General features: G+C 37.3%; 1 protein-coding gene across 5 annotated transcripts; it reads right to left on the bottom strand.

The window, feature by feature from the left end:
• Positions 1-81,037: 81,037 nt before the first annotated feature.
• On the bottom strand, positions 81,038-284,312 carry TUSC3 (tumor suppressor candidate 3). 5 transcript variants are annotated; one of them, XM_036997242.2, is made up of 11 exons: positions 283,967-284,311; positions 191,738-191,907; positions 183,016-183,133; positions 179,491-179,631; positions 176,199-176,339; positions 160,739-160,828; positions 109,298-109,361; positions 97,919-97,993; positions 94,404-94,494; positions 87,748-87,810; positions 81,038-81,528 (listed from the first exon to the last, which is right to left on the bottom strand). In XM_036997242.2, exons 1-10 carry the CDS (start codon positions 284,102-284,104, stop codon positions 87,792-87,794), a joined length of 1,047 nt encoding a protein of 348 aa, XP_036853137.1. In that variant the 5' UTR covers positions 284,105-284,311; the 3' UTR covers positions 81,038-81,528; positions 87,748-87,791. The 5 variants fall into 5 exon arrangements, 4 of the variants coding, with proteins under 4 accessions (XP_036853137.1, XP_073075185.1, XP_036853139.1 ...); XM_073219084.1 differs by lacking the exon at positions 283,967-284,311 and adding an exon at positions 283,689-283,831; XM_036997244.2 differs by lacking the exon at positions 87,748-87,810 and having other exon boundaries at positions 283,967-284,310.
• Between the last annotated feature and the right edge of the window lie 4,046 nt (positions 284,313-288,358).

Here is a 288,358-nt window from a genome sequence, read left to right as displayed (position 1 = left end):
TTAATGTCATATTGTTTGAAGGAAGGATAGACAATTAGACACATTGAGCAGTGGTCAGAAACAAACCCACACATGTACTAGCAATTTATTTATGGTAAAGGGGGCATTGCAGGACGGTAGGTGGGAGGAGGCCTTTTAGTAAGTGATCCTGGGATAACTGGATATTCATAAGGGAGTAGTTTTGAAAATTGACACTTATGGCACACCATACACTAAATTCAGTTCCAGGGGGACTCATTATCTAAGTAAGAAAGACAAATAATAAAGAAAATATCTTCATGAAATCAACATGTTCCTCAAGAGAAACAAAACCAATGGACAGAGTGGAAAAGATGATTCTATTTGGCACATTAAAATGGAAACTTTCTATTCATCAAGAGACAAAGTAAGATTTAAAGGGCAAGTCACATATAAATGACAGCCTATGTCCAGGAAAAGCAAAGAAAAATACAATGGACAGGAGTCATATAACAATAGTGGGTATCTGAACAATCATTAAGCATAAGAGTAGATGCTCAATTTTATTAGTCGCTAGAGAAATGCATATGAAAAGTTCAATGAGATACTAACACACACACACCCCTACACCCAGAAAAATGAAAAGAGTGACATATATTGACAAGGATCTGGACCCAGTGGAATTCCCTGCACTGTTGGTGGGGTTATATAAATTGGTGCAAACATTTTGCAAAATTGTTTGGCACTATCTACAAAAGCTGAATATATGTGTAGTTAATAATCCAGCAATTCTATTCCTAGGTGTATATCCAGCAAATTTCCATGTGTCTGAAAGAGAATGATACAAATTTTCATAATGGTATTTGTAAGCTAAAAACAGAAAACAACCAAAATGTCCCTTCACAGTAGAATAGATCAATATACTGTGTTATGTTTAACAATAGAATATTACAGAAGAAAATTGCATATGAATGAACTACCATTACATTCAACAAAGGCACGGACCTCACAGTCATAAAGTTAAGAGTTTAAAGAAGACTCCTACAAAAGATCACATATTATGTGATTCCACTTAAACTGTAATATATATTGAGAGATACATGTTTGGGAGACAAAACTTTAGAAGTGCAGGAAAAGCAAGGTTTATGATTACCTTTGTAGGGAAAGAGGATAAGATGCCAATGTTTTTGATGCTGACAATCCTCTCTTTCTTCACCTATTTTTGTAACACAAGTGTTTTTGTGGTAACCTATTGAGTTATGCATTTTTGTTTTGTGTATTGTCTGTATGTGAACTATATTATCTACACACACACAACAGAAAAAACTACATAGCTGAATGAGTCTTTATGTTTTAATGGAGAATTTGGCAGCAGGAAATTAAGTGGGAATAATGAAACAAAAAATGCAACCATTTGTAGGAAAGTAATTAATTAGCTAAAAGTTCAGTGAAAACACATCTTTGCCATAGTAGACTATAATTGGGACTTAAAAGTTCATGTATGAGTAAGGCAAATATTATTTATGCTGATGTTATGGATATTGGTGTTATATATAATGAAAGCAGACCTTGAAAGTTAACTTTTCAACTGGCAGCACAGATTCTATTCAGTCTTAAAGGCAAATCCTGTAAGTAAGTGCCAGCTGAGTTAGAAAGGATGAGTCCTGAATGCAAATGAAAATAACCATGAAAATGTGAAGGATGGGTTGTTTTCATTTGGGGAACAAGAAAGAAAGGGAATAAGACAGTCATTGAAGACAGTTCAAAGAAATAAAAATGTTGAAATGGAGCATGCCTGATGACCTTTCAATCACATCCTGGCTGAGGTCATAACCCGTGGGCAATAATGAAAGAACGATGGGAATACATAACAATAGTATATTATCTTTAAAGGCATTTATAAAGCAGTCCAGAAAAACCTGTCAAGAAAAACATGTCAACCAAGAAATTAAATATTTAGTAAGTACCTGCTCTCTGCAAAGCACCGTGCTGAATGCAAATGGATGGAGGGAGATCTTGTGTGTGTGTGTGTGTGTGTGTGTGTGTGCGGGTGCATGTGTGCATGTTACCACCATAGAAGCTAGAATTTAATTATCCTATTGTAAATATAAAGAAATATGCTTTACTAGAACTTATCTGAGGTAAGCAGAGAGAATTAGTGGAGGAAGTGAGATTTTTAGAAGAGGGGCAAAGCATGAAGGCAGAAAAGAAACTGGACTTGGGATTCAGTGAAGGACTAATTTTCCTAGAGTACATAGATAATCTAGGAGATTGGAGAGAGAGAGAAGATGGGCATGGAAAATTAGGACCACCCTGAAGGAAATTTAGTGCCAGCCAAGCAGTTGTAACTCCTTCCTATGGAGAGCCCTTGCAGTTTTTAAATGGAACATTATTATAAAACTCTTTGTTTTTTCTCAGTACTATGATATACTTTTTTTAAATGCCTCTTAAAATTAAATCATACCTTTAATTGTAGTTTTTTGGGTATGAGTAGCTGCTTCTCTATCTCAGTCATAAGCTCTCTGTAAACAGAAATGCTCTTACTAATTGTACATGCCTTTGAACCCAGCTCCATAGCTGTCTGGTTAATGGTACTTTTATAATAGTACTTTTATAAAAGTACAATACTAGTACTTTTGTAACAGTTAGCAAAGAATTTGGACACAGGAGAACCAGTAAAGGAAGTTACTAATGCTTTTTTCTGAACCTGAACGTTGTACCCATTGAAATAAAAATGAAGAAGGCATTGTGAACATAGAGTAAAGTCATTCCCTAAATATGTGTATTAACACATGATTCCAAAATAGAGAGCTTGTGGAAAATTGTGGTATCACTACACAGTAAAAATTTATTCTACATTAATAATGGTACACCCCAGGAATATCAATAATTGGAAAAATAATGACATATAAACCAGGTCTTGGTACCTACATGTAGTTTAATACTGTATACTGAATGAATGCATGAACAAATGCTAATTTTATTTTTCAGTGTGCTCTTTTATTAGGCAATAAAAACTTTAATTATTTATGTTATGATTTATTTATATTATTGAAAACCAAAATTCAAAACGAAGATACATCTCCTTACATAAATGGAGCATAAACATTTGTTTTTCCTGATGGAATTAAATTCACTAAGGCCAGCATATATTGAGTGGTAATTTATGTAAAATATATTGATAAATTTTATTAGAATCCATATGATATGTTTGTGAAAGAATTAAATTTGAAGCACTTTAGCTCTTGTACCCAGGAAAAACAAGATTGGTATATATACCGTGTGTTTCCTGTGTAACATATCTACCCAATAGTCAATTTTCAGTTCTATCTAAACTGCCAAAAATAGCCATCCAAAATGTTGGAGGAAACAATAAAATTATTAGATTTATAAGGAGTTAAAAGCACACTGTCTATGTATTCTTTCTGAAAATAAAATTTAAAGAAATACTTCATGTGAATATCAGTGATACTGACAGTTGGGGAGATAAGATTTAAAAGAAATGGTTTAAAAACTGAACCCCACTAACAAAAATTTGGATCATAATTTTGTAGCTAATGGTTTATAGAACTGAATGCAAGTGTTAAAAGAATAATCTATATTATAAATACAATAAGTAATAAGCTGGGTCTAAAAATGCAGATTATTTGAATAAAAACAGAAATGGAAGGAGGATGAAAAATGAGAAGATTGCTAAATTTCTTATCAGAGGGGGAATTGATATGTTTTGTTTTAGCCTTGATATTGAAATAGAAATGAAAGCACTTTAAAATATAAAAGCAGTATCTAGGAGAAACATATTTTTCCAATTACCATTATTATTTTTTTACTGCATTTAGTTCTATGATCCATTTGAGTTAAGTTTTGAATATGGTGTTCAACTTCAATTTTGGTATGTGGATATCAAAAATTTGTTGAAAAACCATTCTTTTACCACTGAATTGTCTTGGCATCCTTATCAAAAAATAATTGACTATAAATTTAAGAGTTTAATTGGTACTCTCAGATGTATCCCATTGATGTGTTTTTTGTGTGTGTCATTACCACATTGTTCTGATCCCTGCAGCTTTGTAGAAAGTTTTGAAATTGGGAATCTGGGCCCACCAGCTTAGTTCTTTCTAAAAAATTTCTAGCTGTTCAGGGTTCCTTGAATTTCCATATAAATTTTAGGATCAGCTCTGCCAAAAAAGCCAACTGGGATTTTGATAGAAATTGTGCTGAATCTGTAGATAGATTTAGAAAATATCACCTGCTTAACAACAATAATGTCTTCCAATCCATGAATATGGAATGTCTTCCATTTGTTTTGATCTTTAATTTCCTTTAATAATGTCATGTATTTTTAGTATATAACTCTTGAACTCCTTTTATTAACTTATTTCCTAATAGTTTATTCTTTTCTATAATATTGTAGAGGGAATTTTTTCTTAGTTTCATTTTTTATTCATCGCATGTATATAGAAATATAATTGATTTTTAAATATTAATCTTATATTTAGGAACATTGCTGAACTCATTTATTCTAATAGTTTTGTTTTTTTTTAAATATTTCCATAGGGTTTTCTTTGTACAAGATCATGTCATCTGTGAATAGAAATAGTTTTATTGCTTCTTTTCCAATCAGGGTGAATTTTATTTTATTTTATTTTTGCCTGGTTGCCCTAGCTAGAGACTTCAGTACATGTTGTATATACGTGGTATGAGATAACATCTTTATCTTACTCCTGAATTGAGTGGGAAAGCATTCATTCTTTCACAATTAAGTATGATATTAGCTATGAAGTTTCTATAGATGTCCTTATCAGATTAAAAAGTTCCCTTCTAAGTTGTGTTTTTATTATGAAGGGTGTTGAGTTTTGTAAAACGCTTTTTCAATATCTACTGAAATGATCATGTGGGTTTTCTTTCTCTTTATTAATGAAGTATAATACAATAGCTGATTTAAGTATGTTAAACTAATCTTGCATTCCTGGGAAGAGTCTCTCTGGTCCTAGAATATAATCCTTTTTATATGTTACTGGATTTGTTTGCTAATATTCTGTTGAGGATTTTTGCCTCTATATTCATAAGAGATGTTGGTCTGTAGCATTTTCTTTTGAGTTCTTTGCCTGTGTTTTGCTGTCCAGTAAACACTGGGCTCATTGAGTGAATGGGGAGTGTTCCTTTCTCTTGGTTGGAAAAGTTTGTGAAGTATTGGTGTTAATCCTTCATAAAACCTGGTAGAATTCTCTGCTGAAGCCATTTGGGTCTAGGCTTTTCCTTGGAAGAAGTTCTTTGATTACTAATTTACTGTACTTGTTTTATGCCTATTTAGATTTCTATTTCTTCTTTAGTCAGTTTCAATAGTTCAAATCTTCCTAGGAATTTTTCCCATTTCATTTAGATTATGTAATTTTTGGTGTCAGTTTTTAATTGTAGTCTAGTCTCATAACTTTTTTTTCCTTCAAGGTCAGTAATGATGTCCCTTCTTTCATTCCTGATTTGACTCCTCCCCTTTTTTTTTGGTTGGTTTAACTAAAGTTTTATTAATTTTGTTGATTTTTTTTCTCTCTGATAATTATCTCCTTCTTTCTCCTTGCTTTGGGTCTTAAAATTTACTTTTCTTTTTATAGTTTCTTAAGAGAAAAAGCCAGATTATTGATCAGAGGTCTATTCCTTTTTAATATAGGCACTGAACATTGCTTTGCTGCATCCCATATGTTTTGGTGTATTCTGTTTTTGTTTTGTTTCTCTCAAAGGATTTTTGAATTTACTGTTGTATTGTTGCTGAGTGTAGAATTCTAACTTGACATCTTTCTCTTTCAGCACTTTGAATGTGTCTTCCTGCTGTCTTGTGGACTCAACAGTTTCAAATGACAGGTAAGTTATTAAAGATTCCTTTTCCATGATAAGTCACTTTTTCTTACTGATTTTGGGATTATCTGTCCTTTGACAGTATATATGCCTTGTTGTGGATATCTTGGAGTTTATCTTAACTGATAACTTACTGACCTTTCTAGATGTATAGATTAAGGCTTTTCGTCAAATTTGGGAAGTTTTTGGCCATTATTTATTCAAATATTATTTCCATCACTTCTTTCAATTCTTGCTTTCTTGGAGTCCATTATGCACGTGTTGGCATGACTGAAGTGACTCGTGGGTCTCTAAAGCTCTGGTTGCTTTTTTTCATTCTCTTTTCTTTGTATTTCTTAGACTGGATGATTTCAGTTGATTAAAGTTCAAGTTTGCTGATTGTTTCTTCTGCCTGCTCAAATCTGCTATTGCACCTTATATTAGTTGCTAGGGGTGCCACTAAAAATAGCATAAACTGAATGACTTACGACAAAGAAATCTATTGTTCCACCTGAAGGCTAAAGATCTGAGATCATGCTGCTGGCAGAGTCGGGTCCTTCTGAGGCCTGTTAGGAAGTCTGTCCCATGCCTCTCCTTCAACCTGGTCGTTCACCCACAGTCTTTGATGTCATGTTTATAACAGTCCTGTATTTGCCTTGGTGGTTCTGCATGTACGTAGAACCATGGGTTCTACATGTATGTCTCTCTGCCAACTTTCCCCTTTCTGTATGGAAATCTATTATATTGGATTAAGGCTCGTCCTAAAATAAGATATTTTAACTTGATTACCTCTGTAAAATTTCCATCTCTAAATAAGATCTCATTCTGAGGAATGGGAATTAGGACCACAACATATGCATTTGGGGATGGAGAAACACAATTTAACCCACAACAAGAACTTCCAGTGATTTCTTTTTCATTTCATTATTAATTTTCAATTCTAGAATATCTTTTGTAAAAAATAATTTCCACATCATTGATACTTTCCTTGGTGAGATATCATTCTCATATTTTTAAAGTCTTCAGGCTTATTTGTACTATGAACCTATTAATAATAGCTGATTTAAAGCTTTTGTCTAGTAAATGACTGATGAGGGACAGATTTGTATTGACTGCTTTTTCCCTCTGTATCTTGGCCATGCTTGACTACTTTCTTGTGTGCCTTATAAATTTTTGTTGAGAACTAGACTTTTTTAAAATAATAAAATAAATTCCAGAAAACTCTGGAAACTTGTGAGCTCTGGAAATGAGAATCCTCACTCTCCCTACCAGGGAGGTGAGTGCTGTTTATTTGTTTAGTGATTTTCCTGGATTAATTCTGTGAAATCTGCATTTTTGGTCATGTATAGCCACTGCAGTCTCTGCTCGGTTAACTAAGTGGTTAGCTAAGGATTGGAGAGATTTACTTTAATGCCTTGGACCAATAGTCTCCAGCTTTGCTAGGGGGCTGTGTGTGTATGTATATATGCATATATGTGGGCATGCCTCAGTGCTCCTGTAGGAAGTTTATAACTGATTAGCCTTCATTTTCCACATACACAAACCCTCACAGTCAACATGAGTTGAAGGTTTAGTACCTTATGAGGTCTTTCCTAGGCATTCATATAGCACTGTGCATGCATGTGGCATTGAATATTTCTAGAAATATGTTGGAGCTTTTCAAAGCCCCCTACAAACATTTCACTTCTTTTTCAGTTTTTTGGCCAATTTTTCATTAATCCAACTGATATTGCTGCCTTGAGCAGCTGTGATATTAAACAACTGCCACTGATATTTTTCAACAAATGCTCTCGGAATAGGACTGTTTTCACAGAGTGAGCTCTCAGTCAAAATGCTGCCAGACCGGGGAAATAGTAACAAATTTGTGGGTATGACTTTTTGGAAGGTCTCCAAACCTATCACATCAGCTACTAGGCTGCTGGTTTTCATAGCTACCATAGTTGCAATACTATTGGTGTGCAAGCCTGCTGTAGAGCTAGGGAGAGGGGATGGGAATGGGGCAGGGTGGAATGCCGTGTCCTTACTGAGATTCACCGTTTTATCTCAAATAAATCCTTCTCAATTTGTTGTGAACTTCTGGTTAGTTTCCAGAGTTCTGAAAGAGTTGATTTTCACATATTTAGCAAGTGTTCTTATTGATTTTATAGAAGACAAATTTTCAGAGGTTCTTATTCCTCCGGTCCAGAAATGCTTCCAACATACCTAATTTTTTTTTATTTTGGTATCATTAATATAAAATCACATGGGCAACATTGTGGTTACTAGATTCCCCCCATTATCAAGTCCCCCCCACATACCCCATTACAGTCACTGTCCATCAGTGTAGTAAGATGCTATAGAGTCACTACTTGTCTTTGTGCTACCAACATACCTATTTTTTAAATAAATTTTCTCTCATAGTTTTATATAATCATTCTTTAGCCAACTTTAGGATAAGTTATATATGCTTGTAATTCTATGATATGGATTACTTTACTGCAGCTAATTATTTCATTGACCTTATTAGATATTGAGTTAAAATCCATACCTATCTATGTGACTGCATGACATATTGTAGTAAAAATTGTGGTATCACTTGTGAGACAAATGATATGTTGGTAGATGAAGTAGGCAGTATTATACAGGGTTTTATTACTGTGTGGATTTGCTCCTTGTCACAGAATAAGAGTACCTAAATAGTATATTATATGAGATTATTTAGAATGATTATAATATTTATCAAGGATCAAGATCATTTACCAAAGCTGGCAGAATAAACAAACCACTACATTTCACATATCTTAATGCCACAGATTATTATAAAGATAATAGGTAAAAATAAAATAAATCATAAGTAAAACACAAATTAAGATTTCTTCATCACCTAGATGCAGACATAACAGTTTCCTTCTCCTTCCAGTGTAAGCTGAGGATCTTTGTAGTGGCTCTTGATTGCATGTAACAGAAAACCACATAAACCTCTCTAATCTCAGGACACACCTCAAACAAGGACACCAAAAAAATATATGTGTATATATATATATATATATATATATATATATATATATATATATATATATATATAAATAGGTCATATCAAAGCACTAATTATTCTATGTGGAATTTTGAGGTTGGCTACATATATACAAATTCTACATCCAGTAAAGCCCTTACTTCCCTATCCCCTTATTCTACACCTATACCCTTGTATTATATGTACATGTCTCTTTTTTATTCTAAATCTAAACTTCTTTGTTGGCAAGTAATGAGTGCATGATATCTAGTTCAGAACTTGGTCATCTAGGAACGTAACCCCAAATACTCTGAGTGCCAGGAAGTGGAAAGCCGTCTTTGTGTGCTGGAGTGCCCAGTGACGTCTAGATGGGGGTATGATTGAGGCAGTCCTGTGGAGCTGGGGCTTGAACAATTAGACTAAAATATCAAGGAGGTACAATGAAAAAATTTTGATGTGAGTAGTGAAAAATTGGAAGGAAAACAGCATTCAGGAAATAAAAAGCAGAAACAATTTTGACTATGTCTAAGGTCTGATTTTGCTGTTCAGAATCCTCTTAAAAGTGACTTTTCACATTTTTTGTTTTCCATTCATGGTTCTAAGCTCTTTGGAAAATCACATATTGTCATCAGAAGTACTTTATTGATATGTGAGTAAGACCGAGCAATGAGAATTTTTAGGCACACTTATGTGGAATCTATGGATACCTGGAGTTACTTAAAAACACATTGTTAGAATGGTTAATAAATAAATAAACTGACTTTCTCTTAAGCTTGGTTTTCTAAGAGTCTATCAGTAGTATAGAAACGGAACACAAATATTGCTGTCAGTAAGAGCTGACATCGTATCTCAAATCCACCGTGATTTACCAAGCAGGAAGACTGAAGGAATTAGTGACATTTTCCTCGATTTCCTAATTTGTAGAGGCTACTGTATCAGTTAAGTGTTTAGCATTAATAAAATTATGTATGCATATATAACACATAATTCATATCAAATTAATACCAGTTTTTTTTCCTAAGTGGCAATAAATCATTTAATGCCCCTATTACCTGTCAATGGTACCTACATTTGACTTACTTTTTCTTTATATAAAGATATTAACTTATAAAAGTATTCTGGGTATTACAATAAGCTTCAAGTCTGAGATATATTTTTCAGATAGTTCTGTAACTGTGCAATTGACTAAACCTCTTTAAGTCTCAGTTCACTAATCTAAAAAATGGAAGGGATACTTAAGACTTCAAAGTGCTTATAAGCTGAGGATCTTTGTCATGGTTCTCTTGATTGCATGTAACAGAAAACCACATAAATCTAGCTTAGCCAATCAGAAATATATTTTATTGAAAGAATACTGTCCTGTATAATGAAATAAAATAGAATGTTGCAAAATAAGACTCAGGAATGGGGGTGCCCAGGAGCAGAAACCTGTGAACCTTCACTTTATTGCTCTGCTATGAGCATGACTCCTTGTTCTGAATCTCTGTACCTCTTCATTCATTCTTGAGAAAGAACCTGATTTTCTCATCTTGTGTCTACCTCAGTTCTGAAGCATATTGGCTAAGAGATTAGTATTACGATAGAACAAACAGAACCATTGGTATCTACTTTTGTTGGCAGAGAGGGGGGTGATTTTCAGAGAAGAGTTGTGAGCTGAATAGACAACCCTAAAAAATCATCTACAGGCCACTTCTTGGATGTCCAAAACAGGCTGTTCTTTCCACACATGTGATTCTAAAAGAGCACTCGCTCTGATTCAGCTCTCCAGTGTGTAAACACAAACATATCTCCCCCCCAGTGACATGTAATGAAAGCATATCCATTTACTGCATCCAGAAGAGATGTTATTGAACAATTTTTATAGGTGATGCTCATTCTCCCTTAGTTCCATTGTCAGCTGCTTTATTATTTTGCAATCTGTGGACTAAACAATTTAGTAACAAAGGAGGAAAAATAAGAAACCGAATGTGTGGTTTTTGAACAGAGTTCCTTTATTCTTGTATAATCAGTTTACTTTTCCCGAGTAATAAAAAATAAATACAATATTATTGATAAGAATTTTTACAAAGTTTGGCCTTCTAGTTTTTTATAAAATTCAGAAAAATGTGTCTATTAATTTATATTTTAATTGACCTTATTTAAAAAGCATTTAAGAAGCAGATCATATAGTAAATTCATAGGAAATATCAATATTAACACACTTGAAAGTAAATCACGTCTTAAACTGTTTCCTTACTTCTCCCGCCCACATCCAGTGGAATATTCAAAGGATGAAATAAATTAAAACAAAATAAGTAGACAAACAAAAGTTGATTTCTAAGAAACTAAGCAACAATTGAGAGACTTATATCAGAAGAAAATTAATTATTAATTTTCAAAAAAATAAGTCATTCCACTATCCATTTCTCCTGGTTAGATTCTTTGATTTCTCATAAATTAAATTCAAAACTTTTCCCTCATAAAAATTCTATTAACAACATTATCATCATGTTCAAAATAAAGTTATAGTAGTAAGCATATATTGTGCTAATATATACAACATACATATTTAAATGCATTTTGAGGTTGAAGTGATAACCAACCAACCACTATTCTTTCCCAAACATCTTCGATCTTCATTTGTCTAAGCTGCCATCTATCTACATTTCTTTGACATTTCACAGAGTGGACTTTCGTAAAGCCTAAACTCTTCACTGCTACAGCAGTGGTTTTTAACATTGGCTGAGCTTTGGACTCACTTAGGGAGTTTTAAAAAAATACTGATGCTGGGATCCTATTCCTGGAGTTTCTAATTTAATTCATCTGGAGGACAGCCTGGACATCGGAAGTTTTAAGAGATCTTTGGATGATTCTAATATGAAGAGAGGGACGAGAATCGCTATGTTAGGAGGTAAGAAAGTTGAAAGATGAGCTTCCGGTTCACCCGGAGTCTTCGATGGGTGACACCTGGTGGGCCAGTAGCATGCAGCCCAAGTTTTCAGAAGAGTAGGGAGGCATGGGAAAGACATTCTTAAAAGTCTGTGAGAATAGTTAAAGGGTTGGCTCAAGGTTGCTGGGCTGAGTGTCACACAGATCAAGTTAAGTTGGTACTTGGTGCTGCCTGGGGCCCGGAAAGCCGGACCTGCTTGTGCCTCCAGCCTGCACTGCTCAGTGTAGGTGCGTGCTTTACCTGCATGCCAGGGAGCTGTCCCCTTTGATTATGTCTGCGGGCATATTTCAGTGTGACAACTAGACCCTCCACCTCAGACTTTTGGGTTTTTTTTTTTTGCAGTCTTCTCTACCACCCTTTCTACTACTTGACCATGTGTTTGAGACTAAAACAGGGTTTGCTTAGTTCAGTCACATTTGCTTTTCTTCTTGCCAGAGATTGGTTTAAGCATGAACATGTGACACATCTCTGGCCAAAAAAGACCCAAGGGATGTGTGCTGAGGGGCGTGGAGTTGAATTCACATACCTCCATGAATAAATGAGGGACCCAGATAGTCACTATTTTCTTTCAAGGTATTCAATGTACAGTTTCATGTCACCATGTAAGTCATAGCTCATAGCAGCCATCATCCACCCAGAAAAGGTAAGCCCTTGATGACATTCTTCAGCTGCTAACTTTACCTATTCTCTGCATTAGGACATTTTATAATGTGGAATAATCCTTCTTTATTATTTAAGCCATTTTAAATTTGAGTTTTCTATAATATCAAAACAGAAGCATCCAAAACAGTAAAGTCACATTACAAATTACACTGCAGAAAATGTAATGAATTAGCTTTATCATCTGTTTTACTAAATGATTTCTATTCTTCATTTTGTTACATATTTGCATTTCTCACTTTATATCAAATTCACAGACAGGAATTTCAAGTAAAACCTAGCCCATCACCTCATGATTCACAGTATTACACTTCATTATTTCATTATTAGTTCTCCTAATCTTTAAAAAATCTCCACGGGAAAATCTTCCTAATAGTTCCTTTGTTACGATCTCATCACTCTTCTAACATTAACAGGAAATGTTCCCAAATAATGAAACAAAAAAACATATGAACAAGACAAAATCCATCCTGCATAGTTCCCTCCTTCCTGAAAAGGCAATGTCTTAACCCTCCCAATGAGTAAAATCTTATTTGAAAGATTTTACTTTTACACAATCATTAACGCAATTCTACAGTATTCCATGGTCACTAGCTGCTAGAAGCCTTTTGTCTTCTGAATATTTTAACTGACTTAAGCATAAAATGGAAATAGTTTTACCTATATGGGTCTTTTAAAGGAATACACAATGTTTTTTCTTCACTGTGCTATTAGATACTAAGCTATTGGGACCCTGTCAACCCCTTGGGAGAATGTGATGTGAAAAACCCATAGGATATACATGATTTGATGACAGGCCTCATGCACGTGTGTAGGCCCTTCATGTCCATGAAAAGTCCAGAAAGACTCTACTTTCTTCAGGCTTTCTGAAGAAAGAACAGACTAGATTTTAACATAAAGAATATTTGTGAATCCAAATATTTTTGAAAATTTTTAAATAGGGCTAAATAGGTCTTTGGTAAGCTTATCTTGAAAACAATTCAGAGGAAGGTCATAGATAACTACCTTTAAAACCTTCATGAGTGTGTTCTGTTTCCCATAAGGAAATAAAAGTAGTGAAATATGGTTGCTCTTGCTCTAACAAGAGAACACTGGGGAAACTAAATCATCACTCTTTTCTTTAAAGCCATCTAAAAGCTCTGGATGCAAATTCAAAACATGAACTAAATGCCAGAGAAGAATGAGACCTTAACTGAGAGAGCAGCAAGAGCTCGCCTCCCTGGGGGCTGGGGTTCAGTCTGTTCATGGGAGGGCAGAGGACTGGTCTTGTCGGAGGCAGGGAGGCTTTCTAGGGCAGTGAAAATGCAGCTGAATTTTTAATGACCCGGTGGACTATCATGAGGAATATGTAAGAGTCCCACATGCAAAACTAATCATCTCAACTTTCCAATTCTCCCAGCAGAGTGTATTTTATTAAATAAATAATGACTAGGGAGGGCGCTAGGATGCATAGGACACAGAGTGGTGCTTTAATCCCACAGTCCTACAGAAATAAGGCACCTAACCTTAACCTCAAAACGCTTGAAACCTTAGTGAAATAAAACTAATGAAAACAGCAACCCAGATTCCACTCAATTAATTTCCTGATGAAAACATATCATACACTTTGCAGACTGTAGAAAGCTAGCAGCTTTCTTAAAATTGACGTGCAGACTCCAAAGGCCTTTTGTAGAGAGGAGCCCAACCAAAGTGAATGAGACCCTGACATCAAGTGGCTAACAGTCTTCTGGTAGCAGGCATGGAACACATCAGTATAACGCATCCTAGTAGTATATACTGAGCAGGAGAGCCTCTCTGTATGTGGAATATGCAGGATGGAGAGATTAATTCCCTCTGAAAATTAATGAGGTTAGGTGAGAAAACACTGGAGAAAATTGTATGTTCACAGAATCATGTTTTGTTGTTTTTCTTTGGCATCTGATGCCCTCTTCTAATCTGAGCTCTTCCTGAAAGCCAAATTCCTAGAAAGGTATTCTAAATACAATAAGTTATAAACTAGTATAATCTGTGGACAATGATTAAATCTCTAGGAGGGGGGGGATAATTTACTTAGTATCCCCCAAAATGTTTACACCTACAAATGCTACTACTGGCTAATTCCTCCTGTCCTGTGGATTTTATTGGGTGTCATCATCATAAGTGACCTGAATGGCTCTGCATGAAGCCAATCAGCTCTGAGGCTCAGCACATCTAATAAGGGCGCTGCTGAGAAATACCCAAAGGTGCTGGGTGCAGCCAGGGGTGAGCTTTTTATGCACTGACTTTCTTCACAGCTTTCATACAGCTTTCTCCTGGCCATCTAAACACAGGGAAGGAGAGAGGAGAGAGACAGAAATAGTCACTGCACACACATTATCAGGTGTGAACTCCACAATGTCTATAGAGAGGAAAGCATCATTTAAGCAATAAAATACTTTGAAAAAGCCACAGATTAAATAAGAGGCAAGAGCACATCTGGGCCAGGAAGCAGGGGAGTCCGAAATCTTCTTCCCAGGATGCTGGCACTGTATCACCTCTAAAGTGGCAGCAAATCCATGTGCAGAGACCAATCGGCAATGAATCTGTGGAATCTAATGATAAATAAACTGTCCTTTGTTGATGCCATTGGCAGCTTCCTATGCTTTCATGTACCTGTCTATAGAACGTTGAATTGACTTGATTCTAATGGCATATATTTTCCAGAGCAAAGCCAGCCAACCAGCCGTGAATATCTAAAAATAAGTGCCACCCTGAGTGTTTTATGCCAACACACCTTTGTTATCTAATGAAGAATCACAGGCTGGTGAACACTTTTAGGTGATTCAGATGATGTTTGGGAAAATGAAGCACTTTCTTCAAGATGACATACTCCTAAGTGACCAAATCCACGAAATACTAGATTCCAAAATCCATATTCTTTCCATTATTTTACACTTCCTCCTTCACTACAGCAAACACTCTACAAATCAATACTCCAGCCAGTTGTCATAAATAACAGAACTGCTCCCCGCAACTACATTTGCAGTTTGAATAATCCCTTCATTTTCCTTCTTTAGCAACAATTTGTAGTTTATACATGAAAGCTTGTTTTGTTTTAGTCAGCAACCCGGGTAGGGGCCGCAGATTCAAAGCTCACTGAGCACCTTCAGAAGTTCAAAATCTGGGACTCAGGAGAGGTAGATGTGAGAGGGAAATTTTGATCCATGAAGCCGGTGAACCACATTCAAGAACAGCTAGGAGTGAAGATTGTTTCCTGTGTTTGCTGATGAAGTCAGCCTGTCACATAAAAGAATGTGAGCCACCCCAGGACTTGGCTGTCCTCTGGCGTTCAGCCTGCTTGGAAGTCCTCTTCAGAATGAAGCAGGGGAATAAATCTTGCACATAAATCAGTCCATGAACCCTGCTGAACAATCTTTGCCTTTGGGTTCTCATACTGCATTAGGGAAACTGAAGCAGTTCAATGTTTTCATTTCTTTTCAAATAACTTATATTGAGAGCTGATTCAGAAGCTATCCTTGAGCCATTCAGTTCAGTGGAGTCCAAGAGCCAGAGATGAGTATGTCAGGCACATGTTTTCTCATGGTCTAAAGCAGATGGGCAGGTAGGGGCTTTCAAATCACAAAATCACTCTGCCACTCCCTAATGGCAGACTATGTGGATAGGAGATAGAAAGTTGAGGTCAATCCCAGATTAATTTTTGTTCTGATAGCTCTGAAAATGTCACAGAAATTAGAATTAGACTGTGTAGAACAAAGAAGTAGGGGTGTGCACAGGCTGTTCATATATTAAAGTTAAAAGCTCTCATTTGTTGTTAGGTGATATTTTTACAACCTTCCACAATTTTAAGGGTGTGATTACTTCAAATGGAGATCATCTATAGCAATAAATGAAAAAAATGGCTATGTATACTATTATTTTGTCCTTTTTGTTCATTGGGAACATTTGTTCTAAATTTGCCCATGTCCATTTCTCTTTAAAAGGTAACATTAATATGACCTATTATTCCATTATTGAGGGGAGGGAGTTTTCATTTGTGGAGTAGAACCACATTGTATATCTTCCCCTTATGCAAATTCCAACAAAAGTAATTTGATGTTTTTAAATTCTCACTATTCCATTTATGAAAAAGTAATCATTTTATTCAGCTATGAATAGGTATAAACAAAATTATTTTCTCCTCTCTGAAAAATAAGGATGGCCTTTACTATTGTTTGTTTCAAGGTCCTTCACTGCATCTTTTTTATTTTCTTACTAAAACATCTGTTCGATGACAATTCAGTAGCTTGCTAACTACTTGAGAAAAAGATCATGAAAAGAATTTATCCTTTCCCTCCTAAAATGAAGAGGGAAACAATATCGACGCTTTGGAGGAAACTGTTGCGCTGTCCCTTCTCCTGCCACTTGGGGCAGTGGTGGACATGGTAGGTGTGAGGAAGATTGGTTGACCAACAACAAAATGGATTGATGTTGACCCACAGCAAAGGGTGTTTTCTGTGCAGCAGAATCTCCCATGCAGATATTTATTGTTTCTCTTTCTTTGGTGAATGTGAGGACAGGCTCTCACTTGACTCCCTAGTAACTGATGGCAGCTGTTTGGAAATGGTGGCTGAGTCAGAGGGGTCAAGGGAAGTCAGCTAAAACCATGACGGAGGCACCTTTCCATCAACTCCAATAAGCACCCGGCAGGGTTTGCTGAAGGTCAACTGTGTTTAGAGTAGGGTAATGGGATGGAAGAAATAAAAGCATTGCCGATTTCATTTTTCTAAAGCTTGTTTGGACATTTTCTATAGATTTCTTGTAACCAAAAAGGCTTATTTGGTCCATAAATTGCCTGAAATAAACTGTCTAGACAAGGAGGACTAGAAACTCAACCTGCAACAGATAATGCATGGGAGCATATTTTTGAACAGAAGTGAAATTCTGTCCCCCTTCCAGGCCTACTGGTGACTCCCGTGGCCTGAGGTAAGGAATCAATCAGGTGAGGATGGGGAAAGGATCCTTCAGAGGATCAAAACACCGGGGGTGATGCTGGTCCTAGGCAACCACCTAGGCATAGCCCTCCTTTTCTCCCGAGGTTCTCAGGCCAGACTGGCTTCCTCCCTTCCTGCGGGAGGTGTAGCATAGGAGCCCGAGCAGAGGATCGGAGGATTGGCTTTGGCAACAGATCGGCTGAGCTTTTATCCTGTTGCTTAGTATCTGTGTAAGTCAGGGCAAGTTTCTTAATCCCTCTGTGCCTCAGATCCCACATCTATAAAATAGATACATCCTGCATCTATAAAGTAATCACACCCATGTCACTGGGCTGCTGTAATGATTGAGTCAATACTTGTAAAAAGGCTTAGAACACCATTTGGCATACTGTCAGCTCGCGATACATGTTATCACCTTTCCATCTGCCACCTCAATCAATACCAAAAACAAACGTTTATCTCTGTTTTTTGTCAAGGCATGGTAGATAAAAACAAGGGCATACGTGTTTTTTTATTTTTAAGTCAAGTTTTCACTGCGCTCCTAAGTGGTAAGAAAATGATACTTGGGCTGCAGTACTGGCAAGCTCAGGGCACAAATCAGACTTGAGTTAGCCTGGGGTCAGGAGAAAGAGGGAGAATGGACAGGACAGAGCTGGGGCTCATTTCATTCATCAAAACAGATAAGGAAAAAGTAAATGAGGGCTTTGATTAGCCTTAGTTCCCATCGCCACCTGAACTGCCAGAGTTCATCTTCCTTAGACCTGCGAGGGTGAGATGCGAAATAGGAACATCCGGTGGTGGTGGAATGCAAGGCAAAGAAGGGTAGGGGTGAAGTGGAGCCTTAAAGCATCTGTATTTCAAAGAAAATGTGACATACAAGTAAGGAGGAGAGAGCAAGTACTCAGAGGCTGAGAAATTTGAAGAGTGACTTTGGTGATGTGCAAACAAGACACTCATGGCTCTGTGATTTGGGTTGGCCCTTTATTCATGAGGGTAATAACTGTCTGCCTTATCCAGTTTTGGGGCTTTTCATTCCTAAAAATGATATCTGGCAAAACAAGTCACGATGTAAAATGAGTTACAGGATAAACACTGAGACAAGTCAATGTGAACCAGGATAGATTACAACATTTTCCACCGAGGCATGGTATTTAAACTAGGTTTAAATTAAAAGATTCTGTATGTGTAAACCAGACTTAAAAGGTAGGATTTTCCTGTTGTGTTTGGAAGGACTGAGAATGATAAATTTTTTTAGTGGAAATTCTGAATGTTGCGGTTGCTGTAGATAAGATAGGAAAACTAGGTTGGGGTGTCATGGCAGAGAACTTTGAACAGCACCATCTTCAGGGTATTACTCACTGCAGTAGAGAGGCTAGATCAGAAAAAGGAGACACTAGAAATCTGTGTCATGAGGAAGCAGCCAAGAAGGTACCACTGGAACGGTAACTGTAAAAATGGAGAAGGAGGGTCAACCCATGGTGTCAAGAAATGTAGAAATGAAGTTAGTTGGCCTCAACTGAGAGACAGTGAAGAATGTAGTTGCCATCTCAGGATTTGGCATCAGAACCATCAAGATTCAATACCTGGTCAGATGGCTTACTTTGTCCTTAGAAAATTAAGCCTCTCTAAGTCCAGTTTCTTTATCTGCAAAATGAGGAAACCTACATGGACATCACAGTTGTGCATGCACGTGTGTGTGCATGTGCACTCAATGAAGTAATATGTTTATAACAAATAATTTGCTGTGGTCTCTGATCATCGTAAATTACTCAATAAATATTTATTGTATCACTATAGCTTCTATAGCTTATTTAGCTTCTGTAAAATAATTACCTGTTATATATTGTCTCTTCTCTAGGATGTAAGGTCCATAAGAACAGGCATTTTTATCTGCTTTGTTCATTGATGTATCCCCAGCACCTAGAATAGTGGCAGCCATACAGCAAATGCTTAAAAAAAATAAATAAATATGAGTTGATCAAGTTATCATTATGATTTTGACACTAGACACTGGAAAAGTAAACAGGCTTTGGTCAAAATAGAGAAGGTGAAAAGTGAAAACTACTTTGGATGAAAAACAAAAATATTTGGATGAAATACAGATGATGAAATATATTTTGAGGTAATGAATTTTGAGCCATCAGTAAAGTATTCCCCTCCAGCAAGCACCATCCTTTCCTTTCACATGTGACAGCTGTTTGCTAGAAACAATCAGTGACACTTCCAGAGTCACTAAAATAAAGACCTAGAATGTAAAGAAGAAAATGCCTGCCAGCTCTCAGTCCTCAGAAAGGAAAGCACTCCCTCAGTATGTGGGAGCAGTAATTGATAACAATAAGAAAACAAAGAACAGGATTCTAAGAGAATTTTAATTCAGAGAAGGTGGAAATGAAACGAACATGTTTCTAAAGATTATCTGGCCCTTTCTGTTGCTCACAGTACACAGACAGAACTCTTTGTTCTACTTCCGTTTTTTCTTTTTGTCTCAATATTATCTCAAGACTTATTTAAAATTCTTTTTGCAATATCCTTTTAAAATTAGTTGGTTATCATTCACTCTCCCCTTTCTTTCTAAAGTATTTCATTCTATTCTCTTAATGAAATAACAGTTGGAGCAGTTGGTTGACAGTTGAGAGCAAATAAATAAAATTTTTAAAGAGCCAGTAATAAAGCATGGCTGTTGAATTAAAATAGAGTTGATAAGCAAGAACCTTTTCATACAGTGATAAGACTGAGAACAATATATGAGAAATGAGCAAATCAGAATAATATTTGAGCAATGAGTATGTTAATAGAGAAATATCACTAGTGAGTTAAATAAGTAGGAAATAATTGCATATCTGTCACAAATAAAATGTATTGATAGTATTAATAATGTAACTAAATTGGAATATCCATTTATTCAATCAGTTTTGGAAGAACAAGCCCAAAACTGAAAGATTTACAGAGAACAAATACTCACTTTGAGATTAGGGACACTGCCTCTTAGTCAAGTATAACATGTTTTGTGTGGATAGTAACATTATTTAGTAATAACTGATTTAATATTTAATTTCATAGTTTCAGAGCACCATAAACCTTTCTAAGAGAGACAGGTTAAACCGGACATTTCAGAGATGTAATATTTGAAAAACAAGCTGTGGCAGAAAAAAGATAAACAAGATCCAACAGTTTGATAAGTCCCTGTCACCACTACAACAGGACAAGGAGCAGATGTAGAAATAGAGGCCCCAAGGAGACAGGGGACGCTGAAGATGAACGGCACCCAGCGTTGCCTTTAATGGAAAACAACTTGGACGGGATGCCCTAAGCCTCTGGCTTCTTCAGCCCAGCTTTCTGGAAACTCGTGTCTCGCTTTCTGGCCTTCACCCCTCGGAAGCAGAGGCACCGGTGTGCACCGCCTCTCTCGAGCTCAGCGCCGGGGGTGGCGTGCAAAGGCAGTTTTACTTCCCTTCCATAGGCTCCAACCCAGGAAAGGCCGCAGAACCAGACAGTTCCTTGTAGAGGGGCCCAGAGCAGAGTCAGCTGACGGGCAGTGTGCTGGGCTCGGCAGAGCCCCGTTCCCTCGCGGTCATTTTTGCCCTGATCCCCTGCGCTCGCCGGGAGGGTTTGCAAGGGTGAGCATGAGGCTGGAGAGACGCGGAGGCTCTGGTCAGGGACACGCAGGTGTATCACACTGTGTTGCAGGGGAGATTATAACTCCTCATGGATGGATTTGATTTAGGCTTTATATTTTTTATTATACTCCATTTTATCTCCTACAGGTTTAACATACCTTTTCCCAGAGCCAAGTGTGCTTAATTATTGGTTTCACCATGTGAAACTGATGGACCTTTATAAGCAACATGTATTGTCTTTCATGAAATGAATTCCAGGATGATGAAGTTAATGCCTGTCCAAGTTTTAACTTGTGAAGTTAAATGTTTGATTTTAACAAATGATATATATATATATCACTTTATATATGTGTTTGTATATATATATATATATATATATATGTATTATCACTCCCAAATATTTTGGTAGAAGTGGATTATAGTTTTTAAAATACCCAACTGAATGTTCAAACTTTGACCAAATGAAATAGCTTTGATATTTTTTTAAAGCCCTGGAGGCTATTACACAAATCTGAAGTATTCAATGCTCCTCTAAGTAAAGAATAAGGATTTGAACTCCTACTTCATTACAGAATGCTCTGGGCAGGTAAGGGATATAGCAACCCCTGTGATAATCTCTGCCTACAAAACGTTTTCAATTGAGGTAAAGAAGTAAGACTTGAGACAGAAGAAAATACTCTAGGTATTTTGCAGTGTTAGGTGCTGGGTGCATGCTAGAATTTAGAAACAGGGAGTACCTTAGAGATCAAATGAATTTAAAGTCCCTGAATTTAAAGAGAAATTTCCTCCAGATGAGCACAGAAACCTACTCAAACCAGGGTCTCTCCTAAGTCCAAGCTCTCTACTCCAACTTCACCAGCAGGGCTGTACCGGCGGGGCAGATGAAAGCAGGTCCTTGATCTCTGCTGGCGGAGGTGCTTCCTGTGGTGGAGCACAGAGAGAGGACATGGGCTTACTTTGCTTGTGGAGAAGCTGAGGCCAGGCTTGGCACTAGGAGATAAGAGCAGCGCTCCTGGCACCCACCTACAGTAGGTCCCAGACAGGGGAATGGAAGAGAAAAGCAAGTTTCAGGCATTATGTGTCCACTGCATCCCACTGTGCTGATCAGTAGTTTAGACGCAGCAGTTCGTACTTGCTGAATGAAAGCGTCAATCATCTCATTTATTTCTCACGACAGTCCTGTGAGGTCTGGTTATTCGTCCCTTCGGTAAGGATGTGTTGAGGCTTCTCACTCAGTCGGCAGATGTTCACTCGAAGTCTGCTGCGTACCAGGTCATGTGTTACCAACAGTGGTACAGAAGCTGCCAATTCCCCACTCGATTAGAAAGTAGACATACCGAGGATTGAACTTCAACATTTGTGTATATCAATATATATACTCCTTCTGAGGTTTATTCCTGCAACCTCAGTGAAGTTATGTGACATGTTTATGATCATAAAGGTTAAAAGTGGAAGTTAGCTTTCCAAATCAGAACTTTCAGAAAATACTTTAAAATTCTTCCTCTTCCCATCATAGTTCACAGCCTTCCATGTGAGAGGGCAGCAAAGAAAATGGTGACACCTAGGTAGAGTCAATTTGGGTTGGAAAATGCAGCTGAGAGAAGAGAAGTCAATGGAGATCGAAGCACAGAGGAGCAGGTAGCCTGCGTGGGCACCGTGTTCGGGGCAGGGAGCCAGGGACCGATGTTGAAATGGATTCATATCCAAGCACCTTGAGTGAGAGATCCATACCCAGAGAGGAAAGGTTGGAAAGTCAGAAGCAGCTGAGAGAGGAATGAATAATATTTCTAACTGACCACTAGGAATGAAAGAAAAAAGAATTAAGTATACCCAAGGTGATTTTTTTCTTTACTGAAGAATTCATATAAAAACACACTATCTTCTCCCCTGTCTCATGAATACCCTCACATACATGCCTGAACCCAGAAGTTCACAGTTTTTTTTCTCTGCTGCTGCTTCCTACGTCCAGTCCCTGGCAATCCATGCAAACCTGTCCAGAAATATCTTTGAAATCCATCAGACAAAAGGGTAGATGAGGATGGATCTAATTTTTAAAAATTATGCGGCTTTTTCTGTGCTTGGTATAGATGGGAGCATGTACTGTGGAATCCCAGGGATTCCTGTTCAGAGCAGGGCCTCTGCAAGCCTGAGAGGGTGTGTGTGGGGACTGTGGAGAGCAGGAAGCACATATTATGAAATTTTTTTTCCCCCTCTGCTTAAATGTGTGGGTTTACAGGCTGTTTGCTGATGTTTATCATGCTTAAGTGAAGCACTCTATTAAAAACTTAAGGCATATGAACTTGGGCGGGACATGGAAATGCAAGATTCTGAATCTTTAAATCTTAAAGCACTCCTATGAAAAAGCAGATTTGTCCTAACAGCAGTTTGTACCTGTTTTCCAGATGAGTACTAACAACACTGGCCTATAATGTTTCAATATGCATATACCTCCAGGGAAATAGGTAAAATGGAACAGAGCAAAGGGCTCAGGACGGCCGTGTTCTCCTTTCCAGACACGGAGAGCAGACCACAACACTGTTGGCCTAAACAAAATGACAACCCAGGACTTCAAATGGATCCATTGTTTCAAGGGATCCAATTTACTCCAAACATTTCCTGCACCTTGAGAAGACGAGACAAAAATATTAAAGTGTAAAAATCACGGAACCTTAAAATGTTTTAGACTGAAAGGTAACGTTAGAGATCATTCTGGTTCAGTGGCTGTTAACCTTTCAGGGGGCGAAGGGAATCGGGTATAATTCTGGACTTGCTCTCTGAAAAAACACGCATGTATGTATTAATGCAGTTTACATACAATTTCAGGGAGTTCAGGGATTTCTTTAGCCTTTGGTACCAGAGTAAGAACTCCTGAGCTAGTGGAACTCCTGTTAAATTAAAATAGAACTCCTGATATTTCCGAGTGCAAGTGTCTTGCCTTGAACGTGGCTAACTGGTGTTGGAACAGGACAAGGACTAAGCAATCCAGTTCTTAGCCCTGTGTGAGTAGAGTTACCACCCAATTTGCAGGACTTAAAAGTCATCATCCCGGGGACTTAAAATTACTTAATTAAATTAACCACCATATTTTTTCTTACTGTAATTCAAAACTATGCCCTAATGGTAAACCCTGGTAACTATCTAGATGAGCTTAAATTAAGAGAGCCTTTAAAATTAGGTTGTACTATTTCCATTTCATAAGTTGTATTTTCTGATCTGTTACCTTTTATTTCTTTTAAAAATTTTTCTTGTATTTTAGAATGACGACATAATGTATCTCTTTAAGGAGTGGTAGAAGAAAATTTAAGGCCACTCATGATCATCCCAAGGACAGTTCTCAGGGTTTCAGGTATTTGTACTGTCGTTCCATTATTGCCTCAAAGTATAAAGAGATTCTAAAATAAACAGGCTTTAAAATACCCGAGCCAGTATCACTTCTATTGAAATTCATAGGATGATAATCTAAAGTTGCTGTTGTCAAGTTTTCTGATGAGGTAGGCATGCTTATCTTAATACACAGATTTTAAGAATGACTTCCCTGGGATTAGTAGACAGCTGGAGGTTATAATTTTATGTATCATTTAAATAATGGAGATTATCAATATATTAATATGTAGCCATTATGTCTATGTTATTTTTGCAGCATCAGTAAGCAGGCAAGTAGCATAGTTCTGAGTTTTGAGCATGTGCTCTTATTCTGATTCTACTCTTCTCAGACAGCAGTTGAGTTCATCACATTTTCCCTGTCATAGAGGATTCTGCTACATTAGCCAAAAAAAAAAAAATATGTGTGTGGGGGGGTTCATTGTTCTTTAAGAGACAGAATAAATTGGGAAAGTGACAGATTTTCAGATTCTCTGACATTGATTAGCACATTTGTGAAGGTGTATCTAATGGATTTGCTAGAAATTAGATGTCTCCCATAAACCAAAGAGATCAATTTACTAAATACAGATGCTCTAAGTAGTGCTTAAGATAGGGTTATACTAAGATTTCATGCAGTATTTATTTGAAATTCAAGTAATAGGACAGATCTTATGGGTACATTAGGTACTCAAGGGCAAAGCCACATCTCAGAAGACATTTTATAGCCCCAATTTTCAGTATAAAGTTTGGCACACAATATGTTATATGTATGTATGTGTGTGTGTGTGTGTGTAAAATTATATTTTATGTATATTTCATATTTTTCAGATATGTATTTTGTATGTATCTCTGTAAAATTGTGTTGAATTGGGGTCTATCTAGGTCAAAGGATTTTTGAGGAATGCTAACAAGTCCCTGCTGTCAAATTTATCTTTTCTATGCAACTGCCTCAGAATCTGAAACTCCACTGCTACAAATTCAATCCTTCAAGTTTTGTTTCTTGCACTTGGAATTCTTAAAAACATCCATTAAGCATTTCTTCAAAGCTTCTTAAAACACGTAGCAAAGGTTTTCTTGTGACTGTCCAGAAGGGCAGGTACATGCCACAGCCTTTTCCAGACCTATTTGACCCAGAATCTTGTTTCAAGAAACCTATTTTTGACTAGTGTTGCACAGAGTACCCACTGGTAATGGGCACTCTGAACCAGTTCACACTAATGTGCTCAGGTTTGGTTGTTATGGACACAGTTGGAGGCTTGGAGGTCTCATGTAGAGAAACCCTATGATGAGGTGTTTGAAGCCGTGGAAGAAAAGGAAAAGGCAATACCGTGAGGATAAGGGCCATGCTTTTGCAAAGGGCTGGTCACTTCTCCACAGTGCTCTCTCCTGGGACATCTACCGATATTCCTGTGCAGCAACTGGACCATTGTTAATAATGTGAACAATAGTAATGAGAGGTTATGCACATTGTGAAAACACAATGTGCATATTTTCATGTTTTTGCAAGGTCAGAGCTTTCTGATCAAAAATTACTGGGAACTTGGCTGAAAGGTAGGTGAATGGCAAAAGCCCTGAGAGTCCAAGAGAGTGAAATACCCTAGGGAGAGACATAGATATATTCCTCTTGGAGCCATTTGTTTACATTCCAAAGAGTTGTGACCACTTAAGAACTTTCCCCTTTTCTTCCTAGAGAGGATTGGTTTACATCTGAGAGCAGAGCTTTTTCTCCTGTCTTACAAAGGGAGAGGGGCAGCTGTCTAGTTCCTATATAAGCTCTGAGATTCAGCATCTCGGAGCATCTGTCCTGGGTACCAATCCCACTGCTGCATGTACAGGATCTGCTCTCATCATGCTGCCCGGCGGGGCATCGGGGCATGGAAACCAATGCTGAACTCACCTGTGACTAAAGAATTGGTTGGCCTCTGATCCAGAAAGCCGTGGCTACTCTCAGGATAAACTAAACAAATATAGGTATTAAAAAATTATCAAGCTTTTTATTATGTTCCAGTTGCTGTGCTACCTGACTTACATACCATATCACATTTAATCTTCACAATAACCATATGAGGTAAATATTAGCATTGGCTTACAGATGAAGAGACTGAGAGTTAGAACTAATAAGTAATCAGCCTAAGATTACTCTGCTTTAATTATTTGGGATGAATTTCTAACCTAAGGCAAACTGTCTCTTAATCACTCTGCTAGAATGTAGCTTCTTGAGAGCGGAGATTTTATCTGGTTTGCTCCTTGATGTATCCCGAAGTGTTTGGCACTCAGTAGGTGTTTAGTAACACTTCTGGAATGATTATTCAAATGCTGTCAGCAGTGAGGAATGTGGGTAACATTCTTGTGAGTTGAATCTCAAGTGACAAGTCACTAACAGAGACACCTTATGGGGTAATGGTGTAATTGAACTATACAATTTTTGATAGTTTTCAAAGATAGATTAAAAAGTACAGAGGACCTTAAAATAAGCCACAGGAAGAAAACATGTAGATTTTTGGTATATATAGCCTGTGTGTAAACTGAATTCATTCCAAATGGAGCAATTGAAAAGCATTTGCAGTTACACACTAAACAAATAACGATGTCATCTCATAACAGAGTAAAGATTAATTTCTTTACATCATGATCAGCATAACAGTCTCCTAAGAAAGAAAATTTAGTCCACTTGGCTGATTATATTAGAATAAAACTCATATGAACAACATTTACATATAAATAGAAGGAAGGGAGGATTTTGACCTTGGGTAGTAAATTTATGTTTTGCCTATTTCCATGTAATCCATTAACTACTACGATGAGTTGTTTTAAAATATGTAATCCAATCCCCAGTCTGGTTAACCTATAGAATACCGAATTTGGAACCAAATCTCTGGACACACACAGAAACTAAAACAAACTGGTTTATTTTTTTAAATAATAAGATATAGCTTTATGCAATTTTAAGATGTACAGAAGCTGAAAAGCAAATGAACAATAAATTTGGATACATGGCTGTGATAATTAATGTCAAACTAGGGAACAACTTCAGCTAATAGGAAATATAAGGAGAGGTTTTAATTGGACTAAAGGGACTCCAAGTGCTGTTAATAATGGGTTTTGAAAAACACCAACTAAATGTCCTCCAGCAACCACTTTCAATAAAACAGTGCACCAAAAGTAATTTTTTGCTTCGACCTAATCCATATGTGCACACTGAATTTGTTAGTGACTTGACTTGTGTATATCATTAAGCTCAGGGACCTGCGTACATTTTTAATCATCACTTTGCCACTGGCATCCAGTGGATGTACAATTAATTTAGAAGGACAGAGCCATTATTATTTCTTTCAAAGAGGGAATATTGTGGGCATGATGAGATTTTTCTCTCGACAAGCAAGCTGAAGCTATTATCCCATTTATTCTGATTCTTTTTGAAGTGAATCTGTCTTTTTATTTCAGATTGTAAAATGTTATTGAGTGTCACCTAGAAATTAGTCTTAAGGCACCTCAAAAATTAGAAACTTCATCTTTGGTCTCTTCCAGGACCTATTACCATCTTCTGCGTTCCCTGTATGTATCTTTTTAAATAATTTCATCCACGGAAGTTGTAGGCACTTTTCTCCTAGATTTAGAATTTCTCTCTTACCGAATCTCTAAGAATTTTTTATTCTTTGCTTTTGCTCTCCTGGATTTTGTTTTTAAGAAAAGGCCCCATTGAATGACAGGTCAACTTCCTAGAGCTGGAAATGCGTTACATTTGGGTCTGGATGTAGAGGAGACTGTCACCCAAAAATCTGGGAAAAGGGGTGATGGAAGAGGGTCGTTCATGGTGGTGATGTATACAGCAGAGTCTGGAAACTGAACTGTCTTGGCTTTATAGTTACGGTGTTGATTAAAATAGAAATCATCTAAAACCCTGTACCACATATCATCTGGGTTGGCTTCTGATACTCTAACTGGGGAGCAAACTGAACCAGAGTGACAGTGTACGTCCCTACAAATGCATGAAAGTATGTCTCAGAGGTAAATGCAAACTCGCAGGTGCTAAATCCTTTGTTTACAATAATAGAAAAGGATGCAAAGGCTAGCAGGATATTTTCAGAGCACAAACATGGCTCTTTGAACCAAGGCGCATTGTAGGAGGTGCTCTTGTGATACAAGAAGCAGAGACAGACTTCACGTTATGACCGACTGTAGAGGTGCCTTCTCTCTCTCCCCTGGGGAAAAGGCAACACAAAAAAGAATAGGGTCACGATTAAAATACCTGCTGGCCTGGAGCACAACCCTTTTATACAAACTTCTGCTAACATTTGGTTGAAGAAGAACTGGCTTTATCCACAGGTGAATAATAAACAGAACCTAAAATAAGATACCAGCCAAGATACCACAAGAAAAGGAGGGTTAGAAGAGCAGAAAACAAAAACATTTCAGCAGAAAATGTCTGTTGCAGCTCAAAATTATAATCAAATGTTTCCCGTGGATTAACAAAACTAAAGACAAAGAAATTCAGATAAGTGATAACAGGTCCTTAGAAAAAAGGTTAAATATGAGCTGAACTGGTACATCTCAGAGAACAAGTGGAAGGGAAAAAAAATTCAGGGAGGAATTTGAAACAACTGAAGGACAATTGACATTGCTGAACACAGGAAGGGTCATGGAGGAAAGAAGGGGACGATCAGCAGAATTAAATAGAATTTAATAAGGAATTTAAAAGGATAAAAGAAAATTATAATATGGAAGATAGGAAAATGAACCTTTATATATATACACATACATATAATATGTAGTTGGTCTGACAAAAAAATAATGACAATAAGAATATACATTTAATATATAATACAATAAACCTCTCTGGGGAAAAGAAAAAAGGCTTAAATTCACAGTTTGAAAAAATATATTGTTCCCCAAGGGGAAAAGAGAAAAATGGCACCAATAAATAATTTAATACATTACTTAATTTTTTAAACAGATTTAATCCTTTTTCAAGTCTCAATAAAAATCAGTTATAATAATAAAAATGCATTGCCATCCACTGATTCACCCACTATGACATTCGGTGTTAGAAGACCGTAGACCAACGTCCTGAATAGTCCTCAGGAAAACTTGTATCCTCAGAATAACAATGAAAAAAGAATGAAAAAAATCAGACCTATGTTACTCAACCCACAGAACAAAAGATTATATCTGTGTATCCTTCTTCCAGAATCTATCTATTAGATTCAACCCAAACAACAAATGAATAAACTATGGCAAAAGCTTGTTGTTCATATTATGTAAATTCACCTATAAGAGTCAAATTTAAGTGTGAGGATTACAGTTACATAAACAATGTATATCTTACAACCTTTATGGTCTAACAACAACCTAACAGAAACGGGAAGAGAGAGTATGTGGTAGTCAGTATAAGTATGCAAATTTATTAAATTTTATGACTAGAATTTAAAATGCGTCATTTAAAGTTAGTAAATAACATAGTAGAGGTAAAAGTATATGTGATAATAAAAAGATGAGTAAACAGTCCCTGTCAGCCTCTGTGGAGGGCAGTTGACAGCATGTTTCAAAACTCGGGGTACACCTGACCTCAGCGTAGCAGCTGCCCACAGCGACTCCATCACACATCTGTGCTCCGAGGCACATGAAGTGACACTAACAAAGTTGTTTTTTTGTAACAGCATTTCTAACAATCAATGATTAGAAACAAATGCTCTTTAAAAGGAAACCAGTTACATAGTAGCACATGCACAATGGGATTATACTAGGCACACAATAGAATACTGTACAATAATAAGGTGTAGAAACAGAAAAAGTTAAGGGAATAAAACATAAATGAAAATTTGGGGAAAACTGACCGAAACATAAGTTGGGAGGTTCGCATGCATTGTGCTAGAACTGGGCGTATTGTGTCTGTGTCCACATGGGAAACTGCCATGTAAATAGTGGACTTGTGTGTTTTCTTTCGCTCCAACCTTTTGTTTGCTTGGCTTCCCTTTTTCCCTCAGTGACAAAACCAATGGCACAAAAGGATTTAATGTGCAAAGAAAGAAAGAAACTGTTTTCAGCTTTAATGAGTATGTGAGAGAGTCAGAATCTAGAGTTGTTGCTGCCAAGGTAAAGTGGCAAGCGACTGTTCCAGCTTCCGTCTCTGGTATCACAGTTTAACTGAGATGTCAAATAGGTTTACCTGACACTAGGTTTTTCTGTATTTTTCTAAGGAAATATATCCCATTTGCTAGCATCTCATTCCCTTTTGATCTGAATGCAGTGATAAAGGCATATGCCTTCACAGTTCAGTTTCTCTAGTAAAGATGTGAAAAAAATCACAATTCTCATTTGCTTACCATTTAATAAAACAAAAGCTTGCTAGTGCACTGCAGCCATTAGAAAAGTTGCAAGAGTAGCTTGTGGAAAAATAAAATAAAATCCAGTCAGCCTCTCAGAGTCAAATAACATTCTGACACATGCTAAAGGGAACCGGTACATCAGCTAAAAGGCCTAAGAGTATGAGGGCACCTACAGATGTTACTATGAACCCAGTGGCATATATTGTAGGTTCAAAAATGGTTTCAAAGTCCGTATTAGTTTGCTAAGGCTGGCATAGCAAAGTGCCACAGAGTACTGGGTGGCTTAGAACAATTCGTCTCACAGTTCTGAAGGTCAGAAGTCTCAAACTGACAGCAGGACCCCTGCGCCCTCCAAAGGTCTTCACTCCTTGCCCAGCTCTTAGTAGACTCAGGGATTCCTTGGCTTGTCAGTGGCCAGCTCCCCCTGTATCCCTTCCCTTCACTTCCCCTCAGGACATGTCCACATTTACCCCTTTTTATAAGGACCCTAAGGAGCTCATTTGACCTTGATCAACTTTGTAAAAACCAGGTCTCCAAAAAAGTCACATTCTGAGGTCTGGGAGCTAGGACTTCAACATATCTTTTTAAGGGCACAATTCAAGCTGTAGTAGCTTGCCACCTGCCTCCCCAGAATTCATGCCCTTCCCACATGCAGAACACATTTACCCATTTCAGCATGCTGGAAAGACTCCATGATTCCCGCATCGATGCTCATCTAAACATTATCAACATCAACTCAAGGTCCCAAATCTCATCTAAATTATCCAAATCAAATGAATCAGGGTGTGATTCACACTGAGGCAAATGATGAAGTTCACTGATAAAACTGAGGGGCATTCTGCTTATAGAAGATCTAAATCCCAAGGCCAAATGTATAAATTAGCAAAAGCTGGGGGTAAAAATATATTTTTTAATTTTTTTAAGCGCTGCAATGGTGAAACCATAGCAGTAAGTTCAAGCCTAAACTGTAGAGATGAATACTAAGCATTTTCTAGTTTTTTGAAGTTATTTTTACTTGTATCAACCTAGAAACAAGGTTTATCTGTATAATAATAAGAAAATTTAATCGATCTCAGTGTCACATAACAAAAGTTTAATAAGGAACTGGTTAAATAAATTGTAGTATGTACACAATGAATTGTAATATATGCCATCACACAGCAAACCCAGCTTAAACCCTTTGTGCCATTTATTCATCGTACCTCTCTCAGTAAACCTCGTTCAAGCTTTTCCAAATTTTATATCCAGTTGCCTGCAAGCTTACTTGCAGAGGAATTTCGCCCTCACTTCCGGTTTAAGAGAATATCCATGAAAATAATATATCACACTAGAGTTTGGTGGCATATAATTTGATAAACATCTTTATTCTGTATCTTAATACATATTTTTTAGACTCTATCTGAAGTATATTTGGTGTGTATTTTATAATATATCTTTAGCAAACATTTTTATTTTTACATAATACATAAAATATTTTAATAACATTAGTCCTCCATAATTTTTTTTTTCTGTTTTACATGAGTCAGAATCAAAGAATTCAGTTATATGCAAGATTTCATGCTCTTTTTATAAATGCTCACCCTGAAGCCCAGGGATGCCCAGTCAGTTATGGAGGATCACAGAGGGGTGTACTCAGGGCCTTTACTTTGCCTTTGTATCAGGAAGAGAAGAGACAGTAGCAAGCTGATGTCAGAAATGTGGGCAGGACTCCAAAGAGAGAGACTGAATATACAGATGAGCAATGCTCAGCCCCAGTGTAAGAGCAGAGCTCTGACCCCAGCATCTGCAGCAGTCAGCCCGGTTACCCTCACTTCCAGCTCAGGACAAACCAGAGAAAGCCTGAAGCAATTACGTACGGTGTGTCCTTTCCAGTTAGCCACCTCCAGCTTCTCCACCCCAACAGCTTACAGTCAGAGTATATGCCAAGCCTTGCCTTCTTTCACTGCAAAGCTTTCTGACTCATCTGCCTGCCTTTGAATCTCTGCCACATGCGAGTGTCAGTGGCTGACTTCTGGGCTAGAGCAGTCTCTGAATAAATAGCCTCTGCTTGTTCTCACTTGGGTGATCGTCATTTATTTGCACAGAATACTTCGCCTTAAAACAGGGGGAAATGGCTCAGGTGAAAATCCAGGCTTGGGATCATTTACCCCTGAGTGCAGCAGAACAGGGCTACCCCCGCACCCCTACCTGGGTGAACAGTTTTCTCTAACAGCGCCATTGCATTTATCATTTGTGCAGTATTGTAAATCTAGAAGATACTTATTTTTCTGTATTTTCAGGACAGAACATATTGAGAAAGTAATTAGAGACATTTTTAAAGCATGGAGCATGCTAATTGGTGTTCACTTGTCCCGTATTCACTGTTTGGAAGATGAAGAATGATCCTGGCTGAGGTGTGGCTGGCCAAGTCTTGTTCGTGCTCAGAATAACCCAAATGAACCAGAGTAGCTGCATAAATTGCAGAATGCCTACTGCAGCCAAATATGCCATCTTCCAGAATTACATTCTTAAATGATCCCTAAAATTTTTTTAAAAGGTGCATGAACTCAATTTAAACTAATGAGTCATGTATTATGATTATGCACTATAGATTCTGAGCTCAGTTCACAAGCCAACATATCTGCCCACAGATATATAATGTGAAGTAGAAAATGGCATGCTGATGGCATTTTATTAGTAGCTAAAAACTGGGTCACATCACCAAATTTTCATTTCAGTGTGTTCAAGTTTGCATATGAATTCTCCCAGACAAATTCTTTCAAGGTGTTGAAACTTTTTGAAGAATCTTTTAAAAAGACTATTAAATGATTTAATAATTGATTGCTATGAATCATTTCATCAGAATCATTACACATTAAAGAGAATGAACTTAAGGTAAAACAACTAAGGCCTTACCAACAAAATATTTGGTTGAGATACATAGGTGGTTCTCTCTGCCTTGTAAAACCTTGATGGACATATCTCTCTGATCATCTATAATACTCCAAGGCATCTGTTTGTGTACATGTCTGCTGCCTTCTAGTGGATCTTACTTTCCTTAAGAGTAAAGACAGTACCTTACTAATGCTGAGTATCCCAGCACCTTGTTGCCAGACTAAAAGTAGCAGGTACTTCGTAAGTCTGGAATGAGTAAATGAATGAATGAAATTGTCATTGTTTTTTACTTCCCTCCATTAGCACTGACCATCATTTCTGACAGTAGAAGTCAGGAGTGCCTGAGAGGTTATAATAGCATAGCCATAGGATTTGGTAAAAAAAAGCTGAGTTACCAGTCTGGTGAATATTAGCCTTGAAACTTTCATTGGGGAATAAACTACAAAGAGGTTGACTTTTGTCTCAAGTTGCTAGTTTCTGTACAGAGTCAAACTTTGAGTTGAGCAAAGCAAGCAGGGATGGCATTCTAAAGCGAATTTCACCAGAAAAGCAGGAAATCCTGCACTTTGGGAGAATTAAGAGATTGGTTTAAATTTGTGATGGGAATTCTGTGATAATTACATAGGAAAGATATGAGACAGTTAATATCTCCATGGATTTTAAGCACTGGCGCAAAGATGGTACATACCAAGACCGATAGCCATACCTTGCTGATACAGTTTACTTTCTGGAAAAATTTGCTTGGGGTCCTTAACTCTATGAATTAACAGAGGTTTGAAAGTATACCTAACTGAGCAGACAGTGGGGTGATGCATGCATCAGATAATAATTGGACATAATAATAATAATGAGATCTTCCACATCCGTGATTATTTAGTTCTATGAGACAACAGAGTAATTCTCAATTTTGCTCTGCCGAGAGTTAGGGCCACCATGCACTTAATGAACCTCATCTTCCTTCCTCTTCTAAAGGACAGAAGAACACGAGTTGGTTTTTTAACCATTTTCTTGCTCTAAATTATTAAATGCTCGGAACCTAAACTTCATAAAAAAATAGAAAATATTGCTTCATGTCCTTTTTGTTCTTAATGCTGAATCAACATAGGAGGTTCCTCATATTCAGTTCTAGGTTACATTGGCCCTTAATGGAAACCACAATAATAAATAACATGGTATAGAAATGATTTGTAATAGATTCTTGTTATTTGCTGCTCATATATCGATAACACAGGGTGGTGATTTAGCAGCTAAACTTGCCAGTCTCTGTTTGATTTGGCTCTAGGATTAGAAATCTGATTTCTGCACTGTTATTTCAGATCCAATTGTTAATTCTAAATAATAGAAGTGTTTACCTTGGTTTTGCAATTAACCGCAAACATTTCACATAAAGAAATATTTATCAAAAACTTCTTTTATGCTTGAAATATTTGCCTAAGAATTCCATAAATTCAGATTCCAAAAATCACATATTTCAAGTACACAATATAATCTTTCAAGAACATCTACAATAATGAATACATAAGACTTACCTTAAATTCTGACTACAGTATGAAAATACCGAAACTTAAAGAAGTGCCGCCTGACTGCTTTATGACTGTTCTCCTAAAGCAAAAGTATCAGATCATAGAATTTTAAATACAAAAGTAACTTTTGAAGTTACATAGCCCAAACCCTTATATTACATAAAAGAAAACTGAGGTTATGTCTAGTTTAAAAAAAAAAAAGGATAAAATTTTAATTCAGAAGGAGAGCAGAACCTTGATGGGGTCTTTCATGTTCAGTGTGGACAGTAGAGTTCCAGAAATCCGTTTGTGTTGACAGCTAGTTAGTCACAATCAGAGGGACTGAAACAGGCTAAACCAACTTCTGTTTTTAAGTGAAGTATGGTTGACAGGCAATATTATATTAGTTTTAGGTGGACAACATAGTGATGCAACATTTATATGCATTACAAAATGCTCACCATGATAAGTATAGCTACCATGTGTCATCATACAAGTTATTACAGTATTATTGACTATATTCCCTATTCTGTACTTTACATCCCTGTGATTTATGTATTTTATAACTCAGAAGTTTGAGTTGAGTTAGAGGAAGTTCATGCCTATTAAACCCTTCACTGATTTTCACCCCCACTTCCAGGAACCACCACCAGGTTGTTCTCTGTAAGTTTGTTTCGGTTCTGCTCATTTGTCTTATCTTTTAGATTCTACATACAAGTGTAATTATACAGTATTTGTTCTTTGACTTATTTTACTAGCATAATACTGTCTAGGTCCACCCATGTTGTTGCAAATTGCAAAGTTTTATTATTTTTTTGTGGCTAATTCCATTGTGTATATGTACCACATCTTCTTTATCCATTCATCCGTAGATGGACACTTAGGTTGTTTCCCTATCTTGGCCATTGTAAATAATATGGCAATAAACATAGTATATATATCTTTTTGAATTAGTGTTTTCATTTTCTTCAGGTAAATACCCAGATGTAGAATCATTCAATCATATGGTATTTCTGTTTTTAATTTTTGTGGAACCTCCATACTGTTTTCCATAGTGGCTGCATCAATTTACATTCCCACAAACAGTGCACGAGGATTCCCTTTCTCCACATCCTTTTCAACACTTATTTCTTGTCTTTTTGATACTAGTCATTGTGACTAGTATGAGGTGATTTCTCATTATAGTTTAGATTTGCATTTCCTTGATGATTAGTGATGTTAGCGTCTTTCATGGGTCGGTTGGTCATCTCTGTGTCTTGGGAAAAAATCTCTATTCAGGTTCCTTTGCCTATATTGTAGTTGTATTATTTGGTGTTTTTCGGTGTTGGGTTGTATGAGTTCTTTATATATTTTGGATAGTAACCCCTTGTTAAGGATATCATTTGCAAATATCTTCTCCCATTCAGTAGGTTGCCTTACCCTTTTGCTGATTCCGTTCACTGTGCAAAAGCTTTTACTTGGATGTAATCTCAATTGTTCATTTTTGCTTCTGTTATCCTTGCCTGGGGAGAGAGATGCAAAAATTATTGCTAAGACCAATGTTGAAGAGTTTACTGCCTATGTTTTTTCTTTTAGGATGGTTTCAGGTCTTACATTCAGATCTTTAATCTGTTTCAAGTTTATTTTTGTACATGGTATAAGAAAGTGGTCCAGTTTCATTCTTTTACACTAGCTTCCAGTTTTCCCAACACCATTTATTGAACAGACTGTCTTTTCCCAATTGTGTATTCTTACCTGATTTATCATATATTAATTGACCATTAAGTATAGATTTACTTATGGGCTCTCTATTCTGTCCCATTGAGCTATACATCTATTTGTGCCAGTACCATACTATTTTGATTACAGTAGCTTTGTAGTTTAGCTTAAAATCTGGGATTGTGGTAACTTCAGTCTTCTTATTTCTCAGGATTCTTTATCTCTTTATGGTCTTTCTGTAGTTCCACATAAATGATAGAGTTATTTTTTCTAGTCCTGTAAATAATACTATTGATATTTTGATATGGGTTACATTGAATCTATAGATTACTCTGGGTAATATGCACATTTCAATAATATTAGATCTTACAACCCATGAGCACAGTATATCTTTCCATTTATTTGTGTTGTCTTCAATTTATTTCATCAGTGTCTTACAGTTTTCAGAGTACACATCTTTCATGCCCTTGGTTAAATTTGTTCCTTGATATTTATCTTTTTTGATATAATTGTAAATGGTACTGATTTCAGTCAGAGGCTGTGTCTGAGATCAGACCAGTTGACTAACAAGAATGTTTGGAAAGAAAGTAAATGAAGTAATAGGACAAGAAGAGCAGGTTCCTTTCTTCCTTTTATCATAAATAAGCCCAGATTCTAGAAAATTTCAATCTCTCTAAAATTCCACATTACAATTTTGAATTGAAAGAGTCCTTCAGTAGCTACTGTAGCCATTTGTCATCATCTTCCTATGACAGAAATTCATTTAGAGTATTGCCAAAGACAACATTCCTGAGTTCATCTGAATTTACTGAATCAGAACTTTTATTAGCTTTCAATTCTGCCCAACAACCATGCAAAATATTGACATACACATATGAGAAATTCCTAACTACCATCCTCAAAGAGGCTACTAGCTAGTGTGGAAATAAAGGAGCTGATAGAGTTGTCATGATCATGAGAAAAGTTGATGGGACACTCAAGCAGACACTCAGGAAAATTTTAAGATATAAATACAAATTAGGAATGATCTGCCTAGAGGTAATGGTGGAGAAGGATGAGATGATTGAGATAAATTAGCTATAGAAAACCTAATAGAACCAAGAAGATTGGAAATGGAGGCAGAATGAAATATTGGACAGTAGTTTGATTTTATGAAATTAATGCATTTAATGTTATTTATGAAAAATCACAAATATGTCAAGCGATGCAAAATGGAGACAGGGTTTGCAATGAATTAAAGATAATGATTGATGTTCAGTGTACTAACATCACATCTGGGTGGTTGCTAAATTACATTTTAAATAAACTGCCAGAGAACCATCAATGAATTTTGATAATGGAAGATAAAATAAGCCCTATCATCAAGAATGCTCTGAATTTTCACCAGATAAAAGGAATGATTTTGTCCAGATTGACTCGTCTCATTAGAAAGACAAGGCGAGCATGTTACATGTTTAAATAAAGCCCTCGCTATTAAGTCGACAATGACACAAGAACCACAGAGGTAATTGTATGGAGTTAGGGCAGCAACACTTCCATTTTTATAACTGGAGCAAGGACACTGATATTTCGTTCTTAAAAGAATAAGTAGTTTGAAACATATGTCCCAGTTGTAGGACATAATTATGGTTGCCCTTTACATCTATAAACTTAAAAGGTAAAATAGTTTCATTTGTCCCATTATGCGGCAATTTCCTCTCTTGATCCTCGGTGTCAATCACAGAAGATTTGGGAAATTAAAGATTTCTATGTTCTTTAAAAGCTCATTTTTAATCACCTGTCAAAAGCAAAGGCTGAGTGGTAAGAATAAGGAAAATGATTAGATTCAAGCTGTACAATCAGTAGATCTAAGAACATTCAATTTTGCCAATTTTGTGAAAATTAAAAATAGAGTACATTTGAAGGTATTTTAAAGAGGCAAATGAAAGTACAATAATAATTTAACCAGGAAGACAGCTCTATGGAAGGGCCTGAAAAAATGTTTGAAAAGGATTTCTATTGAAGTTGTACAATAATATGTGAAATCTCCACTTGATGTTTGCTCTGAATACATGTTCTCTCAATCACTGAGAAGAATAATGAACAGCATGTGTCAATTTTTCTTAGCTTATCAACTGAGGAGAGAAAACTTTTGAAACTTTGTCTTGACATTATCCTGTGACAAGAGTGCCTAACAATCTAAATTCATTTGCTATTGAATCTACTTAATCTCCTCTCTGCTCTTCGCCAAGGTTCTAGCATTTAAACCTGAGATTTTATACTCAGTGGGACCACCCCACCTGTTCCTCTTTCCCACCTTCATGATAGTCTCTTTGAGATTTTCACTTTGTCTTTAATTTTTGAATTCTATTATAATGTGTCTTGGAAAAGATCTTTTTGAATTGAATTTCTTTGGGTACCTGTAAGCTTCATGAACTTGGGTGGCCTCATCTCTTCCCAGATTTGGGAAGTTTTCAGCCATTATTAGTTCTTTAAGTAAATTTTCTGTTCCATTCTCTCCCTCTTCTCTTTCTGGGACTCCAGTAAGTCACAGATGGTTTCTTTTGATGGTATCCCATGGATGCTAGGTACTCTGCATCATTTCCTGGTTCTCCTCTAACTAGATAATTTCAAAAGTCCTGTCTCCTAACTCATAGGTTCTTTTCTCTGCTTGTGCTGTCTTACATTTTTCATTTTATATATTGTGTTCTTCAGCTCCAGAAGTTTGGGGGTTCTTTTTTTTTTTTTTAAAGAATCAAATTTTTATCCCCCAAATTAACATTCCCATGTTCAAGCAACAAATAATTATCCTACAATGAATGCATTGCAGTCTATTTCCCTCTTTAGTATTTGCTTCAAAATTGGGTGCATATATATTTATGGAGCTATTTTGTCTGATATTAGTACTGCAACCCCTGCTTTCTTCTCACTGTTGTTTGCCTGGTTTTTCCATCCCTTGACTTTTAGTCTATGCTTATCTTTGGGTTTAAGGTGAGTTTCTTGTAAGCACATATAGATGGGTCTTGCTTTTTTATCCATTCTATTACTCTATGTCTTTTGATTGGTGCATTAAGTCCATTTACATTTAGGGTGACTATGAAAGATATGTACTTATTGCCATTGCAGGCTTTAGATTTGTGGTTACCAAAGGTTCAAGGTTAGCTTCTTTAGTATCTTACTGCCTAACTTAGCTCGCTTATTGAATATACACTGTCTGGAGATTCTTTTCTTCTCTCCCTTCTTATTCCTCCTCCTCCATTCTTCATATAGGGGTGCTCCCATCTAGAGCAGTCCCTGTAGGAGCCCTGTACAAAAAAGATACAGAGGTATTTCTTTCACAATAGCCCCCAAAATTTCTAAGTTTCCTAAACTTATATTTAAGATGTATAAAACATTTATGGAGAAACTTTTAAACTACGTGAAGAATTTAGGCCTAAATAAATGGACAGATAGGAAGTTTATGGAAGGAAAAACTCAGTACCAGTAAGGTGATAATTCCTTAGTTAATATAAAAACGGAGTTAATAAAAAGTATTCAATTTCAATTAAAATCCCAAGAGTGGTTTTCTCAAGCAACTTGCTCTCCGTAAGAGTCTTTGACTAGTCTGTCAAGGGCCAAGGCCAAAACAATTTTTAAAAAAATATTAGGAAAGGAGATCTAAGGCCTACTAGATCTCATTATTTGTAGAGGTAGAAAAATAGAGCAATGGAACATGATAGAAAATCTATAAGAGTATACATATGTTTGACTGCTTTAATATATAATATGTGACAGTGATGGCATTGAGATTGGGGAAATGAGATTTTTAAATAAATGGTATTAGAACTAATGGTTATTCACATAGAGAAAAATGAAGTTTGATCCCTACATTGGGTCTTACATACACTTAAATTCTGGATGGATTCAAGACCTCTTTGTGAAAAAAAAACCTCCACACCACGAAAATTTCCTTCTATTTTAATCTAAAGGCATTCAATGAAACACAAAAATTCCACACCACAATTTTATCTACATATAGGATAAAAGGTACCTCACAAACTAGAAAGTATCTACAACTTTAAAACTGATAAATGATGAATACCAAACACCAAAAGAGAGCCTCATAAAATTGAAAACTGGTTAAAACCCCATGAGAAAAACAGGCAAAGGTTATGAACAAATTTTCAGATGAGGATCTGTGTCCATTTGCCACATTACAAATCTAATAGTCATTCTTTTTGTTTGTTTTGTTTTGTCTTGCTGGTTTTTTTTTTTTGAGAGGGCATCTCATATTTATTGATCAAATGGTTGTTAACAACAATAAAATTCTGTATAGGGGACTCAATACACAATCATTAATCAACCCCAAGCCTAACTCTCAACAGTCTCCAATCTTCTGAAGCATAACGAACAAGTTCTTACATGGTGAACAAATTCTTACATAGTGAATAAGTTCTTACATGGTGAACAGTACAAGGGCGGTCATCACAGAAACTTTCAGTTTTGATCACGCATTATGAACTATAAACAATCAGGTCAAATATGAATATTCGTTTGATTTTTATACTTGATTTATATGTGAATCCCACATTTCTCCCTTATTTTTTATTTTTATTTTTAAATAAAATGCTGAAGTGGTAAGTAGATGCAAGATAAAGGTAGAAAACATAATTTAGTGCTGTAAGAGGGCAAATGTAGATGATCAGGTGTGTGCCTATGGACTAAGTATTAATCCAAGCTAGGCAAGGGCAGCAAGACATCCACGGATGCAGAAGATTTCTCTCAAAACAGGGGGGGTGAGGTTCTGAGCCTCACCTCTGTTGATCCCCAATTTCTCACCTGATGGCCCCCCTGTGACTGTGCCTGTCTTAGGTTATTCCTCCCTTGAGGAATGCGGGTTCTTTTTTATCATTTCTATATATCTGTTAAACTTCCCATTTTATTCATGCATTGTTTTCCTGTTTTTCACTGAGTTGTCTTCCTGTGTTTTCTTGTACCCCTGTTGAACTTCCTTATAAGAGCCATTTTGAGTAGTTTACTGGGTCAATTGCAGATCTCTACATCTTTGGGTTCAGTTATTGGAGGCGATTTTGATCTTTTGGTGATACCATGTTTCTTTCACTATACGTGTTCCTTGAAGTGTAACATTGCTATCTTCATGTTTGAAGTACTGCCTCCTCCAGTTTTTACTGACATTTTTGGAGAAAAATACTTTCCATCTGCCCTTCTAGGGATTCTGAGGCTTTCTCAGATCTTGTTTGGATGTGCCAGCTGCAGTTGCTCCCTCTGTGGCATTCTGCTTTAGCTCATATGCCTTCTGATTCTGCAACTCACCAGACGGGTGCTGACAGCCTCACTTCTGCATTTCCGAGGGCAATACTGGATGTTCAGATGTGTGGTTTCTCTCTGACCTGCGTATCTGGGCCAGCTTTCTATTCATGCTTCCAAGACATGTCCCAAAATTCCTCGTCCCTGTTAGATGGGTGCACAGTGAGCTGGCCACAGGGCAGGAGGTGTGTGGTAAGGTGTGTGCTGGGCCAGCTGGGAGATCTGCAGGGAGGCATCCCAGTGTTCGTAGGATGACTATCTCTAGCACAAATTAGTATAAGTTTCATTCCACACTTTCTACTGGAATCTGTGCCTGACCACCTGGATAATTAATACCTGTCCCAAAGTTAACTAATAATTTTTAATATCTAAAACTGATCTCTCAGTGGCAATACCATTCTTCAGTGAGTAATCTTAACTCACACCAATGGAAAGAAATAGAAAAATAGTAATTTGAAACAGTGAATGTGTGCTTGAAATGTTTTTTGTTATTTGCCCTTAAATATGAGAAAGTCTAATGTTTAGTAAACTCACATGAAATAACCTGAATATACCAACTATATGAGATTTCACTTATCTGAAACCCTGAGAAATTACCTACTTTTCTTAATTGTTCATTTTTGTGTGTGAGTATATATTTAAGTTATCCTGCAGATATACATTCTCAACATTGCCCAGCCCCTTAAAGCATTTACTAGGACAGTGACAGTGGTTAAATATTGATAAACTCCTTTTATAGTGAAACACTTTGAAAATGAAGCAATAATGACAGGTACTGCTGAATGCAAATAAAGAAAATTTCTAACAATATGTTAATAGATATGAACTTACCAAGAAAACAGAAAACGTGAAACAAGTATTGCTTCAGAAATTACCATGTGCTCTTATTTAGAGTCAAACGCAAGAAGGTCTTCTTTATGTGCTAATTTTCTCTCTCTCCTGGCTCTGAACCTGCAAGATAAGCTGGTAAGAGGATAGCTTGAATCAGGCAGGGTGTGAGTTGCCAGATACCACTATTTAAGATATCAGGTATTTTTCTAGGCTGCAATGTGATGCCCATGAATCTGTTCCTAGATTAATCACTTTGAACAGTTCATCTCCAGTGAACTTCTTGTGCATAAATAGTGTGATAATATTTATGCATTTTATTAAAATTTGTCTTTTCAAACTCTACTATCTATTTGATAGCAACCAATTGCCAACATTCTTAGTTATGTCAAACAACGACACTACAAAAATGGATTTATCATCCTGGATTCTGGATTCTGCTTCACTTTCATGTCCCCGTAATCACATCCTGATTGTCATATTCCATTGGAATGATTTAGATTAGTTTCTCAGTCTTAAATCATTATAATTAGACCGACATTCTTACGTGCCCATATCCAGACCAACAACTCTTTGTATCCAACTATGTTTAACACTAAGAATTTCTCTGGCTTCTTAGTTCTATCCTCCAAAATCTGGCTTGTCTAGAAACACCCAAATCAGGAAAATCACAGAGATGGCTCTAGCCTGTGGGTCCTAGCAGTTGCCTTCTTTCTTATTGTTTTATGTGCCATTTTTTCCAGTTTGAATCTCTTAACATTGCTGTTGGTTTGAACTTCAAAAACAGAGTATTCATTATACTAATGCCCTACTCGACAGTCTCAAGAGCTCACAGTAGGTTCTTTAGCCTACTGCCTCTAGTAAAAATATTTCTGCTGTTTTAAGGGTCTCTAAAATCTTCCCCTGTTCTAACCTTAAAAAAAATTTCTTTTGTGAAGGCCCATAAAATCCATGTAATTCAGCTACTCATTTTCTTACAGTCTTTCCCCAGCCCACCCCTCATAAATCCTCTGTGATCTTGTCCAAGGGTTTCCTCTGCTCTTTACCCTATTAGAGTCCTTTTCACCTTCTGCTTGTGTATCAGCTTATGCCTGTGGCACCCTCCTCCTGTGCAATGCTTTCTCTGATGGCTCAGTGTCTACTCTGGTGAGCATTTTTTTTCTACAAAGTATTTACCGACAATTTGTCATACAGTTAATCTTTTTATATACCAGAGTACGTAATATATGTTTTAATTATAGCAGGATTTAATCTAGGTATATATAAATATAATGTGACCATTTTTTGTCCCACATACCTTCTTAATCATCACTTGGCTTCTAAGCATCTTATCGGTACCCAATACTTCTCATAGTTCGCTTATCCTGAGATGTACTTAGAACAGAGGTAACATTATCATTAGCATTGAATATACAATCGGCACTCAAATAATTGAGCCACAGGCAACTGGGTTTTCAGTATATCCCAAGATATTCAGGAATATTTTCTGTTCGATTAGTTTTGTGGCACCATTTGCCCTATGCTTTCAATCATGATATACAGAAACAAACTTTGAAAAATTCATTTTCTGACAATAAATGTATAGGTATGAGCATTCATGATGTTGGGGATTAAAGTTTAAAATTTCCTGTTTGATAGATTCCTTATAGTCTAGCCTTTGCTTTTCATATAAGACAGGATTCTCAAACATTAGCATGTATTTACAGACACTTGAAAGGGTTACGGAAACAGACTGCTGGACTTCCCTGGGGCTTTTTGACTCAGGAAGTGGGAGGTAGGGCCCCAGGATTCACAGCTCTGAGGAGTTCACAGGTGAGACTGCAGTGGCTCCTCCTGGGACGGCGCTTGAAGAGCCGGTGATCTAAGAAATGAGAAATCCAGGTACAGGGGGACCAAACTGTTACCCCCAAAGGGTGTCGCCAAGAGATCTTGGAAAAATGCCAGAAGCAGAAGGCATTTTCAACAGAGAACATTGGTCCTGTATTAAAAATCTGTATCTGTTAATTTTAGGGTCCTCCCTTCGCAGCCTGTCCTGGCTGCGACCAGTGAAAGGCCTGCTAGGCTTCTGGTTTGCTTGCATGTTGTGTTCCGTGAGGGAAGGGACTGATTTCACACATTTTTTGCAATCAGTGTTTCCAAACAAATGAATGAATCTTTCCTTATAATATGTTAAAATACTTGTGACTTTGGTTAAAATAATTTTTCAATTTTATACATTTGATATACAGAGTGTTGAAAGAAAAAAATGTATTATTTATTGAGCATCTGTTCATAATGTGAAATAGCAACATTTTCCTTTGGGGGCAGTAGTGTAGGTGCATTCAACATGCATTTGATGATTATTTCGGAACATATACATATATACCCACATACCCACATACACACACACGTACACACACCCTGTGCAACCAATAAACAGAAGAAAGCATAGGGGCTGCTAAGCAATATGGCTTCGGAGCTTGGTCTCTTATGCAGACCTCAAGTCCAGCATTGCAGCTCACACATCTCAGCTTTGCTTTCTTCATCAAGATGATGCAGATAATAATACTTCATCATAAAGAATCTTGTAAGGAATAGATGGTATAATGTACATGAAGTACTTAGCCAGTGTCTGGAATACAGAGAGCATCTGAAAAGTTGATTTCTATTATTATTATTATTATTAAACAATGTCTATAAAAGGTGCTCGGTAATGTTTAGTAAGTGATGGAATGATTTACCTTACCAGGATCTCAAAAAATATTAATCCCACATTCAAGTGAAATAGATGAGAATTATTTACCTCAGTATATTAACATATGTCAGAGAGCTAAAAAATAAAGCACATCTCTTGATGGCCTAAGTACAGACACAAATTTCTGTGATATTTGTCTTTCTTGTTTTAATTCATATTTACACTGTGTGTGCATTTGTATTCTGTCCTGCTTACTATAATGCTTTTCCACGATAGGGCTCAGTGGCTGTTGAATAATTACCTACAAGCCACTTGGAACATAAATTGAGTATATTTTTTGCTCCTGTTTTTCAGTTCATCTTATGTGATTACAAAGTGTATCACATTGTTATCCTTTGGGCATCTGCATTTCAAGACTTGATTTCTTTGTTCCCTGGTTGTGCAGAAACCAAAGTGGGAAGCTGGTGGAGAGGGTGGGCTTCCCAGTCACCCAACACTGTGAACAACCTAAATCCTGATTAATGTTCCATGGTCGTACTTATTCCACTGCCTCGTGCTTCTGGATAACAAACAGAAGAAAGCCCCTCTGATTCCTGCCTGAGTGTCCTTATTAACAGCAGTAGCTGGCAGTGACCGAGCATCCCTTTGGCTGACGACAAGATTGTACGGCACTTACTGCTGGACTTAATATGTTACTTACAACAGTGAGTTCCAAATTACTGATCAGTGATTTCAGTTTCTGGCCATCACACTTAGATTTTTTATCCTCCAGCAAAATAAAAGAAAAGGACACTTTGGAACAACAAAAATAGAAAATAAAAATCTTGCTTTTTCCCTTTGAGAGGTAACATCAGTGAGCTGTCGCCACTAGACACTGTGAACCTCCATTTCTGCTGTAAATGCAAACTCCGTCTAAACTACGGCTGGAAGTTACTTATGTGTCACTTGAATGGCACTGAATTAGATGCTGTGTGTCATAACCTGCAGCCACTCTGTGAGGGCTCGTAGTTATCGGGAAGGCTCTAAACTGTAGAGTGTGAAAAAGTAGGTTATGTCCTTCTAGGCACTAGAGGCTAAAATGTGGATTAAAGCCTTGACCTCAAAGAATTGTACTGAATGGACTGGTTGTTTGAGCAAAATCACCATATGAATTAAGGCTCCTAGTAGTTGGCACCAGAAAACTCCACACAGCCGTAGGACCCTTGCCTATAGCTGCCTATGCTAGGGTGCTTCGAAGATCTCTTGTCCTACAATATCTTTTCCTTCTTGATTTATTACCTGAAATTTCACTATGAGAATTATTGGTCTAGCAGAGGACATCACCTGGACATTTTTTCTTAGTCAAATTAAAATGCATGATTATATCCTCAGTATTCAAGTATCCCCCACCTTCACTGCGTACAGCGTAGCCCAGATCAAGTGAGACTTTCCGCTATCCTTCTTACAACTCATCTTCAATTCTGTCCACTATCTAAACCTATCGAGATCATTTAAGACTCTGACTCGTGAACTAGGGCACAACCAAAGACTGAAACGCGCAGAAGCTGCCGGAGGTGTCCGTGAAGTTTCCGTTTGTCCAAAGAGGGCTGCTGACGGGGGAATGTAGTCATGCATCCTAGCTGCCATCCACGTGGAAAGCTCCCCTGACGCTCTGCGTGAAGTTCCTCAGGGAGACGTGGATTTAGTGCGTCTGAGCGCCTCTGCCCGCCTCTTCTTCCTTCTGAAAACTTTGCCGGAAGGGGCCATACGGTTTGTCCCAGGACTTGCTATTTACGGGCCACGGTGGCCCTTCAGGAGCACCTGCCCCGTATTAAGTGCCCTGTAAGACAGTTTATTCTGCAATTTTCCCTGGAAACAGTGCCAAGTTAGCTCATCTATGATTTGTAGCGCTCTCCTTCAGAAAACATTTAGTGACACTGTCTGCAAGTTCTTCAATAAGGACCTGAGATGTATTAAGTGATTTGAACTCATTGTTCAAAGGACAAAGAAAAGAGAGGCAGAAGAGGGGTTCGCTGCATGCGAGATGAAGGGCCAGCGCGGCCTGGCGTTTGCCCAGGAAATGAGCAGAGGCCGTCCTGCACGCCGCTGCCACATACTTCTCTTAGCTCCGGTCACTCTTCCTGGGCCCCCCCTTTCCCTGCGAGAGTTTCTCCCATATGTGGCTGTTAGTTTGCACTTAAGATTCACCTTTTTCACATTACTGCCCCATTCCAAACTGTATGAGTTCATAATAGTCTACTGCACACAGTAAAAGTACGTTTATCTCCTTTAAAGGTCTCTGAAATTGACTCAATCTTTAATGCTATTATTTATTATTTCCCCCAGAAATTCCATCCGACCCAGGATGCTGACTTCCTTACTAGCCCTTCCTCCCTCTCCCCCAAGAACCTTCCAGGATTATGTCCATAACTTTGTTCTTGCTCTTTACCTGTTTGAATTCCCTTCTGCCATCTGCTTATTAATATTCTCTCTGTCCTTCAGATCCACCTCCTCCATGAAGATTCACTTTCTTCCTAAGATTTTGATGTACAAAGCATTTTACTGATAGTTTATTATTCAATTAATATCTTTTATATGCCCCATTATTGTCTCATTATCTGTATCAGTTGTCCTCTAATTATCACATTTAACTAGCCTGCTTGTGTGTATCTTGTTTCATGATGTGTTATCTTAGCTAAAGGAGAAGTGATTTGTGGGTAACCACATCTTGTCTTTCTCTGGTGCTCAGTAACACTTGGTACAGACCTAATTTTACTGTTACCATTAAATATATTGTAGGCATTCAATTTCTGCTTGAATTCTGAGCCACTGGGTTTTTAGTACATCTCAAGGAATTCATGAATATTTTTGTTTTTCAATTACTTACTTGACAAGATTTCCCTTTCTTAATGTTTAACATTGGTGAATAAGTCCAGAGGTCATCTGGAATCTTTGGTTTGCTCAAGGGAAAAACTTTGCATGAGTAACTCTTTAGATAATTGAAACAAAGAAACAAAAAGGACTTACATTATGTGAGTGTTTCTGTGTTAACATGAATGCAAATTTTTCATTCAAATGGGTCCTTATGGACTTGAACAAATTCAATCACTTAAAAGTCTACCAGCACCCAAATACCTGAAAATCAACTAACTTGAATTAAAAGCATATTTACTAGCAAGACATTGCAAGGAGGTGGTTAAAAATGAGTTATCTGTATTTATATCTTAGTAGATAGAAAACGGTATCTTTCATACTTCTCTAATTTGCTGCTTATATTCACATGTGAACTTGTTCCTGCAAAGGGTCAGATAATGCAAAAATGTTATTTGGTGGCCTTGTGTTTGGATCTTCTAGAAGGAAGTTCTTACCATGAAAGTTGGTGGGAATACTACACTCATATTCTGTCACAAAAAGACTAACTGTAATTGCAAGTCAGTAAAAAGCTGAGTTCTTAATCTCATAATTCTAGCAGGACAAGCCAGTTTATGCTGTATTAGATTAGTTAACAATGTTGAGTAAATTCTTTAAACCACATTGCACATTTCCAGATAATATGTGCTAATAGTAATATAATTTCCTAATAAAGGACAAAAATAATATGGAAGACTAGGCAGAGAAAGACAAATACCATATGATTTCACTTACATGTGGATTCCAAACAAAACAAATGAACAAAACAGCAATAGACTCACAGACATTGAGGCATGACTGGTAGTTACCATGGGGGTGGGGGTGGGAGAAGTGGGTCAAACAGGTGAAGGGGATAAAGAGACACAAAATCTGAACCAAATATGAATTAGTCCCAACGGTGAAAGTAGAGCATGGAGAATATAGTCAGTAGTTCTGTAACATCTTTCTGTGTTGATATAGTAACTGTAGTAGTTGGGGTGACATTTAATAACGTAGATACTGTCAAATCACTATGCTGTATACTTGAAGTATGTCAACTATACTTCAATAAATAAATAAAATGCCAACTCCAGAGAAACAAAACAGAAGACTTCTGTGTCTAGGCACTGTTCTAAGAAGCACTTTGCAGATATTGTCTCTTTTAGTCCTCACAACAAGCCAGTGAGGTAGCTTATTATGAGGAACCTGAAACAGAGAGGTTAAGTAACGTGCTCAAAGTGGTAGAGCCAGATTTCAGACCCAGGTAGTGGGGCTCTAGAGGGTGCTCTTCACCACTTCATTATTCTGCCTCAATGTAACACTTTGAAGTTAGCATTCATGTGGAGTGACTGAAGAACAGCGCTGAATGTCTAAATGATGAGCTCTGGTATCAAGGAATGAGCTATCTTCATCTATCCCAGCAAGTAGAGATAGCAGGTGCTTACAGAAACTCATCAAATTAAAATGATTCTGTTTTCCCACCTATCATATTTTACAGGTTCTAAGAAACACACCATATTTACATTTTAATCATTTACATTTTCATATTTTACATCATTTTTAATGTAAAAGTTTTAAGTATGCCCAACATTTACAGCATTTCCATTCACCGCCAGGGATAGAACAGTTGTATAAGGTGATTGCAATTAGCTTATACTCTCTGCTAAGCCCCAGGAAGAGTCAGCATCAGATTTAGGGGGATGGTATCAGAGGCTCAGAAGAAAACCCCAGATACAGAGTGATATGTTTTCATCTGTTTTGTTTTAAGAAATTCTACATCATCAGTACTCTTCGTGGCACAGAGGACTCAACTACCTTGAGTTAAAAGCTCTTTCAGATGAGTCAGAATCCAAGTCGGAAGAACTTGTAGGAATATCTCAACCAATCTAGTTCCATTACATTTTCCTTTGGTTGATGGTAAACCATCCAAATCTTAGCAAACTCTTCCTGCAAGTATAACATGTAAACTTTCAATGATACACAACATCGTGTCCTGGATTAATGGCAGCATTTTTTTTCTTAGCATTACTAAAATCATCTTTGATTTTAAGATTATAGAGTATCTTACATTGCATGAGACATTGGAATCCATGGAATAGGACAGAACGTGTTTAAAGCACCACCACTCGTATCATACTAGCAATAGTTATCTGTTGATTTTCTACTGTTGGGAGTGACTTGAACACCCACCGTCCTTCCATGCCTGAGAAGCTGCCCTTCCTGGAACCAGTGGCTGCTGCTGGTGTGCAGATGGTCAGTGATACATGTATTTCCTCAGTAAGAACTTACGTGAGTCAGGCAAAGCCTAAGATGTAACTGGTTGTAACCATGGCCGTATTTTTATAGCAGTCACAAATTTACCTGTTGTTATCTCTGAGACTGTTTCTCAGACAAGAAAATGGATATATTAGTCAAAAAACACTTTCAAAATTGTGCCCCTAGTAGTTGCATGACTGTGTACACCATCCTTCCTCCAGATTTTGATTCCTATAGAAATAGTTAAAACACATATAAAGTCATTTGAATGTTACTTTCCACAATACCTTATAACGTTTTGCTTTTTTCGAGTCTCTTGAAACTTTCAGTTTATAATCCTCTAGCTGAAACTCAGATAATTTTACATTGAGTACTTATTTGTTTATAAGCTTTATATTCATGGCAGCAAATATGTTTCAACTTAAGATGCGCTTTAATGCCTGCTGACAATACAATTAAAACTTCTCATCTAAGTTGGATGTTCCCAAAACCTTGACAAGAAAACCAATAAAAGTAGTCTTGCATCCTGTGTCCTATTTCTTTGTAGAATAAATAGAATGCAAATTAAGTCAATGAGAAACCACGGGCAAAATATTTTAGTGGCTCCTCATCAAAGAGAACATAAACTCCTCTGTTCTTCAGACACCTATTACTGTTTTTTCTTTTTCCTTTCTGTTTTAAATCCTGCCGAAATCAGTAACTGGGGAATGACGCTGCCATCTTCTGCGGGCTTTCGCTGTTCCCACAAATGTGACAGCCCTCAGTGAAACTTGAAAACATGATCTATCCCAGAGAGTTTTTCACCTTTACCACATCGTCCTACAGCTGTGTGCTTTACAAAGAGGTCTGTTGACCCTACCACCCTTCCTCCCCCTGCCCCCACCCTCATGTGCCTCTGTTTCCACGTGTAAGAGCCCAGTCCTAGGTCCTTCAGGCTCCCACTGATCAGATGTCGGGTTCCTACTCTGACCTCATCTCCAGTGCCTCTGTGCTTTCTCCCCTCAGCCACACTGGGCCCCGCGCTGTGCCTGGAACGGGCATGCTGTGCTCCGGCCTTAGGTCCTTTCCACTGGCTATTGCTTCCGCTATGAATTGGTTGTCCCCACACCCCTGCTGTCTCCATGCTTCCCTCATAACGTCCTTCACATCTTTGTTCAAAACTGGCTTTCTCAGTGAGGTCTTTCTCTGCTCCCTCTTCCGCTGCTCCTACATTTAGAATATTCTTAGTTCTGCCTAGTGTCTTCTTCATTTTTTCTTCCCATTATTGTCTTCTAAAATCACAATGACATATCTTTATACATTAATTTTGTATATGCTGTTATATATGTAAATTATAGAATGCATATTATCTAATACAATTATGTCTACACCCTCTACAGTATGATGGTCATGAGGAGATGTTTTTGTTCATTTTAGTTACCATTATAACCTAGAGGTTGAAACAGCATAAAAAACCTTCTTGTGTTCTCTGGGCACAGCGTTCTAATGTAGGGGTGGAAAACTTCCCCCTGTTCCCTTCTGGGTTCTTTGGCTGATCTAATAGTTAAATCAACACAAGGCAGACCAACAGGACACAAACTTCATGCATACATACAGCCGCAAAGATGAGCCCCAAGGACAGGCAGGCAGTTGAGGCCCATATGCCGCCCTGGGCTGAGGGGAAGCGGGTAGGGACCTGGGGCTCCCAGGAGGGGAAGACATGTCACAGGAGGGTGAGAAGAGAAAATGCTTGGTAAACATGCTTGCCGTGCCAGACAGATAAGACTTGCTGATTAAAAGCTGTCTTTGGTATTAGCGTATTAGCTCTCTCCTGGTGCAGGCCCTCTGTCTAAATTCTTATAGCCTCTATGGGGAAGGTATACAGCTCTCCCTGAATCTGTTGGGCCTTAATTATCTTCATCTCAAAATAATCCACATGCTAAAGTGGCATATTTTGGAGTGGTGGATTCTGTCCCCTCTCACTTAGCTCCCTTACAACCTATTTGTATTGTGTGAGATACTCCAAAATACCTTGGTCTATTTTCATGATATGGGAACAAAGTTAATATTCACATACCAGCTCTCAGGGGGTCTTAAGACACAAATTTCCAGTTATAATCCTATGCACACAACAGAAGGAGAAGCCTTAGGCTGTCTGCAAAAATACATGCACCATCCACTGTAAGTCATGGGGATGTGACGGCATGGCAACTATAAAAGAAAATTTTTAAAAGTAAAGCAATTTTTTAAAGTAAAATGAGGATTGTGAATTATTTTTATCTTCTCCACATGGTAGCCTACCGGTTGAATATGAGGCACATTTTGGTTTCACACTGTGCAAAGCGAGTTTTGCTATAATATTCAGTATCTTATATGTAATGACTTGGTGTGGGAGAAATATTTTAATATATAATAATCCAAGCCAGTGGTTGGATTTCTGGTTCAGTAAATCTGCGTGTGACAATCTGGAGTGCTGAGAGGTTCTCAGGTGCTGCTCCTGGCCCAGGGACCATACCGTGAGCACCCTGCCCTCACAGTTGCTACTAAAAGTGAGAGGCATGGACCAGCAGTGTGTGCATCCCCTGGGAGCATGTTAGAAATTCGAAAGCTCTGCTTTCTTCCTTGATCTATTTAATCAGAATTTGCATATTAACGAGATGATTTAAGATGCGTTCTCTGGATAATTTGTACCCATATTAGAGTTTGAAAAACATTAAGGTTTTAAACAGGAGGGATATACAGTTGAATGTTTTCTGTAAGGCTGGACGGAATGTAAAAAAAAAAAAAGCCAAATGCTGAGAACCCTCAAATGATATACCTATGTAACAATCTGTGTTATCTCTATCTCTGTAACTGTGTATGTTTGTAGTCCGCAAAAAGGCCATTCAGAAAGAGTTTGTTGGGGAGTTTCAGGGGCAGTGAAATCACGGCTAGCAACCCACGCGACAGGCAACTCGGAAACAAGGCAGCGTTTCCAGGGGCGGTGGGCGGCTGCTGCGAACGCCCACACGCACCGCAGCCTGGAAATTGTTAAAAATGAGACCGTCAGGCAGATTTCCATCTGCTGCCCCTGGCATTCTAGCTGTTGAGGGTATAAAGGACTTTTGCATGACGGCTTCTGTTTTCTATGTTTTTATTTGCGTGGGAGACATAATAATGACCGGTCTGAAGGTGGTAAATTAAAGAGTTCTGAATATGCTGGACTCACACTGGGGGCAGAAATGGCCAACCAAGGTATATATAGAAAGAAATTTTCTATCTCCCTAATTTTTCTTTGTCCAATTAAAAAAATAACCGTTTATTTGTAGTATTTTCTTTGTCCAGTATAAAAAATATTCATGTGTAGTAGTAAAATGCAAAGGAACACCAAGAAAGGCTGAAACAGCTGAGTGAATGCATCCGTTTTATCCCATACTGCTCGTAGTACAGCATTTTTTCAAAATGATTATGTTCTTTTTATGTTTATTATTTGAAAATAAAATTCACTATTAAAATGATAATGGGGTAAAATTTGTGATTCAAAGTCTGTACTATGCTATTAAGTTCTTTAGGGAACACATTTTATCACAGAGAGGAAGTATGCGCTAAAGATGGCAGGTAATTGTTATGCAATCAAGTCTTCTACAGGTCAGAAATAAAGCATCCCTAGTCTTTATAATAAAAGTGATAATGGACCAGTACTTTAATAGTATGTTGGCAAACTAGTATATGTAGGAGGCTCTAAATGATATTGTTGTGTGGAGAAGGGATGGGCAAATAGGGTACAAACTCACAGTTATAAAATAAACAAGTCATAGAAATGATAGTACAGCCTAGGGATGTAGTCAATAATATTGTAATAACTTTGTATGGTGACAGATGGTAACTACATTTACAGTGATGAGCATTTCATCATGTATATAATTGTCCAATCACTATGGAGAACACCTGAAACCAGTATAAGTGTCAACTATATAAATATACATATGTATAGTTGATATATATATATATATATATATAATAGTATATCAACACTATATCGGAATTATTAAAAATAATAAAATGAAAAGATATTAGTGTGAGCACTGTAAACAGTATAAACATTAGCCCTTATGCTATTGAAATTTCCTACCAGTTTTTATTTCAACCTGGTATAAGGAAATATACTTTGTTGTCATATTAATTTCTTCAGTTCTCATTGCCGGATGTGACTTTTCCCGTCTTTAATTAGAAATATTTTATTTGACTTCAGGAATTACAATGTTGAATGAAGTTAGATTAGAAATGTTTTATTTGATTTCAGAAATTAAAATGTTCAATGAAGTTACATCTTTACAGTCACACATAGCCTTATATTTTATAGCCTAATAACAATAACAGATTTCCTAGCAACTTAAACTGCCTTGATTGTGTCTAATTACGATTAACACTAAATTTACTGAGACATGTAAGCATTTCAATGTAATAGTTCTTTCTAGGCTTTACTTCTGTTTCCTGAAAAAGAATGATTTAAAAAAACCCCATAAAATTGCCTTGCCTTTAAGAGAAATGCTTATTAAAAAATGAAGCACTTTTTGAACAGTTTGAAGGTGATTTGCCTGCCCCTTACTGTCCACTTTCTGCCTTGATTATGATGGTCTTAAGCAGGGTGAACTGTCAGAAGAAAGGAATGAGCGTCAACACTGACCTTATCCTTTAATTTTTTTTCTGTCTTCTTTCAGACAGTATTTACATGGGTCGTTCGTAAGAAAGACACATTTACCTAAAGATAAAGTGAGTACTGCTTTTATCCAGCAATTATTTGCAGGTGACATAGCAGACACATAATAATTGCTTATGCTTATTAATTTTTTTAAAAAATTTTGATGCTGGAATGACCAGTGAGCGTGACTGTAATTAGCAATTTTCTGCTACATTTAGCCACATCCGGGGTATGTGACTCCACAAATAGCTTTCCTTTTGGGAAGATAGGCTTCATTTGAGTTACCTAAGAATTCTGTCTGCTGTGTGATTAGTGTTTCTCAGACTGACCACAGTGTGGATTATATGACCAGTAGAGAGAGATTTCTGGATCAAAAAAGAAAAAAAAGTGCTTAACCCTGTGTTTGTTCAGTAAATGCAATTGTAGCTATGCCACATGTGAGGAAAACAGGATTTTCCATGTAGGTCTAAAAACAAAGGAAATACCATCTGTGAGGATTCCTATTACTCTTCGCATCCGGGGAACCGTGCCGACATCGGTTTGCACGGCTGCGGGAAAACCAGCACAGTTCTTGCCATAGCACCCCTGTCTTCCTTTCTGCATCTCCTCAGCATCGCTAGATGTCTCGATTGGCTTAGGGGTTCTGCCCAATAAAACCTCACCGTTCCTTTGCCTGCTCCAAGCACACGCCAGGAGAGGCCATGTGAGGACACAGCGAGAAGGCGGCCGTCCGCAGGTGAGGAAGAGAGCCCTCCCCAGAACCCGACCTTGCCGGCCTCCAGAATTGTGAGAAAAGAAATGTCTGATGATCTGTGGTGTTTTGTTATGGCAGCCTGAGCTAAGACACCGTCCAGTTACAGCTCTCTTAACAAATCTCCGTGAAGATGTTCAATCCCAAGGATTTATTTTTCTACTTATCTGAAGTATGGAGGATCAGCTCTTCTCTGTAATCTAGCAGAGATATTCAGTCTTTAAATAAACAAGCATAATTTCTGGGCAGAGGAACGTTTTACAGGAGTCTTGCAATAATTCATGTTTCTTCCCGTTACAGTATGTGCAATTAATATTTGAGAAGGTGAGCCCGAATCTAGTGGAATTTACTTGAGAACCATGGACAACCGACACAGTTTAGTAATCCCAAGTGTTCTGACAAGAAAGATGTAAAGTATTCATTACCAGATGATTCTGAGAGTCTTCATGACTGCGAGGTGGGATTTTGCGTGGTGTCTCCCGTGACACTCTGCCTCTCTGGGGTGGCCAAAAACGTGTCCAGTGGATGTTGTGCTTTACCTGAGGGCTCAGGTATTCCTCACTGCTCCTACATGACATGTCTTCAACAAAAGATGTGGACAGCCCGGAGGTGCATTGCACAGCCTACAGTTCTCAGGCTGTGATACCCTGTCTCAGGTAGGCGTTGTCCAAAATTCTTTTCCAAGGAGACCCATTGTCATAGTTACTGAAAACCACAAGATACAGAAATGCACAAGCCGTTTTGTTTTATATTCTCAAAAATGCTAGTTAAAAACAAGAGATAACAGCAGAGCTCAGCTATTCCTGCAATAAAACTTGTGAAACTGTTTACTCACACGAATATGGTGCCTTCAGCGGACATGCTCTCAGCAAATATGAACTGTTGCTTTCTTTAAACTGCTACTCTCATCCCCTCTCAGCCTCGTACCACCAGTCTTCTGGAATGTTCTCAGGATTTAGAGCACTAAGGCACACAGTAAAAATTTATCCTTGAAGAGTTGAGAAGCACGACAGGCATCAGACTCACTGAAGGGCTTAATAGACAGATCGGTTTGCTACCCTCAGTAAATGCCTCTCTCTGCAGCAATCTGAGCATCTATGACTGTTGGCGAACCATCAGGGATAATTATAGTTGCAATTTTATTAGTAGCTGGGGGATATAGTTATATTTCCTCCCATCTTCATTTCCAGGCAACTTTGCTATGGACTTTTCTGCATCTTAATTTAGGAAATGAGCTCAGAGCACATTGCCATCATGCATTAATGAGCCCACGCCAGTCTGCTAGGCATTATTTACAGGAAACGCTCAGTACTCTTTCTGCACCAGACTTAATAGGCCCTTTTTAGTCATACCCTTCAATGCAAATGTTTACATTTATTTGAGGTTTTTTATTCGCCTCTCACAGGGAAAAAACTTGGAAGAATAGAAGCCTTCTTAAAATGAACGCTTGCAAAACTGTGTTTCTAATTTGTGAGTTTGGCAAGTGTGTCTTTGTTAATGTTAATTGTTCTCTTTTCTCACTGGTGAGTTTTCCTCCTTTGTGCGGGGCGATCCAGGGTAGATTCTGAACACGGGAGTGACATATCTGAAGCACGTCTCAGGCACTGGGATTTTTAACGGATACCCAAGCCTTGTGTGGGAATGGAAGGAAGTACATTTGTTTGTGGGGGTTTTTTGTGTTTTTTTTTTGGTTGGGGTGAGTTGTTTCCTGGCAAAGCAGAAAGAAGCGAACTGTCTTTTCTGTAACATATGAATCTGGCACCATCTTTATTTATCAGCCCAACCTAAGTGTGAAGTTGCGGTGAAAGCAAATTAGTGTTTATTAGAAGATGAGAAATAGTAGACTTAGATGCTGTTAAAAATAAGCAACAGCTTAATTCTAACTGGTTATTAACATTAATATTTTGGAAAGACTGGAATTGTTAAAAAAAAAAAAAAAAAAAAGACAACAGACTCAAAATGGAGTTGCTTACGCCAAACCACGTATTACCAAACTGATTTAGTTACAGTTTCAGTGCTGATGGAAATGGATTCTTTAAAGTTGCTCAGACCCGATCTGTGCAGCTGGCCTGGTGAGCATCCTGTAGGCAGCCTGCCTGGTAGGGCTTTGCCATCCCCTGTAAGGAAAGTGACTCAAAGGGAGCTCGCTGCCCTTCCACCTAGTACTACTTCCCCTTTCCTGTTCCCTTCTGCCTGTAAAATCTCTGCCTCATATTTACCTCTTTGGAGCTCCTTCCTATTTGCTAGACCGGGTGTTGCCTGATTCATGAATTGTCGAATGTAGCCAGTAAGAACATTACAATTCACCCAGTCAGTTGAATTTTGTTTCTTAACAAAATGGTTATATCCCCAGATTTTGAATCAGATCTGGGTTCAAATCCAAACACATGTGACACGGGGTGGGCTAGTTCACCTTTCTCCATCTCAACTTTGTTATTATGGTTAAATGGCCACTGCAGTAGGCTTATCTCCCTCCTAAGGCTTTTGTGACTGCTGACGATGGAGTATGCGGAGGGCTCAGCACAGGCCCATGCTATGGACTGGAAAGAGCCAGTGGACAGCACTCAAGGGCATTCTTATAGCTCTGGATGTGGTTCTTGGTGAGCTCTTGGTGAACTCTGTTATATATTTTTTGTCGTATTTGTTACACTAGGCTGTTCCCAATGTCACAGCTGTTTGGTACGCCACTTGCACAACTATAGGTGAGCAGTGATGATAGCCCTTTTTGCCCTCAGGAACTGGGGAAATACTTCGCAGCTGCCAGTCAAAATGTCTGGGTCCCTCTGTGGATACCCAGTAAGAGCCTGTTCTCCCGTGAGACCAAATGGGAATTAAACACCAGATGGTCACCCTTGCTTCCTGGGTCCATTGTGATACCAGCCTGGTGAAAGAGCCGCAAACATAGACTGGGTGCCGAGGAAAGGTCCTTGTGTTGCAGAGGCAGCTGATTCGAGCCAGACGAGTGACTCCTGCTGGAGGTGGAACAGTTTGTCGGGAGGGGAGGGAGGCTGCGTTGTCTGGAGTATTGTTCCGCTCCTGGAAGACTGCCTGCCTTGGACTTCTGACCCCCTGTCGGGATGCTGGTGGCACTTCAGCATTGTTCATGCATTTTCTGGTTGTACCGCTGCTGTTCCAGTCTGTCTGTGACTCTGGGGCATTCTGTGGGGTTGCCAAAGGCCACGCCCCTGACCTCAAGCAATCCCTCCAGAACAAGGATTATCACATGCAAACTGAACTGACAGCCCTGGCGGTCAACAGCCAGCTGGGGGGCCACGTGGGAGGCCGTGGCCGCCTTTGCACACAAACTGGTTCCGGTACTGTTCAAACTCGTGTAAACTACACTGTCTGTCCGGAGTCACCACGTCCTCCCAGGTCTATGCCTCTTGTGTGAAGATGCACATTTCTTACCTCCCTTCTGAAAACACGGTGCCTCATACCTCGGGTAGACTTGAGAGTTCTCAGGTGGGAGACTTGAGAGTTCTCGGGGGAGTTTCCTTGAGGGGAAGCTAACCCATTATTTATACGCCAACTGCAGGTAGGTAAATGTCCAGTTAGATATCAGAACTGTCCCTGACTTGAGCTGGTGATCACTGCTAGCAGGTTGGTCCTAGAGGTCAGCAGGTCAGTTTCAGCTCCCTGGCCAGGGTTGTTATGAAGGACAGAACTGACCATACTTTCCGCTTTAGGGCACTGCTGTTTGGTGCAAATGCTAATACATCCAACTGTGCTTGGATTAATGTTTTGGGTTAGATGGAGAGGTCAGTACAGAAACTTAGGAAACCATCTGGATTTCTAAGGTAAACCCTGATGGCCTATGGGATTTGTTCAGATGTGGGTCTGGAATTCCTGGGGCCATGAGTGAGGTCATCATGCTACATGGAGACTGTTGTTAATCATCTCAACTAAATGCTATGTAAGAGTCATTAAAGAATTTGTTCCAGCCTCTGTCATGTAAAAAAGCTATCGGAGTGACATGCGTAAAGTGCGTGAGATACCAGGATGGCATAGAAAGGAGGGGTGGGTATCATTAGGAGATAGATCTTTATGGGCCGCTCACAGTCCTGTGTATCTTGTTAGCTGGGCCCTGACTTCCTTTTGCTCCGGATTATCTTGTAAAGGAAGTTTGTGCAGAAATCAGCCATGGAAGACAGAGATAGTCTGTCTCTTTGGAGCCACGGGCAGGCATATTTACTGCCCTGTATAACACAGGTAATGTGGATCAAAGAGAAAACATGTACTGCCCAGTATAAAAACTGGGGTTCAAAGCTTCAGGTTCCTCTCCTATAATTCCACCCTGTACAGGCACCCCCTGGCCCTCTTTCTGCTCCTCTTTCAGAACAGGAACTTGGGAAACCAACAGAAAGAGCTGTTGTTCTGACTAGTGTTACTGCTTTAAGTAGCAAACTGTCCTTTTGTCTATGATGAGGAGTCTAATGGCTTTCACCTACATCCAAGAAACTGTAGCAGGCTGACTCGTTCACTTGAAAGTGAATTTGAAACAATCTCAAGTCCATCATAGTTCTTGACCACAAATCCAGTGAATTCAAATATGTTAGACCTACCCGTCTATTTGAGAGGAATCATCAGTTTTATACAATAAAAATGGAATCTGATTTTCCAGTTAGAGGGCAAGATGGAAGACCTAATGGCCACCTCCCTAGAATAGAGTTTATTAGAAAAAAATAAAAGCTTTTATACTGGAGGAAAAAAAATACTGTCAAAAAAGGCTGGGTCCTCAGAAAAAAATAGGCAAGGAGAGAGAAAAAAACAAGACGAAGGAAGTCTGATTGTCAGGGGCCAGGGTGATGGTGAGGTCCTGTGGCAGATCATTTAGTGGCCACCACGAGGCAGACGTGTAATGTTCAGACACGCTGCAGTTGAAACTGTCAAGTGGGAAAAGAGGCAGAACTGAAAGAAAACAAAAGCATTCATCTGGGGGCCTCTGGTGTCCCCTGAGGAGACAGAATTTGGGGTGCACAGATTCAGGTAGCACCCCAAATTCTGTCCCCCCAGGGAACAAAAGTCATTTTTAAAGAAAAAGTGGAATGTTTATATATGCTGTTAATAAATAATTTTGATAGTTGGCCGCAGAAAACTAATCGCAGCTGAACGTAGTGGGTTGCTGCGGCGGTCCCTTGGCGAGGTCTCTTGCTGTAGCAGGTGGCAGGGGCATGGCTGTCCTAGGAGTATGTTCATGGTTCCCTCAGCAAGGATGTCCTAAAAGCCCATCCCCTTCATGGCCTCCTGGTTGCACTGTAAAACCCCTTGACATAAGTGACCCCGTTTCATTTCACCTTTCATGAAATATACAGTTCATTTAATACTCAGTAACTGGAAGCCTTACCTAGTGGAGGGAGAGGAGCACGAGGACACGCCAGGCAACAGTCCGGAGGAAGGATACTGAAGCCCCCTGCCCCCTCCTCCTCTGCTTGGGCCATGCTGGTCTTTGTTGGTTTCCTCAAACACACCCAGCTCTTTGTTTTCGTAGGGCCTGTTGTACGAGCTGTTCCTTCTGCCTGGAATATTCCTTCCCAGGCAAGACTTTGTAAGACTAAGTCCTTGCATGCCTTCAATTCAGCAGACATTTAGTGAGTCTCTGTATATGCCAGGTTTTTCTCCATTGTGAGGATAGAGCAATAATAAAACAAAATCAAACAAAACCCATGAAACTAAGTGTTTTAAAGAAATATCCAGCTCTCATAGAACTTCTATTCTGGTGGAGTATGTAAGGGCAGATCACACACTGTATGAATAAATGAAACATACTGTGTTTCAATGGATGATAGATTTGAAAGGAGAAAAAAAAAGCCATCGAAGGAGACAGTGAATGACAGGGTAACGGGGTTTTGAATAAACAGGGTATCATTTGAACAAAGAAAGCAGGAGGTGAGTCACATGGAGATCTGGAGGAAGGCAGGTCAAGACGGGAATGGGAAGTGCAAAGGCTCTGAGGTGGAAATGTGTATGTGAGGTTAAAGGAATGGCGGAGAGGCCAGTGTGGCTGTAGTAGAAGAGAGAGGGATGGAAGAGGGGGGCTAAAGTCACAAAAGCACCAAGGCCAGATCTCGGTGAGCTTTGTAGCCATCAAGGGCTTTTGGCTGTTACTCTGTATGCCGGGAAGCAGTCTCCATACTCAGGCGGGCTGGAACGTGACTGGACTGCTAAGGAAGAGAAAGAAATACGGGAGACACGGGGCAGTGGGGCCCGTGTTAGGGTAAGTCAAGGAAGTCAGAGGCCGAGGGATCAGGGCAAAGTGCAGGGAGTAGCCTTCTGTAGGAGCCCGGAAGGTACGGCCAGAGGGACAGGAGAGAAGGCGGCGCAAACGGGTAGATGCGGCCGTGGGCACTAGGGAGCGCCTCTTCTGGTGGTTTTCATTTTCTCCGTGAAATAGGAAGCAGCGGCCTCAGCACAGAGTGAGAAAATAAGTATTGGAGGTTTGAACAAATCGTAGGTATGGAATACGCTGGAAAATGTAATGCGATCTCCAGTAGTGTTGGGTCCTCTGGAGGTCTGTGATCATGAATTTCAGATGAGACTCTTCTCCGTGGTTGTGCGTTTGCTCCAGGCTAAATTCAGCTGTAGGCACAGATGTGAGGTGATCTGGTCACTGTTCAGATCCTGACTTCAGCTTATGTCCGCAGACAAGTCTCTCTCCGCTTCCCTCCACTGGCCACTCGGTCACATCGGCCTGTTTTCATCCTCGGCACAGCATGTCCCATTGTGGGTTTTTCTTATGAATTTAGGTGTCTGGATGTTCCCGTTTTCTCATAGGGAAATGTGTGAGCAGATGTATTTTCTACCTCATGCACTGCCGAGTTTCAAAACATTGCTTGGTTCATATTAGGCGTTCAATCAATATTGATTATTCGTCACTCCCTTTAAAAGTGTGTATGCAGGCATGTGTGCATCTCGGAGGTTGGCTGATACCAGATTCACTTGTTTTCTGAGACAAATCCAAAGAGGAAAGCAGACATCCACCCCATAAACTACAACACTCTCCTCTTCCAAATTGGACTGATGACCCAAATGGGAAGCACTTACTGCCTCTACAGTCAAGAAAGGGAAATGGGATGAGGGCCGACCACATAGGTGATGTCACGGAAGCCGGTTTGTTGTTAGAAGCAGCTTACAAACTAGTGACAGAGAAGGATATTCAGATCTTACTGTGAAGATGATGAAAAATAGCACAGAAGACCCACGGCTGTGTCACGAGATCAAACTAGTTCGTCTTAAAAACGTGAATGGCAAAGCTTAAATGAGCTTCCTGGATTTCTTACTTTCAATTTTGTCTGTTCGTTCCAATATGTAAACGGAACGGTTTTGTACTTCAGCGAAAGCAATGCTGTGGAGTTTAATGGGAGAAAATGAGGCCTAATGTGAAGGGAAACAAGTCTAACAGCGCTGGCCCCCAGCAAACAGGAGCCAGATGAGGAGATGCCCAGGTTCACGACTAAGTGAACGCCAGACATTCGGGGGGGGGTGGGGTAGATCTGTGCATACATATTAATCTAAAAACAGCTCAAAGGGTATATCCTATTATATTTGTACATAAACGATAGGCTTATCGCTATGTACCATTACATATAATCATTTAAAGGCAAATCATGGTCATTACTTTATCATCTGTACCAGCCGCTGGACCAAGAAAAGGAAGACAGCTTCAGTGAAAGTGATTCTGCTGGTGATTCTCCTAAATATTTGGGTGGTGGGAGGTGCTGAACTTTTTTCTAAGAAAAATCTCTCTTCTTTCCAACCCCACATCCATTACATTGGTTTTAGTTCCTCCCCCCACCCCGTTTTGCCATGGGGCACCCCTTCCTTCATGCCTGCGCCGGTCCGCCCATTCCCCACATTGGCAGCAAAGCACTCTTTCTAAACATGCAGATCTGGCTGTGCCACTGCCTACCTGAGCCTCTCTGGTGGCTCGCGGCTGGACTTGGTTGGCCTCAGCTCCTGAAGGAGGTTTCAGTTCCTTCATGATACAAACTCCACAGTGTCTCCAGTCACGTCTCTGATCACTCTGCTCATTCATGGCCTCTCAGCCCTGCTGAGCCAATCTCATCCCTGCAAACAGGCCTTGATGCCCCTTAATGTTCAGGGTTCTGGGAGGAGTTCTCCCACCTGTGTGCCCAACCTGGCCAACTCCTTCAATCCTCTGGGTCCCACAAGGTGTTTCCATAGCACCTCTGCTCTTTTACGGCCAGGGTGTCCTTCTTAGGTACTCACAGAAACCTATAATTTTCTTTTTTGCAGCCATCTGCTTTTCTTTCTCCTTGTTATTCATCAGCTCAAGAGCAGGGACTGCATTTGTCTCATTCCTTATCAAAGCCCAGTGCATGTCCTAGTGCCAGGCTCGTGGGGCATGTACCATATATCTCTGTTGAATGAACAGATTTTTGCTCATTGTAATAGATTTAGAACTGATGGCATTTTAATTACATATCTGTGTATATTTAGAACTGATTGTATTTTAATTGCATATCTGTATATATAATAATGAATGCATACAGTCACAGGTAATCTTTACTTTTGTTAGGAGGATTTGAAATTTGAGAATGTTACTTAATGGCTCCATTATGCTAATAGCCTTAGTTAGGCATCTGTACAAGATCCTGTCAATAAACTTGTGAGCCGTCTCCTAGCTGATAAATCAAATAAGCCTACGTTTAGAAGGCAGACATAATGTTACCAAAGTGGACTGGGTTTAGGCAAAGGGAAACACCTTTCTTGGAAATGGTGTTTTCACTTACGTCATTTTGCAGAGACATCAGGCAGGCTTGGCTGCTCTTGGTCGTGTGGTAACACAGCGCATGAGACCCAGTTTGCAGTGTGCTGAACACTGCCAACAGCTGCCGAGACACGCACTTTCCCCCCTGGGCCAGTGACATGGGGCACCTCAGCGGAATCCACCGTGGCAGCTATGAGTGACGCAGGAAACACAGAGGTCTTTGCCTAACACTCTGAGAAAATGTGGGTGCTGCTATTTCTTTATCATTCTGGGCACGCTTGAATGATGACCCTGATTCAGTTTCCTTGAAATGGCAGGAGCTTTATTAAATAAGCATATGTGAAGCTAAGCCTGAGGGTGGGAATTCCTGCCAGTTGAGGGAAAGGGGATGCATGGTTTGCCAACACCATCTGCTTAATTTTCCTAATCATCTAACACCTGCCAGTGAGACTTATCTTGTATCCCAAAACGGCTGAGAAACACCAACGATGACCTTTTTCAAGCCCCGGACTCTCATTAGTAGGAGGGTGGCTTTCCAACTTGCCTATCTGCTCTAAAACGACGAGGATCCTAGTATCTCTCAGCGACATCATTACTGCCGTTAAGTCCTGTTTCCATAGTGCTTACAGCTTTCCAGGCATATTCTGAAATAAGAGTCTGATTATTTCTCAGATGCCTGTTACTTAAAGCGTTCACCTCATAGTACTCAACATTGATTATTTCCATCAGTTTCCAGATGGGCAGCCTGAAGACCTGATTTTCTTTTAACCAGCTTTAAAGTTTAACTGTTAGATAAGCACTTGCTCCCCTGTCCCCCAGCCCCCACCCCTGTTCCCCATCCAAGGATGGAAGCATGTATTTTAATGGAAAAGTTATCATGGTTTAATTTAGTGTGTTTTTTTTATTTAGATTTTAGTTTGGTTTAGACTAAGATCTTTCAAACTAGAATTTTCTTCCCAATATTTTTGGCTGGCTTTCAAAGGTCCCTGCTGCTATGGTCTGTTAAAGCCCTCGTCACCCAGCGACGGTGACTGCTGTATAGAGGGCAGGGGGTTCAGAACAGAGGGCTCAGGGCAGTTTGGAGACATTCCCCTGAAAGTTAGATACCCCTCCTGAATTGCTCTTTATAAAAGAGAGAAAAAGAGCATGTACTTGTCACTGCAAAACTCCATCTCTCCAGCTGGAACATGGTGACTTTCCTTAACAGATACTAGGGCTTATCACTAAACTTCAACCAAGCAAGCATTAGTCTTTGAAGAAGAAGAAGGAATTACATGCACTATGTTTTTAGTACTAACCCTGGGAAGTGGGTTCTATTGTCCAAGACCCTCTCTATCTAGGATAAAGGGGAACAAGCAGCCTAGAGATAGACACCTGTGGTCAGATGGATACTGATGGTCGTGTACTAAGATGCAGTACAGAAAACAGCTGTGAACAGGGGAGAACATCAAATTCTGCTTTTTTGGAACACATAGCACAAGAGAAAGAAGTGACTGGTTCTGCCGAGGAAATACACAGCACTCAGTGATATTGGTCTAACTATTCTAAGAATGTTCTCATTGGCAATATAAACAATCCCTTCAAATAATGTATTTTCTGGAAAGATTTTACAAGACTTTGACTCAAACACTCCGGGAAGTATAATCAGTGATAAATAGACAATCTGTTGGCGGGATTTCACACAAGTCAAATCACCATCTCCTTGGTCCACTGCCTTTGATATTTCTTGCCTGCTTTCATTGTCAAATATCGGTTCTCATTCATAATGACCCAGTGCGTTGATATTTTCATTCTTCTGCAATGAGTGTGTGTGATTCTGATAGTAAAAACTACCTTCCTTCCTTTTTAAACCATGTTGAAAAAATATCTCAGAATTTAACACTAGCTGTATGAAATAATATGTAATATGTAAGGTAATTTTTTTTTCTGAAAAAGACACCATTGGTAGCCTAATTTTAGCTACGGGAAAAATCATACACTGATAGACTGTATGTTGTCTTTTCATACCATTTAATAATGCATGAAAATTTCTTGGAAGTTTCATTTTGAATCATACAAAAAAGCAACTTTGGAGATAAAAGGGACCTTAGCTGTCACTCAGTGAAACCTTTCCTGTTACAGATGAGAACTATGGTTTCACAAATGGCTCTGTGACACTTCTCAAGGTCACTCGTGTCTGGTTGTGGCAGAAGTATAATTAAAGTTTTTTAACTTAGAGTCTTGAGCGGAAATGGTGGTGATGGTTTTTCTTGTTACTACAATTATTATTTTCAAAATATTTGTTCAGTAAAACATGCTTAGTTTTGGGAGCATTTCCTTACAGGTTTTCTTTGCCCAAAGGTTTTGTTATTCTGCTTACTTGGTCGTACAAATAATGCATACAATTTTTTCTTCTAAAGGGTTTTCACCTAACAGATGTTCATGAACATGTTTCACATCTTTACATCATTATGAGGGCTTTTATTTTTTAATGAAAAAATACTTTTATAGACATTAAAAAAGTAAGATGACTGTGCCTTGAAGAAAACCAAGTAGGATACTCACTGGACTGCCCACCAAGGCTACCCTGCGGAGTAGTAAGTGGGGGAGGGCTTTCCCCTCCCACTCTAAGTATTGATGGGCTCCTGATGAGAATATAGTACTTTTGTAAGCAGGGAGATATCTAAGTAAATAAGAATTCTCCTTGTGACAGTTTCAGCCAACTCAGAAATGGACACGACTCACTGTTATCAACTTCCTGGTGGGCATATGCCTTCCCAGACCTTTGAAAAAATACATTTAGGTATAATATTTCAGTTACTAGTCCTCAGCAATAGAAGAATTTGGCAAAAACATACTCAAATTATGAATAATGGAATTTAAAAATATGTAAAGTTTCTCCTGCAGGCTTTCTTTGGTCATTTTTATCGTTTCCTTTGTCTTTTGCTGTTACTTCAAGTTTCCTATCCTAAGACACCTCTCCCATCCTCTATCTGTCCTACCACACTGCAGATGCTATTATATTGTTCATCTTATTCATTGAATTCTTCAGCACCAGATTTTTGTAATTACTATTGATGCCAGGCATCTTTTCATATGCTCTTTTGTTAATACTATATTGTTTTTGGGTAAGCATCTCTTTATAATATTTTAAATTCTTTAATGGAGTTTTTTTCTTTTTGAATTGTGAGAGTTCTTTATGCAGATACAGGTCCTTTATCAGATACATGCTTTCCCAAGTTTTTCTCCTGGTCTGTGGTATGTCTTTCCCTTCTATTAACAGTATCTTTAGAAGAGTAGATATTATTAATTTTAAATGAAGTCCAATGTGTCAATTTGATGTTTTACAAACCATATTTTTATTGTATCTATGAAATTTTTAAATACAAGCTTAGCAACACCTGCAGGAGTTGTATTTTAGGTTTCAAAGTTAGGCCTGTGGTCCATTTTTGAGTTATTTTTTGAATAGGATATGAAGTATGGACCAAAGTTAATTTTTGTGCATGTGATATTGTTTCAGTAACATTTGCTGAGACTGTCCTTTCTCCACTACATTGCCTTTGAACTTTTGTCCAAAATCAGTTGTCCAATGTCTGTGGCCCTACTTATGGACTCTATTCTCTCGATGTATATCTTTATCTCTATGCAACTATCTCACCGCTTTGATTACTGAAGTTCTATATTAAGTTTTTAAATCAATTAATGTAATTTCTCCTCCTTATTCTTAAAGTTGTTCTGGCTACTTTAGGTCCTTTGCATTTCCATATCAATTTTAGAATTAGCTTGTCAGTTTTTTTCCACAAGAAAAAAAACAGCCTCCTGGGATTTTGATTCTGATTACACTGAATCTACAAATATATCTGGGGAGAAGAGACATCTTACAATATTGATCTTTCTAATTCAGTAATACAGTGTATCTTCATATTTAGATTTTAATTTCTCTCAGTATTTCAGTTTTCAGTGTCTAAATCTTGTATTCTTTCATAAGATTTATTCCAAAGTAGTCAATGTTTTGATAGTATTGTAAATGGTCTTTTGTCTCAATTCTGATTTATTCCTTTTCTATATTGGTATATATAAGAACACTGGGTAAACTGGGTCTTGTCTCCTACATACAGCTTTCCTAAGCTCATTAAGTTCTAATAATTTTTTTTAGTTGATGTTATTGGAGTTTTTACATAGACAATTATGTCATTTGGATATGAGATAGTTTTACTTAGTCCTTTCTAATCTGGATGCTTTTGATTTTTCTTGCCTGACTGTACTAAGACCTCTATCTAATATGTTGTTGAATATAAACGGTGGGAAACACTGACTTTAGTAGGAAAGCACTAAAGCTTTTGCCATGAGGTGTGGCACTGCAGGAGGGCTTCCGTTATGCTGTTCATCAGGTTGAGGAAGATCTCCGTGGTTTCATGAGTTTTAATCAGAAGTACATGTGCGTTTTCTCAGTGATTTTTGATTTTACAAATATTAAAACATGAAAATTTTTGTTTTTCAAAAATAACGTATTTTTTATTATTTTGATATCAAAATAACATATCTTTTTATAAGTATTGAATTAAAAAATAACATGGTATAAAAATTAATGCCTTATCTAACTCTGGGATTAAAGAATTTTTACTCCTCCTCCGTTTTAGTCATTACCATTGTAAATTGACGGGATACAGTAAGATTGTGATTCCTGAAATTCTAAATGTATTTTCTTAAGGATTAAAAAAAAAATGATCAGTTGCTTTATTCAAAACGCCGTTTTGACAACTTCCATGCTGTGGTTGTATTGACCCCCGCTGATCTCTTGTTGTGCTGAGCATTTTGTTTCTTGAATTCTCATGTATTTAACTGATCACGTGGTTGGGTAAAGAACATGTCCCTGAAATAATGGATTCTCTGTTCAGGAATCTGTATCACCGCTTCTGTTCTTCATACCTCTGACTCTTCGTCTCAAAATCATCCTAGGGGATGCCGAGACCCCAGGTGCCACGTGGCTTGTTCCTGCTGGTGTAGGAGGGGGGGTGGCAGGGGTCCAAACTGGTGGATGTACGCAGCTCAAGGTACTTTTATCTCCCGAAACGTTTCCAGAAAGTTCCCCTTCCGACCCCTGTGATAAATTCTTGGACCTTACAGGGGTTAATGATCCCAAAGCAAAGTTGGTGTTCACTAAACTCTTGGATTCAGATTAGATATAGATATAAATAGGGATAGGGACAAATTCTTTTAAAAAGCTAGAAAGCAAACTTCATTAAGGAAAAGAGATTATTTCATATGGATAAGAAAGGGCTGGAAAGGAATTTAATAATTAGAACAAAATAATGTTTCCCCTTGCCATTAAGAGTAAAAAATAATTGGCTTAGAGAATAAAACATTTGTTTTAATATTACCACATACTTTTTGATGTGCGGTTTTTGTTACAACTTTCAAACACACAAGTGACTCTCTCCTCTGAGTATGTTTGCAAAATCATCTGTTTGTCATTGCTTAGGGGTCAGTAATAACATCTTACGTAAACTACTATTCCCTTTGTTCCAATGTCTTTACTTTTTTTGTGATACACTATTTAATGGCTGACTTCTTTGTAAATTCGGTGTAATGTTTCTTTTTATGTAACAGAAGCTATTCATAGATTCCATGATAGTTCTTCTCTTTATTAAATATTGCTACTCACTAAGCAATAGAAACCAGGGTTCTTTATTGGCAGTACATTTTCTAATTCCAGAGTTTCTCTCTGATTGCTGCCCAATTCTTCTCCATCCTCCTGACACTTCAGTCATGTAGCCTCTGTCCAGCCTCATGCTGGGGAGACACGGGCTTTTCCCTTGATCTGTTTGATCAGTATTTCTCTATAATCTTAAACACTATACTATTCCTCTGTTGCTAGAAGTGTTGTGAAAAAGATGGTGCTAGGGCTGGACCACTCTTCATACTTCTCCCAGATGTACATGAACATAACTGAAACAAAAATCCAGCCATGATACTGAAGTATTATTAAAGTTAAGCTTATATGAGGTGATACCATAGTGAAATAAAGAGATTTTCTTGTTTAATATTCAAACAGAATTAATATAAACTCAGACAAAACTTCTAAATGCCTCATTCTGTACTCATTGTTCTATATCTAGCAACTTGTGGCAGAATGATTTCCATAGTTTCCTCCTGTATCACACTTCCAGATCATCACATTATGTGATCACCTTTTCCTGTGGCTAGTTATAGTCTCCTTTCTATAAAGAAAGGGTACATTTGAGGCAAAGTACATTTAGAAATATGCATTCCCCGATCTGGTATAAAATCTAGGTAAATAATGGTTTTACATGAACAGCATAAAACATCTTTTGTACTGTGCTCAGCATGGTGATGCTAAATGTTGGCAGCAGGACAGAAAGGGAAAGATGCTTGCATTAATGAAAATCTTTGTTAATGATTTTCTTCTTTGAGTCAAGTTTGAATTTAGTCCCCTGGCGCAGTGGATGCTAGTGAAAAGCACCTGATAGTAGAACCCAAAGATCTCTGCCTGGCTTCTTGTCCATAGTATTCCCAGGACCCTGAAATGAAACCATTATTGACAAAAATGTTTTGTATTTCTGGTAGCACTTTCTCACTATACTCTTCGTGCATTTTTTGTGTGTGTGTGATCTTCTAAAAGTGAGTTTCAAATAGAAGAAAAGGATGAATCAGGAACAGTGATTGCAGTCTACCAATATTTGAGCATTTATTTTTCTCTCTGTGCCTTAGACATCCAGAAATTACGTAGTTACACTTGCATTATTGACTACATGAAGCTGTAAGGATCAAATGAGATAATTCATGTGTAAAACTTTAAAAAAGTAGAGGTGACCTCTACTTTAAAAAAGTAGAGGATTCTTATTTATGTACTTCATATCTGGGCTCTGGGATTATGTCTTTCCTTTGTAACCCACTAACATCTAGCAGAAGGCAAAATTGAATTGCATTTTCAAGGTCATGTAGACATGTTTATCTTCTACCCATAACTTTTGTGCACTGGCCCTGAGATATGATAAAATTCAGTCTCCCTCTGTGGGCAATGAGAAGCGAGGTAAGGACCTCCGGGGAGTCACAGAGGCGAGGTAGGCTTTTTTTTGGTCATCTTTGGAAACAACTTGGTAATACCTCATATCCCCAAATAGGCAATGGTAATACCTTGAATTTCTGGGGTGTGGATATACTTTCTCTGAGATCTTATTCTTGATATGCCTGGAAGTTGGGGATTTTAAACAGCAGTAGACTTATCCTTTATTTGACTTACACAATTCTAGTTTCTAAGACAAGGCCAGAAAAAGTCTTCCTTTGTATTTCCAGTCTTCAAAGTATCTAGCTGAAAAAAAAACTTTGTGGGACCTAAAGAAATGTGTAAAATATTTTTTCTAGATTTCACAACATTCCTGCAGTAGGTGCAGTGCCACTACTCTATTTTAAAAGCAGAGATAGCAACGCCCAGAAGTGAAATGATTTTTTAATTAACATAATTATACTTAAGTAGGACTTCAGTGTGAATTTCTTTCCATCATGTTACTCTGCCTTTTTCACATAATAGTAAAAAGTGTAATCTCACAGATTTATAGAATCTTTTTTGAAGACGTCACTTAAAATGATGACAATATCCAAAGAAGGCTTTAAATAATATGTACTTTGCAGTGGTAACAGGTAAAACCATCTATGAAGAAATAATTAAATGTTAATATAGCTCATTGTTAATTACTGACAATAGGGATGAAGCAAAAATATTCCTAAAAATCCCCAAAAGGAGGTTAAAAATTGAAATTGAATATCTAGCATAGTGATACTACATTTTAACCCTACTTAAACACTAAATAATTGTAATACAGAGGCTTATGTGCTATATTGAAACTTACAAATAAGAATGACTATACATAAGCAAGTAAGTCCAAGTCATGCATTTTGATGACAGGACTGAATTTTGAAAAGCACATATTGTGACACATGAAGTAGTACAAAGATTCTTCAAAAAATAGTATTTCCTAAGGTGCCAGGTGACAGCCTCCCTCCCACAGGAATGGTTGGCCCTGTGCCCAAATTTCTAGGATATTCACCCTCTCCTAAAGGAAGTAAAATATATATGCTAAAGATAGACATGTCTCCTTCCTCTGAGGGGTCATAGAAAAAAGTAAAGCTACATGATCACATGAAAATGAGAGACATCAGAAATTAAGAAAAAAAAAAGAGCTTTAAAATGAGGGTGAGTCTCGTGTCACAATCAGTTGAAAATCATGGTAATCACCAGGATGGATACTCTTCAAGACTAAGGTCCTTTGCATAGCGATAAGCCCGAAGTGCTTTACTGTACAGATACTACAATGCATCTGAAAAGCAGGGAATCAGATAAGCCCATCTTTTCTATATATAAAAAGTACACAGTAGTTTCAGAACTGAAAAGCTTTTAATTAACCTCCACCTCCATCATTTGATTTCCTTTCTCGGTTTCGGTTTATCTTCTTCGTTGTTCTCTCTTGCTTTCTGCACTAATCAATCTCTTTACTCCCACAGGCAGGCACAAGACGGGGAAAAAGACACACATTCCAGAATAATGCTTCCTCTCTTTGAAAGAATTAAATGTTGCCTTTCACCATTATGGATATCTTATTTATATATATATATGTATATTTCTGTATTTACCTTTATGGCCTAACGTAGGCGGTATACCTAATTTTGAATCTGAAGTCTGGCTGAGACCATGCCTTGTTGAATAGCATTGATTCTGGGTTGCCCCCAAATTTTTAAATAGCTATATGCATAATTATTTTTTTGGTGGTAAAATGATTTGACTATTTAAACATAATTTTACCATTTAAACCATTTTAATGGGTATAATTTGGTGCATTAGGTACATGCACAGTGTTTTGCAGTCACCAATATCTAGTTCCAGAATATTTTTGTCACCCAAAAGGAAAACCCTAAATCCAGTAAAGTCACTCCCTTCTTCCTCTTCCCACCAAGCCTCCGGCAATCTGCTTTCTTTCTCCACGGGTATTCCTATTCTGGGCACTTTGTATAAATGGAATCATCAATGTGTGGCTTTGTGTCTGGCTTCTTTCACTTAGCATAATGTTTTGAGTTGAGTATAACATGTTAGAGCATGTAGCAGAAATTCATGCCTTTTTATGGCTGCAAGATGTTTTATGAATACTCATTTTGTTCATCCATTCATCAGCTGATTCAATTTGTTTCATCTGTTGGCAATTATGAATAGTGCTGCTATGGACATCCATGCACACATTTTTGTTTGAACATCTGTTTTAATTCTTTTGGATAGATTCCTAGGAGTGGAATTGCTGGGTCATATGGTAGTTATGTTTAATTCATGGAGAAACCTTTAGAGTTTTTCAAAAGAAGCTCATTCATTTGATATTTCCACCAGCAATGTATAAGGGCTCCCATTATTCTACATCCTTGTCTACACTTCCTATGTGCCTTTTTCAATTATGGCCACTTTGGTGGGTGTAAAGTAGTATCTCACTATATTTTGATCTTCCTAGTAACTAAAGACATTATTCATTTTTTCATCTGTCTGTTGGCCATTTGTTGGTCTTAATGTTTACTCAAGTCCTTTGCCCACTGGATTAGTTTCCTAGAGCTGTTGTAATAAAGGACTACAAACTGGATAACATAGGACATCAGAAATTCATGAACATGATGTTCTGGAGATTAGATGTCCAAAATTAGAGTGTTGGGAGGGCCATGTTGCTTTTGAAATCTTCAGAGGAATCTTTGTATCTTCTGGTGATTTGCTAGCAATTTTTGGCACTCCTTACCTTGTAGATATGTCTTGCCACTTCTCTGTGCTCATATTGGGTTCACCCTGTGTCTGTCTTCACATGGCCATCTTTGTAAAACGACACCACCCATTGGATTAGCGGCCCACTCTACCGTGGTATAACCTCATTCTATCTAATTACACCTGTAATAACTATTTCCAAATAAGCCACTCTGAGGTACTGGTATTGACTGAACCATATCTTTTTTGGGGGGTACACAATTATTTTTTAACATTTTTTTTGGGGGGGGGACTTTGTCTTTTGTTGATTTGTAAAAGTTCTTAATATATTTTGGATACTAGATACTTAACAAACTGGATTTGCAGATATTTTATTTCTGTGGATTGTCTTTGCACTCTTGATGCCTTTTGTACAAAAGTTAACTTTGGAGTTCAATTTCTTTTGTGTGTGCTTTTTGGTGTCATCTAAGAAACCATTGTTGAGACTGATTTTCTCTTTTCAAGGAGTCTGTGTTTCAGGATCACATTTAGGTCTTTAATCCATTTCAAGTTAATATTTGTAAGGTAGGGGTACAATTTCACTCTTCTGATATGGTGTTATCACATTTTCCCAGCATCATTTATTCAAGAGACCATCATTTTCTCATTTCGTGTTTTTGGTGCCCTTGTGAAATATTAGTTGACTATATATACATAGGTTTACTTCTGGGTTTTCTACTCTAGTTTAGAATTTTTATCACGAAAAGGATGTTTATTTTGCCAAATGTTATTTTTGCATCTATGAGTATCTTTCATTTCTGAAGGGCAGTTTTACCAAGTTAAGTGTTCTTGGCTGGTGGTTTTTTCTTTTAGCTCTTTGAATATATCATCCTGGCCTGCAAGTTTTCTGTTGAGAAATTCACTTATAACGTTACGGAGATTCCCTTGAGATGTTTTTCTCTTGCTGCTTTCAAAATTCTCTATCTTGATTTTTGACATCATTATAATAATATATCTTGATAAAGACCTATTTGGCTTGAATCTGGGGAATAAGGAGATTTATGAACCTGAATGATCCTTCTCTCTCCTGCATTTGGAGTTTTTAGTCATTGTATCTTTGAGCTTTCTTTTTTATCATTTCCACTTCCCGAACTCCCAAAATGCATACATTTTACTTGGTGGTATTCCGTAATTCACACAGGCTTTCTTCACTCTTTACATTCCCTTTTCATTATTGTCCTATGATTAGGAAACTAAAGATCTTTGAGCCCACAGGGTCTTCTGCTTGGTTTAGTCTGCTGGTGTTATTACATTGTTGATTTCATTTATTGTATTCTTCAGCTCCAAAAATCAGCCCTATTTTTGATTTCTCTGTTTAAACTTTTCCTTTTGTCTATATATTATTTCCCTGATTCATTGAGTTGTTTGTGTTCTCTTAAAGATCTCTGAGCTTCCTTAAAAAGAACTATTTGAACTCTTTGTTAGGCAATTCACAGATCACTGGAGAATTGTGTTCCCTTGGTGTCCTTGTGTTCCCGATACTTCATGTCCCTTGAAGTCAGTCATGTTGCTGGTTGGCATTTGGAGCTGTAGTCACATCATCTACTCCTTACTGACCGGCTTTGGGAAAGGAATACCTAATGCCTACACCCGTCAGCCCGCTAGGGAGACTGAAGCACTCTCTCACCTTTGCTGTGGATGTTCCTGTTCCAAACTTCTTGTTCCCTCTTTGGCAGATGGGAGGTGGGATTTTAAGATTTTATGCCTTCTCTGAGTCTCAAAGCTGGGCCATGTTCTAAGAGCCTCCCATTTACTTTCCCTTGGGCTGTGTGTTGACATGCTGCTTGCTGGCTTTTTCCAAGTCCCCGAGAGTCAGCATTCTGTATACGCTCATTGGCCCTCTAAAAAGGTTCATGCCCACCACCTACCAGGAGGCAGCCACCAGGTGTTGAGTAATGTGTGTGGGTGAGGTACATGGGGTGCTGGACTGTTGGAGCAAGTCTGCCAGTGAGGCATCCCCCAGAAGCATCCTCCGCTTCTGTTCATGGAGTCAGTGAAATGCTTAGTAAGCACTGTAAGCATGGCCACTGTGTTCCCAGCCCCCCCCCTTGTCCCTCAGCCTTGCAGACCACTTCAGTGTTCTGGGTGGGGCAAGAAGTGGGCTCCTTATCAGTGTCGCATGCAGTGGGGAAAGCTGGGCACTCATTCACTATATTCTAATCTTCCCCCATGGGAGAAATTGTAGGCTGAGGGTGTGTCTCTTTTGGCCATGAGCTATGCTAATGAGGTGACACAGGCGAAGGGAAACTGCTCCTCCTCAATCTCCAGTGCACCCAGTATTGGAGCTTTTGATCCAGGGGCATGCTGGAGTCTCTCCCCTGGGCCCCGTCAAGGGCAGTTTCTGTAATTTTTTTTCCCTGTGAATGACTATACCTTTTTCACTGTATGCTTTTTTTCTTACTATTTTTTTTGTGAACTGGCCATTCTAAATATTATAGTGTGACGAACTCTGAAAACTGGGTTCTTTTCTTTCTCCAGACTTGTTTGCTTGCTGTGGGTTGTAGTTTGTTTTGTGACATTTCAAAACTGTTTTTATAAAACCTACTTTGTCATGTGTGGTCTGTGAAGTTTCTGCATCATTAGTTTAGTGGTCAGCTAGTGGTTTAACAGAGCCTTTCTTAAACGCCTGGAGACAGAAAGGAAGAAAGAGAAACAAAAGAAAATAGTATCCTGGTCTTTGCAGATCGACTCCCACTCTTTGCGGCACCCCTCCCACACTTACCTGTGGGGCTCACACTGCGTGGGCATTCACTTCCTCCTCGGGCTTGGAGCAAGAGGGAAAAGCTTCGGGTCTCAGGCATTTTCTGAGGATGCAGCCTGGCCTGGGTCCTTTGATTCCTTAGAATATGTGGGAGCTTTTCAAAACTTCTTCTCCAAATACTTCACGCCCTAGCTTTTCCTCTCAGGTGTTCAGCTCGGTGTCTAGTGTAGCGTGTTCCACCTTTATCTTTTGCCCCAGGCAGCAGCATGTTTATTTACCTTATCATGTTTTAGAGAAACATTCTATACATCACCACTTTTCCATCCAATTTCTGAGTCAGGTGAAATAAAGGCAAGCTCCTTGCATCACTCCTCCCAGAAGCCTCAAGACTGGTCAAAACAAACACTGCTTCTTGGGGAACAAAGTCCTTTCTGCTTCTTCTACAGCCAGACACCCACACCACTAACACAGGCTGCCATTTTCCAGACCACTGCTGACTGGGAAGGAGGACTGGGGAAGGACAAGATAAAATGTCATGAAGCTGCCCTTCTAGATTTCCATCACCATTTATTTAAGTATTCACTTGGTTGCTGTAAACTTTTCATTATTTTCCAAATTTCAACAAAATTGATTCTGACAGTTTTTGCCATTTTGTCTAGTGTTTCTAGGGAGGGGGCAGTCTCCTAGAATTCTACCATTTTTGCTGCCAATTTTTAATGGAAGTAGACACACCAACATTTGAGTGAATGGGACATGATTTCCCTATTATGCACTTGACCCTTGAACAACGTGGGAGTTAGGGGCACCAACTCCTCCACCACCCCACGCAGGTGAAAATCTACATATAACACGGACTCCCCTAAAACTTCTTTAGTAGTATCCTGTTGACCAGAAGCCTTAACCAATAACACAGTCAATTAACACATATTTTGTATGTTATATGAATTATATACTGTATCTTAAAAATAAAATAGGCTAGAGAAAGAACATTTATTTTTCACATTGTTGAAAATCTCCAAAAATTTTCCCTATATATATATATATATATTTGGCCTGTAAACAATAGACATTTATTTCTCATGGTTCTGGAGGTGAGGAAGTTCAAGAGCACTGGCATCAGCAGATTCAGTGGTGGGTGAGGACCCACATCCTAGTTCAGAGACAGCCGTCTCCTTGCTGGGTCCTCACAGAGGAAGAAGCCCCAATATATTTATTGAAAACAAAAAATCTGTGAGTAAGTGGACCTGCCCAGTTCAGACCTGTGTTGTTGAAGGGTCAACTATAGTTTGAATGTGTGATGTGATATTAAAACTTTGTGTAAAAACTTAAACTCCAGTTATATGATAAAAACATTTACATATATTTCAGATACAAAAGTAGATAAAGGAATAAGGAAAAATTCATAAATGACAGATGCTCATGAATTACATAAGGGAATTTAGGAGCTGACAGTACATGCTTGTACCTTTAGAGGGTGACTAGCAGCTATGCTTACCCTTTTCCCACTATTAGAAAAGATACTATTATATTATTGATCTGACTCAGTATAGACTCTAGCTGGAGTAGGAAAAAAATCTTGTTTTAATATTTTAAACTTAATGTTAGCTCTCTGGACTCTGTGGAACATTGTTTCCAGGAGTTTTGTCCCTTGATGCTCTAGCTAACGCGTCTGCCCCTGTTACCAGTCCTTTAAACACAGTGTTTAATGCCCTGGACTTCCAAATGATGATGTCACACCTTATTTAAATAGCCCCTCTCTTCACGTATTCTTTGGGAGGTTCTCATGATAGCAAGAAAGGGAGGACTTGTCACGCTCTGTGGCGGCCAGAGCTGATCTCCGGAATCACCGCGCCTGCTGAGCTGCGATGGGCAGGGCGTGACGTGATGCGTAAGAGAGCATCACAGCAGACACAGTGCTATGGGGCTGACCCATGTGAACACCTACCGTCAGGAGCAGTGTATGCCGAGCAGAATGCAACACTTTATTATAAGAAGTCAAACTCCTTTAGAGGGAATTTTGTATTAGGATCTTTCTCCAACTGAGTAGGAAAGCAGTTCTTTTTATTCTAACTGGAGATTATTAAACAAATAATCAGTTTTTAAGGGAGTCTTCAACATAGTAAATCTAGTTAAAAAGTGACACTGCTGGATGTAACATACTACATAAAAATTTTACAATTTAAATTCTTTGGCAAAAGTAAAGATAACATATGTACATGATTTTCCATATGCTACATTCCGAAAGCAAACTACATTTGAGCTACTCTTTATAGTTTGATGCAACACTTGGATAACAATTTATCTTGAGGCAGTTTATTTCCCTCCAGAATCACCTCCATAATGTTACAATTGTCTGTAGAGAAAGAACAGCTTTTCAAACTGAAATCCAAAAAAAAAGAAAAATGTTATCATGGTTGGCATATATTTGATGTTCAGAGCAAATTACATAACACAGGTAGAAAATGTGTACTAATGTGGAGTAGGGACATTCTTGGCCGTCGTATTTGAGAACTGACTTTGGTTATGATCAACAATATTAAGCTTTATAGAGAGATTAAATGTATGTTGTTCATAAGAATTTTGAGCTTTAAGGGGACAAACAAAATTATATTTAATAAAGAAATGTTTACCTGCTAGAAAAGTGAGTCTATAAACTTCAGCCTCAAACTGTAATGTCTGTTATGAATGAAATTCAGAAAATGTGAAAATATTCAGTGGATTAAGATTTACAGGCCAGGGATAGCCATTAAACACATGATTATGATCACTTAATGCTTTTGCATAAAAGCCATTCCAATACAAAATTTATCAATCTTTTGAACAGAAACTACAGGAATTAATGTGCTTTTTAATAGCAGATTTGGGAATATGTGATAAGGTTAATATAGTTCTGAATGATTATGCAGTTTTCACTGAATATCATGATTTGAAAAGATGGCTTTCTTCTTGTTAGAACACATGCTGCTCTGGGATTTAACTTCGGATGCCTCTGTAGGCTTTATTGCCCATTTTTTAAACGGAGTTTCATAGGTACAAAACCAGTACATTCAGCGGATGCACACTGGGTTCCTGTTTGAGACTGTGTAGCTGGGACTCCCAGCTTAACGGAGATCCCCATGGTCTGATTAGATCTTACTGAAATTGAGATTGTTTTAAAAAGCCTGAAAAAGAAAAGCAAAATATTTACTTAACTGGCTAAATAACTGTTTCTAAATCCTTCTGTAGGTACCACCACAGAAAATAAAAACCCATGTTCGAGAGTTTGAAAGCCCAGTTACAAGCTCTGTTTTAAAGTTTTTGGCTTTCAAACTTCCAATATTTATATGTCAGACAATTTATATTTCCTGTCCAATTTAAAGGGTTGTGGAAAATACAATAACATACGTGAAAGGGCTTTATAAACTAAAACAGGACACACTAACGTAATAATGGTTAGACCCCCTACATATGTTTTTCAGAAAGCTTCACTGAGTCACCTGCTCATACTAAGATAACTAATCTTTGTCTGGATTCAAGGAGTGAGGCTCTGATGGCAAGCTTCTTTCTATATAACACAAGGGGAAAACGGCCACAGTGGGGTAGTTTGGTGGGTGTAAGTCTGGATTCCTGGAAGACACTTCTAAAATGGGAGAGAATTAATCCCGAGTTCCGTGTGGTGCTTCCACTGCCCAATGCCTTTAAGGCACGTTGATTCAGTCATGTTTCCTGTACATTTACATCCTGAGGAGAACCTCCATTTCCCAGGTTAGGATCCAAGTTGTAGGTAATATTCACCCAGTTCCCCATCTGGGTATGATTAGTAAGAACAAAACGCTGTTTATAACCATACACATCCTTTATACTGAAAGAACAGTAAGTTTAATTTTTCAGTACTTGACATATTCTCATGCATATACTTATCTTGTACAACCCTAAGAATTCTTTAACATACATTTCATAGTTTTCCCTTATTACATTGTGGTCTTTTTTACTAATGAGTGGAAGTTCTAAACATGAATTCATTATTACATGGGCATTTATTCCATTCAATCCTATTGGAATGCACTGAATATAATATGTTTGAAAACACCTCAATGTTTCCTTTGTTCTTTTCAGTGCTCATATGAAATGTAATCATTTTCCACTTCTATAAATTAAATTCACTAGGAAAACTCACATTTAAAAAAAATTGTACAAGAATAAGCTAGAGTATCACAACCAACAAGGCAATGAGCTCAAGAAGTCAAACTAGTGTGTCAGGAACACTTTATCTTCATGGTAAACATTCACTTTATGCAAACTCCACTTGGCTTCATTTAATTAAAAAGCTGAAAAAGAAAGAAAATTATTATATACTGAAAATGAGGAAAATATAATATGCTTTTTATTCTATTCTAAATTAGTGCATGTACATATAATATAAAAATGTCACAATTACATTAATTCACCTCATTCCAATTTTTATATCTGGGCAATTTCTCAACAAGTTCTTGGAATGGGCTCAGGCTTATGCGGAGCACAAGTCGGCAGTGGAAGAAGAGGCTGATAAGAACTTGAACTTAGGTTTAAGCTTGGGTAAAATATTCTACTTCTGTGAGCCACTCTCACTGTTGGATAGACCAGTAATTAAATCATCATTTCAACTGCTGGGAAAGCAGGGGAATGGATTGAAACAAAGTGGGTCATTTCAGTGTCCTAAAGAAAATATTTTTCCATATTATTCAATCCATAATTCATTCACTTGTATAAAATAACAATAATTGATATTTTTAAATGAAACATATCATTATATTAAACAGTCAAGAAGAATATATAAATCATAATAAAGATGTCATCAGATTCTGATGAAACAACATAAATAGGTGCTTATACATATAGGAATAAAAGTAAAAGGTAACTATTAATTTTCTTATCTAACTTCCCTAAGCAAGGCATTAATCTATGAACAAAAATTTATTTAGGTTTGTAAAATGGTCAGTCAACTGAAATAACATTTACTAGGCTTTTGTTTGATACTTGTACCTTTCTACTAACATACAGCAAGTTTTGGTTTTTTTTGTAAGTTTTGACAACATAACTTTGTAGAACAACCAGAGACAAAACAAGTTTTAACTAAATATTGAAACCAAAATGAAATAAATGGTTGCTATAGTTGAAAAGCCATGTAATTGGAAAGCTGTTAGAACTAGTTAAGTTTAATGTTTGGATGTTTAAATTACAATATTCTAGGCATATACTGCTTTGTCTTTCTGAACCTCGGTTTCCTTATTACTGAAAAGACCACTGGTTCTGGGAGATCTTCAAGGTTTTTTCCAGGGATAATATTTTATGATTCTAGTGATACTCTGTGCTAAAAGTAAATATATACTTAAAATATATTATAACACATTATATAACATATTCATGTATAATATTATGTAACACATTTTACATACATCAATGAAAATGTAATTATTCAGTACAAACTAAAATAGTTACTGTGTATTTTTTCTGAGGAATTATTAAGTGAAAAGATAGAAACCACATGCTGATATATAGACACAAAAAGACATGGCTTCTGTGTTTTACAATAAGTTGTGGCTTAAGTTCTGCACGGATAACAATCTTCATGAAGAAGAATGTCAACAGTAAACTTCCTCAGAGCTCTAAACTACAGTTGCTGTTCAATCCACATAATCCTTAACAACACCAATGGCAGAACGCACAGAGGTGTCACTTGTAGATTAACTCTTGGGCATTCTTCAATTACATGCTTGCCCTGAAGATAAAGGCAATCAAAGAATATGAGGATTAATGAAAAAACAAAACTTTATCATAAAATATTTTAAACTGTAATAATAGTATGAAAAATTATTAAGCTTAAGACATTTTAGTTTTTTCTTCATTTTTTAAAGGACAGGTCTAAACTCTTCAAGCCATGGGCACTATTATATTTCATCATTGCTAAAAATATCACCACCATAAAAGCAAAAATAGCAATATAACCCTTTATCATTGTTTTATATTTCCTAACTTTTTGGAGCTAGAAAGGTTAAAAAGGTTCTATGATTTTTACATATTGCTACATACACAGAAGAACAGGATCTTCATGTTTTCTTAATATTAAAATAGACTGAAAAATCCCCAGTTACCACACTATTTATTGATGCTAGGAGATTTTCCAACTGGCATACTTATTTTTAAAAAGGCTGTTATCACAATCTTTTGTTTATCTTATTATGAAGTGACAAATATATACCGAGCCTTGAACTTATCCTTCTCTTAGTTGTCGTACAATAAAGGATAACTCTAACAGTACTTCCTGCCTTTTATATTTAAAGTAATCTTTTTCATAAAAAGTGGTAAGAACTTTACAAGTGTTTGTTCAAGACATTGGAAAGACTTGAAGCAAAAAAATGTCAAAAATGTTTTCTTAGCTAAAACGTTTTTAGAAAACTATGAATTATTATTCTCTAGGTTATCATTCAATAGTTTGATTTTTACTTTCATTATATAAATATTAAATGTTCAGGGTCTGTTCCAGTGTGAACATTTTATATTGATTTCAGCATTCAAGAGAGTAATCCCTCATTCCTATCCATCAGGGTCTGAATATATTTTTTTCCTCTACCACATTTACCTGTCTAATAATTGTGATGTATAATATAACAGTTCTCATAGATTTATGCTTCTAACAGTGCTTGGATATTATCTTTCCTAATAATGCTTACCACCAGAATGTAAAAAATGCTTTGTATCATGCAAAACTGTTGAGAACACCAAAACCTGAATGTATTCCTCTTATTTGGAATGGACTTTCAGGGTTGTAGTCTGTGTCCTCAGTGAGGGAAGCAGCCTTGGGTGACCCCGTCAGCTTCTGTCTGGATTCCCCTCCGCCCCATCACCAGTGAATCTCAGTGCAGGTCATGGTGGTCTGCACATGCATAGCGCTGGCCATCATGACCTTCAGCTTATGCTGAAATAAGCTCAGGCGTGGTCAGCTTTAGGTCAGGGAGCAACAGAAGATAGAGGCTCTTGGCAAGGGTGCTGAGCTGTGCACAGGAAGGTCACCTAGCAGGCCTGACACGCCCAAACACTCCCCCGGGACGCCCTCTCTAGCTGAGGGATGCCCTGTGCCCTTCAGGTTGGTATAACTCGACCGCTGCTCAAAGCCCATCAGGGATGCAGAAGGGCACTGTGTCTGCAGAGAAGGAATGGGGCGAAGATCTCAAGCGCTTCTTTTGGCTGGCGCTCTCCTAGCTGCTCCCTCACACTAGCAAACACTCAGAGTCTGAATAGAAATGCGGTCCTTGGCTTGCTGAAAAGTGATCTTCCAAAAGGTCATCAGCCACTGTATTATTTGATATTCAAAATACATTTTTCTACAGAAAAGTGTCAGTTCTTTTCACAAGTTCAGGACAAAAAGGTCAGCCTCATTCATGTCCAGCAAAGATTCATGGGTCACCTACTGTGTACAAGAATATGGTGCATAGGTCATTGCAAGAAATGGAATGACTGGAAGTCACGGCCATCGTGTTTCTCTTTAGAGAGTACGATCTGGATACAATCAGATGTGACACAGTAGCACGCCTGACAGGATGGCGAGTGGGAATTCAAAAACAAACCAACCAAAACTCTGAGAACAAGTGAAATGAAGGGACAACAGCCTCAGCTACAGCTGCTGAATGAGGGCAGGTAACAAGTGCGAAAATACATTAGGCATTGTGTTCAATATGACTAAACCCAGAGTCAGCACATTTTCTGCAAAAATGCCAGAAATCATTTCAAAAACTGTGGATCATACATCTTTGTGGAAGCTACTCAGCTGAGCTGTTGGAGTGAAAAAACAGCCACACGTGATACATCAAGAAATGAATCTGGCTGTGCTCCAATCAAACTTTATTCACAGACAATGAAGTCTGGATTCTGCATAAATTTCACATGCCACAAAATATTCCATTTTTTTCCCCCAATGATTTAAAATTGTAAAAAACATTCTTAGTTTATATGGCACACAAACTGGGCGGTGGGTTGGACTCGGCCACAGATAGCAGTTACTGACCGTGGCACTGAAGCAGAGGTTATGTTGAATGGAACCAAATTTAAAAGAACTTTTAGAGTGATTTATACATTGGAGTTATTATATAGCTAGAAAAACCATACTATAGGAGACTATTTAATGGCACTGAAGTATACTCTGAAGTATAAAAGAAAAAAAATGCCGTGAAATATATATGGTATAATCCTTTCCTAGGTTCAAAATACATACCAGCCAAACTGCTGACATTCATAATCTGGGCAGAGGGGTTATGAAAAATCTTATTTTCTTCATTTTGCTTATCTGTATCTTGCAGAAGGAACGTATATTTTTTCCCTCTTTCTTGTTAGCTATTAGTGTGCTCTGACGAAGAAGTGACATAACCTGTGTGTACGTGGAAATAATGCTGCCTTACTCTAAGGTAAGGGGAGACTTACAGAGGTTAGGAGGCTGGAGGATAGTTTGAAGATACTGCCGACACCGATAAGACAACTTAGGTGGTAATACAAAGTGATGGAGGCCAAGATCACTGCAAGGTTTCCACCTTGTATGACTGTGAGAACAATGTCTCGCGGGGAGGAAGGCAACAGGTGTGGAGAGAGGGGAGGGTGGGTTTGGACCTGGTGAAGGTGAGGGGCTAATGTGGTATTCAGATCTGCTTCTAGATCTCAGGAGGAAAGTCAGGATTTAACACATATATTGGGACTGAGAAGCAATCTAAAAGGAAAAAGGAAGGTGTAAGAGTGTCAAAATCCAGGGTATTGCATTTCAAAGAGGAGCTGGTCATTTAAAATGCTGGAATGGTTACGTGGGTTGAGAATGAGGGGTCTGGATCTGGCTACTGGCTGATTACCAGGGACCCACACTGTATGTAAAGCTTATGTGCTCCTTTCTTTTTGTTTGAAGTATCTGAACAGGCACCAAATATTGGTTTGCAGTTTGTTCTTACTTATCTTGAATTAATTATTCTATTTGTTCTTGGTGTTCTAAAAAAAATGGAATGCACACGGTGTTCTTGAATGAATGAATTTGGTCCAATTGGGAGCTGGTTATTCTCTACTGAAATCGTTAGCTCATAGAATTTTCTTGTGCACTGTTTTTCTTGTTCTCAAACTGGGGCAGGGTCAGGGAGACCTGGTTACACAGCGGCATTCTGTGTCATAGAAGCCACGTCTGTGGTTAGGCAGCAGCTGCTGATTTCATTTTGGAATCCAGAAAAATGTAGAGGAAAGACCTTGCTTCTTTACTCAGCATGAATATAGGCCACTGGTTGAATTTTCACTCCTGTTCATTTGTGGAACTCAGTCACTCACTGTCCTTAGGGAGTTTCTAACCTTTATAGTGACAACTGCTAAGAGAGCAGCACATTAAGGCTGCTAGCTGGACCTCTTACCCAAATGCCCTGGAGCACTCTTCTTTGTCATAGAAGATTACTGAACCCAGGGAAGTCTGGAAATCTGAAGTAAGTTATCTAAGAAAGGCCTAAAGAAATTCAGAACTTGATTAGGAGAAGGGAAGGACATCTTTGGGAATGGAAACCTCTCTGTATTCAGTCACACAGGGCCATAGCTTTCAAGTATAGCCACTGTGGAGGCCGCTTCCCTCCACAGAGGACTACACGGAGAAGGACACTTAGTAAGAGTTTTGATGACATGGTTATTATAATTTGGTGTGGTCGGAAACATGAATACTACATCTGGGGGAAAACTAACAAAGCTAGTATGGCGGGTAAGGCTGGGGCGTAGGCAGGTGAAGAACAAAAAGCCCCCTAGACCACAGGAGCTTCCTCCCTCCAGTCGGCAGTGCCTTGCTGAATGGTGAGGTGCTGCCCCAGCAGGAAGCTGCATTTCCACCCCGGAAAGAGCCCTCTAGGGCTGCCTTTGATGTGTATGTCAGCTCAGACCCTGTGTTCTGAGGTCAGGGCATTGGGATGTGCTGTGCAAAACTTTAAAAAGCTGGATTCTGAATTTTCTACAAAAATTACTTTGGATTTATGTAGAGGTTCCTAATATCTATTTTTGAAATCATCAAATGCTGATTTAAAAAAAATACTTAATGCCTATATAGAAGACTTCTGTTTTGTTTCATTGATTTGGATATTAAGGTTTATATTACTAGGGGGAAAAGAGATTTCATTACATTTTTTTCTAGGCAGAATTAAATATATTCTGTCAACTATTCTGCATTCCTCCCTAAAATAACAAAAGAAAAGTAACCAAGTAGAATTATATTTTGTTTAGATTGGAAGGAATATACATGTAAATGACTATTATTGCCTAATAAAATATACTGTGCTTGCCAAACAGTTACTTCCATAGGTCAGAGTATACTGCTGGCAGTTTTTATCTGAGGACTTGTCCCTGTAGCCACTAAGTGCAATAGCCTGACTGCCATATAAGATTTCACGGTGAAGTTGTCTTATGTTTGCAAAACAAGAGTTTGCCAGAACTTGTTTTACTTGAGATAAATGCTATGGTCATTATTTGAAAAATGAGGAAAACGGAGGCTCTGAGAAGATGAAAAGACTTGCCTTGGGTTACAGTGTTAAAGTGCCATGCTCCCCATCACATCTGCTCACTCAGTGTCCAGATCACTTCCCAGGGCACCACAGTGAAATACAACAATACGGAAAAAATAGTCCTTCAGATTCAATTTCCATTTACACAGTATCGTTTCAAGACTTAGCAGCGCATTCCTTATCTAGATAAACTAAGATGGGGCGAGACACCGGTGCCTTACCAGCACTCCAGCACCTCCGGCACCATCTCCGACTCTTCGGCCCTTTGTCATTCTGAGCTGGGACTCGGCATGAGAAAGGCGATCCCGGGGAAACTCCTCTCAGTGGTACGTTTGTGAGCTGATACCATTTCTGTATTAGTTTTTTGTACAACTCAAAATTGTGTTTTCTATTCCTGCTACAGATGAGATCTACATCTAAGATGTAGAGATGAAGGTGGCTTGACCTTCTGTACATCCTGGGGATTTCTGCCTGGCTGTGCTTGTCTGCTGTCACACCTTCTCACCATTTGTAGGACTCCCATTCATTTCTAACTGTTACTCTGCACTTACTGAATGTCAATCCACTTTTTTCATTATCATTTCTCAGAATAACCAAGGGCATCATGAATTACAAGTACCTTTTAAGACAAGGGAAGATAGTTTCCATGTCCATTATAAGCTTAATACATATTTTTGTTCTGCTTTTTTATTTGATGCCAGCCAGGTCAGAGTCAATGTGAAGTTGCAATAACTGTCTCTAGAGCTCAGGTTTATGGAATGATTATCTTCCCACACACCACAAACCCCTTTAGGTGTGGGGAGCGACCGGACAACTCCATGGAGTGCCATCGGGTGTGTCCGTGCCCCGGAGCTGTGCAGTGCAGCAAAGGAGGGCTATTTTCCTATGTTTCTACCCTAATGGTTCCTGTTGCATTTTGATAAGAAATGAATTTAAACAAATGTTTTAAATAAGCAAATTCAATTAACAAGTATGTGAAGAGCACCTACTATGTGCAAAGCACTTTGGAGATATTAAAAAAGGTATTTTCAAGGATCTTTCTATAAAATACCTTATAATATTCTAGAATGAAAAGGAATTCAATACTCCAAAAATAAGTTATATATGAACACTTAATGAAAAACGTAATGTCATGAAGTACTACTCAGTAATCAAGTGCTAAATGGCTGCTACAGATAAGAGGTAGGTGGGACAGCTCAGTTAGTGAGAGCAGGCTGTGTTTCAGACCCTAAAATTGATTATATAATTTACCCCCACAACATTTGGAGGTGCCAAGTTTAGAAATGGGCTTAACAATGTTAAATATGTTGCAAAAGACAGAGACACAGTAAGGCAAACTTAATAGTTAAGCATGTCTGCAACACCATAAAAACCCTATTTTAGGGGTGAGGAAAAATGATACTCAGAGAAGTTAAATAACTAACTGCAAGTCTCAAAGTCAGTGAAGAGAACATCTAAGATTTAAACTCATAATTGTGTGACTGCAGAGACAGAGTTCCTAACTAATATACAAAATACGTATTGAACTCAGGTCTTCTGATTCTATGTATGATTCTCCCATTATGCCACAGTACCTCTCACAACTAATGGATTTTGGAGTTTTGAAGCAAAGTAATAGAACTAATAGAGAAAGTTCCTGTAATTTTCCTACTAAAGGAGAGACCTGTGTCATAAACATATTTTCGGAAAATGTTTGAAGAAAACTTTTATGGGTCAAAGTGTGTCAGTGGAAAATATTGGGAAAGTAATGACATAATTTGAGACTATCATATATTGCTACTAACATTTTTCTCTTCTTAAAAAAATGGGGTAAGCCCTAAAGTTAATCTTTATTTAATACATAAAATGAATTTAGTGCTACCATTGGAATATCATTTCTTCTTTTGAACTGTGGCTCAGATGGTAATTAGATCAAATTCTTAATAATCTTGATATTTCCCTGGTAGTTTCAAGGGACTCAGAAGCCCAATTAAGTTCATCAAAAGGTTCAGGGAAAATCTGTTCTTCACTCAACTGAATCATACAGATAGAAAACAACAGTTACTTAATATTCAGTGTGAGGAAAATCCTGCTTAGGAGAAGTAGATTAAACATAAAAGAGTTTAAAATATTTATATCAGAATCAATGGTAATTAGCATCAAATATTTATTGAGTAATTAATGCTATGTGCCTGTGTGTACTAGGCAACATGCTGAGGGATTCACATGCATTCTCTCCTGTCATCAATATAATAGACAAGTGAAATAGATAAAATATTTTCCATTTACAAATGAAAAAACCAAGGTTTAGAAAAGTTAAGTAACATGTCCAAGGTCACACAGATTTAAATTGGGGAAGTTTGCTTACTGAAACTTAAAAGACATTCTGGAAGAATTTAGTGGTGTGAAATGGTGTGGAACATATTGATACTGTAGGGAAAAAACCCTTTAAGACTAAAATGTGGGGAAGATTTAAGGAAATAGGATAAACATTTAAAGTAGACTTTTATCCCCTTCAGCAAGTACATAGAACCAAGAAAAAGAATAGCAGTGTTTAGTATTGAGAAAACATGATGAGGGGCATAAAAACTTAATGTTTTGTGATGCTTAAGATTAAAATCGAAATTAAAATCAATTAAAAGGATCACTCAATATTGAAGAAATTAAATGTTGAAGATTAAAGGGATTTATAATTTGTAAGGGACTACAGCAAAAATTAGCGTAAAGATAATTCTGGACATAGTTGTGTGTATCATGGTATTTTTTTGGTGCAAAAGTTAAAATTTAAAAGGAAGGCAGTGGAGGCTATAGAAGCTTCAATAAGGCATTTCACCCATGTGAGTACTTTGGCATTGGAGTTGATGCTCTGGCTAAAAGTTATTTTTAAATTAGTAGGTGGTGTTATGTTCAAATGTTCATTTTCACTCAGGAATATCCCAGGAGTCTTACCCAAAGTACTGTCTAAAGTAGGCAGAAGTGGGAGGTTTTCCATGTTTTGAAGGAAAATAACTATTTGTCCTTAGCTCATCTCAAAGTCAAGGCCATGGTCTTGGCTGAGAAACACTTTTCTTCTTCTGCATGCATACTGCACTGTGTGTCTGCATGAATGAATGGATTGATTTAGCTCTTGCTCCCCAGGGGTTATGACTCAGTACAGTAGGTCCTAACTCTTTGAAGATGGGCATCCACAGATTTCTTTTCACAAGTACTCAGGCCAGGACATTCCTTCTGGAGTATGTTTTCCAGACTTTCCTCTTCCTGTAATGACGGTGTCCTGTATCTCATTTCTCTCCTTCCCTACACACTGTCACTGTCTGATATGGGCAAGGTTTGTTTGTTTTGATTAAGTACTATAATGCTGGTGCCACAGATGAATGTGTCTGAGACTGCAAAGTGACTGGGAAGAATGTGATGCTATGTTCACAATTTACCAGGCTTCTCACCAGGGTAGTTCAGGGGGAAAAAGTCTCTTTTTCTTTATCAACATCTCATCTTTCAACTATTACCAGAATTTTTTCTGTTTTCCTTTCTTTCACTTATTTCCTCTCTGCCTTATGTTTCCGCCATCAACTTTGCTTTTTCTCCAGTGAATTAGTCATATATTTTTTCCCTATACTATCAGATTTTTAGAATTTAGCTCAGGATTTATCCAAATCTCTAGTAACCCTTGCTTTTGATGTTTATCTATTTGTTATGATCATTCACAAGAGAACTAATCACATTTCATAGAAAAAACAAAAGAAGCCTTATTTAGAAGGAAAGTGATACAATGGGAAAAAAGCCCAAAGCAACATATACTAGTATTAAGGTAGTTGTTGCACACATCCATGTACTAGACTAATGCAAAGGAATACAACTTTACAAATGTAAAATCGTTACTGTTTTGCTCCTATGGCTTCCCTGTGGTATAGTTTGTTAGCTCAGAGGGATGTTGGAAATGCACTGAAGGGAGCATATGTCCTCTACGCACTGACAGCAGCAGAGGTTAAGTGAGTGCGCAGAGAGGGATGATGCAGGAGTGTGTAAGGATTCACGGAGGGCGAGGCACAGCTCACCACTGTACCCACGGGAAAGACGGAACGTAGAAACCCGGATCACATGAAAGCTCTTGAGAGGCTGACGAGAATACCGGAAGGCTTCAGTGTGATGTGGTGAGAGAGTAAGGCTGAAAGAATCCGTGGGCAGTGGACGAGCTGGGTGACTGAGTTGCGCAGTGACACAGCAAATGACAGAGTTGGAAAGGGCTGCTTGGACAGCTGGGATCCCGCCTTCATTTCTTGGTAAAGCCACATCGTACTCAGCATTGCTGTCTGGCTCCTAAAGCCCCTTTGTTAGCTCTGTTCTGATTCTGTTTCTCTGCAGTTCCTTCTTGTGGATTTTCATCTATATTATGCTAAATTTCATACTCACAAACCGCTCAGGGGCGTGATTTCCACCTCTGATTTCTTAGAAGAAATTTTTTTGGCATTTCCAGCCCCATGAGGCCACCTGACAGCAAGCCCGTTCCTTGTTTAGCCTGGTGGGGACTTGGCAAAGGAGGGGGACTGTTACACGGTATGAGTGTTCAGTGCCACGTACATGGGAACATAAAATGAGCAGGCGTGCATCCTGGTGCAGAATGTTCACCGTGTGTATTCAGGTGAGGCCTAGGGTATGTATGTTAGAAAGCTTCCCAGGTGATTTATAGGTCCACTCCTGGTAAAGAACTAGAATATCGGAGAGTTATTGTACTAAATGAGAACTCCTTGGGAAAAAGTACAAATTTAAGCCATTCATATAACAAAAATAGTGCTGTCACATGTAATGTTGTTCTATGGAACTCGTAAAAATGTAATTCTTTCCTATCTTTCCCAGTCATTATATGTGAGAGAACAATCTAGATAAGGAATGACACCCCAGTTATGATTAAATGCTCTGATATACAAGGAAAGCTGGAATTTGCTCTTGAGCTTCCTTCATATTCTGCCCGCCAACTAAACAGGATTTAAGAATCTTACTACATCCTTTACCTTTCATAAACATAGAGATGCAGCCTTTATTTAACATACTGTAGGTGCTAGAGAATCAAATGAAATAGCTTTTAAGTGTTTGTGGCATCCTAGATAAAAGACATAGAAGATTTCCATTTCTCTTAATTTACAGATTACATTGTAGAATACATGTGTGTCCAACCAAGACTCAGATCATACAGAACCGTGATTCTCAATCCCAGGGTAGGGGGAAGGGAAAACATAACTTCATATTTCTTGGGTATGTTTAATCTTGGATTTGATTAGTCTGATCATTTCACATTTTCAAAAGCAAAATTGGTTTCCTATCTGCTAAGAGAGGAACGAAGAAAGTAGAGACTTTGTCTTTCTAACTAATCTTGCTGTTCTTAGAAGTAATGTTTTAAAAAATTCACTGACATTGCAACCAGGATTTAAGGCACAGCTCAGATCTGACTCTCATGTTTTTTTAACTTTCTCTTTTTTTTTTTGTATATTTACTTGTAATGGATGTGGGAAGAAGAGACTGGAAAATGTGGCTCTGCTTATATGAGAAAATACAGAGCCTTGTCCTTCCACTGTCACCTCCTGATCAGCTCTCTCCATTATGGGATGAGCTTTGCCTCCAGATAAAGGTATAAATTGTTGCTGTCTGGGTAGAACTCCCTTAAAATAATTGCACAGTTCACATGTGGAAGGGGTAGAAGGTATGATGAGCTTTTATTTACTATCTCAGCAGAGAGTCTTCAAAATCTCTGAGAAAGGGAAGGAAGGGCCTTTACTTCTCCACTAGAGAGCAGGATAGATGAAGCTACTAGAATTATTCCCTAGAGGAGAAAGTGGAATGTTGATTCCTTTAAGAGAAGCCAAGAGAGGAATATGATCAAGAAGTGAACTTACGCCTAATTCATAAACTGCACATCTGTGACTAACTCATCCACATCACAGACTGCAGAGGGGACCCTGACCCCAAATCCCATGAGCTCCGGCCAGAGCGGGGGCGGGAGGGGCGCAGGCCCCACAGGAGCACTTCCCGGCTGCCCCAACCAGCTCCGCCAGCAACAGAGGCTATGAGGCCATTGCCACTCAAACTGACAACCTGCCTAAATATAGCAGTAATCGGACACCTCCACTGTAGTGCGCTTTAATAGAAGTATAGTGCAGTTAGACGAATGTGGTCTCATAATGAATTTTCAACATCTTCCCACCTCCGATTATGACAGTTATGTTGGTGAAAATCTTATGAGATGTTTAGTATGACAACTTCTAGTGACCAGAGGTCATTTTGTCATTTAAGTTTCCCTTCCAAATTGGCTTTTCTTATTTAAAAAAGCTACTGAACAGCAGATTTATGTGAGAGGAAAAAACTGCAAATGAGGTCAAAATCATGATAGACAAACCAAGAGAAGACACAATTTTGATAAGTTCCACAAAGCTTAAACATTTTGTCATATGTGTATGTACACATATAACACGCATCTCTTAAAGGAAACTACACTGCTTGGAGGAGGAGCCGTGCCTTATAGCTCCTTTATATCGTCTATGCTGAACACATGCTGCTTAAAAACTTGCTTAACTGAGTTTAAAATCACTTGACAAATGATTAGCTACTTTACATTAATACTTAAATATATTTTAACCATTGACATTGTCTTTTTCTATTAGTTAAAAATGAGAACATTCATATTAGTATGCTGTTACCTATAAGGATAGCCGTGGTACTTGGAACGAAATATGGAAAGTAGAAAACTGAAGAAGAACACCACCAGGCCTAATCCCACCAGGCAAATTACTAGAAAGAGACAGAAAATGCCGTTAGTGTCTAGACACATGCAACCCAAATGTTTATATTTTTTAAATACATTTAATTAACTGCAGTATACTTACATTTAATGGTTCATGGCATACACAGGTACAACAAACCAGATAACCCAAAATACAATGTACTCATTATTTTCCACATTCTTCTCAATGAAGATATACTATTTGGAGTATGAAAACAACAAAAGTGACTGATCTAAATCTTTGGGAGGTTTTCTTCTCTTACAGAGCTTCTACAAGTACTACAATGCCCCACAGGGATCAAATGTGTGATAAACCACAAACAAGATCACTAGCCTCTGCACTATGAAGCATTGGCTGTATTCGCAAAAAATACATTTGCAGTATTAGGATGCTAAATGTAATCTGATTCCGGTCAGATGCCTTGCAATATTGATAAAGAAATGAAACTTCATATTATTGTTTCACTAAAAGCCTGTTGGTTAGAAATACTTCCTCCTAGCGTACAGAAGGCGGGGAAGAGGGAGGGGATGTGGGACCCTGGGGAGCCAAAGGGGGAGAAAAACAGTGTGGGAGAGTCACTGTTCCTCCTGACAAAGGAACAGAAGGCGGTGGTACTGGGGCGGGTGCTGGGCTGTGGCCTTGGTGTTCAGTGTGACTTTATCCTGGGCAAGTTGTCAATAGGGAAATTACTTTTTTCTTTCTTTTTTTTATTATGGTTAGGAAGATTTTACTTGAAAGTAAGTGGGTAATGGAAATTATATATATATATGTGTCTGTGTGTGTGTGTATGATAAAGACATCATATATATATATATAATAAAATATCTATTTGCATATGTATTTTTGGATATTAAATAAGATTGCTATTACTAGTAAAATCTAAACATGTTCATAAAATTTAAAGGCTTAAAAATATGAGTCAATTACAGGTATGTTTAGAATAAAAGAAAAAACATTTAAATAAACTGAATTCACTGAAATCTATAAATAAGTAGAAATTATAGTTATCGCTTAATAAGGAAGAGCTAAGCATTTCTAAGAATTAAACATTTGCACAGTACTTGTATCCTTTCACTAGTTTCACAGTGTTCTTAAAAAACACAGAAAAATACCTGAGGTAATTATGAAAGGAAGGAGAAGACAAGATGAAAGAGATTAAACACACGAAGGCAGAGGAACACAAGGGAAAGTAAACAGTTCTGTATGTTCCTAAAATGATGGCATATATTTAAAAAAATTCTGGACTAGGTTTAATTACAATGCTGGAAATCAGCAGAAAAGGGTCTAGAAACTTGGCAGTTTCCATTCAACACTGTACGAACAATGTCCTCTCAGTTTTGAGTGCAAATTGTTAAGTCATGAGCGCGTCATCACATTCACCTACAGCCTCGTGACATATCACTTCAGACAATGCTCGGGCAGTTGAATTTCAAATGAAATTGGCAGAAAATAAAGTAAAAAACAGGTTGCTAAATATCACAAAAAGAAAAACACCTTTTTAAAACAACTGTAGACTATCCAAGATAGGAGGCACTAACCAGATGTCCTTATTAACACCTTTGCTCACAACAGTCTTGGTAAACCTACAATTAATTACCTGGTACCTTTACCTTATGCCTTACCACATTTGGTATTTTTATGAAAAACTTCTTCCTTTCCTCTGTATCTCCTTTGTTTTTAAAAAAAATCCAGAAGCTGAATAACACTCCCCTTGCCACTCTTCAATAGCCTGATTTGGTTCCGCAGAATAGGAAGTGAGGATCAAAATATGTGATCAAGTAAAACAATGTATTTACTTGATTCTGTGCAGAGGGACAAAATAATGCTACTCAAGTACTTGTATGTAGGGCAAGGAGCGGACCCGAGGGAGGAATCCGTAATGGCTGAATCAGCTGCACAGCCCGTGCAAGGCAACATACTTGTCAGAGAAAAATGCTATGATGACACCAAACGTTCTGAACTGGGCAATAATCATCACAGTAGCTGCATTTTAGGAAAAATACAAATCATGCTAGAATCAAAAGGAATAATTTTGACATACATTTCCTATGTCTCATTCTCTCTCATACAACATAAGGGATGAATAATTTGGCAGTGGTGCGGGCTGGAGTGATATACACACAAACATTGACCAAGAGGAAGGTTGCAAGTAGTGATTTTAGAAACTCAGTAGCACCAATGTTGTGAGATTCAAAAATTACTATGTATTTCTTATCATTTACTTACCTTGATACAAGGTATGTGATAAATATATAACTACATAGGAATATGTCCTCATAAATGTTATTTGTCAATCCCAAGATCACATCATTTAGAGACACACTGTAAAATGATGCTCTAAACAACGCTTAGGTAAACAAAGTAATACTTGTTTCTTCTGTTGTTACTTTACACTGGTGCACAGGTAGCATCACCAGAGACAAAGTCAACGCGTCAGACACCTGAATACTGAGAAGTCACAGCGCTTTACTTACGTGTATGCCACCCCGGCTAAAACGCCCATGAAGAAAGGAAGCCTGGATTTTTATTTTAAACTTAATAAATATTAGTCTTTTCCAGATACCTGTGCCCCTCATACATAAATTATGGGCTTTAAACAAGGGTTCAGAAATGTAAAGCATATTGAGAAATTTTTTAATTTTATGTTTGAGGAGGTATAATCATAGAACCACATAGGGTATTAATTATAGAAAGGTCCGTGGCAAGAGATACTGAATTTAAGGTCCTTGCCCTTTCCTAACCTATGCTCCTCAGGGCAGATTTTTCCCACATGTTCTTCCCTTTTCCTGCCAAAGTATGTTACTTCACAAAAATGTATTTTCTTCTACGTCTTCATGGGAGGAACAGTTCCATCAAAGGATAAAACACAGTTAACTTGGTCTGAGAGAAAATACTAGAACTTGGTTGAGTTCTCTTCTTAAATGTTGATGCAAGGAGATTCGGAGATGACTGGAAGGTATATTTCAGTACAAAAGCTCTGTGAAAACAGCTCCATCCGAGCTGAGCCCTTCAGTGCACGCCTGACTCTTGAGGCGCACAGGGCATAATACCATTTGCTGATAGAATCGCTGAAGCCTCTGCCTACAGAATTTTCTCTCTCCTAGTGCAGACATCACTACAGAGACCACAGCTTCAGTAAAGGTGGATCTAGAGCACCCTGGCAAGGGTAAGTGACAGCACTCCTTTATATGCAGTTCCACAGAAAGTCACCCAATCTCATTTTGGAAGAAATAAATTTTCAAGTATTTGCACATACACAGCCAATAAATAGAACCCCCCCCCACAGCCCCCCAAAAAACCCATTGCAACCTCCTCAACCACAACATTTCTTTACAAGTTTATGTTTACAAAAGACTTTTTATATTTCCCATTTGACTTAAGTAATCTTAAAACTAATATGAAATTATAAACATAGCAACGCAGAAACTTACTCCGTCTTTTCCCGACATCGCCTTTGGACGTTGCCGCTTCATTCAGGAGGACCATCCCCATGGTGATAGCAGCATCTGTGGCGGTTGTCAAGGAAACAGGAGGAATAGATGGGAATGAAATCTGTTAAGTTTTTCTGGATCTGACCATAATGTGTTCTGTTCCAGAATGGTTACATTACAAATGCACACAGAGGTAAATGCAATTTATTCTCTTTATAATAGGACATAAAATTACCATTCTTTGTGTATTTAAATGTGACTTAATTTTTAAGACACAGAACCTGAAACATTATTTATGAGATTTTGAAGGTCTAATTCTAAATGCTCTTCATCCTCTTAAGTTTTAGGACTTTCATAGTATGTATGAATTATATGGACTTCCAAAAGCAGTGTGAGATTGCAAATGATACTAAAGATGTACACTACAGTCACAGTCATACATTTCATTGAAAATCATAGAATTAGATTTAGAATATATTCACTATAAGCCACCTCTCCACCCTTTTTCACAGTGAGTTTATGTGCATAGCTTTTTTTCTTGACTTCTAGTGGTTGTTTAATAGATTATTTTAAGAAATATTCATTAATGTAAGGTATTATATCACTTAGGAAATTTAATGGCATGAAATTTACAAGCCTTGCAAAAGTAAACAAGCACATCACAATAAAACAGTCTAACAAACTTAGCAGGATCGTTGTCTAGGCAGTTGAATTGTTTGGCATTTTAGGAATGAGAACACAAAATTACTTCTGCACAAAATTACATCTGCTTGCTACAGGAGGCGTATCGTCAAGTTATTCCACGCTGAAAGATGTCATGGATTAAGAAAATGATGGGTGCTTTTCAAAATCTTTCTAAGAACATTCCTTGCCATGTTATTACAAATATTTTTGACATGGACTAATGTTAAGATTTAGGTACTCATCAACTCTGTAAAAATATTATGTGTTCAGCTCAAATGACTAATGGGTTAAAAAAGTGAAAACTAAAATTATTTTAGCCCAGAAATTCCTCAGAACTTGCCCAATTTTATTGATTCATTTTATTCATTTCTACCGCTATGTATGTATAACCAGCATCCGTGAGTTTCCTGCCTGGGATGCCTCTATGTGTCTTCTGCTCCAAACAGAGAAATCTCAAGGGATACTGTCTGGCTGTGTTTATACAATTAAGTGGAGAAGGTCAGAGGAGGTTCTGCAGAGTTGCACTGTGTTCATAACCATACATCAAACTTTTGTTTAATAAGAAACTAAAAAATTTATATTTGAATCTGTTTTCAATATCATATTACCCAACTTCTGGGTAATAAATGCCTGACTTCTCCAGTAAGGTCATTATGCTTACTTACACTGACTGCTCTATACAAATGGTTTTCAGACTCTTTCTACTTATAGCAATTCTTTACGGAACCAACATGCACTTTTTTCTGGAGAAAACAAACAATCTTAATTGGAAGTCTAATGTATACAAAGGAAAAGCTGCTTCCAGCCTATGCAATTCTACTCTACTCCCCCGCCAACCCTTGGCCAACACACATACATATACCGCTGCTGAGCTCTTAGGGATCCACGATAAACAGTTTGAAAACCACCAAAATTTAGATCATTCCTGAATTCCTTGAGTTTCAATAGTAGTGATAGCGTGAAAAGGATAATGCAAGAGAGTGAATGGTTCGTACTACAAGTATGATAAACTTCAAGGATCTGTGTATTTTAAAAATATCTTGGACAATCGCCTGATATGAATTTCCCTCAGTCCAGAGTCATCGAGCATTGCTAATAATAAAATGATCAAAACATTAAAACTAATCCCAACTGCTTATTTTGTTGCCCTTGCCCAAGGAGACAGATCCAGAAAAATATTGCTAATGCCATGTCTACATCTTCAACAACACTAATCATTTTTTTCTTACAATAGCCTTTCTAACAAGTGTGAGGTGGTATCTCATTGTGGTTTTGGTTTGCATTTCCCTGATGATTTTAGAGATGCTGAGCATCTTTTCATGTGCCTGTTGGCCATCTGAATGTCTTATTTAGAAATATGTCTAGTTACACATTTTTAATTGAATTGTTTCTTTGCTGATACTGCATGAGTTCCTTATATGTTTTGCATATTAGCCCCTGTGTGATACATAGTTTGCAAATATTTTCTCCCATTCTGTCGGCTGCCTTTTCAGTTTTTACATTGTTTCTTTCAATGAGAGAAGCTTTTAAATTTGATGAAGTCCCATTGGTTGGTTTTTGTTTTTGTGCTTTTGGTGACATATCTTAAAAAATTACTGCCAACACCAATGTTGAGGAATTTCTTCCCTGTTCCTTTTTTTCTTCTAGTTTTATATGTGTCTGACCTTCTATTTAAGTCTTTAACCCATTTCTTGTTAATTTTTGTGAGCGGTGTAAGGCAGGGGTTCAATTTCATTTTCCTGCCTATTGTCATCCAGTTTTTTCAACACCGAATGTTGAAGAGACTATCCTTTCCCCACTGAGTGTTCTTGGCTCCCTTGTCAAATATTACTTAACCATAAATGCAGTTTAATTTTGAGCTCTTTATTATGTTCCACTGGTCTATTTTTATGCCCTTAGTTAATGTTTTTGTTACCGTAACTGTAGTACAGCTGAGATCTGGAACTGTGATACATCTTTGTTCTTGTCTGTCAGGATTGTTTTGGCTTTTTGGGGGCCTGTCCATACAAATTTTAGGATTGTTTCTTCTTTTTCTGTAAAGAATCCCTTTAGCATTTTGATAGGGATTATGTTGAATGTAAATTTCTTTCAGCAAAGTACTATAGCTTTCATTGTACAGATCTTTAACTTCCTTGGTTACATTTAGTCCTAAGAAAGTTTTTGTTTTTGATGCTTTTGTGAATGGAATAGTATTTTATTTCTTTTTCAGATGTTTCTTCATTAGTGTAATGAAATGTAACTGATGTCTGTATGTTGATTTTATATCCTGCAACTGTACTGAAATCACTGATTTCAAGTTTTTTTATTGAGATTTTATAATTTTATATATATAAGATCATATCACCTGCCAATAGCAAAAAACTAACTTCTCACTTTCCAAATTCATGTCTTTTATTTCGTTGTCTTGTCTAATTGCTCAAGCTAGGACTTCCAGCACTATACTGAATAAGCGTGGTAACTGGGCATCCTTATCTTCTTGATATTAGAGGAAAAGCTTTCAGTTTTTCCCCACTGAGCATAATGTTAGTTGTGGGTCTCTTGTATATGACATTTACTATGTTGAGGTATGATCTGACTATACCCAATCAGCTGAGGATTTTTATCATGAAATAATTTTTTATTTTATCAAATCTTATTCTGCCTCTATGAGATCAATATGTGTTTTTTATCTTTCATTTTACCTATGTTATATACTACAAGTATTGATTAGTGTATGTTGAACCATCCTTGCATCCCAGGAATAAATCTCAGTTGGACATGGTGTATAATACTTTTTATGTGTTCTTAATTTGGTTTGCTGATACTTGGTTGGCAATTTTTGCATCTAGTTTCATCAGGGATATATTGATGTGTAGCTTTCTTTTCTTGTGGTGTCCTTACCTGGTTTTGGTATCAGGGTAAGCTGGGTAGTTGAATGACATTGGAAACGTTCCCTATTCCTTAATATTTTTGGAAGAGTTTGCGAAGAATTAGTGTTAATTCTTTAAATGTGTGGTAGAATTCTACACTGAAGCCATTTACTGTGTTGGGAGTTTTTTGATTACACATACAATATCTTTACTAATTATTGGTTTGTTTATATTTTCTATTTTTTCCTGATTCAGGTAGGTTGTGTATTGCTAGAAAAGTACCAATTTCTGCTAGGTTATGAAACTTGTTGGTATATAATTGTTCAAAGAAATCTCCTAAGAATTTCTGTAGTATCAGTTGTAATGTCTCACTCATTTTTAATTTTGAGTCTTCTCTCTTCTTTGTGGATGAGGTAAAGGTTTGTCAGTGTTATCTTTTTGGAGAATCAGCTCGTAGTTTCATCCTTTCTATTGTTTCTTTGTTCCCTAGTTCATTTATTTATGCTGTGTATTTTATTTTTTGTATCCCTCCACTAACTTTGGGCTTAACTGGCTCTTCTTTTCCTTGAGGGGTAAAGACAGGTTGTTTACTTGAGATCCTTGTCATTTCTATATGCATTTATTGCTACACTTTCCTTTCAGACAGCTTTTACTGCATCCCATTAGTTTTGATGTGTTTTATTTCTTTTCATTTGTTTCAAGGTTTTTTTTCTTTTTTTTTAAAGTTCCCATTTACTTTCTTTTTCACCCATTGGTTGTTTAGAAGTGTTCTTTAGTCTCCACATATTTGTAGATTTTTCAGTTTTCTAGTTTCATACCATGTGGTCAGAAAACAGAGTTGGTATGATTTCAATCTTAAATTTGCTAAGACTTGTGTCCTATCCTGGAGAATTTTCCATGTGCAGCACTTGAGAAGAATGTTTATTCTGCTGCGGTTGGATGGAATGTTCTACATATATCTGTTAAGTCCATTTGTTCTAAAATATGGATCAATTCCAACACTTCCATGTTGATTCTCTGTCTGGATGACCTGTCCATTGTTGAGAGTGGGATACTGAAGTTCCCTAATATTATTGCATCATTTCTCCATTCAGATATTTTAGTATTTGCCTAATATATTTTGGTGCTCTGATCTTAGGCACATGCATATTTATTATTATTACAACTTCTAGCTGTACTGACCCCTTTATCATTATGCGATGACCTCCTTTCTCTCCTGTTACTGTTTCTGGCTTGAAGCCTAGTTTGTCCATATGAGTAGATCTAACTCTGCTTTCTTTTGGTTTCCACTTGCTTGGAATTTCCTCTTCCATATTGTCATTTGAGCATACATTGAGTCTGTGGACCTGAAATGAGTCTCCTGCAGGCAACATATAGTTAATTGGTTGCTTTTTGGTTTTTAACCCATTCAGTCATTCTGTGCCATTTGATTGGTGAATTCAGTCCATTTACAATTAGTGCGATTATTAATATGTGAGGACTTTTTGGCAGTAATGGTTTCCTATGAAATTAATTCCTATCCCTGTCTTAAAAACATTCTTTTTCCTAATATTTTCGATTAAGCCAGGCCCCGTGATGCTTTGCTCGGAACACTCCCATTGCTTTCTCTCTCACACTAGGTAAACTCTAAAAGACCTCAAAACGGCCTCAAGGCCAGCCATTATTTGCACCCTGTCCCGTTGCACATACTTCTGTGCGCTTGTCTGCTCTTACTCTGGTCATAGGTGTTCTCCCAGCACGAGAACCCCTCTGCCTTGGCATCTCTGCACTTGCTATTCCCCCGCTTGAAATGCTCTCCTCCAGATATCCACACAGTTCGCTCCATCACTTCCTTGAGGTGTTTGTCCTACTGACATCAGAGAAGTCTCCTCTGACCTCTCTACTTCCTTTTCCCTGCTTTGTTTTTCTCTATAACACCAGTTTTGAAAGAAATTTCAGATTTTATTTTTTTTAAATTTACTTACTGTCTTTCTCTGGCCACTACAGTGTTAGCCCTTAAAGAGTAGAAACTTTGTTTTGTTCAGTTTGTTACCATTATCAAGTACTCTTAGACACAGGTATTACCCTAAGTTTAAAAAGAAGGAAACTAAAGCCCAAACAGGTGTGAATTACTTCTGCAAAGCCACAAAGCTAGTGAGTGAAAGTTACAGGCGTGTGTGTGTGTGTGTGTGTGTATGGAGGATGATGTCATAGGCTTATATGAAAATGGTACAGAGAGGAATAAAGTTACAAAACAGTTCTATTTTAACACTGTATCTGTATACAGTGTCTACAAATAATTTTATGTCAAATGAAAATAAACTGTACATAACCAGTATAATCTTATCTCTTCAAAACAAATAGTAAAGAAGAGAAATATAGGGAATGAAAGATAAAGAGTAATAGCAACTGTCCTGGGGGTAATTAGGTTGAGAGTATTTGTTTCATCAGCCACATCCTAAAGAGCAGTAGTTCTCAAACTTGTTCTGTAAAGTGCTGAAAGTAAGTATTTTTGGCTGTCTGAGCTCCATGATCTATTGCTACTACTCTGCTGTTGCAGTGCAAAGTAATCATGGACAATATACACATGAATAAGTGTGTCTATGTTCCAATAAAACTTTACTTACAAAAAAGTAGGCTGGATTTGGCCCACACTAGTCCCAGTCTGCCAACCCCTGCTGTAGAGGATCCGAGGCAGTGCCAAAGATACTATCAACTGTTAAAGCTGAGAGGAAGTTAGTTTTTTTCTTAACTTGAAAATAGAGAAATGCAAGAACTTAGCAAACCCTTATGCCTATAGCCCCAAAGAAGGGATTTTAAAGCAAAGGGACTACTATTTATAGGTTGTTTAAAACCCCTAGGTAAGGTATTTTATTAGAAAGCAAACAGTGCCAGAGAACAAGCTTATCTCATTATGAGAATGTTTCTTGTGAAAGTGGTATTTCTAGGCTTTACCAAGAAAAGAGCTATGAACCTACTTTAAACTTGATGGCTATAATTATGATATATGAATAAACTAAAATAGCTTTAAACTAACCAAAACTCCATCTCTTTTAACTTTTAAAGCTTTTGAGTGTTGAGAATTACTTAGCTTAAGTTCCAATGTATCAATGAAAAAAGAGCCTACATAATGCTTGTCATTTGGGGAAAAATCGTATTTGTAACATAAAAATTCTTTAGAGCATTCATTTTTAGAAAGAAGAAGCTAGATGATCATGTGTCAGATTTAATGTGTAGCATTTTGTTCACTGGATGGGAGGCTGACTGACTAATGAAAGACCCTACAAATTTGGGTGATTCTAACTTTAACTCTGAAATAGCAGATGCGTTTCTGTCACTCAACTGATGGTGTAGCCATTTGTCTGCACCTTATTGAAGAGTCCCAACATTAAAAGAGGATTAAGAGATGCATATATGTAGTGGATAAACCTTAAAGTTTCTGAGACTTTCCTATTGTTCTGAGATTATTAATGCCTATGTCTATTAAAAGCATAGTAATACACTTCAACTACTGTACACACTCTACAGGTTTTCTGCTGATCCTGTCAATCATTTTTCTGCTTAAAAAGTCAAAATATTGACATGCTCCCACATGAAAAGAGAAACTGCTATTTGTGTAAATTATATACAATATCCAGAAGGCACTGAGCATCTGAGCATCCTACTGAACTAGTAACAAATACATTTGCACTACATTATGATCCATTCTCAATTGCACATGATGTTAGTTTACTTTTGTATCTAGGAAGAAAATCAAGATTGTCGATTTAAAGACAAATGAGAACAGATGTTGAAAAAAATGTTAGCACACTATAGGAGACTTAGAGGATCTAACTAAAATTCAACTTGCATCCATCATTAATTTTTCTTCTATAATACATTTCTCCTTGGATATAACATTAAAATACAAGAAATGTGTTCTCTATCAGATTGAAAATAAATGCAGAGTAAAATCATACTCTTTCATAAGTGGGAAAGAAATGTTTTTTAATAGGAAAAGTGTGATCTTTATAAGAATATGTATTTAAAATATTTTAAAATTACTGTTATTGCTAGTATAACCTTTGCCTTTTATATCAGCACTTTCACTTGCAACTGATGTTTATCTCACATCATCTTGTTCAGACCCCAGAACTTCAAGGACATGGAGAATTAAAGGACAGGTCAGAGTTTATAGAGTGGACAGTAAAGCCAATCCTAGAACTCGTGTGTCCTGTACCAATAGCACACATAGACTGCATGTTGGTGATTTCAGATAAGGTTCAGATTTCCTAGCAATGTATTTGAGAAGATTTTCATTATCCAGCTAAAGTACCCACTCATCAATTCTCCTCTTCACAATTTGTGGGTATTCTCCCTCTTTTTATGTGTTTACATCTGTTGCACCTTCTTCTGGAATATTCTTCCTTGCTCATTCTCTGGGAAAGCCCTTTCCTATGTATCAAAACCAGGTGAAAAGACAGTTCAAGTTCTCTAGGCATCAAATTGCTCCATCCTGTCTTGCTGCTTCCAAGCACTGGTTGTAGCATTTGTCACACTGGATTACAATTACTTTCTTTCAGTCTACCTTCTGTTTTCTAGCAGTAGACAGCAAATACTTTGTAGTCACATCAGGTGTTGAAACATATACCAGAATGAAAAATAAAATGAAAAAAAGAATTCTTACTGGGAAAAATATAAAGGATCATATGAGTTATTCATAGACAGTTACCATATTCCAGAGTAAAAGCCCATAATATTTCTTTCTTCTTTTAGCTGTCTCTCATAGACTGCTGGGATTGTACCCCTCTAAGGAACTGACAAAGTAAGTACAACTAATAGGGAGAAAAATCTGATTAATAAATATGAGTCTGTAACCTATGACATCAAACCACTCCATCTGTTCTTAGGTTTTCATCAAGAACATTCTATATACAACAACGGCATCTAATGATCTGGCTTATTAAATTAGGAGAAAACCAAAAGGAAGAAATGTTCTCTACAGATAAACAAAAAGTAACCATCTGGAATATACATTTTTTTTTTGCACAAAGGAAAAAAAAATACACAAGCAAATTTAAAAAAAATTACATGATAAGTTAAAAAAAATGAGAAGACTCTGCCAAGAGAAAGTAAAATCAGAAATTATCATATAATGGCTACTTTTTAACTTTACTGCTAATTTTAATGAGCCCACTACTTTAAAAGAAATTTTTTTTTCATAGATGCCTATAAAATAAAAATCACAGGAGAAATGAAGCAATAAATAATTCTGGTAGCATAAAAGGAACAGAAACTTTTCTTTTGTGTATTACTGTTAAAAATCTATATGGACGACTTCATACTGCTTGTCAAATTCCTCTGCATCCTAAATCTTGGTTTGATAACAATGAGCCGTGAAATGAGACCTTAGGGAATTCCTGCCATACAAGATTGTCTCCACACAGCTCTTCACTCTTTTGCTAGATACTTGTGATGTGTTTAATAGACTAACTGCTCTGAATAAAGTAGACTGCTAAAATGATATATCGTGGACTGAAACAGAAGGGAAAAAAGCCCCTACAATATACAAGTAAGTTAGAACTAAAAAGTTACCTGCAATAAATTCTTTGTTTTCTTACCACTGTGCTTTTAATACAAATATATTTTGCTTTATAAATACATTTACATAATGAAAAAATAAATTAAGAGTAAATATGGACTAGCCCTTCTTTTTTAATAAGGAGGTGGAGATGTTCCTATAAACGTTCTCGCACAGACTATTTCATTTTGTCAGCTAGGCCCCTATGACATGCAGCAAGTATTAATCTCTTACCATATTAAAGATGGAAAACAAAAACCTGGCAGTTACTGATCAAGATCACAAAACTTGAGAATGTTTACTCAAATATAGATATTTCCAATTACAAAATAAGAGACAAACTAGAGCAAACATATTCATCATTGTAGCTTCTTAATTTTGAAGTCCTAAAGTACATGAACAACTAAACAAATGCTATGAAGGAATGGGCTACAGATATTCACAAATCCACATATGCCCCCCAAGTAAGTGCAGAGTCGAGAGTGGAAGGGATAAGAATGATGAGAACTGTACAGAAGGGAAGACGGTCAGTGCTGCGCAGTGAGTTCAGAAGGACAGTGCTTGGTTCTGCAATATAAATGGGGTCTTACACTGCTTTTTCAAGCTTTATTTCCAATTTCAAACCTTTAAGAGGTGTCGTTATTATCTTGTGAGTTACACATGCTTGGGTGGGTTCAGTGAGTCTTTCTCTAGAAAAATTAAGACATTTACTGTGTTCCTAATGTAACTTTTAGAATTCCAATTCCAATTTAAAACAAACATAGTCCTGTTTTTATTTTTGTTTTTCTGATTGAATGTTAAAGAATCAACCCATAGGTATTTGTACATGCTATCTGGAACCAACAAAGTCTTGAGCAAGAAACATGGGAAAATAGAAAGGAAGAAAACCAACTCAACAGCCTTTAGTGGGTGCTGTGTCATTTATGCCACACAGGAATGCCACGTGGTTAGTTTGCTAATCCTGAGCTTACAAGTGAGGCAGTTTGTGAGCTCGTTGAGAACTGGAAGTGCTTTAAGCACGTTCCACCTTTTTTCTCCACTGTAGTTACTGGAAGGCTCAGTTTGTACCAGCACCTGATGTATTGTCCAGAACATAGTGTGCAAAGTATTCAAGATTACTTGAATAAACTGAAGGTGGTAAATACATATCTGCTGGAGGATTAAAGAATGTACTATTTATAATAAGGTTAATGAAATACAGGAACTAATGGTATTAAAAAGATAAGTCTTTTCCATCTAGATTAAAAATGAAAACTTAAAGGCAGCATGACTGGTGACGTTTACTCATGAACTCCTATGTTATAGAACATAGTAAAATATTACATATAAACTTTAACAGACAATGAAAAAGTGAATTCTAATCCTAGTTCTTCCTCTAACCTAAGGCAAGTCTATTAAATTTTGTGGATTTTAATTTTTCTACCTATAAAATGAAGTTTTGGCCTTAGATGAATTCTAAGATCCCTTAAATACTGGAAAACTTGGTCCACATTGCTTCATTTGAATATGAATCTCAGTCATCAGGAAAGTAATAAAATTTTATAAAAGATACTATCAGTGCACTTAAAATCCTGCTAATAGCTCAATATGTTCGACGCTAAATTTAACCTTTGAACATTTTCACAAGGCTATGGAAACATCAGTGATCCCCAAAATGCATTTTGCCCAAAAAGTAACTTTATTCTAAGAATATTGAATGTGTTTTTAATTAGATTCTTGATCCTTACCTCTTTCCTGTCCAGCTACAGTCATCTTTAACCTTTTATCTCCTAACCATAAACTGCATGGGATTATCTGACACAGAACACTTAGCCCTGTAGGTTCTAAAAAGAGATGTTTAAGTGCCTGAAATCTCTCTTCTGACTTCCAATAAGGGAGCAATACTAAGACATTTTTTTATCTGGTTTTCAGATTCTATACTTTTATATTTATATATATGTATATATAATTATATGTATATAGTGTATACATAATATAGGACATTTTTTTTCTCCCCATTAACATCATGTAGGGGAAAATCATACAAGGTCACAAAAAACTCAAACCAGAGATAATCAATGTGAAGCGAAAGCTAATACTCTGAAATTGAAGAGTCAGTAAAAGAGAAATTATAGTCCATTAATGATTCAGAATAAAAACCAAATTATATTGTAATAGGAAATAATTAGCATAGGAATTTAAAAATTAATCGTATAGTAAAGTTTAAGTTTAATGTTTTTTAAAGGCTTGTTATTTACTGTCAGGAAAAACATCAATAGCATGCAGCTTTGGTTTGGCCTTTTCAATCCATCATATTTGAAAGGATACTTAGTACCAGAATAATGTGTGACTCTGCCACGAATTGTGCCTGGCTGCTTCCATGAATGTAGCTCTATAAAACAAGACAAAGAGGCAAAAATTACAATCTGGGGAATGGGGAGTTTGGGGTAGGTTTTTTGTTGTAGCTCTTTGTTTTGTGCTTTGTAGTCTTATGCCATTAAGACAAACATTGGAAATACCACTAATTAGGGTCCTATTTAGAATTCTTTTGAATAGTTATCAGTTAACTGGAGTAAGAAATGAAAGTCTTGGCTGATGATACTCTGCAAACTGTAGAAAATAACAAACAATATCAAGAGTAAACAATGTAACTTGTTAAGAGATTTCCCACAAACACATACACATAGTGTAATGATTCTTCACAATTACTGCAAGATGTGAGATGCAAATTAGTGCAACTAAGCTTGCTGATTCTTCACCATTTAAAATAAATCCAAAACGATCTATCAATTAAATGTTAAATAATTTTTCCATATTATCAAAGTTTTTAAAATAAGGAGATAGCTTATAAATACATTCATTTCATGAAGGCATTAAATAGATTTTTTTCAAAATATAGTTACTAAAAAACAATTTTTACCAACTGAGAAATGTATAGTTTTCTATATGTAGTAAGAACTATATTAGTTGATACCAGTCAGTTTTAGAAAATCTGAACCAAATCTCCATCTAGGATATTTTGCTTCTAAGAAACTGATTCCCACAGTATTTCTGCTGTTAATTTCTCTTATGGAAATTAGTTGCTATACAGTTGCTTTAAATAAAAGTTCTTTTCCAGGTTTCTGTTTATAAAAAATGTTTTGGGAAAAAAAAGGCCACCTACAATATAAATCAGTGTCCTCAATTGGTGGTCTTCATATTACATATGAAGTGTAATTGTATCATTTGAAAGGACCACTTTGGTCCTCTCAAAATTTTCCTCTATTTTTGAAAATAGAATGGATAAAAGCACAAGTGCTTTAATGGAAAGAGCATTTATCTTGAGTCAGAAAATCACTTCTTGGGCTTAACACTGGACATGTCACCAAATCTCAAAAGTTCACTATCCCTCATCTATAAAATTGGTAACTGAATCAGATGATTCCTACAATCTTTTTCAAGTATATTAAATCTGTGCTTTGTCATAAATTGCCTTGGTATTTTCATATCAAGGCTCTTCTTTATACTCTGATCAAACTGTCCTGGTTTCCATCTCTAATTTCTCAGTAATTCATAGCATAGCTGCCAACCGTGTGTTTGCATGTGTTTTTTAAGCATAGCTTCAAGCAAACTGGCTAAAGATAGTCATTTGTGGTTCACTCCCATTATAGGAACATTGTGAGGAATCTTATCCACATGTTGACTTCTGACTCTTTCATTTGGGGACAAGTTTATAGCTTATAATCTAGCTGCTAGCTAATCATTTAAGGTTTTAAGCATTATTGATAAATGGCAATAGTGAAATTATGAGAAACACAGGTAGCAAAACAAAAACAAATACGAACTGTGCTTGACATCAATTATGATTAGAAACTAAGACCCTCAGAATTAAGAAACAAATGTTTTATTCATCTATTATGACAGGAAGATTAATAACAAATACAACGATACCAAGTGTTAATAATAATTCCTACCATTTATCGAGCACTCATTTTAGTTAGACACTTTCAAAGTTTTATATGCAATATCCTATGTAATACTGATAGTCTTACAGGGTAGGCATTTTTATTACAGCCATTTCATAGGTAAGGTAACTGAGGCTTAAGGGAGGTGAAGAAAGTCACCCAAGTTTTCACATCTAATTATGCAAACACGGATTTGAAATTAGGTCAGCTTTATTTCAGATCCTGAGCTCTTACTCATTATACTACCTTGTTATTTGTGAGGTGTTTGACTGGATGCTTCATAGGTGTTATCCCATTGTATCTTCCAAACAACCACTATCAGGTCATATTTCAAATGAGGGAACCAAGATTTAGAGAAATTAACTAACTTAAGGTTGTATAACTAGTAACTGGTAGAATTTTGGACTGAAACCTGGGTCTGATGACCTTCAAGGTCCATGCCTTTTCCATCTCATTATAATAACATCAAAAGACAGGGAGATAATCTAGCGAAGCATTTTGTAAGAGCTGTATCTGGCAATCACATAATTAAATATAATTAGAATCACAATTTAAAGAAGCAAGAACTTTAGATATTTTCAAGGTGAGTTGTTTCAGAACTTTTTCTGTTTAAGCAGTAGAACCTTCTCTGGTCCCGTCAGCAGTGGACTTCCACGTTTCAGATCCTGTGGTCAGCCCTTGGTCTAGATCTGACTTATCTGAAGAATGTGCTACATGTGGTCACTCTCCTTGTTTGCAGTATTTTTTTCACTTGACCTCTAGGATGTCACTCTTGATTCTCTTCACTGGCTCTACTCCCTCCTCAGGCCCCTAGGCTATTCCCTCCATAATCCTAACTAAATTCTGCAATGTCAGAGCTCTGTATACTTGAGCCCAATTCTCTATTCTCAGTCTTCCCAGGTGTGCTCATATAATCCCAGGACTTTACTATTTCTCTACTGATGATTCCCACATGTATATCTCCAACCCACTCTTCAGACTTGAATATTGGTTTGATATATATATCCACTTGGCAAGGTTAACAGTCTTTATAAATAGACTCTACATGGAAGTCTAAAACTTTAAATGGTCAAAACCAAACTTTCGATATGCCTCCCTTTCTATCCTAGGAAGAGCAACTTAATATTTTCAAGTTGTTTAGGCCAAAGCCTTGGAATCATCTGTGTCCCTTCTTCTGTCCTCGCTCCCTCCCTCCCTCCCTCCGCCTATCTCCAGTCATTCTGAAGACACTGTTGGCTCCACTTTCGAAGTCCACTGTGAACTCAAGCACTTTCTCCCACTTCCAGGAAGCACCAGCAAAGGAGCCTTAGGATAAGGCCCGAGACTTACTGTCTGCTCCAAGCCGGCATCATCTCTCGCCTGCATTATTGTAATGGCCTCCTTGGCTCTCCCTGCCTCTGTCCTGTGGTCTATTTGTCAGTCACATTCATTCTATTAAAACTACTCAGATTCCATCATTACTTCACTCAGAGCCCTTCAGTTCTTCCTCCAAGTGTGAGAGAAATATATCATGCTATCTATTCTCTGCTTCCACTGCAGCACCAAGGACCCCACAGACCTCCATCAGGGAAAAGCACAGCAGGTCACAAGCCCACCCTGGGTCCCTGGAGACTCATCACCCACTGTAACTCATCTGTAAAACCCGTGGCTTAGTTCCCATATACATGGGGCAGTATGAAGTGAAGGCTGGGGGACATCCCTGCTTCTGCTAGCTGCCAGCTCTGTTATCCTGAACAAATTACTTAACTTCAGTGATCTTTGTCTTTCATAGGATTAGGAAAAGTCTTCAAAATATGGTCCTAAAAATCCAATAAGATAATGCCATGTTAAATAATTAGTATAGCACTTGGTTTTTTCTATAGTAAATAATAAAGAATAATCAAGAATATATCATTTTAAAGTCTCTATTCCAGTGTATACCTTCTAAATATTAGATGGGCATGCTTCAATACCTATCAGAAATTGATTTTATTTTCATAGGTGAATTTAGTGTGTTGAAATTATGTTTTAAAAAGATGATATTCAGGAACCTGTACTCACATTTGACTTTTTTGTCCATCTTCAAACTCAGTTTAAGACCATATACTTCAAAAGACTTCAGGGTTGAATGAGTTGGAATTCACTGATAAATTTTTATTGAGTAATTATTATGTATCAGGCACTGATTTAGGCAATGGGGACCCAGCATAACAAAACAGAAAATAAATAAAAAAAGAAAAACAAAAAAACACAGTGTTCTCACAGCTTACACACTCAAACTATGAGAACACATTTTGTGTACCAAAGTGCAACAGCGAGATGACTGGCACATACTGGAAGAGCAAACACAAGAACAATAGACAAATGAGCATTTCAGGGCCCTGAGCATCGGTATTAGAGGGGTATCTTTCATTTATGGGGCCACCTAAGGCAGTGACTTAAACACTGAACGAAGGCCCATGATTTTAAGCTGGTCTTAAAAATCTGCATTTAACTGATGATGTACTTTCAAAATCCTTTGACAGAAGAAATATTTAATTCCTTTGCAGCTTTAGAATGATGTTCACAAAAGAAATATTAAGTAATGGTCATTTTAGCCTAAATTATATATTTAGCTTGTATTTGTAGGCACAGTGCATTTGAAGATCAGACGATCAATCAGGAAGAAAACCTGCATCATCTTTGATATTGGATATATACATATTTTTCCCACAGACACAAATATTCTGTCAAACCATTAGTATAAATGTTCTTCACTGTCCAGCCTACTGAATATTTCATAGAGCACGTGAACAAAAATAAAATGAAAAGACTGGTTCATAAAAATTACTTTATCATAAAGTTCATTAGCATGACTTACTGAAAGGCTAATTTTTTTAGAAGAAAAATTAGATGAGTTGAAGTGTGCATAGCATAATATAAATACATACAAATATCTTCATTTCAAGTAACATACTTCAAAATAAAAATTAGTAATACTTCTCACATAAAAGTATCAGAAAAGGAAATGGAAATTAACTAAATAAAATATATGTCAGTAAATGAAAGAAACCTCATTCCATTTAAGTTATTCATAAACTCCTGGTAAGATGATATCAGTTATTATGCTCTGTTTTGTCACTACTACTTTAAAATTGGTAGTAAGTAAGCATTAAGAGGTCCTTTGATACACTTAACGTTCTGAAAATAACAATGACCAGTGTGAATCAACAGGCTGTGGTCTGAGAAGGCAGCTACTGTAACGGAAAGCACTGAACTTGGAACCAGGAGACTTGGTTTCTAGAGCTGATAATATCCATTCAGTTTAAGAAACTAGTTGTTAATCTTCGTCGGTTCAATTATTTGGGTCTTAGTTTCCTAGTCTGTGAAATAAAGACACTAAAATAGATTGCATCAATAAAACTGGGTGGTAAAATAGTTTATAAAATGGATTTCAATCAAAATGCTTGAGTTTGTATCCCTAGCCTGAATCTGTCACTAGTGTGACTCTACACAAAATTACTCTAAATCTAAAACTGCCCCACTATATAATGGAAAAGGCAAAATGTGAGAAATGAATTAGATACTAATGTAAAATATTTAACATCAGGTGTAAAACCCCGTCAACAGTCAATAAATGTTATCCTCTTCTTATTACAAGTAATTAAGATTCGAATGAATTTTGAGATTTTACTCCATCTTAGTCACGTGGCTCACAGATGAGGATAGAGTGCCTATTGGTTTATGTCTACTGTCAATCAATTAACAGTGGACTATGTCTGGGTTCAATTCTCCCAGGAGTGAGTAATTTTTTTATATTTCAAGTCTCTAATACACGAAGCTGGTATTAAAATTTTCAGCCTTGGAGTAAAAGCAAGACACGAACAAACAACCTATTTAATGAAACACTGTGTCAACTAAATGGGCTTTGGAGCCAAACCAAACCCCATTGGTTGGTTAATGGCAAGGAAGTATCCTGGGTCACCACTGTTACTACACAAAACAAAGATAACAGAAGCAGAGTACAAAAAGTTGTTCAGTAATACATATAAATCAGGAAATACCTCTTTTGAGGACAATAATATATAGGAGTCAAGTTAGTTTTTATTTCTCCTTTATTCATCAATAAAATATATATTGCCTCTATCTACTTTGATATAAATTCCATTTTAGAAAAAAAAAAAAGAAAAACCAAAAAATTATAAGTGTGCTTAAACTGATCCCAGAGAGATGTAAGTGGTTTTGATTTTTGATCATTATATAAAGTAAGTTATTTCAAAAGAATCATTAATGACAAGAAAATGGCAAATGAATGAGACTAAGATTTGATATTGTTGGGTGTTAACCCAAATGACAATCTGTCTCAGTTCAAGGTCAAATGCACAAAAGCACTGTTGGTTCCTTCTTTCCATTAAAATACATGATTGCAAAATGAACCAAGAACTTGTCAACAGTCAGAGGACATGCTGCCGTGATTACCTTTTGCCATCGTATGAATTCTTTCTCTCCAATCTTTCCATGTAGTTTGACTCAAATCAGTGTGAAATGACATGTACATTTTCTTTCTGCCCATTTTCTTTCCACGTTCTTGCATACATCACAACAAACTACCTGTGTGAATCCTCTAATAAAACTTTTTCAGTTCCTCATGTACTACCTCCCAGGACAAGGACCCTAGACACTTGAAATGTAAGAAAATCTTTTAAGTGATAGTCACAAAAGCACATTATCACTTTTCTTTGCAATAGCCAAAAATTAAAATTAAAAAAAAAAAGGAAATGTGGTAATTTATCAACAAAGACTATGGTATGAAAATCTTGTATTTGATAGTACTTCTAAAAAAGTCAAGTTGCCTCATTGTTTTTAAATTTATCTGTCTCTGAAATTAATTTTGGCTATTTAAGAGTTCTGAATAGAAAAGCCATTACTTTCCTAGTCAAAACCTATATAAAAATGCGGGATTTTTTTGTGTATAATAGAATCAATCACATTTTTCTTTACTATGTACTTTGAAGAAATAATTTAGTAGTTCAAAATATGTAAGTTAGGATTTTAGTAATGACACCCTAGTTCTGAGTCTCCTTTGTGTGCTAAGGTACCCAGAATACTAAAATGAAATAATCTTTATTTCCTTTTTAGTTTCTTTCTGGGAATACTAATGTATCTGGGAAAGGATTCTTTTGAACAGTTAAGATACACTATCTAACATAGTGTTAAAATTAATAGAAATACTAAGAGGCATCCAACCATCTTCCCATTATATGGTATTATAATCCTGCTTACGATGGGACCAATTAATTACGTCTTGAGTAAAAACAAAATGGGAGAAGGCAGGTGGGCAGGTTGGCTTCTGTGAGGTTGGTTAATGGCACGGGAAGGATCCTGGGTCACCACTGTGACTGCACAAAACAAAGGTGAAATCCCAACATACTTATCACTTTGACATTCTAATAAAAGATTTCTCTCTTTCTCGATAGTCACATTTCTAGCCCTTTCCTTAAGGGTCTTCTTTTTATTTATCAACCTACGTCGACTTCTCTGAGGTAGCACTGGTTTGGCTAGGCTGCTACGCCACGTGGCGGATGTGACAGAGATCATACAGCAACTCGGCCCAGTCCTTCTGGGTCGTGGGAAAGAAGAGATGTAAATAGGTATTATCTACATCCAGGTGGCAAAGGATGCCACTGTTTGATTTTTCCCAGAGGCTACATATATCTGGTGCATGAAATTCCTAACTACTTTATTTACTATTTGGCTTAAGCTAAAAAATGCCCATAATAGACATAAAATAAAAATTATTCATGAAAACAGTGATAAATCTGATTGGTTGCCAGTCAACATACTCTGCCGGCTGTTAGCACTAAGCCATTGGTCTCTTGTTAACTGAAATTTTAGGGCATTTTTTTTAGCCCTATTCCAGTTGAATTTACTGCATGACCAGTTGTGGAGTGTTGAAACTTTCACAGGCCCAAGCCCTACTATAAAAGTTCTTTTTTGAAGATCAAAAAGGTTGACAACTCAGTGATTCTCAAAAATGTGTGTGCATGAGATTTACCTGGGGTATTTTTTTTTAAAAACATATGTTCCAACCCCATATATGGAGATTCTACTATAATAGGTCTGCAGTAATACCAGAAATTTGCACTGTTCATGAGCTGAAAAGAATTTCTACACCTACACTTTGAAAGAGGCTGTATGGCAAAAGGGGAAAGTATAATCCTATAAAAAGCTGTCAGAAAGGTTACGTATTCAGAGAAAACACCTTATTAATATGAAGTTCGTTTTTTAAATAAAGAATTGCTACATATTCAGAGGAAACATTAGTATGAGATTTTTTTTAAACAATAAAAGAATTGCTATTTCAAATGTAGTAATATGAAGTACCATGGATTCAAGCTTATAAAAACAATGTTGGCTGCAAATTAGGCCCAAGACACAGAAGAAACCACATACTATTTTTCAGGCAGGTGAGCGACAAATAGGATCACAGTTTATGTCTAAAGACTCAAATTTCAAATACTGTCCAGTATCCTCAGTGATTTTCTAGACTGCTACAAAACATGGTAGGAACGGGACATACCGGAAATGGGAGAACCAGGGGAGAGGCTAGCAGTCCTAACCAGGGACATGGAGCTGGGGGCAGTCTGTGGCTAACTGTGGCCCCTGGCTGGGACCGGATGCTTGGTCTCAAACCCTTCTCCACGTCTGTCAGCCCTGAGAGTAAGTGGAGAAAGTTTTCTCCCCGTGAGCTTTACCTGCATTACAGTGCTGGTAAGCCTGGTAGTTCATGTATCCTAGAATACATGTGCGTAGGGCAGGACTAACAAAACAGAACAAAGCAGTGCCAGTCAATATTATGTAAAGCATAAACAGAATATGCTGACATAGTTCCTTACAACTGTCCCTCCCTAGAAAGGTCAGCCAACAAGAACACAGGATGCAGGAAGGGAAAATGTCTAGGATATTGCAAAATAACCCTAGTCAGACACCACAAAAAGCCCAGACACTAGTGAGACAGCTGAGGGGGATAAATTATGTTTGGACAAGCAGTTTTTATTTTTTGAGCAAAATGGATACTATGACCAATGAGATAAAAAAAAAAACTTATCCACCGTACTTTCAAAACGTTGGAAGAATATGATAACGTAAGTTTCTTCCAAGTATACAGCACAAATTTAAAAGGTTCTGTGGCTCACCTTCTAAGTAATTTTAGTAATTAATATTTTGTTGATAATAGATTTCTAGACTTGTATTTTCATTTTATTTAGTAACAAAACAAAACTTGACATGCATAGCATAATCACGCTCATAAAATTTTCTTTTGTAACTAAAGCAATAAAAAGTTCAAAGTGCAAAGTTATTTGTTATATTCTCCAGCATTTAAAAATCCAGCTGAATTGCTTTTAATGCGAAATATGTTGAATATGTAAATCTACAATACAAAAGCTTTGGTGGCTGTCATATCAGGTATACATGACAAGTATAATAGAATCAAAATGTGTGTTTCTTTTTTTATTCTTGAAAAACAACCATTAGGGAAGTTTAATATTCTCATGTCATTATTATAAGTGTAACCCAAAATGCAAGAACAAGAAAACAACAAAAATTTCCATCATTCTGTATTAAAAAAGAACAGAACTCATTTCATATCACCAAATATTTTGCACCTGTGATTAACTGAAGAAACATATTAGGAACAGAGTTTCCCTGTGCCCTATTCTAGCTTTGCAAATAAATTGAATTGGTTTCCCCTAAGAAAACCATTTAATCTCTCTGTAACTCATTTTCCTGGTACAAATCATTTTTTGTTATTTATGGAACTATTAGGTGATAGAAAAGATGTTATTAACAAGCAAAGTCTGTAAAATTTATTGAAACAAAAAATGAACAAGCGTCTTTTGAAGCCTAGTCCGTCTCCGAATTTCTCTTATTTTTCTGATGTATCTTTAAAAATGGATGTCCTCATCTCTATTCTCAGTACTCACGTGACAATAATTCTTTGATAGAAATTCTAAGTGTATTCACATGGATGACGACAGGCGATTACTGCTTAATAAGGAACCTTTCAGCATATCTGTTCGATCATCCTCTGATTGTTAGACTTTGTATTTATTCTTGTCCCCACCTCACTGGCTGGCATGTGAGCGAAATACTGCTGAGTCGGAGTCCCATTACATCAGGCTGGACTATCTGCTCTTTCAGTTTTCCTAGTCTAGTTCTTCAGATAGCTTTAGTTCGTATCCGTGAAACTTCTCTCATATTGTCTTAAGAACGATGGTTTCTCTAATGTTTGCCCAATGCCAACTGCTTTAGAAGTCCAGGTCAACCATTTTCTGTGTGCCCAGGACCGTTGCATTCTGATGAGCAAGTCTGGGAAGTCACTGCCTCTAAATCTTTGGAATCACAGACTTGATCTTGACATTTGATGTGAAATACAGTGCAATGCTATGATGCATGAGTCCCTTCCAAGAAATGAGAATGCCACTGGTAAGGATTCTGATGTCAGAGCCATATAACAGATGACAGTACCGTAGCTTTGCAGGCCTGCAGGGTGGGCTTAAGTGATGATGGACATTAGGCTGAATCTGCTAATCTGCCAAATGAGACATTAGATTCTTGATGTAGTTTTCTATTTCTTTAGGCTTACTATTTAAAGGCTGCAAATTAAGAACATTCATCTTTATATTCAGTTGGTTTACCAGCGATGTGAATCCGCATATATGTGAAGAATTCTGTATGTAACAGGCTGACATACAACTTCTGGTTCTATGATAAAAACTTTCAGCACCAAACGCAGTTGAGTACCAAGTTTCAAAGGCTGGGAGCTCTGGTTCCAAACCAGGCTGCAGTGTTTGAATTGCAGCTGTTGAAGGACTAGGCACCTTACGTAACCCACCGATGCTTAACTTTCCTAATCTTAAAACAAGGTTATAATGATTTAAAGCTGGTAGGAAAGCATGACAGAAAGTAAGCCTTCATTGTTAGCTATTGTTGTTGTTTATCCCACCAGTATTTACTGAATGTTTGACATGTGACAGGTACATTTCTATGCACTTGAGGTAAAACAGTGAACAGAGCAGATATCCCTGCTCAGTGACGTCAGTGTGTTGGTGAGAACTTAGATTTTACTCTGGGTCACATGAAAAGCCACAATAGGAAGGTTTGTAGCAGAAGAGTAACATCATATATGCTGAGAATAAGACTATCAGGGAACAGGGACAAAAGCGGCAACCAGAGAGGTCGCCAGGGCACACAGCAGAGGGACACAGGAAGTTTAAAGACGGCCAATGGCAGGTCCAGTCTGCTTACATTTTAAAGGAAGAACAATAGTATTTCTTGTTTCCTTTGTTTTTTTATGCAAAAGGAGACTACAACTTTATAACTGATAGAAAATGTAGTAAAAATTTAGTTTAAGTCCAAATTCTTGGTACATATCTATAGTAATACAAATATAGGGCATTTATATTCAACTTGGGTTACAGGGATTTAAAATAAAAATCTACATATTGAGGTATATATTCATGTATAGTAAAACAGGTCATACAATGGTAACTAACATCTTAATTATAAAAGAGCTATGTTACATTATTTGTCCATGAATTTCTTTTCTCTTCTTACATCTTTTCTTTTGATGATTCTTCAGTTCTAAAGTTCTGGCTTATTTAACTGAGCTACCCTCTAGATCCATCCATATTGTTGCAAATGGTAGGATTTCTTTTCTTTTTATGTATGCCAATGAATTTTAAGAATAAGTGGTCATCAGTATGTACTATAAGCATATAAATTTAAAAATCATATTCTGAGATTTCAAATGCATTACAAATATATTTGTGTATTACTGTATTATGAGTACTTATACACACTCAATCTATTTTTTACACATAAATTGGTCATTTTTATTCGCTTTTTCTTCATAGATTAAAAAAATCTTACATTAGCTTACAAATATCAAGTTCAGAATTTATCTTCACTCACTGAGAGTGTGACACTCTAAGTATATACCTTCTTCAAAGACTAAGAGCAACCTCTTTTTTAACTATGGCTTAAAAAAAAAAAACTGGCTAATTCATAAAAAAATCCCTCAGATTTGTTCTTACTCAGAAATGCCCCATAGGGAAAAAAGGGCATTAACAAAATTTTCCATTAGAATATTTAAGCACAGTCAAAGCTCACATTATAGATTTAAGGTCTTTGCATTTTTGAAGTTATATAAAATTACAGGACAATACAAAAGAAAGGTGTATTTTCTAAGAAATATTATTTGGAAAATACAGCAGAAACAAATGAGTCTACTGTATGTTTTTTTACTGAGTAAAAAACTCAGTAAAAAAAACTCAGTAAAAAAAACTTGAAATGTTTTTAATGATTCTTAATAAAACTAAATAAACAGAAACCCTAAAATAGCTGGTAGAGAACAAGAAACTATAGTATATTTAACCATGCATACTACAAAAGAAATATAACCTAGGAATTTATTCATTATTGAAATATCTGCTTGGATTAATACCAGATGCTTTAACATAGCTTGCAACTTTCTATCAGTATAATTATATCAGAACCATGTTGCTATCAAATTCTCTCTCTAATAAGCATTTCCAACAGTTACAGTTTATCAAATATAACTAAAAATGTGTCTGTATTGTAACGTTGACATCTGAGGTACTTAAAACATTTTATGGCCTGAAAGAAGTTTTGAGCACTATTTGTTCTTCTATCTTTAAATGATGGCATAACTTCTATAAACTTGGATTTCAAAAATGAAAATTTTTAAACAAAATAAATCTCTATTCTCTATACTTATTGTTGCAAATGGCAAAATTTCATTCTTTTTGATGGCTGAGAAATATTCCACTGTATATATGTACCACAACTTCTTTATTCATCTATTGGATACTTTGCTTGTTTCTTTATCTTGGCTACTGTAAATAATACTGTAATGTAATAAAAATACATATATTTTTGCAAATTTCTTCTTCTAATAAATACCCAAGAATTGCTGGGTTAAAAGGTATCTCTATTTTTTGATTTTTAGGAACTTCTATACTGCTTTCCACAGTGTCTGTACCAAATTACATTCCTACCAACAATGTAGGATGGTTACCTTTTCCCCACATCCTCACCAACAGTTGTTGTTATTTCTTGTCTTTTCCATATTAACCAATCTGGCTGTGTGAGGTGGTATCTCATTGTGGTTTTGATTTGCATTTCTTTGATTAGTGATGTTGAACACCTTTGCATTCATTTGTTCATAGTACGCCTTCCTTGGAAAAATGTCTGTTCAGGTCCTCTGCCCATTTTTAATCAGATTGTTTTTTATTATATGAGTTCTTTATAAATTTTGGATATCAACCCCTTATTGGATATATTGTTTCCAAGTATCTCCTCCAGTTTATTTTATTAATTTTAAATGTTTACAAACACGTAAATTTGTATGCACATACATTTGGAAAAGCACGGAAAAACAGAAAGATCCACATAAAACTGTAAACCATTGTTACCTGTGGAACAAATTTTACAAATTGAAAGAACAAAAGGAGGCTTGTATATATTTTTGCATATAGGTCTGTATTATTTGAATCTTTTACAATGTTTACAAAAAAGTATTTGTGGATTATGTGGGGCTCAACATTTTTTTTAAAGGAAGGCAAAAATACTAACTCTCACCAACAATTAGCTTATAATATTCTAGAAAAATAAGAACTGATTACCAATGCTAGGGACATAACAAATTTAAAAAATGACTTAAATGGTCATCTGATTTAACAAAATGGAATACCTGTTGGCCTTCGTGGGCATGATTTTCAATGAACTGAAGGATACAGGAGCCAGACTACATGACCAGGAAATTAAGTCACTTGGTGGGCACAGACAAATCTTTTGGTGTGTCACATAGAAAATAAGGTCATCTAATCAATGTCAAGGCTAGGATAGAGGTGTAGTATTGAGAATCTTCAGAATAAACACAGCAGAACACATTAAATCAAAACTTTATTTTCCACAACATTTTATAAGCAGCAGCTAGGTAGACTGTAGAGCTTAACAGGAACGGGTATTAGCAAGGAAGATACAGTTGGAAAAAAAAAGAGGATAGAGATTCTGAAGAAAGGCTGATCTTACTGTTCTTGGGAGACCAGTTACGTCCCTTAAAAGAGGGTGACAGAATAGGAAAATAGGAGAGAGTTAAGAATATGGATAAGAAATGAAGATCAGAATAAGCAGGAATAAGAGAAGAAACTGAATTCAGTGATATTACTTTCAGGCTTGAGATCTTGGTTTTGGAATTGTTACAGGTTTTGATGAGGTTCCAAGTACTCATTCCCAAAGGAACAGTTTAAGTGGAATGGGTAGGTGGGTTACAGTTTAAAGAGAAACATGGAAGCCAGTGTCCTAACGGTCAACAGCATGGGTGTCTGAACAAAGGGAAATAAAAAGTTTATCATGTCTGAAGACAGAAAATGATTTAGCTAACCTTCAACAGTCCTTTAATTCTCTAATCTTATTTTTCAAAGTTACTATGTGACTGTTTTCTATGACACTTCACAAACGAGTATAAATGACACAGATTATAATATTCAATGCTAAGAAATAAATGTAACATCATTTGCAGAAACTGTGCAAATCAACTTAATGAGGTTTCTTTGCTCTTGAAAATATTAAAAAATGAAGGGCTGAACTATTATAATTTATCCTACTTAATTGGAATTAATATATCATATGGTGGCTAACTGGGATGTTTTCCTTTAACAAATCACAGTAACATTTATTCATAAAGTTAGTTTCTTGTTTATGATTTCCTTTCAGTTCCAAAAACCATAAAAACTTGACTATCAAATTGAGGGGAGGGGAACAGTGTCTTAAATAAGATTCTTAAATAGTAGAGTAACTCTAATTGTCAACTAAAATTTCTCAAGTGGAAAGCTTACTTCAGTAAACAGATAACATATATTGGCAATTAGCATTATCCTGATGAATACAAACAATCAAGGCACTATTATTCACTAAACAATATTCTCTTGAGCAAACTAAATAACTCAGAGAACACTGTGAACAGCCTTAATTCACTTAGGAGAACTGGCCTGCACAGTTCAATGGCAAACTTATCTGAAAATGATGTTAAACTACAGAAATTCCCAAAATAACGTAAAGTGACTTAAATATATATCTATATAACTTTCACCCCCTCTAAAACCTAGTAACCTCTTTTCTGAGTTGAGCTTTTCATTTGGAAAATGTAAAATGCATTACCAATGGTACAGCAACTTTGAAATGATGTTTATTCTCTCAATCTTCCAAATAATGTTTGAGAAAAAAAGGCAGAAGTTTCTAAGCCTAATGGACTAATTCTGGAACCCTACAAGAGAAGGGAGAGATCACCCCAGAATGTAATCCGTGAGCTTAAGGATCTCAACACCGAGGAGAAGCTTGGAAGAATTCTTCAGAACATTCTCTTGACTTTTTATTGCAAAGAAGAAGGCTGGTCAGGAGGGGCGATAATGGGACAGAGAAGAAGGTGGTAGTAGTTTCAGGAATAATGTTTTCTGTGTCTGCATTAGGAGGAGCAAGCCTTGATTCAGAGCAGAAGACCTTAAATTTATTGTACATAAAACCGAGAAAACCCTTGAGGGGTGGTTTGAGTTGGTGGATTAGTTAGGGCAGCGGGGTGTGGAGTGGCTTCTGGAATGCAGGTTACATTTCATTTCATGTTCTGGTGCTATTTACATAGGTGTGTTTTCTTCATGAAAATTAAGCTACACACTTATGACTTGTGCATTTGCCTAAACGTGTAATTTTGCTACAAAGATACAATTATGGATCTCATTTTCTGGGATTTGCATTTTATTAAGTACCCTGGGGATTTGTGCAGCCTATCTGCAGAACAGAACACACTGCAGGAAAAACACTGTGGGAAGGTCCCAAAGTAATTCCTTCATCATCTCAGCAATGCCCTTTCCTGCCACAGGCACTTCTGGCCATTTGATGAATGTGCTGGTTTTAAAGCCTTCTGCTCCAGTTGTCCAGCAAGCAGATAGGTCCCTGACTACAGAATGAGGACTCACTTATTTTCGCTGTTTATTTTTATCTAGTTTTAAAAAGGCAGGCCCTATACTCGGTAACACAAAAATTAGAAAGTCATAGTTTGTGGCTTCAAGAAGCCTATCATCTAGTTTAAGCAAGTGTACAAAACAAACAAAAATGAAGAGGCAATCCAAGCACTATAAAGCTAGCAGAAGAATGGAGAAGTGAACAAGGTTTCTCGGACGATACTACCAAAACTAGATAAAACTAAAGTAAAATTCCTAAAGACAGAAGAAAAAGAGCCTCTCCAGAAAGGGCAGGCTGGCGGGCGCCAAGGTAGGGAAAGGGCGGACAGCCCTGCTGGGCCCAGGAAGGAAGTGGTCAGAGATGGGGCTGGCGTGTAGGTTGTCCCTACCTGTGGAGGGCTTTTGATAAAAGGGAGACGTAACAATACCCAATTTTAATTTTATAGGCCTAAAATCATCACTGAAGACTTCTGAATGGTTAAGGAGATGACGGGATTGTACCTCACGTCCGGAAGATGAATCTGGAAGCCAGAAGGTTACGGGCTGCAGCCAGACAAGGATGCAGGTGAGTCATTCCGTTAGTGACTGTGAGGCCCAGCCGTGCACTTAGATCTGGGTCCCCTGCCACGCTACTTGGATCACGCTACTTGCCGTCTCTGAGTCCGGCTGCCTCACCTGCAACTGGCTACTTCACCTAAAGGTACTGTACTGGCTGCAGGAGGTAACATGTAAAGCTTCTAACGCGTTAGAGGTCGTTCATCATCATCTACCTTTTCACAGGGCTCAGTCTTTTCCTGTGCTCTTAGATACAGTGTATTTAGATGGCTCACAAGAGTTCTGCCCGGAGCAACATTGATGGGGACAATGGGTCAGGCAGAATGGAAACAAAATGCAGAAGGTATTTAAAAATGCAGAAAGATCAATCAACCGGGTCTAATTCAATATGCCAAAGGAGAACTGGGAAATGTGAAAGTAGACAAAATAGGCAAAATCCATCTTCTCCAGCAGTGCTGGTTGTCATCTCCTACTTGGACTGGGCCAAAGCTTCTGGATTGGTGTTCTTCCCTCTAATAAGATACTCTGAAGTATTTATAAGGCAGAACCACTACGGTTATACTTGCTTAAGACTGATTTGTATTGTGTGGATAATGCTAGACAGGCAGTGTTCCTAAATAACGGTTGATTCCTTGTTCAACCGAGTTCTCTACCTAAAAATTCAATGGTATATCTTTCCCTCTCACCCCAAACTTGCTGCCAAGTTAATATTACTAAGAGAAAACTCTCTTGTTAACCAGTGGTAACCCATCAGTTATGCAGGTTAACCAATCTGCCTACCTGACATTCCAATATAGATGATCTTGACTGCAATGTATCTTTCCAAATTTAATATACTCTAACTTTGGCCACCCTCTCTTTTCTAGTCAGGCTGTGTTTCCTGTATAACACACACCATTCTGACTGCTTTCTTCCATCCTAATGTATGCTCACCTATCAGTTGGAGTACTTTCTATCGTCTTTTGAACTGACAAGTATGACTTAAATCTAACTACCACTTTCTCAATGAAGCTTTTCACAGTACTCTATTCTTAATAGTTTTTCTAATCTGAAACTCTGAAGTATTTCGAAATCAGAACCACTAAGTTTATACTTGCATATACACTGATTTGTTTTCTGCTTTACCTTTTTCTTTTCTTTTTTTTTTGGTAAGCCATTGCAAATGTTTGCCAACTGTTGAAACAGGACCATGATTGTGCATATTAACCTGTAAAGTACATAAGATAATGCTAGACAGAAAGTGTTTTGAAGTAACTGTTGATTATCCAACTCAATGTTCTACCTAAAAATTCAAGGTTATATTTTTCTTCCCCCACCAAAAATCTTAGTTGGCACACATTATCAGCTTGCCTCCCAAACCAACCTCAAAATCATCTCAAGCCTCTCTGAATTCTGCTCATTTTACCACATACGAAGTTCTACAATTACCACTCTAGAGTCACCCCTCATCCATTTTATTCGGGCACCCCTCATCTGTTGCCAAGGTCTCCCAACAGTTTTGTGTTGCTTTTCTAAAATACAAATCTGCCCAGGTAACTCAAAGGCTGACAGGCTTCTGGCAGCCAGGCGCCTCCAGAAGACAGTCTGAACATGTCAGCTTGTCACACAGGGCTTTTCCAAATCTGTGCCCAGTGAGCTTCCTCAGCATCACTCCAACAGTACTGAATTTTACTCTATTTACATTCATTACCCTGAGCCTCCCAATAACTTTTCATACCTCTGTGCTTTTAAGCATTTTCTATACTTTATTCTACTTTGCCCGGTCGTGGGGTGTTGAATAGTGTCCCCCAAAGCTCATGTCCACCCTGAAATTCAGTGTGAACTTATTTGCTAATAGGGTCTCTGCAGATGTAATTAGGGCCAAGATCATAGCAGATTAGGGTGGGCCCTAAACCCAAGGAGAGTATCCTCATAAGAGACAAACTCAGAGGAGGTGCAGCAGTAGGTGAAGGCAGAGATGCATCCACAGTCGCGCTATGCCAAGGACTGCTGGGAATCACCAAGGTGAAGAGAGGTGTGGGGTGGTTTTCCTCTCAGAACCTGTGAAAGGTGCCAATTCTGCTACCATCTTGGTGTTAGACTTGGGCCTCCTGAACTGAAAGAGAACAAAGTTCTGTTGTTTTAGAAAGCTACCCAGTTTGTGGCCCTCTGTTATGGCAGCTCTAAAAAATTAATACACCTAGTTATTCAATTGTCAAAATCCTTCTTAAAGATCTTGGCTCTTGAATTTCTCTTTCCCCTTCCTCATCTCCTTAAGACTGATTCCAGCAGGAAGCATCGCTGCATCTCTGCTCCCACAGAGCCATATTCAGCCTCCTGCTCAACCCAGGGAGCTGTGTGATTGGTGTCTGTTTAGATCTTACTTCCCCCTGTGGATCTGGGAGCACATCAAGAGAGAAAAAACTTATTTGTTCTCTGGTTTCCAGTATTTAGTGGTGCTTGATATAATAGATGCTTAAAATTATTTGCTGAAAAAATCTAAAAAAGGGTTTTAAAAAATAACATTAGCCATTCAACTTACAAATGTTTATATTGTATCCAATACTGTCATTATGGTACTCATAGCAGAAGTTCAAAGTTCACAATAGGAAACAAAAGCCCAGAGACTTTAATTTCAGATTTTTTAAATGAAAATTTTAAAGCTTTTGAGAATAGCTTGGCAAAAGCATTTGTCAGCTGTATATGCAGTTTACATTACATTTACACGTATATGCATTTACATTAGCCTGTTGCCTACTTCAGTTACTCTCTGTAGGAACTTATGAAAGTAGCTGAATCTCAAAGAAAAAAATACTATCTTATACTATAAAATTAGGTTGGTTTGGCACTTTTAATATAATACTAAACAATGGTGCCACAGCTTTGAGGGACATAATCACTCAAAAAGAAAACAAAACCTATATTCAGAAAAAATAGGGAGTCCAAAACTCATGAAATACACTTATAGTCAGCAAATGATTTATAATTCATAAGCTCAATAATCAAAACTAGCATTTTTCTAGTTATCACTGTTTTAATGTTGCTCTGGATGGCGGAATTAGTTTCATGAGTTCACCTACAACTTACTTCCCCAATTTAAAAGCACAAAGCAGTGGAATACAGAGTAGAATAAAGTAGCTTCATATATGCGTCTTGAGAAGTACTTTAGTTTCCTAAAGTGTTGAAATTGTTGGGCAGTGGGTGTTCAGAAGATGTTCATGATCCTTTGTTTGCATAATCAAGAGTTCAAAAGGCATAATTATGACTATTTTAAGGAGTTATTAATATTTGTATTATCATTGTAGTAATATCTATCTTGAATTACACACATTTTAATATAAACAATATGAAATAGGCTACACTATAAAACATACATGGTAGTATTATCTTCATGTATGCTTAATAGTTGCATATCTGAAATTCCTGCCAGCAGAATTTCAGAATGGAAGCTTCTGTTGACATTTCAAACCCCTTTTAAGTATTCACATTAAGACTGACATCTGTTTGACTGTTGCGCAAAGTCATGAAGAAAGTTTGAAGTGTACTTTCTTAATTAGCTTACTTAGGAACCAGTATTTTAATACCTAACTGAATGTCTTTGTTAGATCATATGCTATGAGAAATCTACCATTTCCTGGGGAAAGTGTCAAAACAGAATGCAGTTCTTGAGAAACAACATTTTCTTCTTCTCATTAGCTTCCTTAACTTACCTTTGTTTATTGATAAATAAACTCTTAGGCTCTAAAATGAAAATAAGCAGCATATATACAAATATATATCAAAAGATAACTTATATATGCCTTAGTATTTTTAATTATTATTTACTGAAAATTCAGAGGAACATTACACAGTACTTTGCTATAGTTCCTGAATCTAGATCACAATCTAGTTCCATTAAGTACAAAAGATGGCTATGTCTGTTAGGCTCACTGTTGACTTTTTGGAGAGATTCAACCATGTATGATATAAGCATCTAACATCCAAAATCTAAAATTACAATGTAGAAGAAAATGAATAGTAGAAAATGGTGAATTTGATCTTTACTGAGTTCCACAATAGGGATTAAAGCTTTATGAGCAGGAAACAGAATGCAGGGTTTTACCTGATTATCATTAGGAGAACACGAAGGAGGGGTTGACAGCAAAAAGAAAGGCCATTTCTGTCATATCTAAGAAATATGAATGACTGAGTATGACCTCCCATCACCACCGCCATGCAGCAGTACTACACAGAGGACATGAACAAAGACCTTGTTTTTTCTGATGTATCATCTAGTCATGCTCCAGGTTAGCATGCAGACTTCTGAGTTTTATGAGAGCAAGCTATCAACATGTTAGCAAGAGGCATTTAAAGGCAGTTTTGTACTCTATCATATTCCCCAAAAAGTTGGTTACATGGAGACTTTATCCTAAGTTAATGTAAATTGACATACACACATATGTATACGTAACATTACTGTTCGGATCAGAAAAAGAAATGAAGAGTTAGTGTAGGGTAGCTGTAATATATTGTTTATTTTAAACCTATTTCTATAGTATTCTATTCTGTAATTAATGAGGCTCAAGTCACCCATCTTTTTAAAGTCTATAGCTATACTAATGTTCCCTGCTATTTTTTTCTACAAAGTCCTTGAATTCGACTAGGTTAGAAAGACTCCCTACCTAATAATAAGCCAGGCAACTAGAATGAGATCTTGCCACCTATTTGGGAATCCACAACCGAGAATCTCAGCAGTTCTTCCCTGTACTAGGGTCTAAATTAAATAGTACAAACAGAGCTTCAATGCTGCCTCCTCTGCAGAGCTGTTCACAGCTTCAAAAACGAAGGAAGAGTAATGTCAACAGTAGTGTTCTCTCTCCCTGTCTAAGGGTCAATTACCAGAGGACACAGGCTTTTTAACTAATTAAGAAATCCCAAAGATGTCTAGTCATTAGACTTTAAGGGCTTTTGCTGACCCTACTTTCTAATCTCTCTTGAAATCACTCTTTAAGAGGGATTACTTAAAAAATATAATGAGATTTTCATTTTTGAATTGTCAAAGTGTGTTTTTTACCTATACACTCATCACAAATATTTTCTTACACCATTCACTTTTTTATTAAAGTATAATTTATATACAGTCTTATGATGGTTTCACATACACAAAACAGTGGTTCAACATTCACGCATATTATCAAGCCCTCACCCCCTCCACTGCAGTCACTGTCTATCAGCATAGTAAGATGTCAGAGTCACTAACAGTAGTCTCTGTGCTGTACTACCATCCCAGTGACCTACCTATGTTGTGATTGTGAATTATACTGCCTCTTAATCCCATTTTCCCGTCCCTATATGCTTTCCTCTTAGAACTGCCTTTGCTGCATCCCACAGGTTTTGGCTGTTGAGTTGTTGTTTTCATTTATCGCTTGATCTCTGTTTTTATTTGGTTATTGATCCACTGATTATTTAGGAGCATATTGTTAAGCTTTCATGTGTTTGTGGACCTTTTTGTTTTCTTTGCATAATTTACTTCGTTTCATAATTTTGTGGTTGGCACAATTTAATCCTTCTGAATTTACTACGGCTTTTTGTGGCTTAGTGTATGATCTCTTCCTGAAAATGTTCCATGTGCGCCTGAGAAGAATGTGTATCCTGCTGCTTTTGGGTGGAGTGTTGTGTAGATGTCTATTAAGCCCATCTGTGCTAGTGTGTTGCTCAGTGCCTGTGTCTCCATACTTATTTTCTGTCTGTTTGATCTGTCCTGTGGGGTGAGTGGTGTGTTGAAGTCTCCTAAAATGAATGTGTTGCAGCCTATTTCCCCCTTTAATTCTGTTAGTTATCTGTTACATATTTAGGTGCTCCTATATTAGGTGAATAGATATTTATAACGGTTATATCCTTTTGTTGGACTGACTTCTTTATCATTATGTAAAGTCCTTCTTTGTCTCTTGTTACTTTCCTTGTTTTGAAATCTATTTTGGCTGACAAAGTACTGCTTACTCCTGCTTTTTTCTCCCTATCATTTGCATGAAATATGTTTTTCCATCCCTTCACTTTTCTTCTGAGTATGTCTTTGGATCTCAAATTAGTCTCTTGAAGGCAGCATATACATGGATTTTTTTTTATCCCTTGAGTCACCCTAAGTCTTTTGATTGGTGCATTCAGTCCATTTACATTTAAGGTGATTATTGATCGATATGTACTTACTGCCATTGTAGGCTTTAGATCTGTGCTTACCAAAGGTTCAAGGATAGCTTCCTTACTATCTAACAGTCTATCTCAAATCACTGATTACTCTATTTCAAACAACATCTAAAGATACTTTTTTTCTCTCCCCTTCATCATCATCTTCCTCATCCACAGTTTGTATATTAGGTGTCATATTCTGCACTCTTTGTGTATCCTTTGACTACCTTTGTGAATAGTTGATTTAATTTTGTATTTGCTTGGTAATTAATTGGTCTATTATCTTTACTGTGGGCTCATTTTTCTCTGGTGACAGCTATTTAGCCTTAGGAACATTTCCATCTAGAGCAGTGGCTTTAACATATTCTGTAGGGCTTGTTTAGTCATGGTGAATTACCTCAACTGTTGTTTATCTGGAAATTGTTTAATCCCTGCCTCAAATTTAAATGATAATCTTGCCAGGTTGAGTATTCTTGGCTGAAGGCCCTTCTGTTTCATTGTATTAAATGTATCACGCCACTCCCTTCTGTCCTATAAGGTTTTTGCTGAGAAGTCTGCTGATAAACCTGATGGGGTTTCGTTTGTAAGTGATCTTTTTTCTCTCTCTGACTGCTTTCAGTACTCTCTCCTTGTTCTTGATCTTTGCCATTTTAATTCTTATATGTCTTAGTGTTGTCTTCCTAGGGTTTCTTTTGTTGGGGGACCTTTGCACTTCCATGACCTAAGTGTCTATTTCCTTTCCATATTGGGGAATTTTTCAAAATTATTTCCTCAATGAGACTTCCTATCACTTTGTCTCTCCTTCTGGTACCCCTATAATGCAAATATTGTTCCATTTGCATTAATCACACAGCTTTATTATTCTTTCACTCCTAGAGATCCTTTTTTCTCTGTTTTTCAGCTTCACTGTTTGCTTTGTCCCTAATTTTCAAGTCACCTATAACTTGTTCAACATGTGCAAGCCTGCTATTAATTCCCTCCATTGTATTTTTCATTTCATATACTGTATTTTTCAGTTCGAGTAACTTTTCTGGAGGTCTTCTATCTTTTTGTTGAGGTCCTCCCTGACATCTTGAATATTTTTCCATAGATCTGTGCACATGCACATGTTTATGACTTTTACTTTGAAGTCTTTATCAAGAATATTGGTGATTTCACTTTCAGCCCTCCTGTTGGTTTGTCTTGTAGTTTTGTTTGGACCAAATTCCTCTGCCTCTTCATTTTTTTCAGTGTTTCCTACGAAGTAATAGCTTTACGAAGGAGGTGCTCTCTAGTGCTCAGAATCTCAATTTCCTGTGCAGGAGCCCCAGCTGTTTATGTGCAGTGGGAGGGGCACCTCTCTGTCTGGCTTGTAATGATCTGATTTCAGGTGGGCTGTGTGGGCCTTTGGCTGATGGTAGGAGTTGTGCCACTGGAGTTGCTGTGGGCAGGGCCACCCCCACCTGGCCTGCAGCAGTGTCGGGGGCACAGGCGAGCAGGACAGGTGCCACCTGTGAGGAAGGGGCTCCTGGGGGGGGTGCCACATATGCGTGTAGGGAGGAGCGCAGGTGCTGCCCTGCCGGAGGAACTGTGGGCAGAGATACCCTCTGTCTGGTCTTCTGCAATGGCAGGAGCCACTGCAAACAGGACCAGTGCCTGCTGGGAGGAAGTAGCTCCTGGAACTGGGCTGCCCATGTAGCTCCCCGGCTGGCCTAAAATAGGGCTGAGCAAGCTGGGGGTTCTCCCTCTGCCTACCGGGGAGCTAAGTTTGATTTCACTGCTGGCTGGCCTCTGGGCTGTGTTGCCCAGGAGGGCAATGGAGTGTGTGAAGCTCCTGAGGGCTCCCAACCCGTTAAGTGAGGCCAGGCCAGGGAAGTACTGTCCACCCGACCTTTCTCCTAAGCAGACAGCACTGTGTAATCCTTGCCCCTTTCACTGCTGGGAAGTCTTTCAAATTGTCCACTTTGCTTTCTTTGTCAGGGGGGCCTGTAGAGTGTGTCTGTTCTCCACAGGAAAATGGGATCACAGCCTGCCCAAGTGTTCAACCTGTGTCTGTTGTCCAGCCACATTAATCTCCAGAGCATCATGAATGTGGGTTTGTGTTCCCGGAGCAGATCTCGAGGGCCACATGTTTAGCAGTCCTGAGCTTCTACTCCCTCCCTGCTCTGTTCCTCTTCCACCTGCGTGTGGGCCGGGATGGGGGCAGGGCTTGGGAACCACCGTATCATGGTTCTGCCACTTACTCCTTTCTGCAGGGTCTTCTCGTCTTCCCCAGATGTAGCCAGTCCGTTCTGCAGTCTTCAGGTCACCTTTAGTTATGGTTGCACTTTCTGTATTCTCATATTCTGTGGTTTTGGGAAGAGGTTTTTGCTGTCCTGCCTACACCGCCATCTTTTTCCCAGAACCCACTGCACCATTCACTTTTAGATGGCACAGATATGAAGCACAGAGCAGGTATGTTTTTCTATATCAGTAAACAGGGGCAATATATTTCCAAGTATTATGCAAATAAATAGGTAGTTTCAACCCACATCTCTACAACTCCATTACCTACTGCCTTCTGTTATGCATGGTAATGCTGAAGCCAAGTGAATCATGAATTTAACAGCTGGATGCTGCTATTAAAGTTCAAAGAGAGTCCATTTTGGTTTTGTTATTGTTGGTTTTTTAAGTAACATAAGTCTGATACCCACATGTAAAGGCTCCCCTTGCTCAGAACACATCTGCAGCACAGAATTCAAATGTGAACACTGCAGTTATTAACCTTTCAGTGACCAGGATGGCTGGAGTTAGAAAAACTGGCCACTTTACAAAAAGTGAAGGAACTTGAAATTGGATGCCCAGAAAGGGTCCAGGATGATAACCCACCTCAAATATTTGTTCAGCTGATATGTGGCACTTAGAAGGTGCTTATTCTATGAGATTCTGGGGGTGGGGAGGAGAGTAGTTAGCATTAGGTATTTCAAAGGAATAATTTTTAACTAGAGAAACAAAATAGTTTCCCAACAAAGCTAAAACTGGCTGTCTCCTGAGAAAGAAAGCTTTCTATTACCTAAATTGTTTAAGAGGAGGCTCAACAACTATTATATAATATGGATGCTGTAAAAAGATTACTTACTCAAATTGAGGGTTCTGGCTTTGATAACATCAAGAATCTCTACCATCAATAAGATCTATGAAAAGCCTTTGAAGAATAAATGCTAAAGAAAAAAGTCTACAAAAATAAGCCCCATCAGGCCCTGAAAACAGAACCTCTTTAGTTTTATTCCACACACATGTACTGGTTCCTTACATAATGGTTCTTTCATTCTCATCACATTGCTCTTACTTTGGTTGCAGCTCTAATAACCTGAAATTCATCAACAGCCTTTTAACTTATCTCTGAGAATGAGACCATCTGTGTCAACATGACTTAGTACTTTTTTCAAAGAACTCTTTGCCTGGCAAAGATAAGACTATAAACCAAAAAAAACACCCTGTTTAATTCAGGAAATTTGGACAGAATAACTTATCAAAGACAACAGTTCAGACACCTAGACAAAGAGCTTACTTTAAGATTCTCACCTCAGTGTCCAGCAAACCTAAATTTTCTACAAAAAATTTTGCATAATCCACATCAGTTGCCTGCCTTGAACAGCTTACCTTAAACCATTTGAGTCCATAACACAAAATGCTATAAATATCCTATTTCTATGTCCTACTTCTGAGACACCGTGATGGCTTTCTTACTACAGTAAGTTCCAGTACAGTCAGCTTTGCTTTAGTAACAGGTTGTCAGATGACACTGGGCACGCTCAACATCTCCACGCACCTACTTGTACACTGAACCCCCAACTGCCCAACTCACTGCCAAAATGTTTCACCTACCTTAAAATTAACTTTTTCCTAAAACATTACATTTAATATATTGTTCTATGGCTTAACATTTTTAATAATAAAAATATATATAAACTCACAAAACAGTTTACAAATCTTCAATCTCAAAAACATGTTGAAAATTTATGGAATACTATGATTTAAAAAAAAATTTTTAAGCACAGGCAAATTAACCTATGGTGATGGAAATCAGAATGGTAGCTTCCTGTGAGGAGTGTGAATGGAAGAGCATCTTAAGAAACTTGTGTGGGATGCAAATGGTCTATACCTTGAGTATTACAGGGATACACGCACACACGCGCACACACACACACACACGACATATGTATATGTATATACACACATATATATATGAGAAAGCTTATCAAGCTGTACATTTAAGATCTGTGTACATTTACTTCAATTAAAATTTTTATAAGTCAATTTAAAACTTCTGGTTTTGAACGAGGTGGAGTAAATGTGTGTCTCCCTGTTTCTCCTGTTAAGCACTGTCCCAAACCTTGCATATTATATATAAAGCAAACATAAGAATACTCCAAAAAGTATAAGAAATCATATGTTAGGGACCTCAGGAACCAAGGAACAATACAATAAATTCATTGGGTTTTCTTTCCGATTAAAATATCCAGGACTGGATGATAATGGAGAAGCAAGGCAAGCCAGAAGCACCAATGGGCAGAAAAAAACCTCCAACAAAAGCCTGCTCTTTCTAGCCACAGGAAAGGGGGCAGCCTTGCAATATGAAAAACTTCTAGACATTCTCTCAGGTCACTCCATCCAAATCTTTATCCAAACCATCCCACGATTTCCTGCTGTTCACGTGATTAAGAGCAAATTACCGTGAGGCTTTAAGGCCTGTGTAACCTGGCACCGAGTTACCGTTTCGGCCTCCTTTCTCAACACTCACAGGCACTAATCACATCAAATGACTTTCTGTTCTCTGAGTGAAGCATATGGCATTTGTTCATTCTGTCCTCTCTATCTTAAATATACTCTCCATGTGTCCTTTAACTGATGCTGTTTTTCTGTAAGACTCAGCTTGAGGGGAAAGGTCTTTCATTCTCCCTCACCTGGTGCTCACATAGCACTTTGCTTTTATCATGATTATAGCTCTTGTCACATTGTATAAGAAAGGAACTATGTACTTACCTGCATCCCTGACTGAACTGTGAAATTTGTGAATGCAAGAATTAAGCTCAGATATTGTTGTGACACAGAGGGAAAGGCACACAACAGTTACTCATTGAATTCAATTGAAATGATCTGGAATGTAAATATTCCTGGTGGTACAGCACACTGAACTTCATTTTTTCTGAGTCAGTAACACTGGTGTCCTAGACTCAGATTATTTGGATTTTGGTGGATTTGGTCACTTAGGCTTACTGCTGTCACTGTGATCTTGTCTTTTTTTTGATCTAAGGAACGTGCCAAGAACTAGGTATTCAATCTCTATAACGAATAATGGATTCTATTCAAGGGAATTTTATAAATAGACTGCAATATCAGAATACCCTCTAACCTAAATCTTGCTTATAACGACTGAGCTAGGAAGATATTTTATATGGCTTTCTATTGTTTATTCAATTCTTGCTTCTATGACATTTGTTGCAAGGACAACCACTTGGTCAAAACAAATCAAAAAGCAATTTTACAAGTTAAATTTCACCTCTAAGTGCTTTATAAAACATTGAAATAGAGTTTTCCTTAGTTATGGTCTAAATACAAAGTCTGTACTCATTGTAAACTGCATGAAGCTAACAAGTGTCTAAGTATTCCAATGGACTGTCACTATTATCCAGCTGCTTAAGAGGAAGGCAAATAAGTCACACACTATCAGATCTAAAATTCTTTAGAAAATCTAGCTGCCATTAATGAGTTTCACTCTTTAAGATTTTCTCTGGAGCAAACAGCATTTTTTTAAAAGTGTTGTTTCTGCACTGTTTTTTCTCAGCTTTATTGAAATTTAATTGACATATAACACTGCACTAGGTTTAAAGTATACAACCTACTCACTTGATACACATACATAGAGCCATATTCCTCATTTGTGCTATGCTTTATTACAGTTTGCAAATACTGCCTTTTATACAAATTGAGGGTTTGTGGCAACCCTATGTTCAACAAGACTATGGGTGCCATTTTTCCAACAGCATTTGCTCATTTTGTCTCTCTTACATTTTCATAATTCTCATAATATTTCAAATTTTTCCATTATTATTGTTATGGTGATCTGTGATCAGGGATTATGACTTATTTAAACTCAGATGATGTTAGCATTTTGTAGCAATAAAGTACTTTTTATTTAGCATATATACTTTTTTAAAGGATAATGTTATTACACACTTAACAGATTACAGTATATTGTAAGCATAACTTGTCTATGCATTGGGAAACCAAAAGATTCATTTGACTCGCTTTATCGTAGCAGTCTTACCTGAACCCACAGTATCTGAGGTAGGCCTGTACTGCAAAATGATTAACACCATAGTGTTAGTTAATGCCTCTACACTGTCACATACTTGTCACATTTTTGTGTGTATGGTAAAAAGTTCTACTCTTTTTAGCAGCTTTCAAGTGTATAATAGAGTATTTTTAACTATTTTCACCCTGCTATAAACTATATCTTGTAACTGGAGGTTTGTACCCTTTGACAGATATCTCCCCATTTCCTGCACCCCCTATTGTTGACAATCACCAATCTACTCTTTCTCTAAAGCCATTTTTTATTTTGAGATTTTACACACGTTATATCATACTGTATTTGTCTTTGTCTGGTTTATTTCATTAAGGATAATGCCTTTAAGGTTCATTCAAAGTGGCAGGATTTCCTTTCTCATGCCTGAATAATATTCCATTACATGTCACATTTTATTTATCCATTCTTCTATTGATAGACACATAGGTTGCTGAGAGAGACAGCAGGTTGTTGTGAGTAATGGTGCAATGAACATAGGAATGTGGATATTGCTTCAAGATCTTGTTTTCATTTCCTTCCGGTAAATACTCCGATGTGGGGTTGCTGAATCATCTGGTATTTCTACTTTTAATGTTTTGAGGAATCTTGGAACTGTTTTCCAGTGGCTGCACCAGTTTACATTCCCACCAACAATGTACAAGGGTTCTCTTTTCTCTCCACATTCTCACCAACATTTGTTCTCTCTTGTATTTTTGATAACTGCCATTTTAACAAAGTGTAATGCAATATTTCACTGTGGTTTTTGATTTGCATTTCCCTGACGTTGAGCATCCTTTCATGATACTCATCTTTTAGTGATACTGAGCATCTTTTCACATTCCTGTAGCCATTTGTATGTCTTCACTGGAAAAATGTTCAGGACCTCTGCTCGTTTTTAATCAGGTTGTTTGTATTCTGCTCGAGTTGTATGAGTTCTTTATATATTTTAGATGTTAATTCCTTATCAGATATGATTTGAAAATATTTTTCCCACTCTGACAATTGTCTTTATATTTTGTTGACGGTTTCTTTTGCTGTCTTTTGCTGTGCAGAAGCTCTTTAGTTTCATGTAATCTCGCTTAAATTTTTGTTTTTGCCACTTGAACTTCTGGTATAACATCCAGAAAATCATTGCAAATACCACTGTCAGGAAGCTTTCTCCAAATTTTGCTTGTAGAAGTTTTAGTTTCAGGTCTCAGGTTTAAGTCTTTAACCCATTTCAAGTTTTTGTGAGTGGAGTATGGTAGGGGTCTAATTTCATCCTTCTGCATGTGGTGATCCAGTTACCCCAAAATCATTTTTGAAGAGACTATCCTTTCCTCATCAAGTCTTCTTAGTTCCCTTCTCAAATATCAGGTGACCATTTATGAGAGTGTATTTCTGGATTCTTCAGTTTGCTTGGCCTGTGTGTCCATTTTTATGCCAGTACTATACTATTTTGAATACTATGTCATTAGAGTGTAGCTTCAAATCAGGAGGTATGTTAGTTACCTCTGGCTTTGCTCTTCTTTTTCAGGATTGCTTGGCTATTCAGAATCTTTTCTGGCTCCAAATTACACATTTTTTTTTCATACTCCTGTGAAAATGTCATTGGGAGGTTTTTATAGTGACTGCATTGAATCTATAACCATTTTGGATGGTATTAATATTTTAAACACATCAGTTCATTCTGTTCATGAAAGCAGAACACCTTGACATTTGTTTGTGTTTTCTTCAGTTTCTTTGGTCAAAGTTTTATAGGTTTCAGTATATAGATACCTCACCTCTTTGATTAAATTTGTTTCAAAGGATAGTTTTTGATGCTATTGGGAATAGGAATGTTTTCTTCCTTTTTCAGATATTTTGTTGTTAGTGCATAGAAACATAACTGATTTCTGCATGGTGCTTTTCTATCCTGCAACTTTACTGAATTTGTTGATAAGTTCTAACGGGTTTTGGTGGACTTGAAGATTTTCTGTATACAAGCTCATAACATTTGGAAACAAAACAAATTTCACCTCATCTCTTTTGATATTCAACATATGTAAATCAATTACTGTGATACACCTAATAGAATGAAAGATAAAACCATATGATCTTTTTCTTGTCTGATTGCTCTGGCTAGGACTTCCAGTATTATGTTGAATAGAAGTGATGAGTGGATACTCTTCTTTCTGATCTTACAGGAAAAGTTTTCAACCTTTCACCATTAAGAAAGATGTTGGCTGTGGGTTTGTCATATATGGCCTTTATTTGTGTTGAGGTATGTTCCTTCTATACCCAATTTGTTGAGTGTCTTTTTTTATTGAAGTATCACTGATAAACAATCTTAAATTGGTTTCAAATACACAACAAAGTGGTTAAACAGTTACTCATATTGTTAAACCCTCACCCCCCACTAGTGCAGTTACTATCTGTCAACATAGAAAGGTGTTATGGAATCATTGACTACATTCTGCTGTACTACTATTCCCAAGAGAAACTTATGACTGAGAATTTTTATGCCCCTTTGTCCCCCTCACCTTCCCCATAACCCATCCCAAACACTCCCCCATGGTCTTAGTCACTTTTCACTGTCTATGAGTTTACTCTTTTGTTCATTCTGTTTTGCTTTGTTTTTATATTCTGCAGATGAGTGAAATCATATGGCATTTGTCTTTATCCACCTGGCTCATTTCACTGAGCATAATACCTTTGTTGCAAATGGCAGGATTTCTTTTCTTTTTATGGCTGAATAATATTCCATTGTGTATATGTACCACCTCTTCTTTATCCATTTATTTATTGATGGACATTTGGCTATTATAAATAATGCAGTGATTAATTTAGGGGTGAATATATCTTTTTGAATTGGGATTTTGTGTTCTTTGGGTCAATTCCTAGAAGTGGAATTACTGGGTCAAACAGTATTTCTATTTTTAGTTTTCTGAGGAACCTCCATACTGATTTCCACAGAAGTTATACCAATTTACATTCCCACCAACAGCATATGAGGGTTCCCATTTCTCCAAAACTTGTTATTTCTTATTTTTTGGATAGTGGACATTGTAACTGTTGTGAGGTGACATCTCACTGTGGTTTTTTGGTTTGCATTTCCCTGATGATTAGTGATATGGACCATCTTTTCATGCTCATGTTGGACATCTGTATTTCTTTTTTGGAGAAATGTCTGTTTAGGTCCTCCACCCATTGTTTTAATTGGGTTATTTGTTTTTTGGGTGTTGAGGTATTAGTTCTTTATATATTTTAAATGTTAACCCCTTACCAGGTAAATTGTTGACAAATATATTCTTCCATACTGTAGGATGCCTTTTGCTGATGGTGTCCTTTGCTGTACAGAAGCTTTTTAGTTTGATGTAGTCCCACTTGTTCATTTTTTATTTTGTTTCCCTTACCTGAGGAGATGTGTCCAGGAAAAAATTGCTCATACTTATATTCAAGAGATTTTTGCCTATGTTTTCTTTTAAGAGTGTTGTGGTTTCATGTATTAAACACAGGTATTTGATCCATTTTGAGTTTACTTTTGTGTATGGAATTAGTAATCCATTTTCGTTCTCTTGAATGTAGCTGTTCAGTTTTCCCAACACCAGTTATTTAAGAAGCTTCCTTTTTCTCACTGTATATTCACAGCTCCTTTATCATATATTAATTGACCATATATGCATGGGTTTATATCTGGGCTCTTTATTCTGTTCCATTGATCTGTGGGTCTGTTCTATGCCAGGAACATACTATTTTGATTATTGTAGCTTTGTAGTATAGCTTCAAGTTAGACAGTGTAATCCCCCCAGCTTTGTTCTTCTTTCTTAGGATTGCTTTGGCTATTTGGAGTCCTTTTTAGTTCCCTATTTTTATGGAGTTTTAGAACTGTTTGTTCTAGTTAATTGCAAAATGCTGTTGGTATTTTGATAGTGAGTGTATTGATCTGTAAATTTTTTGGGTAGGGTGGCCATTTTGTATTGCATGTTTTTATCATGAAAGGTTGCAAAATGTGAAATGCTTTTTCTGCATGTATGGACGTGATCATATGGTTTTACCTTTTGTTCTATTAGTGAGGTATATCACAGTTATTGATTCACATATGTTGATCTATTTTTACAACTCAGACACATTCCACTTGATCGTGGTATATGATCCTTTCAATGTGCTGTTGAATTTAGTTTGCTCATATTTTATGGAGAAAGATTGCATCTATTTTCATCAAGAATAATGGTCTGTAATTTTCTTGTAGTGCCCTTATGTGGATTTGGTATCAGAGTAATGTTGGCTTTGTAAAATAAGTTTGGGAGTGTTTCATTCCCTTCAGTTTTTTGGGAGAGTTTGAGAAGGATTAATGTTAATTGTTCATTTAGTAGAATTCATCAGTAAAACTATTTGATCAATGACTTTTCTTTGTTGTGAGGCTTTTGATTACTGATCCAATCTCCTTACTCATTATTTGTCTGTTTAAATTTCCTGTATCTTCATGATTCAGTCTTAGTAAGTTGTATATTTTTAAGAATTTATCCATTTCTTTCTAGGTTATCCAATTTGTTGGCATATAATTATTTACATAGTAGTCTCTTTATAGCCTTCACATTTCTGTGATGTCAGTTTCAGTATCTTCTCTACTTAATTTTATCTGAATTCTTTTTTTTCTCATATTCTAGGCAAAGGCTGGTCAATTTTTTTTTACCTTTTTAAAGAATCCAGCTCTTATTTTCACTGATCTTTTGTTTTTCTGATTTCTATTTTATTTCTGCTCCAATCTTATTTTTTTTTCTTCCTCCTCCTAAGTTTTATCTTAGTTCTTCCTATTTTTAGTGAATATATCACCCCATCTCTATTGGCCTGCAAGGTCTTTGCTGACAAATCCACTGATAGCCTTCTAGGGATTACCTTGTATGAGGAAATATTTTGTCTTTCTTTAAAAATTCTCTCTTTGGTTTTAGACAGTTTTATTAAAATGTGTCTTAAAGAAGGTCTTGTCTTATTGAAATTTAAGGTTTACTATTAGTTTCAGAACTCGGATTTCCAAATCTCTCCCTGTTTGTGGGACGTTCTCGACCATTATTGATTTAAATAAGCTTTCTAACCCTTCCTCCCATTCTTCTCCTAGTGGAACTCAAGTGATGTGCACATTATTCTCTTGACGGTGTTCCATAAATCCAAGGCTTTCTTCTTTTCATTTTTTTCCTTCTTTTCCTCTGATTGGATAACTTCAGCTGATTTTTCTTCTGTTTGGTCAATTCTGTTGTTGACACTCTCTACTAGATTCAGTTAAGCATTGTGTATACTTAAGCTTCAAAGGTTCTGTTTCTTTTTAATGTTTTCTATCTCATCAGTGAACTCATTTTTTTCTTGTATTGTTTTCCTGATATTGTTAAATTGTTTAGTTGAGTTTTCTTATAGTTCATGGAACATCTTTAGAGCAATTATTTTGAATTCTGTGTTGGCAATTCCTGTGTTTCCATTTCTTTGGGGCCAGTTACTGGAGGTTTACTTTGGTAGAGTCATGTTTTCCTGATTTTTTGTGATCCTTGTAGACTTGCATAGGTATCTAAGCATTTTAAGAAGCAGTGCCCTCTTCTAGATGTTATGGACTGACTTTGGTAAAGAAAGGCTTTCACCTATGGACTTGGGCACAATGGGTCTAAGTAGTCCAGGCCATCAAGTGTGGGGCTTATGTTGGTACCAGGTCAGGGGGTGTGATGTCTCTTTAGCTTAGGCCATTGAGCATGGTGGTGGGGGCTGGTAGAGGGTCTAGGTTTTCATCTTGTATTGCAGAGCCCTAAACTGGCTGTCAATATGACTCCCAGGCTCCAGAGGGACTCAGGCAACCAGTGTCTTAGAATTGTGCAGCCACAGGAGCCTGGGATGGATGTTAGTATGGTTCTCAGGCTCCAGTGGGGACAAGAGAGAATTCAGATGGCTAGCATCAGCAAATGCAAACTCCTATGGGGTGAAAGCCAGGAAAATGTGCAGGAGGTCCACGGTGGCTGTGCTATTGGCTTTCTCAGTAGTTTTAACATTTGCTAAGTTTGTCCTCAGGGCAGGTTGGTGTGAAAACCAATCTCTCCCACTGGGTGTCTGCTAAGAATAGCTCCTGTTTTTATTCCTTGATCCTAGCTTGCTCTGTATATCTTTGCTTTGTTGTTCTGGGTGGGGAGAAGTTGAAGTACTGTTGCACAGTGCCCCAAGAGACTGAAGAAGCTGTTCATTCACCCTGGTATTCCTTTGTAGGTGAGGGAATTGATTTCTTTGTAACTGCAAGTGCCTTCTAGATGCTTAATAGTGCTGGCATGGGGGATGGGATAATAAATGCAAAATGAAGTTGCCTTTGTTCTTGTGTCATTTTTCCCACGTTTTTTCTTTCTTTGTTGCTAAAACCACTTGAAGTGTATTCTGTAAATAGATCTCTCAGAGATGTTTTAATTGTGGACAGCTGTCTAACCACTGATCTTTGCTGAAGGGAAAGGGGAGTCTGGGTTCCCCTATATCATAACTTTTTTGCAATTAGCATTTTTAAAAGTCACTAATTATCTCAAGTAATTAAAATAATTATCCCTATTAATGCTATATATTCTAATAGATTTTGATTACTGATAGATGAACACTTAAAAAATCTGGGTTTTCCATAGTTTTACTAGCATTTATGAAATAGTAATAGAGGCATCATGAAGGTTTAAAAGTTTCTAGAATCATGGCAAATGAAAGAAGTGTTAGGAGAAAATTGAGAAAAAAAAAAAGTTCTCTAAAATGAGAACGCCCTTAGTCATTTCTTAATAATTAGTAATAAACTCTAAATTACAACTCACTGAAGAGTTATTATAGTTAAATGATAGCTAATTATTTACAGTGTATTTTAATAAACCTGTTAATTATTTAAACTTGTTGAAGATGATTCATGCTTCCAGAACTTAATCTATTAACCAATATGCAAACTGGAGAAAAATAATGGTTTCTAACTTATCAAAAGTTAAAATACAAGCAACACAAGAATATCATGAACACATATCACAATGAAAGGTATGAAAACACTTCACATAAAAATGAGGGGATGGTACACAGGAAATATCTTAAGTACTTCTCAAAATATACTGTTAGGTACTATAATTAACCTAATTGAAAATACTATTTTTGAGATATAATAGTTTCAAACAATTTAGGTGCCACAGAGATTACCACAATAATCAGACATTTCTTCATGTATGAGGCTTGAGATAGTTCGTATGAACTCAACAGTTGCAGGATCCTTAAGAACTATAGAAAGCAGTATTGTGCTCGCTGTATGTGCAATTTTATACATTTTTAGACACTCCTAAGTTTTTTAAAAAGTATGTGGCATTTTTGGCATCATATAATTCTGTATGTATGAGAAGGAATTGGAGGCATTAGTTTGCATATCCAATCAAATTTAACTAGACAGATATGGCCTCAAAGAAAGAGTACAGTAGTGTGATACAATTTCATATAATAGAAAGGAATTCTTGAAGATTCATAGTTTACATTTTTAAGTTGAAATTCTGAATTAAAGATTTAATAAGTATATACACTGCAAGTCAAATTTCGGACAAAACAGGTGGTGAGTGATTACTTATTTCACAATGTTCCCTTCATTGTAAAAAAGAAAATTACTGTTTTCATTCTTTTAGTGAAAGAAAACTAATGTTACCTAACTTTCAGAGCTTTTGACAGGTTCTTGCAAGATTTGATGTAGGACACAATAATTTTATTTCTTGGCAGAAATAAATGTTGCTTTTCATAGTAATTGCTTCTTTGGGAGAGAATTAAAGCATTTTTGCATTATTAATACAGCAGCTCTGCTAGTACATCTATTATAAAATTCATTTTAGGAATGAGACTTAAAACAGCATTTTTTAAAGTTATGTTCAGGGGTAAAATAAAAGATTGTATGTTACAGGAGAAGGAAGCAATATTTTAAAATTGTTTTAAACATTTTATAGCATTATTCTATATTTCAATACATGGTTTGAGATAAGTTCAAATTAAATACCTTTTCAGTTAGGCCAAATCTTTCAAACAAATTAAACTTAAGGACATGTAAAGAATGAGCAATTAGAACCTGTATAGGTAAGTGATTAAACATACTATAGATACAGTATAGAGCTAGAAATAATTTCATTAAATAATTATCTCTTCATTGTATGTAGTCAGCAACTAGAATAAAATTTGTTTGAAGCGCTTACTTTCTCAGATTAACCTAAAAACAGGCAAGTCAAAAATACAACAAAATCTCTGGCATTTTATAAATAGCTAGGGGAACACAGGCAGCATTATCAGCCTAAGTATAGAAGAAAATGTACACAATCCATTAGGTTCGGTCATTTCCAAAACCAGGTGCATAGTTTCTGGCTTGCTCATTCATTCAAGTGTGTATATATATATATATAGTCTTATAAAGACTATAAAGATGAGTAATATTCTGGTTCTGTGGTCAAGATATTTTCATTTTAGTAGTAGACAAGATTATGCAAAAAAGATGTAAGACTGAAAGGAATTGATAGATCAATAACTACCGGCCCTGGTAGAAATATTCCTCTAAGGGCATGAAGAAATGACTTCATCAACAAAGAGACACTCATACTAGGAGGAAGAGAATTTCTGAAGTATAGAGAAAGGATGAATGTCAATCCAAGACTGTGACACTTAACAATAAAATAAAATGTATTGTGTGTTCACTGTAAACCAGAATTAATAGAAAATAAAGTACATTTGACCCATTTTTCTATCTTCGTCCTATTCTAACACAGGCTTTAGCTTATTTTTAGTATTTAGCTAATATGACACCGAAGTTTAATAATATTTAGGGTGAGGGATGAAATGAGAGAGACAGAAATAGAGGGAAAGGCAGAGAAAGAAATCTATTATTATTTTCAAATATTCAACATGACTCATCCAAAATGATGGGAAATCTCTCCAGTGCATATTAATTGTTTTTTCCCTTTAGAACTGTTAATTATTCTGAACTTTTAGAAGTCATTTATAAACTAAAGCATGATTTGGTCTACAGTATAATTTTTTAATGTGTTAGGATAGATACAGTATATTTCAGTTATTTGTTATATGGTGTTTAAAACTTAATGGAACAAAGTTTCTATATATATAAACACTGAGACATATCTTAATGTAACCTAATACTTAAATCTTACAAATTTTCTTATAGATCCTAATCTTTTAATCTAAAAGTGATGAGGATAATATGAATATTGAAATAAGAATTTTTAATGCTAATTGCACACAAGTTTATGAAAAATAATTGTATTTAAATCACTGATTAGCATTTTATAGAATCAAAATATAATAATGCTTGAAAACATGTGCTGAACAAGAAACATTGTGAATTATGAAATTTACAAGGTCTTATTTTGAAGTTGTAGATATACAACTTTGAAATGCTTTTTGAAACCTGGAATGTATATGCTTATTATCAATTAGGTTTACCAAAACTGACTCAATTGTATTGATAGGATGAGAATAATTTTCTTGGTTTATAGACCACAAGATTCTATTTAGTACATTACTCTTTCCAATGTGCTAATAATTTTCCAAAATTGGAGGAAATTTAAACAATATGAGCCAGTTAGGAATTAATTCATCCTTTTCTCTGTGGGAAGATCATTTCTTCTCTTTCCATTTTCTCCTCCGAAATCCCATTTATTCTCGATTCTCAAAGAGAACATTTAACTGTCATTAGACTAAGTTTCACATATTAAAAACACATTCTCATTTTGTAATTCTATAATCCAGCTGTGTATATGCTTTCTAGGTTTTCATTACAAGGTACAAACAAACCTTAGGAGGAAAAACCACCCTATCAAAACATATACTTAACATTTTTGGAAGGCTGAAAATATAATGAGTTCCTGTTTGCAAGAAAAATTTATTCATCTCTTCAGCTATTCTTTATTTAATATCTATCATGTGTGAAATGACAGAAGATAAGGAAATTAACAGGAGATACGGAAACAAATCACATGTCTTTCTTAATTAACTGCCAGATTATAGGTAGAGACAGTTGAAAGGAAGTACAGGAGCAGTTTGGATTGGTTCCATTTATCTCTGTTTAGGATCAAGGGTGCATATTGTGACGATGGAGTCAAAACCAGGTGGAGAAAGGCATAAAGCTGCAATAACAAATGCTGGAGATAAAAGGCAAGCAGATTTACCAAAGGCCAGGTAGACATGAAAAAAATAAAAATCAAAAGGAATAAAAAAATATAAGGCAAAGGTATAAGATGCAGGATCATAGCAACAAAGTGACCACAGTACTGAGGCAAAATTCTAAACAATTCTGGTCTCCAGTTCCATGCAATGCAATCGTAAGTGAAGCTTTAATGACTGAGACTTTGAGCAAACCCATCTTTCCAGCCACTATTTATGAGCTTTTTGATATATTTGTATCATTAGGGCTTAGTACTTTGCACTTAATGGGCTCTCAGCAAACATGTATTAGATGGAAGAATTAGTAAGTGAAAGAGCAGAATTGCAATTTCGAACTGTACCGTAAATATTCTATATCTCTTCAGTATATCAATTATTACTGTCTGATCTTTTTTTAAAAAAAATTTTCATTGTATGATTACATTCTTTTTGCTGGTGCTGTGAACATTACAAATAAAATTACTGAATGTCCTTGAAAATATTTCTATTAAAAATAATTACACAGTTTAAATAAGCCTATACAATTCCAAATTATGACTAAGATATGTCGATCAAAGAGCTAGCATATATAAATCCCTGAGGCATTGGAGAAAGTACTAGATTACTGTACTGTGGCTGCCCGGAATGCAGAAAAGTGTTTCACCAATGATCAATTCTAGATAAGGCAGCATGCCCACTATTTTTTTTTAAATTGAAGTATCATTGATACATAATCCTATGATGGTTTCAAATACACAACACAGTGGTTCAGTATTCAGCCATATTATCAAGTCCTTACACCCTGATGCAGTCACTGTCTATCAATGTAGCAAGACATTATAGAGTCATTAAGTGTATTCTCCATACTGTACTACCATCCGCATGACTGATCTATATTGTGATTATGAATTATTGTGCCCCTTAATCCCCTGCCCTTTGGTAACCGCTAGTTTCTTCTGGGTGTCTGAGTCTACTGCTGTTCTGTTCCTTCTGTTTTGCTTTCTTTTTATATTCCACAAATAAGTGAAATCATTTGGTACTTGTCTTTCTCCGCCTGGCTTATTTCACTGAGCATAATACCCTCTAGATCACCCATGTTGTTGCAAATGGAAGGATTTCTTTTCTTTTTATGGCTAACATTCCATTGTGTATATGTACAACCTCTTCTTTATCCATTCATCTATTGATGGACACTTAGGTTGCTTCCCTATCTTGGCTACTGTAAATAGTACAGCAGTAAACAGGGATGCATGTCTTTTCGAGTCAGGGATCTTGTTTTTTTCGGAAAAATTCCTAGGAGTGGAATTGCTAGGTCAAATGGTATTTTTACTTTTAGTTTTTGAGGAAGTTCCATATTGCTTTCCACAATGGTTGCACCGATTTACATCGCCACCAACAGCGAAGGAGGGCTCCCCTTTCTCCACATCCTCACCAGCATTTGTTATTCTCTTTCAGATAGTGGCCATCCTAACTGGTGGGAAGTGATATCTTGTTGTGGTTTTAATTTGCATTTTCCTGATGATTAGCAATGTGAAGCATTTTTTCATGTGCCTATTGGCCATTTGCATTTCTTCTTTGAAGAGGTATCTGTTTAGGTCCTCTGCCCATTTTTTAATTGGGTTATTTGTTTTTTGGGTATTGAGGAATATGAGTTCTTTATATATTTTGGATGATAACCTCTTATCAAATAAATCATTTATGAATATATTCTCCCATACTGTAAGATACCTTTTGTTCAAGCAGCATGACCTTTTGCATGTGCACCTAAAACATAGCTCTTACCTTTATTCACAACTGAAGTATGATGCAATGAAAAATTTTGGATTATATATGGTAAACCCATAGCAGCAACTATAAAAACTCAGGGAGCAGCTAAAAGTCAAATCTTGAAAAAAAAGAGCAAAATATTTATCTATGTTGGTAGTTATCACCTAAGTACAAGCTTTATTTCACTAAATACATTTCGTTCTAGATGACTGTTTTTTTTAACAACAGAAAATGTTTTTATGTCCTGTGTAACCATACAGTTGCATAGTTTCCCTTCAGCTACACAGTAATGACTGTTTTCATGATGACTTCGTGCTGTTAAGTGGCCCATTAGTGCTTGACTTGCGCCACTACATAGCATCTTAATAGTGACAAACAAACTTGCAAACCAGCGCATCATACTGCCTGCACTGCTCATTGTCTTGCATTTTTTGTATTCATTATATTTAAGTTCAATGCAGTGAAACTCACTCTGATAACGTTTTTAGATCCTTGTTGACATGTTTTACCCTACAATTAATATATGAAAATGTGAACAGTCACCACAAATTACAAATGTTTACTTAAAAAAGAAAACAAAACAAAAAGCTGAATGAAGACCCAACAATATACCCCAAGTTCTTTTATTAAACTTGTCTGACCCAATTGGCTTGGTCCAGCAATAAAATCATAGAATCCAAAAGGGAAGGAGCTTTAGAGATCAACCAGTGCTAAGCTTCACCGACCCAATACAAAACTTTCTTCATTACCATCCCCGACAAGCCTCAGTTTTCTATGATCTGACAGGAAAGCCACCAAAATCCTTTTTTTTTGACTCATTTTAGGTAAACAGGCAGCTCCTTGTCTGTTTGTAAAGTATTGTGATTATCCATTACCAAACCAGGCCTCATGAAGAAAGGCTATTAAGATACTAAGAGACAGGCAGCAAATCATGGTAGTAGAGGTATGCTTGGTGCCTTGTGAGCCTCTGCAGAAAACCCCCTTAAAGAGGAGGTCCAGTGAATTGTGTAGGGGAGGATATCCTTGGCCTGAGTTTAAACTTATACATTCTTTCCCAGATTTTGTCACTTCTTACACTGCGGCCCAGTCGTGAGCTCACCCAAACAGCATCTTATCCAATCATGAAGCTCTTTAGCTCCTTCCACGTAACTCCCCTGAAAAATCTAAATGTTCCCTCATTGGAGAGTCTGTGACCCAGTTACCAGGCATGTCGCAGGTAAAGTGAACAGTGCAAAGCAACCAAAGACCATGTGTTTTGACTCAGTAGTGATGACATATATATGTTTATATACATATACAGGATAATCATTGATCACTGATATACACACATGTACTCTCTAAGCAAATAATTAAGTTCAACGCAGTACTGGCATATATACTTTGTACTTCGAAAGTTTCTTTGTGAAAAGACAGTGGTATCAATAAATGGACCACTGCAGAAAAAAAAAAATAGAGGACACTGCAGGAATGGAAGCAGCGAAATAAAGCATGTATTTTTGTGGAAAAGAACAATACAAGTAGGCTAACACTGAGTTTCTTTGCAAAGTAGTAGAGTTATGTGAAAAAGACAATTATGACAGGTAGGAAATGGAGAGTCACTTAGAATACACAACTAGTAAGGCAGGTCTGTGCATATTAGTATTACAACTATTATCAAGGAACGCTTTAGGAATATTCATCTAATAGCCTAAACATTTATCTTTGAAGTCTAGTGTCTAGCACGTATTTAGTAAGAAATATGTGGCACCTACTGTTTCAGCATTATCAGCATAAACTTGTTTGAAACATATTCCAGTAAATTTTATGTGAAGCGATTAGGACCTCATGATTTAGCAAAGTAGTGAGTGGTTAAAATGGTAAGAAATTAGAGATTACAGTGAAAGTGAAGGGTGGAAAAATGATACCTTAAAATATGTCACTTTGCGATTATTTTGAGCTGAAGGCAGTTGAGAAAAGCTTTCTGCTCTCCCCCATCTGTCTAAAAGCAGGACATAAATTTTCAAAGGTGTGCCCTCTTTGAAAAGCACAAAGGTTAATAATCCCTGGAGACAAGTTTAGACCCTTGTTATGGAAAAGACACCTGCTGATTTACATCTGCTTAATAAACCTTTCTTTTGCTTACCTCTCTTTTCCTGGTCACCTCCACACAGCTGGCCTCCCTTCAACAATTTTCTGTCTTTAGCAGAAGATGGTATTTAAGCTTGAGTTCTAAGCCACCTGTGAGTGTTAGTCATTTTCCTTGAGTATATCCCATGTATACATGAAATACACATCTTAATCCACTTCTGTTTTTCTCTTGTACTTCTGTCTTTTCTTGAAAGGGTCCCAGCCAAAATACCAAAGCATAGAGGAAAACTACTACTCTTGTTTTCCTACATAAGTTGTAACATTTCATAATAATGCTTGTAAATTTTTCATGTATTTTAACAAACCATGAACAGTAATAAAAAGCAATGTCTAATATGTTTTTTAGTTGATGAAATTTCTTTTTGATTAACATTAAGAGGCAGAAATGAAAAGTTATGATATTTCTTAAATTTATAATTTTAAGTATAATTAACAAAATAGTAATCAAATCTTTGTGTCAGGCCTTTCTCTACATAAGGAGTGTATCAGTGATAAAAACAGATAAAAAGCAATGCTGTCAGGCACTTACATCACATTTTGATCATGGCAAAAGACAAACAGTAACATAAAATAAGTAATTTATATAGCATGTTATAAGAAGATGAAATACTACAGTGGAAAAAAACAGGAAAGAGAAAGTATGGGTATGGGGAAGAAGATAAGAGGAAAGGGATGCACTTTTAAAGAGGGTAGGAAGACTAGAAGGTAGGGGAACTCTTAATTGCTTGATAATTATTTCCAATTATTTTTATTTAAAATAATTTAATTTTGAGTATTGAAGTTACTCAAATTATTTCTCTAAGCACAGCTGACCCTTGAACAACACAAGGGTTAAGGACACAGACCACCCACTCCCCCAGTCAAAATCTGCATATAAATTTAAATATTATTTTAAAAATTGAACTGCATACAATAAAATGCACAAGCCTTAGTGTACCGTGATGAATTTTGACATGTGCATGTACTCATGACACTCTAGCCCAGATAAGATATCAAACATTCTGATTTTCCTTTTACCTCATTCACCTATCCTCTAACACCCATCTTATTCCATTTGGCATAATACCCCCCTAGGTCCATGCATGTTGTCATAAATGGCAATATTTCTTTTTTATGGGTGAGTAATATTCTATGTGTATATGCACCACATCTGCCTTCTCCACTCATCCACTGATGGACACTTAAGTTCCTTCCATAGTTTGGTTGCTGTAAAAAGTGCTGTGATACTCCTAGGGGTGCATATATCTTTTCAGGTTAATGGTTTTGTTTTCCTTGGGTAATTTCCAGCAAGTGTAATTAATTGCTGGGTCATACAGTATTTCTATTTTTAGTTTGAGAATTGTCCATACTGCTTTCCATAGTGGCTGCACCAATTTATAATCACACCAGCACTGCAAAAGGGTTCCCTTTTCTCCACATCTTCGCCAACACTTATTTTTAATATTGTTGATCAGCCATCCTGACTTGGTGTGAAGTGATGTCTCATTGCCATATTGACTTAAATTTCCCTGATGATCAGTTATGTGGAGCATGTTTTCATGTATCTGTGGGACATCATTAAGTTTGAAAAATGTTCAGGTCCTCTGTCCATTTTTTAATCAGATTATTTGTTTTTTGTGTTGAGTTGTGTGAATTCTTTATGTATTTTGGATATTAGCCCCTTTTCAGACATAAATTTGCAATTACATTGACCTATACAGCAGGTTACCTTTTTGTTTTTCTGGTTGTTTCTTTTGATGTGCAGCTTTCTAGTTTGATGTAGTCCCACTTGTTTGTTTTTGCTTTTGGTTCCCTTGACTGGGGAGATGTATCCGAAAAAAATTACTAATGCTGATGTTCAAGAGTTTATTGCCTATATATTCTTCTCTGAGTTTTATGGTTTCTAGTCTTGTATTTAGGTGTTTAATATATTTTGAGTATTTTTGTGTATGTTGTAAGACAGAGGTCATTTCATTCTTTTGAATGTAGCTGTCCAGTTTTCCCAACACCGTTAATTGAAGAGACTGTCTTTTCCTCAGTGTATATTCTTGCCTTTTGTTATATGTTACTTATTATTATAGCTGTAGGTTTTCTGCTCAGCTCTCTATTCTGTTCTGTTGATCTGTGTGTCTCTTTTGGTACCACTTTTTTGAGTACTATAGTTCTGTAATATAGTTTGAAATCAGAAAGTGTGATACCTGCAGCTTTGTTCCTCTTTCTTAGTATTGCTTGTGCTATTTCGGATTTTTTGTGGTTCCATGCAAATTGTAGTATTATTGCTCTAGTTTAGTGAAAAATGCCACTGGGATTTTCATAGAGATTGCATTTAATCTGTAGATTTCTTTGGTCAAAATGGCCATTTTGACAGTTTTAATTCTTCCTATCCATGAGCATAGAATAATTTTCTATTTGTGTCATCTTCAATTTCCTTCATCAATGCCTTACAGTTTTCATAGTACAGGTCTTTCACCTCATTGGTCAAATTTATTCCTAGGTTTATACTTTTTGACACAATTGTAAATGGAATTGTTTTCCTAATTCCTCTTTCTGTTAGTTCACTATTAATATTGAGAGGTGCAACAGATTTCTGTGCACAGATTTTATATCCTGGAACTTTACTCAATTCAATTCATTTATTCTAGTAATTTTTTGGTGGAGTCTTTAGGTCTTCTAAATACAGTATCTTGCCATCTGCAAATATTGGCAATTTTACTTCTTCCTTACCTTTTTATGCCTTTTCTTTCTTTTTCCTCTGGCTATGACTAGGGCTTCAAATACTCTGTTGGATAAAGGTGGTGATAGTAGGCATCCTTGTCTTGCTCCTGATGTCAGAGCTGAAAGGTTTTCACCACCGAGTATGTTAGCTGTGGGTTTGCAATATAAGGCCTTTCTTATGTTGAGCTAAGTTCCCTCTTTACCTACTTTGCTGGGAGTTTTCATCATGAATGGACAATGAATTTTTCAGCCCCTGTAAAAATGACCATGTGGTTTAAATCAATAAAGATCTTGAGTATCAAAAAAAAGTGACCACGTGGTTTTTACCCTTCCTTTTGTTAGCGTGGTGTATATTACATCAATTTGCAGATTTTAAACCATCTTCACATCCCTGGAATAAAGCCCACTTCATCATGGTGAATGATCCTTTTACTGTATTTTTTAATTTGGTTTGCTAATATTTTGTTGAGGGTTTTTCGTATGTGTTCCTCAGTGATGCTGGTCTATAATGTTTGTTTTTGTAATGCCTTTTGTGTTGGTATCAAGGAGATGTCAGATTTGTAGAGTGATTTTGGAACTCTTCTTTGCTCTTCAATTTTTTTGGAATAGTTTGAGAAGGACAGGTATTAACTCTTTTTTACATGTTTAGTAGAATTCTCCTGTGAAGCCATCTGGTCCTAGATTTTTGTTCGCTGAGATTTTTTTATTACTGCTTAAGATTTTGTTACTAGTAATTGGGTCTGTCAGATTTTCTACTTCTTGGTTCAGTATTGTGAGACTATGTTTCTAGGAATTTATTCATTTCATCTAGCTTGTCCAATTTATTGGCATATAAATTTTCATAGTAATCTAAGAATTTGCTCCATTTCTGTGGTGTCAGCTGTAACTTCTCTTTCATTTCTGAATTTATTAATTTTCATCCTCTTTTAGTCTTGATTTTACTCTAGCTAAAGGCTTATCAGTTTTGTTTGTATTTTCAAAGAACCAGTTCTTAGTTTCATTGATCCTTCATATTGTTTTATAGTCTCTATTTATTTTTGCTCTGATCTTCATTATTTCCTCTCTTCTACTAGGTGTGAGCTTTGTTCTTTGTTTTCAAGTTTTTTTAGGTATACTATTCATTTGAGACTTTTGTTTCTTGAGGTAGTTTTGTAACACTATAATCTTCCCCTTTAGACCTGCTTTTGTTGTATGCCAATGATTTTTTGTATTGTTTCTATTTTCATTCTGCAAGTAATTTTCTATTTCCTTCTCAATTTTTGATCCACTGTTTAGTAGCATGCTGTTTAGCTTCCACATGTGTGTGTTTTTCCAGTTTTTTGCATATAACTGATTTCTAGTTTCATACTGTTGAAGGAAAAGATGCTTGCTATCATTTCAGTCTTCCTAAGGTTATTAAGACCTGTTTTGTGGCCTAAGTGATCTATCCTAGAGAATGTCCATGTGCATTTGAAAAGAATGTGTACTGTGCTGATTTTCAGTGTAATGTTCTATATCTATCTGTCAAGCCATTTGGTGTAATGTTTCATTTAAAGCCAGTTTCCTTTTTGATTTTCTGTCTGGGTGATCCATCCATTGGTGTAAGTGCGGTGTTCAAGTCCCCTACAATTATTATATTACTGCTGATTTATCTCTTCATGTCTATTAATGTTTGCTCTATGTATTTAGGTGCTTCTATGTTGACTGCACAGATATTTACAATTGTTTTATCTTCTTTTGGACTAAGCCCTTAAATATACAATGTCCTTCTTTATATCGTATAAGAATCTTTGTTTTAAAGTCTATTTTGTTTGATTAAGTACCAATACTCCAGCTTTTTTTCATTTCTGTTTGCATGGAGTATTTTTTTCTATTCCTTCAATTTCAGTCTGTTTGTGTCTTTAGGTCTAAACTGGATTTCTTACAGGCAGCATATAGATGGACCCTTTTTTTGTCCGTTAAGTCACCCTGTCTTCTGATTAGAGCATTTAGTCCATTTCCATTTAAAGTAATTGTTGATGGGTGTGTACTTATCATCATTTTTTAAATGTCTTCTGGTTGTCATTTGTTATTCTTCTCCAGTCCTCCTTCTCTTGATTGCCTTGTATGTGATGACTTTTATTAGTGCTATATTTGGATTCCTTTCTCTCTACTTTTTATTTTTTATCTATTATAGCCTTTTGGTTCATGGTTACCAGGCAGTTCATATATGACATATATAGCAGTCTATGTGAAGTTGTTAGTCACTTAAGTTTGAACAGCACCACAATCTTAACTGCCCCTGCTCATTTTATGTCTATGATGCCTTCTGAACACCTTCTACTCAGTGATTCCCTTAATTGTAAGCAGATGATTTTACTACTTTTGTCTTCCAGCCTTCATACTAGCTTAAGTGATTGGTCTACCTTTGATACCTGTTCTTTTGCCATAATTTTCTTGCTTCTAGGTATGGTCTTTTCCTCTTACATTCCCTTGAATATTTCTTCTAAGACTGGGGTAGTGGTGATGAACTCTTTTAACCTCTATTTATCTGAGAAGCTCTTTCTCTCTCCTTAAATTCTGAAGAATAACCTTGTTAGGTAGAGGATTGTTCGTTTTTGTTCTTTCCTTTTTAACACTGAATGTATCACACATCACTCCCTTCTGGCCTGTAGAAAAAAAACTTGTTGCTTTTCTCTATTTTTAAGATTCTTTTTGATATTTGACATTTTAATTATGAGTCTTGGTGTGGACCTCCCTGAGTTTATTTTGGACTCGCTGTGCTTCCTGGACTCAGATATCTGTTTCCTTCCCTCAGCTGGGGAAGTTTTCAGCTATTGTTCCTTCAAATATGTTCTCCACCCCTTTCTCTTTCTCATCTTTCTGAGACTCCTATATTGTGAATGTTAGAACATTCTATGTTGTCCCAGAGTTCCCTTAACCTGTTCTCATTTCTTTTTATAATTTTTTACTTTCTGCTGCTCAACTTGAGTACTTTCCATTACTATGTCTTCCAAATCACTGATCCATTCTACTCCTCCAATGTGCTGTTGATTGATTCCCTCTAGTGTATTTTTCACTTGGTTTATTGTATTCTTTATCTCTGATTGGTTTTTATATTTTCTGTCTCTGTGAAAGTTCTTACTGAATTGATCCACTGTTTTCTCAAATCTGTTGAGCATCTTATAACCATTTATCTCTTTGTCAGGTAGTTTGCTAAACTCTGTTCTATTTAGTTGTTTACCTGATGTTTTGTCATATTCTTTTGTTTCAAGCATATTACTGTATCTCCTCATTTTTTTTGACTCTGTGTGTTTGTTTCTATAGGTTGGACAAAAGCACTACCTCTCCCATTCTTTAAGGGTGGCCTTGTGTAAGAATGTACCATTGGTAGACTGTGTGTCTGGTGGTTACAGCTGGCTGGCTGGAGGCCAGCTGGGCATGGACTGGGGTGTCTCAGTCCAGGGATCCCAGGGTATGGGCCAGGGGTTTCCTGTGTGGTTGCCAGTCAGGGCTGCCCTGGCAGGGCAGCCAGTGTTGAAGAGTTCCAAGTCCAGGGAGCTCCCAGGTGGGCAAACAGCTGGACCCTCTCTGACAGGGCATCTGTGAGCAGAGAGGTATGACCTGGGGTCTCCTGGGTAGGCACCAGGCAGGGCCATGCTGATGGGGTGGTTGGTGGTGGATGTAGGCATTCTGTGGTTTCCTGGGAGGCACTAGGCTGAGGCCAGGCAAATGCAGCAGCCAGGGATAGAAGGGGCAGTGGTAGGTGAATCTGCATGATCACTGGGCTAGAACTACCTTGGTGGTACAGCTGGTGATAGGCATGTTTGGGTGTAGGCAGGGGCTGGGAGGTCACCTCCTTCATGCCTGGAGCTGGTGTGTTCACCTTGCTCTATGTGAGTGGGGACTGTGAACAGTGTCACTCGTGCTGCTCCTGACCACCCTAGGAGGGCCTAGTGGAGGGGCACGGAAACAGTGGTCACCATGCTCCCCCTCATGCTAGCAGTGTCCAGGGAGAAGTAAACAATAGTCCCTACTCTGCCCTCATTTGCACCAGCCTGTTGGGAGAGATATAAACAATGGTGCTCGCCAGCACCTCCAGTCCTGGAAAGAGTCTCAACAGTTCCCTTGCTGTTGGCAGTCAGATTTAATTAAACCCTCCAACTGGTGTTTTTATTGTGGCCCAGGACAAGCCAGTATGTATTCTTATCACTTGGTGATATCCATTCCTATTGCAGGGCTGTGCTGAGGGTGGTGTTCCCTCTGTTACTGTGTCTCTGTCTTTCCTGCCATTATTTATGGGTTTTTTTTCTTAATCTCTCACTGTGCAAAAGCATTCACTCAGGCCTCCATCCCGTCTTTGGGATGAACTGCTCTATGTGCAGGTGTAGATTGGGTGTGTATGTTGGAGGAGGTGGGCTCAGGTTCTTTCTTTCTTTCTACAGTACCATCTTGGTTAGACTAGCCTCCTCCATGTAACTTTTGACTCCCCCAAAACTTAACTACTAATAGTCTCTTGACCAGAAGCCTTGTGAATAACACAGTCAATTAAGATATATTTGTATGTGATATGTATAATATACTGTATTCTTACAGTAATTTAAGTTGGAGAAAAGAAAATGGCTTTTGAAATGTTGCAAATCTCCAAAAATGTTTCCAATATATTTATTGAAAAAATTGAAGTATAGACCTGTATGGTTCAAGTCTGTGTTGTTCAAAGGTCAAATGTAGTGACAGATTTCAGAGATACACATACATAGCAAATGATGTCTAAAGTACTATGGCGACTGATTGTCCGAAGAGTGTAACTTTGACTCTGTTTCCTGTCATCTATAGGAGAAATCTTAAAATGCTGATAAAAATACTAGATAAAATTGATTATTATGTAGTATCAATGACTTACTCTGATAGTATCTTGAATACTTTACAGCTCATCATTTTAACCCTCAAAAACCTGAGTGGGCAGGGCAGGCAGGGTACATGCTATGAATAAGGGGAATTATATTCTGTATTACAGTTCCAAAAAGAAGTTCAAAGAAAGTCACACTGTAAGAAGAAATAAGTAACTCGGGTTTCTTTAATGTTAAAGATACCTGAAGCACTGTAAAACAATGAAGAATAAATCTCAGAAGTATACATTATACATTTATATTTATAGAGAATTTATAACATTATTTTTCAAAGGATAATTTTATTATATCCAGAACCACAATTTTTGAAATTAAGAATTCATTATTATTCTAGGAGAGACTGTAGTCTATTATGATTATGATTTTTAAAGAAGACCTTATCTTTCAGGGATACCTACTCAAGTATTTATGCATGAAATGAAATTATCTTGGGCACATATTTCCAAAGAATCCAGCAGCAGGTAAAAATGACTGGCAGACAGAAGAGATAAAAGAAAACTGGTTATGAATTTACAATTGGTTTAAGTTTGGTGAGGGTCACACAAAGGGTATCATTACATTAGTTCCTCAAAATCTGTATATTTTCCAGGAGAAAGAGAAGAATGTCATATTTTCAAATAGTTTTTAATCTTCACCAACCTCATACTAAGCCTCAGAGATAGCATTTTGCAAAGTTGATCTATTATAGGATTTATTTCCCACCCACCAAGAGGAAAGGGAAGGCAAGAAACTGAGTTGTGTACATTCAGAAGCAGTTCTCATGCTACTGATTTAACTGCACATTAGTTTCACTTCTATTTTCGGGGCAAACAGTGCCCAGCATTCTAATAAAATGACTGCTGGGTTCTTAATGATGTTTTAATTAATCTCTTCTGAATTAAATTAAATTACCATTGATGAGACACTAGCTACAAAACTGATTCTATTTCCTCCTATGGCCTTACATACTATTGCCATAACAGTATAAAAGTTGAAAAAATAATTCATGCATGTGTATGTGATGTGGTAGGTACACTGATCTTTTTTTAATCAACACTAAACCATACCTCATCTTAAAAAAAACCAACATATTGTACATGTGCATGTGTGTATGTATATGACAAAGTAAATGAGAAGCAAATATATGTTTAGATTTACAAATAGAATCCTTCCTTTTCTTACTAAACACTAAACAATTTCTGATTCCTATATAAATAGGACTAAAGATCAGAATATTGATGCTTAGAACATGCACTTACCACTTGTCCATTGTGCGGGTTCTTATGAGCATATGGAGGTCCACGGATATGATTCCACATCTGGCCAGAAGTCATAGCAAAGACTATACACTGGAAAACAGGGTACAGTGTTAAAATGTGTAAAGCAAAGAATACCAGAATACTGTATTTTTAAAAATAATGGTCATGACACTACCTTTTAAAAATCATGTATCAGCTCGCCCATTAAAATGAAAGTCAACAATGGTTGGACTGGATTTAAATCTTTAAAACTGGAAGAGGTACCCAAGGAAGTAAATGTAGGCAGAGCTGAGCAAGAGCTGAGCCTCTGGTCACTCCAAATAAGAAATGTAGTAGATGAAAATGAACAAGCAAAGGCAATTAAAAAGGAGCAGTCAGATAAGTGAAGAAAATCACAAGAGTGTGGCCTATTGGAAGGCAAGTGAAGAAAGTGACTCAGGATGAAGAGACAATCGTGTCAATACCGATGAAAGTTCAGTGAGAAGGAGATCTAGAACTAAAAATCAAATTTAGTTTCCTGGAAAATACCTGTGCTCTTGACAAGGGCATTTTCAGTGGAAAAGTGGGGCAAAAGCCCTATGAGAAAAAGAATGAAAGAACACAGACAGCTGTTTCAAGGAGTTTTGCTGGGAGGAGGATCAGGTCACTAGAACATCTGGAAGGGGAAACGGTGTTACATCCCTTTAGGATGAATATTGGGATGTTTGCATTGATAATGAGAATAATTCAGTAATAAAGAGAAAAAACAACAGTGAAAGAGGAGAGAATTATTATCAGAATCACTGAGCAGAAAGAAGGGACAAGATCTAGATAGAATACAAGTGTTAGTCTTAGGTAAGCAGAACAGTTCAAATAATACAGCAGCACAGACGCCAGAGGTCCACACATAGAATGCAGTGGTGGAAGGAGGCCTGTATTTAAATGGGATAAAAACAAATCTTCATTTTCACTCTAAGTAAATATATCTAATTTCCTTCAACTATGAATATGTGATGGGTCACAATAATTTTAGCAGTGTGTGTGATTTTTGTAACTGAGGGAAATAGATATTTTCACACTAACATTTTCAGATTACAACATAGTCAGTACTTCAAAATACCGTTTATACTCCTACTACTTAAAAATTATGGTAGTTATTAGATCCATACAAGGTCTTGTGATTTAATGCATTAAGAAGGAAACAATATTACAAATTTTACTAACATATGAGAAAATGCTCAAATTCTCTTTAAAAAAATGAGATGTTAAAATTAAATAACAAATGGCCATACTATCTAAGGTTTGTTATATAGTTTTAAAAATTCATTTTAATACATATTTATTCAAGATTCCAAGAATTGGTTCAATAAAACAAAATCAAGCTTACACGTGGTATACTCTGCTGAGTCATTTAAAGTATGTATCTACAGTATTATAATTACATGTATTTGCAGTATTTATAATTATTCACATAACTGTGGCTATTTCTTTAAGCATAATTGATTGTTTTTTTGATTTTAACTGAAATGTTCACCATTTCATAACTTTCGTTAATCTGGAAATTTTAACTTTTGCTATTAATATAACTATAATTTTTATATTCGTTTAAAGTAAAATATACAAAAAAGGATGTGATTCATAACGGTACAGCTCAATGAATCTTTATAATGTGAACATAATAGCAGCCCTGAGATCAAGAAATGGAATACTATTAGAAACCTGAGTCGTCATGCCTTGTCCTAACCACTACCAGCACAACCCTCCAAAAGGAGAAAGGACATTTTCTTGAAAATGCTGCATTGTAAGTGTTATGTGCATACTCAGTTTTGGATACAACCAAACACATTTCTCAGGAGATTAGACAAAATTTACATTCCACCTAGGAGTACATGAGAGTTCTGGTTGAGTCGCATCCTTAATGACAACTGGTACTATGCTTGTGTGCATGTGCATGTGTGTGCGTTCATTTTAGCTGTTCTGGCAAAGGTGACGTAGGTCATATTGTACTTTTATTTTGCATTTTTCTGATGAGTAATGAAATCGAATATCCTGTCATATGTTACTGAAACTTGGACATTTTAGTAAAGTACCCAGCAAGTCTTTGCTCCCTTTTAAAAATTCAGCTACCTACCTTTTTGCTTTTGTTTTGTAAAAATTCTTTGTTTCTGGATTCTTTACGTTTATGGATACAAATCCTTTGTTAAATATATGCATGGCATATAATTATTCACAGAACCGGTGGCTTGTCTTCCTTTTCATTGTCTTAATGGTGTGTTCTGGCAACAGTTCTTAACTTTAATGTAGTTCAGTTTACTGTTTCCTCTATTATTGTTTACCTCTTCTTCTGTTGTTTCAAGAAATCCTTGCCCATCTAGAAATCATGAAGATGCATCCTACATTTTCTTCTAAAAGTATTAATGATCACATTTCACATCTACTTTTTCAATTATCTTGAACTGATTACTTTTGCATATCCTGTGAGGTAGAGGAGTTGAAATTCATTTTTTTCCCATTTGGATACCCAGTAGACTTTTCACCATGTATTGCAAAAGTACCTACCCACTGCACTGCAAGGTCACTTTTGTTATAAATCATCATTATAAAATAGGAGTCTATTTCTGGACTGTCAATTCTGCTTCATAGGCCTTTCTGTGAAACAGATACCACAAAGCCCTAATTATTAAATATCTGTAATAAATCTTCTCATCACTGAGTGTGAATTCTCCAGTATTGTTCCTTTCCTTCAGTACTGTTTTTACTATACTCTTTACCCTTTTCATTTTCAGAGAGTTTAGAACCTCTGTCAATTCCATTGAAGAATCTGAGAATTAGTCAGAGGTCAAAATGGGCATCCTTAAACAGCGTCAGTTCTTCTATTCCATGAACACGTTGCATCTGCCATTTATTTAAGTCTTCTTAAAAATGTCTTGTTAGACTGACTAATGAGTATTTTTGATGCTATGATAATGGATGCTTTTTTGAAAAATTCCATTTTCTCTTTCATGATGGTATACAGAATACAATTTTTGCATATTGACTATATTTATCAACCCTTACAGAATTTACTCATCAAGTCTACTTTTTCCTAAAAAAACAACTAAATCATTTGCTAATAAGGTCAGCTTTATTTTTTCCAGCATGGATGTTTCCATTTTTCATTGTGTTTGTTTTGCATTAATCCTCTGTTCAGAGTCTCCAGTACATAGGGAAGAATAGGCATTTTGTGTTATTCTTTACCTTAGGATTTTCAGTAAATCACCAAATACGATATTTATGGCAAGTGTCTTAATCAGATTAAGGAAGTTCCCTTCTGTTTTTTTTTTTCTATTTACTGATGGGCACTAAGTCTAGTAAATGTTTATACGCATGTGTTAATTTGATCATGAGATTTTAATATAGATGATATTCATATAGTATAATGATTTTGATAAATTTTCACATTAAACTATCCTTGCATTACTGAAAAGCTATTATCATTTTTATTATGGTATAATCATTTTTATTTATTGCTGTGATTTCCAGTATTTTGTTTGGAATAATTGTATCTACATCCATGAAAGAGACTAGTCTATCATTTTTCTATTTTTAAAATAGAAATTTTTATTTTAAAATAACTGATTTTAGAATTAAAGTTATTCTTCTGAAAATAGAGAAATGCCTCATTCTCTATTTACTGTTTTTTTAACTAAAGTATCACTGGCATACATCTTACATTGGTTTCAAATGTACAACAAAGTGGTTCAACAATGACCCATATTATCAAATCCTCACCCCTCCAGTGAAGTCACTGTCCATCAACGTAGTAAGATGTTACAGAATCATTAACTGTGTTCATGCTGTACTACCGTCCCTGTGACAAACCTATATTGTGATTGTGAATTAATGTGCCCCTTAATCCCCCTCCCCCCCCACTCTCCCCAACCCCTCCCCCTTGGTGAACCACTAGTCCCTTCTCCGTGTATACGAGTCTACTGCTATTTTGTTCCTTCTGTTTTTGCTTTGTTCTTGTACTCCACAAATAAGTGAAATCATATGGTATTTGTCTTTCTCTGCCTGGCTTATTTCACTGAGCATAGATCCATCCATGTTGTTGCAAATAGGAGGATTTCTTTTCTTTCTATGGCTGAATAATATTCCATGGTGCATATGTATCACATCTTCTTTATCCATTCATCTACTGATGGACACTTAGGGGGCTTTCCTACCTTGGCTATTGCAGATAGTGCGGTGATAAACATGGGGCTGCATACGTCTTTCTGAATCAGGGATTTTGTTTTCCTCATGTAAATTCCTAGGAGTGGAATTACTGGGTCATGCATAAGATTAGTATTAACTCTTTAATGTGTGGAAGAATTAACCACTTTATGTGAAAGTTTTAACACTGGATCCAATTACCCTAATAGAAATTAGAGTATGCTGATTCTCTCTTTATGTTAGTTTGGTTTACTGGTTTAAAGGTGTCCAATTTCTTTAATATTGCAAAGTTTATTAGTAATGTGTAATCACCTTGACCCAATCAAGGAATGTACTGAGTCATAGCTGGGTGATGGCTCTGATAAAGCTCAATCTACCTCTGACTGACCTCAGACACTGAAGGTTTTCAAGTAAGAGTCCCGTAGGTTCTGAATTGTAATTTTTAATTCACGAAACTGCACAATACCCTGTTCTGCTTTTCAGACTTTCTGCCTAGGGCTTTAGCAAACATTCTACATGTGTTTGAGGCTCATGAAGTCCCTGCCAAAGCCCTGCTTACTTTTCTGTTTTATCTTAGTAGACATTTGCAGGAAGTACACTTGAGTTTCCACTGTTGCCCAAATCAACAATTGCTCACAGGGTAAAAGTAGCTGCAGATGATGACTCACTTCCCCCAGGTTTTTTCTTTGCAGGAGTCTAAGCCCCTATAGTTCACACTACCTCTGCAGATCTCCAATGCTCAAACAGATTATTCATTTTAATTTTCCTTTTAAATTATTCTAAACAGAAGCAATGGTCTGCTTCATCTCAATCGAAAGCAAAAGTCAACTTTTGATGTTTACCAGGCATATAAATTTCACACTTTTTTTCTTTTGGTTTTATAATCCTACAATACTAACCTTTGTCAGAGAGATATTTTTGTAATATATAAGGATAGTCAATACCCCATGGAAATATGAATAAAGTTACTCGGAATACAAATGTAACCAACCTTACTAAACTGGAAGCTATCTAATTTGACATTCAGCAACAGATGAATAGTCAACAGACTCACATTCTAGCTGGCTCCTCATCTACCATGTCAGAGTATCTTTAAGTCTCACAATTTCATATTCTGTACTTCTTTAATACCAAAATAGCCAAGAAACTACTGCAGCATAAACTGAAGTGATCAGAAGCTGAAATGAAAGAACCAACACTGAATGCAGATACAACATGGCACAATGAAGTACAATCAACAGTACACTCAGGTGTCTTAGGTCCATATAATATCAGAAGCTATTCTTACTGAACATTCGCTTCAGGCCATAGTCGGAATAAAGACTAATTAATGCTTTGCATTAAGGCAAAAGCTACTCAGGTATTTATTGCAGTTAATAATCAAAGAATACCTTTTACGGTAGTTCCTTTTGGGAAGTATTCTCATTTCCACATGTTTTTTTTACAGTTGTTTAGTACACAGTAGGCTTTCAAACTCTTGTTTAATGGTCAGTAATTGGAATAAATGTGAATAAACATTGAAAAGGTGAATGTACTGAAACATAAATCTTTATTCTAAAACTGATTGAAATGTAAGTAATATAAGTTAAGGTAATAATTCTGGCCATGAGTTACAATGCCATAAATACCAGTGAACATAACAACTGTGTGTTTAAGTTTCCTAAACCTTATTGTATTTATCCATTTAACTTTTACTCATTCAACAAGTATTTTCTACATGACAGTAACAATTCTAAGCACTAGGAATACAAAAAAAGATACAAATCCATACCTCACTGTAGTGAACAATACATCTAGCATTTACATAACAGGCAGGCAATTTAGTAACAGTGAACTGAACACAACCACATGGTATCTTTCTCTCATCTGAGGGTTTCCATACCTCTGGTACTGAACTAGAACTGCACTGGCCATAGGGGGTTTCATAGGAGATTTAACATAAGAGGTTTCATAGGGGAAACCTACTTTCATATTTTATTAGTGAGAAAAAGAAAATAATCATTACATGCTTTCAACTCTTGGGTTTATATTTGTAATATAATAGACATATTATGCAGTTCACAAAGCTCTGAATGCAAAAATTTTTGTTTTCTTCCATAAAACAATGTAAATAAACCTCCAGTTTTAAAATGTTTTAACTAGCTGGGTACTAAAGAAGCTGATAGTGAAAGGGAAAAATTAAGTAATAAATGTACAGAAAAAGACTATCCTAAGTACATCTTTACATTTATTTTTATTGGAATACGGTTTATATACAATATATTGCTTTCAGATGAACTGAGTTATGATCAATTACATACATTATTAAATGCTCACCACTGTAAATGTAGCTACCGTTTGTCACCATAGAAAGATATTACAATATTATAAGCTATATTCCCTATGTATACTCTCATGTCTGTGACTAAATTATAATTTGAAGTCTGTACCTTGTTATCCCCTTCACCTATTTCACCCATACCTGCTCTCCTCCACCCAGGCATGATAACCAAGTGTCTGATCTCTGTGTTTTTAAGTCTGTTTGTGTTTTGTTCATTTGTTTTCTCAGATTCCATATGTACGTGAAACCATATGGTATTGCTGTTTCTCTGACTGACTTATTTCACTTAGCATAATACCTTCCAGATCCGTCCATTTTGTTGCAAATGGCAAGATTTCTTTCATTTCTATGCCTGAGAAATATTCCATTATATATAGAGTCCCATGTCTTCTTTATTCATTCACCTTCTGATGGACACTTAGGTTGCTTCCCTATCCTGGCTATAGTACATAATGTGGCAATTAACAGGAGTGCACATAGCTTTTTGAATTAATGTTTTAGTTTTCTTCAGGCAGATTCCCAGGAATAGAATTGCTGGGTCATGTGGTATTTCTATTTTTTGAGAAATATCCATATTGCTTTCCTATGTGCCTGCACCAATTTGCAATCCCACCAGCAGTGTACAAGGGTTCCCTTTTCTCCACTTCTTCTCCAAAACTTGTTATTTCTAGTACTGTTGATACTAGCCATTCTGATTGGTGTAAGATGATGTCTCATTGTGGCTTTGATTTGCATTTTCCTGCTGATTAGTGATGTTGAGCATCTTTTCAGGGGTCTGTTGGCCACATGTATGTCATCTTTGGAGAAATGTCTCTTTAGGTTCCCTGCCCATTTTTTGATCATATTATTTGTTTGCTGTTGAGTTGTATGAGTTCCTTATATATTTTGGATATTAGCCCCTTTTCAGATCTGTCATTTGCATATATTCTCCCATTTAGTAGGTTACCTTTCAGTTTTGTTGGTTATTTCCTTTGCAGTGCAGAAGCTTTTTAGTTTGATGTAGTCCCACTTGTTTATTTTTGCTTTTGTTTTCCTTGCCTGGGGAGACAGATCCAGAAAAAAAATCTCTAATGTTGATGTTCAAGAGCCTATGTTGACTTCTAGGAGTTTTATGGTTTCTGGTCTCGTAGTTAGCTCTTTGAGTTTATTGTTGTGTATGGTGTAAGACAGAGAGGTCCAGTTTCCCCAAGACTATTGATTGGAATGACTGTCTTTTACCCATTGTATATTCTTTCCTCCTTTGTCATATACTAACTGACCATATAGACATGGTTTTATTTCTGAGCGTCTGTTCTGATCCACTGGCCAAAGCAATCTTGAGAAAGAAGAAATCCAGTTTTTTTGTTCTTTCTCAAGACTGCTTTGGCTATTTGGGATCCTTTGTGGTTGTATACAAATTTTAGGGTTATTTGCTCCAGTTCTGTGGAAATGCCACTGGGATTTTGATGGGGATTACATTGAATCTGTACATTGCTTTGGCTGAATGGCCATTTTAACAACATTAATTCTTCCTATCCACAAGCATGTGAATGGAGCATTGGTCCATTTTCACTTACAGTGATTATTGATACATTTGTAGTTACTGTCATTTTGATAAATGTTTCCTGGGCATTTTGGTTTTCTTCAGTGTTATGTTTGGATTCCCTTCTCTTTGTTTTTTGTGTATCCATTATAGGGTTTTGTCTTGTGGTTACCATGGGTATTTAGAAGATATCCTACATATAAAACAATCTATAATAAGTTGTGGTAATGTAAGTTCAGCTGCATTCTAACACTTTATGTCCCTTCCTCCACATTTTACGTAGATGATGCCCTTACACCTTTTCACCTAGTGATCCCCTTAACTCATTTTTAGATGTAATGATTACACTATTTTAGTCTTTTAGACCTTCATACTAGCTTTTAAGTGGCTGATCTACTACTTCAGGTATATGTTTTGTTTTTACCGGTGAAATTTTTGCTTTTGTATTTTTCTTGCTTCTAGTTAGGGGTTTTCTTTTCCTCTTAAAAAAGACCCTTTACCATTTCTTGTAAGGTGGTTTAGTGTTAGAGAACTCTTTTAACTTATGTTTATCTATGAGGTTCTTTATCACCCTTCCCATTCTGAATGACACCCTTGCTGGGAAGAGTATTCTTGGTTGCGGAGGTTTTTACGTTCAGCACTTTGGATGTATCATGCCATTGCCTTCAGGACTGCAGAGTTTCTGCTGAAAATCAGCTGACAGCCTTATGGGGTTCCCCTTATAGATAACATGTTTCTCTAATCTCTTTCTGCTTTAAGATTCTTTGTCTTTGATCTTTGACATTTTCGTTACCATGTGCCTTGGTGTGGACCTCCGTGGGTTTATCTTGTTTGGGGCTCTTCCTGCTTCCTGGACCTGGATGTCTTTTTTGTTTCCTTAGGTTAAGGGAGTTCTTGGCTATTATTTCTTCAAACTTTTCTGCTCTTTTCTCTCACTCTTCTCCTTCTGGAACTCCCATATTGAGAATGTTTGGATATTTGATATTGTCCCAGAGCTGCTTTTCTTATCTCTCTTTATCCTATTTCTTCTGCTATTCCCTTTGAGTGCTTTCCACCACTTTGTCTTCCAGACTGCTAATCCATTCTTCTGCACCCTCTAATCTGTTGTTGATTCCCTTTAGTGTATTTTTCATCCCCAATGCATTGTTTTATATTTTCTGTCTGTTAATAGGGGTTTTCACTGAGTTCCTCCACTCTTCTGAAATCTGGTGAGCATCTTTATAATCATTAACTTAAACATTTTATCCATTAGTTTGACTCAGTTTCACTTAGTTTTTTTTCTTTAGCTTTGCCATGTTCTTTAATTAGAGGGATATTCCTCTGTCTCCTCATTTTGTTTAACTTTCTGTGCTTGATTCTATGAATTAGTAGAAAGTGCTACCTCTTCCCGTCTTGACGGGCCTTCTGTAGGGAAGATCCCCTGGGTAGAACTGTGTGTGCCTGGAAGATATTGAAGGATTACTGGAGGCCTGGTGTGCATGAGCCAAGGGTGTTGGTGTTAGCACTCTGAGGGCATGGTTGGAGGGGTGTGCAGAAAGGTAGTCCCCATTGCAGGGGTTCCTGAGTAGATACTGATGAGGTCCACACTGGCAGGGAGGAAGTGGGCATAGGCATGTTCCCAGGCACGCACAGCGAGTGACTCCATACCCATGATTTAGTTCCAGGCCCAGGTATGGCTCCAGAAAAGCCCCTCTTCTACAGATACTGGCTGTGTGTCCATGGTGCAGCAGCAGCTGAGGTGTGCTCTCCAGGGGTGGGCAGCAAAAAGCTCTGTACCTGCAGTGCAGCCCCAGGCCTAGGTACAGTCCGTGGAAAGCATCACCTCTGCAGCCACCAGTTCCATGCTAGCAGTGCAGCAGTCTCCCAGACACCCTCTGCAAGGGTGGGCACGACAGGCTTCACACCTGTGGTATAGTCCCACAGCCGGGAGACCCCCAAGAAAACCTCACACTCAAGGCCACTGGCTCACAGTCAGCTACAGTGCAGCAGTGGTTTGGCCCAAGGCAATGACTGGATCCAGGGAAGCCCCTCCTCCACAGCTCCTGAGTGTAGCCCACGGTGCTGCAGTGGTGAGGGTGCATGCTCCTGGGGTCAGCGGCGACAGACTCTGTGCCCTCAAGACAGCTGTGGCCTGACCTCACTCTCCAGCTGATGCTTCTGGGTGTAGGTGAGGATAGAAAGCTGCCTAGACCAAATGTGAAATTGGTCTGTGTCCTAAGCTGGCTTCCACATCACTCTCAATTTGAGGAAGGAGTGCAAAATATGGCACTCTCCAGACCTCTGACCCAGAGGTTTATTCAACTATATTTAGAAGAAAAAGGAGCTCATTTCATTTGGTTAGAAGTCAGATCTGCCTTGTAGTTTTGAATAGTCACAAGAAAGACATTCCTACTGATATACCACATTGATGCAGTTATCCTCAGTATGTAATTCCTTTCCATGAAGTTAAATCTTTAGTATTAAGAGGCTTTTCTTGGTGGCCAAAAGGACCATAAAGGTACTTCACATCTTTTTTCTTAAAAATGTAATATATAGATAGAATAACATGTAATGATAGTAGTGCTTCTGTGTATTATAAATTCCCTACAAATCATCTGTAGTGGTTACACTCATTTCAACACAAAGGAAAGTATCCTAAGAATCTGCAATTAAAAACATCAAAGATAAACATCACTTAAAAAATCTAGTAACCCAAACCTTATTATCGCAGTCAATCTCACTAGGATAAAAGCTGGTTTCTGCCTTATAACACTGATGATCTGCATCATAGGATGAATCACACACCTTAATTTTTCTTCTTTCTCCAATAAATTATAAAAGCTGTAGATTAATATATATTGTATCAGTAGGAATGTCTTTCTTGAGACTATTCAAAACTACAAGGCAGTTCTGACTTCTAACCAAATGAAATGAGCTCCTTTTTCTTCCAAAAATAGTTGAATAAACTTATGTAACATCCTATAGATACTCTTTGTGGCTTATTATTTTGTTCTCCTTACAAGAAAGAAGCAATTAATTACTGATAATATATTTTCCTGTGGAAAAAATGTTTGCACATGACCCTAAATAGTTTTTCCCATCAGACAATTAGTCATTTGGCCCTTTGAAGTTACATATGTTTATTGCAAACAGGTAATTTCTGTATATAGCTAAATGTGTACTTTTTGTTGGGGTTAGCAGTTACGGCAACAATATAATGAAAAGAGTATGTTTTTAGGTTACACTTTTGTGAATATATCTGTTAATTTCTTGTAATGAGGACAGGCAGTAGCCTCAGTAACTCAAAGAACATTTTCAAACTATTCATACATGGATAGGCATGCTTATATATTTTTTTCTCTGAATGTGGGTGCCTGAATCTTCTGCTTATTATAAAGTCACAATTAAGTAAGTCTCACTGTGAATAACCAGTACATGGAGTGAATGCTTAGCTTCTGCTCTCTGTGTCACTGCTAATCTTAATCTGCCTCAGTAGTGGTTATAAACGAGATTTTCATTTGGTTAGAAGTTTCTGTTTCTGGTTTTGGTATCAGGATTATGCTCGCCCCATACAATGAATTTGAAAGCATTCCTTCCTCTTCAGTTTTTTGGAATAGTTTGGAAAAAATATGTATTAACTCTTTTTTAAATGTTTGGTAGAATTCTGAGAAACCATATGGTCCTGGAGTTTTGTTTGTTAGGAAGTTTTTGATTATTTCTTCAATTTTATTACTAGTGTTGGGTCTGCCCAGCTTTTCTATTCTTGATTCAGTCTTGGAAGACTGTCATTTACTAGGAATGCATCCACTTCATCTACTTTGTCCACTTTGTTGGCATATAGTTTTTATTAGAATCTCATGTCTTTCTGTGGTGTTGGTTAATACTCCTCCTCTCTCACTTCTGATTTTAAGTTTTCTTTCTTTTTTGGTATGTCTAGCTAAAGGTTATCACTCATATTTTCAAAGAACCAGCACTTAGTTTCATTGATCTATTTGTTTTTCATCTCTATTGCATTTATTGCTCTGATCTTTATTATTAGTTCCTTCTACTAACTTTGGGCTTTGGTTTTTCTTTTTTAGTTCCTTTGGAGGTAAGGTTAGCTTTGAGATTTTTCTTATTTCTTGTGGTTAGGCTTGTATACTTATAAATGTCCTTATAACTCCCTTTGCTGCATACCAAAGAACTGAATGTTTGTGTGTCCTTTTTCTTGCCTCCAGGTATTTTTTAATATTTCCTCTTTGATATTTTCATTGACCCATTGTCAGTTTAGTAACATGTTGTTTACTCTCCAAGTATTTGTGTTTTTCTTAATTTTACTTGTAATTAATTTATAGTTTCATGCTGTTGTGGTCAGAAAAGATGCTTGATATGATTTAAGTCTTAAATTCAGTGAGACTTGTGGCCTAATGTGATGTATCATGGAGGACTTTCCAGGTGCACTGAAAAAAATGAGTATTCTGCTGTTTTTGGATGGAATGTCTGTATACATTTGTTAAGTCCTTCTGGTGTAATGTGTCATTCAAACTCAGTTTTCTTATTGACTTTCTGCCTGGATGATCTATTCATTGATGTAAGTGGTGTATTTAAGTCGTCTAGAATTACTGTATTGCAATGAATTTCCCCCTTTAATTATGTTAATATTTGCTTTATATATATTGGCACTCCTATGTTGGGTGCATAGGTATTTACAAGTGTTATATTCTCTTTCTCCTTACAAGTTTAATATTGGTTTATTGTATCTTTAGGTACATACAACAAAATACAAAAATTATAGTGTAGAGCTTGATGAATTATGACATGTGTATACACTAATGTAACCACAGCTCAGATCAAGATAGCAAACATTCTCACTCATTGTCTCCCTTTCACCTATTTCCTCAATCCCCCTCACCTATGGCAACCACGAGTATGTTCTCTCTGTTTATGAGTCTATTTCAGTTGTTCCTTTGTCCATGTTGTTTTAGAATCTACATATAAGTGAAATCATATGGTCTTTGTCTTTCTCTGAATTATTTCACTTAGCATACCTTCTATGTCCATCTACGGTACCACAAATGGCAAGACTTAATTCATTTTTATGGCTGAGTACATATATTCCAGAATATATATGTACCATGTTTTAATCCTTTTATCTGTTGATAGACATTTCTGTGTCTCCATATTTTGGCTATTTTAATTAATTCTGTGAAATACAAAGGAGTGCTTATTTTCTTTAGGGATTAATGGTTTTGTTTTCTTCAGGTAAATTCCCAGAAGTTGAATTGCTGGGTTCTATGGTATTCTTATTTTTGATTTTTTTAAAAAAAACTCCATACTACTTTCCATTGTGGCTGTACCAATCTGCAATCTCACCAGCAGTGTAAGGGCTTCCCTTTTCTCCACATACTCACCAACAATTTTTATTTTCATAAGGCATTCTGACCGGTGTGAGACAGTACATGATTTTGGCTTTGATTTGCATTTCCCTGGTGATTAGTGATGTTGAGCATCTTTTCATGTGTCTTTGGCCATGTGTGTGCCTTATTTGGAGAAATGTCTGTTCAGGTCCTCTGCCCATTTTATAAAAAGATTATTGAGTTTCTTTTGCCCAATACTTTGGATATTAGCCTCTTATCAGATACATGATTTACAAATATATCCTCCTATATGATAGGTTGCCTTTTTGCATTGCTGATGGTTTCCTTTGCTGTGCCGGAGCTTTTCATTTAGATGTAGTTTTGCTTGCTTACTTTTGCTTTTGTTTTCCTTGCCTGGGGAGACAGATGCAGAAAAAAATTAACACTGATGTTTAAGAGTTTACTGCCTGTTTTCTTCTTGGAGTTTTTTTGGTTGAAAGTCTTATAGTTAGTTCTTTAATCCATTTTGAGTCTGTGTATGGTATAAGACAGAGGTCCAGTTTCCCCAAAACCATTTATTGAAGAGACTGTCTTTTCCCCATTGTATATTCTTGCCTCCTTTGTCATATATTCATTGACCATATAGATATGGGTTTATTTCTGGACTTTCTAATCTGTTCCATTTATCTATGCATGTGCCTTCTCCCAGTACTATGCTGTTTTGATTACTGTAGCTTTGCAGTATAGTATAAAACCAGGTTGCATGCTATCACACAGTTTTGTTTTCTCTTAAGATTGTTTTAGCTCTTTGGTGTCTTCAGTGTTTCTCTCCAAATTTTACGGTTATTTGCTCCACTTCAGTGTAATATGGCTTTTTGACAGGGATTTTGATAGGTACTGTATTGGGCCACATTCTCTTCTTTTTTTTTCTGGAGATTACAATATTACTTTAACCCAATCAATCTAAAGTTGATACTGTACCCGTCATACACACACACAGTAAGCCCATCAACCCAGTGTTACAATATTTTGCCTTACACATGTCTTTTAAGAGAGGCAAAGAGAAAAATGCTCACCCCTTATGTATCAGGTAACTTTTAATTTTCTAGTAATAATTCAGGTTTATTTGCATGATACAGACAGGTTAGTATTTATAAGCCTATTTTTATACCAAAAAATTTAATTAAAAAAAATTCTTTTAGTAAAAATCCTTTCACTGAAATAATATAATGTTCATCTGGATTCTTCTAATAGTGTTCTACCTAGTTTTCCTGTGACCAGACTGAACCTTCTCAATTGATTGTACCTTGCTACCAAAGTGATTGTTCTAAAACATAAATTTGATCCTGTTTTTTCTCTTTTAATATTTAACTGGCTTCCCATTGTCAGAGATAAAATCTACACACCTCAGCACTGAACGCTGAAGACAGTTCAACTCTTTCCTCTCCAGCATCATGTCTCACTTCTTGTCTTGCTCCCATTTCTGAAGTCACAGAGAAATATGATTCTACGAATATCCTAGGTATTTTACATGTTGATTACTTGGTTTTAACTACTTTGAATTCTATTTATTCTTCAAAATTCAGCTTGCATCACACACTCTGGGAAGCATGTCATGACTTCTAACTCAAGGTTAGGTCCTTCCTACATATTCCCATAATACTCTGTGTTTACCTCCATCATAGCATGCAGAAAATTACACTGTATTTATCTGTGAATTACTTTGTGACCCTTCAGTGAATTTCTTACAGGCATGGTGTATGTCTTATCTTTAGGTTCCAGTACCTACCTATACCAGGCACATAGTAGAGACACAGAAACAGTTGAAAGAAAAAAAAAAAACAGCTCAATGAGTAAATTTTCAAAATGCTTTAGTTTATAAGAGACTCCAAGCTACTCATTATTATTCATTCTTACTATATTTTTAAATGTGTTCAACATATATTATTCAGCACTTGCAATATGCTAGGTATGCAGGGACATTACATTTTGGAAGGAAAAAGAGTACAGTCTAGAATGACAGTGAACTTAGTTACTTCTTATTCAGACTTGATTGCCATTATAGTAATACTCTGATATTATACAGTTGTGCTATTACTTAGGGGAAAAAGGTACAATATGGTAACATACCAGAGATACCATAGCCCAACCAGTCTTGTTATAGATGAATTCCAAGTTGTTCCTTCTTAAGTAGAGCAAACCACCAACGAGTGACACTAACAGGGCCAAAGCAATGGTGCCAGAGTAGTTGGGTGGTCTGAAGACTCGAATCTGCAAAAATGTAATGAAGATTTTCAAAGTGAGAGAAAAACACTAAACTTTTTTCTCTTGACCACCTCTAGTGCTTCCAGTTTTCAACACAAAGAATTCAGAAAGGTGCTCCCTATTTTTAAGTCAAAAAAATATGCCTTAAAACATCATGCATGAATATGTAAAAAGACTTGCTTTAGGTGAATATAGTTAAACATATGCAAACATTATTCAACCCAGAGTTGCTGTGTTTCGCTCACAGAACACAGGATGATCTAGTAAAGGGTAGGGGCGAGATGAGGATGCAGTATTTATATTACTCCAAATTGGGACATTTTAAAGACTTTAACAGTTTTACTGAGATATCCCTTACTCAAAATGTACACATCCCTGATTTTTATTGTATCTGCAGATATGTGCAACCACCACCAAGTCTGTAGCAGAACATCTGAGCCACATCAACAGAAAACCCTTTTATTACCCTTTTACTCCCCTCCCCCTGCAGTCCTTAGCAACGACTGATGTACTTTCTGTCTCTACAGATTTCCCTGTTTCTGGACTTTCATATATGATGTGGTCTTCTGTAACTGTCTTCTTTCATTTAGTATAATGTTTTCAAGATTCATTCTTGTAGCATATGTCAGCGCTTCACTCCTTTTTATGGCTGAATATTCCATTGTACGGATATACTACAATTTGTTAACCTCCAATGCCCAAAAACTGATAATGGATGGTTTCTACCTCATGGTTATTATGAATAATGCCACTATTCACATTCTTGTACAAGTTTCTGCAGAGGCATACATTTTCATTTATCTTGGAACTGCTTGGTCATATGGTCATGCTATGTTTAATGGTTTGAGGAATTGCCAGGCTGTTTTCCAAAGTAGCTATGCCATTTTACATTCTCAATTTCTCCACTTTCTTGCCAGTACATTTTCATACTTGCTGATTCCAGCCTTCCTAGTGAGTGTGAAGTGGTATCTTTTCAAAACTACAATAAGATCTATCTTTTCATGTGCTATTTTCCTTGCAGAAATGGACATTCAGATGAGATGTTTTGCTCCTTACACACACACATTAACTACATACAAACCCCTTATCAGAAAAATCATTTGCAAATATTTTCCCCCATTCTGTGGGCTTCTTCACATTCTTAATATACCTGTTTAAGTATAAAGGCTATTTTAAAAGTATGAACTCATGTTTACAAAGTACAAAGAGATCTTGGTTCCAGTAACATTCCCCATTATAAAAAAGTTAGTCATCTCTCCTTGGAGCCTTGGTTTTCTGAGTGCTGGCAGGGTAGATACAAGATGAGCCTGGAATATGTTGTTACATCAGGAAAGTAAATGCCTAAAAGAACGTGATAGAGATGTCACATGGATACAGAAGCCAGCAAGACGGAGCTCACCAGGAAATATAGAAGGAGACCTACCAGTCAGATCTGGATCTGGAAAAATTTCAGCACCAAAATATTTAAGTGTAATAACTTATAAACCATGGGAGAATAAAATCACTTCATAAGTTCCTACCAGTGACTCACTGGTTGGTAGGCGGGGAGGACTCTCGCTTACAGTAGAATGCTGACAGCCAACCAGGAATATGGAGGGAGCACTGGAACGATCATCATCATTTTGTAACCATCCTGCAAACTCTGGTTCAGGCAAGAAATCACCACTAGATTTCGACGAGGAATAGAATAATATTCTACAAATAGAATATTAAGTGTCTCTATGCAAACAGGCACCTTACTAATTACCAAGGAGAGAAGGGTAAAAACAAAAGGAGAGTAGCTGTACAATGGAGAAATGGAAAATACCTGACCACATGTTAAAAAATCAACATCAGCGAGGGATAGACATCATATACCTGTGAGTGTGATTACAACTGTGGTCAAGATTGCATCAAGTAGAATCCAATCATAAATAAGTATCCGGCAAATAAGGATAATTCTATTTAAAGAGCAGAGATTCAAAATGTCAATGTCTTTAAAGGACAAAGATATACTAGGAAAATTCCAGATGAAAAGATGCTACAAAAAAAAAAAAGAAACCCTGACAACGAAATGGAATTCCTGACCTCAGACTGGATCTTATCCTGGAGGCAAGAAAATAACCCAACTGTCTTAGGAAATGCAGCTCACCCTCAGAAAAAAATTATGCGTGGAAACACAGGGTAGGGGAGTGGAGAAGAGATAACAATGCAAAAGGGGTAAAATATTAAGAAAAGAGGTTTGCTAAAGGTTTACGTTGGTACTATTTTCATGTGTAAAACTTTTTAAAGGTTGAAATTATTTTCAAATAAATGGTACCAAAGTGTATCAACTAAGCTTAAATGATCAGTAGGTTAAAATAATTTCTGAAAGTTACTAAGTTTTACTTTTTAAATACTATTACCCTTTGTAGTTTTTACCAACTGAGTAATACATTGCATAGCTGAACATTAGGAAGGAAGTTTAGTATCATGTTATATAACACGGTGAGATTAGGGGACAATGTAACCATAACCCTTCACATAGACATAACCTGCCTCTGGTTCATTTACTTGCTAAATAAACTGTCCACTATCTATACTTACATTGTGCTTTAAAATAAAATTCTAGATCATACTATCCTATTTTACCACTCATTACACTATGATCTTTGTCCATGCTACAGTACATTTATTCAAGATATTTTTTCCGCTGAATGCTAATTTTTAAACAAAATCCCATGCCTAAATACTTGAATCACCCCAATTATATCTTTAGGTTAAATTCCTAGAAGTGGAATTGTTAAAGACATTCATTGCACATACTGTTAGAATACTGATACCAACTTATAGTCCCAAGAATAGTAATTGTAAGTAGGTATTTTCTTACATGAAGCCTTCAAATTTAACCCATTACTGTTTGCCCAAATTATACATCTTGCTTTTTAATAGAATTTCTTTGATTACTAATACCACTGAACAGTACTTTGTACCTAACTCATGGACCTCTTAGTGGTTCATTATTCTAAAAAACATTTAAATTCACCTAACTCAAAGTACAGCTTATAGCTATCAGTTTCTATGTAAATGTTCTATAGAGACATCAAAAACAATGTCTCTTTTTATCCCGTGGCCTTATTATACTGCTCTAACAAACCAAACAAGTCTGTAAGTAAAACTGTGGAGAATAAAAACCTACATGGACATCTGTTCTGTCAGCAATCCACTTGGCTAGTTGTTCAGCTGCAAACCCAATTCGTTGAAGGTCAAAGGTGTCAGCTCTCTTGGGTCTGCCTTTTGGAGGAAAATGCATGAATGTGGGAGCAGAGTTCATATTCAGCTGTAAAACATGAGATAACAAAAATAGATCATTGGTACATATAAATAGCTGGGAAATTATACTTACTAACATTTTATGGTTTCTTCATACTTTCAGAAAGATAAAACTTGTTAATCTGGCTAGATTTTCTGAGCCTTCACATTTAATATACTATTTCACTTCTTAAGGACTTAAAATAAATGTAGACTTTTTAAAAATGATGATGACTATAATAGAGGCTAACATTTTTGCTCTAATCAACTCAAACAACTGTTTAAAAACTGTTTTACCTCTAGAAAATAACTATTTCAAACGTGCACTGAATAGAACACAGTAATCTAACTGGTTTTATTAACAATATAATAAATTTGCATTGAGCAAACTGCAAAAAATACATAAATTTTTGCTGCTCAGCAAGCAATTAGGAAAAATGTCTCAAATGGAAGACCAGGAGATTTTAGACCTTGACTTGCAATATCTTTCACAATTTTCCAGGAAAGAAAATGAAAAGCAAAACTAAATAACATGTACTGTAGATCACAGTTTACGTTAAGGAAAGATACAGCAGTGCAATTAAATTACATGCTATGGACATTTAGTAATGTTGTTTAACTTAGAGGAAACTGTTCTTACATGCTTCCCTGACGGATGCACAAGAGACAGCTACAGCCAACAGGTAAATACAACATTATAAGGAAGGAAGTCCCTCTCCCTACTACCATCCTAGGACTCTAAAGTTTAAAAGAACAAAACATATGATTCAAAGCCCTCATCTTAATTACAATGTACAAGTTCTTCACATCTACACAGAGTAGGGTACAACAGAGAAATGATTTCTAATCCAGAACTGCTTCCAACATACCCATAATCATTAACAGGGTTGGCCTGTTGTAACATGGAAATCATGTATAATTCAAGTGAACTTCCCACCAGGTCCCCCCCATTTGTTATTAATTTTATCTTCACAAAGCACAGGACAACATCAGTTTAGAAACAGTGCTTCAACAAAATGTAAGCATGAGAAAGATTTTAATAGTTCTTGAGGAAAGCAAAATGTGTACTTTCCTATTTTTGGAGAGTTTAATTTCCCATAAAATTCATTAACTGCTAGGCATTTTTGCATTTTAAAATAAAAACTCTTACTGTGAAGCCAGAGGCCAGGTTTCAGCAAATATAAAGCAGTTTTATATGCAGAATTATGCTGATTCTTTCCAATTAAAAACAAATTTGGCTTCAAATGCCAAACTTTACAAAAAGTTGTGTCTAAAGCATACACAAGAATTCAATGATTACATCTGACAATATAATCTGTATGGCAGAGGGGACTCAGTCATAGCGTGATCTGATGAGCTCTAAGGCCAATTCTCCTAAGATTCTGTAACCTGTAAGTTACAGTAACTAAGAGTTGGTTCTAACAGTACTATAATTTTCCTTCATAAGGGTATTTGAAATTACAGACATCCCCAACTTACAATGGTTCAACTTAGGATTTTTTTTTAATTTTATAATGGTGCAAAAACAATACACATCAAGTAAAAACCGTATTTCAAATTTTCAATTTTGGCTTTTTCCCAGGCTAGTGACATGAGGAAGGATGCTCTCTTGTGATGCTGGCTGGCAGCTATGCACTCATGAGGTAAGCGACTTAAAACCATTCTGTGCCCATACAACCTGTTTTTCACTTTCAGTTACAGTGCAGTTGACCATTGAACAACAGTTTGAATTTCCTGTGCAGTAGTTTTTCAATAAAAATACTGGAAAATTTTTTGCAGAATTGCAACAGTTTGGAAAAACATTTTCTTTTCCCTAACTTACTTTATTACAAGAATACAGTAACAACACGTGTTAGCCCTTTATGTTAGTGGTAAGACTTCCAGTCAATCGTAGGCTATTGAAATTTGGGGAAGTCAAAACTTACATGCAAGTTTTCAGCTGCACAGGGGTCAATGCCCCAACTCCCATTTTCAAGGGTCAACTATATTCAATAAATTATGAGATAATCAATAGGCTTTATGTTGGATGATTTTGCCCCACTATAGAGTAATTTAAGTGTTCTAAGCGTGTTATGGTAGACTAGGCTAAGCTGTATATTCAGTAGGTTGAATGCATTCTAAACTTACAATGGGGTTTTTATCAGAACATAACTCCATGGTAAGTAGAGGAAGATCTGTGCATATGCTCTTTAGTCTGTAAGATTCTTCTGGGCAGAACTATGTATGTGTTCCTTGTCAATTCATCACTCCAAGAGAGTAGCTACTCCTTATTTGCTGAATAGATGAACAAAAAGGAAACATGACTGACTAATCAACCTGGAAGCTAATGGCCCATTTACAATTAAGGAGCAACATTCTTTATAAAACTAAATGCTCTTCCATGACCTGGTAAAGCACTATGCCAACGGGTGTCACATGTCAGAAAAAGAAAAATATAGTAGACCGAGAGACCCAATACTGCCAGGCCCTGCAGTAAGTCTTACATTACAGACACAAGCAGTGATAAAGCATTGATAACTGCAGGGCAACAGCATGATTAAGAGGTGGGGCTCTAGAAGCTACACTGCTGACCTCAAAATCTAGCTCCCTATTCATCTCTCCATACCTTAACTTCCTCATCATGCCACTATGAAACTAAGAGAAGAATACACATGAAGCACTAAGAACAATGTTAGCAATGATGACACAACCATAACAAAATTGGTGACAACGAGCATTCTTATGCCACAACTCAGTACCTTGCTCTCTCTAGAGAGGGCTCGGGGTGCTGCTATAGAGTACAACAGCCTGTTTTAAACAATAGAAAGTTATTTTCTCACTGTTCTAGAGGTTGGAAGTTCAAGATCAAGGTGCCAGTAGGATTTCTAGTACAATCTCTTACCTCTTTTCCCATTTTGAAGGTGGCTATTGTCCTGCAAGACCCCCACATCACCTTCCCTCTGTACACATACACTCAGGGTGTCTTTCTTCTAAGGACACCAGTCCTACTAGATTAGGGCCCATCCCTTATGACCCCATTTCCAAACATAGTCATGTGGGGGCTTAAGACTTCAACATAAGAATTTTGAAAGTACACAATTCAATCCATAGCACAGAACAAACACTTTTAAATAAATATTGAGTGCTTACTACATATAAAATCTCTATCTCCTGCATGAGGAGAATAGAAGTAAAATACCACTTACACCCTGTATAGTTAGTAAGGTTAATGCATATAAATTGCCACTGCATGCTGAAAAACAATTTCCTCTACAATGCAAAAGTTACTCAATGGTAAAAACTGCAATGACAAATACTAGCTCAAACTATTTTAATTTCAGCAGTGAATTTACTGTATTTATTTTTAAAAAATTGTATCAACCATAACCAACTGTACTAAATGTATTAGCAAAGTAAAATGTAACTCTTTTACCTGTTGGAAAACATCTGTCCCCTCATCATAGTCCACCATACTGAAGAAGAGCTTGTTACAGAACGCGGAGGAATAGCGCCAGGAGTTAGCCAGTATCTGATACTCTTCATTAGCCTGCCTGGTGAGGATAATGGGGCAGAGTAGAAACATCAGTATTCAAGCATTAACAAAAGCTGTTTAATAAAACAGGTCATTTTTTTTAAATAGTAAAAAATTTAATTAAGAATATTAAAATTTCAGAAAGTCCAAATTTTACTGTTCATAAATAAAGTTTACTTTTATTACTAATATATACATATATATATTTAATAAATTTACAAATTACTTATGGCTGCTGTGGTGCTATGTAAGGGCAGGGTTGGGTAACTGGCCTGCTCACACCAGGCCAAGAACCTGGTGTGACCCTCTAAATAACTGACAAACTCTGTTATTCTAGAGGATAAAATCGTACTGTGTTATCTCCTGTTCGTACAATTTAAATCTGTTGATTTTTTAATAAGACATCAAGCAAGTTATAAGAATATTTGCAATTAACAGCAAAAAATCATGTTTTAAAACTGTACATACATCTAAAAATGCATTCATATTCAAACCCAAACCTACAACAAAGTAAAATTTTCTCAAGTAGCTAAACCACATAAGCCCTTCTCTATGAGCGTATTTGCATTAGGGGTGGAGTCCAAAGATCTAGGCATCATCAAGAATCAAGGAGCCCCAAATGAGTGTGCTTTGTCTGTAAGGTTTACTCTTCACAGAGTTCATCTCCTCCCTTTCCCAAAAATGGAAGTAAAGAGAAACAAAAAGGTATATAGTTTCACAGTAACAAAAAGACTTGAAGAGTCAACAGCAGATAAGAGGTATCTAGAAAAAAGCTGGTAGAATTGTTTTGATCAAGGGCAATGTCCTTTGAGATTTCAATCTTTAATTAAGATACAGAATGTGTATCTTAATCATCAATGACATTCAGCATTTTAGAATGTACTGCAGTAATAAATACACCTCAAGGTCTCCACCTTTAAGATGCTTGCTGCAGGGAAGAACAGACATTAATAAATGCATAAATAAGATGCAGATAGTACGTGCATATTGCACACTGAGGAAGAGGACATCCTAGTGGCCTGGAGCAGGAGGACAGAGTGTGAATATGGAAACATCTGGAAAAGAATGGAATCAGTAAAATTATAATAAGCAGGAAAGGACAGGCAGAGACTATTAAGGTAACAGAAGCAGCATAAACAAAGACTATCCAGAAATGTGTATTACATGTTCAAATAACAGAATGTAAGCTTCATGTCAGAAAACAAGTAGAGAAGAGACCGGAAGCGCTCCTCCAGTGGAAAGAGAAATAGGACTTTGGCTGCATTCTGTAAACACTGAACAAGTCCAAGTGTTTTGAAATTGGTGGATTATAAAAAATACTAATTAAGAAAGCTGTATCTGGCATCAATGTGTATCAAACACTGGAGCAGGAGAAAAACAAATATTTGAAAACCACTTTGAATGTTATTGTAATGATCAAACTGGGATAATAATACATAAGGCTATTAAAAGAGTGTGTTAATGAAGATAGGACCTATTTCTTACACATTCTCTTTTGGAGTCTACACAAGCCGCTTCTACTAGCTAACTAGAGAATTCTGGCATGTGTTTGTATCAGGACTAACAAGGACTTCACTAGGGCTTATTATTAGCAGTTCAGATCTCACGGCCCTCTGAACTTGAAAGCTGAAATCCACAAATGCTCTGAGCACCTGTTAACTAAAAAAAAAGTTTTCTGTTTTGATGGTTCACAGGAAGATCTGGAACCTAACTGTGAATTGAGAGAATACTGCAAATAGTTCTAATATATTCATTTACAGCCTGAAGAGGGCAGTGTAGCTGCACTGAAGGTGCCCAGGAAAATGTAAGACAGGAACTGCAGGGCAGAGTTGTTAAATCTGTTATATTAAATCTTCTCTATTTTTTATTATAGAAACAACAATAAGGTCAATTTATCCAAATACTGTAACTTTTTAATATTATAACCCTTTTAAAAAGGTTATGTAAAATTAAAAGGGATTATTAACTCACCTATAGTCACACATATTTAACATTTCCCATGATGAATGTGATTTTTTACCTTTAGGAGGTTTTTTTGAAGAATAAGGTTTCTCTCTTTAATGTTAATCAAACTTCCTATAAGGTGACAGATTCCTATCAAACTCCCAATGTATGACTTTTATGGTCACATATTTATGCTGAATTATGTACTTATAGAATATATATCACACAGCTATCACAAAGTGTATCTTCGTAAAAACCCTAATTAATCAACCTCTATAAATAGTGTCAGAGGGAGACCAGGTGACCATGTATGCGTAGGGTTGTGGTAAGAGAGAAAGAACACGTGGACAGCAGCCCCTTGCACAGGGTCCACCCTTCCCTCCTTCACAGCAGACTTGTGTCCCTGTACTACTGCTTCTAGTTTCTATCAATACTAAAGCTGGGCTAATAGAAATTTCTAATATATTATAATTTCATAATATATAATAATTTTCTAATAGAAAATAGAAAGACCTCAAGAAATACTGTCACACACAATGAAAGTTCACTGGTTGAAAACAGTAAAAGAATTGGGCTTATCCAATCTAAGGAGGGAAGGGAGGAAGAGACAAATTTAATACAGTGAGTTACATCATCTGCCTTCAATTTTAACTAATTAAACTAGATGGAGCTCAGCAGTAATCCTAGAACATCATTTATTTTAAATGATTGAAATGGATTCAATCACGCCTGGAACAGTTTTCACATTACCCAGGCCAAGCAAAGAGTGTGTGAATGGCATGAGTTTTCCAGTCTTTGACAAAGAAGTGAAATACTTTTGTTCAGGCAGCCAAGCATATGAGAGAACCTTAAGAATTAGGCCATACAGAAACAGTATTTATCTATGGAATAGAGAAATGATAAGGGTTGTAACCCCAAAACCATTTATAAAGCACTTACAAGTGCATGAGGTGATTGATATACAAGGGTAATGTTATCTCTACATGATTTTCACCCTCTGTGCTCAATTTAGAATCTAATCTTCTAAGAGACACGGTCTCACTGTAGTAAAACAAAAGTCTGAAGAACTCTTTTCTACACAGTTTTGGCCCGCTGTCTCCAGTACACAGGTCCCTGTGATGAGCTACTTCTCCGAATAAAAGCTTATCATGATATAATGAGTTAAAGAAATGCTGGCTGACGGATCCCTGCTCTAAAAGATTAATAATCCTAGTTGGGAACGCAAAAGCAAAGTGCAAATTACAGTTTGCAGGGCAAAGGCAATGATGAATACTGTACACTTAAAGGAGGCATTAAATTCTAATAGCTCTGCAGGCACAAATCCCAACCCTGACAGGTATTGGCTGTGCGACTTTGGACAAATTATATAACCTTTTCAGCTCTGATGTGCTCATCTAGCTATAAAATGGATTTTCTTCTGAGCTAACTTTCAAACTGGTGAGAATGACCTAAGATACTCTATGTATAAATAAGTAGGACCCCAATAGTTCACACAGAGTAAATAAATCACTATTTAGCTAGAAGAGGAAGGTTTTAGCCAGTTAATATCTAGTATGTCAATGTAATTATTCACCCTCCTCTTTAAAATACCTCTGTTATTACTATCTTTTTCATTTAAGTCCAAAAATATATTAATCTCCAGCATATCCCCAAACTTTGGTCATACATGCACCCTGCTTCAGTCTACATGTACTTTTTGATTTCCCTTCACCTGGATTATTTTTCTTACATCTATTGACTTGATCATCTTAGATGATGTTCTTAGAATTTTCATTGAATTCTGGAAGAGATTAGTAACTTTGTGGTAGATTATATCTAAAACATTTAGCAATTATGGGGAATATTCCCTACAGTACAATTTGATAAAGGAAGTTTGGAGTTATCTCTTATGGGAGGTGAGAATTGTGTCGAGTAGCCTTAATTAACAACTTTATTTGGCCAAGGAGTTTGATGTTAGCACTGAGGAAGGTGAGAATTGAATTCTAAAATCTGAGAATAAACTGACTGTGTGAAGGAAAAGAAGAACAATTTGCTAAGAGGGCTTACAAGAAAGCCAATAGCTCATCCACCAGCCTTTCAGCAAAGAAAAGCAACTGGAGAATCTAAGGGTGAGTTAATTCTAGAAGAAAATGTGTTTTTCTTGAAGAAAAAAGCAAGAAAGTCTCACAAACGAAAGCACTAAGGTTTTTAAATTAAAGTTAGGAACTTTTCAGTGACTCTATAGAATTATAAAAATTATAGCAGTATTATAGAAATGGTCCAAAATTACACTGGCACAGAACGACCCAGGAAAACTTAATAGATGTTTAAAAAAAAAAAGATGGTCACTGATGATACGTTGTCTTCCTCAATGAATCTACAACTCCCCTTTGAGGCTTGATAAATAATACAGGAATAGAGTTTAAATAATTTTCCTTGAAAATTTTTCTTGAAACTCTGTGTGTGTACCTTTCAGTCTCTCTGTGACCCACTTTGCCCACCATCATATGGGTCTCAGCTCAATCACAGATCTCACACCACTGCTCTGCCATGACTATTTAACAGCTCCTCCTCTGAATTTATATTGCCCTAATACAAACTTGTCCTCATCTAACACATTCCTATCAGCTCACACTTTCCTTCTCCAGTTCCACTAGTAGCCTGAGTAATTTCAACATACATGTTTATAATATAGACATTACCATAGCCTATATAATGCCTCAAACTTCTTTACAACGAGTCATCTATGTTCTAATTCAGCAATTTACTCATTAAGTAAACCCTTTATAACAACTTAATTTTACACCCCATCCTACTTTTACACAAAACTGTTCTGCATTCTTGTGAAAATCTAGCTTGATTATCTAACACCTAGATAATCACCTGCCCCTGGCTTTCTCTGACCCCCACCCAGCTTCAAAACCATAGCTAAACATTTCAAATGGACTCTCACTAACACTCTCAAATCATGCGCTAATCCACTTAACAATATAAAACCAAGTATGTTCATCTCTAGGAGGGTGTTCTTGCTCTTAAATTGCTGATTATTGGGGAAAAAAATAACTTTACAGGTTCTTCACTAAGACTGGGTATTCTAGTTTCAAAAAGGATCTCCAATGCTATATAGGCATTCAATTACTTAAGCCTTCTCATTTCAGCTCAATAAAAAATAAGAGCTATGAATCATGGACTTTACCTTCTTACCTTCACTTTCTACATATGGGTTGCATATTAGAATAACCTAGATCATATTTTTTAAAGTATCAACACCTTGGGCCCCCTCCAAAATTAAATCAGAATGTCCAGGTATGGGAACTACATAGCTGCCCCACACTTTTTGTCTCTGAAAATTCACCTCTTCTTGCTTCCTTCTCTAACGACCCTACCGCACCTTGATCTGTGAATTATCTGAACTTCTGCCAGTAATGTCAATTTTTTTAAGTCTAAAATTATTCTAAAACTCTAAAGTTTATCACAAAATAGACTGCAATAAACAAAGGTTATTCTGATATACATGTCATTAAAATATAAAGCTTCATATTTAACAATTCATTTAACAACATAATGCATTAGGTAAAATAACACCTAAAGCACACAACATTTAACACTATGTTATGGTTTCTGTTACAACACCTAAAATTTTATATAACTGTGAAAAGAGTACTTACATAATAAAGTGTTTCTAGATTTCAGCTGCAAAAAGTAGATCAATAAACTAGGCTTAATAGTAGCAAATATAGGAAGTCAATATGTGCAATTTTCAACAGGAAATGATTTCACTCAAATATATATGGTATTAAAAGATGCCAGAAGACTTGTATTTTTAGTAGAAACTGACCCATTACACCAAAATCCCAATGAAGGAAAGATTTTTCTCTGGGGCTTTACGACATCCCTTAAGATATACACATAGCCTATCTATATGCACTAACGCAATTCTGACAATAGTGTTAATGTCCACTTGAGTTCTGGTCCTCAAATTTGACAGGAAGTAACTCGGGATCATCTCAAGTGCTGTTCTTTACCACACTTTTGCTCCTAATCTTCTGTACTCCCTTTTAGCCAGCCCCAACATATACTCATCATTAGGTCATGATAAGATCCCATGTTGAAAATTTCATTACACTGAAATTCCTTTGCTGCAAGCAAGTCTGAGCAAAACTGTCTTTTCTCATTGACCCATGTTACCAGTAACTTCAGTTTCTACTAGAATTTGAAATTATTTAGAACTCTAAAGTCTACAGATGAATAAATAATGTCGAGTGCAGATGTGGAGAAACCACATAAAAAGTGTTTGTTCTTAAACAGAACAAGTGTCAGCTAAGAAGAAACAGGCAAGTTGGATTGTTCTTAACCAATAAGGAAATGAAATATGTAATTTTAAAACTCCAGGCACAGATGGTTTCCCTGGAGAATTTATAAAACATTTAAAGAAGAATTAACACAATCGTCTCAACTGGGTAATTTTACATAATCTATTCCAGAAAATAAATGAGATGGAATGTTTCCTAACTAATTTTACACCAATATTACCCTGACACCAAAACTAGACAAAGACAGTATTAAAAATGAAAAACACAGATCAATATCTATCAATCACAAATTTAGATGAAAAATTTTTCAACAAAGTATTAGCAAAGAGAATCCGGCAATACATAAAAATAATAATATACCACAATCAAGTGGGATTTATTCCAAAATTCAAGGCTAGTTTGACATAAAAAATAAGTCAATGTAATCTACCATATCGATGGCCTAAAAAAGAAAAATCTTATCAACTTACACCAAAAATTGACGAAATCCAAAACTCATTCATGATAAAATCTTCCAAACCATTAAAGAAGAACTTCTTCAATTTGATAAGGAATATCTACACATTGTTACAGCTAATATTAATAATGAAAAACTAAATTCTTCTCCCAAAAGATCAGATCAAAATATAAAACATAAAACTATAAACATTTTAGAAAAAAACATAAGAGAAAATCTTTGGATGTAGGACAAGGCAAAAAGAATATAAAAGAAGCTGATGAGCTGGACTTATCAATTTAAAATCTGCAAAGGATCCTGCTATGAGCATGAAAAGACAAACCACAGACTAGAAGAAAATACATGAAAACCACATGTCTAATAAAAGACTAGTATCTACAATATATAAAACACTCAAAATGCAGTAAAAAAAAAAATACAAATAGAAATGGGAGGGAGACATACATGAACAGCTATTGCCCCAAAGAGGTGATAGACAGATGACAAACAAGCAGCACTTGAAAAGATATTCACCACCTTTAGGCATTAAGGAAATGCAAATAAAAACACTGTGAGATGTTGCTATATGCCTACCAGAATGGTCAAAATAAAACAGGGATGCCAGCAAATACTGGAGCAGATATGAAAAACTACAAATCACTCCTCCCCTGCTGGTGGAAAGTAAAACAATGCAGGCACTCTAGAAAACGTTTTAGCAGTTTTCCAGGAAGTTAAATATGAAAATAGCAAATAACCCAGCCATTACACTCCCTGGCATTTATCCCAGAGAAATGAAAACTCACTCCACACAAAAACTTGTACAAAATGTTCATAGCACTTATATCTGTAATAGACAAAAACTAGAAACAGCCCAGCTTTCCTTAACCAGGCAGACAGATGGTTAAGCAAACTGCAGTAAGTCCACACCATGGAATAACACTCAGGAATTAAAAGAATGAACTTGATAAATGCATCAACTTGGATGGATTTTCAGGGGAAAAAAAACAAACCCAAAAGGTCACATACTGTGTGATTCTCTTTACATCACATTCTTGAAATGTTGAAATTATACAAATGGAGAACAAATGCAGGAGGTGAGGAGTAGCAATTAAGGGCAACGGCAGAGTTTCTTAGGGGCTGGAACTATTCTGTCTCCTGCTGTGTATCAATACTGGTATCCTGCTTGTGCTTCTGCACTATAACCACTATAGTTTTGCAAGGTATTCCCACTGATGAACACAGGTTAAGAGATACAATGGTATAAAGGAAAATCTATTATTTCTTATAATTGCATCTGAACCCACAACTGTCTCAAACTAAAAGTTTCCTTTAAAAAGAAGCATATTTGTATTACATTTGTACTTGCCCGAGACTTCCTTCAGCATGTTTCCACTGAAAAATATTTCATTCATTTCAAATTGTTTACTTCTATAACACAGGAAGAAATTGCTAAGCATTGGAGGAATTGAAAAGTAAATGGACCTCCCTAGGGTCTACAAGCTTCTACCATGTCCTCTCTATAAAACTGTTAAAATAGATTATGCTTGAGGGGTTTACTTCATTGTTCAAAAGATGTAATTAGGTCACTTTCAAGGCAATATTCAAACCAAATTCTGTCACATATTTACCTTTACACAGGACATAAAGAAGCAAACCTGTTTTATGAAGACATCTGGATGGGACAATACATATGTCACACAATAAAAGCATATCAAAGTCATGTTCTAGAATACACTGATTTTGAGCTTACTTTTAAATGCACAGTTATAGTTGATTATAACACTGAAGAAACATTTGATTGTCATAAACATTTGTTTAAATGTACTAAACTAAATATATTTTAAACTATAACACTGAACAGATTTTTAAATCTGTTATAAACATTGCTTAAATGTAATAAAATAGATTTTATGCAATAATAAGTAAAAATTTTTTCAAATGCATGACTTACCTGCACACAGAACACTGTCGCTGAGGCTGAAGAGCAGTGAACATGACAATCATGGAATAGTTGCGAGGTGGGGCCTTTATAAATTTTCGGAATTTATCGCCATTCATTCGGAAGATTGAGCGCCTGGAACTCCATTCCATCAGCTGTTCTACTTTTTCGGCTAAAAGATTCTGCAATTAAACACAGAAATTTAAATTACATAGGGTTATAGTCCTTCAGTTGTACTTCACATAAACAGAATTACATGAGATTATATTTTACTCCAAATTAACTTCGGCTTCAAGTTATTCTTTTGATGATGAATATATTAATTGACCATATATGCATAAAAGATTTTCATTTCATTTTTCCTGATGATCACAAAGGTTTATAAAACAGACATCAAAAGGAAAAGAGACTCCCACTTCCAGAAAGATGCAACAGACATGCTTTTCCCTGTTGCTTCCACCACATACACCTGAAAACTCTGGTTATTTTACTTTAAAAAAAGCACAAGAAGGCTCTGAAAGCAGGGAGGAGAGGAAGACTGGCTCAAGGACCTCAGGAATTGGGAGAGACATGGGGGTGAGTTCCCTGGATTTTCTTTCTTCCTCACATATCCTAGACTGGTTGCTGGAGAAAGAAGTCAGCAATCCAAGACCATCAATGGCTACACACAAAACAGCACCAAGAAAAGCCTGTTCTCTCCACCCAAAGGACAAGAAAAGGGGCAACTAAGTAAGACATGAATATAACTGCTCTACTCAAGCCAAACAGCACAGGGGAAAACAAAAACAAAAACGCAGCTCTAACACAACTCTCACTAGGAAAGGCTGAGCAGAGAGCCTTAACTCAACTGCGAAATTCCCTCTAAGCTTTATCATGCAACAGCATGGAGGAATCTCACAAATACAAAGCCAAGTGAAAGAAATATATTCAAAAGAATGCTGTCTGATTCTATTTATGTTAAGGTCAAAACCAGGAAGCATTGATTGTGCTAAAAGTCAGGGGGGTGGCTAATGTGGACAAGCAGAAGGATGGTGGGAGGCACAGCAGACAACACACACGGAGCTGGGATACCAGTAAGATTCTCTTCTAGGGGGAGGGGGGAGAGGGGAAGCGAGTCACACCAGCTTCTGTGGGGAATGCTCTTAGTCCTCAGATCATCCATTCGACCTGAAAAAGTCTCACAAGTGAAAGCTTTATGGGTTGTATCCTTACAAGAAAAGAAAATCCCTACCGTTGGAAAACCAAGCAGGTACCAACAGTCAGGGGAGAAAGACTTAAATTGTACCAAGAAAGCAAGCTCTACACTAAAACTTAAGGAGAATGTAAACTCTTTCCCTCCCTTTCAAGTAAAGAAATACAAGTGGCTCCTTGCCAACTATTCATAGAAACTGGGCATGTATACCAGAAGGGGAGAACGTGGAATGGTACAGCCACTATAGAAAAGAGGAGAGCTTAGCATATGACCCAGAAATCACACTTCTTGATATTTATCCAAAAAGAATTGTAATCAGACTCTTAAAGAGATATTTTCACCCCAAGTTCACTACAGCACTATTCACAATAGCCAAGAGATGGAAACAACCCAAATGCCCAATGACAGATGAATGGATAAGGAAAATGTGGTATGTGTGTGTGTAGATGGATGGATGGACAGACACACAAAGAAATATTACTCAGTCTTAAAAAAAAAAAGGTAATCCTGACAAGATGGGTAAACAGAGAAAACTAGAAATATCGCATGGATATATTTCCATACAAAGTAATAATCTTATTAAACTGAAAGGGAAGTAAAACTTATTTTAGAAGATAGTGCGCTGCCCCATCAAAACACACAAAACAGCTAAAGTAAGTACAAGGACTTTGGCTAAATGTTCCCACTTTTATTTCTGAGAAACAAAGTGAGGGTATTTTCCATGTAAAGCATAATTTACTAGTGTTCACCTTACAGAAACTGTGATATACTTAAAATAGTTTGTTTTCAAATCAGTTATTTACTATTACATCCAGTAAATCAATTCAGTATATATAAATTCTTATCAGCCTTAAACAAATATTAAAATAATAAGATATATAATATTTTATTTACAGGAGCTGTGACCCTCTATGCAAAGACAGAACCTGCAGACCGAAAACCAAACAAAAGGATCCCCTAATGAGTACAGAAGGGAACTGGTCTAAGAAACAGTTACTACCTGTGAGTTCCTAGGATATTTTAGTGTATTTTCTCATTAAATATAAACACCCCAACACACACACACACACACACACGCTTTCCTTCTTATTACTCTGGATTTCTATAATAATCTTACTGTTTTTTCTTGTTCAAAAAAAAATTATTATATGAACATCTATCTATCAAGGCATCATATAACCATGACTACTGACACAATAAAAAAATACAAGGCGCACGACCAAGTCTCTCTGTCTGGCCTTAACTGCCTCATTACTAGTTTCATCTCCAGCTGTTAGCTCATCCTCTATCTATACCACCTCATACGTCTCATACCCAGGCTGAGAGTATTTTTTGTAACACATTTCTTGAATTTTTCTAACATTAAGACTAAGTTGAGAAGCAATCTCTGAAATACCTTTTATATCACCACGCCAGCAAAGAAGAAAGAGCTACCCCTCTTCCACTGCTGTTCCCTAGTGAATTTATCCTTGTCCTAAAGGAGACAACAAGTACATAACCACATGCAAGGGCTCTCTCATAAAGCCCTAGAGACTGTCAGTCCCTCCTTCTACAAGCTTCCACTAGGCCACCTGCCACCCTGTAGCCTGATCTGGCTGAACGGCTGCCTCTCCTACCACACTCTCAGTTCAAGGATAAGAATCATGTCTTATCACTTTTGTAGTTCTAGATTCTTGGAAAGTCCAGAGGACAAGTAGATACTGAAGCAGTGTGTAACTGAAGTAGGAGCTCTGCTGTCCTTCCACTCAAAATTTGTAACAATTCAGGAAATACTTGTAAATTCTATCTACAAAACCAATATAAAGGTAGGGAAGAACCTCAGATGTTTCCAATTGGGCTTTAGTAGTTTAAAAATATTTGAATTTATGTTAAATTCAATAAAAAAATTGGTATCCAACAAATGCACATGCCATATGCAAATTTCCAGGAGTTCAAATTTCATATACAAATAAACATCATTTATAAGCTTCCAAAATAGAAATTAGTCACTATTAAAAGGCAAGAAAGAATAGACCTCTACTTGTTTTTAAGGATTCTTTCTGAGCCTGTTATACTATACTGTGCTAGGTTATCTATCTTTAATCTACTTTCTACACATAAGGAACAAAGTGATCAGTTTTTATATCTTTTGTCTCAAGCACCTTTCCCTATTTTAAAGCAAGCAGTCCAGTAGTTAGAGGCATCTGAAAATGCCCTCATATATTTACCTTTGACCTACTATTTCTGAATTCTCTCATCTATGCACACTAAAAAAACATACGGAAATATGCGAAGGTTTACAGGTCATTTATGTTAAATACATATATGTATAAACAAAGGAAAAAATAAAACCTATCTAAATTAAATGAAAACTTTGGCCTTCCCACCTCACTAATGTCAGTGTTATCATCACTGATAAAGCACTATACAATGGCATGAAACCACAGCATTACAGAAATCATAACAATTGTTTGGTTTTTAGATTTTGCATTATCATCCATACACTCAAAATATGAGGCTCAAAATTAATGGAAAGGAATAAAATATTTAATGAGAACTTCCAATGTGTCAGGTACTAGGCAGGCCCCATGTTACCACGTTTCAGGTGCCATAAAAACAACCCCATTCTACAGAGGAAAAAATTCAGGCCCAGGGAACCTAAATTACTTACACAAGATCAAATTAATAAGTACTTAAGTAGGGATTCAAATTTGGCTTTTCTATTGTTGATTCCTATGCTGTTTTATCTGTGTAATAGGTGTGTGAGAGAATGTGTATGTACGCTATACATGTTTATATGTATATGTGTATTTTATATCATGCAAATACACATATGCAATCTTTTTTAATTTGGCAAACTATTTAAACAAAAGACTTTCTACACAGTGAGACAGTCATTATGAAATTTCCTCCAATTTACTTCCTGACTAGGCTTAGAAAGTAATTCTTTGTAAACATGCTTCATGTGTAGAAAAAACTAGGCCAAATAAACAAATTAATATGTCGTTGTCAGTTGCAGAAAGGTTAGAATATAGGAAAATGAATTTTGAAAGTGCCAATATATAAACAACACAGTAGACAAACATAATAGCAAACTTACTGACTATTAAAAATGAATTTGGAACACATGATTAGAGAGAGTCAGTGCCAGATTCTCAATTTAGGAAGTAATAATATACAGAAGAGATCAATCTGATTACCTGTACTTCATGTCCAGACTAAATTGGAAACTGAAGTTCTAACCTGAGGATTCTGACTCACATGTAAACTATGATGTACCACATAATCTTGGCAAAGGAGAATCTGATAGTTCACAAATCACTACACCTTGTCCAAAGCAATTTACAGTTTTATGGAAGCATGATTTTAAATTGCGATGTCATCAAAACCTAAATGTCTATGGGCTGGTGAATGGACAGACAAAATGTGGTACAACCATACAACAGAATACTATTGGGAAATAAAAAGGACCGAACAAGCACTGATAAATGTGACAACACAGATGAGCCTCAGAAATATTACAGTCTCTAAAAGAAGCCAGATATAAGAGACCACATACTGTATGATTCCATTAACAGGAAATGTCCAGAAAAGACAAATTTATAGAGAATAAAACATAATAAACTGGGCCTTGGGGAAGGAACAGGGATTAACTGTGGGCTCTTACAGGAGGGATAAAATGTTCAAAAGCTGATATGTGGTGATGCTTGTACCACTTGATAAAGTTACTAAAAATCACTGAATTAGGTAATTTTTTTGATATTTAAAATGCATCTGAAAAAAGTTGGCTTAAAAGAAGTTAAAGGTCATGGACAGGGAGGCTGGAGGTGCTTCCTAGTTAGTGAGCCTGGGCCCATGCTAAACCCCGCCTCTCTACCTAGATTAGTTCTGTCCTTGTCCTCACATACTCAGCACCTTCGTGAAAATGACATAGCTTGTGCGGTAATGCAGTTCTCCCAGAAAGCATAATTTTGGTACTAAGTAATCTGAGGATTTTCAGAGATCTCGGTACATGAGGCAACCAAGTGGGTATGACAGGTAAGACGAGGGAGTCAGCGCCCTGCACACTGACATTCGGAAGGGTGGACGCTAGCCCGGAGTTCCGAATCCCAGTCGGTACAAAAGAGCACTTAACCCCTGAGCCTTTGTTTCCTGATCTGATAAGTGAAAAGATGACCTCTAGTCGGTGCAGTGAGATGCTCTCAATGACTGAAAGAAGGTATGACAGAACCAATTATAAAGCTTAACTGTGGATTCTCCACAGAAATCACGATTTTTTTTTACAAATAAATCACTTACAACACAGCAAAATTAGTCTCTCAAAATGTAAAATGAACACATTTAAATAAAAAAAATTAACATATCCAACACAATCTCTGATTCTGGCTAATATTTTCACAGGTTACCCTTTATTCAGCATCCAAAGTAAAGCAGGAGCATCACGTAACACGTAAAACTATCAGTGCCGCAGAGCTCACTGGAGGCAGCTGCCGCGCCTCTCGGCTCCTCCCACTCGCTCTGCTCCCAGCGTTCCCGTGGAACCTAATGAGGCAGCGTCCTGGTAACCCCATTTTACTCTCAGAGGAAGCTCAGCAGAACCATGAACCAGTACAGTTACATAAACACCATCCGAGAAAGGCAAGGGCAGTATTTAAATGAGAATTTGAATCTAGACCCTTAGCTCACACCATACAGAAAAACTAATCCCAGATAGGATTTCTGACCTAAATATGAAAGGCAAAACAATGCAGTCTTTAGAGGTAAATATAAGTTTAACATCTTTGTGGTCTTAGGATATACAAATATTTCTTTCAAAACGAAAAAAGACAACAGTGTTAACCATAAAGGGAAAAACTGATAAGCTGAACTTCATTATTTTTGGAAGATACCATAAAGAGTAAAACGGCAGGTCACAAATGGGACAAGATATTTGCAATACACATGTATGACAAAGACCCTGTATTAACAAGACGATATGAAGAACTTACATTTCAATAAGAAAAAAGCAGACTATATGATTTTTTTAAAAGCACAAAAAGATGTGAACAGGCATTTCTCCAGTGAAGATACCTAACTGCAAACATAAGAAAAGTGGCTCAAAATGAGTACTCTCAAGAAAATGCAAACTGAAACCATCATGTGAAAATACTGTACACCCACCAGAAAAGCTACAAGGGAAAAACAATTTCAGGAAACCCTACATTGATGGGAGGGATGTAAAATGGCACAACCAATTTGAAAAGTATTTACAGTATATACTATGAACAAGTCTATGCCTAGATAAGTATCTAAAGAAATGCATATAAATGCCCCTCAGAAGATACATATGTGCAGTTCATAGCAGCAGCATTCTTAATAGATCCAGTCTGGATACAACCCAAAAGTTCATCAAGAGTAGAATGGATTAATCATGGTATGTTCCTGTAATAGATACTCTACAGTGCCAGCAATGAACAAACTACAACAACTTGAAAAACATGGATAAATTTCACAAACATGAAGAAGAGTGAAAGGATATAGCCTCAGCCATTCAAAAACAATGAAGATTAATCCACAAAAATAAAAGTCAAATTGTAATTCACCTTGGGGATGGGGATGATCAATAACCAAAGGGGGCAGATGGCTGATTTCTGGAATTGTGGTAGTGTCAGTCTCAAAAATTCACCAGACTCCACAGGTATGGTTTTTGTACTTTTCTGTATGTAAGTTACCTTTCAGTAACAATTTTTTAAAGTATTCCATGTAGGTATGTCAAGCATGTCACATACCCTAGAAGCTCTGACCATTGTATGTTCCTCACTGATAAGAACACAGACAAAGTTATGGGAAAAGTACCTCGACAAGAAAGAAACGCTTTATGTTCTGATTGTAAAAGACAAGAAAAATACTGTTTAAGAAATATAAAGAATATACAGTTTACATTAATTTGTTGTTGCAAGCTTCCACCAAGTAAATCTTAATTGCTGAGACAACACCTACAGTTAAACCTGAGAGCACCAAGCAAAGTCAAGGAATAATGTACTAAAAGAAAAAGGCTAATCTGGTCGCTACACGGGAGAGCTTGGGCAAGTCGCTTTCTCTCAGAATCTATGCACTCATCCGCTAACTTCCTATCTGCCAGTAAACATAGAGATCATTTATTGACAGATAGTAGGTGGTAGATAAAAATCTTTGCAAAGTACATGAAGTACTATACAACTATAAGGCAGTATTAATAGTGGTACAGTTTTTATGGTCGTCAAACAACAAAGTGTGATCTTAACACTACAATCCTATATGTAGTCTACAATTCCTGCCAAATTTCCCACATATTCTGAAAACAAGTTAAAACAACACATCAGTGAGAACCACAGTTCAATTCTCACTAGTACCAAAGAGCTTCAGAAGAATTTTATATTCAGATTAAATATTAGATGACAAAAAACAATGAGGTATTTCTCAAATAGAAGCTCACCTTTCTCTAGTTACTGTCTCAACATATTTTGTATGCTAAGTACCTGGTTATGGACATCACATATGACACCTTATTACACTCAGATGACAATTATAGAAGGAAACAGATCTGCTTATTTTACACGAGGAAACTGAAGTCTAAAAAACGCCAGCTCTTGCTATTGCCCCACACTGAACTGTATGACTTGCAACAGACTTTGATAAAAGTACAATTACCTTAACCCAGCAATTGCCATCACTTGGTGAGTTCTTTCACTTTTCTGCATTTGACAAACCTCAAACAACCATTACTACGGCAAAGGTATTGCTGATCCACTGGCTCAGACAGAACACCATGGTAAGTGATACAGAAACTTATTAGGGCTACTTTTTTTTTAAAAAAAAAAGAAACATTCCAATTTTGAAAAAGGTAAGTCAATAACTTCTACAGTGAAAAAGAGAGTTCATATTCTCAGTACACCAAATACAGGTCTGTCCATGGGAAAAAATAAACAGACAAAACAGTAACAATTTCTAAAGATACTCAACTGTATTAACAATTAGATAAGTCAAGAAATTTAAAAAAAACAAAGAAATGGAAAGGTATTGTAAACACAGCAGTAATATATCTTAAAGATCAAGAGTAACAGTAAGAATAGCTAATGCTGACTGCATGCTTACTACATGTACGGCTCTGTACAAAATGCCCTTCTATCAGTGAATTGATCAATCCTCATAACAATCCTATGGGAGGGGGATGCATCACTGATACCAATTTAGAGACAAGGAAACGGAGGCCCTGAGAGGCTGAGTAACCTGTCCAAGATTATATAGGCAGTAAATGGTAGAGCCAGTATTCCCAGTCTTATTCCAAACTACCTACTCTATGCTACACTGCAGAAGCTTACTGGTTTTAGTTATAGAAAAATTCTTACAACCAACGGCCTAAGTCAAATGCACACGTTGCATTTGAGACAAAAATGTTAAGCAAGAGTGTCTACAAACTGAAGTGGTAACACCACTATATAAGGAAAGAGAAATCTCCTAGCATCTTGAACTAGTCACCTTTGTAGTGAGAAAAAAAAAAAATGCTCCAGGAAGGGAGCTTTTTGGGGCTGCAGGGTTGATTCAAACTTTCAAGAGCATCTGTTTATAAAGGAGGCAGAGCAAATTCTCAAAAGAAAATGTTACAAGGTAACATCACAGAAATGTTCAGTAAGGAAAGTAAATTTGACTGATGTGTATTCAAGCTTTTAAAATCTACTAAGAAAGAATAACAAGTTGATCTATAGTCTACAAAGAGGGCTTGTTCCATTGCGGCACTTCTCTCTGACAGGAATATGGCCTTGTTTAAGGACAAGGTTGCATGCATTTGTCCCTTCAAAGCACCTCCCTTTTAAGGGCCATCTGTCCTCCTCTTTCAGGACTTCTGTCTTCCTGTTACAGGTGCACTCAGAACTATTTTCAAGCCCTCACCGTCTTCTCTGTTCGGGTGTTCCTTTTGGTCTCTTGAAGAGAGTGATGCTCATGAATCTTAAGACCCTATTCCCACCAGAAAATGAAACTTTGATTTAAAAAAAAATGCGACAGGAGGCAGACCCAAAATGGCAGCATAAATAGGACAGTGGGAATCTCCTCCCAAAAACATATATATTTTTGAAAATACAACAAATACAACTAATCCTAAAAGACACACCAGAAGACACAGGACAACAGCCTGACTACATCGACACGTGTGAGAGCCCAGTGACTGGTAAAAGGGGTAAAAAAGAAGCCCCGGCCGACGGGACCCCAGCACACCTCCCCCCAGCTCCTGGCGGAAGGGAGACGGAGCCCAGGACTGCTAAACACCCAGCCCCAGCCACCTGCACCAGAGCGCAGACACAGTGCATGCGTGGAGGGCTGGAAACTAGGGAAATAGGGCAGCAAGACCTCTGAACGGGTGCCGAAGATGATGCCCCTGTGACAAAGAAAAGCCAGTGCTCTTTGAAAGTCTTAAAGGGACAGCGATTTAACAGCTAGACGGAAACAACACAGGTCACAGCTCACTGGCTGGAAATTACAGGGAAAACTGGGCGCAGTAACCCCAAGGGAAAAGCTCTGAGAACCCTCAAGGAGGTAAAGAGCCAAACAGCCCCCCTGCCCCCCACCGTCCATTAACCCTCCCGGCGCTGTGAAAGCAGTGAAACAGCCTAAGGCAAAACACACACACAGAAAGGCAGAAAAGAAAACTCCTACACTTCAACCGGGCAAGATACAAAGACCCAGCCTACACGCAATTACCCAACACAAGCCACTAGGGGTCGGAATTGTCCCAGTAAAGAAAGGCCAGTAGCAAGTGAAAAGTTTGGCCCCCCCCAGCTGACAGTCAATAGCACCTGTCAACATGAAAAGGCAAAAAAAATATGATCCAGATAAGACTAACCCAGACAGCTTCGGCATCTGCTACATCCTCCCCTGAGAAGGAACCTGGGGAGACAGATTTAGCCAGTCTTCCTGAAAAAGAATTCAAAACAAAAGTCATAACCATGCTGATGGACTTGCAGAGAAATATGTAAGAACTAAGGAGGGAGAATACAGAAATAAAACAAGCTCTGGAAGGACATCAAAACAGAATGGATGAGATGCAAGAGACCATTAATGGTCTAGAAAACAGAGAACAGGAACGCAGAGAAGCTGACGCAGAGAGAGATAAAAGGATCTCCAGAAATGAAAGAATTCTAAGAGAGCTGAGTGACCAATCGAAAAGGAACAATATACGCATTATAGGAATACCAGGAGGAGAAAAGAGAGAAAAAGGGATAGAAAGTGTCTTTGAAGAAATAATTGCCAAACACTTTCCCAAACTAGGGGAAGAAATGGCCTCTCAGACCACAGAGGTACACAGAACTCCCATGACAAGGGATCCAAGGTGGGCAACACCAAGACACATAATAATTAAAATGGCAAAGATCAAAGACAAAGACAAAGTATTAAAGGCAGAGAGAGAGATAAAAAAGGTTACCTACAAAGGAAAACACATCAGGCTATCATCAGACTTCTCAACAGAAACCCTACAGGCCAGAAGAGAATGGCATGATATACTTAATGCAATGAAACAGAAGGGCCTCGAACAAAGACTACTGATTTCAGCACGAATATCATTTAAATATGAGGGAGGGATTAAACAATTCCCAGACAAGCAAAAGTTGAGGAAACTTGCCTCCCACAAACCACCTCTTCAGTGCATCTTACAGGGACTGCTCTCGATGGGAGCACTCCTAAAAAGAGCACAGGAACAAAACACCCAACATATGAAGAAGGGAGGAGGAGGAATAAAGCAGAGAAATAAAGAATCATCAGACCACATTTATAATAGCACTACCAGCGAGTTAAGTTAGACAATAAGATAGTAAAGAAGTGAACCCTGAATCTTTAGTAACCACAAACTTAAAGCCTGCAATGGCAATAAGTTCATATCTCTTAATAATCACCCTAAATGTAAATGGACTGAATACACCAATCAAAAGACACAGAGTAATAGAATGGATAAAAAAGCAAGATCCATCCATATGCTGCTTACAAGAGACTCACCTCAAACCCAAAGACATGCACAGACTTAAAGTCAAGGGATGGAAAAAGATATTTCAGGCAAACAACAAAGAGAGGAAAGCAGGTGTTGCGATTCTGGTATCAGACAAAACAGACTTCAAAATAAAGAAAGTAACAAAAGACAAAGAAGGACATTATATAATGATAAAGGGCTCAGTCCAACAAGAGAATATAACCATTATAAATATATATGCACCCAATACAGGAGCACCAACATACCTGAAACAAATATTAACAGAACTAAAGGAGGAAATAGAATGCAATGCACTCATTCTGGGAGACTTCAATACACCATTCACTCCAAAGGACAGATCCACCAGACAGAAAATAAGTAAGGACACAGAGGCACTGAACAACACACTAGAACAGATGGACCTAACAGACATCTACAGAACTCTACATCCAAAAGCAACAGGATACACATTCTTCTCAAGTGCACATGGAACATTCCCCAGAATAGACCATATACTAGGCCACAAAAAGAGCCTCAGTAAATTCCAAAAGATTGAATTCCTACCAACCAACTTTTCAGACCACAAAGGCATAAAACTAGAAATAAACTGTACAAAGAAAGCAAAAGGCTCACAAACACATGGAGGCTTAACAACACACTCCTAAATAATCAATGGATCAATGACCAAATCAAAATGGAGATCCAGCAATATATGGAAACAAACGACAACAACAAAACTAAGCCCCAACTTCTGTGGGACACAGCAAAAACAGTCTTAAGAGGAAAGTATATAGCAATCCAAGCATATTTAAAAAAGGAAGAACAATCCCAAATGAAAGGTCTAATGTCACAATTATCGAAACTGGAAAAAGAAGAACAAATGAGGCCTACGGTAAGTAGAAGGAGGGACATAATAAAGATCAGAGAAGAAATAAATAAAATTGAGAAGAATAAAACAATAGCAAAAATCAATGAAACCAAGAGCTGGTCCTTCGAGAAAATAAACAAAACAGATAAGCCTCTACCCAGACTTATTAGGAGGAGAAGGGAGTCAACACAAATCAACAGAATCAGAAAAAAGAAAGGAAAAATCACGACGGACTGCACAGAAATACAAAGAATTATAAGAGAGTACTATGAAAACCTATATGCTAACAAGCTGGGAAACCTAGGAGAAACGGACAATGTCCTAGAAAAATACAACCTTCCAAGACTGACCCAGAAAGAAACAGAAAATCTGAACAGATCAATTACCAGCAACGAAATTGAAGCGGTAATCAAAAAACTACCAAAGAACAAAACCCCTGGGCCAGATGGATTCACCTGGGAATTTTATCAGACATACAGGGAAGACATAATACCCATTCTCCTTAAAGTTTTCAAAAAAAAGAAGAGGAGGGGATACTCCCAAACTCATTCTATGAAGCTAACATCACTCTAATACCAAAACCAGGCAAAGACCCCACCAAAAAAGAAAACTACAGACCAATATCCCTGATGAGCATAGATGCAAAAATACTCAACAAAATATTAGCAAACCGAATTCAAAAGTACATCAAAAGGATCGTACACCATAACCAAGTGGGATTCGTCCCCGGGATGCAAGGATGGTACAACATTCAAAAGTCCATCAACATCATCCACCACATCAACAAAAAGAAAGACGAAAATCACATGATCATCTCCATAGATGCTGAAAAAGCATGTGACAAAGTTCCACATACATTCATGATAAAAACTCTCAGCAAAATGGGAATAGAGGGCAAGTACCGCAACATAATAAAGGCCATCTATGAAAAACCAACAGCCACCAGTATATTGAACAGCAAGAAGCTGAAAGCTTTTCCTCTGAGATCGGGAACTAGACAGGGATGCCCACTCTTTCCACTGTTATTTAACGTAGTACTGGAGGTCCTAGCCATGGCAATCAGACAAAACAAAAAAAATACAAGGAATCCAGATTGGTAAAGAAGAAGTTAAACTGTCACTATTTGCAGATGACATGATACTGTACTTAAAAAACCCGAAAGACTCCACCCCAAAACTACTACAACTGATATCGGAATACAGCAAAGTTGCAGGATACAAAATCAACACACAGAAATCTGTGGCTTTCCTATACACTAACAATGAACCAACAGAAAGAGAAATCAGGAAAACAACTCCATTCATGATAGCATGAAAAAAAATAAAATACCTAGGAATAAACCTAACCAAAGAAGTGAAAGACTTATACTCTGAAAACTACAAGTCACTATTAAGAGAAATTAAAGGGGACACTAACATGGAAATGCATCCCATGCTCGTGGCTAGGAAGAATCAATATCGTCAAAATGGCCATCCTGCCCAAAGCAATATACACATTTGATGCAATCCCTGTGAAACTACCAGCAACATTCTTCAATGAACTGGAACAAATAATTCAAAAATTCATATGGAAACACCAAAGACCCTGAATAGTCAAAGCAATCCTGAGAAAGAAGAATAAAGTAGGGAGGATCTCACTCCCCAACTTCAAGCTCTACTATAAAGCCATAGTAATCAAGACAATTTGGTACTGGCACAAGAACAGAGCCACAGACCAATGGAACAGAGTAGAGAATCCAGACATTAACCCAGACATATATGGTCAATTAATATTTGATAAAGGAGCCATGGACATACAATGGCAAAATGACAGTCTCTTCAACAGATGGTGCTGGCAAAACTGGACAGCTACATGTAGGAGAATGAAACTGGACCATTGTCTAACCTCATCTACAAAAGTAAACTCAAAATGGATCAAAGACCTGAATGTAAGTCATGAAACCATTAAACTCTTGGAAAAAAGCATAGGCAAAAACCTCTTAGACATAAACATGAGTGACCTCTTCTTGAACATATCTCCCTGGGCAAGGAAAACAACAGCAAAAATGAACAAGTGGGACTATATTAAGCTGAAAAGCTTCTGTACAGGAAAAGACACCATGAATAGAACAAAAAGGAACCATACAGTATGGGAGAATATATTTGAAAATGACATGTCCGACAAAGGCTTGACATCCAGAATATATAAAGAGCTAACACGCCTCAATAAACAAAAAACAAATAACCCAATTAAAAAATGGGCAGAGGAACTGAACAGACGGTTCTCCAAAAAAGAAATACAGATGGCCAACAGACACATGAAAAGATGCTCCACGTTGCTAATTATCAGAGAAATGCAAATTGAAACTACAATGAGGTATCACCTCACACCAGTAAGGATGGCTGCCATCCAAAAGACAAACAACAAATGTTGGTGAGGTTGTGGAGAAAGGGGAACCCTCCTACACTGCTGCTGGGAATGTAAATTAGTTCAACCTTTGTGGAAAGCAGTATGGAGGTACATCAAAATGCTCAAAATAGACTTACCATTTAACCCAGGAATTGCACTCCTAGGAATTCACCCTAAGAATGCAGCAATCAAGTATGAGAAAGACCAATGCACCCCTATGTTTATCACAGCACTATCTACAATAGCCAAGAATTGGAAGCAACCTAAATGTCCATCGATAGATGAATGGATAAAAAAGATGTGGTACATATACACAATGGAATACTACTCAGCTATAAGAAGAGGGCAAATCCTACCATTTGCAGCAACATGGATGGAGCTGGAGGGTATTATGCTCAGTGAAACAAGCCAAGCGGAGAAAGAGAAATACCAAATGATTTCACTCATCTGTGGACTATAAGAGCAAAGTAATAACTGAAGGAACAAAATACCAGCAGAATCACAGAACTCAAGAATGGACTAACAGGTACCAAAGGGTAAGGGACTGGGGAGGATGGGTGGGTAGGGAGGGATAAGGGAGGGGGAGAAAAAGGGGGGGTATTAAGATTAGCATGCATGGGGGTTGGGAGAAAGGGGAGGGCTGTACAACACAGAGAAGACAAGAAGTGACTCTACAACATTTTGCTACGCTGATGGACAGTGACTGTGAAGGGGTATATGGGGGGACCTGGTATAGGGGAGAGCCTAGTAAACAAAATATTCATCATGTAAGTGTAGATTAATGATAAAAAAAAAAAGCAGTTCCTGTGTGGTGACCGCCAATGAGTTCTACACAATGATATAAAGGGCATATAAAAGTGTAGGCAAAGCATCTGTTTGTGTTTATACAGAGGATCAAAGCCTAATTTGGCTACCCAGAAAATGAACTAAGATACGATATGAAGAAGAACTTCCAACATCATCACTCTCGGGAAGACTCATGCCAGAAGATGATCATCAAAAAACCCCAACAAAGATCCATGCACTGCTACAGGTGTAGATGCACTCATCCCACCGGTTCCTGGACTTGCCATGGGAATGATGAAGGAGATATCTAAGGTGGCCTGTGCATACAGCAAAACAAATTTGACTGGATCTAAACTGTTGGAACTCAACCAAGAATTAGGAGAAGTGCAAATTGTAGCGCTCCAAAATCTTACAAGTACAGACTATTTACTGTTAAAAGAACATATGGGATGTGAACAGTCCCCAGGAATGGGTTGTTTTAATTTGTCTGATTTCTCTCAGACTGTTCAAGTTCAGTTGGACAATATCCACCGTATTATAGATAAGTTTTCACAAATGCCTAAGGTGCCTAACTGGTTTTCTTGGTTTCACTGGAGATGGCTGGTAATTACAGGTATGCTTTGGTTATGTAACTGTACTCCTATTATGTTAATGTGTGTGTGCAATTTAATTAGTAGTTTAAAACCTATACATGTTGAAGTTACTCTACAAGAAGATATGTAAAAGAAATAATCAATCTTCCCAGGTTTTCTTCCGCCTGCTACTTCTGTAGCTTTTCTTCTTCCTTCTTAATTACAACCCCTAAATAGAATTCGTGCCTCATATCGAATTTACCGAGTATCATAATTCTTCCAAGTGGTAAAGACACCTCAAGACAAATGCTGGGCATAGAAGCCACAGGGCATAAAATATGCAAAGAAGTAAAAAGCTAACCTTTTCAAACAATATGGCTTCTCTCTCACTTACCAACTGTACATTTCCCTGTATGGCCCCGGAACATGACTGGTTAGCCAGAGACGGGTAAGATTCCTCAAGGGAGGAACAACCTAAGACAGGCACAGTCGCAGGGGGGCCATCAGGTGAGAAAATGTGGATCAACAGAGGTGAGGCTTAGAAACCCCCCCCCCCCCATTCTCCCATTCTGAGAGAAATCTGCTGCATCCGTGGATGTTTTATTGCCCTTGTCTTGCTTGGATTAACACATAGTCTACAGGTACACACCTGATCATCTACATTTGCTCTTTTACAACACTAAACTGTGTTTTCTACCTTTATCTTGTATCTACCTACCACTTCAGCATTTTATTAAAAATAATAATAAAGAGAGAAATGTGGTATCCACATATAAATCAAGTATAAAAATCAAATGGAATATTCATATTTGAACTGACTGTTTATAGTTCATAATGCATGATCAAAACCAAAAGCTTCTGTGATGATTGCCCTTGTAATGTTCACCATGTAATTATTCACTATGTAAGAATTTGTTCTCCATGTAAGAACTTGTTTGTTATGCTTCAGAAGATTGGAGACTGATGAAAATTAGGCTTGGGGTGGATTAATGATTGTGCATTGAGCATTGACCCCCCCCTATACAGAATTTTATTTTTGTTAAAAACCATTTGATCAATAAATATGAGAGATGCCCTCACAAAAAAAAAAAAAAAAAGTACACACTTCCAATTGTAAAATAAATAAGTAATCGGAATGTAATGTATAGGATAAGGAATATAGTCAAAATATTGTAACAACTTGGTATGGTGATAGCTGGTACCTAGAATTATCATGTATATAAATGTTGAATCACTGTGTTGTACACCTGAAACTAATGTAATACTGTGTGTCAACTACCCTTCAATAAAAAATACTTACCTAAAAAGAAAAAATGCATACCTCAGGGAACTCTGTGTAGTTAAGACAGCATAGAAACATCCACAAGATGGCATATACTGTGACCTTTTAAAAATGAGAAGGTACCATACATCCATTTTAAAAATGGAAAATGACAGGATGACTCAAGTTCAAATGATGATTCTGTATTTCCCACACTGTGACAACTAAATTATTTCTTTAAAACTAGTACTGTCAGGAAAGGGTGAGCTTTTGTACAAAACATCGAGTAATTTTAGAGACAATATCCTAATCTCATACCCCATCCCCAAGACAGTATGAGATGCCTCTGCTATTATTCTGTTTATCACTACAATATCAAGGACAACATCATATTGAAACATGTTATTAAAAATATAAAAATAAGGTAACAAAGCCAAAAAAATTAATGAATTTAGTACAAATTAAAATTTTCTTGGAGGGAATGGGGGACTACTTGAGGATAATATCCAACCAAGAGATAAATCAAAATAAAAGAACTCAGGAACAGAAAAGCTATGGATAAAACCTAGCCAAGAGGTGAATCAAAATCACGACCTCAGGAAATAAAGCTATAGTAAAAGCCTATATGTTGACTATCGTGTTTGATTCATTAAATACCAACACATGTAAATGTAAAACTAAGAATAAGCAACTCCAGCAATTATTGTTTGAGACAGTCTGACCATCCTGGTTTGCCTAAGAGTCCCCAGACTGTACTTGCTGTCCTGGTATATTCACTGATGACAGCCCCTTTCTCTCCCAAAAATATTCCAGTCTGGGTAAGGTGTACAGTCCCTCAGGATTTCTAGCACTTACGTTCCATAATTAGAAAAAGCAATTTATTAAATATCTAGTTAGGAAGGGAATTTAGGAGGAAATGTAAGAACAAAAAATTTCCACTTCTACAGCATACAATCAGTAAAGGCTTTAATTAAAGCACAATGTTATTCAAAACAATAGATAATGCTACACACATTGAAGGAAGGATACTCAGGTACACAATTTACTTAAAAATGCATTAAAAAAAGACGAACTGGTAGATGAGAGGGAAGATGGGCGCGTGAAATCAAGCACAGTCAAATGTTAACTGCAGAATCAGGATGGTAGGTGTTTGCATATTCGCTGTAAAATTCTTTCCATTTTTCTGTATGTTTGCAAATATTCATAATAAAATGTTAGAGGAAAATGAAATTCACCCAACATTAATGACAGTTGTTTCTGAGCGGTAAAATATTTCAGTGACATTTTCTTGCTCTCATCTTTAATAGTTCTATTTTGCCTTTTATTATAGTGTAACATTTTACAAACATGTCATTTTATAACATTGTTTAACACACTGTTGTCAGCTACTAATCAGTTTATATCATTGCCTTATTAAAATAAAGCCCAGAACTTAACATCCAAAACAGTGTCTTATTCATCACTGTGTCCCCAGTGACCAGCCTAGTGCCTACCTCATAAATAAATACTTGTATAACTAATTAAGTAATGGAAAAATACACTGGACATGCAGAAATCAAATTCACACAGCTCCCTCACGGCTAACAGCCCTTGGTCCACACACCCTTCTCCGTACACTTGTGGCAGGACAATGACTCTTTTTAAATTACATTTGCTATTGTGATCAGAGACAGAAACCCAGGATGAAAGCTGATCATTCAAACTTAGAAATAGTGTGAACAAAAGGCCCAATGATTACTGTTAATATTCTGTAAAAATAGTATAAAAAGACTGTTTTATTCGGCATATAATATTTTGTTAAAAATAACCACTGTGAAGTACTAAGGGACACAATATGATATACATCAGTATAATCTTTCAAGGGCATGCTAATAATACATATATATTTTTAATATGTCTATCCTTTAGTGCTGTTATTTCTAGGAATTTCTAGGATCATTTCTAGGAATTTATCCTAAAGAAATAAGAAGACAAGGGACACATTTACATAACAGGATATTAACTGCACATTGTTTTTAACTGCAAATATTTGGAAGTTTGTGTGCCTATAAAAAGGAGATTGGTTACATCATAATATGGTATGGAACAGAACACTATTATAGCTGTTAACAAGATGAGACAGATTTCCTAAAAGGATATTTACAATTTATCTTTAAGTAATCCAATAGGATTTAGACAGTACACCGTCTAAAGTACTATTTCATATTAAAAAAAAAACATATATGCCTTTCCATGCAACTTGTTTTACATGCATGCTACATATCTGAAAGGATATATAGCAAATCAATAATGGCTTATTTCTAGAGGAGAAAATTACAGGGATATGTTTATCTCTGCTTTATAAATTTTTGTTGTTTGAAATGTTCACCAGTATTACTTTATATATAGCAGAATGACAGTTACTGCCAAGTGGAAAGAGACAATGAAAAAGATACTCAAAAGAGAAGCTTAAAGACAAGAAATTCTGATTCCTCTAGAAAGAAATGTTTACCACAGCCAGATGTTGCATCAGTTACTGCCTGCCTCTGCGGTTCCTATACCAATCTCCCCATCTCGTGATTGATCCCACTCTCCTGGGAGCTGTGCTCACCTCACTTCAGTCTAATCCTTACTTGTGGTCAGGTTGGTATTTGAGAAAATGAGGGCATTTCGTTACACAGAATTCCCCTCTTATCTGCAAGGGATACACCATTTCAAGACCTGCGGTGGCCGCCTGAAACCACGGCTAGTACCGAACTCTACACGTACAATGTTCTTCCTATACATGCCTATGATAAAGTTTAATTTGTAAATTAGACACAGGAAGAGATTAACAATAATTAGTAAGAAAACTGAACAATTATAACATACTATAATAAAAGTTACGTGAATGTGCTCTCTCTCAAAATATCTTACGGTACTGGACTCACCCATTTTGTGATGTGAGATGATAAAATGTCTGGATGAGATGAAGTCGGGTGGATGACTTGGGCATTGTGACACAGTGTTGGGCTACTACTGACCTTCTGCTTCCAGACTGCAGTTGGCTACAGGTAACTGAAACCACGGAAAGTGGGGGACTCTGTGTTCTAACTTGCAGTTACCACTACAAGCATCTTTATTGATGAACACCTTATTTTATTTCAGTAAAAAAGACCTGGAGTATGTATCAAAAGTTCTTCAATAACCAGGGTTTTATGTGTCTACTAAGAAACTGAAGAAAGCAATTCCCCACATTTCAAATCTAATTTAGTGAACCATCAGAGAGAAGAGATACAAGAAACCAATAAAAGCCTAACAAATAAAACCCTTTTCCTGGGTCTAGTAAGATAAAGTTCTGAGCTTTTCTGGTGATAAACATGACAGTAAGGGACACAGTTAGGGCTATTAAGTTACTGCAGAGTAACACAGTCCTAACCATGTTAATAGAGTTTCCACTCTGCTACCATTAATATCAACCAGTCTTCAAAGGCTTGCTTTTACAATCTATGAAGAAAAGCAAAAAGCAAACAAATCCTCATATTAATCACAAAATGTCAACTGTGTAATCAGTAACCCACACACAACCAAAGCAAATGACACATCAATCCCCTTTTTAACTAACCTACCTCTGTACCACCGCCTTATTACAATGTCTATTTATAATGACTATAATGCTTTATAATTTTTATTTTAAGAATTTTGAGAACTGCTTTCATTCATAAAAATACAAGGAATAACAAAGCAAACACTTATATACCCACTCTTTCTAAACGACAATTGCTGCTGAGTGAGGTTTATTTGAAAACAATCTCAAATATTTGAGGTTTTTTTAAAAGAATTAAAACATTGTAGTATCTTATCATTCAGGTAAAGTATTATTTCTTTCCCATCTATTTTTATATCTATACATACACAACAGGTACATAAAATCACAACCAATATACAATATACTCCTTTAGGTGTTTTTTAATTGCATAATATTCTCTTCCAATATTATATTAAAAATTTTAGGTCAAACTTTTGTTTTAGAATGTAGGCATGTTGACTCATATAGGTATAATTCATTATTTTTAATTGTAGAGAATCCCATGTTAATATATCACATTTACATTTTTCTGTTTCCATTAACAATGGCCATATAGTTTTTTCTCACTTATTTATTAATTCTTATAAACAATGCTACAATCATGATCATTTTTCATGACTTAGAAACTGTCTCTACAAGAGTTCTTAATTGGGTCTTAAATTGGGTCTCTACAGTTTCCATGATTACAATTCAAGGAGACCATTCACTTGGAAAGGGGAAAATACATGTCTATTTTCAAAAGTCTCCATATAAAATTTAACACTTCAATTATAAATGCAAGCAAGAAAACACAGTAGAATTAACAATACCTGTGACTTTCAAACCAATAGAAATCAGTTATTTTTCCTATTCTGTTCCATTTGTTGCTGATAACTCTAGGTATTATTTATACTCATCACTACTTTGAAATTACAATAGTTATCAGATCTAGCTTTAGAGTCTTGTTAGAAAATGATCTCACATACTACTGCATCACATTTTAAAAATATTTTGATAACGATATTTCAATGTGGTTATCCTTTATATTACTATATACTTTACTCAATTAAAAATTATTCTGCAAGGAAGTGTGTAGGTACCAGACTATCAAATTTGCCCACGGCACACAAGTAACCAATTGCAAGATACTGCCAAACTGCTCATTCAAGCTAATTATACTAATTTACACTCCTACCAGCAATGTATGAGACCCCATTTTCCCACATCCTAATCAACACTACAACTGTCAGACTTTTAACTTCTTTTTTCAGGCTGGTGGGTAACAAATGACACCTCAATCTTCCTCAATTACATTATATGCATTTTAATAAGTTTATTAACCATTCAGGTTTCCTCTATGAGGTGTGTGTTCACAGATCATTTACCTATTTTGCAACTGACTTGTCTTTTCTGATGAATTTGTATTAGTTTTGTAACAGTAATTAGTGATGTATTAGTAATTAATATTAATCATTTACATGACTGGCAACTACCTTCTATTATCTAGGACTTGACATAAATGTGACTTGTCATACAGATGGTTTTTATTGTGGTCAGATTCAATCTGTTCCTTGACAATCTGTACATCTTTGTATCTTACCTAAAAATAATTTCTATACTCTAACACAGAATATTCTCCTAATCTAGTAACATTAAAATTTTATTTACACTTATTTTTTATTATATGAGGTTATCTAATTTCATTTTTCTATGGATCACTTTGACTTTTTTCTCTGTATAAAACAAATACAATTAACGATAAGTAATAAAAACAGCTAATATACTGAACTCATACTATTCTAGACACTGTATTAAGAGATATTGTGAATGTGTGCATCATGTGTATTGTTACAGAGATTAGAAAATTTGCACAAGACCAAAATATTGCTATTTGTGCTGACTGCAAACTCTATGCTACTTATCTCAGGCCGCTGCATTACCTCCTTAGGCCACCATGAGGAACTGCCTCTAAACAAGCTCAATAATACTTAAAACGAGTATAATATATAAAGGTGAAAAAGATACAATCCACTTGACAAATTGTAGGGAAGTAAAACCTATTAAACATTTTTCATTGTATGTGTATTAAAATTCATTTAATCAAATTTTATTGTATATTTCGCACCAAATCCACAGAATTCAAATTTTATCATATAGTCTACACAGAATCCACAGGAAATAAGTAATTCTGTGTGAACAATAAGCAATAAAACAATAAATGTATTAGAATATAAGGTCCCATATAATACAAATTGCAATGTAAAAGTGAATACTGGTACTTCACTTAATTCTGGCAACCAGAAAACAAATCACAATAAAAAATAACCACAATATCATATCAACAAATTCTTATATAGTATATGCAGACAAAGCAAAGATACAGGCAAGACTTGTGTTACTAAGTTTTGCTTTCTTGTGCTCTGTAGATAATGCATTTTTTGCAGGTTAAAAATTTGTGGCAACCTTCTGTCCAGCAAGTCCAGTAATGCCATTATTCCAATAGCATTTACTCACTTTGTGTGTCTGTGTCACATATGGGTACTTCTCACAATATTTCAAACTTTTTTATTATTTTATTTGTTATTGTAATATGTACTCAGTGACCTTTGGTGTTATTATTATAATTGTTTCAGGGCACCATGAACCACACCCACATAAGATGGTGAATTTAACTGATAAATGATGCATGTGTTCTGATTGCTCCACCGACAAGCAGTCCCCCTCTCTTCAGGCCTCCCTATTCCAAGACAAAACGATAACCCCACAAAGGTCTCTAAGCATTTAAATGAAAGGAAGAGACACACATCTGTCGCTTTCAATCAAAAGCTAGAAATGATTTAAGCACAGTGATGCAGACATGTCTAAAGCCAAGACAGACCAAAATCTAGGCTTCTTGAGCCAAATAGCCAAGTTGTGAATGCAAAAGAAAACTCTTGAAGGAGATTAAAAGTGCTACCCCAGTGAACACACAAAAGGTAAGGAAGCAAAACAGCCTTATTGCTGATATGGAGAAAGACTGAGTTGGTCTGGATAGAAGATCAAACAAGTCACAATGTTCCTTTAAGCCAAAGCCCCATCCAGAGCAAGACCCTAACTCTCTTCAATTTTATGAAGGTTGAGAGAGGGGAGGAAGCGTCAGTTTAAAACTAGCCGAGGCTGGCTCAGGAGGTTTAAGGAAGGAAGCCATCTCTGTAACATGACAGCACAAGGTGAAGCAGCAGGTGCCGATGGAGAAGCTGCAGCAAGTCATCCAGAAGTTTCAGCCCAAATCACTAAGGAAGCTGCTGCACCAAACAACAGCTTCTCACTGGAGATGAATCAGTCTCCTGTTGGAAGAAGATGCCACCTAGGACTTCCATAGCTAGAGGGAAGTCAACTCTGGCTTCAGAGCTTCTAAGGACAGGCTGACACTCGTTAAGGCTAATGCAGCTGGTGACTTTATGTTGAAGCCGGTCCTTATTTGCCATTCTGAAAATCTCAGGGCCCTTAAGAATTGTACTACATAATCTGCCTATGCTCTGTAAACAGAAAAATGATGTCTAGACAACAGCACATCTTTTTACAACATGGTTTACTGAATATTTTAAGCCCACTATTGAGACCTGCTGCTCAGAAACAAAGATTCCTTTCAAAATAGCACTACTCATTGATAATGTACCTGGTCATCAAGGAGCTCTGATGGAGATGATGTACAATGAGATCAATGTTGTTTTCATGCCTGCTAACACAACATACATTCTGCAGCCCATGGATTAAGGAGTGGTTTTGACTTTCAAGTCTTATGATTTAATAAATGCACTTCCTAAGGCTATAACTGCTGTAAACAGTGATTCCTCTGTCCCCACTGAAAATCCCTGGAAGGAACTCACCATTCTAGAATATTAAGATTACTCATGACTCATGGGAAGAGATAAAAATATCAACATTCATATAAGTTTGGAAAATGTTGATTCTAACCATCATGGGTGACTTTGAGGGGTCAAAACTTCAGAAGAGGAAGTAACTGCAGATGTGGTAAAAATAGCAAGCGAACTAGGTTTAGAAGTAGAGCTGGAATATGTGACTGAATTGCTGCACTCTCACGATGAAACTTTAACAGATGAGGAGTTCCTTCTTATGGATGAGCAAAGACAGTGGTTTCTTGAGAAGGATTATACTCCCAGTGAAGATTATTGAAATGACAGTAGAGGATTTAGAAAATTACATAAACTTGGTTGATAAAACAGCAGCAGAATTTGCAAGACTTCATTCCAATTTTGGAAGTTCTCCTGTGGGTAAAATGCTATCAAACAGCATCACATGCTATGGAGAAATCGTCTGTGAGAAGAAGAGGCAATCAGTATGGCAAACTTCAGTGTTGCATTTATTTTAAGAAACTGACACAGCCATCCCAACCCTTAGCAACCACGACCTTGATCAGTCACCAACCATTAACATCGAAGCAAGACCCTCTATGGCAAAAGATTGATTTGCTGGCAGCTTAGATGATGATTAGCATTTATTAGCAATAATGTTTTCACAGTATGTATGTTGGTTTTTTTAAACATAATACTAATTGCACACTTAATAGACTACAGTATGGCACAAATATAACTTACATGAATAGCAAACTAAAAATTTCATTAGACTCATTTTATTCCAATATTTGCTTTACTGCAGTGGTCTGGACCTGAACCCACAATATCTCCAAGGTAGGCCTGTATTCATAAAACCTGGTACAAAACAAGCCACAAAATGCAATAAATATGTACCACTTCCTAAAAAATTATTATTAGTCACAGTGCATGTGGAAAAACAAATCTTCCTAAGGGAAAATTGCCCAAATTATAGAGCAATGTAGTAAACTGAAGGAATTCAAACATTATATTCACACACAGTAAAATCAAATGTTTCAGTTAATATAATTTGTATCACCATTGAAAAAATATAAATGCATTCCAATAAAAGCTCATACTTTAATGATAGGTATAGTGACAGGTATAGCTACAGGAATCATAGCAGAAATGAGACATTTACCATGTTTTTATCCTCAAACCTAGAAAAATCATCATTCCCCAAATCCATCATTCCTTCAGAAACCTAGGCAATCTCTTAATCGGTAGCATTCAATACATTAGAATCATCGCTATATTCAAAATACCACTCAACCTCTATTTCCTTCATAAAGTCTCCTCATATTTAGCTTGAACCTAACATTAAAGCAATGTGTCTCCACACCACAGAACCACAGATTTTGTTAGGTGGATAAGAATAAGTGTACATAGAAAGTATCAAATTTAAAGCTAAATTGCTCAATAACCCACGTTCTACCTCTGGTAAGTTGTGTGATCGGTGGCTTACCTTTTTAAAAACCAAAAAAATTCTCCAAAGAATGGGACCTCAGCATCGCTCCAAAGTTTTGGGTTGCCAGGTGGGAGTATCACACTAGGGTCCCTTTCTCAGTGGCTAACATCTCTCCCCAGGTTCCCTCAATCTATAAACCTTTTGCTTCAAAGTCCTTCTTTAGATCCCTAATTTGAGTACCCACTGATCACAGAATAGTTTGGGGAAACGTTTGTGGTTTTCTTTTGTGGGATGGGGTTCTTACTGCATTTTGTACACTGCCAAATACAAAGTAGACAGCCACTATAATTAATGAATAAATGCAAATACTGTTTATTAAAATCACAGTCCTCTAAAATAGCTTAAAACCGCATGCTCATAAGAATCCTCCAGTTAATAACACCACTTGAGACCTGCTACCTGTGGATCCTGTGGGGAGGAACCCCTGATGACCAAAGCCAGCCCAGATCTTGGAGTTCGTAAGTAGTGCAGACCTGTAGTTTTAATTGCTTCTCCTGGTTTCAGTGACCCTGTGTTTCTCCCAAATGAAATGAGAAAATATATTTCCACCAGACACATAAAAGATTTCATACAGTACATGCACATATAAACTCTCAATATGTATCATTGCTATTATTAAATAATTCAGATCAGTTACTTCTATTGTTATGAAGCAATTTCACATTGATATTACAATTGATATTACATGTAACCAACCTACCAAGGACAAATTTCTTTATTAGAAAAATCAACAATACTAACAAACAAAAAAGTGCAGAATTTAGAGCAGCTTGCTGAAATGTTTATTAAGAGGGTTTGAGAATAGTGATTTCAGCTCATAACTTAAAACAATATCTCACACCTCATAACTCATGACCAATACTGAATCACCTCTTCAGCTCAACACCACTGTCCAACCAATTTATTTTAACCTGTAACTCACTAAGAGAAAACAAAACAATATTATCGATATGCCTAACATTTGAGGGTCACAATGATAAAATTTAATCAAGGAAAATTATCTATCTCAAATTCTCCTTAAAATTAATTAACATTCTTTTTACGCTCCCTAAACCTACCTAAATTCTAATCAAACCTACTTATCTTTAACAACAAGCACAGATACTTTTTCTAATTTACTCATTTAACATTTTTCTCAATCACCATTACAACAGCAATAATCTTACTTTCTTTGCAAAAATTACCATCCCCCTCATTGCCAGCTAAATGTTCTTCCATCGAATGGACTAACTATAGCTTTCCAAAAGAATCTATATTTAGACAACAAATTAGAATTTTATAGGTCAAACATATATTTACAGAATAATTTTTAAAACAAAAGCATTTACAACATAAACATATCCTATGTAAGTCCATGAAATCTTGTCCTACTATAAGAAAATTAAACATTTGTAAGACGAAAGCCATATGTAAAAATGGAAAATATTGATTAAGATGTCCTAAATACAGGGGCGAAGTCAACATGGCGGCGTGAGTAGGACAGTGGGAATCTCCTCCCAAAAACATATACATTTTTGAAAATACAACAAATACAACTAATCCTAAAAGAGAGACCAGAAGACACAGGACAACAGCCAGACAACATACACGTGCGAGAGCCCAGCGCCTGGTGAAAGGGGTAAGATACACGCCCGGGCCCAGCGGGACCTGAGCAAACCTCCTCCCAGCTCCCGGTGGGACGGAGAGGGAGCCCAGGACAGCTGAACACCCAGCCCCAGGCACCCGCACCAGAGCACAGACACAGTGTATGCGTGGAGGGCTAGAAACTATGGAAACACGGCACCAAGACCTCTGAGTGGGTCCGGAAGCTGATGCCCCTGTGACAAAGAAAAGCAAATGCTTTTTAAAAGTCTTAAAGGGACAGGGAAGCAACAGCTGGACGGAAAAAACACAGCTTACAGTCCAGCGGCTGGAAATTACAGGGAAAACCGGGTGCACTAACCCCCTGGGCAACAGCTCTGAGATGCCTCACGGAGGTAAACAGCCAAACAGCCTCCCCACCTCCCAGTCCATTACCCCTCCTGGCGCTGCAAAAGCAGAGAAACAGCCTAACGGAAAACACACCCACAGAAAGGCAGAAAGGAAAATCCCTAAACTTCGGTCGGGCAAGACACAAAGACCCAATATACAAGCAATTACCCACAAGCCACTAGGGGGTCGCAGATGTCCCACTAAAGAAAGGCCAGGAGCAAGTGAAAAGTTTGGCCCTCCCAGCTGACAGTCAATAGCACCTGTCAACATGAAAAAGCAAAAAACTATGATCCAGACAAGACTAACACAGACAGCTTCGGCATCTGCTACATCTTCCCCTGAGAAGGAACCTGGGGAGATAGATTTAGCCAGTCTTCCTGAAAAAGAATTCAAAACAAAACTCATAACCACGCTGATGGACTTGCAGAGAAATATGCAAGAACTAAGGAAGGAGAATACAGAAATAAAACAAGCTCTGAAAGGACTTCAAAACAGAACGGACGAGATGCAAGAGACCATTAATGATCTAGAAAACAGAGAACAGGAACGCAGAGAAGCTGATGCAGAGAGAGATAAAAGGATCTCCAGGAATGAAAGAATTCTAAGAGCTGAGTGACCAATCGAAAAGGAACAATATACGCATTATAGGAATACCAGAGGAAGAAGAGAGAGAAAAAAGGATAGAAAGTGTCTTTGAAGAAATAATTGCCGATAACTTCCCCAAACTAGGGGAAGAAATGGCCTCTCAGACCACAGAGGTACACAGAACTCCCATGACAAGGGATCCAAGGAGGGCAACACCAAGACACATAATAATTAAAATGGCAAAGATCAAAGACAAGGACAAAGTATTAAAGGCAGCCAGAGAGATAAAAAAGGTTACCCTCAAAGGAAACCCCATCAGGCTATCATCAGACTTCTCAACAGAAACCCTACAGGCCAGAAGAGAATGCAATGATATACCTAATGCAATGAAACAGAAAGGCCTCGAACCAAGACTACTGTATCCAGCAAGAATATCATTTAAATATGAAGGAGGGATCAAACAATTCCCAGACAAGCAAAAGTTGACGGAATTTGCCTCCCACAAACCACCTCTACAGGGCATCCTACAGGGATTGCTCTAGATGGGAGCACTCCAAAAAAGAGCATAGAACAGAACACTCAACATATGAAGAAGGGAGGAGGAAGAATAAGAAGGGAGAGAAATAAAGAATCATCAGACCGCGTTTATAACAGCTCCACAAGCGAGTTAGGTTAGACAGTAAGATAGTAAAGAAACTACCCCTGAACCTTTGGTAACCACAAACTTAAAGCCTGCAATGGCAAAAAGTTCATACCTCTCAATAATCACCCTAAATGTAAATGGACTGAATGCACCAATCAAAAGACACAGAGTAATAGAATGGATAAAAAAGCAAGATCCATCCATATGCTCTTACAAGAGACTCACCTCAAACCCAAAGACAGGCACAGACTTAAAGTCAAGGGATGGAAAAAGATATTTCATGCAAACAACAGAGAGAAGAAAGCAGGTGTTGCAATTCTGTTATCAGACAAAACAGACTTCAAAATAAAGAAAGTAACAAAAGACAAAGAAGGACATTACATAATGATAAAGGGCTCAGTCCAACAAGAGAATCTAACCATTGTAAATATATATGCACCCAATACAGGAGCACCAACATACCTGAAACTAATATTAACAGAACTAAAGGAGGAAATAGAATGCAATGCATTCATTCTAGGAGACTTTAACACAACACTCACTCCAAAGGACAGATCCACCAGACAGAAAATAAGTAAGGACACAGAGGCACTGAAGAACACACTAGAACACATGGACCTAATAGACATCTATAGAACTCTACATCCAAAAGCAACAGGATACACATTCTTCTCAAGTACACATGGAACATTCTTCAGAACAGACCAGATCCTAGGCCACAAAAAGAGCCTCAGTAAATTCCAAAAGATTGAATTCCTACCAACCAACTTTTCAGACCACAAAGGCATAAAACCAGAAATAAAGTGTACAAAGAAAGCAAAAACGCTCACAAACACATGGAGGCTTAACAACACGCTCCTAAATAATCAATGGATCAATGACCAAATCAAAATGGAGATCCAGCAATATATGGAAACAAACGACAACAACAACACTAAACCCCAACTACTGTGGAACACACCAAAAGCAGTCTTAAGAGGAAAGTATATAGCAACCAAGGCATATTTAAAAAAGGAAGAACAATCCCAAATAAATGGTCTAATGTCACAATTATCGAAATTGGAAAAAGAAGAACAAATGAGGCCTAAAGTCAGCAGAAGGAGGGACATAATAAAGACCAGAAAAGAAATGAATAAAATTGAGAAGAATAAAACAATAGCAAAAATCAATGAAACCAAGAGCTGGTTCTTCAACAAAATAAACAAAACAGATAAGCCTCTAGCCAGACTTTCTAAGAGGAAAAGAGAGTCAACACAAATCAACAGAATCAGAAACAAGAAAGGAACAATCACGACGGACCACACAGAAATACAAAGAATGATTAGAGAGTACAATGAAAATGTATATGCTAACAAGCTTGGAAACCTAGGAGAAATGGACAATATCCTAGAAAAATACAACCTTCCAAGACTGACCCAGAAAGAAACAGAAAATCTAAACAGATCAATTACCAGCAACGAAATTGAAGCGGTAATCAAAAAACTACCAAAGAACAAAACCCCCGGGCCAGATGGATTCACCTCGGAATTTTATCAGACATACAGGGAAGACATAATACCCATTCTCCTTAAAGTTTCCCAAAAAATAGAAGAGGAGGGGATACTCCCAAACTCATTCTATGAAGCCAACATCACCCTAATACCAAAACCAGGCAAAGACCCCACCAAAAAAGAAAACTACAGACCAATATCTCTGATGAACGTAGATGCAAAAATACTCAACAAAATATTAGCAAACCAAATTCAAAAATACATCAAAAGGATCGTACATCATGACCAAGTGGGATTCATCCGAGGGATGCAAGGATGGCACAACATTCGAAAGTCCATCAACATCATCCACCACATCAACAAAAAGAAAGACAAAAACCACATGATCATCTCCATAGATGCTGAAAAAGCATTTGACAAAGTTAAACATCCATTCATGATAAAAACTCTCAGCAAAATGGGAATAGAGGGCAAGTACCTCAACATAATAAAGGCCATTTAAGATAAACCCACAGCCAAGATTATACTGAACACCAAGAAGCTAAAAGCTTTACCTCTGACATCGGGAACTAGACAGGGATGCCCATTCTCCCCACTGTTATTTAACATAGTACTGGAGGTCCTAGCCACAGCAATCAGACAAAACAAAGAAATATAAGGAATCCAGATTGGATAAAGAAGAAGTTAAACTGTCACTATTTGCAGATGAAATGATACTGTACATAAAAAACCCGAAAGACTCCACCCCAAAACTACTACAACTGATATCGGAATACAGCAAAGTTGCAGGATACAAAATCAACACACAGAAATCTGTGGCTTTCCTATACACTAACAATGAACTAACAGAAAGAGAAATCAGGAAAACAACTCCATTCACAATTACATCAAAAAAAAATAAAATACCTAGGAATAAACCTAACCAAAGAAGTGAAAGACTTATACTCTGAAAACTACAAGTCACTATTAAGAGAAATTAAAGGGGACACTAACAAATGGAAATGCATCCCATGCTCGTGGCTAGGAAGAATCAATATCGTCAAAATGGCCATCCTGCCCAAAGCAATATACACATTTGATGCAATCCCTGTCAAACTACCAGAAATATTCTTCAATGAACTGGAACAAATAATTCAAAAATTCATATGGAAACACCAAAGACCCCGAATAGCCAAAGCAATCCTGAGAAAGAAGAATAAAGTAGGGGGGATCTCACTCCCCAACTTCAAGCTCTACTATAAAGCCATAGTAATCAAGACAATTTGGTACTGGCACAAGAACAGAGCCACAGACCAGTGGAACAGACTAGAGAATCCAGACATTAACCCAGACATATATGGTCAATTAATATTTGATAAAGGAGCCATGGACATACAATGGCAAAATGACAGTCTCTTCAACAGATGGTGCTGGCAAAACTGGACAGCTACATGTAGGAGAATGAAACTGGACCATTGTCTAACCCCATATACAAAAGTAAATTCAAAATGGATCGAAGACCTGAATGTAAGTCATGAAACCACTAAACTCTTGGAAAAAAGCATAGGCAAAAACCTCTTAGACATAAACATGAATGACCTCTTCTTGAACTTATCTCCCTGGGCAAGGAAAACAACAGCAAAAACGAAAAAGTGGGACTATATTAAGCTGAAAAATTTCTGTACAGCAAAAGACACCATCAATAGAACAAAAAGGAACCCTACAGTATGGGAGAATATATTTGAAAATGACAGATCCAATAAAGGCTTGACGTCCAGAATATATAGAGCTCACACGCCTCAACAAACAAAAAACAAATAACCCAATTAAAAAATGGGCAGAGGAACTGAACAGACGGTTCTCCAAAAAAGAAATACAGATGGCCAACAGACACATGAAAAGATGCTCCACATCGCTAATTATCAGAGAAATGCAAATTAAAACTACAATGAGGTATCACCTCACACCAGTAAGGATGGCTGCCATCCGAAAGACAAACAACAACAAATGTTGGTGAGGCTGTGGAGAAAGGGGAACCCTCCTACACTGCTGGTGGGAATGTAAATTAGTTCAACCATTGTGGAAAGCAGTATGGAGGTACATCAAAATGCTCAAAACAGACTTACCATTTGACCCAGGAATTCCACTCCAAGGAATTTACCCTAAGAACGCAGCAATCAAGTTTCAGAAAGACAGATGCACCCCTATGTTTATTGCAGCACTATTTACAATAGCCACGAATTGGAAGCAACCTAAATGTCCATCGATAGATGAATGGATAAAGAAGATGTGGTACATATGCACAATGGAATACTACTCAGCCATAAGAAGAGGGCAAATCCTACCATTTGCAGCAACATGGATGGAGCTGGAGGGTATTATGCTCAGTGAAATAAGCCAAGCAGAGAAAGAGAAATACCAAATGATTTCACTCACCTGTGGAGTATAAGAACAAAGGAAAAACTGAAGGAACAAAACAGCAGCAGAATCACAGAACCCAAGAATGGACTAACAGGTACCAAAGGGAAAGGGACTGGGGAGCATGGGTGGGTGGGGAGTGATGGTGGGGGGAAGAAAGGGGGTATTAAGATTAGCATGCATAGTGGGGGGGTGGGAGAAAGGGGAGGGCTGTACAACACAGAGAAGACAAGTAGTGATTCTACAACATTTTGCTATGCTAATGGACAGTGACTGTAAAGCGTTTATAGGGGGGACCTGGTATAGTGTAGATTAATGATAACAAAAAGTAAAAAAAGAAAAGGGGGATTACTCCTTGATAGAATAAAACTAATGGTAAATCAAAGATTAACGCATGCTTTAAATATCCTTAATTTTGATCACTTAAGGGGTGTTAGATGATCTGCTATTGAGGTACATTTTTCTGATAATATTCCTTTCTCTTAAAAAAAAAAAAAGCAGTTCCTGTGTGGTGACCTCCAAGGAGTTCTACACAATGGTATAAAGGGCATATCAAAGTGTGGGCAAAGGCTCTGTTTGTGTTCATACAGAGGATCAAAGCCTAATTTGGCTACCCCAAAAATGAACTAAGATACGATATGAAGAAGTACTTCCAACATCAGCACTCTCTGGAAGACTCATACCAGATGATGATCATCAAAAAACCTCAACAAAGATCCAGGCGCTGCTACAGCTCTAGCTGCATTCATTCCACTGGTTCCTGGACTTGCCATGGGAATGAAGAAGGAGATATCTAAGCTGGCCTGTGCATACAGTAAAACAACAAATTTGACTGGATCTATACTGTTGGAACTCAACCAGGAATTAGAAGTGCAAGTTGTAGTGCTCCAAAATCTTACAACTACAGACTATCTACTGTTAAAAGAACATATGGGATGTGAACAGTTCCCAGGAATGGGTTGTTTTAATTTGTCTGATTTCTCTCAGACTGTTCAAGTAAAGTTAGACAATATCCATCATATCATAGATAAATTTTCACAAATGCCTAGGATGCCTAACTGGGTTTCTTGGTTTCACTGGAGATGGCTGGTAATTATAGATCTGCTTTGGTTATGTAACTTTATTCCTATTATGTTAATGTGTGTGCACAATTTAATTAGTAGTTTAAAACCTATACATGCTGAAGTTACTCTACAAGAAGATATGTCAAAGAAATAATCAATCTTCCCATGTTTTCTTCCGCGTGCTACTTCTATAGCATTTCTTCTTCCTTCCTAATTACAACCCTTACATAGAATTCATGCCTCATATCGAATTTACCAAGTATCATAATTCCTCCAAGTGGTAAAGATACCTCAAGACAAATGCTGGGCATAGAAGCCACAGGGTATAAATCTGCAAAGAAGTAAAAAGCTAACCTTTTCAAACAATATGGCTTCTCTCTCACTTACCAACTTTACATTTCCCTGTATGGCCCCGGAAGATGACTGGTTAGCCAGAGACGGGTAAGATTCCTCAAGGGAGGAACAACCTAAGACAGGCACAGTCGCAGGGAGACCATCAGGTGAGAAATTGGGGATCAACAGAGGTGAGGCTTAGAATCTCACCCTCCTGTTCTGAGAGAAATCTTCTGCATCCGTGGATGTTTTATTGCCCTTGTCCAGCTTGGATTAACACATAGTCTACAGGCACACACCTGATCATCTACATTTGCTCTCTTACAACACTAAACTGTGTTTTCTACCTTTATCTTGTATCTACCTACCACTTCAGCATTTTATTAAAAATAATAATAATAATAAAGAGAGAAATGTGGTATCCACATATAAATCAAGTATAAAAATCAAATGGAATATTCATATTTGAACTGTTTATAGTTTATAATGCATGATCAAAACCAAAAGTTTCTGTGATGACTGCCCTTGTACTGTTCACCATGTAAGAACTTATTCACTATCTAAGAATTTGTTCACCATGTAAGAACTTGTTCATTATACTTCAGAAGATTGGAGACTGATGAAAATTAGGCTTGGGGTGGATTAGTGATTGTGCATTGAGCATTGACACCCCTATACAGAATTTTATTGTTGTTAACAACCATTTGATCAATAAATATGAGAGATGCCCTCTCAAAAAAAAAAAAAAAAAGACATCCTAAATAATGCAGCATGTATTGACTATCAAATAAATGGCAAACTTTTGAATTATATTTGCATATTGGTTAAATGAAGAGTAACTTGAAAGTAACTGACTTTTAAAAAGTTGCTTAAATCTGTTTTCAAGTATAGAAATAAAAAAAGATTGGAAAATCCACTTCAGTACTTCCACTTACGGTACATTATGCAATGAACAACAACAAAGAAAAAACACGTTAGTTTTGATTATAAAGTAAAATAAAAGTTGTAACAAAATATGACATCTCTAGAATAAATTTAAAGGTCATGTAACTCAATTAAAATTTCAGAAAAAAGGTATAGTTTGTATGAAAAAGAAGAGTTAAGAGAGAAACTTTCAATGTATTAATGAACAAGCATCTGGCTAAAGTGTTGGCAAGGATAAGGTTTTAGATTGTATGACAAAAATTACATAACATCCCAAGTTATACTATGTTCTCCAAAACCCTCCTCCAACCAGAAACTCTTGAAATTTACAAAGAGCTAGATGCCCACAGCCAATTATATCTTGAACCTAGAAAACACAACCTTATGTGAAAAGCACCTGGAAACTGTCAATAATAGGCCAGAAAATAAGCATTTGTGTGTGTGAGTATACATATATATGTATATTAGTGACCAATAAACATTTATAATATACTATAATCTAAAAAGGAGGCACAATGTTGACTAAAGGGTTTGTCCCCTTATTACCAAATTAGAATTCCAATTGCTTTAAAGATCTAGGCCACATTTATATCTGACCAATAATAAAGTACAGAATAAGCTGGAGGGCAAGAAATTCAGACTTAGACATATGCTTTCAGTACATGTCCTTAATTCCAATGACAGAAACCTGGTCACCATTTTCCAAGAACGCATTCATAAAGGTTTTTCTAACTAGTGTCAGTCTAATTTCAATGTATGTTTAGATTATATATATATATATATATATGTATATATATATATATACACACACACATATATATATATATAGCAATGTACTAAGCTTTTGAAACCAATACTTTAGGTTGTTAGCATTTTATATGCTCAATCCCTTAAAAAACGATTGCTAAGAATTTCATTTAACTCAAAGTTCATTGTATTGAAAAGAATAACTTGAAGAAAAATTTAAAAACACATGAATTAAGTTAGCAAATTACTAAGCATACTGATAAACTGAAACCAGCAACCAATATTTCAGGAAACCAGACCTAACTGGCCCAAGAAAGCTTACCTTCAAAATATTTTCCCAGGTTATAATCAGATAAACCAAATGATATTAGTTTGGATCTCCTAGGTTCAAACGGCCTTCTAGATAAGTATAGACAATGCCTGGGTTGAACTGAGACTTAAATTACTGCCATTAAATCCGCACCATATCTCTATTATTAAGTTAGCTCCTTTTGGCACTGTCAAAATTCTGACCTAGAGCAAGGTGCTAACTGGTCTCCATATTTCACTTTTCATTGTATTTCTGACCTCTTCTCACTGTGCTACCCCCTGTTATTCCTGTTTATGTTCTCAGGCAACATTTCTTACTTCTGATGAACTGCTCCATGTTCTCCTAGCCTTCTACGACTAATTATTTATTTTCAACTGCTGCCACCTGACCAAACTTTGAACTGGACTATCAACCCTGCTGCCTATTTATTGCACAGCCTCCATCACAATCTATGATGGACAATTTAATATGTTAAATTAAAACATATCTTCTATTATTTGAAATGGTTGAATTGAAAATACTCATTTCATGAAACAGTGAAGACAAAAAAGGAGCTATGAATAATGACTATATTTAATCCCTAACAAAAAATGATATCTACTCATTTAAAGTAAATTTTCCCAATATCCACTGTATATCCTACTTTAAAAACTTCTTTACAAGTTGATGAAACTTGGGATTTTATAGGGAAAATATAATGGTAATTGATACATGAGGACATTAGAATAAGACTGTATAAAAAATTAATATTACAACTTATGAAATGTACCCCATAATTAGCCTATAATTACTATTACAAAGCATAGTAACTGAAGTTCCAAATAATTTTTCAGCAAAATGCTCCTAGACACACAATTATTCTTTATGTTAGCAAATAAAATCAACTTAAAAAAGACATCCATTTCAGAAACTTCATCTCATCATTACAGATTGATTATATGTTCCCAATTAGAAGATGTGACTATAAAATAGGAAGGAATACTTAGATTTTTTTTAACTGCCTATTGTAAACTCATTCTGAGAAAATGTTATATCACTTTAGGTGAGAGATTAGAAAACTGTCCAACTATGTCTAGAGAATACTGCTTATTATCTTGAAGCTCTATTACACGAAACTTTTATTCTCAAGACTTGGAAAAATATGTTAAAGATATACCCTTGGTGCTTTATTATTAAATTGGTTAAATTACAGTCATTCATTAAAATCACTAACTCCCTATAGCACACCTTGAACTTATTAAGATTGTCATTTTAATTCTTAACAGCAAAGAGGGCTGAAGTACAATTTGTAAGGTTAAAAGAATTTATTTAAAATCTACTTTGATTTCCATACACATAATAGAAAGACCTTTACTTACTGAATTTCAGACAAGTGCAGAGAAATATAAAGCTACTTTGAGTGCTACATTGTACTGCACTATGCTGAAGACTAACTCCCTTGAAAATTTCTAAAATTTCTATCAATCTTACAAGGCTTTTCAGAAAGCAAACAAATATGATACTTCCATCACTGGCAATGATAAGTAACAGGGACTATATTTACCCACCGCCCTGAAACAAACAAAAGCAAATAAAATATATTGAACAATAATTTTTTGATGCTGAAATGACAGGAAAATAATAAGCAGTGTAACTGTTCCACCTTACCCCTCTGAGAGAGAGATTCAAGATTGAGACACAGAAAGGAGGGATTTGGGTGCAGCTCAGATGACTCCCTGAGTTATACAGAAGGAACTGAAAGTCCAGGTAACCAAGCCAGCTAGAATCACAACAGAGAATACTAGAGAGGAGAAAGTTACATACAGAGAAACCTAAGGGTCTACTGATGGTGTGCCTTAAGTATTCAACTGAATATTGATCCTGTAAGGAAATTACCTGAAGCTGGGAATATCTAGCCATATAATGATAACAATATCCACTCTCACAAGGGTCAGGAATCATGCCTGTTTCCACCAGCCAGACTGAAAAACTCCTAATTAACAAAGCATGCAGCAGAGTACTCTGAGGGTCTTGCCTCAGTAGTGCGGAATGATCCCTGAAGTGAATGCTGCTCTGGTTACTACCTACTAAATCTTATAATAAAGATCAAGAAGAATATAAAATGCTTGAATCCTGAAACAAGACTCAATGACATTGATAGGAATACAAAAATATCCAGCATCCAACATGGTAAAATTTTCAATGTCTGAAATCCAAATGTTACTAGGTATGTAAAAAAGCAAGAAAAAGCACTTCAAAAATTGATCAATCAAAACCAACCCAAAACTGAGAGAAATGTTAAAATTAGTGGAGAAGCACACTATATTGCATTCACTCTGATCAAAATGTTAGACATCAAAGATATTTTTAGAAAGTCCCAAAGTGAACTTCTAGAGATGAAAACTTCAATATTTGAGATGAAAAACACAATGATTGGGGATTAACAGCAGATGGGGGAATGCAGAAGAAAGATTAGTAAACTTGAAGACAGGCCAATAAAACAGGGAGAAAATGTCTACATTGAAGCAGAGAAAAAGAACATTAAAGTGTAAAAATCATACAGAAAATCAATGAGCTGTGGGACAACTTAAAGTGGCAGCAAGAATGGGTAATCACAGTCTTCAAAGAGAGACAGAAGGAGACAAAAAAATTTTGAAAAAAATAAACGGTTGAAATTTTCCAAATAATGCATCCACAGATCTAGGAAATGCAACAAATCCCAAACACAAGAAACTCGAAGAAAATTACACCAAAGTACAGCATAATCAAATTTCTCAAAACCAGTATTAGAGAGATTATCTTAAAAACAGCCAGTAAAAAGGGCACACTGCATACAGAAGAACAAAGACAAGGACAACAGCACATTTCTAACTAGAAATAATTCCAGTAAGAAGAAAGCAGAGAGACAAATTTGAAGTACTGACACTACATATGTATGTATGTACATGTATATATATGTGTGTGTATATATATATACACATATAAAATAACCCAGGAGTATGTGTATATCTTATATTTAGATCTTATAATAAATCCCAGAGTACTTATACCTACCCTAAATCAGGATATTTTATGGTTCTAAATTGAAGCAGCCAGAGAGAAAAAAGATCATATACAAAGGAAAACACATCAGGCTATCATAAGATTTCTCAGCAGAAACCTTACAGACCAGAAGGGGTGGTATGATATATTTAATGCAATGGAACAGTAGGGCCTCAAACCAAGAATACTCTACTCGGCAAGATCATCATTTAAATTTGAAGCAGGGATTAAACAATTTCCAGATAAGCAAAAGTTGAGAGAAATTACCTCCCACAAGCCATCTCCACAATTTTAAAGGGACTGTTCTAGATGGAAGTACTCCTAAAGCTAAGTAGCTGTCACCAGAGAAAATAAAACCACAGTAAAGGAATTAGACAAATTAATTACTAAGTAAATGCAAAATAAAATCCAACTACCCACAAAGCAGTCAAGGAACACACAAAGAGTACTAAATATGACACCTAATATGTAAAGAGTGGAGGAAGAAAAAAAAGAGAAAAAAAAAAGAACCTCTGAAATAGCATAATAAGCAAGTTGAGTTAGAATGTTAGATAGTAAAGAAACTGCCCTTGAACCTTTGATAATCACAAAACTAAAGGCTGCAATGGCAGTAAGTACATATCCCTCAAAAATCGCCCTAAATGTAAATGGACTAAATGCACCAATCAAAAGACACAGAGTTGCAGAATGGATAAAAAAATAAAAAACAGGACCCATCTATATGCTGCCTACAAGAGACTCACTTCAAACCCAAAGACATACACTGACTAAAAGTGAAGGGATGGAAAAAGATAACTCTACAAAGAGCAAATAAAAAGCAGGAGAAGCACTATTTATATCAGACAAAATAGACTTCGAAAAGAAAGTAACAAGACAAAGAGCATTACATAATGATATAGGGATTAGTACAAGAGGATATAATAATTGTGAATATCTATGCACCCAACATAGGAGCACCTAAATATATAAAGCAAATATTACCAGACCTAAAAGAAGAAATTGACAGCAACATAATAATAGTAGGTGATATCACTATTCCACTTACACCAATTGATAGATCATCCACACACAAAATCAGTAGGAAACAGTGCCAATGAATGACATTAAACCAGATGAATTTAACAGAGATATACAGACATTCCAACCAAAATCAACAAAATACACATTTTCCTGAAGTGCACATGGAACATTACACAGATGGATCACATATTAGGGCAGCACAAAACAAGTCTCTATATTTTAAGGAAGATTATAATTAGATGAAGCATTAATATAAATTACTTTTCAGCTCACAATTGTATGAATCTAGAAACCAATTACAAGAAAGAAACTGGAAGAAAACCACAAATACATGAAGGCTAATCAACATGCAATGGATAAATGAACAGGTCAAGTGGAAATCAAACAATACATGGTGACAAATGGAAACTAAACACAATGGTTCAAAATATGTGACATGCACCAAAATCAGTTCTCAGAAGGAACTTCACTGCAATACAGACCTACCTCAAGAAATAACAACAATCTCAAATAAACAATCTAAAGTTACAACAAAAGAGGCTAGAAAAAGGAAAACAAAGCCCAAAGTTAGGGGAGAGAGATATATAATAAAGATCAGAGTAAAAATAAATGAAAGAGACTAAAAAAGCCAAGAGAAAATTCAGTGAAACCAAGAGCAAACAAACCTCTAGCCAGACTTATCAACTGTACACAAACAAAATCAGAAGCAAAAAAAGGAGAAGTTTTCACTGATAACACAGAAATTCAACGAATTACAAGAGAATCCTATGATAAATTAAATGACAATAAATTGGATGACCCAGAAGAAAAGGATAAATTTGTAGAAAAATACAATCTTCCAAGACTGACCCAGGAAGAAATACAAAATCTGAACAGACTGATTACTAGTAATGAAACTGAACTGGTAATCAAAAAACTCCCAACCAAGACAATTCCAGGACCAGATGGCCTCACTGGTGAATACTACCAAACATTTAAAGAAGAGCTAAAACCTATTCTTTTTAACATTTTCCAAAAAATAGAAGAAGGAATACTACCAAATTCATTCTATGAGGCTAGCATTACTCTAATACCAAAACCAGACAAAGACACTACAAAAAAAAATTACAGACCAGTATCCCTAATGAACCTAGATGCAAAGATCATCAACAAAATAGTAGCAAACCCAATTCAAAAATACATCAAAAGGATCATTCATCATGAGTAAGTGGAATTTATTCCAGGGATGCAAGGATGGTACAAAATCTACAACTCAATCAATGTGATACCTCACATTAACAAAAGGAATAAAAATATACAATCATCTCAGTAGATGCTGAGAAAGCATTTGACAAAACTCAACATCCATTCATGGTAAAAACTCTCAACAAAATGGGTATAGAGGGACACACCTCAACATAATAAAGGCCATATATAAAAAACACACAGCTAACATCATATTCAATGGGAAAAAGCTCGAAGCTTTTCCTCTAAGATCAGGAACAAGATATGGATGCCCACTCTCGTATTCAACATACTACTGGAGGTCCTAACCCCAGTAGTCAGACAAGATAAAGAAATAAAAAGCATCCAAATTGGCAAGGAAGAAGTTAACTTGTCACTAGTTGCTACAGACATACTATATATAGAAAACCCTAAAAACTCCATCAAAAAACTATTAGAACTAATAACTGGACTCAGCAACATTGCAGCATATAAAATCAACATACAGTAATCTGCTGCATTCTTACATACTAACAACAAACTAGCAGAAAGAGAAACCAGGATAATAATTCCATTTACAATTGCATCAAAAACAAAATACCTAGGAATAAACCTAACTAAGTCGGTGAAAGACCTATACTCTGAAAACTATAAGACACTGATGAAAGAAATGAAGAGACACAACTAAATGAAAGCTTTACTATGCTCATGGATAGAAGAATTCAAATTGTCAAAATGGTCAACCTGCCTAATATAGTTCACAGATTTAATGCAATCCTTCTCAAAATACCAATGATATAACTAGACTAAACCATCCTAAAATTCAAATGGAAACATAAAAGACCCCAAAAAGCCAAAGCAATGAAAAAAGAACAAATCTGGTGGTATCACACTCCCTGATTTCAAGCTATACTACAGAGCTGCAGCGATTAAAACAGAATGGCACTGGCACAAGAAGATACATGAATCAACATAACAGAATAGAGAACCCAGAAATAAACCCACATACATATGGTCAATATATGACAAAGGAGGTAAGAATGGGGAAAAGACAGACTCTTAAATAAATGGGGCTGGGAAAACTGGACAGTCCTATGCAAGAGAATGAAAGTAGCTCAATATCTTACACCAAACACAAACATAAACCCAAAATGGATTAAAGACCTAAATGTAAAATATGAAACTGTAAAACTCTTAGCAGAAAATATAGACAGGAATCTACTGAACATTAGCAACACTAATTTTTTCTGACTATGTCTGACAGGGCAAAGGAAACAGAGGCAAAAATAAGCAAGTGGGACTACATCAAACTAAAGCTTCTTCAACAGCAAAGGACCACAAAAACAATAAAAAGGCAACCTACTGTATGGAAAAATATATTTGCAAATTCTGTATGTAACAAGGAGCTAATATCCAAAACATACTATATATATATATATATATATATATATATATATATCTCCATACAACTCTACATCAAAAAAATAATCTGATTAAAAAATGGGCAGAAGGCCTGGACAGCATTTTTCCAAAGAAGACATACAGATGGTCAATGGGCACATAAAAAGATGATCCACACAAAAAGATGATCCACACATCACTAATCACAGGGGAAATGCAAATCAAAGCCACAATGAGACACCACCTCACACCAGTCAGAATAGCCACTCTCCAAAAGACAAGAAATAACAAGTGTTAGCAAGAATATGGAGAAAAGGGAACCCTCCCACACTGTTGGTGTGAATGTAAATTGGTCCAGTAACTATGAAAAGCAGTTTGGAAGTTTCTCAAAAAACTAAAAATAGAAATATCATATGACTCAGTAATTCTACTTCTGGGAATTTATCTGAACAAAATCCCTGATCCAAAAAGATTCATGCACTATGTTTACTGCAGCATTATTTACAATAACCAAAATATGGAAGGAACCTAAGTATCCATTAATAGATAAATGGATAAAGAAGATATATTACATATATACATGGGAATATTACTCAGCCATAAAAAAAGAATGAAAGTGTGCCATTTGCAACAACATGGATGGATGTAGAGGGTATTTTCCTAAGTGAAATAAGCCAGGCAGAGAAAGACAAGTACCATATGATTTCACTTGTATGTGGAATCTAAAAAAAGTAAACAAAACAAAGCAAATTTAAAAAAAACAGAAATAGACTCAACAGACACAGAAGAGACTGGTGGATGCCAAAGAGTCGGGTGGAAGGCTGGGTGAAATAGGTAAAGGACATAAAGAGGCACAATATTCCAATTAAAATAAAAATTAGTCACAGGAATAAAAGTACAGCATAGGGAATATAGTAATATTGTAGTATCTTTGTATGTTGACAGTAACACTTATTAGGGTATGCATTTAATAATGTAGGTAACTATCAAATCACCATGTTGGACACCTGAAAGCAATATAATACTGTGTATCTATACTCAGTAAAAGAAGAAAAGATAAAAGCAGTAGTTTTCAAAGTAGTCAAAGTATACCAAAGTATAGTTAATTGCTGGCTGAGTATAAAACCAGCAGTATTCAAACTTTGGCATGATTCTTAAACTTCAGAATCATTAGAAGGGCTTTTCTTTTTTCAGTCTAGAGTTTTAAGGGTAGTAGGTCAGTCTGGCCCAAGAATTTTCATTCTAACAGGCTCCTGGTAATGCTGAAGCTACTGGTCTAAAGAAGATACTGAGAACCACTGCATTAAACTAATGCTGGCATCAATTAAATACCTACTGCCTCTGCTCCCCGACTGCCTGTTCCTATCAGCCTTGGCCCCACAGCAATAGATGCATTTAGCCTTGATCTATAATATTTGGCACCCAGATGACTTGTCACTACTTTGTAGAGAAAAGTGAGGTGATGTTATATAAAATTCTTCAACTTCTCACCACAAACCTTCTGCATCCACACTAACTACTCCTGTCCTCATCCAGAGGTACATCTCCTGAGGGCTCAGAGGTAACCCTTTTACTGGTGAATCTGATCATTCCAAGACCTTGATTAATTATTAGCCTTCTACTACTGCATCCTCATATCTTCATCAGATCTTACTGGCTCCTTCTGATGTTCTTCCTATATAGACACATCTTCCTATTTGGCAAGTCTCTCCCATTAAAACCGTAAGTAAAAACAAAATTCCTCCTTCAAACTCATATTTATTTCTACTTAACTGTGTTCTTCCTCCCTTCCCTGTTCCTTAAAAGGTAAAGTATTTTTATCTTGAATTCACTTCTAAACTGCAGCATTCAATCCTACACACTTATCACTCACTCAAACTGTCCTTGACAAACTAAAAATGAACTACTGAATACGGTGTATACTTTTCTGGCTTTCCCTTATTCGAACATAATTTTTGGCACCATTCGTCATTCCTTCCTTAAAATGTTTTTCCTAGTTTCTGAGACACCACACTGTCCCAGTTTTCCTCCTAACTCCTTCATTCTTTCTTCTCAGCCTTCATTACTGGTTTTGTTTGAAATTCTGGTTTCTTTGGTCCCTTCATTCTATATGAATTTCCCAGTGATCCCATCCACATTCATGGTTTCACCCATTAGTTTACACTCTTACAGCACCTATTACAGATCCCAAATCTATACCTCTCTCCTGAACTTTAAATGAAATTGCCAAGGACCTCAAATGCCATGTGTGTAAAGTTGAACTCACATGTACCCTAATATACTTCCTACTAACCTTGTATTCCAAATGCCAGTGAGTTCATCAGTTGCCTAAGCCAGAAACAAAGAATCCATTCTGCAATCCCCACTCTCCTTCATTCCTTACACCTTATACCCTAGCAGCCATGTCACCTCCTAAAATGTTTGACTCTATTCCCTTCTCTTCATTCCTTTTGCCATATTATCAGCAGCCTTTCATTATCTTTTCCAAACTAGTACTTTTACAACCTTAATTGGCCTTTATTCTAGGAGTCCTATGTTTAAAACCTATCCAACCCCAAATCCTTCTACACTACCATAAGTTATCATTCCAAATGCAGATATGTAATGTCTCACACATTTGTATATTATCCAACATCTTCACATCTCCCACAATGCAAATTTCAAAAGCTTTGAACATTATTTCAGACCATTCATGCTTTGGCCTTCATTTATACCCATCCAATCTCACTTTATGTCAATCCTAACAGAACCCTGCACATGCATGCAAAAGGTCTCACTATTTGAAATTCCCTGAACTCAATACGTTCATATTGTTGTACATCTGTGAGACCTATTCTTACCACCAAGGATTCTCCATCCACCACACACACACACACACACACACACACACACACACACACACACACACACACACACACACACACACACACACACACACACACACATTCCAGAACCAATGCAAAACCTTCATCAACATGTCAAACTCATCCTTGACAGTCAAAACTAAATACAGCCAATTACCTAACTCAGAAGTCTTTTGGGTTACCATGCAGAAATGAACTTATTCTCATCAGGTCATAAAGTGATTCTACCTACCACTTACCACATTGTTGACAGTTTTTATATGTCTCCCTCATTAAACAGTCTCTAAATACGATGTACTTTCTGTACCTTTAGATTTCCTTTAAATATGTAAATACCTGTAAGAGTACTAGTACACATTTAATGATCAATAAACTAATCAAGGCAGATAAAATAAGACAATTCTTACATGTAAATGGAATATTTTTCTACTTTCACAATATAAACAGAATTAAAAAACCAAAATACTCCTGTCTTCATTGATCATTTTTCCTTTGTCAATGCTTTGCTGATTAACAATTTTATAACTATACACTGATAAATACCTATGTCCTCTATCTAGTTACTGAAATTAACTATAGTAATACATTTATGAGGTTCATATTTGAGAATATGTTAAAGAAATATTAAGTAACTTTTTTATCAATTAAGCACCTAAATATTTTGAAATCCCACAGAAATATTAATCAGTGATCCTTCTGTGTTTGATCACACTTCCTATAAGTAGCTAATCACAACATTTTCTTGAAAAACACTGCCCAGTTACTAGACAGGGCCTCTAGTTTCGCCACCTGTCAGATTTGATTTAGTACATCTGCTTACTAAGGTGATATTCCCCTTCTTAATCCCTACTTACTATTTTTCCTTCCTAAAAACATATCCTCACATTTAATAGAACTCTCTTTTCAAATAGAGGTTTTTTTGGCTTGGAATACATAAATAGCTCATGTTTCTTATAGTGTACCCTTTTAAAGAGTTGTCCAAGAAAGACAACTGAAAGAATTTTTACTTTTTAAAAATAATCCATTACCAGTCCCCCTAAAAAAGAACATAATTGGCACTGGAATAGATGCAGTTTAATTAACCCTCCCACACAATATAGCATGTACAATATCCTGACAGTTTATCACCAAAGGTGAACACTTCTAGTCAAAATTAGCTTGTTATCTCGACAGCTGATTTCATTACAAAATAGTGCTAATATTTCAAAATCACTCCTTCTATTTGAGTATATGTATATATAAACCTCCTTATACTGTGTATACATATATATTCCTTATATTGAGGGTATATACATACCTTCTTATATTTAGTATGTATAAACTTATGTAGAGAGAGAGAGAGACACTGTGTGTGTGTCACACACTGGAGCTACAATGAATGAGCGGACCATGGAGACACATTTTTAAAATCAAAGGGGACAATTATGAGCCTTTATCTTTCGTTTTCTAAGCTAGACTTGCCAAATTACTTTCAACATCCCTCGTGTAATGTGGCTTTGTCTCTTTACTGTCACTGTCAATCTTCTCTGTACTGACTCAAGCTCTCAAATTTAAGTTTTATTTGCTCTTAATTTTATTATAAAGTGACGATGAATTTGTTTAAACAGAAAACTTAGAGGAGAACCCGCAACAGAACTGAATCCTATAATTATTGTCATTAAATATTAAATGCTTAATGCATTACAATGAGTAGAAAATCAGAGTGCTAAGTTTGTATTTGTGAAATGCTTACAACAGTGTATGCCACATAGTAGTAACTAGATAAGCATTTGACAAATAAAATTAACCAATTCATTGTTCATTATCTTTAGAGCGATAAAGAATGATACAGAAGGAGGCGGAGCCAACATGGCGGCGTGAGTAGGACAGTGGGAATCTCCTCGCAAAAACATATACATTTTTGAAAATACAACAAATACAACTAATCCTAAAAGAGAGACGAGAAGACACAGGACAACAGCCAGACTACATCAACTTGTGCGAGAGCCCACCGCTTGGTGAAAGGGGTAAGATACAACCCGCAGGCCAGCGGGACCCGAGCACACTTCCCCCCAGCTCCCGGCGGGAGGGAGAGGGAGCCCAGGACTGCTAAACACCCAGCCCCGGCCACCCGCACCAGAGCGCAGACACAGTGCATGCGTGGAGGGCTGGAAACTAGGGAAATAGGGCAGCAAGACCTCTGAGCAGATGCCGAAGCTGATGCCCCTGTGACAAAGAAAAGCGAGTGCTTTTTGAAAGTCTTAAACGGACAGGGACATAATAGCTGGACAGTTACAACACAGGTCACAGCGCAGTGGCTGGAAATTACACGAAAAAATGGGTGCACTAAACCCCTGGGAAACAGCTCTGAGATCCGTAACAGAGGTAAACAGCCAAACAACCCCCCCGTCCATTACCCTCTGGGAGCTGCGAAAGCAAAGAAGAAGCCTAAGGCAAGCCCTGCCCTCAGAAAGGGAGTTTTCTCCATATCAGCCCGGGCAAGACACAAAGACCCAATCTACACGCAATTACCAAACACAAGCCACTAGGGGTCGCAGTTGTCCCAGTAAAGAAAGGCCAGTAGCAAGTGAAAAGTTTGGCCCTCCAAGCTGACAGTCAACATGAAAAGGAAAAAAATATGATCCAGACAAGACTAACCCAGACAGCTTCAGCATCTGCTACATCCTCCCCTGAGAAGGAACCTGGGGAGATAGATTTAGCCAGTCTTCCTGAAAAAGAATTCAAAACAAAAGTCATAACCATGCTGATGGACTTGCAGATAAATATGCAAAACCTACGGAAGGAGAATACAGAAATAAAACAAGCTCTGGAAGGACTTCAAAACAGAATGGATGATATGCAAGAGACCATTAATGGACTAGAAAACAGAGAACAGGAATGCAGAGAAGCTGATGCAGAGAGAGATAAAAGGATCTCCAGGAATGAAAGAATTCTAAGAGAGCTGAGTGACAAATCGATAAGGAACAATATACGCATTATAGGAATACCAGAGGAAGAAGAGAGAGAAAAAAGGATAGAAAGTGTCTTTGAAGAAATAATTACCGATAACTTCCCCAAACTAGGGGAAGAAATGGCCTCTCAGACCACAGAGGTACACAGAACTCCCATGACAAGGGATCCAAGGAGGGCAACACCAAGACACATAATAATTAAAATGGCAAAGATCAAAGACAAGGACAAAGTATTAAAGGCAGCCAGAGAGATAAAAAAGGTTACCCTCAAAGGAAACCCCATCAGGCTATCATCAGACTTCTCAACAGAAACCCTACAGGCCAGAAGAGAATGCAATGATATACCTAATGCAATGAAACAGAAAGGCCTCGAACCAAGACTACTGTATCCAGCAAGAATATCATTTAAATATGAAGGAGGGATCAAACAATTCCCAGACAAGCAAAAGTTGACGGAATTTGCCTCCCACAAACCACCTCTACAGGGCATCCTACAGGGATTGCTCTAGATGGGAGCACTCCAAAAAAGAGCATAGAACAGAACACTCAACATATGAAGAAGGGAGGAGGAAGAATAAGAAGGGAGAGAAATAAAGAATCATCAGACCGCGTTTATAACAGCTCCACAAGCGAGTTAGGTTAGACAGTAAGATAGTAAAGAAACTACCCCTGAACCTTTGGTAACCACAAACTTAAAGCCTGCAATGGCAAAAAGTTCATACCTCTCAATAATCACCCTAAATGTAAATGGACTGAATGCACCAATCAAAAGACACAGAGTAATAGAATGGATAAAAAAGCAAGATCCATCCATATGCTCTTACAAGAGACTCACCTCAAACCCAAAGACAGGCACAGACTTAAAGTCAAGGGATGGAAAAAGATATTTCATGCAAACAACAGAGAGAAGAAAGCAGGTGTTGCAATTCTGTTATCAGACAAAACAGACTTCAAAATAAAGAAAGTAACAAAAGACAAAGAAGGACATTACATAATGATAAAGGGCTCAGTCCAACAAGAGAATCTAACCATTGTAAATATATATGCACCCAATACAGGAGCACCAACATACCTGAAACTAATATTAACAGAACTAAAGGAGGAAATAGAATGCAATGCATTCATTCTAGGAGACTTTAACACAACACTCACTCCAAAGGACAGATCCACCAGACAGAAAATAAGTAAGGACACAGAGGCACTGAAGAACACACTAGAACACATGGACCTAATAGACATCTATAGAACTCTACATCCAAAAGCAACAGGATACACATTCTTCTCAAGTACACATGGAACATTCTTCAGAACAGACCAGATCCTAGGCCACAAAAAGAGCCTCAGTAAATTCCAAAAGATTGAATTCCTACCAACCAACTTTTCAGACCACAAAGGCATAAAACCAGAAATAAAGTGTACAAAGAAAGCAAAAACGCTCACAAACACATGGAGGCTTAACAACATGCTCCTAAATAATCAATGGATCAATGACCAAATCAAAATGGAGATCCAGCAATATATGGAAACAAACGACAACAACAACACTAAACCCCAACTACTGTGGAACACACCAAAAGCAGTCTTAAGAGGAAAGTATATAGCAACCAAGGCATATTTAAAAAAGGAAGAACAATCCCAAATAAATGGTCTAATGTCACAATTATCGTAATTGGAAAAAGAAGAACAAATGAGGCCTAAGGTCAGCAGAAGGAGGGACATAATAAAGACCAGAAAAGAAATGAATAAAACTGAGAAGAATAAAACAATAGCAAAAATCAATGAAACCAAGAGCTGGTTCTTCAACAAAATAAACAAAATAGAAAAGCCTCTAGCCAGACTTACTAAGAGGAAAAGAGAGTCAACACAAATCAACAGAATCAGAAACGAGAAAGGAAAAAATCACGACAGACCCCACAGAAATACAAAGAATTATTAGAGAGTACTATGAAAACCTATATGCTAACAAGCTGGGAAACCTAGGAGAAATGGACAACGTCCTAGAAAAATACAACCTTCCAAGACTGACCCAGAAAGAAACAGAAAATCTAAACAGACCAATTACCAGCAACGAAATTGAAGCAGTAATCAAAAAACTACCAAAGAACAAAACCCCTGGGCCAGATGGATTCACCTCCGAATTTTATCAGACACACAGGGAAGACATAATACCCATTCTCCTTAAAGTTTTCCAAAAACTATAAGAGGAGGGGATACTCCCAAACTCATTCTATGAAGCCAATATCACCCTAATACCAAAACCAGGCAAAGACCCCACCAAAAAAAAAAAACTACAGACCAATATCTCTGATGAATGTAGATACAAAAATACTCAATAAAATACTAGCAAACCGGATTCAAAAATACATCAAAAGGATCGTACATCATGACCAAGTGGGATTCATCCCCAGGATGCAAGGATGATACAACATTCAAAAGTCCATCAACATCACCCACCACATCAACAAAAAGAAAGACAAAAACCACATGATCATCTCCATAGATGCTGAAAAAGCATGTGACAAAGTTCAACATCCATTCATGATAAAAACTCTCAGCAAAATGGGAATAGAGTGCAAGTACATCAACATAATAAAGGCCATTTATGATAAACCCACAACCAACATTAAACTGAACTGTGAGAAGCTGAAAGCTTTACCTCTGAGATCGGGAACTAGACAGGGATGCGCACTCTCCCCACTGTTATTTAACATAGTACTGGAGGTCCTGGCCATGGCAATCAGACAAAACAAAGAAATATAAGGAATCCAGATTGGTAAAGAAGAAGTTAAACTGTCACTATTTGCAGATGACATGATATTGTACATAAAAACCCTAAAGACTCCACCCCAAAACTACTAGAACTGGTATCGGAATACAGCAAAGTTGCAGGATACAAAATCAACACACAGAAATCTGTGGCTTTCCTATACACTAACAATGAACCAACAGAAAGAGAAATCAGGGAAACAACTCCATTCACAATTACATCAAAAAAAATAAAATACCTAGGAATAAACCTAACCAAAGAAGTGAAAGACTTATACTCTGAAAACTACAAGTCATTCTTAAGAGAAATTAAGGGGGACACTAACACATGGAAATGCATCCCATGCTTGTGGCTAGGAAGAATCAATATCGTCAAAATGGCCATCCTACCCAAAGCAATATACACATTTGATGCAATCCCTATCAAACTACCAGCAACACTCTTCAATGAACTGGAACAAATAATTCCAAAATTCATATGGAAACACCAAAGACCCCGAATAACCAAAGCAATCCTGAGAAAGAAGAATAAAGTAGGGGGGATCTCACTCCCCAACTTCAAGCTCTACTATAAAGCCATAGTAATCAAGACAATTTGATACTGGCACAAGAACAGAGCCACAGACCAGTGGAACAGACTAGAGAATCCAGACATTAACCCAGACATATATGGTCAATTAATATTTGATAAAGGAGCCATGGACATACAATGGCAAAATGACAGTCTCTTCAACAGATGGTGCTGGCAAAACTGGACATCTACATGTAGGAGAATGAAACTGGACCATTGCCTAACCCCATATACAAAAGTAAATTCAAAATGGATCAAAGACCTGAATGTAAGCCATGAAACCATTAAACTCTTGGAAAAAAACATAGGCAAAAACCTCTTAGACATAAACATGAGTGACCTCTTCTTGAACTTATCTCCCTGGGCAAGGAAAACAACAGCAAAAACGAAAAAGTGGGAGTATATTAAGCTGAAAAGCTTCTGTACAGCAAAAGACACCAGCAATAGAACATAAAGGAACCCTACAGTATGGGAGAATATATTTGAAATTGACAGATCTGATAAAGGCTTGACATCCAGAATATATAAAGAGCTCACATGCCTCAACAAACAAAAAACAAATAACCCAATTAAAAAATGGGCAGAGGAACTGAACAGTTCTCCAAAAAAGAAATACAGATGGCCAACAGACACATGAAAAGATGCTCCACATCGCTAATTATCAGAGAAATGCAAATTAAAACTACAATGAGGTATCACCTCACACCAGTAAGGATGGTTGCCATCCAAAAGACAAACAACAAATGTTGGCGAGGCTGTGGAGAAAGGGGAACCCTCCTACACTGCTGGTGGGAATGTAAGTTAGTTCAACCATTGTGGAAAGCAGTATGGAGGTACATCAAAATGCTCAAAACAGACTTACCATTTGACCCAGGAATTCCACTCCAAGGAATTTACCCTAAGAACGCAGCAATCAAGTTTCAGAAAGACAGATGCACCCCTATGTTTATTGCAGCACTATTTACAATAGCCACGAATTGGAAGCAACCTAAATGTCCATCAATAGATGAATGGATAAAGAAGATGTGGTACATATACACAATGGAATACTACTCAGCCATAAGAAGAGGGCAAATCCTACCATTTGCAGCAACATGGATGGAGCTGGAGGGTATTATGCTCAGTGAAATAAGCAAAGTGGAGAAAGAGAAATACAAAATGATTTCACTCATCTGTGGAGTATAAGAACAAAGGAAAAACTGAAGGAACAAAACAGCAGCAGAATCACAGAACCCAAGAATGGACTAACAGGTACCAAAGGGAAAGGGACTGGGGAGGATGGGTGGGTAGGGATGGATAAGTGGGGGGGAGAAAAAGGGGGGTATTAAGATTAGCATGCATGGGGGGTGGGAGATTGGGGAGGGCTGTACAACACAGAGAAGACAAGTAGTGACTCTACAACACTTTGCTATGCTGATGGACAGTGACTGTAAAGGGGTTTATAGGGGGGACCTGGTATAGGGGAGAGCCTAGTAAACATACTATTCACCATGTAAATGTAGATTAAGATAAAAAAAAAAAAGCAGTTCCCATGTGGTGACCTCCAATGAGTTCTACACAATGGTATAAAGGGCATATGAAAGTATAGGCAAAGGGTTTGTTTGTGCTTATACAGAGGATCAAAGCCTAATTTGGCTACCCCGAAAATAGATATGAAGAAGAACTTCCAACATCAACACTCTCTGGAAAACTCATGCCAGAAGATGATCATCAAAAAATCCCAACAAAGGTCCACGCGCTGCTACAGGAGTAGATGCACTCCTCCCACCGGTTCCTGGACTTGGCATGGGAATGAAGAAGGAGATATCTAAGGTGGCCTGTGCATACAGTAAAACAACAAATTTGACTGGATCTACACTGTTGGAACTCAACCAAGAATTAGGAGAAGTGCAAATTGTAGTGCTCCAAAATCTTACAACTACAAACTATTTACTGTTAAAAGAACATATGGGATGTGAACAGTCCCCAGGAATGGATTGTTTTAATTTGTGTGATTTATCTCAGACTGTTCAAATTCAGTTGGACAATATCCACCATATCATAGATAAGTTTTCACAAATGCCTAAGGTGCCTAACTGGTTTTCTTGGTTTCACTGGAGATGGCTGGTAATTATAGGTATGCTTTGGTTATGTAACTGTATTCCTATTATGTTAATGTGTGTGTGCAATTTAATTAGTAGTTTAAAACCTATACATGCTTAAGTTACTCTATAAGACGATATGTAAAAGACATAATCAATCTTCCCAGGTTTTCTTCCGCCTGCTACTTCTGTAGCTTTTCTTCTTCCTTCCTAATTACAACCCCTAAATAGAATTCGTGCCTCATATCGAATTTACCGTGTATCACAATATTTCCAAGTGGTAAAGATACCTCAAGACAAATGCTAGGCATAGAAGCCACAGGGCATAAATCTGCAAAGAAGTAAAAAACTAACCTTTTCAAACAATAAGGCTTCTCTCTCACTTACCAACTGTACATTTTTCCCTGTATGGCCCCGGAACATGACTGTTTAGCCAGAGACGGGTAAGATTCCTCAAGGGAGGAACAACCTAAGACAGGCACAGTCGCAGGGGGGCCATCAGGTGAGAAACTGGGGATCAACAGAGGTGAGGCTTAGAACCTCCCCCCCCCTCGTTCTGAGAGAAATCTGCTGCATCCATGGATGTTTTATTGCCCTTTTCAGGCTTGGATCAACACATAGTCTACAGGCACACACCTGATCATCTACATTTGCTCTCTTACAACACTAAACTATATTTTCTACCTTTATCTTGCATCTACCTATCACTTCAGCATTTTATTAAAAATAATAATAAAGAGAGAAATGTGGTATCCACATATAAATCAAGTATAAAAATCAAACGAATATTCATATTTGAACTGACTGTTTATAGTTCATAATGCATGATCAAAACCGAAAGTTTCTGTGATGACTGCCCTTGTACTATTCACCATGTAACTTATTCACTATGTAAGAATTTGTTCTGCATGTAAGAACTTGTTTGTTATGCTTCAGAAGATTGGAGACTGATGAAACTTAAGCTTTGGGTGGATTAATGATTATACTTTGAGCATTGAGTCCCCTATACAGAATTTTATTATTGTTAACAACCATTTGATCAATAAATAGGAGAGATGCCCTCACAAAAAAAAAAAAAAAAAAAAAGTACACACTTCCAATTGTAAAATAAATAAGTAACTGGGATGTAATGTATAGCATAAGGAATATAGTCAAAATATTGTAACAACTTGGTATGGTGATAGCTGGTACCTAGAATTATCATGTATATAAATGTTCAATCACTGTGTTGTACACCTGAAACTAATGTAATACTGTGTGTCAACACCCTTCAATAAAAAATAATTATCAAAAAAAAAAAAAGAATGATACAGAAATATGTGTATATAATCCCATGTAATAATAGTTTATCTATTCATTACTGGATTTTTAAACACTGTTTTATTTTCTTAAATATCAGTCTGCTAAAAACTGAAGTTTAAGAGTCTGCTAGAAATTATAGGGCCCTATTTCCAATCTGCAGCTATAACCCAAATTAGGATCACAAGATCATTAGAATCAAGAGACACTAAAGAGAAATTCTAAGGCATCTTCAGAAAAAAAAAAAAGAAATTGCTCTTCAACTTTCCAAGATGGGAAGGAATGTAGGGCAGGCTGCAGGAGACGGGAAACCACAACAGCAGCGACAAGTCCTCCCACCAGAGGTGTTCAGTGCTGTCAGCCTCATCAATTCACATTACTGAATGCTTCCTGAGTAGGAAGTCAGAAAACATACTTTAGGGACATGAGGAAGCACAGCCTAGGATGTACCTTAATGCAGCAGGACTGTCAGTCAGGTTTGTTTCATTCATAACTGTTTGCTATTGGTGTTTAGAATAATCTCTTTTTTGGTGGGGGCGAAAATTTTATTATGGTAAGGACACTTAACATGAGGTCTACCCTCTTAACAAAATTGTAAAAGGTACACTGCATTACTGTCAACTGGTGGTACAATGTTGTTCAGTAGATCCCTTGAGCTTATATTCATCTTGTTTAACTGAAACATGCCTATTGATTCATACCTCCCCAATTCACCCTTCCCCCAGCACATGGCAACCACCATTTCACTCTTTGATTCTGTATGTCTGACTATTTTAGATCCCTCATCATCAGTGGCATATTTGTCTGTCAGTGGCTGGCATTTCATTTAGCGTAATGTCTTCAAGATTCATCCATGTTGTCACCTTTTCTTTTACAAGGCTGAATGTATATACAACTTTTTAAAATCCATTCATCTGTCAATGATCATTATGTTATTTCTACATCTTGTTTATTGTGAATAGTGCTACAATGACACTGGAGTGCATACATGTCTTCGAAATGCTGTTATCAATTCTTTTGGATAAATACCCAAAAGTGGGGTTACTGGATCACATGGTAGTTATATTTCTAGTTCTTTAGGGAACCTCCATACTGTTTTCCATAGTGGCTACTCTATTTACATTCTCAATAATGGTGTGCATTTCTATATATTCTAACAACAAACCATCTGAAAAGGAAATTAGCAAAGTAAATCCATTTACAAAGGCACCAAAACCAATAAAATACTTAGGAACAAGCTTAACTAAGGAGGTGGGAAGACTCGTATCTGAAGACTATAAGACTATAAAACACTGATGAAAGAAATTAAAACCCCAAAACTTCTAAAGACATCTCATGTTCATGGATTGGGAGACTTAATATTTTCAAAATGTCTATATTACCCAAAGTGATCTATGGATTCAAGGCAACCCCTATCAGTCTCAACAGCATTTTCATATAAATAGAAAAAACAGTTCTACAACTCGACAACACATGTGGAGCCACAGAGGACCACAAATAGCCAAGCCAATCCTAAGTAAGTAGAAAAATCTTGACTGTCTTTCAAGTATTATAACATTTAATTTCAAGAACAGGTAAAAACCTTAACTTCAACATGTCAACTGTGTATGTCTTAAACTCGAGAAATAATATGCAGAAGTAGCAATTATGAGAAGGTACAGACTATCAGTGTTATTCTACCTATTTAAAAAAATTAACTATTATTATAATTATTCATAAACTAAAATAATTTTAATAGGCACTACCATCTTTAATCGGGCCATTCTTAGTGAGGCAGCACTGGCGTCATATATATTATATTTGTAACAAAAGAAGTGACCTCCCTATCTGGCAGAAAACTCATCCTGGAGCTAACAACACACATGGAACAGTGGAAGAAGAGGGCACACTAATTTAGGTTCTGAGATCAACCCTCACGTTCAGTGAAAAGATTTCACAGCTCTGTCAGCCACATCCTAGCTAGTTTGGTTTCAGTATGTACCGTACTATCTCAAAGTCTTGAATTTTGATAGCATGTTAATAATAGTTTGGAAGCACCTAGAATTACAGAATGAGTAGAACCTAAATTTAGGAGGGAAAAAACAAGGCCAGATTCAACTAAACCAACTAGTTTATAGAATTATTAAGTAAGTCCCTTAGCTTCCCATGTATTAATTTCATTATCTGTCAGCTGCATGTTAGATGTATCTCTAAGATGCCTTCTAGAATCAGGATTTCTAGAATGGCTCTGAGAGGAGTTTGGCAGACCTCCTTCCTTAGCAAAGCAGAATGAAAGTGGTACAAATTACCAAAAACAATCATTTAAAATCTTTGGAAATTGACCTAATGGCATGTAAAAATTTGAGCAGCATTTATTCAAGAAAATCTCCTGAATCTTGGTAGGAACAGCAGGAGGTTGTGGCATTTGAACTGGAAATTGCCCCCATTCCCATGCCACCTTTGTGCTGCAGAAGTCCCACCTGGGCAGATGAAACCTGGAAGAAGAGGAGGCGGCAGCTCCTTTCACTTGCCCAGTCCCTGCTCACAAGAGAGGCGAGCCAGAGAAGACCAGGGACTGCCACCATCCCCCAGCCCTTACTGGCGGAGGCACTCGCGGAAAACAGGCCCCCACCTCCCCCACCCCAGCCCAAGGTAGCACAACAGAGGCTGTGCACAGAAGAGAAGCAAGACAGGAGAAACAGTAGCTCCAGGGCACTGCAGGAGGTTTTTCATAAATCAACAGAAGTTATACTGGCAAGCAATTAGGGTAAAAAGTAGGTACTAGCAGCAGCAAGGAAAACAATACAGTAGTCATAAATTTAACAGAGATTCAGGGAAAGGCAGCCAGAAAGAGCCTTGCTAAGATTACACACAATCCCAGTGGTCTGGAAAGCTGCACATATACACCGTACTTCACGCTCTCAGGAACAACCAGGGAAAGCACTTGCCAGCTGCTAATCCCTGCCATGGCAGAGCAGACAGGAAAACTCCCTCAACTTTGAAAACATTCCTCAAACCACCCACAGCTCCGCTGGCAAAGGGTGGAAGACTTACTGGGTCTGGGCTCTTCATCACAACCTCTAACTAATAATCACTGGCAATTCCTAGAAAGCCTGACTTAAAAATAAGAACAAGGAGGAAAAAAACTAAGCGTTAAAATTAGAGGTTGAACGTTTCAGGGGAAATAATAAGACTCCAGAGAATTAATCCATGCAAGCCACTAAACAAACAAAAAATAAAAACAATAAGCTGGGGAAAAGAAGGCTAGTCAGAATCCAGAGTTGCCAAAATATCTGAAAAACTGAGTTTTTAACAAAATGTATAGGAATAATAAAAAGATATGCAAAGAAAAAGTGTGACCCTTGCACAGGGGAAAAAAAAATGCAGGTGAGAAAAACTGCTTCTCAGTGGATCCATATATTGGATTGAAGACTTCAAAGTAGTCTTTTAAATATGTTCAAAGAACTAAAACACACCTACACACACACAAACACATACACAAAGAAAAAGAGGATGACAATAACTTACCAAATAAAGAATAAAAAGACAAACTATACAACATAACCAAATGAAAATCAGATAGTTCAAAACTTGCATTCTACTTCAAAAAATCTAGCAGGAGCAAACTGTCCTGACATGATTAACGGCTAACAAAATGTTATTTTGATTTTTATTTTGCTTGTTAACTCTAAGATCCACTGTGTAAGATGGCAAACTTGCCTTTTAAAAATATCTGAACCAAAATATACTACTTACCGTGTCTTTAGGAAATACCATCATTCAGGCTATTTGCATCAGATAAGCTTAAAACAGTCCCAGTTTATTCATACTGTCATGGGGTAATTATTACAAGCATTCCTTTCATTCCAGAAGATGCTCCAATTCTGATGATCAATTACAAGGCCACTTAGCTAAATGTATCTTTACAAGTTATATATAGCATCTTTTATTCTTTTTAACCTTTCTTTGTCATTTAAAATGTTAACAGATTTCTAGAAATTCATATTTTTAACAAAGAGTTGTGTGATTTTCCCATACTCATCAAATTTATTTGTATTTATAATTGTACACTTTTGGTAGCAACAATGAGGAATGCAAAATGTTAAAAAAAACTTTCCCTCTTATATTTGGAATTACCAGGGAAGTCACAAGATGGCATGGACTTGGGAGACAAATCTCCAGTTTCTGCACATGCTGTGACAGCTTTTCTTCCAGGATATCTTTTCAGTAATGTTTGTAAAACAAAGAAGTTTCAGAAGGTAGAGAGAGAGTCTCCCCCTGGGTCAGAGGACTGAATTATTTCCTAATCAGAATAATAAAGATGCATCTCCTGCAGGGAAAGGTTATACTTGCTTGCCAGCACCCCCTCTTAAAAGGCTGTTTCCCAAACTCAAGGTTCCACAGCAGTGACACAGCCCCACTCAGTGCACCACTGTATCAACCAGGCCCACCTCTGCAGCGCCCCCAAGGGATGTGAGGGGGAACGGAATTCGAACTCTGAAGTCATACTGCCTGCTGGGTCTGGAGTCATAAACTCCTTAAATCCACTTGGGCAACCTGACTCCTACCCAGCAGAACCTATGAAAGTGTAGCAAATCAACCTAGCCGGGGCCACGACACTGCTGTTCAGGAACTATTACACTGCTTGACATATACAAACTCTGTATGGCTGAAGCTGGTAGTAACTTTTGGTGCGGATTCTACTGGAAGGCAACATAGCCCTGATTCTCTTGTTTCTCAAAGAGAATAAACTTGGGCGCCATAGGGGTGACTTGATGATGGTATCTTAAGAAAAATATGGTATATTATTCTGAGGCAGTAGTTATATTTAACAACAGAAAGTACAAAAAATAGACAATTACATTTTAAAAATACTTTTCAAAAAAATTAACATGTTAGAATAGAAACCAAAGTTTACAAAATATTGTAATACAAAATATGAGATCACAGAGACATTTTGAACAATCAGGAAGCTTGAGGTTCACCTACAGATCACTAGAGATAAGCATTTACATTTCTGGCTTCAGTATAAAAAGGCACAGATACAACAGCAGTTAATTAAAAGCAACTGGCTGGAAGTCAACTCTGCATTTGACTATGGGTATAACCTAGCTGCACGATTTGGGGCAAATTCTTCAACTCTCTGACCCTCATCTATAAAATAAAACTGTACTAGGTTGTTGTGGTGCTTAAATGAGATGATATAAAAAACATTCATAGCATAGCACAGAGTAGGTATTTAATAAATGGCAGTAATTATCACTGGCTTATTATAAACTACATTGAAGCATACCAACAAAATGCATCTAAAGAAGCAACTACGAAAAAAATATTTCAACAACTTAATTGTGAGACTTCAAATAGGCTTGTGTTTCACATATTCTTAATCATATAGTAATAAAAGAAATTAAGGAATTGAATTTTATACTGATTTCTCAAAAGTGTCTTATTTAATGCACAAGTACTCATACAATACTCCCCAAAAATGACTGACCAAATAACTATCAAGTCTAAAGCAGGTTTACCTGGAAATATTTACTAAACAAATAGTTATTGTAAGGCTGGAGGCACTGGAGGGAGAAGGGCGAGGACAATGCAGGTGCAGCAGAGACAGCACCAAGTTGCTCTGTGCCATATGGGGAAGGAATGAACAGCTCTTCCTGGATTCCAGTCCCATGATGTGCCGACAAACCCCGGATGCAGACCCCCTCCATCTAGAAGGAGGAGACCTCTGGCTGTCCATCACCCGACCCTGAGCCAATAAAAAATTCCCCACATACCCCTAGAGCGGCCCACTTCCCCCTTCCTTCCCTGTTCTCTTAAAAACTCCCCGCCTCCCCTCCTGGGCGTGACTTCCCCGGCCTGTGATGGCCAGACCAGGGAACACTGCGCTCAAATAAACTGCCTGGCCCTTTGTTGCCTCTTGTCGCCTGCTTATTTTGGTTAGAATTTATCTTACAGTTATGTCTTCCTGAATGACTGAAGAAAGCAGTCAACCAAAGAGCTTTACCAGAAAACCGTGAGGTTAAAGCCCAGAATGGAACATGAGAAAAACATAAAGGCCAAGGCAATCCCCATTTACCAAAAATAGAAAGAAGTATGAAGTATATATCAAAGTTTTATCCAAATTTGCCAATTTGAATTTATGCATTTTAAAATCTGTATTATCTTAATAAAAGCTGAAATAAATTATAAAAAGCATTTTCATATTTATTACAGTACCTTTAATTACAAATGATATAAGCCTAATTTAATCTAGCTTGGGCCAAAAGGGACCATATAAGTGCATGTAACAAGGAAGGCTGGAGATAGATCTGGCATCAGGTTGACTAGATACAGTAATTTGTTGTCAGTCCTCCAGCCACAGAAGCTCTAGGAAGACAATTTTTATGTGTTTTTTTTTTTCTGTATTGGTGACCTCTAGAATAGACAGGTACAAAGTTAGTGCTCAAGTATTTACTGAATCGGTCAAAATCTCCTTTTTGTGTATCTATTCAGCTTCTGTACATCAGAGTATTCTGGGCCAGAAGGGAAAGGCTACTATCTAAAGTGACATTATTCCAATTTCATGTACTAATTATAATTAGCAGGATAACTTTGCAAGTTGCACTTAGAAAAATCCCAGTGAATGACTCCAACCCTTGTCCAACCCTGTGCCAAATATGACAAGTGGGAATGAGTGGTGAGACTAGCCTCGCCTGGTAATGTACTCAGCTATGTGGTCATACAGGAGGGGGTTGTTAAGATGGAGAGAGAGAGGAGGGAAAAAGTAAGACCCACAGAGGAGAAAAATTACAGGTGCCACATCCTATTTAATGTGTCCTTTGCTTAGCGGCAACCTAAACACAAACAAGCCATTCACCTCAGCAACTTCATGGCAGCTTTCAGCCCAGCATGCGCTACGGGTCCTCCCGACCTAAGTGCTCAATATGGGCTCACAAAACAATGCAAAGCTGCACAGAGAGGCAAAGCAATTTATAGCATATTTACTAAGCAACCAACCACTTAGACAAGTAGTCCCTATGCAGACACCCATCCTTTCTTCACCCTCACCTGTATCCCAACACACCATGTCACACGATTTCTTGGTCATTCTTACTTGACTTCAATGTTATAAAAGTCAAAGGATTTCATCAAGTTGGTTCTTAAAAACTAATGCAGAAGAACTACTCAAATTTTATGCAAAACCACTGACAAATAAGAATCTGTCAGAATTTATAACAATTAACATATGAAAAGAGAAAAACAAGGATGACATCAGGTACTTCAAAAAAGAATTGGCATGAGAAGCAAAGAACTGAGAGATGCCCCTGAGAAAATTGGTAAACCAGAAAATATTCTTGTGAAAATGACCACTAGAATCATGCTCCAAAAGCCAAGCATTAACTGAAGATATCCTATTATGCTATAATTTTATTGAGAAAAATCACAGCAAAATATGTCAGCAATTACTCATTCACAAGTCATGACTTGCAATTAAAAGCTAAATTTTAAGCACATGATCAATTGAATGAATTTTCATAGTTTTGATTTTACACAGACAGCTCCAAAGCTTTTTTCATTTCTACGGAATATTGTTCATCATTTAAACTAGATTAATAAATTGGTCTCTTTTCACGTACTACTTAATTTCAGTGAAGGGGGACCTTGTATATTTAAGAAATGTTTGTAACTATTCTGTTATACAAATAGTTATTTAAGTAAGCACCTAATTTGGGCAAGATACTGGAGTAAGTTCTATGGGAGGTTTGAGGATGAATAATATAAAGGACATTGTGCTAATATTTGAGAGAGAAAAAAACATACTATGACAGCACCACGATAGTGATAAATGGTAGCTAACTAAAGAAAAAGGAAATATTTTTTTAATTGAAAAAATATTAACTTCAGTGTTCTTTTTGGAAACAAAGCTTCCCCTGCTGCCCAGAGGTATTTTTCAATTCTTTCACTAAAAAGATTGGTAAGATGTGAGAGTTGAAAGCCATCTTTGATCTTGTTCAACTCTAATTTTTTTAAATGACTAAAGTATTGTGACAGAAACACAGAGTGGCTTAACCAAAGGACAGAGTTAAGAGTTTAAAGAGCTGTAACTAGAAGCTTTGTTATCAATTCTCAAAATTGGCCAAACCATTCTCTTAGTCAAGATGCATTCAATAAATGCCCCTCCCCATAGCCAATACTAAAGACGAACAGGGAACACAATACAAATTACAACAAAATGTGCTGCATGTTACAGCTGTCAGGAATATGTGTCCTCTGTGAGGCAAAGGAACTAAGAAGATATGGCTGCTCTGAGGCATACTGGATGGAAAAAGTAGTGAACTCAGAGTCAGAAAGAACAGTATTTGAGGTCCAGCTCTTTCCCTTGTCAGATATGTCACCTTGGGGCAAAAATCTCTCAACTTAGTGAGGCGGTCTCATCTTAAAATGGTCCCAAGAAGAATAAATGAGACAATACAATGGTTTTAAAGGTGTGTTCCTCAAAACTAGTCACTGAAATTTGCTTATGATTTCTAGAAATCTGAAATTTTTAATCTGATGATGAAAATACCCTGTCAATCAAACAGTTGGATCCCCCATGAGTAAGGAGTGTATCATGCAAGAAATAGCTCTTGAGTTCTCTGCTTTAGTCTAGACATTGGAAAATGTTATGTCGCTCTAGGTGGAGGGGTTCCCCGATCTGGGCAAGTTCACTATGAATTCGATCAGACCAAATAATGACAAAGACACGCTGTGGGTAAAAAGGGGCTCAGACAAGCTTTATTCTCACAGTGGTCACCTGGCTGTCTACAAGTGGCAAGCCCCAGGTGTGTCTGGCCCCAGCTCCAGCCTCTGCTCCCCAGGCACTGCCTCCACTCATGGCTTTGACCCCTGCTCCCTCCTGCCGTCTGCAAGGGGCTCTGTAGCTTCCCTCTGCCCTTCTCTCTAGGCTGGTGATCCACGGCCTCCCTCAGCCAGGCTCCGCTCTCTCCTGCTTCCCAGCACGGGCTCTGCTACTTCTGCTTCCTGCTCCCCTCTGTCCTTGCCCCAGCCGACACTTCTGTGACTGACTGTTCACTCCAGGCAGCTGTCAGCTGGTAAACAGCTCACCACCAGTGGGCATGCAAGCAGGCTAAGGATGTACACAATGGACAATATTAGAATCAAGCAAGAATCCTGGCCATAAAGTTCCATTTTCCCTACAGTATATTATATGCACATCTTGTTCTAAATAAGCAAACAGTACCGTCATCTGGTAACATAATCTAGAGAAGAAACTGGGAATGCATACCAATTAGTTAAGAGGCTGAGACAGTGATTTTTTAATAAATGGACATAAATGTTATGAGTCTGTTTTTCTTGTACGATAGTGAGTTATAAATGTAAATCCAAGGAAAATCTACTACTCTAAATCAGGTGTACTTTAATACCCAGAAAGATGAAATGTTTTAGTGTTTCATTTTCAACATACATCTCTGTTAATAAGAATAAACTAGACTGCAATGCTGTAGTACCAAATAAAGCACAAAATTTTAGTGGCTTATAACCACCTAACAGTCCAGAGAGGAATTCAGGACAGCGGGGAGAGCATTCCACTCACAGATACCTAGGCTGATGCCCTCTCTGCCTCTGCAACACATGGCTTTCTGGGTCACTTTTTACACTGCTAAACAGGCATACAGACAGAGCTTTGTTAACAGTCACATTCAGTCAGGAAAACAGAAACCATTCCATGAATTACAAATATGAAGATATTTAATACAGGGAATTAGAAGAAGCTTAGAACAGTGTTGGGAAATACAGGGAGAACTCAAGTAAAGAAAGCCGGTACCAAATGTCTTAGTGTACAGCACCAAAGCAGACAATTATCAGAAGCTCTTAGATTTCTTGAAGGCTTCCACCAAGTATCTTGGTCTGAAACAGCTAAGTGAGTAGTTGCAATAAGCTAAACGATGCAATCCCCACACCCACAAGATGTTCATATCCTAATTCCCAGGAACTTGGAGCATGTTTCCTCACATGGTAATGTTTTTTCATACACAGCAGTACAAACCCTTTTAGGTTCCTGGACTTCATTCCTGTGCATGTGTGTGTATGGGAGGGGGTCTTACCATGCACAACACCAACCAATTCTCAAGCACGAGCAGGGTGTCTGAGAATTCAACTTAATTCTGACACTATCTGCCTGGAAACGGCACCAGATTCCCCAGGTTAAAGGCTCCATCCTATAATACTGCCCTCCACCCCCGACTCCAGACACTAGTCACAAGCCCCAGGCAATTACCTGTGCTCTTCATTATCGGTTACAGATTGAAGGTTGCCGTGACCTCCCCCTTGAGTTCAACTAATTTGCTAGAGCAGCTCACAGAACTCAGGAAAACACTTACATTTACCAGTTTAATAAAGGATACTGTTAAGGACACAAGTTAACAGCCAGATCAAGAGCTACATAGGGCAAGTTCCCAAATAAAGGGGCTTCTATCCTCGTGGAGCTCAGGGCCTGGCTAGGTGGCATGTAGAAGCTTTCTAGTTCCCAAAGCATAGCTTGCTTCAACAGAAATACAGGAAACAAGGAAAAGATACGTTGTTCCCAGGGGTTTCTGTGAGGACTTCACTGCATAGTCATGACTGACTAAATCATTGGCCAGTGGCTGATTTCAACCTCCAGCCCCCAGCCTTGGGTGGGGTCCAGGAGTCTCTCATTAACATGACAAGACACCCATTTCACCTTTAAGGCTCTGATGTGTATCAGGAATTGTGGATGAAGACCAAATATACCTGGGAAATACATATCTGGTCATATGAATGACAAAATATGTATTTCTTATAATTAATTATATCACAGTGAGATAGGGACCTTGGGTGTAGAGGAGGGTGAGGGCCTCGGGAAAAAGCAAGGCAGGATATTTACAGTCAGAGCAATGTAACAATGTAAAGAAGTCCCTATCGAAACTCTGTTAAGCATTACACTAAGTCAAGGTCACACTAATTCTCTAGGGTAAAGATATCAGACTAGGGATACAGACATCTTCAGAGATCAGTTAAAGGTCAAAAGACCAGGAGCAACTTGGCCTGGAATGTTTGAGTGTTCCGCAAGGGTATCTCAGCATAACCGTGACATCACTGTAAACAGCCCTAGCAAACAGACAACAACCCAGCCCACCTTGAGGGCAGGGCAGGTGGTACAAGTCCACACCCTAAGCCCTCAGTTCCCCCAAATCCTCAGCTGCCTACAAATCCCCTAGACAACACACCACCCCGGGGCTCTCTTGTCCCCTCCTGGCATGAGCCAGGAGCTCTGTCCTCTCACTGTATCTCTCAATAAAAGCCTCTCTTTAGTTCTCCTACCTTGGGTGTTGGCAAAATTCATTCTTCGACTCCGCAGCAAGAACCCCGGCCTCAACAGGTAAAAAGAACTGTGCAGATGTGATTAAGTAAAGGATCTTGAAATGGGGAGAGTTTCCTTTATTAGCCAAGTGGGCCCCAAACAGTCCATTAGGGAAGCAGAGCATCAGTAAACAGTGTATGTGAGGAGGCAAGAAGCTGGGATGATGCAAGGAAGGAATCATAAAGAATTCAGGCAGCCCCAAGAAGCTGAAATAAGATGAAAAAAAAAAAAAGGATCCTTCCTTCAGAGTTTTCAGAAGGCATCAGCCCTGCAGACACCTTGATTTCAGTCCAGTAAGACCGATTCTGGACTTCTGAACCTCAAAACTGTAGAAAATAACTTTGTGTTGCTTTAAGCCACTAAGTGTGTGACAATAGAAAACTAACACGGTGGTCATCCTGGACTTCCCTGAATGATGCTTCAAACCTTGTATCTGTCCATGAATCTGCTTCAACTATTTCTGAAGAGCAGTGGCCTCTCTTCTCTTCCACCTCCCAAAGGTAGGTACCATCGACCTCAGCGGCACTAAATGGACCCTCACAGGGAAGCTACGGCACAACGCAGGGGTGTCCTCCGACCAAGAACAAGGTGGTAGTGGACAATTAGCACAGCCTGGGGGATGTATGCGGCAGGCCAGAGATGACACAGATCACTTCCATTCACATTCCACCACCCAGAACGCTGTCCTATGGCCCTAAATAAATGCGCAGGCAGCTGGAATATGTAGCTCGGCCTGTATGTATGAAGAAGAAAAACAAATATGGTAAACAGCTCTGAAAATCATCAAAGAATTTAGAGTATAATAAAATCTAAAAAAAAATTATGAAAGCCACAGCAAGAAAGCAACATGAGAAGTAGCTCCCCTAAAAGTTGTTGACAAATATGTTCAGGTAGTCACTGCATATGCACAAACAAAAGAAGCTATTAAAAAGATGCATGTATTGCTCAAAGTAGGCCAATAACCATATAAATTGTCACTTTTATTTAGGTTATTATCTTTAAATTCTACACTATTCAGACTTAGTAATAAAAATGTACACAATGGATTCCATAATTTACTTTTTTATAATACCAGTCTGTTGGCATTTGAATGAAGGTAAAGTGCTAGAATGAATCTTTCAAGACAGAAAAGAAATTGTTTTTATTCTTATTATTTTAGCTGATAGAGAAATATCAATTGGAAAATATGGCTGTCCCAAACTTAGGTATCTCCTAATATTCTCTAAAATATTAATATACTTAATTTGATTATGTAGGGTCTACATCTATGGGGCTTACAAGGATACATGAAATTTCAACCATAAAAATAAAACACACCTGAACTTAATACTCTAAATAAATCATTTTTCTCTTTTGCAACTGCAAGTATATATCTGATAGAATGCTGTTTTATCCTATAATGCGATGGGTGGGGAGGGGAACAATTCTATAAATTTCTTCATGTAGGAAAATGCATTTAAAAATTATATTTCACCTAACAAATAAGTTTTAGACAGACTGACAATTTCTAATTTTAAATTTTAATTGTTAGCTGCCCCTGTTAAAAAGAAACTATTAGTCTTCCAAACTTATAAGTTTAACTGGTATCCTGCCAATACAAAATAAATGAGTTATTTAAAATAATTCTTATCATTTCCAACTACTTATTTTGTAAACTATTTTCTCAATGCTATGCAATTTCAGAACTATAAGCCTTAAATCCATTCATGCTGAGAATGGTTTCACTCCACTCTCACGGGTTACAGCTTGTTCTTGTCTTCCACACCCCACCTTACAGCCATATTCTCTTCCCACCTGCCCTTGGACCAGAGCCCCAGCATCAAACGTGCAAATAATATCCCTGCAGAGACTACTTTATGCAGCCCCCACTATTGCATAAGGTCAAATCCTTATAACAAATTCAGATATGTACATATATACATCATGTGCATTTTCTTTTGGTTTTATTTATCTGACTGAAACCTGACTGACATACATACATATTACCACTTCACTTTTATAGTCATTGCTAAATATCTTACATAAAATAATGTCCTATATATACACTGACTGTCATACCATACCCATGTTGATTTATTTAAGCCAACATTTAAAAGTGTATTAAATTCTAGAAGTACAAGCTTGCCACCCCCTCAACCGCTTTAGTAGACAGAACTCTAAAATAATCCCCAATGACCCATGCCCTTTATAATTCCCTCCCCTTGAGTCTAGACAATACCTGTGAATGGATTGGAATAGTACTCCCATAATGATGTTCTTAGAAGACAAAGATTTGCAGATACAAAGTCCCTAATCAGTTCTGACATACTCAAAAGGGAGATTATACTGGGTGGGCCTGACCTACCCAGGTGAGCATTTTAGAAGACGGGGATGTGTTAGAGGGGCAGCCCTTCTGGCCTGGAGGAAAGCAAACAGCCATGTTTTGAACAGCCTGTGGAGGAGCCACATGGCTAGGACCTGAGGGTAGTCTCACAGACTTGCCAGGGCATCGCCAGCAAGAAAATCAGAAACTCAAACCTACAATAGGCAGGGGTTGAATCCTGCCAACTGAATGAGCTGGGAAGAGGACCTAGAGATCCAGATGGCAGCAGCCTGCAGCCCTGGGAGACCCTGCATAGAGAACCTAGCTATGCCGTGCCCAGACTTGCGGCCTCCAGAAACTATGAGATAAAAAACAAGCGTTATTTTAAGTCACTAAATTTGCAGTATTTTGTTATGAATCAATTGAAAACTAATATACTCACAAACCACCTTTGTATTTATATTGTTTCTTAATGATTATAGGGGATTATTCAGCTTCAGAGGAGGAGACAAGAGTGATAGAAAGATAAATTGCAAAGCAGTTACTAGCTACCCCACACTTTCTAAGAGATAAAATTATTCCAGAACAGGACATTTTTTATACAATCTTCAAATGATAACATGTCAGAAGAAAACCATGAGACAATCAATGGTGGTTGGTAAATCACTGAAGTATTTAGCCTCATGCAGTAATTCTGTAATGACAGCCCTGATTATAAGAAAATGCTATTAAGAGACTTTATCTCCAAGATCTCTGAAGCCTGAGACTGCTACCTGGTTGTTACTGCTGCTGTTCTTCCATTTCCTTCTTAGGTATGAAAGCTTACTTAAAAATTGATTCTTACTTGTATTTATTACTGGTTGTGGTCATTTATATCCAAAAATCACACATAATTAATATATTTTTAATCAGAGAACTATGAATAATTATGAATTCATGTTGGCTTATGGCTCATAAAGTGATCCACACCTAAAGCAGTCTAAGAAATTTAGCTAAAGTTGATGCTGCTAAATAAAGGGCTGCAATTTGCTAAAGAGCAAATGTCGCCAAATTTCCACAAAATCATTTAAACAGAAGCAATATGCCATACATCTGTGAAATACTACAAATACGAGAAAGTTTATCTGACCCATAAAAATGTCATAACGTTTGAGTCACTGAAAGGAAGATACAAAAGAAATGAAGGTTACCGTTAACTGCCTAACAATTTCTCATTTTCGGATTGCAATACTGTCTCCTAAGAAAAGCTTAGGTGAAATTTCCAAAATCACAACTAATTCCTTACAGCTCTGTATCTGTGATGAAAGCTCCCTTAAACTCTTTGCTAGAACCTTCAGAGCTACTAAAATGGAAACCGTTCTTTCTCCTCACTTCCACTCAGGGACAAGGAAAGAGTGAGCTGTAGTTCTGTATCCTCACGTTCAACTCCTGATGCTAGTGAACCATACCTTCAGAGCAGAACATCCTCCAGCTTGCTCATCTAATGAACTCCAGGGTCACTACCCTGTCTTCTCCTGTCACTCTGTGTATTGAACGGAGTCCACTAAACCATCTTACACCCCAGCCTTTCAGCACTTACCCTCATCATTGCCAGTAATGAACCTCAACTTCACGTCAGCCACCCACCAGGGTCTCTCATCTCTGAAACAATAAACTGATTCAAGCTACTACTAACAAAAACCTATTCTTCCAGTTCTCTCATTCTTGTTCCCCCCACAACACACCTACCCCTCCACTCCCATGAGCACCTTTGCTCCCCTATCAGATCTGTCTGTATTTTTCACATCATTCACTCCATAGCCTATCTTCATCTCTCCTTTCCATTCTTTCTATCTCACCCACCTGAAAACCTCTAACCCCGGATTAATCCAATTTACTTTTCTTGTCCCTCTAGCTCTCCTTCTGAGCTGAGCAGAGGAAAAGAAGAAAATCAAATAAGGATTGTATTAAACAGATGATTTCCCAGATTAAATGGCCCTTCCTGTGATTTAGCAATGCTTCTGTTTTCTGAGTAAAATCACTTATTCTAGCTATTTAACATAGACAATTCTAGATAAATCATCCACTACCCATTCTAGCCATTTAAAATGATATGCACTGTCCCAGTCTTACCAGCCTATTCCTCCCATTTCATAGAGAAAATAGAGGTCTCTGCCTTAACAAGTAAACAGTTTACCTGTACGCATCCCCTTCTTTTAGCCATTCCTCCCATCAAAATGTGAGAGAGGTCAATACTCCTTGCAACAATCAAAACAGCCTGGATTACATGCAGTGCATTAACAGCTCCAAATCTCAGTATATAAAAAAATGAAGATGAGTTTCTCCATCTTTTGGGTTGGCAGAGAGGCTCTGCTCATCCTAGTCACTCAAAGACCAGGCTGATAAGCATCCACCATGCCAAACATTCCCAGACACTGTGCTAGAGGAAAAGAGAATATGTCAAAGCATAAAATGGCTCTTGGAGCTTCTGCCCAGAACTGACACTTAACACATCACTCACATTCCACTGGCCAAAGAAAGTCATGCAACCATGCCTGAGCTCACAAGGTGGGAAAGTGCAACGCTATCATGTGCATGTCAAATTTCTATAAACAGCCCTACGAACTACTTACATTCCTAAAGAAGCCAATTCCACCTAGAGTTTTCTAATTCCCATTCCTTCCTCCTACCTTCTCAGCCACCTGGCTCTAAAATAGTTACTTTCTTCATTTCAGCCTCTTCTCAACTCACTTAACTTTCCACCCATTAACCCCAAAAGTGCTAGATAAGAAGCGCAGCTATCTCCACCTCCTCGTAACCCACTCACTCATTAACCCACTACATTCCCGTGACCACCCTAACACTGCAGTTAAACTGCTCTTGTTAAATCCAAAGGACTTTACAGTTTTTATTGAGCCTCTCAGTAGTCACCATTTATCACTGGTGACCTCTCTTCTTGAGGGAGTCTCTGGTGACAGCCAAACCCTGCTTGGTTTCTTCCTAGCTCTCTGGTAGCAGTCTTGGTCTCTTCGGCAAGCTTGCCTTCTGCAGGGCACTGAAATAGTGGTATTCTTGAGGGTGCATGAGCTCTTCTATTTGCATTGTACATGCCCGGGCTGGCTGACTTCTAACCACCATAAACTCCCACTTATGCTAATGATTTCCAAATCCTTTCTGTCTTCAGGCCACATCAAAAGATTACATATCCATACATTCTACAGCCTCTCAAAATCTCTGTTTAGATTTGCAAAGGTATCTCACATGGTAAAAATGAACATATTATCTTCCTTCCAAAATCCCTTCCTTATCCTGTTTCCCATTCAGTAAATAGAATAGTCCTCTTACAAATAAATATCGTTGTCATTCTTGTCTCCATTTTACCTTATCCAAAACACAATCTATTACCACGAACGGTCTCATCTGGCTCCTAAATAGCTCAAAAATATGGTTATTTTTCTTCATTCTCAAAGCCACAGCCTATGTCAAGTCATCACTGCCTCTCACACTGGTTTCCGCACTAGCCTCGTGAGTAGACTGCTTGCCCCTCCTCCCATCTTGCATCCCAACCAAGCTATTTTCCACAGCACAGCCAGAGCAATCCTTCTCAATATAAACCTCATCTCCTCACCTCCGAGACGGAACTTTTCAGTTCCTCCCACTGATTCCAGGATCGAGTCTAGATTCTTTACCATGGCTGGCAGGCAAGCTCTTTTAGGAGTTGCTTCTGACTTCCATTCCAGCCTCAGCCCTGTCCCTCTGCCAGCCTGTGCTTTCTCAGCCTAGCCGTACTGAATGACTTTGAGTCCCCTGAATCTGTTGTGCTTTTTCATACTTCTGGTGCTATTTCTTCTGCCTACAGCACTCTCCCCTTCATTAGGTTATTTCCTATGTGCATCTCTTCAGTTTTCAGCTTACCCCAATGTGCTACCGTAACACCTTATCACTCAATGGTCCCAGTTTATACATTTTTCACACCTTCTAATTGCCTGTTTTTCTGTCTGCATCTCTCACTGGGCTGTGGAGCTATAGGAGGTATCAGCTAGAGGAGATATCAGGTGGCTATCTTATTCACCACTCTGCCTCCAAACCCAGCATGGTGTCTCACATGTAGTATTCATCAACAAATATCTGTTTAAAAAAACAGAATGACAGATCACATTTTAGAGAAACATCAGTAACATGGCCCCTTTGTCCAGTAAATGTGCCATATTTCAGAGAGACAACCCTCAAATTATTTATTCTTTACTGCTTACTTCAAAAATATTATTTCCACTTAAAATAATAAGGAAAGACATGATGTGAAAACATTTACAACATACTTATCAAACAGCCAATCACAAAAAATAAAAGGCTCACCTACTTTGGGTTTCTAGTATGATTACGAAGGCAAGACACAAAATACTAGGAAGTCCCCACACGAAAGAAGTTTTGGTTTGAGTAACAAGTAAAACACAATATAGCCAGGTCACTGGGAACAGGTACCTACTTACCATGACATGACAGAATCCTCTGAAAATGCAAAAACAAAAAGACTACAATCTATGCAGAGAAATGACATAAGGCTAACCTAATTGTACAGAAGCAGCTTCACAAGGAAAAGGGGTACAGAGAAAAGGAAAGTAATACCTTATTTCCCTTACCAATTCCTCTTCAAATTATAAAATGATGTTGTTTCTATTGTCAATATGTACTTAGAACACTAGAGACCAGTACGGTGCTTAGGATTGTATTCAAACAAATGACCAACCCTCTACATTGTGTCCATCAGGAGTTACTACAGATACAGCACCAATGCAGTACTTTGAAAACTATAGCAATGTACAAAATCTGTGGCATTTTAGATTACATATTTGCAAGAGGAAAAGATAAGTCAAGTGTAAATCTAACTGATATTTGATAGTCAAATAAAAAAAACTTAAATCACTCAGTCACAATGAGTTTTAGTTATTCTCTATGGATCGTGTAACTCAAGTTGTTAAAAATTATTAAGCTTCTTTATGATATGGGCATTGTAATCAAATCAGAACAGAACTGTTAGTATGATTCAAGCTCTCAGACATAAAATTACCTTTAATTTACAGAGAAAGTACCATAAGTAATTCTTCTATTAAATTTCATATAACCACACATTTAGAAAGAGTCTAAACAAATGTTTGATTTGATAGCTTTTAACTTTTAAAAAATCTAATAAACATTACAGATGTTCACAACAGAAAAACCCACTTATGCTACAAATGAAAAACATATAATTTCAGAGGGCCAATGGGAAACTTCTCCAGGTTCAGAAATCCTAATCCTATTGAATGCTCTCATTTTACATTTGAACAAACTGATGCTTCAAAGGTTAAGTGACTTGCCCAAGAGCACGTTTATATCTAAGGAACAAGATCCATATTTCATTTTCTAGAACTTTTATAAACCCTTAATATTTCATGAAGTTAGCATGTTATTTCATTTGGCCTTCAAAACCCTCTGCAAGGAATTATCCCTTAATTATAAAGAAAGAAATTGTGGTCCAAATAGAAACTTGCAAAGATAAACAATGTGGCTAGAATTTACATTGCCTGCTTTACTCATTCTAAGTCCATTATAACAATACCAAACAGTAAAATAAGAAAGAATGAGAGAGCAAAATGACCAGAAAGGGAGGAAACCAAATGATACAGAATGTCAGTTGGGGGCTAATGAAAAATGATAATAAAAATCAATAGCAAACTATATAGTAGAGGAGACAGTGGTATTGTAATTATCTATGCTAACCATCATTCTGGTATTAAGCCAATTAAGTGTCAAGTCACAAAGCCAATTATGGTAAGGTTTCAAAAAGAAGGAAACTGGAATGACATCAGCATCATGTGATGTCATTTTTATCCCTCCCTCCCCTCAACGAAAAAACTTAAGCATCCATCCACAAACCAGAGTACTTTTGTGGAAGCTGTGGGGTCCAACCCCACATGCCCAGGGACCCGGGAGGGTCTCGCCCATCTGTGCATTGGGAAACAGGCAAGCAGGCTTCTGCCTTGGCTGGGATACTGTAGGGGCCTATGACCCAGTGTAGCCCTTCCTGACCACAACCCAGGAGCAGCGCTGAACAGTGACCCGAAAATCACCCAAAGATGAAAGGGCCCTTATGGAAGCCCCAGTTTCCAGAGAAGTTCCAGCATTCCATTACAGAAAAAAAAAAAAAAGACCTCAAGATTGGGTGGCCTGGAGTAGGTAAGAGGAACAGCCTGACTTTGTGCGCATCACCCCTTCCCAAAATGGCACAGCTTAGGGCTCACCACGGCCTCTTGCCCATGATTTCTCTTGCGGAGAGGGGGCCAGCAGGTGAGTGACCAGCTTCCCCAGCGGCGGGAGGTGAGGCCAAAGAAACTCGTTTCTCTCTCGCAGCGTCCAGAGCATTAAATGGGGATATCCATGACTGGAATGAGGGAGGAAATCAAGAGAGCAGCAGATAAAACGTTGGTAATGGGAGGCAGAGCCAAGACGGCGGCGTGGGTAGAGCAGCAGAAATCTCCTCCCAAAACCACATTTATCTATGAAAATATAAAAAAGACAACTCTTCCTAAAATAGAGACCAGAGGACACAGGACAACATCCAGACCACATCCACACCTGCGAGAACCCAGGGCCTAGCGAAGGGGATAAGACACAAGCCCCGGCCGGATGGGACCCGAGCGCCCCGCCCCCCAGCCCCCAGCAGGAGGAGAGGAGTCAGCAGGGAGGGAGCCCAGGACTGCTGAACACCCAGCCCCAGCCATCCGGACAAGAGCACAGACACAGTGCATGCGTGGGGTCCTGGATACTAGGGAAACAGGGCGGCAGGACTGGTAAGCGGGTGCCTGAGGCTGATGCCGGAGAACAAAGAAACAGGAGAGGCTTTTATTTTTTTTTTTTTGGCGAGTGCTTTTTGGAAGCCTTAAAGGGACAGGGACCCCAATGCTAGGGAAACAGGGAAGCAAGACAAGGGGGCGGGTGCCTGAGACCGGCGCCTGAGGACAAAGAAAATCACGCATTTTTCCCTTTTTTAAAATTATTTATTTAATTTTTTTTTTCTTTTGTTGTTGCTGTTGTTCTTTTGGTTTGGAGAGTGCTTTTTGGAAGTCTTAAAGGGTCAGGACACGACACTTAGCCCAGAGGCAGGGAATCTGGGGATCTCTGGGCACTTTAACCCCCTGGGCAGCAGGGAGCACGGAGGCCCCTTACAGAGATAAATAGCCTCCTGGCCACTCCCCCTCCAACGGGGCTGCACCATTTTGGAGGAACAGCACCAGCCAGGCCATGCCCAAAGCAACAGCAGAGATAAACTCCATAGCAACCGGGCAGGAAGCAGAAGCCCTGTCTGCGCACAGCTGCCAAGCACAAGCCACTAGAGGTCGCTATTCTCCCAGGAGAGGAAGGCCACAAACCAACAAGAAGGGAAGCTCTTCCAGCTGTCACTCATACCAGCTCTGCAAACTATCTCTATCACCATGAAAAGGCAAAACTACAGGCAGACAAAGATCACAGAGATGACACATGAGAAGGAGACAGACCTAACCAGTCTTCCTGAAAAAGAATTCAAAATAAAAATCATGAACATGCTGACGGAGATGCAGAGAAAAATGCAAGAGCAATGGGATGAGATGCAGAGAAAAATGCAAGAGCAATGGGATGAAGTCCGGAGGGAGATCACAGATGTCAGGAAGGAGATCACAGAAGTGAAACAAACCCTGGAAGGATTTATGAGCAGAATAGATAAGATGCAAGAGGCCATTGAAGAAATAGAAACCAGAGAACAGGAACGTATAGAAGCTGACATAGAGCGAGATAAAAGGATCTCCAGGAACGAAACAATACTAAGAGAACTATGTGACCAATCAAAAAGGAATAATATTCGTATTATAGGGGTACCAGAAGAAGAAGAGAGAGGAAAAGGGATAGAAAGTCTCTTTGAAGAAATAATTGCTGAAAACTTCCCCAAACTGGGGGAGGAAATAATCAAACAGACCACGGAAATACACAGAACCCCCAACAGAAAAGATCCAAGGAGGACAACACCAAGACACATAATAATTAAAATGGAAAGGATCAAGGACAAGGAGAGAGTTTTAAAGGCAGCTAGAGAGAAAAAGGTCACCTATAAAGGAAAACCCATCAGGCTAACATCAGACTTCTCGACAGAAACCCTACAGGCCAGAAGAGAATGGCATGATATACTTAATGCAATGAAACAGAAGGGCCTTGAACCAAGGATACTGTATCCAGCACGACTATCATTTAAGTATGATGGCGGAATTAAACAATTTCCAGACAAGCAAAAGCTGAGGGAATTTGCTTCCCACAAACCACCTCTACAGGGCATCCTACAGGGACTGCTCAAGATGGGAGCACTCCTAAAAAGAGCACAGAACAAAACACACAACATATGAAGAATGGAAGAGGAGGAATAAGAAGGGAGAGAAGAAAAGAATCTCCAGACAGTGTACATAACAGCTCAATAAGCGAGCTAAGTTAGGCAGTAAGATACTAAAGAAGCTAACCTTGAATCTTTGGTAACCACGAATCTAAAGCCTGCAATGGCAATAAGTACATATCTCTCAATAGTCACCCTACATGTAAATGGACTTAATGCACCAATCAAACGACACAGAGTAATAGAATGGATAAAAAAGCAAGACCCATCTATATGCTGCTTACAAGAAACTCACCTCAAACCCAAAGACAAGCACAGACTAAAAGTCAAGGGATGGAAAAACATATTTCAGGCAAACAACAGTGAGAAGAAAGCAGGGGTTGCAGTACTAATATCAGACAAAATAGACTTCAAAACAAAGAAAGTAACAAGAGATAAAGAAGGACACTACATAATGATAAAGGGCTCAGTCCAACAAGAGGATATAATCATTCTAAATATATATGCACCCAACACAGGAGCACCAGCATATGTGAAACAAATACTAACAGAACTAAAGAGGGAAATAGACTGCAATGCATTCATTTTAGGAGACTTCAACACACCACTCACCCCAAAGGATAGATCCACTTGGCAGAAAATAAGTAAGGACACACAGGCATTGAACAACACACTAGAACAGATGGACCTAACAGACATCTATAGAACTCTACATGCAAAAGCAACAGGATATACATTCTTCTCAAGTGCACATGGAACATTCTCCAGAATACACCACATACTAGCTCACAAAAAGAGCCTCCGTAAATTTCAAAATATTGAAATTCTACTAACCAATATGTCAGACCACAAAGGTATAAAACTAGAAATAAATTCTGCAAAGAAAACAAAAAGGCTCACAAACACATGGAGGCTTAACAACATGCTTCTAAATAAACAATGGATCAATGAATAAATCAAAATAGAGATCAAGGAATATATAGAAACAAATGACAACAACAACACAATGCCCCAACTTCCGTGGGACGCAGCGAAAGCAGACTTAAGAGGAAAGTATATAGCAATCCAGGCACACTTGAAGAAGGACGAACAATCCCAAATGAATAGACTAACATCACAATTATCGAAACTGGAAAAAGAAGAACTAATGAGGCCTAAAGACAGCAGAAGGAGGGACATAATAAAGATCAGAGAAGAAATAAACAAAATTGAGAAGAATAAAACATTAGCAAAAATCAACGAAACCAAGAGCTGGTTCTTTGAGAAAATAAACAAAATAGATAAGCCTCTAGCCAAACTTATTAAGAGAAAAAGAGAATCAACACAAATCAACAGCATCAGAAATGAGAACAGAATAATCTCGACAGACTCCACAGAAATACAAAGAATTATTAAAGACTACTATGAAAACCTATATGCCAACAAGCTGGAAAACCTAGAAGAAATGGACAACTTCCTAGAAAAATACAACCTCCCAAGACTGACAAAGGAAGAAACACAAAAGTTAAACAAACCAATTACGAGCAAAGAAATTGAAATGGTAATCAAAAAACTACCCAAGAACAAAACCCCGGGACCGGACAGTTTACCTCGGAATTTTATCAGACACACAGAGAAGACATAATACCCATTCTCCTTAAAGTGTTCCAAAAAATAGAAGAGGAGGGAACACTCCCAAATTCATTCTATGAAGCCAACATCACCCCAATACCAAAACCAGGCAAAGACCCCACCAAAAAAGAAAATTACAGACCAATATCCCTGATGAATGTAGATGCAAAAATACTCAATAAAATATTAGCAAACAGAATTCAACAGTATATCAAAAGGATCATACACCATGACCAAGTGGGATTCATCCCAGGGATGCAAGGATGGTACAACATTCGAAAATCCATCAACATCATCCACCACATCAACAAAAAGAAAGACAAAAACCACATGATCATCTCCATAGATGCTGAAAAAGCATTTGACAAAATTCAACATCCATTCATGATAAAAACTCTCAGCAAAATGGGAATAGAGGGCAAGTACCGCAACATAATGAAGGCCATTTATGATAAACCCAAAACCAACATTATACTGAACAGCGAGAAGCTGAAAGCTTTACCTCTGAGATCAGGAACTAGACAGGGATGCCCACTCTCCCCACTGTTATTTAACATAGTACTGGAGGTCCCAGCTATGGCAATCAGACAAAACAAAGAAATACAAGGAATCCAGATTGGTAAGGAAGAAGTTAAACTGTCACTATTTGCAGATGACATGATATTGTACATAAAAAACCCTAAAGACTCCACTCCAAAACTACTAGAACTGATATCGGAATACAGCAAAGTTGCAGGATACAAAATTAACACACAGAAATCTGTGGCTTTCCTATACACTAACAATGAACCAATAGAAAGAGAAATCAGGAAAACAATTCCATTCACAATTGCATCAAAAAGAATAAAATACCTAGGAATAAAACTAACCAAAGAAGTGAAAGACCTATACCCTGAAAACTACAAGTCACTCTTAAGAGAAATTAAAGGGGACACTATCAAATGGAAACTCATCCCATGCTCATGGCTAGGAAGAATTAATATCGTCAAAATGGCCACCATGCCCAAAGCAATATATATATTTGATGCAATCCCTATCAAATTACCAGCAACATTCTTCAATGAACTGGAACAAATTATTCAAAAATTCATATGGAAACACCAAAGGCCCCAAATAGCCAAAGCAATCCTGAGAAAGAAGAATAAAGTAGGGAGGATCTCACTCCCCAACTTCAAGCTCTACTATAAAGCCATAGTAATCAAGACAACTTGGTACTGGCACAAGAACAGAGCCACAGACCAGTGGAACAGATCAGAGACTCCAGAAATTAACCCAAACATATGTGGTCAATTAATATTTAATAAAGGAGCCATGGGCATACAATGGCAAAATGACAGTCTCTTCAACAGATGGTGCTGGCAAAACTGGACAGCTACATGTAGGAGAATGAAACTGGACCATTGTCTAACCCCATATACAAAAGTAAACTCAAAATGGATCAAAGACCTGAATGGAAGTCATGAAACCATTAAACTCTTGGGAAAAAACATAGGAAAAAACTCTTAGACATAAACATGAGTGACCTCTTCTTGAACATATCTCCCTGGGCAAGGAAAACAACAGCAAAAATGAACAGTTGGGACTATATTAAGCTGAAAAGCTTCTGTACAGCAAAAGACACCATCAATAGAACAAAAAGGAACCCTACGGTATGGGAGAATATATCTGAAAATGACAGATCCGATAAAGGCTGGACGTCCAGAATATATAAAGAGCTCACACGCCTCAACAAACAAAAAACAAATTACCCAATTAAAAAATGGGCAGAGGAACTGAACAGACGGTTCTCCAAAAAAGAAAGACAGATGGCCAACAGACACATGCAATGATGCTCCACATCGCTAATTATCAGAGAAATGCAAATTAAAACTACAATGAGGTATCATCTCACACCAGTAAGGGTGGCTGCCATCCAAAAGACAAACAACAACAATGTTGGCGAGGCTGTGGAGAAAGGGGAACCCTCCTACACTGCTGGTGGGAATGTAAATTAATTCAGCCATTGTGAAAGCAGTATGGAGGTTCATCAAAATGCTCGAAACAGACTTACCATTTGACCCAGGAATTGCACTCCTAGGAATTTACCCTAAGAACGCAGTAATCAAGTTTGAGAAAGACAGATGCACCCCTATGTTTATCGCAAGCACTATTTACAGTTGCCAAGAATTGGAAGCAACCTAAATGTCCATCAATAGATGAATGGATAAAGAAGATGTGGTATATATACACAATGGAATACTACTCAGCCATAAGAAGAGGGCAAATCCTACCATTTGCAGCAACATGGATGGAGCTGGAGGGTATTATGCTCAGTGAAATAAGCAAAGTGGAGAAAGAGAAATACCAAATGATTTCACTCATCTGAGGAGTATAAGAACAAAGGAAAAATTGAAGGAACAAAACAGCAGCGGAATTACAGAACCCAAAAATGCACTAACAGGTACCAAAGGGAAAGGGACTGGGGAGGATGGATGGGCAGGGAGGGATAAGGGGGGGGAAGAAGTAAGGGGGTATTAAGATAAGCATGCATGAGAGGGGAGGGAGAAAGGGGAGGGCTGTACAACACAGAGAGGACAAGTAGTGACTCTACAACATTTTGCTATGCTGATGGACAGTGACTGTAATGTGGTTTATAGGGGGGACCTGGTATAGGGGAGAGCCTAGTAAACATAGTATTCTTCAGGTAAGTGTAGATTAAAGATTTAAAAAAAAGAAAAGGAAGGAAGGAAGGAAGGAAGGAAGGAAGGAAGGAAGGAAGGAAGGAAGGAAGGAAGGAAGGAAGGAAGGAAGGAAGGAAGGAGGAAGGAAGGAAGGAAGGGAGGAAGGGAGGAAGGGAGGAAGGGAGGAAGGGAGGAAGGGAGGAAGGGAGGAAGGAAAGGAAGAAAGGAAGAAAGGAAGAAAGGAAGAAAGGAAGAAAGGAAGAAAGGAAGAAAGGAAGAAAGGAAGAAAGGAAGAAAGGAAGAAAGGAAGAAAGGAAGAAAGGAAGAAAGGAAGGAAGAAAGGAAGAAAGGAAGAAAGGAAGAAAGGAAGAAAGGAAGAAAGGAAGAAAGGAAGAAAGGAAGAAAGGAAGAAAGGAAGGAAGAAAGGAAGAAAGGAAGAAAGGGAAAAGGAAGAAAGGGAAAGAAAGGAAGAAAGGAAGAAAGGAAGAAAGGAAGAAAGGAAGAAAGGAAGAAAGGAAGAAAGGGAAGGAAAGGAAGGAAGAAAGGAAGAAAGGAAGGAAGAAAAGGAAGAAAGGAAGAAAGGAAGAAAGGAAGAAAGGAAGAAAGGAAGAAAGGAAGAAAGGAAGAAAGGAAGAAAGAAAGAAAGAAAGAAAGAAAGAAAGAAAGAAAGAAAGAAAGAAAGAAAGAAAGAAAGAAAGAAAGAAAGAAAGAAAGAAAGAAAGAAAAGGGGGATTACTCCTTGATAGGATAAAACTAATGGTAAATCAAAGATTAACGCATGCTTTAAATATCCTTAATTTTGATCACTTAAAGGGTGTCAGATGATCGGCTATGGAGGTACACTTTTCTGATAATATTCCATTCTTTTAATAAAAAAAAAAAGGCTGTTCCTGTGTGGTGACCTCCAATGAGTTCTACACAATGGTATAAAGGGCATATCAAAGTGTGGGCAAAGGGTCTGTTTGTGTTCATACAGAGGATGAAAGCCTAATTTGGCTACCCAGAAAATGAACTAAGATACGATATGAAGAACTTCCAACATCAGCACTCTCTGGAAGACTCATACCAGAAGATGATCATCAAAAAACCTCCACAAAGATGCAGGCGATGCTGCAGTTGTAGCTGCATCCATCCCACCATTTCCTGGACTTGCCATTGGAATGAAGAAGGAGATATCTAAGCTGGCCTGTGCATACAGTAAAACAACAAATTTGACTGGATCTATACTGTTGGAACTCAACCAAGAAATAGGAGAAGTGCAAGTTGTAGCGCTCCAAAATCTTACAACTACAGACTATCTACGGTTAAAAGAACATATGGGATGTGAACAGTTTCCAGAAATGGGCTGCTTTAATTTGTCTGATTTCTCTCAGACTGTTCAAGTACAGTTGGACAATATCCATCATATCATAGACAAATTTTCACAAATGCCTAGGGGGCCTAACTAGTTTTCTTGGCTTCACTGGAGATGGCTGGTAATTATAGATCTGCTTTGTTTATGTAACTGTATTCCTATTATGTTAATATGTGTGCGCAAGTTAGTTAGTAGTTTAAAACCTATACGTGCTTAAGTTACTCTACAAGAAGATACGTCAAAGAAATAATCTTCCCAGGTTTTCTTCCGCCTGCTACTTCTGTAGCTTTTCTTCTTCCTTCCTAATTACAACCCCTAAATAGAATTCGTGCCTCATATCGAATTTACCGTGTATCACAATTCTTCCAAGTGGTAAAGACACCTCAAGACAAATGCTGGGCATAGAAGCACAGGGCATAAATATGCAAAGAAGTAAAAAACTAACCTTTTCAAACAATAAGGCTTCTCTCTCACTTACCAACTGTACATTTCCCTGTATGGCCCCGGAAGATGACTGGTTAGCCAGAGACGGGTAAGATTCCTCAAGGGAGGAACAACCTATGACAGGCACAGTCGCAGGGGGGCCATCAGGTGAGAAATTGGGGATCAACAGTGGTGAAGCTTAGAACCTCACCCCCCCTGTTTTGAGAGAAATCTTCTGCATCCGTGGATGTTTTAATGCCCTTGTCTAGCTCGGATTAACACATAGTCTACAGGCACACACCTGATCATCTACAATTCCTCTCTTACAACACTAAACTATGTTTTTTACCTTTATCTTGCATCTACCTACCACTTCAGCATATTATAAAAAATAAAAATAATAATAATAATAAAGGGAGAAATGTGGGATCCACATATAAACCAAGTATAAAAATCAAACGAATATTCATATCTGACGTGATTGTTTACAGTTCATAATGCGTGATCAAAACCGAAAGTTTCTGTGATGACTGCCCTTGTACTGTTCACCATGTAAGAACTTATTCACTATGTAAGAATTTGTTCACCATATAAGAACTTGTTCATTATGCTTCAGAAGATTGGAGACTGATGAGAATTAGGCTTGAGATGGATTAATGATTGTGCATTGAGCATTGACTCCCCTATACAGAATTTTATTGTTGTTAACAACCATTTGATCAATAAATATGAGGTACCCTCTCAAAAAAAAAAAAAAAAAAAGATATTGGTAATGTTGTTCAGGAGTGTGGGTAAAACTGAAATATTTCCAGAATCTTTCACCTGGCTTTAGTGCATCTCCATAAATGGGTGCTTCCAGGGGATGGAGAGTAGCAGTCCATTTCCATACCAGTAAGTAATTACTATGCTGATGGGGCAGTTACTCTAGAGGTATGTGGGGGGGGGGGACTTGATAATAGGGGTAATGTAGCAACCACAATGTTGCTCATGTGAAACTGGAGCATAAGACTGTATATTAATGATTCCTTAATAAAAACAATAATAATAAGTAATTACTAGGGCAAGTAAGGGCTTATCTAGTCTGGAAAGGTTGGGTGAAAGCTTCTTTCAACCTGGTTGTGAGAGACACAGGGGAACAGAAGTGGACGACTGCTTGTCTCCCTTTGACTAATTTTGGTTTCAAAAGTATTTGACCAGGATTTTCCCCCCGGAGTTACAGGAAGGGTAAAAGGAAGCGATCCTTGCTATCTGGCGTATTCCATCAGGAAGCCTGCATAGAAACCACCCAGAAAGCATCACCCACTGATTCCCCCAACTGGCCTGTGGGCACCCTAAGGGCCCTGTGTGTTCCGTCCACACACAACCCCACTCCTCAAAGACAACACTGGTCAGAGAAGTCTCGGGATACCGTTAGCTGGGGTGGGGGAAGAAGACGGCAAAAAAATGTCACAAGTGAGTAAAGGTTTGAGACTAAATGAAACGTGCCCAGATTTCTGGTTTTGGCACAGAGATGCATGAAATTGCTTCAGTTAGTTTTCAGGATTGTAGGAGGCACAGGTTTTGGAAGAAAAATGGGAAGAAACATACTCTCATACTTTCTTCACCCATGTAGGTTATAGAGTTCTAACTCTTAGGATGTAGGCTTTCCTTAGTCTATTTTATTTAAATCAGTTTTAAGAATATACAGATGGCCTGAACATAAATGTAAACTATGCTCTCAGAGAGAAGGGTCAAGTCTAAGCAGTATTAGTAGGTTTGCTTTACATCTGCCAAATCTTTGTTTTAGGGTTTAAAAAACAAGTACCCATGAAGACACAGTTCATAAAACATCAGCTATGGAAAAACAGAAAAAGGGATTGTCTCATCAAAGTAGTAAAGGGGAAGAAAAAATAAAGAACCTAACAGTATAACTGAGCATGGATATATAGAAATATAAACTCTGGTGGCAGAAAACCTAATTTCTACTCTGTACTTTGGTTTTTAGCCAGAAACCTGATTTTCCTGCTCTAACATCTATAATGCACTCTTAACAAAAAAACAAAAAACAACACAACACCCCTCCATACACACAGACAGAAAACACCACATCTACAGTGACTCTACCCTATGATTCGGAATATGCTCTGACACCAGAGCAGGTGACTCACGTAGCCATCAACAGGACGCTACGTTGAACTACAGAACAGTTATGACAGTGTTGTACCTTGACTCAGCCACTTTCTCCCCATAAAATCTCCAAGAGGAAAAATGTACAGGAAACAACAGCAAGATACAGCACACCCACTCCTCTCACACGTATGAGAATAATCCCTTATTCCCTGTGAAAATTCCAGCTCTTAAAGAACATGGACCCATCTGCATTGCACAAAACTCTCCTCCAAATTTTTCTTTTACTAAATCTTAACTCCAATGTTAACCAAAACAACATTATTAAAATATGAACATTTTTGAAATTGAAGTATCTTCCTATATTTTATTTGTTATGTCTTTAAAATGAAACTACACACCAATCCATTACACTAAAGGAAAAGAAATGAGTATTTTTAAAGTATTCACATAGAATACAGCAGACAGCAAATGTATCTGAGTCATAACGGATTCTTCCACTTCGTCCTTGGGCTAAGAGCTTTCAAGGCACATAATAAATTTATTCCCAACTTCTTTCCTATAATTTATTTGGACAAATTACATTTAAATTGAGAATTTCAATCCATACAATGAAAACAATGGCAATTTAGTAAATGGAACACATGGAAATTCATTCCAAAGACACCAAAACACATACAGATTTCATCTAATACGGACCACTGATACTCAAAGATCAGGAAGAGCTCTATAGACTTATCATCTCCTATTATTTAATATCTAGTTGACAAAGAGGGGCAGATAGCTAGGTAATTTTTAAGTTACTAGAAGCGTAGAATCATAGGTAAAGTCCTTAATCCAAGATGACCTTCCTCAGTAGGATGCCTTTAAATACAGATATACCAGAAATCCAATTCAAAAATGGCTTAAACAACAAGGAAATGTACTAATTCACAAAGCAAGGCGTCCACGGCCACAGCAACAGTAAGGCCAGTTCAGTCATGTCACTGAGTACCCACACCCTTCCCAGTTTTCTGCCTGCCAGCCCGAACTTGGTGGTTTTGCCCTCAGGCTTGCATTTTCAGGTTACAAGAGGGGTTCAGCAACTTAAGCATCACATTCTCATACACATACCCACATTCATCCTCACTGTATCCTTTATGAGGAAGGAGGGAACTAGCCAAAAGCCCCGCCTACTTGTACCACGTGTTCAGTCCTAAACCAGTAATTTGCAAGGTACTGGACAATCATGATAATCTTTGCCTAATAAAATGCTTGGGGCTTGGAACAATCCCAATTTCTCCTAATATTTAAATCAAACCAAAGGTAAGGCAAACAAAACTGTCTGCAACAATCCATGCAGAGATACTATGAAGTTTATATAGAATCTGTGCAAAATGCCTGGCTTTCGAACTTCTATCTGCTCTCTTATGACTATTTTTCCCCATTTCCTGATATAATTTAGTCTTACTTCCCACTTCCAAGTTTGTTAAAGTGAATGAATTATACTAAGATATATCATTCAACTTAATATTTAACATGAATGGTAAACAGATTCCACAATTTATCATCAGTTCTGTACCTTAAGTTTTACTACAAAACCTGTATGAAGTTTCCAATGGTCTGCTTTGTTTCCAAGCAGAGAAAACTCTGAACCAAAATATTTCTACATATTGGGTTGATTGACAACATATTAAGCCATGTCTAAAAATACACTTCTAAAATAAACAGTTCCATTTAATAACATCAATACCACAATTCATCTAATCTATCTATTCTCAAGTGCCCCTTGTCATAAAAGGTAGTTGAGCTCTCATGTAATAGTCACAGAAAATTTCTTCTTATCCCCAAATGCCAAACTAGTTGGGTATCTTTATATGATTAATCAAAACTGTAATAATAAATATGCTAGTAAAGACTTCCTTTTATTCTTCATTTCTTTCAGTTCCTTAATGGCTTCAGGATGCTATTCTCCTATGTCAAGATTTCTGTCATAGTATTTGAAGCACTCGATACGCTCACTTTGCCTTTTATTCTGGTATTAAATAAAAATAGAGACAACTAGGCAAGCAGGCAGGCAGGCAGACAAAGATATCAACTTTTATGAAAAACTGTATTAGCTATTTTCTGAATAACATTTTGGAGGTTTTAATACTCAAACTAAATATATTTACGTACCTATGTATAATAGAGGAATCCTGTTATTGCAAGATTTCCCTTTAAATCCATGCACAACTCCCCAGGAAATTATGTGAAGCCCGCCTCTCATGTACAATGAGCAAAATACAAGATAAAAATTACAAAGAGAAGTTATACTGGCTAACAATTACTTAAAAAATGAGGTTCGAGGATGTTAAAAATTGTTCCCCATTAAACAGCACTGTTAACAGCAATGAGAAAACAGATGGGCCAGAGGGGCAGGGGGAAGGGGTAGAGTCCTCTTTCAGATATGCTCAGTGTGAAAGCTGCACATATGGAGAAATGGAAAAAAACATAACTGGATAGAGGATATACTATTACTTATTTGATCTGCATACATGCTTACATGCACATACGCTCACATGCACACACACATATGCAAAACGTTAACATTATATAACCAATACACATTTGCTCATCATCTGCCTGTTCTCTGGCCAGCAGACACAGTCACTCCTATACTTAGCCAAAGGTAAATCATCTATTTGATGGGATTAACATGAGGCTCCAGGAGGAAGTTTTATGGAAAGAAACAATCATAACATAGTCTGATACACCAAGTAAACCCCAGAGCTTACTAAGGTAGCCAATGTCAGTTTCAGACATACAGATCATCACACATCCAAACTCACTGAATATTTAAGAGAAATACTAAGTATTTAGGAAAACTTAAGAGAACACTAAAGAGAAAATGCAGAATTATATGTGGCAAAAAGTTAAAACAGCTGTTGAATCTGTGGCTTCAGTTACATGTTTCCATTCTTTCCTCTCTGTGTCTTCCAGGTAGAACAGAATACACACAGGGAGAGAACATGGTGGTGGTATATGTATGAGGTAAATATTCTGAAATGTTCCCTTTTGACAAAGTTAGTGTCTCTTAGAAAAACTATTTTTCAAGCATTTCTACTGAATTTGCAAGCAGAAGTATTGACTGACTTTATTCTGGACCATCTTTTCAAGGATGTTTGCATATATCACACAGCCTTACAAGCCAGTATCCTAAACACAGGTTTGTTTACTTTCCAGCTTAATAAAGATAATGTCTCTCTCTAGTGCAGAGGTCAAACAAGCTTACTGCCCATTATAAAAAGTATTAGTTCCCTGAACTCCAAGTTCGTCTTCTGCTACAAAACTCCTGACATTTGCAGGTGTCACCTGGCCTGCATCATCAGCACAAATGCTGACACTCCGGCGAGTCTACTGCTGTACTAAACCGTCCACCTGTGACCCAGGAATCCCATGCCTTCTGCCATCATCAGTGAAACTGCAGCAGGCTAAGCCTTCACAGTTCTTGGCAAGGAGTTTTGGCTCCTGAAAGAAGAATGTCATTTCCAACCACTCTTCAAGGAATTACTGTGCACAAAGTCTAGCCTCTATGAAACAGCTGCCTGACATCAGCATAATCTCCCTATGCGTCAATGTATAATTACTACGCATTTCTTAAAGGTCTGCTCATATGTTTACAAACTTCACTTAATTTCTTTGCTGAAAGGTAAAATTCCATTGCTTAGCTCCATCCTCTCCCTTTCTGTCACTTTCTAAGAATGTAAAGTCTCTATCCCATGACTATGCCACTAACAAATAACTGGATACATACATCTCAGTGTAAAATGTGCTTAAAAACATTAATGTTTTGCTTCTGACATACAGATGTCAGAATAGAAATATTTCATTTCACTTAGGTAACCATATTCTCTCTGAAAAAATAATTATAAGCTGCTCAATTTTTCGTATTGCATGTTCATTGTCATCTACATGTCAGAGACTATTAGCTAACATTTTCTTTGCTGAAAATGTAAATTATAATACCTACTTTTGATGACGGCAAAGTCAGTAAGTCCACTGGAAAGAATTACAGCATTTGAGCTCTTTTTATATTATCAGAAGAGGTCATTAAAACAATTCTAACTGAAGCTGATTAACTGATAAGTGTTAATGATGTAAGAAACAGAAACTGTCACAATAAAAGAAATGCATGATGCACTAGAAATGCAAATCCACAAACTCATCACTTAACATGCGTAATGATCCAAATATTTGTTTTTAATGATTGTCTTCATTGTAATTAAGGAAAGTGACTATAAAAATCTCCAATTTTTTGGCCTACTCTTGACTATATTCTTAAATAGAGACTATAACAAAACTATTTTTTAATGAATGAAAATGTCTTCCTAAAGAAACAGATATGTACAACATATGCAGACACATACACACACACAAATCCATGAATAACACCAATTCCACCACGATGCAAAATCTCCTCCTGGGAAGTTCTCAAACAATGTAAGAGTTTGGAAAGCTCAGCTAATAGGTAATAGACAATTTATTCCAGTAACTTTATAATTTGCAATGATTCTAAAGTTGACTTAATTAGCAAAAAATTTTTTTAATGTTTTTATTACATTTTAGGGTCTCATCATGTCTAATGCTTCATTCAAATGAGGAACACATAATAATGGCTACAATTACTGATCATTTGACATGCTATAGACATTGCACTAAACACTGATAGACACAGTCTTATTTAATCCCAATGACAATCCTGAGATGTAGGTTTTATATCTGTATTTTAAAATAAATAAACTAAAATTCAGGGAATTAAGTGGTTTGCCTGATATCATACAATTAGATAGGAGTTGAGTTGTAAATGGACCATCTGTCTGACTCAAAAACACGGTGGTAACTATTACTGCCATAACTATTACTTTTTTTAAAAGCAACTGAAAAGTCCATTCCTGATTTCACGCTCTACATTACATTTAAATCTGGCCTCCGCAGAAGGAAGGAATATACCGTTCATGCCAAATACTCTGGTACTTATGTCAGTAATATTTACTATAGAAATTAAGTTCCAACTGCTGTATTTTCTGGGTCAATGGGAATCAGGTTCTAAACACAGCAAGAAGAAAGCCCCATATGATGAAAACAACCCAGGAATACTCCTAGAAAAGTACCACATTTCATTTTTAGTGGAAACAGACGCTATCATAATTTATAATTATATTAAAACAACAAATATTTTCACATGTTAAAGTAGCCTTACAATTGCAGTTGCTAAGATGCTTTGAAGAAAAACACTTTTTAGACCTCTTTTTGGGAGTTTTTGCTTTCAACTGAAAGTTACTGTGGTCACAGGGATCTTTCTAGACAGAAAACATCAGAATTTCCATGGAGTTTCCCATGGTTTTTTATTGCTTTCTAATCTGGTAATCTACAAAGAACAAAAACAGTAACAAAAACAGCACTACTTCTGAATGTCCTTTCTCACAAAAAACTATGAAATCTAAAACTCTTGAAAAGTGGTATACAAATATACCAAATGCTAGAAAATACATCTTTAATATATATTTGTAAATACAGTGTTAACTGCGGTGCTTCTCTAAACCTCTTACCAGAATTCCCCCAAGAATTTTCTCTGGCCTACTTTTATGTTAAAACAAAAAAGCTAAAGAGAAGAAGTTAATAATATTGAATTCAGAGTTGTTCCAGGAAAAGAATAAAGAGAAAGAGACAAAGAATTACTTTGCTTATGAGGCTGTTTTTTCACTCAAAGGCTAGAAAGGAAGTTGTGGAGTGTTTTAAACCCGAGTAAGATTTTGAGCCACATGTGTGTAGAACTTCACCTGGAAAAACCATCTTGAACTGTGTAGAGAGAATATTCTTATTAAAACGACGTACAAATTAGGACCTTACATTTCTAAAACAACTTTTTTCTGATCCTCCTTGACTGACTCTCCCAGGTGAACCGAATTGATATTCACAACGCTTCGTTAAAAACAAGTCACTTCAACGACCTCGCCCTCATCAAAGTTATTAGAAGATTGAAATCAGGTGATCTAAACCTCACACTCACGCACAACGTAATGTGAGGTTATTCTCACAATCATACACTGAGTTCAACAGAAAGAAAAACAAACACAACTTTAAAAGCATAGTTAAGAAGACAGAATAACTTAAAACATACTCAGCATGCTCTATTGCATTTTGAAACGGGTAACAAGGAGAGCTGGGTAACGGGCATAGGTTTGCAAATACACCTAAAGCGTATTTTCACATCCAGGACACCTTTTACTCACTCCAGGGCCTGAAAGCTCGGCCTCCGAGATCAAAGCGCCCCCGGACTGAAAGGTGTGTTGTGCTGAGCAGCAGAGTCTAGGGGATGCCTCATGGCTGTTGACGAAAAAGCGCTGAGCTCACCCCACACCTGAGACTCTGGGGCCCAAAGGACTCGCGCAAAGGTAGCGCACGGGTTCCGCTCCTGCCCCGCGGCCCGGCTGCCTAGCAACGCGGCGACGCTGTCTGGCCACGCGGCCCGCCCCAGCCCGCCAAGGAAGGACAAGGGGAACCGCTCTACCTCCTTCTTCTTCTGTCCTCCCCCGAGCTGGATGCAGAGGAGCAGCAGGAGGAGGAGAAAGGGAAAGCTCCCGGTGGGCAGGTACCGCAGCCGCCGCCCCGCCTGCCTCCGGCGTGAAGGAGCGCCCCTGGCCCCCATCGCCGCAGGGCAGTGTCTCCTCCACGCTCGGTAGCCGTGGGCGCCCAGCTCCTCCCGGCGTCTACACCTGCGGACCCGCCGCCGGGAGCCCCCGCCTGAGCCCTCGTGGGTTCCCGCGGCGACGCCAGGCACCCGGGCAGCCGCAGAGGACGCGGAGAGGAAACTGCCTGAGCATCCGGTTCACCGGGAGAGGGGACCTGGGAAAGCCCGCGAAGGGGCAGGAAGTGGGCGTGGCGAGGGGCTGGGCGCGCGTGCGGCGCTCGCGCGGCGGGGAGATGACGGGGCTCCTCGCCGACCTTACCCCAGCCCCGCCCTGCTCCTGACACTAGCTAGGTCCCAGGAATTTGCGAGGGACCTGTTAGTCTCACACTTCACCTGGAGCCTCAGACAAACTTAACTGCCGCCTTGGATGATACAGGAGATCTTTAAGAAACTAGCCCCACTGAGCCAAAGGCCATCTCCCTTACCATTGGGTCATTTTGGGGGGGACACAGCTATGGCAAACACACTGTGCCCTCTGAAGCCCTGCGACATAATCCAGAGTCCCCTGGATGCATAGAAGCCGCCCACAACTTCACAGCTGTTCCTTGCAGCCGCACCGGAGGGGCCCAGGGAGCAACCCACACATCACTTCCTTTCTTCATTCATTCAGCATTCACGAGAGCCAAAGGGCAGAGCGCTGTACTAGACATTCTGAACGCAAAACTAAGTACGACTTAATTGAGCTGCTGACCTGTGAACATTTAAAGAATTGCAGCAGACCTGAATGTTTGATAGAGGCCAGGAAGTGTTCTAGTGCCTCATATGTACCCTTTATTTCCTCTACCCATGATTTCTTCATTAACTGTATCATGAACACTTTTGATAGTCTAATGAAGCCAACTGACCCAGTCTTAAAATAGTAAAACATAAATTAAAATCATAGTTATAAAGGAATCACTTACAATTAAATACTATTAACTGAAACAATCACCTTTCACCTGGTGGTCAGCAAACATTTTGGGAATGCTAGAAAGCAAGGCAGAAGTGAGAATCAACATACACACATTTACACTTCTCAATGTGATTATGATTGACTAAGAGGCACGGAATTGTGAGATGGTTGGCCAGCTAAGTGGCATGAGGGATGTAAACAAATTCTGCAATCACATGATCTAGCAGCATTTCTAGTGACAATTCTAACAAATAGGGTAATTTTGCAGTAGTGATGATAATACTTCAAAATATCTGCTACCATTGGACTGTGGTAAGAAATGCTGGCAATTTTTACAGGAAATAAAGCCATATGTACTGCTAACGCTGCCATGGTTTGTTCTCTGCCTTCATTATTGAAAAAGCAAAGCTTTTCTTAAGAGAATGATAGAAATAAGGTTAAATTTTTTTCAATTCAAGGCACACCAATGCCCTGAAATTTCATGGACTCCAGATGAAGAACTCCTGCTCCCCAACAGTCTCATCAGATAAGTCCTGTTAGAACAATTTTCAGATAAATGAAGGCCAGAAGCTCTCACTCAGTCATATAACAAGAAAAGGCAGGAATGTGAACTTTGGCAGTCTAGCTCCATAGCCATTATTATATACTCTGCTATGCTGCCTTCTTAAAAAAGGAATTTACAAATAAATCTACCTCCTGGGCTTTCAATCTCTCACTTTTATGTGCACCTTTTTGCCCATACAGCCACCACTCCCAAAAGAATAAAGAGCTACTTGCTTTTTCCTTGCAAACTGTGAGAGTGGCCTTCACTTTGGTATATTTGCAGACAAGTGAATTTAAGGTCTATATCAACTAAACATCTATATTGAGATATACTCAACATAATCAAAATTTATCATCTGCCCCTTCCTCCCCAAACTTGTCTTAAATTCTTTATTGTAATTAATGGTGCCACCATGTTGTTAATTACCTTTTCTCATTCTGCCCAGCCATGCTACCACCCATATTCAGTTTCCAAGTTATTCTGCCTCCACAGCATCTTAGAAATCTGTCTTCCTCTTCTTGTTTGTAACTCTAGCATTCAGTAGAAAGACAAGTTTAGATTCAGGAAAACCCATTTAACCCATTTACACACACACACGCACACACACACACACAAGACAGAGAGATTCTTGACAACTTTATCAAGCTAGACGATTTAAAAGCCAGGGATTGTGGAACCCTGATGTACTGACGTATAGAGATAGAACAGAAGAGGAGTCTTCTACATCAAATAAAATAATATCTCTTTTGTAGTCCAGACAATATCCTCATGAATGTTTTTTTCCCTTTCATTCTAAGTGAACCATCAAATAAGCATACTGCTAATGTCCAGAATTCCCCCAGTACTCACTGCAATTCCAAATTATCTCTGGGAAATTTTACATTATATTTACGAAACATTTTTAAAAAATGGGTTTGGCCCCAAACATGTGGGGTTTTAGATTGAGAAGGCCCCATAAGAGTGCCAGTGGTCAGCTACGTTAGTGTTTGTGCAACCTATTACTCTGGAACTTGGCGCTGATCAGGGCCAAACAAAATCCCCTGACTCTGGGCAGATAAATCCAAATAAATGTTTTCCTGAAAGACAGAGAGGGAATGCCTTACCAGGTTTTGAAATGGTAGTCTAAAGCAACTTTTACCCAAGAACACCAGTCTGAGAACACCTGGACACCTCCTTCCACAGCGCTGTCTTAAGAACAGACACCTCCTTCCACAGCGCTGTCTTAAGAACAGACTTACCAAGTCTCTGTCCCTCCCCTCCTTAAAGCCTATTCCTCGTATAGACCAAACAAACAGACCATAGAAGTGAATATTAAAAAGCCAGACAGACAACTCAAAAAACAGTATAAATCTGATCATACAACCAAAACATCCCATAAGAACTCATTCCCAAGTTCCTAAATAAATAAAACAAAACCAGAGCTGAACAAACACAATGAAATACTAATCAGAGCTCAGTTCAGAGTGAAACTTACCTCCCATCTGTGGCCAGGGTGACACCTTGAATGCCTTAACAGGCAGAGATGGCAAGAGGCTTCCAATGTGCACGGTATGACTGAGTCTAGCATCCTGGGCCGACTGTGAGAATCTCAGCCATTCACTAATCTCCGTTTCTGTTAACATCCACCTGCCGAACACACACCTGAAATAAAAGGTAGGTTTATTGATTCATTGCAGATAAGGAAGATAGTTCACCAGGAGGAGCTGTGGGGAGTCCCAGTAACGGGGTGTTGGGAGAGATATGTTATAGGAGTTAAACTTGCTTTTCATTTTTTGGGGAGGATGCCAGCAAGTGTGGTTTTGCATTTGACTGGGAGCTGTCAGCAAGGGAAGCTCCATGGTAAGATACCATAATAATTGTTGTCTAGAAGGTGAAAAGAATGAATGAAAGCTACAGATTAAAGTTGATCAAAAAATGAACAGCATTCTGGAAGGGGCTCGTTTTGTGCTGCTCTGTCACTGTCACCCAGTAGCCTTGTCTGCTGTTGGTGGTCTGTGACTTTTTAAAATTTTCAAGAGAGGAACACTATAAGGCCTGTCAGAGCCGTATCAGCTCTAAGCTAACTGCAGTCAGGTGCTAATCTGTTCTTTATCATCTTGGCAACATAGTTTTAATTTCCTAGAAGAAAAAATCCTTTGATTATTGTGAGGATTAAATAATACATATAAGGAGACTCTTACAAGCTCAGAACATATAAACTCTTAATATTTGCTAATGTCATCATCATTTAACATTATACTGAACATATGTTTGTTTTCCCTCCTATTAAACAGTAAACAGCCTGAGCTATATTTATGTTTGTACTCCCTGCACCAACACCGCACAGAGTGTGTGGGAGCATGGGTTCTGAGCTGACACTCCCTGCCCTACCTTAGTTAGCTGTGTGACTGTAGGCAGATTACTTCTCTACTCCTCAGGTTATTTATTTGTAAAACGAGGATAGCAGTAGCACCATAAAGATGAAACAAGTGAATCCATACAAAGTATTTAGAAGAGTGCTTAATATTGTAAATGTTATGTATCAACTCCCACTGTGATCATAAGTGCTCAATAAATATTAAACTGAATCCAGACATGCACTCTCCTGCTCTACCAGACACTAGGGAAATAATGGTAGGGTGAAGAAAGAAATGATGGGCACAGTCCTTATCTCAGAAACATGCATAGGTTTGCAGCATGTTTCTGTGGGAGGGACAGGCCAGCAGCGTTGTGAAGATAAGACCATCAGGGAGAAGGAATTGTGCAGAGACTTCAGCCCCACATTCCCAGTGATGTG

This window comes from Manis javanica, chromosome 12 (assembly GCF_040802235.1).
Source record: "Manis javanica isolate MJ-LG chromosome 12, MJ_LKY, whole genome shotgun sequence".
Taxonomy (NCBI): Eukaryota; Metazoa; Chordata; class Mammalia; order Pholidota; family Manidae; genus Manis; species Manis javanica.
Note: the sequence above shows the minus strand (reverse complement) of the source record. Positions and strands in the feature narration are given on the sequence as shown.

Excerpts from the sequence above, each read along its gene's own strand:
- TUSC3 (XM_036997242.2), bottom strand. The coding sequence starts at position 284,104 with ATGGGGGCCAGGGGCGCTCCTTCACGCCGGAGGCAGGCGGGGCGGCGG. Across the intron at positions 191,908-283,966 it reads GAGGACAGAAGAAGAAGGAG|AATCTTTTAGCCGAAAAAGT; the intron begins GTAGAGCGGTTC and ends GTTTAATTGCAG. Across the intron at positions 183,134-191,737 it reads CGACAGTGTTCTGTGTGCAG|GCAGGCTAATGAAGAGTATC; the intron begins GTAAGTCATGCA and ends TATCCTCACCAG.